The sequence below is a fragment of the Lepidochelys kempii genome, chromosome 8, assembly GCF_965140265.1.
Source record: "Lepidochelys kempii isolate rLepKem1 chromosome 8, rLepKem1.hap2, whole genome shotgun sequence".
NCBI lineage: Eukaryota > Metazoa > Chordata > Testudines > Cheloniidae > Lepidochelys > Lepidochelys kempii.
In genome coordinates this window covers 74193516-74437308 of record NC_133263.1, presented here as the reverse complement: position 1 = coordinate 74437308, position 243793 = coordinate 74193516, and the positions used below count along the sequence as shown (strand labels likewise).

The following is a 243793-nucleotide window of genomic DNA, read 5'->3' as shown; positions in this document are numbered from 1 at the left end:
ATTATACTCACTAGAGATGACTGCAAACCACAAAATTCCACTATGGATCCGGAGTTCCAGCATCCCAAAGCTAGAGAATGTTCACATTTGAGGTTTTGGTTTTGTTGTAACGTGGTTCATTGGATAAGGCACAGTGGACTTGGGAGTCATGAGACTTAAGTTCTACTTCATGTTCTGCACTGAGTCTTTATTTGACATTTGGTAAGTCACTTGGGGCCTGATTCTGTCACAGTTTCTCTTGTAAAGAAGTACCTTTCTATAGAAATAGTTTTATGGTACTATGCAACATGGGAAAAACTAAGCAGCAGAATCAGACCCTTAACCTCTGTTTCAGAGTAGCAGCTGTGTTAGTCTGTATCTGCAAAAAGAAAAGGAGTACTTGTGGCACCTTAGAGACTAACCAATTTATTTGAACATAAGCTTTTGTGAGCCTCATTTTCCAAAATCCTTAGGTTTTGGGGGTCTGGGCCAAGGCAAATGAGCAATCCCAAGGTAACCGTGAGTCAGTGAGAAAATGAAATTCTTTCAGAGCAACTACAAAATGTGGGGAACAGTCTTCCTGAGGAAATGTGTGAAAGAGAAAGTACCCTACTGAGAAGCAAAGAGCCAAGAGGAAGAATAATTACAAGGGAAGAAGGGAGGGGACAGTATTTGTTTGAGAGATCAAAAAGTTGGGTTTATCTGGCCCTCATTTAATTTTAATCTGCCACTCTAGATAATGAGTTTGTCAGGAGTTACTTTGTATTAATTAAAAGCCCTAAAAAAAACCCATTGTAATCCTTTCTTCAAATTTTGTGTGTTTTTATGCTATTATATATATGGAATTATTTAAAAATTTCTAATAACAAAGTAGCTTACTTATCAAGATTTAACAAAGAGACAGGGCTACATGCATATCCCTTTAGATGAGATCATTGTTTTGATCACTGAGATACACAAGTTCCGTGTACACAGTATGTCTTTACTATACACTATTTCAGTTTCTATTATTGGTTTATTTACTGAGTCCTATTATCCTGTTGATGGGATAACAGCAAAAGACAGAGAAATTAGTTGTGTCTCAGCTGTAATGCAGAGTACGTGGATTTCCTACAAAATACCTCAAAGAAAGTTTCCATCAAGGACACTTTTCCAACTGTCAGTTTCTGCTTTCTTTGATGCTAGAATGGGGTCTGGAGAGGAAAACTTCTGGCTATGTATTGAGTTCCTTTGGGTATTGTGGGAAAGAAGAGAAGTCACAGGATCTGCAACGGTGTAGGGGTTTGGAGGCTCAATCCCAGTGACCAAAAGGGATTGGGCCTTTCTCAGGTCCCACCATTTTTACACATTACACCTGATTTACTCTAGAGTAATGAGATCACAGTCAGGCCCATTGTTCTTAAATAATACCAAGAAATTATTTTTCTCTTGTCATTGTTTGTTTTGGTGTTAATACAATAGGCCTTTATGTTCCATTATTTGCCAGTAGGTGGCTGTCAAGTCCAATACAATAATTAATTGCCTCCTGACTTCAGAAATGCATTATGCAAAAATCACTGCTTGAACCGCCTGTTACTCTTTGAAGTTTAGTTAGCATGTTAATTAAATACAAATTTATTTTAAAAGTTCCACGGTATAGATTAACCACTGAGCTAGGATACTTGTCACTTGAGTAATTAAAACATTGATCAGAGGGTTTTTAAACATCAATTGTGTGCAATTATATAGTAGTATAATCGCCATCAGGAGTTCTGTAGAGCTCATTGTTAAAACAATTACAAAGCTCTGTACATTTCTTACAGCATTAACAGTTTCAATCTATTAGTTAACTGAATTTGTTAATTTAAATGTATAGATAATCTACAGCATAGTTTATTTTCATAACATTTAAATAAATCTGCTTCTGGACTTGTAATTCTGCTAGAGAACAATAACTGGAAGGGTTTTACTTTTTAGAAGGGAAGTATTACTGGATACCTTTCCATTGTACTGTCTTGTATTTTATCATATTTCAGTTGGACCTCTAGTGAATGGGCCAAAATACTTTCATATAAATATATGTCCTTTGATAGTGTAGATGTTTGTGTTGTGTTACTAAATTTATTGTAGTAAATGTCAGATTAAACTGAAAGGGAATTTTTTTAGCCTGTCAGAACACAGGGATGCTGTACACTTACTGATTCATTGCTGCACATGCTTCAGTTATACATTCCCCTATGCTTTGACTCAGCAGTTGGAATTTGCATCATTACAGTATAGACATTTCTCTATATCCAAACAGTATGCAAATCCCTATATTCTGATTGAAAGCTATTAGCCAGTGAAAGCAGAGGGATTTGGATAATCACTGCACTGCTCTGATTGGCTGATTGGCATTGGTGCTCTTCATCCATATGCTCACAGCAAACAGTATCATTAAAACTTCTGGCCGCCTGCTGTCACCCAACTCCAAATATTAAATACATTTTTTATTTTTAAAGGAATTACTCTTCAGGGCATATTTCTCAAGAGGTGTACGTCTGCTCTCTGGAGTTAAGGGGAGTAGCACGGAGAGGAGGATTTCAGAGTGGAGGTGGCCAGGCCATGGTGGTTGTGGGAAAGGCTATGCCAGTCAAAGCAGAGGGATTTATAGTATTCATGCAGAGAATGCAGGTGTGAAGAGTTGAAAAGCACATTTCAGGAAAATAACAGCTTGAGGGAATTCCCTGCTAACTCAGTAATAACTACACCCAGGGTTTATAAACACCCAGCCACCAGCCGTCATGTTAATTTAGCTCAGGAGACTGTTATACTTTGTCAACAGGAAGCACCCACAAATTATCATTTAAAAGGGTAATTTAAAAATAAAGCAAGGAAAAAACCCTTTTATGCTGTCTCTATACACCATAAAGAAGAAAAACCCAATGTTTTAAATATCCATGAATGGGATGAAATTTCCTAGTTGTCTGCAAGGAGTGAAAATCCCAATTTCACACAGTAGAGAAACTAAAGGTTGCCACAAATGGGGGTAAATGACATCTCATACAGAGAAGGCAGTACCTGGAGAGTATATGTTTGATCCACTGGATCCATAACGGAATCCAGCAAGAGAGACGGGATATAATGGAAGAAGAAAATGATCTCTGATTATAGAAAGATACAAATTCCAGTTCTAGAAGGGCATAAACAGCAATCTTGCTTTTCTGTTGTAATTAATTGGGCAAATCAAGCCAGGATTTAATCATCCATTTTTGGCAGCCCCAAATGCAAAATTTGAGACTATGAAAAGGCAAGCGTCTTCTGTCTTTAGAAAGTGTCTCTTTAGAGAGTGCCAAAGGGGTTTCTCTGCTAGTCCAAATTAATCACACAAGTCGCTGTTCTGTCAATTTAATTTCCTTAGGTACTGCTGTAAACTGAGCAGCAACTGCTGAAGTGGACAGAATCAGTGAGACATGATAATTATTTTAATAAGTGGAATTCAGTCTAAAAAATGAAATCAGAAGTTTCTTTAAAACCTATATTAATTTGTCAACCATGGGAGAAAAATTATCTATTTCCATATAGTAACAAATAACCAAAGGTAAATGCAAACTGTCACCAGCTTCTATTAAAGGCAAATGATATGATTTGAGGCGTGTCTCCTGGAGCCTTTGCCAGGTATACAAATTACTTATATACATTTATAATTTACTTCCCCTATGTCAGCCAGACTAAGCAGAGAATTTTTTAAAAAATCTGGTTGGTTTTAAAAAAAAGACTCTTGTCTTAAAATATATTTAGAGAGATATATTGCTGCAATACGTTACAATGTGATTTAATAACTCCTTGGGAAAGAGCCAATTAGTATAGAAAACTGGAGATCAATTGCCTCCGTCAGCAGGAATTCCAGAAATTAAATGATTTATTAATGGCAGACATATTTCTAACAATATTCAGCACAGATGTACTGGATTGTTTCCCTCCTTTTACAGCTATGTCCTCAGGTGCTGATTTTTTTTAAGCTAAGCAGATTTGAGCCTGGCTCAGTATATGGATAGGAGTCCTCCAAGGAAAATATAGGATCATGCTGGAAGAGGGGCTGATTCATGATCTCATACTTCCCTCTAAGTCAGTATTGAGTTATTGCCTCTGCCTGATATTGGGTGGTAGTGCTGGATTTGTTTTTTGTTTTTTAATTAGAGTTAAAATTAGAGTCTTGATCACTTGTGGTCTTGGGTGGTTTGTCCTTTTCAAATTTCAGTTTGGGTAATTACTTTCTGCCTATCTAAAACTTCCTTGTAATTTCAGTTGGATACAGTCAAACTGTTTTTGTAGTGATGCTGTGTGCTGCTGAAACAGCTGCTGTTTTCTACTGAAGAGGTGGCTGAATGTCAGTGGTTCAGGGAAGAGTGAAATGTACTTGGGCATCTAAACATCTTAGAGATGGATATAAATCTAATCTCTATATCTGGAATATATACTACAAGATTTGGAATGTTCAAAAACTAATAGACATTTGGGACCCAATCCTGAAAACAAATAAGCACATGCTTAGATTTAAGCATGACTTAAGTGTTTGAAGGATGCAGGTTTTGGATTTGAATTTTGCAGCATGAACCTCTCTTGGTCATTCATTCATGTGTGTACAAACACACAAAGATGTAAAAGTGTTGCAGAATCCCACAATATGGAAAGAGCTGTATAAATGTAGGCCCTTTATATTATTTGGGGTATTTATATAAAGCTTTTAATCCTATAATGCGTGCATTGTTAAAATTGTTAAAAGATTTGTTTTGCTTTGTTGTAATGCTGTAATAATGTAATACAAGAATTCCAAAACTGAGAGACAAAAGCTACTTGTGTGTGTAAGAGCTCCACCTTTCCTCCAATTCTTCATAGACTATTTAATGATTATCCAATCTCCCCATAATTGTTTATACAATTTAGTTGCAGAACTGATTGCACCTCCAAGAGGCACAGAACAGAACTTGCAGTCCAAGGGAGAGGGGCTCGGATGGCTATAAGACACCTTTGTACCCTCCTGATCCTGGGCTGCTTTGGGGTGTGGAACAGTCTCTGTCATTAAGTTATACAGGCCAGAGGGGCTGTTTAAATTATACACTATGGGTTGCAGCATTGCCTGGAATCTCTGTAACACTGAATGCTGTGGCTCCTTCCCCATCAATCCTTAGTATATCCCCTATACCAAGGCTTGTGAGGGGGTCCTTGAAAAACAGCCTTATGGCTGTCTTATGTACCTGGATTGCAGGAGTGATGCCTGCCTGCACTAGGGGAATCCTCCAACAGCCAGCATTGGGGCTTTATGCCACTCTGGCCCATCTACCTGATATGAAGGGAACCAGAGCAAGGATGAGGATCTCACCTATGTATACAATTTTACCCCCTATTTCATAATTTTAAAGTCCTACATGCCAAAAACAACTGTATGCGATCTGTACTAACTAATAAATGCATGATGGTAGTACTGTGAGATCCAAATGGTTCTACAGAATGGAAAATATCAACTTGAAAGCAATGTTTCCTACTGAGGAGCTCAGTGTCTGATGACTGCAGCTATGATACATTCTGTCATTGAAAGCTCCAAGCACTACTAGATCACCAGTATAACAGTAAGTCTGGTTATATTAATATGAATAGAAAAGCCCCTGACATTTTGGGGAATTTTTGTAAAATATATCAGGTTGAAATGGGAATATTTAATTAGTTCTTATGCAGGAGTTCCATTAAAAAAAAAAAAGTTCAGCACTTTAAAATATGTGCAACTCTTAACCAACCAACCAACATTATTGCAAGTATTCAGATGAAACCTCCCCTGGATGTAACTTTCATATATATAAAATCACAGAGCTCATATTTTTCAAAATTGTGGGCCTCAAGTTGTCTCAAGCTGAGCACACAAAATTAAGGCACCCAGAGTCACTAATCAGTTTTGATAATCTTGCTCCTGAAGTAATAGCTTATCCATTCCTTTTTACCTTTGACTGTAAGATTTCTTACAATGGGGACAAGTTACAATATTGACCTTAATTTGAAAGAGGAGTTATGTGGTAAAAAATGTATACAAGTGAACACGTTATTCTAATTTTGACCTACTCAGGATCTGAACCAAAATTTCCAGCGTTTACATAGAAATAGATTAACTTATCTGTCTTCTGAAGGATTTTTTTTAATAAGTGCAAAACTATAACAATTTTAAGGTTGATATTTCTCATGTCCTTGTATCTAAACAAAAAGGTAAATCAATACAGTTTAATAAAGATAATTTATGTTCCTAGATGTGAAAGCAAATTTATCTTGAATTATTTAATTTTTTAAGAATGAGTTATTAGTGTTTGAGGACATCAAACGTGTATGCAGTTTTGGTGAGCATTTTCTACTCTATTCACAGCAGTATTGTCATGCACTTATTAGTACATATTGCATAAAATTGTTTTTGGCATTTAGGACTTTAAAATGATGAAATATTAACTGTCCAAGCACAGGCAGCAGTCTGAGTTCTACACAAGTTTGTGTGTGTGTGAAATTTAGTCTATAGACTAAAATATAGGGATCTGTTTGCATTTACCCTAATTGTGAGCTCAACTGTAAAAAGTCTGTGAATGTTCATAAGATGTCATAATAACCTCTAATAATAAATGTTGATGGGAAAATTGGACTGAAATAGTCCAAACAAAAAGACCTACTGATATAACTCAAGGACTGCATTAAGATCATGCCTGGTAAACAAGAAAATGTGGGTCTGGAAACTAACTAACCAAAACTGGAGTGTTGGATATTAGGCCTAATTGGTGGACAAAATAATGAGGGGATGGGTTATTCCATCCATTGCTTCCTTTTTAGGTCCTTAAAGAAAGAGACATTGGAGGGGGAAATACAGAAAAATGGATGGAGGTTACTAGAGTGAGTTTCAACATCATGACTGACACCCCATGGTCTCCTGCGATCCTCAGCCTTCGTCATCCTGATCCTGAAAGATGTCCTGACCTGACCAGGCAACAGAGAGGTACCACTGGGATTCATCTGGAGTAGGTAGAGGTGACAAACACCACATGGGATGAAATGGGATACAACTTTAACAGCGTCAACAACAGCTCCAGATCATATCTACGAACTTATTTTTTACCCAGAAGGTCAGTTATCATCTTTGATACCATCTGAGAAACTGTCAAACAAGGGTTTTTGTCCTTATAAAAAGCTCTCTTCAACTAACGGGAAGGGGAGCAAGGGATATTGCTAAAATGAAAGCCTTACTTTAATACTTTACATTTCAAATGCTGTTTTTCCTTCTTTTCTGTATCTAATAGAAGATTAAAAGGATTTTTAATGGGGTGTTTGCCATGGTACTAAGCAGACTGAGGTCTCTGTATACTAAACTCTGAACCTTGTTTAAAACTGTTTTAATGTTGGACTGTGAGAGAGTCATGTTAACATCTTTGACCCTTTGGACCCATATATTCCATCTAAACTAATATATTTTATTGCCCCAGTCCTGCTTTCAGGGAACATAACATCTGGCACAACACTCGCATAAATCTGCACACATACAGGGGGCTGAATCCATTTCCTGCTGTAAAGTCACTGATTTAAACAGTTACTCTAGGAATGAATTTGGCCCATGATCTTTATCATAGCAGCTGTGCAGAGACATATGTTTCATACAAGATCACCTGTTTATTATTTTGATAATTCCTTGCTTTACTGAAAAAAGAAAGTTGATGGAATTCAGAGGCTTATTAAAGCTTAACTTTGTCCGTTTATAAGATGAAACCTATTTAAACAAGACAACTAGGCACATTACCTAAAAGGTGACTTGCAAATGGAAAAAAAGTTTTTCCCTCTTTGCTTCATAACATATAACAAAGGCCTGAAAAGTGTTTCTGCGCACCCCTCCTTAACTGCTTTTTTAACCTTAAAAATTCAGATTTTGTCTATCCTGAAACACTACGGATGACTAGAAAGCTAGCAGGTTAGCCAGAGTAGAAATATATACCAAGGAAGTGAAACCTCATTGAAGGGGAATTTATTTTTGATTGTTTAAAACTTTGTTTTTTGTTAACGCCTTTTTAACTTAAAACATTTCCTCTCAAATGTTTAAGTTAAATAGATGTTAACAGAAAACAAAGTTTTAAACCATCATAATAAAAATTTCAGAGGGGTAGCCGTGTTAGTCTGTTTCAGCAAAAACAATGAGGAGTCTTGTGGCATCTAATAAATTTGTTAGTCTTTAAGGTGCCACAAGACTCATAGATATTAAGACCATTATGATCATCTAGTCTGACCTGCACAATGCAGGCCACTGCATCTCACCCACCCACCCACTCCTGCAATAAACCTCTCACCTATGTCTGAGCTATTGAAGTCCTCAAATCATGGTTGAAAGACTTCGAGGTGCAGAGAATCCTCCAGCAAGTGACCCGTACCCTGTGCTGCAGAGGAAGGCGAAAAACCCCCAGGGCCTCTTCCAATCTGCCCTGGAGGAAAATTCCTTCCCGACCCCAAATATGGTGATCAACTCGTTGTTTATAATAAAAAAAAGTTCCCTTTCAACATATCCCTTTAATTAAGAGCTAAGGAAGCATCTGAGTCATTCTTGTCAACCAACAAAAATTGGTAAAACAAGACCTCACATTTCTAAGGTGAAAAACAAGCAGAAAAAAACTTTAAAAGAAGGACTTTTCAGGATCTATTAATGCATAATTATAAAAATAAGGGAGTCAAAAACCAGATTCCTCCTCCTTTCAGATCTCTCTTAGCATCACAATAGTGTATCTAATCAAAGCTTTAGTATTGTTCCCTGTAGTTCTGGTTGGATGAATAATGCTTTCAGATACAACTGCACTGGCAATATTGATTTAGAAGCTGAGTGTTTTCCTGCCTGAGTCATTCTCTGTGGAATTGTGTGGCCTATACCGAGGTACAAAGCTTTAAGGGGAACATCTTGGTCAGGTGCTATATAGCACGATTTTAATGAGTTCCTGTAATGACATCCTTCCTTGTTCATAAGAAGAAATATTACATAAGGCATGTGCTCAGGTATTATTTTTACTTACTGAGTCAGAAATAATTTCTCAGTCTCAGATCAATGCTCAGCAGCAGTGAGTTTCCGTATGGATCCCACTTAATTTCCTTTATTTGCATGTTGCCTTGGCTATTCCACATTTAGTTTGCTCTCTTCCCCATGTTTAAGAAATAGAAACCAATGGTTGTAATCGATTCCCCCTGCCTGGATTCTCTGGGAACAGGCTGGGTCGGGATCAGCACAGGAGAAAAAGGGAGGGGCTCTTTCTTCCGGGCTTCTACAGCAGGAGGTTTCCTGAGCCGGCAAGGGCAGGCAGCTGTCCGCTGCCAGAGAAAGCCTTGGAACAGTGGCGCGCAGCCCCGGGAGAGCGAGTCGTCTGCCCCCTCCCCCGCACCCCCATGCTGGGAAATAGCCCTTCTACCCCGACCTGCTCCCCCTGCCATAAAAGACGCCCCTAAAGCGAGACCCCCAAGAGTGACCCCCCATTCGTAAAAAGCCCCGCCCGCGAGACTCTCCCGAGGGGGGCGTTCCCTCCCCAGCGCGGGCCCCCGAGGAAGCCCCCTTTCCACCGCCAGACCCCCACCCCGCAAAGGGAGACCCCGCGTCCCCAGGAAGGAGCCCTCGATCCCCGTCTGAGACCCCCCTCCCCACAGTGAGACCCAGAGAGCTGCGCTAGGGCTCCTCTAGGGGCCCTATTACGGGAGGAGGTAGCGCAGCCCCGACCTTGTCCCTGGGCCTCCCTGGGGAGCGGCGGCCTCTCCCCTCCCCCGTAGCCGAGCCCGCCCCTCTCCCAGCCTCCTCCGCGGCTCCCCCTCCCCTTGTCCCCAGCCCGTGGAGCCGCCGCAGCCTGACTCGCCGCAGCTACCTCTCGTCCTGCCCCGGTCGCCCAGGAGACCCCGGCCCTGTGCAGCCACCCCGGACCCGCTTCTCGTCAGCCTGCGCTGCCCGCGGAGCCGCCATGAGCTGGGGCGCGGAGCTGTGGGTGAGTCGCTGCTGGCGCCTCATTGTGTCTGGGATTCACCCGCTCCTAGTCTGCCGAGGGACTCCCGGGGGAGCGGGGCCGGGGGCTGGCGGGCTTTTGTTAGGCTGCCGAGAGGAGGGACAGGCCCGTGGCCCTCCCGCCCCCTGGCAACCGGGCCGAGGCGCTTGGGGATGGGCAGCGGGGAGCACTGGGGAGGGGGCGGGTGGGCCGAGAGGGCAGTGGGGAGCCATGGGGATGGGCCATGGGGAGGGGAATGGAGGAAGAGGGCTTGGCTGGGCACTGAGGAAGTCTGGGGAGGAGGATTGGGATGGGAAGGGGAGGTTGGGGATGGGCAGTGAGGGGGACTGGGATGGGAAGGGGAGGTTGGGGGTGGGCAGTGAGGGGGACTGGGATGGGAAGGGGAGGTTGGGGGTGGGCAGTGAGGGGGACTGGGATGGGAAGGGGAGGTTGGGGGTGGGCAGTGAGGGGGACTGGGATGGGAAGGGGAGGTTGGGGATGGGCAGTGAGGGGGATTGGAGATAGCATGACAGTTGGGGGCTGGATATTGGGCTGGGAATAGGATAGTGCTGGGCAGTGGGTAGGTGCTTGGTGGCGATTTATGGGGCTCTAGGAGAGTGCTGCATCCGAATTTCTAGTGCCCATCACTACAGTGGCTAAGCAATGGTAATGAGTGGCAGCTGGGGGAAAGTGGCATTGGGGATGGCTGTAAGTGCCTTTAGAGTAGTCTTTTGTGAACCACAACAGTATATCAACAAACAAATTTTTTTGGTGAGCAAGGACAGGGATGAAAAGGACTTTACAGTTTGTTCAGTCCCTTTTAGTGTGAGTCAGTTGTGCCTGGTATCCTGTGTCAGGGGATTCAGAGAATGCTGAGCTGCTGGGGATGGGCTAGCAGTAGATAGCAGGAGGTGCTGTGGTGAAGAAGAGAGATTAGTGAGTAATGTAAGTAAAGTCTGATCCTGCGTGTATTTAGGCACCTGAGCAGTCCCATAGAATTTGGAGACAACTCACATCCGTAAAGCTACTCTCCTGTATTTGCAGGATCAGAACCTTAGTTACTTAAATGGGGGATTGAAGAGAGAGGGACTATTTCTATACAGGCCTATTGATGGCACATAATTGTCAGAACAGTTCACTGTTTTTGAAAAAAGAAGAGTCCCACAAGCAAATAATTTTGAGGTGTGTCATCTCACTATGTACAATTCTGTAATGCATCTGACGAAGTGGGTATTCACCCACGAAACCTTATGCTCCAATACATCTGTTCGTCTATTAGGTGCCACAGGACTCTTTGCAAATTCTATAATAATGGCCTAAAGTATTACAGCATAATACAGAGTATAGGGCTGTTACTTTCCTATAGTACTTTTTGTACAAAGAATGCATGGCTGCAAACCAGGCAGTAGCATCTCTTATGTGTCCACACTACATCTTTGTCTTAAAAATTTCCACCATTACTACAAGCAGTTTGATTCTGCTAATGGTAGTTGTAGAGGAAGTGCTAGTGTGGACAGGGCTCCAGGTAACCACCAGTGTTTTTAAGTACCATGATGTCTAAACCAGTTCAGGGTGAATCAACATGATATGGTACATTTTCTACACTACTGTGCCCACCATTGGTACCACAAATGGCACAGTGGTGGTTGCAATGGTGGGAAATTTTAGGGAAAAAATCCTACTGCCCAGAAGGGCTCAGTTCTCCAATTTTAAATGCCTTCTGCCATATGTAGAGCTAGGTATTATGATGATGATTACTATATACTAGGGCTGTCAAGCGATTAAAAAAATTAATTGTGCAATTAATCGCATTGTTAATAATAGAATACCATTTATTTAAATATTTTTGGATGTTTTCAAATATATTGATTTCAATTACAACACAGAATACAAAGTGTACAGTACTCACTTTATGTTTATTTTTTATTACAAATATTTGTTCTGTAAAAAACAGAAGAAATACTATTTTTCAATTCACCTCGTACAAGTACTGCAATGCAATCTCTTTATCATGAAAGTTGAACTTACAAATGTATATGTAAAAAAAACCAAAAAACACCACCTGCATTCAAAAATAAAACAATGTAAAACTTCAGAGCCTGCAAGTCCACTCAGTCCTACTTTTTATTCAGTCAGTCACTCAAACAAACAAGTTTTACATTTATGGGAGATAATGCTGCCTGTTTCTTGTTTACAATGTCACCTGAAAGTGAGAACAGGCATTTGCATGGCACTGTTATAGCTGGCGTCGCAAGATAATTACATGCTAGATGTGCTAAAGAGTCATCTGTCCCTTCGTCTTCAACAACCATTCCAGAGGACATGCGTCCATGCTGATAACTGGTTCTGCTTGATAACAATTCAAAGCAGTGCAGACTGATCTATTTGTTTAAGAAGAGAGTGTGGCATGAAGAGACAATTTTTCTGATAAAAACACTTTACTGGAAAAATAAATGTTAGAGCTTTATAGTTTGAAGAAGTTTAGTCAGTATTGCTTCATTTTATCCCCCAGTGTGATAGTTGGTCTGTTATGCTAAATGGAATACAAGGGATTTGTTGGGATGTTTATGTGATAGTGTAACGTGTGAATTGTATTCCAGGTAAGACACCGGTTTGAGAGGTATCAGTACTTAGATTGAAAACTGTTTGGCGCATGGATTATCTTTCTGTTCTGTACTTGTGCAGCACCTAACTCAATGGGACACGCTGGTCTAAGACTAGGGCTCTTAAGCGCAATGATAATAAAATAATAAATAATAATAATATTGGTTCATTGCCTGCTAACAGTGCTGCTACACTGCCTTCACAAACTAAAGCAAAAAATATAAGTGAAAGTTCTTGTAATTTTATTAACAATAGCAGTTTATATATAGAATTTGTATTAACAGCACAAATAACTAAATTGAATTCACACCTGTGCAAAAAATAAAATGAAAAGTTTGTGTGTCGGATAATATATGCACGTCTTGGGTGGGCTGAAATACGCTGCTGGACTTTGTACCTCAGCACACCCAAAATGTGTGTATTGGCTGAACAGAATGCTCCCTGTTGTGTGTTAGTGCTTACATATATGTGTATATTTTTTAAAATGTGAACTAAAAATAGTTAAAAGGTTTGTTAGTTTAAGCTGACATATCTGTAGAACTACTTTCGTCTACAGTTTTTCTTCACACTGCATAAAAAATTGCTCCATCCCCTTTATTTCCCAACTCACATATCTTGTTACAACTTTCTGATCCATTTTTAAGAGTGTTGTTCCCTTAATAGCCTTATTCTCACTCGTGTATTTGTTTCTACGGTCACCCCTGCAGCATATTCTAAATTCACCTGTCTTAACAGAGTTTAAAATATTATTTATCATTCTATCTTGGTGAGCATGCACTGTCTGATGGTTAGACCAGACTACAGGGAGTAGGGAGGTCTTGGGTTCTGTTCCCAACTTATCCAGCTGTCACTATTTATGTCTTTGTGTGAATTACTCTGTCCTTCAGTTTCCCTATCTGTAAAATGTGACTAATATCTACTTCATATAGGATAATTAATGTTTGTAAATCTTAGATCCTCTGATGAAAGATAACATGTAGTGACAAAGTATTGCTTCTATATTTTATTATAGGATGAAAAATGCTGCTATTTTATTTAAGCAGATATATTTTTCAGGGATTTAACTAAATTTTAAATTTGTGTACTGTGTATCTAGTGACCTCATGCTCAGTTCAGTAGCTGTGAGACAGTTACACATTTAGGCTTCATGTCTGGAAAGACTTAAGCACATGCTTAACTTTACACACTGATTTCATAGTTAAGCATGTAAAGTTAATGTATATATGTGTATATATCTAGTCCCTCATAATTGTCAGAATTGCCCGCCCTGATGATTATTTTAAAACAATAATTTAGAAATCTTTGAAAGGTGTTCTGTAAACTAAAACAAATCCTCTGGCCTGAGGAAATGTTCCTTTAGTTTTAAATCTTGATTGTGCTGTGAATTGATTTGTAGTAAGTTCACACATATAGTGTGAAAAACACTATTTTATCTAATTTCAGATTTCCTGTAGATATTTTTCAGTATGTTCTCCGATGCCTCCATTTGCATCCTCTCTCTGTCCAAGGAGCGCTAAATAGTAGCCCCTTAGTGATGCTTTGAGTTGGACATACAGGTTGCTTTGAGCTGTGCAGTGGAATGTGATGAGGATGGTCTTGTGGCTAAAGTATAGTCTGGAAGAATTGTTAGTCCAGATATCTGAGTTCTTTTTCTGCATCTGCCATAGACTCCCTTTGTGATCTTGGGTAAGATGTTTAATATCTCAGTGCTTTAATGAGTATGATCTTGGGTATAATGTTAATCTTTCAGTGTGGATTGATCTGTCCACACTGGCACTTTTCGTCGTTAAAACATTTGTCGTTTAGGGGTGTGTTTTTCACATTCCTGAGTGACAAAAGTTTTAACGACGAAAGTGCCAGTGTAGACATAGCCATACCCTCTGCTGGCCCAGTGATGAAAACATCAGAAGAAAATTTCATTCTGAAGATCCCACAGGTCCAATTATTACTCCAACAGCATTTTATTTTAGTTAGAAATAATATTTGTTTGTATCTTTCCAGCAGTTGTCTCGTTCACAAGCATCTGACCCTTTCTGCTACTGTTTCCAGAAAGAATGAGTCATTGGCCCCAAGATTTTTTCATCAGTTTATGTTCTGAGTTGGCAAAAATACTGCCAGAGATGTTTAACTAAGGGATTTTCTGCTATCAATTGACTAAATGTGTGCATATTTTTCTGTATCCCTTTCAGAATCTTGTTAGATTCCTTTCCCCACCCCAATTTGAAACACTGGTAGTCACTTGATGTCTGTTAGAATTACATCTGTTCCTGATTTTATTTATGAAGCCTCGTGAATTCATTTGTATATGGATTTGGAAATCTGGCTGATTTTCAAGGAAGTCCATGCAGCCATACATAGGATGTTACAAATCCTGGAGTGCCATGGAATGCTTAACATGGGGAAAAATGTCTCTACCTTCCTTGCCAGAGTCCTTATTCACAATTCTGAGAGCTGGCTATCTCAAGGGAGTCTAAATGCTACTACTTCCAGTTTGATTTTCTGAGTGAGAATAGCAGGAGGTTGTCTGAGATTACAAGGCCTCCTATCTCAGTGATGCAGAGGATTTCTTCAAAGAGCAGTCCTGTCAAAATGATGCCTGGGACATGATTCTTTGAAAGTGAAAATTACGCCATCATGAATGTGGGAGGGAAAAAGTGAGGATATGGGCAAATCTGTTACCAAGCTTTTAATTGCTATGTTTGGAGATTGTTAGCAGCCCACAATACAGTTATTCTCTGGGGAGGGATAAACAATCTAACAAATGTTTGAAAAACAAAAAATGGTATTAACTGTGGAGTCTAAAGATACAGATACACTCAATTAAGGTAGCAACTTAGAAAAAAGGGCCTGCCCTAAAGAGTCATTTGTGTGTTTAATCCTGATACTAGGTTAGGACATATTGTGTAGTAGTTGAATGCCTTCTCTGTGATGTTAGCAGAACAGCTTCTTAGCCTATTCAGTGAAGCCATTCATTGATTATCCCAGTAATTCTATACTGAAGGGAAGTTCATATATGAACACTTCTAACTTTTTCAGAATATTTTGTTCATAATGCATGCACACAGATTGTTTATGATGATGTACAATTTTTGTTCGTAGGAAAAATTGTGAGAGGGCCAAACATGTTCAGTTTTTTCCATGTGTTAGGAAACAAATTGTTCAGTGAAGGCTGAAATTCCAATCAGTTTGCCTCAGTTGCCTCTAGTGAGATTACATATCCCAGTCCCAGTGCTGTCTTGGCAGAAAGTTTATGGATTAATCTTCTGATATACGTTAGTGCTTCCAGCTGTATGCGGAGAGGAAAGAGAGAGAAAATAACATCTTACAATAATGAAAACAGAAGGTTTTTATTAAAATGCTGACCCTCAACACTGACTCTTATTGCAGTTAATTCCCATAAATGTAAACTGTTGGCTGTTCTTTGTACTTACAGTTTTATTCCAAGATGAGAGTAACAACAAGATCATAATTCCTTTTAGGTGACGCACCAGACTGCGAATACATTAATGGCTTATATTCAGGTGTTCTTGTTTGCCTGTATATGTCCTAGATAGAGCAGTAGAATGTTGAAACAATTAAATGAGAGATTTTGGATAGCTTTCTTTTTCTTCTCTGCTGTTGCTCCTGTTGTCGTGCTCACTTTGCTTCTGCCCTATGACTTGGGTCACGTGAGTGTATCCAAACTGATCATAGCTGCTCCTTGTCATTATGTACTGGAAACCTATCTTCTGTAGGCAGTTACTTGTTCTGTCTGTGGTTTACAATCCACAATTGAGATTTTTTTTTTCTTTACTTCCTCTGGGGGAGAAGTATTGTCTTGTTGTTAGGGTACTGGGCTGGGAGTAAGGAAACTTGAATCTTGTTTCTGGCTTGCTGTGGACTTCCTGTTTGCCTTATGCAAGTAAATTAACTTCTTTGCCTCCATAACTCCATCTGTAAAATGGGAGAAATATTTCCCTTCCTCAGATAATTGTTTGAGGCTTAATTCGTTAATGTTTGTAAAGTGCTTTTGAGACCCTCTAATGGAGGGTACTATACAAGTACAAAGTGTTATTTTTTAGTTATTACTACAGGTCAGAGCTTTTGTTTCATATGGAATTGAACATTTTTTAAAAGAGTGGAAACTAAATTTAAGGGCAACAAATTCTATTTTTTTCCTAAATCTCAATGATCAGAGTTATTGCTTAATTGAAATAAAATGAAAGCTATTTTAAATGGTGTCTTTCATTATTGTAAAATGTTATCTTCTCCCAGCTTTTGCGTACTTGGATCCTTTTTTTATCATTTATACAAATAAGTCAAGCAGTATGCTGTAAATGTTAACTAACTAGTTACTCCATAGACTGCCGTTTTAAAAGACGTTTATTTACAGTATTCATCAAGCAATAGTGTATAGCAAATTTAATTCATTAAAGTGAAAAGTTGATTTATCATTTGGTATGTATTGTTTGTTCATTTAACACTTGTACTTACCAAGTATTTGTTTAAGAGGGAGGAATAGTGCAAATTCACTTGACAGGCTGGCACTCAACTGATTTTTTTGTAATTCCATATTTACTATAAATGACTATGCCTTTCAAGCATTTTATGACAAATTACTATGTGTTTTTTGCGATAGTGTGGAGTGTTAGCTATATGTACTGAGAAACCTTTAAGTGTGGCAACATGGATTCACCATAGGAAAGGAATAGGGCAATTCATGAGGCAATTTTAAGAGCCCCATGAAATTTTTTATTTTTAATAGTTTTTTTTATTTTATTTTTCAGGAATTTTGTGTTTTCATTTAATCTGCATGGGAGGGGTCGGGTCAGGAACCTCCTGGGGGTGGGAGGTTGCAGAACAAGCCTGCCCTGCACTCACTCTACAGTGGCACCTCCTTTTCCTTGGGGCTCGGCTTGACTCCCTGCTCTGGGTGTTGCAACTGGGTGAAAAGGGTTGGAGCGCTGCTTAGGTTTGTCTTGGTCACCCCTCTGTCATGGTGGCAAACCTGAGAGAATGAAGCTGCGAGCTGATGGAAAAACAAGTGTGTGAAAAGATCTCGAACTACTCTGTAAGTCCTTAGGAAAGGAGCATTTGAGTTTTAGGTGGTACAGCTTCTTCCTGATGATGGGGGAGTTCAAATCTACTGCATGGACATGAAAGCATCACTTCCCAACTGTGGTTTATTGAGCAATAGCTGGTAGCTTGTGTAGAGTTGATTTTTCAGATGATGCCTCCTTTCTTTGTTTCTAGCTACTAGACTGTTAGAGCCCTGTGTGGATACAAAAATTTGGATCCGCATCCCCCGATCTGCTAGCTGTCTTTTACCTGCATCTGCACCTGCAGCAGCAAGCCCTCTCACAAGGGCTAGTGATGGGGTGGGGGAAGAGATTGGGGAGCGGGGTCTTGTGGGGAAGAGGCAGCGCGAGGGTGGAGACTGGGGGTAAGAGGCAGCGCAGGGGCAGGGTCTCAAGGAGAAGGGGTATCGCAGAGGGGAGGGGCTGGGGGGCTGGGGTGTCACAGCCTGTGCTGCTCCCGGGGGCTCGTGAGCAATGGCACGCAGCAGCAGTGCGTGTTGCATCACAGTGGGGTGGAGGAGTGGGGTGCCGGGGCTCTGCCCACTCCAATCCCCATGGCCAGGGGCAGGCCCTGCTGCCCAGGAGCTAGTGGGCCAAGCCTGGGACTGAGATCGCTGCCAGAGCTGCTGGGCCAGGCCATGGTGGGGACGCTGGCACTGCCCAAGGGGCCTGAGCTGCTGGACTGGAAGCGGCGTAGCTAGTGGGTGCCGGACAGCCCCAGCCACTGGGTGCTGGCTGCCGGCCCCAAGCACGCTGCGCCCCCTGGGCTGCCTGAGCTGGACTCCATGGGCCAGGCTCCACCAGTGAGTAGAGCCCTGCGCAGTTGTATCTGCACCTGATCCACTATTCGCAAATATGGTTTGTGGATATGAAGCGGATATCTGCGGATTTGCAGGGCTCTACAGATTGTATTGAAAGAAGCTAAAAAAAATTACTTTCCTAATAACTCTTCCATGTAAGCGGTTGTAACAGGCACAGTGATGGTATGTAATTTTGAATAGGAGGAGAGGTCTGTGTGTTTGTGTATGAACAGGAGGTGATCCCTGAGACCATCTCTGTGCTATGATGTAGTCTTCACTTTGAAATGGTTTGAATATCTGTGCAGCAGACATAAGACTAGGAGCTGAGAGATTCTGTTCATGATAATATTAAATTATAGCTTATTTTTTATGTAAGAATCAGTAAGTGCTTATTTATTAACATGGTTTTCCTGTGTATAAAAAGTATTCCTTCTGTAATATGTAGATGTAATTTCATCCATTTGCAACTGTTGTTTTTTTTTTTAAATTAGTCCATAGGTTTCTTTCTGTTTGTAATCACATAAAACTATCTTTAATATTCCTAATGTGATTATTTATTGGACAGCTACAAGGAATCAATAATAGGGGAAGGTTTGACTTTGACATTGATCCATGTTCAGTAACCTGCTGCTGTTACTACATGTGAGTAATTTTTGAACACAAAGCATTAGTCTATTGTGCCTGTTACACTTCTAGCACTATATAAATAATGATAAAGTAGGTGTTTGGAAAGTGCAAACACATTTGGCCACAAGAAGAGCACAAATAAAATTGTTCCATGACTGAGGGCAGTGGTTCTCAAACTTTTGTACTGGTGACCCCTTTCACATAGCAAGCCTCGGAGTGCGACCCTCCTACCTTATAAATTAAAAACATTTTAAATATATATTGAACACAATTATAAATGCTGGATGCAACGTGGGGTTTCAGGTGGAGGCTGACAGCTCGCGACCCCACCACATAATAACCTCGCGACCCCTAATTTGAGAACTCTTGACCTTGGAGATGTGGATGCGTTTTTAGTTCCATCATTTCCTCCTGGTCATCTCTACTAGGCTGATATCATAGTGTAGCAAAAGCTCGGTCCACTGGAGAAAGGACCATTCTTACGTTGCTTTCTAGTGAGCTCACTGTTTCAAAAATACTACTGAGAGGCTCCAAAAAGATTGTTAACTTGGTGCAGCATCTTGAGGGAGAGGTCAAGAGGAATAAAGCATGGCTTTCTAGAGCCATCACATCACATTTGGAAAAATCATATATTCCTAACAATCTCCGCTCTACAATATTGTATTTCAGTAATTTGGGTCCTGAAACACCTCTTAATTTTCTTAAACTAGGATTCAGTGAAAGCAGGTTTTTGTTTTTTTTTTACAAAATGTCTGTGTCCAACCAAAATACCCAGACGACAGATAGAGCTTGATCCTGTGAGGTTCAGAGTTTAACTCCTACTAAAGTTAAGAGGACTTGTGGATGCTCAGCAGCTTACATGTTTGTAATACATTTCTAGATTGTAACAAGAGACATCAGTGGGATGTAGCTACTACTGTACATAGGAAAGAGACTGCACCAGTAAAGAAAAGCAACCCCACGAATAGATGCAGCCTGCTTGAAAAAGAAACGGCAAAACACAGAAAGGGAAAGATATTAGAAAATTTTGGGACTTTAACTCCTTACTCATGTTATGTCATGATAACAGTATCATCTCTAAGACAATACCTATTCTAAGAATCCTTGTGCAAACACTTTGTTATATAATGCATAGGTATACATATCTATATCTATGACTCACGTATCATGATTGGCTCCTACCTGAAACCACTTATCAGAAACAATTTTTGTCTTGTACAGCACTTTAATAAGTAATTGCTGCCAATCCAAGCATAGGACAGAGTCCTTCACAAATTTTCCTCTGTCCCCTAGTCATATAACGATATTAGACTGTCAGTGGTTGGTAGCTTAGGAATGCCTAGATAGCTAAACAAGAAGCTTGAATTTGGTATACTAAAAGACTAGAAATTAGCAAAGGTAGTGGATGATAATATAGTAGGAAACTATCATCAGGAGTGGATGATAATATAGTAGGAATGTTGAGAAAGGAAGATTAAAGCTAAACACTACTATTTTAAAAAAGAATGACAGAAATATTGTGGCTGTAAGGGGGTGTGATGCATAGTAGCTGAATTTTAGTAAAATATTATGACTCTCAAAATCTTACCCTCAGCATGAATTCAGGTTAGCACCAAACATGGCCTGAGAACTGGCTGAAAGACCATAAACAAAGAGTGATAAAACACCAAGGCTGAGTTATGAGGGGCATGTTTAGTGGGGTACTTCAGGGGTCTCGCTTAGGTCTGGTCTTTATTATGGCTTTGATCTTGCAAATGCTTATGCTTTTTCTTTACTAACATGAGTAGCTCCACTGAAGTCAAAAGAACTATTTACTTGCTTAATGTTAAGTATTTGCACAAGACCTTTTAAGATCAGATCCTTTAGAAGAGTGAATAAAACAGCATGTTAATGAAATGTGCAGATGCTATGTGGGTATAATAACAATGATGCACACTTGTAGATAATCTTGGCTACTTTAATATTATAAAACACATTTTCATGGGATGTGTTTCTGTGGTAAGATGCACAACTGTATCCTGAGCTTTAAATTGGCATATTGGCTGCCACTCCCTGTAGATCAGTGGTTGGCAACCTGCGACCTGTCAGGGTAATCTGCTGACGGGCTGCCAGACCGTTTGTTTACATTTGCACGGCCGTCTGCAGCTCCCAGTGTCCGTGGTTCGCCATTCCTGGCCAATGGGAGCTGTGGGAAGCAGTGCAGGCCTGGCTGCCGCTTCCCGCAGCTCTCATTGGCTGGGAACAGCGAACTGCGGCCACTGGGAGCTGTGGGCGGCCATGGAAATGTAAACAAACGGTCTGGCAGCCCACCAGTGGATCACCACTGCTGTAGGTCATAGTTACTGTACTGATTCACACTAATCTGCAGGAATTACTGGTAATTTGTGATTTTAAGTAATTGTTTTGTATTAAAGTCTGAGGGAGATTTCTGAGCTTGGATGCTGGATACTGTGCTAGTCCAGAACATTAATACAAGTCACTGCTTGTGTTTATGAATGTTGAAAAACTGATAAGTTCAAATGATTTGTATATGAATGTTATACTTCCTTGCCTCCATAAGGGTGTTGTGAGGATAAATACATTAAAGATTGCAAGGTGCTCTGACATTTCTGTGATGTGGACCTTAGATTGTCAGATTTCACCATTAATGATCAAATCCAGATTATAATTGCTTTAAAGCGAAATATCATTTTATTTAAAAGTACAAAGAAGAAACACTAAAATAAGGAAAAATACTGTTGCTCTCCTTTGGAGTCTCTCTCTAGTTTGTCCTCATTTTTCTTAAAATGCAGTTCCCATAACTGGTCACAGCACTCCAGTTGAGGCCTCACCAGTGCCGAGTAGAGTGGGGCAATTACCTCCTGTGTTTTACATACCACTCTCCTGTTAATACAGCCCAGAATGATATTAGCCTTATTCACAACTGCATCATATTGTTGACTCTCATTCAATTTGTGATCCACTATAACCTCCAAATCCTTTTCAGCAGTATTACTGTGTAGCCTGTTATTCCCCATTTTGTAATTGTGGATTTGATTTTTCTTTCATAAGTGAATGTAGTTTGCATTTGTCTTTATGTAATTTTCTTTTGGTGATTTTTAGGCCAATTCATTAAAGTGGTTTTGAATTCTTATCCATTCCTCCAAAGTGCTAGCATCTCCTCCCAGCTTGGTGTCATCTACACATTTTTTAGTATACTGTCCAATCCATTATCCATACAATTAATAAAGCTATTGATTAGTATGGAACCTGGGACAGGCCTCTGTGGGACCCCACTAGATACTTCCCCCTGGTTTGAAAGTGAACCGCTGATAAATATTCTTTGAGTACAGTCTTTCAACTTGTTTTCCACCCATTTTATAGTAATTTTATTTAGATCACATTTCCCTAGTTTGCTTATGAGAATGTATGTGAGACTGTGTCAGAAGCCTTACTAAAATCAAGATATATCACGTGTACTGCTTCCCCCGATAAATTAGGCCCGTAACCCCAACAAAGAAGTAAATTCAGTTGATCTGGCATGATTTGTTTTCAACAAATCCATGTTAGTTGTTCCTTATAAGCCTATTATCTTCTAGGTGCTTACAAATGTACTGTTTACTAATTATATGTCCATCACATACCCAATGTAAAACTGTTTTTCCTTGTTCTCAGTTTTTGATTATTTTGTTCATTAGTGTATCCAGTTTTTCAGCTATAGAGCAGCAATAATATATATTTTAAAATTCTAGTCCCATCTCTTACGTGGTTGATTGGCATTGATCTTGACTGGAAAATCCTAAGAGTACGTGCTCTGTGTATCATCTTCAAAGGTTAGGCCCTACAGGAAGGGGAAGGAGTCAATAAACATTAACAGCAAATGTCACTAACTTTATTGTTTTTATTTTTTTTTAAGAGTGAGAGGCTCTTCACCCATCTACCCACTTCCCACATCTACCATTTCCCACTTAGTGACTCAGAATTTTGTCTGTCTCATGACACCAAGAAACATGAACATAAGAACGGCCATACTGGGTCAGACCAAAGGTCCATCTAGCCCAGTATCCTGTCTTTTGACAGTGACCACTGCCAAGTGCCCCAGAGAGAATGAATGAAACAGATAATCAAGTGATCCATCCCCTGTTGCCCATTCCCAGCTTCTGGCAAATAGAGGCTAGGGACACCATCCCTGCCCATCCTGGCTAATAGCCATTAATAGACCTATCCTCCATAAATTTATCTAGTTCTTTTTTGAACCCTATTATAGTCTTGGCCTTCACAACATCCCCTGGTGAAGAGTTCCACAGGTTGACTGCGTTGTGTGAAGAAATACTTTCTTTTGTTTGTTTTAAATCTGCTGCCTAAATAGAAGCTCTTGTCTCTCCAAATCAGGATCCCAGGATATTGGATTGCCCCAAGTCTGACTGTAGGGCCATTTTACCTAACCCTTTTATCTGGAGTGCTATTTCCCCATCTTTATTAGTCTATACTGCAGTTAGAAACCTGCGGCTGACCCATGCTAGCTGACTCAGGCTCATGGGGTTTAGGCTGAGGGGTACAGAGATTCAGGCTCAGGCTGGAAGCCAGGCTCTAGGACCCTGCAAGGTGGGAGGGTATTAAGCTTGCTTTTAACCATATTGTTTCCCACTTAGTGACTCAGAATTTTGTCTGTCTCATGACACCAAGAAATACCACATTGAATTTATTCATCTGAGTTCCTTCTCATTTTTGCCACTAGATTTTATTTTAGCTTCTTCATACATATAAAATATTCATTTGAACTCTCCTTGTCACATTCATTTGCACTTTGCTGGAAATTGTCAGCATTTCTCTGTTCTTGTGCTACCCTTTAGTTTTTAGAATTGTCCTCCCTCCCTCCCCCTATTTCCTCCCCCACCTTTTTTTGTTACCTCTTTTCTTACTCTTTGATCTCTCTTGAATTTTGTATGGTTAATGATCTTTTATATCCCAATACTTGACACTTATTTCATTCTCTTCACTTTGGCTTACTTATGCAGTCTCTAAATACACATAGCTAAACCGTGAAGGCCCTGTGTAGTTTCTAGCCATGTTTAGTTAATTGAGTTTGGTGTTTCTTTTTCCATGTACCAAGAGTCAGTGGTCAAAAAAACTGGCATACTGCTTGTTTATACTGATGACTTGTTTGCTTTTTTGATTATGTAGCCAGGGAGGGTGGCCAAAGAAGTTCCTTGCTGTGTATAGATGGGTTTCTTTGAGTTGCCATGTGCTAGGGACTTGTAGTGGATTTTTTTAGGAATCTTTACGAATAAACAGAACTATGCATATGCTTGAGTACAATCAAGAGAACAAACAAAATACACTTGAATAACTGGCTTAATACAAATGATTTGCAAATATTCATAGTTGACTTTTTATATTTAATTCTGAGATTATAGTTTTTACCTGATTGATATGATTTTAACTAGCTGAATTTGAATTTGTTAAATAGCAATAAGAAAAGGAGTACTAGTGACACCTTAGAGACTAACCAATTTATTTGAGCATAAGCTTTCGTGAGCTACAGCTTTTTGCGAATACAGACTAACACGGCTGCTACTCTGAAACCTATCATTAAATAGCAATATTTATAATGATGTGTTGCTATTATTGACCCCCTTTTGACACTGCCAGTCCTAAAGTTGAATTTAGGAGTAATGTAGAGGGCACTAGAGAGTTAGTTTGATAAATTTGAATTACAGAGGTGCCAGCTGCTGTATAAAATAATCTTTGTTTAGTATGTATTTAACCCCCTTTTGTTCTTTAGGGGACAGACAGCTTAACTCTGTGACACATATGGCCTTCTCTTGGGATTATAAGAACAATGGTTTATCTACTATGGCATATGATGCAAACAATACATAACATTTTAAAAGGATACTGTCAAGTGGTCTTAGGCCTGATGTTTCAGTAGTCTTATATAATTATTCCAGTCTGATGGGGAATGTCTTCTGGATATTCTCTTTTGCTTTATAATACACCATTTTGTCACTGAAAAAATTGAAAACCTTCTCCCTAGAGACTCCTTATACAGGATTTAAATCAGTGGATTGGGGTTTATTTTCAGGCTTTTAAGTTTTTTATTAACAGAGTAGGGGGAGAAATAAGTTCCCAATAATGTCCTCCTAATGTTGGCTACTACAGATACAGGTAGGGCTCATACCACTGTATTCATTTGCACAGTGCATAAGTACCAGCAGCTTATCATATCCTTTAATGTCATATCGAATATCCTTTTGTCTTGGAGTCATACTGAAAAAAAAATTGCAGAAAATTTCAAGTAAAAAGAATGCTTCCTTTTAAAAATGCTTTATCTATTCAGTGTTTCCGCCAAGATTTCAGACACTTGATTTCACCTCAGTGCTAGTTTTTATAGTATATTTGTTGTTCTCACAGCACTGTTTCATTAGTATTCAGTATTCTGTTTGCTACTGTACTTGAGCATCTGCTTGGTATTGTTTAAACACTCTACCAACTGCCTTGTTATTGTACTGTAAAAACAGTTCTTCTAGTGTCTTTATTATGTAAAAATGAGTCTGGTTGTTATTTCGGACTCTAATGTGCTTCTAATCAAAGGTGTCTGTTGGGACCTGTTGACAGGCCCACTGAGTTGTGATCTGTGCAGCCTGGTTTCTATTGAAGTTAGTAAAGCTATAATCTCATCATGGGAATGGATGTGTTTGTCAGTTTACTCAGCCTGTCTCTTGGTTTGAGATTTATTTACATTCATTTTGTGGATACTGATAGAGACATAGCTAATCAAAACATTTAATACAAGTTTAATTTTTGTTAAAGGTACCATTATGTTTAACATAACCAAGTAATAAGATGTGATAGCTTAAAAATACAACTAGAGGTACTGATAGTAACTAGAACTGGGCAAATAATGGATTTTTTGGGTTTACTAGCTCTTCCAAAAATCGAGGGGTTGTGGGGGGGGGGGGAATCATTTTGGGTTGAACTGAAAAATAAATTTTTTTGAAATTTTCAGTGAATTGAAAGTTGAAAAATGTTATTCTGGGTGGACCAAAATGTGTTGTTTGACCTAAGACAAAATGTTTCTTTTAGATTTGGAGCAAATTTAAACATTTTTAAATGATATTTTAAAATACAATTAAAGGGAATTTTAAAATGAAATGTCATTTCAAATTGAAACTTTTCAATTTTTTTTCAGAATATTGTTCTTGTGACCGGAACAATTTGGCTAAACTGACACAAATTTGCGAAATTTTTTGGTGACATCACATCTGCAATTTTCAGTGGGGAAAAAACTTTCATTGGAAAAAATTTGCCCATTTCTAATAGTAACAGCTAAAAATCACAACAGCTTAGAGAGTATGTTCACTAAATTATTTTAAATATTGCTCTCCTGTTACTAGCCATTGTGTCTGTGAGTGGTTTGATTTAAGTGATCCTTCATTCATTGTAAGAGATATTAGCCTATTCTGTGAAATATTTAATAAACACATTTTAGATTCATTCTGATACATATTGTACAGATCTTACCCACAACCAATGTAAAGATTTCCACAAAAAGAGACATTTTAATTCTCTTGATTCCGGACACAGCAATGGACTTTTAACTCTAATGCATTGGTACCAAGTGAGGATTTCCAGCATAATTTCCTAATGCAAAATGCATGAGCATTAACTGCAGGCACTCCTGACATGAATGGGTTTTGCATACACAGAATCTCATTTGGTAAATGATTGGGATTTTAAATTGGTGAATACAACAGACAAAGAACAAAACTTTCCAAGTTGGAATATAATGTTTGTTTCTAGTCTAAGCCATTTCTCTCAGTATTTCCAAATAAGAATTTGTTAACTCTTATCTGTGACTGCTACCAGGATCATCACTTTTTGGTTTTATTTCAGTAATAAAAATGGGGCTGAGGGCATGCTGAAATTTACATGCACTCTCTGGATTCCTGCTTCTACAAGAAACATGTTAATAAGAAATATGTTACTGCAATACCTCTAGATATGTGTTATTCCTGTACACCACCTGGCGTTCACCTGGTTCTTTCTGCAAGCCAGACTGTAACAAATTTGCAGAACAGTGAAGTTGCTTCATGGTAAAGAAAATTGGAAAATGAGTCCTAATGTGAAAATTCCAGAGGTCCCCACATCATTCTGAAATATAAAATTTGCATAAAATAATTTTTAGAGAGAAGATTTAGTTCTTAAAAGAAAGGGAGCTCTGGAAATATTGTTAATAGAATAAGCTAAGAGATGTTCAAACTAGGGGACAAATAGTGTTTCACTCCTACCTCGGATTCTGCCAGATGCTTGATTTTAGACCTGGATAGTGGAGATACTTCATCTTTGTACAAAAACATTGTTTACCAAATCTCAGTGTGTCAATTAAATAATTACTTATTTTTCTCTCCTCCACACCTTCTGCTGATGTGAAAGCAAATACTGACAAACCTGATTTTGTGGCAGTGGAAGATCAAACATGTAATGTTAAACCACTTGGACGGCTTTTTTAAGTGGGTTGTCTGTTCCTCCATATAGAAGAATAATCTTTTAAAACACTTAGCAAGAACAATCTTTAAATAGGAAAAAGACATGAAATTTTGGTGAACAAAAATGGCTGGTTCCTGAAAAGTATGTAATATGTGACCATCTCCTGTCCATTCTGAAGCACTTCATATTAACCTCTCTCCCCCAAACCCAAGCAAAAAATCCCCTTGCATAAATAGAAAATGTGATTATTTGGAAACTCAAAAACCAAGTTAAGAATTTTTTAATTAATTTGTATTAATTGACAAAGGAGACCTCTTTCAAAAAGAATGTGAGGATCTCTTTTATACTTACTAACCTTTTCGAAATATATTTTAGAAACACCTCGTGTTTACAGTCTTTAGTGGTTTACAGCTTCAAAGCACGGTACAAATATTGGTTTCAGAGTAACAGCCGTGTTAGTCTGTATTCGCAAAAAGAAAAGGAGTACTTGTGGCACCTTAGAGACTAACCAATTTATTTGAGCATAAGCTTTCGTGAGCTACAGCTCACTTCATCGGATGCATTCCGTGGAAACTGCAGCAGACTTCATATATACACAGAGAATATGAAACAATACCTCTTCCCACCCCACTGTCCTGCTGTGGGGTGGGAGGAGGTATTGTTTCATATTCTCTGTGTATATATGAAGTCTGCTGCAGTTTCCACGGTATGCATCCGATGAAGTGAGCTGTAGCTCACGAAAGCTTATGCTCAAATAAATTGGTTAGTCTCTAAGGTGCCACAAGTACTCCTTTTCTTTTTACAAATATTGGTTAATCCTCACTATGATGTAGGCGAGTGTTATTCTCATTTACGGATGGACGGTTCATTTCACTCAGTTTCCCCTGGGATTAATACTCCAGGTTCAATTGTTTGCTAAGGTGACCACAGTGCATATTGTCTGCTTGCCTCCTGTTCTTAAAACATATTTAGTATGGGATCCAATAACAGTGGTTCAGGATTGTATTTTGACTAAATTCAAGGAGGGGATGTTATGATGAATTGGGGAATCTGTCTGTACAGTTTATGAATTCTAGTTGATAATATGAAGTTGTTACTGTGAAAATCGCTGCATCGTTGAATGTCTCTATGTAAATGTAGAATCCACCATTGCTGACGGGGTAATAAGCACACCTCTGCCACATCAGGGACAGTGATCAGTCACCTATTCAGGTGGAAGCAGCTGAATGACAAATGGGTTGGCTGAATGTGGGAGAAGTTACTTCATTCAGCTTGTTTGCAGGGAGAGGGAAATGGAGATAGTGGAAAATCTCAAACAGAACAAAAAAATGTATGTGATAAAGCAGGGGTTTAAAAAGGAGTCAGAGGCAGAAGGCTTTGGAGAAAGAGAGAGAGAGAGGAAGTTTTGGGCAGGAAAGGGGAAGAGATGGGTTTGCTTTCATAGCAGGGAGTGGGGCCAGTTGAGCTGCGGGGCCAGCTAAGAGTTAGAGAAATCAAACTGACCTACGGGGAAAGAGGCTCCCTGGTTCAGAAGTCAAGACATGAGCTGCAGCAGGATACCAGACACCTCCCAGAGGACCCTGCCACCAGCCCAAAGAATGTTTGGGAGTGGTGAGGAAACTAAGGCAGGGAACTGCATGTAGGATTTATTTCTGTATAGATCTGTTTCTTGTCCTATTAAGTAAAAAGCAATGGTACTTTAGGATCTAGTGCAAAGTCTATTTAGAACAACGCTTCCTCAGCTCTCGTCCCCTAAAGCCCCTACTCTACTTGCGCTATATTGATGACATCTTCATCATCTGGACCCATGGAAAAGAAGCCCTTGAGGAATTCCACCATGATTTCAACAATTTCCATCCCACCACCAACCTCAGCCTGGTCCAGTCCACACAAGAGATCCACTTCCTGGACACTACAGTGCTAATAAACAATGGCCACATAAACACCACCCTATACCGTAAACCTACTGACCGCTATTCCTACCTGCATGCCTCCAGCTTTCACCCTGACCACACCACACGATCCATCGTCTACAGCCAAGCTCTGCGATACAACCGCATTTGCTCCAACCCCTCAGACAGAGACAAACACCTACAAGATCTCTGTCAAGCTTTCTTACAACTACAATACCCACCTGCAGAAGTAAAGAAACAGATTGATAGAGCCAGAAGAGTTCCCAGAAGTTACCTGCTACAGGACAGGCCTAACAAAGAAAATAACAGAACGCCACTAGCCGTCACCTTCAGCCCCCAACTAAAACCCCTCCAACGCATTATTAAGGATCTACAACCTATCCTAAAGGATGACCCAACACTCTCACAAGTCTTGGGAGACAGGCCAGTCCTTGCCTACAGACAGCCCCGCAACCTGAAGCAAATACTCACCAACAACCACATACCACACAACAGAACCACTAACCCAGGAACTTATCCTTGCAACAAAGCCCGTTGCCAATTGTGCCCACATATCTATTCAGGGGACACCATCACAGGGCCTAATAACATCAGCCACACTATCAGAGGCTCGTTCACCTGCACATCCACCAATGTGATCTATGCCATCATGTGCCAGCAATGCCCCTCTGCCATGTACATTGGTCAAACTGGACAGTCTCTACGTAAAAGAATAAATGGACACAAATCAGATGTCAAGAATTATAACATTCATAAACCAGTCGGAGAACACTTCAATCTCTCTGGTCACGCAATCACAGACATGAAGGTCGCTATCTTAAAACAAAAAAACTTCAAATCCAGACTCCAGCGAGAAACTGCTGAATTGGAATTCATTTGCAAATTGGATACTATTAATTTAGGCTTAAATAGAGACTGGGAGTGGCTAAGTCATTATGCAAGGTAGCCTGTTTCCTCTTGTTTTTTCCTACCCTCCCCCCCCCCAGATGTTCTGGTTTAACTTGGATTTAAACCTGGAGAATGGTCAGTTTAGATGAGCTATTACCAGCAGGAGAGTGAGTTTGTGTGTGTATGGGGGTGGGGGGGATGTGAGAAAACCTTGATCTATGCAGGAAATAGCCCGACTTGATTATGTAAAGAGTTGTCACTTTGGATGGGCTAGCACCAGCAGGAGAGTGAATTTGTGTGGGGGGGTGGAGGGTGAGAAAACCTGGATTTGTGCTGGAAATGGCCCACCTGTTGATCACTTTAGATAAGCTATTACCAGCAGGACAGTGGGGTGGGAGGAGGTATTGTTTCATGATTTCTGTGTGTATATAAAGTCTGCTGCAGTTTCCACGGTAAACATCTGATGAAGTGAGCTGTAGCTCACGAAAGCTCATGCTCAAATAAATTGGTTAGTCTCTAAGGTGCCACAAGTACTCCTTTTCTTTTTGTGTATCTTGTGTTTTTCCTGTCACATGCCCTTGAAGAGTTAATTTGTGAACCCAGAGTGTCCACAGGGCCAGAGTTCTGGGATGGGCTATATATACACTACAGGGGAATCCAAGGGGTCAGTACTGATCTCTGGGGCTAGGCAGTTGCATTGTGAGATCTCACCTCTTAGGAAGTGGTCTGCTAGATAGAAGGTCTGCACCCTTAGAGAGCCTAGAGACCCCAACCTAGGGGCAGTGCCCTCTGTTCAGACACTAGAGTCTTAAAGCACATGGGGATTCAGTGTCTTGTGAGTCCCCAAGAGGGGGTGTTCGATTAGATTTGTGACAGTGGTGAAGTAGATATTTACAACATTGTGCCAAATATCTTTCCATGCCCTTAGTATGATATGGTCTTCCATGTTCCACTTCACTCTGGAATCTGCTTAGTCATTGATGGCAGTGGCTGGCAAAGTGAGGGCTTTCTTCAGTTAGTGTCAGTTTCAAGATAACTGCACCTATATTTTCCTCTCTGTGGTCGCTTAAGGGCACCCATTTAAAGGTTTTTGCTCCTGGGTGTTACCTCTCTTGGACAGAGACCTGTGTCTCATTCCCTTCTGACTGGGGGTTTTAAGGCTGCACATCTCCCTGCCTTACAGTGCAATATCCTCAGCAAGCCAGTCTGCCTAAAAGGCCTGTGCTTTGCTCTATCTCTCTCTCTCTGAGGGCTATGAACATTGCTGGCAATACAGTTACAAGTTACCACACAGCTCCTTCTAAACAGGCACGTTTAATGTTAAGGTAAAAACATGACAGAGAACGCATATAAAAGCAATAAAAGAACCTAAAAGGGATTACCGGGGGTCACCACCAACTTCAACATAGGGCTCTGGTAAGTCTCTGTCCTTCAGACTCCACAACTGAGTTTTCCCTGTGGTTATCTGTCTTTAGCTCAGGAACCAGAACCAAGGCTGAGCAAATCAGCTGTTCCTTTATACAGTCGGGCCTTTGATCTCCAGTCTCTGGGAACAGGTAGTCACTAGTTGACAGCCCTCCCCTCAGGGCTTCAAAAGGCACTTTCTCCCCCCTACAAAACCAGAGTCATAGCATTCACCACTCCCCAGGAAATCTACTTAACACATATTGTCCTGAAAATCCATGCTTGTCTTGTGCATTTCAGTATAGTCATACGAACGCTTTACACTTCTGAGGTCTCACCTCTGTTATAGTTAGAAAGTATTAGGGCTGTCGATTAATTTCAGTTAACTCACGCGATTAACTCAAAAAAGTTAATCACAATTAATTGCCATTTTAATCACACTGTTAAAGAATAGAATACCCATTGAAATTTATTTTCATATATATATTTGGATGTTTCTACATTTTCAAATATATTGATTTCAATTACAACACAGAATACAAAGTGTACACTGCTCACTTTATATTATATTTTATTACAAATATTTGCACTGTAAAATGATAAAAGAAACAGTATTTTTCAATTCACCTCATACAATTACTGTAGTGAAATCTCTTTATCATGAAACTGCAACTTACAAATGTAGATTTATTTATTTTTTTGTTACATAACTGCTCTCAAAAACAAAACAGTGGAAAACTTTAGAGCCTACAAGTCCACTCAGTCTACTTCTCTTTCAGCCAATCGTTAAGACAAACAAGTTTATTTACCTTTACGGGACATAATGCTGCTCGTTTCTTATTTACAGTGTCACCAGAGAGTGAGAACAGGCATTCACATGGGACTTTTGTAGCTGGCATTGCAAGGTATTTACGTGCCAGATATGCTAAACATTTGTATGCCCCTTCTTGCTTCAGCTACCATTCCAGAGGACATGCTTCCATGCTGATGGCAATCGTATTTAAAAAAAAAAAAAAGCGTTAATTAAATTTTAACTGAATTCCTTGGGGAAGAATTATGTCTCCGGCTGTATTTTATCTACATTCTGCCATATATTTCATGTTATAGTAGCCTCAGATGATGACTCAGCATATCTTGTTTATTTTAAGAACACTTTCCCTGCAGATTTGACAAAACTCAAAGAAAGTACCAATCTGAGATTTCTAAAGATAGCTACAGCACTTGATCCAAGGTTTAAGAATCTGAATTGCCTTCCAAAATCTGAGAGGGATGAGGTGTGGAGCATGCTTTCAGCAGTCTTAAAAGAGCAACACTCCGATGCGGAAACTACAGAACCCAAACCACTAAAAAAGAAAATTAACCTTCTGCTGGAGGCATCTGACTCAGATGATAAAATAAACATGTCTCGGTCTGCACTGTTTTGGATTGTTATTGAGTAGAACCCGTCATCAGCATGGATACGTCGCCTGGAATGGTAGTTGAAGCATGAAGGAACATATGAATCTTTAGCGAATCTGGCATGTAAATATCTTGCGACACTGGCTACAACAGTGCCATGCAAACACCTGTTCTCATTTTCAGATGACATTGTGAACAAGAAGTGGGCAGCGTTATCTCCTGCAAATGTAAACAACTTGTTTGTCTGAGTGATTGCCTGAACAAGAAGTAGGACTGAGTGGAATTGTAGGCTCTAAAATTGTACATTGTTTTATTTTTGAATGCAGTTATTTTTTTGTACATAACTCTACATTTGTAAGTTCAACTTTCATGATACAGATTGCACTACAGTACTTGTATTAGGTGAATAGAAAAATACTATTTCTTTTGTTTTTACAGCACAAATATTTGTAATAAAAAAGAAATATAAAGTGAGCACTGTACACTTTGTATTCTGTTATAATTTAAATCAATATATTTGAAAATGAAGAAAATGCCCCAAAATATTAAATAAATGGTATTTTATTATTAACAGTGCGTTTAATTTTTTTTAAAAAATTAATCATGATTAATCGCACGATTAATCATTTGACAGCCCTAGAAAATATAAAATATGGTACTTACGTATTATGATTGTAAATCTACGTGCCATATAAATAGAAAACACCTGTTGATAATAGTCATGTCCCTCTGCCAGGGAAGGATAGAAATCTCTTATAAACCCCTTTCATCTATCTATTTTGTTTTTGTTTTTACTGCTTGCTTCCCAGATCATCAGTCTCTATTACAAACTTCTTGTAGGAGACTTATTTCCTCTTATGTTCAGGATGTGATGAATTGATAGTACTAACACAAACAAGACAAATGTCTCTCTGTAGTGTCAGTTGTATTTTTCTTCTTAGAGATGTGTTGGGAAGCAGAATGTTTGACGTGGATTTGCTTAAACATTGTTGTAGAGTGAATTATCTTTATAAATAAATCTTGTTGTGTGTTGAGGAAAAAATGTAATTTGGTTAGTCTTCATTTTGAATTTCTTTAGCTGGCAAAATATGAAACTCTCTGCTGATTAAAAACCTACAAGAAATGGAAGCTCTAAAGCTAGAGAACTCAGTTTAAACACATTCTCTCCTAGATAGGAAATTCCTTAGCAAGTGATTAAAGTGTGCCAGTTTTAAAGTAGCATACGATATAAGAACAGGCCTGTAGCAAGCATACACAATAGATGGATTCCTTTTTCTGTGAAACTTGTTCCTAATTTGTTTGGTTTTGTGTGAAGCCAAAGAAAATGGAGATGTTAAATGTCAATATAGTTCCTTTTTAATCAGTGTAATGGAAAAGTCCAACTGCAATCTTACATCATACAGGGAAAAATAATTTTCTGAGGCTTTATCTTTGTTCTGGTTTATCAAATATTTGGAGCGATAGCGTCTTACGGTCCATTTGTGACTTCAGGAGGGGAGAAAAAACACTAATCCTGTGTTGTATTTTGTTTTTGTTGTTGCCCCTTCATTTTTTAGGCTTTAGAGAATTGAGCCCAGAGTACAAATAGGAGAAGCACATTCCACTGAAGAAATCCATAAGTCTTGTCACAACCCTCCTCCTGCCCATAGCCCACCAGATTGCTGGGAGGCGAATCAGCTGTAGAATCCCTGGGTGTTTAAAGCGTCTGGAATCTAAACTGAGCCCAGCCACTGTTCCCAGTTTGAGGTCCCTGGGCATGTTCTTGAGGTGAAGATGATCAGTCAAGCATCCCAGCCTGAGAGCTGAGAGTGCACAGTCCCCTACCTAGCCCCTGGAACCATTTCTGATTCCTCAGACTCCCTGTAGCTTAGACATACCCTCTCCTAGAATCCCACTGAAAGTATGAACCTTAGGGGTTTACCTCTTCCAGGGATCATGTGGTTAACGTAGCATATAATACCAGACATTTTGTACAGAAGTCTTCCACATTATTGTTCTTTATTTAATTACACCAGAAATACACGGATCTTTACAAACCCTCAGTTTCCTCACAACTCTAGGGCTTTGGACCAGGGTCAAAGTCCTTTGGGCCCATCCAGAATTGTTCTGTTTCAGGGCATGGCTTATGGTCTGAGACATCGAACCTTCTCCCTAGAATAGCTTGCTTCCTCTAGTCTTGGACAGTCCATGCCCTTCCTTCCTCCTGCCCAAAGTTTGTGTGTCTTGTCCCCCTAAAACTTGCTGTACTCACCTGTATCTTTGTTCTTTTTTGATGACTTTCCACTGCTCTACACTCGCCCCCTGCGGATTGTGGAGAAAGTATTTTTTCACAGATTGAGCAAACTTCCTTTAGTGTATCTATTGCCTAATCAGTACTCAGTGGTTAAAGTTAATTACTCCCCATTGTTGTCAGTCTGCTGTGTACTTGTTGCAGGTCCTGTCAGTGATGATGGATACACATTAACACAGGGGCTTTCCATGATACAGAAATTTCATAATACCAACCGGAATTCATAAGTTGCACAGACAGATCCCCAAATCAATCACAGTTATGTATTATTTCCCATTAAAATGTATTAAACTGTTCACAAAGATTATATATGACTGACTTGGTGTTGGAGAGAATACAAAACATAGCAGATACAGACATACAAATGTAGGTATTAAAAAGTAGAAACTTTACAATCAGTACAAGTAAGAGTGGTGCTATGTCTCTATAGCATAGCCTGTTTGAAATTTTACAAGATCCTTTGATTAGTACTGAACCAACTAAAATATTACCAGAAATGAGTGTTTCCTGACATAATTTTTTTGTTTTTTGGGGTGGAGGGGAAGAGACCAACCCTGTTGTCTGGGTTGGTCTCTCTAGCGCAGTGTTATTGGCAGAAATCCATACTGTAGTATCCAGTGTATTTTTATGCTGAAAAATGACAATAATGAAGTGTCAGTTTTGCCATAGCACAAGATATACCATGTTTAGTGACAAATCTGTAAACAGGAAGATTACTTGTACAACTTACTATAGTTACATGACATTTCTATTGCTGTCACTAGGGCAAACTATTGAAAGATTTTGCATTGGGTATAAAATTAAACCATGGTTCAAAATGTGGCTGTTAATTTGGTGTCCCTGGGTAAGTACTCTTTGATTAGGGAACTTTTTTTTAATTACCTGCTCAGTGGGGTATCTAATTAGGTCCTTCCATCAGGGAGGCAGGAAAGTAAGCAGGAAGAGAGACTCAAGAAGAGCAAAATGGGTAAGGGAGGGATGACAAAATGGTGGTGGTTGGACAGGGAGAGACAACAAAAGTGGAAATTGAGGATAAGAAGAGTAGAAAGGAACTCTGGTGAAAATAACTGGGAGAAGGAAACAAAGAAATGGCAGCTATCTCTTTTTCATACGCAGCAACAACCACAATATTTAGGTTAATGACCGTTATTATTATTGTGCTTATACATTTTCCTGTGTTCCACTGTGTTCAAGAAACTGTCTTGTAGCTCTATTAGTTTATGGCAGAAGGCAGTTGCTGATGAGGTACCTTGATTGTAGCATGTATAGATTGAGAGAGAAACAGACACACACAGCAAAAAATAAAAATAGGATGTAAAAGTCTGCTGCTACTGATGTCATTCCTTGTTTACTTTTGCCTGCTTAACCAAATGCTGTTTACCTGGTGTTTTCTTCAGAAATTTTGGTACTGATTGGCTGCAATAAGAATTTGTATGGATTCAACATCAGACACACACTGTTTGTGGAAGATGCTTGCTGGACACAGTGCCTTCCTAAAACTACTACAATAGCTACAATGTGTTCTAGAAAAATCAGAACTGAGCTTTTTTGAACCTGTACTTTGTGTAGGTAGCAGGGAAAAGGTGATCATCAAGGTTTAGAAATGTGTATTTTCCACACAATGAAGTTGTATACAGTTCTAGTTTGCACAATGTATAAGTCTAAATTGAGTATGACTTATGACATTCTTTTGAAAACATATTATGCTTTTTAAAAAGCTCCATGGGCGATAGCCACTCCCACTGGAGTACATTACTGATCTGTAGCTTTAATTGATCATATTTTTAAGAGGATAATATGAGGGGGGGAATGTTTTACTCTCCATATTGCTGTCCTTCCTTTAGTTTTCCTTATGTGTTCAGCCTTACAAACAACGTACCTTTATATTAGACTGAGATGCTTTATGAAGAGTTTTTGGGAATGGAGGTTGTTCATAACTATGAAATGTTTGTAACTCTGAACAAAATGTTATGGTTGTTCTTTCAAAAGTTTACAACTGAATCTTGACTTAATACAACTTTGAAACTTTACTATGCAGAAGAAAATGCTGCTTTCCCTTTATTTTTTTTAGTGGTTTATGTTTAATACAGTACTATACTGTATTTGTCTTTTTTTTTTTTTTTGCCTTTTTTTTCTTTTTGTCTCTGCTGTCCTGATTGTTCCAAATGAGGTGTGTGGTTGACTGCCAACTTAGACATGTTTTTTTAATATAAATATTTCATTCAGTTACTTTACATGTTAAAATAAATTTTGCTTTAAAATTAGTGAGTGCAAATAGATTTAATCAGGTATCTTTTTTTTGTGAGATAATGCTTTTTATTAGAGACATTGTTCAAGCAGAGACAGGAAGTTCCTAGTTTACTATCTTGTTAACTCTGATCAAACATGTTTTAGGTTTTAAAGTCAAATGAAAGGAGAAAATGTAGAACACTTAAATACAGCTACCCGTAGGAAAAGAAAATGGTGGATTTTATGTATTTAAAAAATTGCTTTCTTCAGTATGTTAAACCATCACAGATGGCACTGGAAGGGAAATCTTTTCAGCTCAGAATAGGAATGGACCATTTGGAAGACACAACCTCTGGAACATCAGTTTTTGTCCACCCCATTGTAGAAGAGTTTCAAAGAACTTGTTAACTCCAGTTAAGAGTGTTTAAGAGCCCAGTAAGCTTATGTAATTGTCACTCTGTTCATTAGATTCCTAGCTCAAGTCAACATGGGCCTTGAATCCCGCAAGGTGCTGAGCACTCTCAATTCCCATTAGCTTCAATGGGAGGTGACAAAGCTCAGGACTGAGCCTATAGAGACTAATTTGATTAACAACACTTTTAGTCTCCTAACTTCCACCAATAAAATAAATTAAACAAAACAAAATGCACGAAAGAGTTTAACCCAGTAAAATTAAAAACAATCAATTGGAACGGTTTTGTGCACAAATGATAATTGTAATTTTCACATGTTCCCTAGAAGTGCAAATATTAAAATATTAGAAAATGAAACTACAAACAGTAATCCAATATTTCTGACTCTATGATCAGTTCAAAAGATGGCTCTTTAAATGTACTTATTCTGTTTTTTGGGCTATATATAAATGGCATGATTGCCCTGTGTATAGTTACAGAACATAACATATATGGTACATTTAACATTGTATTCCAGCACTATGAATTGTATTCCGTGAGTTCATTATTTAACATGGATCCAAAGTTCTCTAAAAGTTTAGAAGAAATGTATTATTTTGGAAAGAGGTTTCATGTTTGTTAAAACCAGTAGTATAGTCCCACATTTAACATGTACCATTACTATTACTTGGTGAAGGTGATTCTAAGGGACACACCTTGTCCTGGTTCCATTGATGTAATTGGAAATTCTACTGCTAATAAAGAACAGTATATGGCCCTAAGTAGTTAATATTTTTATAATAGGTCTCTCTTACTATTGCCACAAAAGTAAACAAAATTAAATTACTAAAACAGAATTATCTAATACTTTATTTTTTTTGAGTGCTTGCTCATATCCATTCCATGCTAGGTGTGTGCGTGCCGCATGCACAGTTGCTAGAGATTTTTTCCTTTACTGGTAAAGGACCTCATGTCAGTTGGCCACTTCGACTCTGGATGTTTTCCAGCAAGGGTCTCCTTTGGATTGAAGAGGTCGAGGAGTGGTGAGCTCCATCACAGCACTGACCATCATGGCACCGTCCAGAGTAAAACCCTCCATGGTCCTGTTTCAGCAGTCTCCTGCCCGTCATTGGTCACCTGTTCCCCGGCACTGCCTGGAGGAGGAAGCAGGTACGATGCCTCCTGGGTCTCCCAAGTGAAGAATCCTCTTCGTAGTCCAAATGGGAATCCTTCACTCCACTGAAGAAGCAATGGTATATGACCTAAGCACCGGACTTTAGTACCAGCCCTCCAGCTGGTGATTGGCCAGTGGGCCACTGGCCAATGCATTGGCAGTATTGGAACCCATGGGAGTTTCCACGAGTAGCAGGACCTCTTACCCGTTGTTCCTGTTCATAAGAGACAAGCCACTGTTTCATTCTGCCCAGGACTGGACCCTGACTCTGGTACCGATGTCCCAGAAGTGGCCCCAATTGGAAATGGTACAGGTGGAGGAAGAAGCATTCCCTCCTCCAGTGCTAGCCTCTTACTCATCATCCCCGGATGAGGCAGTCACAGGCCCTAGCAATCGTTCCCGCTGAACAACTACAGGGGCCATCAAAAGCTCCTGAAATGGGTCGCCAGAAACTTGGGGCTGATAGCTAAGGAGTTGAAGGAGTCTGTGCACAGCTTAGTTGATATCCTGGCTGCAGTGGCTCCCTCCAGAGCAGGCCTGCCAGTTAATGAGGCAGTGTTGGAACCCATCAGGGCATTATGGCAGACCCCCTCACCTCTGCCCCCTACCACAAAAAGGGCAGAGAAAAAGTACTATGTACTGGCCAGTGGGTTTGAGTACCTCTACTTGTGTCCCCCCCGCCAGGGTCCCTGGTGGTGTCGACTGCAAACAAGAGGACAGACAAGTGCAGTCGAGCGCCCTCTCCAAAAAATAGAGGCTAAGAGACTGGAGGTTGTACGGACGCAAGGTTTATTCGATGAGTTGCCTCCAGCTATGTATCTCTAACCAGCAGGCTCTGCTGGGGAGGTACGGTTTTAATCTGTGGGACTCGATGGCCAAGTTTAAGGACTCCATGTGGCAGAAGTTCATGGCCATCCTGGAGGAAGGCAAGATGGCGGCCAGGACCTCCCTCCAGGCAGCTCTGGATATGGCCAACTCAGCAACCAGAACGGTGGCATCAGCAGTCACCATGAGGTGCTGTTCATGTCTCCAGTCATCGGTTCTCTCTCATGAGGTGCAGAAGTCTATCCAGGACCACCCCTTTGAGGGTACCTCCCTGATCTCTGAAAAGACAGGCTCCAAACTTTACACCATTAAAGACTCGAGGGTCATGCTTCGCTCCCTGGGCTTTTAGGTGCCCCCAGCCTCCAAGAAGCCCCAGCAGCCTCCCAGATTTCTGGCACCTCCCAGGCAGGAGCCCTACTAAAGAAAGGGAAAGGGCTATAAATGTTGTCAACCCCTACCTTCTGCCTCAGCCTCCCAATCAGGCTCATGTAGATATGCTGGCAGGGCCAGGCAGGCTTTAGAAAGGTACTCCCGAGGACAGCATACTGGTCTTGACTATGGATCCTCTCCCGCTCCACACCCCCCCCTTTTTTTTTTTTGGACTACCTGTCACCCTTCCACCCACCATAGTCTTGCATAACATTGGACTGGTGGGTGCTCAGTAATATGGCAGCTGGGTACACCCTCCGGTTTTTGTCCACCCCTTCCTGCCATCCCCAGCCCCTGTCCCTCTTCAGGGACCCTTCTCACGAGCAGCTGCTTATTCAGGAGGTGCAAGCCCTCCTATGTGTGGGCGCTGTAGAGGAGGTTCCTCGAGACTTGAGAGGGAAAGGGTTTTACTTCCAATATTCCTAATCCTGAAGGCCAAAGGGGGTCTGCAGCCCATCCTGGACCTGCCTTGCTTCAACAAATACCTCAAGAAACTGAGGTTCTGCATGGTCTCCCTCACCTCCATCATTCCCTCCTTCGATCCAGGAGACTGGTACGCCACCCTCAATTTGAAGGATGCTTATTTCCACATCTCCACCTTGCGTGGGCACAGAAGATTCCTCAGGGTAGTGGTGGGTCAACGCCACTACTAATTCACCGTGCTTCCCTTCTGCCTCTCAGCAGCCCCACAGGTTTCACAAAGTGTATGGAGATGGTTGCAGCATTCTTCAGACATTGAGGCATTCAAGTCTACCTGTATCTCAACGATCAAAGGCTCAAGTTCAGCGCTGTATCGGTACAGTACGGGCCACCTTTCAGGCACTGGGTCTATTAATAAACAAGCAAAAGTCAACTTTGGTCCTGGCTCAGAGAACAGAGTTCATTGGGGCGGTGTTCAACTCCACCCAGGCCAAGCCCTATCTACAGGATTATATCGTACCTGATCGCCCAGGTCACAACCCACTCTCTTACAACCACATGGGTTTGCCTCAAACTGTTGCGCCACGTGGCAGCATGTATGTATGTGATGCAGTACAAGTGGCTACACCTCAGACTCTTACCGATGTGGCTGGTGTCAGTCTACTTCCTGAGCACACACCACTTGGACTCAATATTCACGGTTACGCCAGTTGTCCCGGCTTCGTTGTCTTCGTGGAGCCTGTCCTGTAATGAAAGGAGTACCCTTTGCCACCCTGTATCTATTGGTAACCATGGTTTCAGATGTGTCAGATCTGGGATGAGAAGCCCAACTTGACAGTCTCAGGACTCAGGGCCTCTGGTCCCAGGAAGAACTCTCCCTGCACATAAATGTCAGGTGTTCCTTCCCCAAATCTCAGGCAAGGTGGTATGGGTCTTGATGGACAATACGGCCTCGATATTTTACATCAACAAGCAAGGGGGAGCTCAATCTTCAGTCCTGTCCCAAGAGACCCTCTGGCTGTGGGACTTCTGCATGAAGCACACCATTCACCCGGAGGCTTCGCACCTCTCAGAGGCCTGGAACACATTGGTGGATCACCTCAGCAGGTCCTTTTCCTCTCACCACAAGTGGACTCTTCGCTTGGAGGTCACCTGGGTCATCTTCCAGAAGTGGGGCCCTCCCCAGGTGGACCTGTTCGCCATCAGTTCTGTTCACTGCATGGGCTCAGCAGGGGCTCCCTCTCTGATGCCTTCCTGCTCTCATGGGCAGATAGACTACTATATGTATTCCCACCAATCCCATTGGTTCACATGATCCTCCTAAAAATCAAGCGGGACAAGGCAAAGATTATCCTGATAGCTCTGGCATGGCCATGCCAGCACTGATTCAGAGGCATTGGATCTCTCAGTAGCAGCTCCACTTGTGCTTCCATCCCATCTGAACTTGATTTCACAAGACCACATCCGATTGCTTCACCCAGACCTCGCCTCCCTGTGCCTGATGGCATGATGGCAGCGTGGCTGAACACTGAAGAGCAGGCCTGTTCGGAATAGGTTCAACAGATCTTGCTAGGTAGCAGAAAGACTTCCACCATGGCTACCTAAGTGAAAACATTTCACTTGGACCTCCGAATGGAATCTTTCTCCATCCCGTTCTTCTCTACAGTCTATCTTGGACTATCTGCTACACCAAAAACATCACAGTCTGGCTCTCTCATCTGTTAAGGTTCACTTGGCAGCCGTTTCGGCCTTCCACCTTCCAGTGCAGGGCAGATCAGTGTTCTCCCACAAGATGACAGTTAGGTTTCTCAAAGGCTTGAAAAGACTGTGACAGGATTCCCGGGGTGCAGCCTGGGACTGTGGGACCGCTGTGCCCCCTTAACTCTCTCCAGCCTGGGCTGTCTCTCTCAATGCCTTGCTAGTGACCAGCAGCAAACCGTTCCAGGAGCTGTTATCACTCAGCACAACAGCATGTGGAGCCTCACACCCAGCTATATTGCATGAGTGCTTCCAGAGTCACTCATCAATCACAAGGGAAAGGCACCAGCCAAATCCATCCCAGCACTGTACCAGGAATATACCAGCAAGATAAGCAGTGCAAATTTATTAATTGGTTCACCATTTCATCAAAGGAAAGTGAATATACACTAGTCTTTGCAAAACCTGAACAGATTTTCCACACACTTCATATGAATTCACTGGTAAAGATAAAGAGTAAACAAAGTTTATTGATTACAATAAGATTTTAAGTGCTTGGGGAGCACAAAGTCCAGGCATGTCTGGGGGCATTGCTGAGTCTCCAGGCAAGGCTGAGCAGTTCTCCTGGTGTGGCCTCATGCAGGTGAGTCATTGCTGGACAATGGTTGTTCATGGGTTGATTGATACCCTGCCCTGGTGTTGGTTAATTTCCTTGTTGTTGCCTCTGGGGAGCGAATATCTGGCTGATTCCCCAACTTACTGCATGTTTTAGTGATAACCATACAACACAATTCTCATAACTTCATATGCATTAATGATATATGTATATGGATAGAGAAATTACTTTCAGCAGATCATAACCTTTTCCCTGATACCTTACAAGGCATGCTTTATATTCTATGTAAGATCACGGTTATATAAACATGAGGAATATGGGGGTTACAGGACGCTCCCCCAAGATACAGAATGTGTCAAAGACTATACCCTCTGATTCACGACCTGATTCCCCCGTGGGTCCTAAACTTGGTCCTGTCAAAACTCATGGGGCCTGCCTTCAAGCCGTTAGCATCTTGTTCCTTACTGCTTATCTCTTGGAAGGTCGCTTTCCTGGTGGCGATCACCTTGGCCAGAGGGTCTCTGTGATCAAAGCTCTGATGTCAGAATCCCCTTATAAGGTGTTTTTCAAGGACAAGGTCCAGCTGCGCCCCCATCTGGCCTTCCGAACATGGTGTCGCAATTCCACAACCATCAGGACATCTTTCTGCCTGTCTTCTTCCCAAAACCTCATAAGACCTCTGAGGAATGTCAGCTCCATACGTTAGATGTTAGGCGGGCCCTGGCCTTCTATATTGAGAGGACTAAGCCCTTCCGCAAGTCTACGCAACTCTTTGTAGCAGTACAGAAAGGATGAGAGGACTGCCAGTGTCATCCCAAAGAATCTCATCCTGGATAACTGCCAGTATCTGGGCTTGCTATGAGCAGGCGAAGGTTCCGCCTCCAGCCATCGTAACCACTCATTCTACGAGAGCTCAGGTTTTGTTAGCAGCATTCCTTGCGCAAATACCAGTCCAGGACATCTGCAGAGCTGCGACATGGTCATCAGTTCAAGCCTTTGTGTCTTAACAGTGCCATCATCTAGCAGGCCTGTGACTGTACCAGTTTTGGAAGAGTTGTGTTGCAGTCAGAGGGCTTGTCTACACTGACAATTTACAGCACTGCAACTTTCTCGCTCAGGGGTGTGAAAAAACACCCCCCTGAACTCAGCAAGTTGCAGCGCTGTAAGGCGCCAATGTAGACAGCGCTGGGAGCCAAGCCTCTCATGGAGGTGGTATTAGAGCACTGGGAGAGCGCTCTCCCAGCGTTGCACAGTGACCACACAAGGCACATTAAAGCGCTGCCGTGGCAGCAGTGCTTTAGCGTTGCCAGTGTAGACTAGCCCAGCATGTCCAGAAACTCTGAGCCCACCTTCAAGGGTACTGCTTGTGAGTCACCAAGAATGGAATGGACATGAGCAAGCACTCGAAGAAGAAAAATCGGTTAATATTTCGTAGCTGTTGTTCTTCAAGATGTCGCTCATGTCCATTCCATGACCCACCCTCCTACCACTCTGTTGGAGTTATTGCCAAGAAGGAACTGAGAGGGTGTGGATCCGGCGGCACCCCTTATATCAGCACGTACACTCCCGGGGGCATTAAAGCCAGTCCTACAGATACCACAAAGGGAAATATCTCTGGCAGTTGCCACATGCACACCTAGCATGGAATGAACATGAGCAACGCATCTCAAAGAACAACAGTTATGAAAGGTTAGTAACCATTTTTTTTCACTTTGGTGTTGTAAGGATTAACGTGCATGAAGACCTTTTAACATGAAAAACATTAACTTGCATTATCTATATATCTAACTATAGATCTAATTTATCATCATCACCTATATGGGATTTATGCACACAATTTGTGCAGTCTTGTATGCTTTGTAGTATCACTTAAATACAATTCCCAGAGCTATTCTGGCACGTAAGCAGATGGACAAGTAAATGCAAGAAACCATGTTGAGTTGATGAGCCAGAATGAAAAAATTAATGTCATGTTAGAACTTTTTGATCTGTTATAACACCCCGAATGTGCTTTCATTTCTAATAAAGTGTTTGATATTCTTATTGCTTTCATTGAGTGAGGTAGGAATTAGGATACATTTTGAGACAATGTAAAATTACCATCTGAGTAAAAAGAAATTTTCTTGTTCTATTATCAAGATATTTGGGGTGGTATTTTCAAAAGTGCTCAATAGTGAAGTGAACGGGAGTTTCTTCAGTGGGAAGAGAATGAGGGTAACAGTGAGCACTTTTTGGAATATCACCTCAATTTTTGTCTACTTGTTATTTTTTCTGAGCAGTCTGTAGGCATGATCTCCATATATATGTATTTTTGTGGAATGAAAATTACTTATTTTGGTTCACTGTGCTAATTTGAGATTCAGGTTTCATCTTAATGTGGTGTTTCCTCATTAGAATAAATCAGATTGCCATGTACCTCTTAGTAAAATGAATATATTTTTTTTGTTGGATATTGGATTCACTTCCTTGTTGAAACATAACTCATGTTTCTTGTAGAAGTGTCATAACACTTTTTATGTGTGTCTGCATGCGTGCGTATGGTTTTTTAGCATTAGTTTTAACTCATATTTGAAAAAAGGGAATCTGGTAAGCAATTAATCCTTGGTGTAGCCCATCATTTTTGGAGATGTTCAGAGTTAAAATTTCCAAGTTAACACTGCGCAAGTGGCTACGTTATTTCTCAAAGAACTTTCAGAAGCAGCCTGACTGCATCTATAGGGTCATATGAAGGTTTAGGCATTCCCACAAAACTGTATAATGGCTCCAAAGAAGTAATGAATGGTTTTGTCATGTCACCTCTCAAACATTTCAGGAGCTTCCATTCCTTTTCAAAATTAACGTTATACAAGACCTCTTTAGTTATTTTCTCTGTTACTTTAACTTTAATTGGCAAGCATAAGGAAATCCAGTATAAATACTGAATTTCTGTATCCTCTGCATTTTTTTCCCCATGAAAGCAAATGCCTGCTTAGGAAAATTCTGTCCGCTTAAAATGAGAGTTGGGATAAGATGGATAAATCAGGCTTTATCTGATTAGTCTATTTTAAGAGGCTTATATTGTAATATGTAAGAGTACTAAGGTAGTCCAAATAGTTGCAAAGCAGTGCTAATTACTAACTTCTCCCAGTAATCTGAGTCAGGATTTCTCTTGGAGTCCAATTACAGTGTTTATTACTATGATAAATTTAGCTCACTGAACTAAAGGACAGTCAGCAGTTGTAAACACTCATATACTATAGGGATGAGTATAGGACAGGGATTCTCACGACAAATTCTTTGGTGGCCTCAGGTGTAGACCAGCTCTCACTGATGGCCGCACTGACGCTTTTCCCTAAAATACTTAATTAACTTTAGGAAAAACAATTAAATATGCACACACACACATCCAATTCATTGTAATTTATAGTTATAGACATTTTTGGCAGACTCAGTAATAACAATAATGCTACTGGGGGAAAGCCGACAGGTGCGGAGGAGCATGTGGTTTGGACAGCCCTTAGGGGAGGATCTACAAATAGAGATTTCCTATGTCCTAATGAGGAGAGGATGGAAAATGATAAAATACAGGGAGGATCTGATGAGAAACAATCAAATGAAAAAAAGTCCCACTCAATTACGTCATACAATAGGGGACAGCCAAAAAATGACAAGTTTTTAAAATGCTTATATACCAATGCTAGAAGTCTAAATAATAAGATGAGTGAACTAGAGTGCCTAGTATTAAATGAAGATATTAATATAATAGGCATCACAGAAACCTGGTGGAATGAGGATAATCAATGGGACACGGTAATACCAGGGTACAAAATATATCGGAAGGATAGAACAGGTCATGCTGGTGGGGGAGTGGCACTATATGTGAAAGAAAGCGTAGAATCAAATGAAGTAAAAATTTTAAATGAACTAAATTGTACCATAGAATCTCTATGGATAGTAATTTCATGCTTGAAAAATAAGAAAAAAGCAGTAGGGCTATATTACAGACCACCTGACCAGGATGGTGTTAGTGACTCTGAAATGCTTAGGGAGATTAGAGAGGCTATTAAAATAAAAAATTCAATAATAATAATGGGGGATTTCAACTATTCCCCATATTGACTGGGTACATACCACCTCAGGAAGGGATGCTGAGATAAAGTTTCTTGACACCTAAATGACTGCTTCTTGGAGCAGCTGATCATAGAACCCATAAGAGGAGAGGCAATTCTTGATTTAGTCCTAAGTGGAGCACAGGATCAGGTCCAAGAGGTGAATATAGCTGGACCACTTGGTAATAGTGATCATAATATAATTAAACCTAACATTCCTGTGGCAAGGAAAACTCCACAGCGGTCCAACATTGTAGCATTTAATGTCAGAAAGGGGAACCGTACAAAAATGAGGAGGTTAGTGAAACAGAAATTAAAAGATACAGTACCAAAAGTAAAATCCCTGCAAGCTGCGTGGAAACTTTTTAAAGACACCGTAATAGAGGCTCAACTTAAATGTATACCCCAATTTAAAAAACATAGTAAGAGAACCAAAAAAGAGCCACCGTGGTTAAACAACAACGTAAAAGAAGAAGTGAGAGGCAAAAAGGCATCCTTTAAAAAGTGGAAGATAAATCTTAATGAGGAAAATACAAAAGAGCATAAACTCTGGCAAACGAAGAGTTAAAATATAATTAAAAAGACAAAAAAAGAATTTGAAGAACAGCTAGACAAAGACTCCAAAAGTAAGAGCAAACGTTTTTTTAAATACATCAGAAGTAGAAAGCCTGCTAAACAACCAATTGGGCCACTGGACAATTGAGATGCTAAAAGAGCACTCAAAGACGATAAGACCATTGTGGAGAAACTAAATGAATTCTTTGCATCGGTCTTCACTGTTGTGGATGTGAGGGAGATTCTCAAACCTGAGCCATTCTTTTTGGGTGACAGATCTGAGGAACTGTCCCAAATTGAGGTGTCATTAGAGGAGGTTTTGGAACAAATTGATAAACTAAACAGTAATAAGTCTCCAGGACCTGGTGGTATTCACCCAAGAGTTCTGAAGGAACTCAAATGTGAAATTGCAGGACTACTAACGGTTATCTGTAACCTATCATTTAAATCAACGTCTGTACCAAATGATTGGAGGATAGCTAACGTGACGCCAATTTTTAAAAATGGCTCCAGAGGTGACCGTGGCAACTACAGGCTAGTAAGCCTCACTTCAGTACCGGGCAAATTGGTTGAAACTATCATAAAGAACAAAATTGTCAGACACATAGATGAACATAATTTGTTGGGAAATAGCCAACATGGTTTTTGTAAAGGGAAATCATGCCTCACCAATCTACTAGAATTCTTTGAGGGGGTCAACAGGCATGCAGATAAAGGAGATCTAGTGGATATAGTGTATTTAGATTTTCAGAAAGCCTTTGACAAGGTCCCTCATCAAAGGCTCTTCAGCAAAATAAGCAATCATGGGATAAGAGGGAAAGTTCTCTCATGGATTGGTAACTGGTTAAAAGACAGTAAACAAAGGGTAGGAATAAATGGTCAGTTTTCAGAATGGAGAGAGGTAAATAGTGGTGTCCCCCAGGGATCTGTACTGGGCCCAATCCTATTTAGCATATTCATAAAAGATCTGGAGAAAGGGGTAAACAGTGAGGTGGCAAAATTTACAGATGATACAAAACTACTCAAGATAGTTAAGTCCCAGGCAGACTGCAAAGAGCTACAAAAGGATCTCACAAAACTGGTTGACTGGGCAACAAAATGGCAGATGAAATTTAAAGTTGATAAATGCAAAGTAATGCACATTGGAAAACATAATCCTAACTATGCATATACAATGATGGGGTCTAAATTGGCTGTTACCACTCAAGAAAGAGATCTTGGAGTCACTGTGGATAGTTCTCTGAAAACATCCACTCAATGTGCAGCAGCAGTCAAAAAAGTGAACAGAATGTTGGGAATCATCAAGAAAGGGATAGATAAGACAGAAAATATCTTATTGCCTCTGTATAAATCCATGGTACGCCCACACCTTGAATACTGCGTGCAGATGTGGTTGCCTCATCTCAAAAAAGATATATTGGACTTGGAACAAGTTCAGAAAAGGGCAGCAAAAATGATTAGGGGTATGGAATGGCTTCCGTATGAGGAGAGATTAATAAGACTGGGACTTTTCAGCTTGGAAAAGAGGCGACTAAGGGGGGATATAATAGAGGTCTATAAAATCATGACTGGTATAGAGAAAGTAAATAAGGAAGTATTATTTACTCCTTCTCATAATACAAGAAAAAGGGGCCACCAAATAAAATTACGGGCAAATTAGTTGAAACAATAGTAAAGAATAAAATTGTCAGACACATAGAAGAACATAAATTGTTGTGGAAAAGTCAGCATGGTTTTTGTAAAGAGAAATCATGCCTCACCAATCTACTAGAATTCTTTGAGGGGGTCAACAGGCATGCAGATAAAGGAGATCCAGTGTACATAGTGTACTTAGATTTCCAGAAAGCCTTTGACAAGGTCCCTCACCAAAGGCTCTTACGTAAATTAAGTTGTTGTGGGATAAGAGGAATCCTTTCATGGATTGAGAACTGGTTAAAAGACAGGGAACAAAGGGTAGAAATAAATCATAAATTTTCAGAATGGAGAGGGGGTAACTAGTGGTGTTCCCCAAGGGTCAGTCCTAGGATCAATCCTATTCAACTTATTCATAAACGATCTGGAGAAAGGGGTAAGCAGTGAGGTGGCAAAGTTTGTAGATGATACTAAACTGCTCAAGATAGTTAAGACCAAAGCAGACTGTGAAGAACTTTAAAAAGATCTCACAAAACTAAGTGATTGGGCAACAAAATGGCAAATGAAATTAAAAGTGGATAAATGTAAAGTAATGCACACTGGAAAAAATAACCCCAACTATACATACCATATGATGGGGGCTAATTTAGCTACGACTAATCAGGAGAAAGATCTTGGAGTCATCGTGGATAGTTCTCTGAAGACATCCATGCAGTGTGTAGTGGCAGTCAAAAAAGCAAATGGGATGTTAGGAATCATTAGAAACGGGACAGAGAATAAGACAGAGAATATCTTATTACCCTTATATAACTCCATGGTACACCCATATCTTGAATACTGCATACAGATGTGGTACTTATACTGGCATTAGAAAAGGTTCAGAAAGGGGCAACTAAAATTATTGGGGTTTGGAATGGGTCCCATATGAGGAGAGATTAAAGAGGCTAGGACTTTTCAGCTTGGAAAAGAGGAGACTAAGGGGGGATGTGCTAGACGTATATAAAATCATGAGTGGTGTGGAGAAAGTGAATAAGGAAAAGTTATTTACTTGTTCCCATAATATAAGAACTGGGGCCACCAAATGAAATTAATGAGTAGCAGGTTTAAAACAAGTAAAAGGAAGTTCTTCACGCAGTGCACAGTCAACCTGTGGAACTCCTTGCCTGAGGAGGTTGTGAAGGCTAGGACTATAACAGGGTTTCAAAGAGAACTGGATAAATTCATGGAGGTTAAGTCCATTAATGGCTATTAGCCAGGATGGGCAAGGAATGGTGTTCCTAGCCTCTGTTTGTGAGAGGGTGGAGATGGATGGCAGGAGAGAGATCACTTGATCATTAACTGTTAGGTTCACTCCCTCTGGGGCACCTGGCATTGGCCACTGTTGGTAGACAGGATACTGGGCTGGATGGACCTTTGGTCTGACCCAGTATGGCTATTCTTACGTTCATGAGGCTTAACTATTTATCAATAGTCAGGACCTTGTCTATTAGTGATTCCACAGCTGCAGAATGCATTCCCTTACTGCAGAATTGTTCTCCAGAATACAACCTTTTATTTGTGTGTGTACGTACACAGAAGTTTAGACAAGATTGACAGCCTGGAGAACAAAGAACTGGAAGAAAGCTAACGTTGTGCCACTGTTTCAAAACAGTAAATGGAATGACGTTGGTAACTATAACTATAGAGTAGTGAGCCTGCCATTGATCCTGGGCCAAATCATGGAGAAGCTGAAATGGGATGAAATCAGTGAAAAATTAAAAGATTGTAGCATAATTAATGCCAATCAGCATAGTTTTATGGAAAATAAGTCTTATTAAAGAAACTTTATTTTTTAATGAGATTACGAGATTGATAAAGTAACTGTTCATGTAATATATTTAGACTTCTATAAGGCATCACTTAGAGTACTGTGTCCAGTTCTGGGTGCTACACTTCAAGAAAGATGTGGACAAATTGGAGGGAGTCCAGAGGAGAACAAAAAAATAATAAAAGGTTTAGAAGAATAATCTATGAGGAAAAGTTTAAAAAAAACTGGGCATGTTTAGTCTTGAGAAAAGAAGAATGAGGGAGGATCTGGTAAGTCTTCAAATATGTTCAGGGCTGTTACAAAGAGGATGGTGATCAACTGTTTTCCATGTTCAATAAGAGTTATTGTGGGAATGTTCTGACCTCCTGTATGACAGGCCATATACTGTCGTTAGATGATCACAGTGGTCCCTTTTGGGCTTGTATCTATGAATCACTGAAGGTAGGACGAGAAGCAATGGGCTTAATTTGCAGCAAGGGAGATTTAGGTTAGATCATAGGAAAAACTCTCTAACTGTTAGCACTGAAATAGGCTTCCAAGGGAGGTTTTTGAATCCCCGTCATTGAAGATTTTTAAGAACAGATTAGACAAACACCTGTCAGGATGGCCTACTTGTACTTGGTCTTACCTCAGCTCAGGGACTGGACTAGATGACCTCTTGAAGTCCTTTCCAGCCCTACATTTCTGTCATTTGACTTTGTCCAGTATGACAACTGGATTAAAATAAGAAAATTAGCACTATACAATATGAATATAGCCCTTATTAAATGGATTTTAAAACTGGTTAACTGATAGATTGCAGAAATTGTACATGGAGAATTGTCAGTCAGTGAGGGTATTTCAAGTGGGGTCCCACGGGGATCTGTTCTTTGTCCAATTTTTTTCTTTTGAAAGAAAGTATAAAATAATTACTGGAAATTTTGCAGGTGATTCCAAATGTTGGTGGACTGGTAAATAATGATGGGGACAAGTCAGCTCTACAGACTGACCTGGTTCAGTTGAACAATATGTGTTTTTAAAACAGCCAAATACCAGGTTATACATCTGGGAATAAAAAACATAGAAGAGTGGCGGCTGTATCCTGAAATGCAATGATACTGAAAAAGAATAGCAGTCATGGCAGGTAACTAACTGAACATGAACTCCCAGTGTGATGGTATAATAAAGAAGACAAATGTAATTCTTGGGTATATAAATAGGGGAATGTCAAGTAGGACTAGGGATGTGGTATTATAGAATCATAGGACTGGAAGGGACCTCGAGAGGTCATCTAGTCCAGTCCCCTGCACTCATGGCAGGACTAAGTATTATCTAGACCATTCCTGACAAGTATTTGTCTAACCTGCTCTTAAAAAATCTTCAATGAGGGAGATTCCACAACCTCCCTAGGCAATTTATTCCAGTGCTTCACCACCCTGACAGTTAAGAACTTTTTCCTTATATCCAACCTAAACCTCCCTTGCTGCAATTTAAGCCCACTGCTTCTTTTCCTATCCTCAGACGTTAAGAAAAACAAATTTTCTCCCTCCTCCTTGTAACAACCTTTTACATACTTGAAAACTGTTATCATGTTCCCTCTGAGTCTTTCTCTTTTCCAGACTAAACAAATCCAATTTTTTTCAACCTTCCTTCAAAGGTCATGTTTTCTAGACCTTTAATCATTTTTGTCGCTCTTCTCTGGACTCTCTCCAATTTGTCCACATCCTTCCTGAAATGTGGTGCCTAGAACTGGACACAATAATCCAGTTGAGGCCTAATCAGTGTGGAGTAGAGCACAAGAATTACTTCTCGTGTCTTGTTTACAATACTCCTGCTAATGCATCCCAGAATTACGTTTGCTTTTTTTGCAACAGTGTTACGCTGTTGACTCATATTTAGCTTGTGGTCCGCTATGTGACCCCCCAGATCTCTTTCTGCAGTACTCCTTCCTAGGCAGTCATTTTCCATTTTGTATACATGTAACTCTATTATTTCTTCCTAAATAGAGTACTTCACATTTGTCCTTATTGAATTTCATCCTATTTATCTCAGACCATTTCTCCCGTTTGTCCAGATCATTTTGAATTTGTATTGAAATTGTATACATTAGTAAGACCTTTGCTGGAGTACTATGCCCATTTCTGATGTCCCTGTTCCAAAAAAACTGTCAAAAACTTGGAAAGAGTTCAGAAAATAGCTCCAAGAATGATTTGTGGTCTGGAAAACATGCCTTTATAGTGAGAGACTTAAGAAACTCAATCTATATAAAAAGAAAAGGAGTACTTGTGGCACCTTAGAGACTAACCAATTTATTTGAGCATAAGCTTTCGTGAGCTACAGCTCACTTCATTGGATGCATACTGTGGAAAATACAGAAGATGTTTGTTTTTATACACACAAATCATGAAAAAATGGGTGTTTATCACTACAAAAGGTTTTTTCTCCCCCAACCCCACTCTCCTGCTAGTAATAGCTTATGTAAAGTGATCACTCTATTTACAATGTGTATGATAATCAAGGTGGGCCATTTCCAGCATAAATCCAGGTTTTGTCTCCACCCCCCCGCCCCAAACAAACCCACTCTCCTGTTGGTAATAGCTTATGTAAAGTGATCACTCTCCTTACAATATGTACAAGCGGTGCTTGAGCGGTGCTTTGATATTTCTGCCCTAGACATCTTCAGTGATGCACCCCATGGCCACTCCTCCAAATAAGTAAGTGAGGCATTCCAAATTAGATCTTTTAAAACCAATCTTGGAAAAAAGTCATTTGAGATTTGGAAGTCTGGAATGTGAGATCTGTTGTGTAGTCTGCATCACCTTTGGTGCAGCCTATCTCTGGTGCAGTCTACAATTGTTTGTTCTAAACTGATTTTTTTTGCTTTTTACTTTAAAGAAAAATATTTACCAAGTAAGTGTCAATAGTTTAGTTTCAATAAACCGCTACTCTGAAGTTAAAGGTTTGGTTTGTTAATGTGGATAATATTCTACCCATCTTGACTTGGAATTCTTTGTTTTCATTTGGTTACTTTGTTTGGTAACTAATTTGCATTTGAGAAGGCAGGTACATATAAATGAATAAAATCCCCAATATTCTGAGAATTTTGGAATGAGATGTCTAAACTACTTGAATTTTTACACGTCTCGTTCCCAGTAACAATTATGTTATTCCCGAACTACAGTTAAAATACATCCTGTTGAATAATCTACACTGACTCATTATGGACCTTTGTGGAATGGCAGACTTATTTCATATATGACTCTCAAGCTTTGAACTGGATTCCAGTTGGTGAGTGGGCAGTGTAATATCCACCAGGCCCATCGATCAACTGATATCTGCAACCCATTAATAGAATGTCAGATACAGTGCTAATTAAAAATTCTTCAACAGACTTACACGTTTGGCTGTTAAGAACAGTGTTTCATTAAATTGGGAGCTATTGTTTTGTCATTTATTTAATAGCATATAGACAAACAGCCCTAATTATACAGTGTACCTCATGTATATTTGTCTTGGGAGGTCAGTGGGAAAATAGTTTCTGCTAAGGTAGTGGACAGACATTTTGTTCATTATCTTGTGTCAATCTTTATTAGCTAATATAACTTCTACACTTTCCAGAAAAGAAATACTTGTATATCTAAATATTTAATGTTTTTTGCTAAAAGTTCCAGACTTAAAATTAACTGTAATTTTAGACACCAGACCACATTTACTCAGTTAACTTTGTCCCCTGTGTTATACAGCCTGCTTATGTTCAGAATAGACTAGGCTTAGTTTCACACAGATAAACCAATTCAAAACTGATATTAACATCAGTAAACAGTATGTTAAATTTCCAAATTAGGTGGTTAGGAGAGCTTTTAGTACTGGCAAGAAGGTTGGTATCTAAGCATTCCCTATCAGGTGATGATACGGATTTTTGCCTTTGTTGTCTTCCTGGCACAACTCAAAGCTGTCTTGTGTCTCATCCCATAATGTGGCTACCTTTGCAGCAGTGAGGAACAGTTCCTCTGGTTATGTGTCTTGTGGGAGCAATGGAGGGACTGGGGTGAAACCTGCAACCAATCTTGCTAAAAATATGAATATCAGGCTGATTTCCACGTCCAAACTGAATCCCTCTCTACCTTAGAAGTTTTGTGTCGTTGTCATCCTCCTTCTGCCTGCTGACTGAATGAAACTTCCTTGGCTGTTGCTTGTTCGTCTCTGTACGACTGCTAAGAAACGTAAGGCCCCTTGTCCCTCCTAGGGGATGAGCATACTATCTGCAGCACTCCTGTTCCCTTCAGGGTAGATTCCTTGTTGTGTATAGAATTTTAAAACAACAAACTGCATGTTGGAATTAATAATAATATTTAAAATTATTAATATTGATATGGGAAAACACCAAACACTAATTTAACCATAAATTTCTCTTTTAAATCCAAAGGCCAAATGGTATTTTATGCAGTTGCTCTAAACAAGTCCAATGGCTGAACAATAAGCAGTTTCTACATCCAATATATTAACAATATTTATAAGCATGCGATCAGTTACTTACTAATAGGCTAAATCTGGGGGTGCTGAGACCCATATTAGTCATCTCCAACTTGGTCAGGCAGGTATTAGCAATGAACCTCTTTAGGAGTTTACTTTTTATACCCTTTAACAAACAAGTGATGTCATTGCCAATAACTGACTTCAGCTAATTTGCTAGCTTTAGCAAAAACCTGGTTTGCAGCAGTTTCTCCTTGCTTCTTTCCTTCCTACAAGGCCTTCTCTTATTCTCCCCACCCCCTTGCTTGTACAGCAGAACAGTAGGAAGGTTTGCGGCTGTTTTCTTTTGAGACAATTTCCCTTTGTCTTGTTACCGCAGCTCTTTTTTACTTTATTAGTTACTTTGGGAGCCATACATCCTTCCCATGCTAAAAGTAACACTACTTACTATTCTCATGGCCTTCGTTTACTTGCTGATTGGGGTCTTTTCCCTACTGGCCATGAGCTATAAGGAGAAAATGTTATTTTCTTAACCAAACTTAGGCTAATTTTAATTTTTATTATTATTCTTATCCTATGCTGCAGAACAGATGTATTCATTTAACATATTTTCTTTTATCTGGTAGTCACTGAGAGCAGAATGTTCTACAGTATGTACAGTGTTTGGAGAGAATGAAATGCATACATTGAATGTGTCCAGTTTTTATCCTTGATTACATACTTATATTGTAAGTAGGAGTTTATTGTATTTTTTTAATCTAAACATGAGATGTCTTTTGTGGATTTAAAAAAAAAAGCAGTTCTGTTTTGAGGCATCTATTTTTGCTGAGTCTCAATCTGTCCTTCAAAGGATACTTAATTTTTCAGAAACCTTTATTTTAATCTTCAGTCTTTCCAACATCCAAATATTCCACTCCGTAGTTAACATGAATTCTTCCAACATATTAAGACACGAAACAAACAATCTTTGTGAAGTCATCTCCCTATGAAAGGAGCAGCGCATACCACTTCTATTGATTATATCTATAAGGGCAGGCTACTGACTTGCTAAACTAGGGTTTCAGGCCCTGGTCCAGCAAAGTGCATAAGCACATGCTTAACTTGAAGCATGTGAATAGCCCTGTGGACTTCAGTGAGACTGCTGATATTCTTAAACTTAAGCTTGTGCTTAAGCGCTTTGCTAGATCAGTGCCTTTGTATTATAGGTAGTGCATGTAAACACCTATAGTTAATGTTGCTTAGACATTTCCATTATTGAAGGATCACTTTCATTTGTTTCCCATTCAGTCCTTAGGTCATAAATATGCTTTTCACTGATTCAGGAGATCAAGTTTAAACTCTTAATGATGGAGCAAGCTTTATGTCCTGCTTCAGATCCAGGGCTGGAGGACACCTCTATACATAGACCTCCCTGGACCGCTAGTGCCCCATCCACAACAAGATCTCAGACACCAGAGCCACTAGAGGTAGGCAGTACTCTGCACCGAGTACATATACCGTACTGTAGACCTTATCTTCATCTGCCTCTAAACAGAAGGAGGTAAGGAATAAATCTCCAAAAAAGATCTTGGTCACCAGCACACTAGAAGGCTATGGAGACCTCCAGTCCCACAGAGAGCTCCATGCAGGGTTTGAGTGATGCTGGTATTGCAAAGACAAAGAAAAAGGGTCAGTCTAAGACAGACTCACAGAGTTCAGGTACTTGGACCCAGACTGGCAGAGACATGGTTGAAAAGAGCTATAAGTCCATCCCTGAACAACACTTGGTACCGTATCACAAAAGTCAATGGTATCAAAGACTGCGAGGCCTCCTGCGGTACTGAGAAAATCTGAGCTGACTCGCACGCAGGCTAAGTGTTCAGGGCCAACTACATCAGTTGTGAAGCCATCCTCCACAGATCCTCTCCCAGGCCAGTCTTTGTTACCATCGATACTGCAAGAGTTCGGGTATCCTAAACTCTTTGGAGCTAGTCTCCCCTATTAATGAGTGCCAGGCATTTCTCAGCATCAAGATCCTCTCAATCACCAGCCCCTTTATCACCTTGATAAATATATTTGCCCTTGTCTACTTTGCAGCTCTCCCCCATCTTGGATTTCAGTATAGGGTTGCCGTGTCTATTTTAGGACACATTGCTCTCCTTCCTACACTGATTTGCAGGAGGGTAGACCTCAAATGATACCCACATCGCAGGAACACAGATGAATGCCTCCACTTTTGCCATTTGGCCCCCCTCAGTGGCCTCACTGGGATCTGTGGGCATTCAGTTGCCAACAATTTGCTATGAGGTCTTTCCTCGACTCTTGAGGGAACAGAGAAGGGCCCATTCTCTTCATTCCCCCTCTGTCGCCACCTTTGAGGAGTAAGAAGCAAGGTAGATAAGGAGGTGACACCTCTTACAAATATTTTCTCCTTATCAACTGATGAAGCTGGCATGCCTCCACCCCCTTTTATGTTAGATGGCTTCAGACATTTTCAGGAACTGATGGAGTGAATTGCTGACATACTTGAGAATCCCTTAAAGGAGGTTCCGGAGTCCTGCTTCAAACTCCTAGATATTTGACACACATCGTCATCTCTGAGAATTGCCTTTCCAGTGAATGAAGCTGTTATGAAGCCTGCTTAGACTGTCTGGCAAACCCCAGCTACCTACCTTCAAGGGCCTGGATTAAAAAATACTAGGTTCTGGACAGAGAATTGGAGTTTCTATTTCTCACCCAGCTCTGAACATCCTAGTAGTGGAAGCCATTAATGAACAAGACAAGCAACATAGCTCAAAGTCTGCCCCATACAGTAAAGACCATAAGAGACTCAGTGTTTTTGGCCACAGATCCTACGCATCAGCCACACCTCAGATTAGCAAACCATCAGGTGCTCATGGCTAAGTACAGCTACTTAATTATAACAAATGTAATTCCTTTATTAAGCATCGGCCAGAGGAACATTGTGACCAATTTAATATTCAAGAGGGCCAGTTTCTAGCAAGGACATCACTTCAGGACTCCTTAAACATGGCAGATTCTGCAGCATGGTCTATATACACTGCAGTGGTAATGAGAAGAGCACCCTGGCTGCAGATGTTAGGCTTTCAGGGAGAGGTTCAGAGTACCATTGAAGATCTCCCCTTTAATGATCTCGAGGTCTTTGCGGACTCAACAGATACCTCCTTTCCTCCAGATTTCTTGCACTAGCATATCTCATCTCAAGGATTCAGAAAAGTCCTTAAGTGATGATAAAGATTGCCTTCGATCTGGGACATATCAGCTTGTGTCTTTGTAGTGTACCATGCCAGGTTAAATCTTCAAAGTCTACAGGGATGGCTTTGAACAGTTTAAAAACCAAGCAGACACAATCTAGGCAGGTTACTCTGTTCCCCAGCAGGTTCTGCACTCAGTAGGTAGAAGAACCTCACAAAGACATCCAAAGGTGTTTCCTTCATTCAGATTTTCCCCTACCACGGTGAAAATATCAGATGCTTTGCTTTGAGTTGGGGGACACATCTGGGACCTCTTACGGTGCAAGGCAAATGGTTGCTACAAGAGCAGCTTCTACACATAAATCTTTTGAATTGAGAGCTGTCAGAATTGCTTTCTACACTTTCCACCTCTAATCAGATCAAAGTCAGTAAAGATCATGACAGACAGTGTGGCATGTGTGTATTATATCAACCATCAGAGAGGAGGATGTTCCTCATCTCTCTAGGCTGAAGTGATAAAACTCTGGAATTGGTGCATAGCCAACAAATAGTCATCTCAGATTCTTACCTACCAGGTATTCAGTACACCATGGCAGATGACCTCAACAGACATTTATTTCTAAATTATGAATGGGAGCTAAACTCCAGAGTCCTCCACACGATGTTCTTAGCTTGGGAATTCCTGGAGATCAGTACGTTTGCCACAGCAACCAACTCAAAATGCATCAGGTATTGTTTTAGGGGAGGGAGGGGGTCTTGATCCCCTATCTCTAGGAGATACATTTCTCATCTCTGTGATGATGGAAAGACTTCTCTGTGCATCTCCACTGACATGGTTACTGTTGAAGATTCTCAACAAGATCAAACAAGATTGAGCCAGAGTTGTACTGATTGCACCACTGTGGCTAGACAAGTCTGGTATCCCTATCTAATGAGACTCACCTCTCATCTTTCCTGGAAGCTTCCAATCAGTCCTCACCTACTGACTCAAGGTGTCGTTCAAACGCTTTACTCCAACTTGCGGATTCTGAGGTTCCAAGCATTTATTCCTCAATGGTTGTTGGGAATAGAGATATCTTGTTCCTCAGAGATACAAGTTTTATAAACCATCTACAAGAAATACTTACCTCCAGAAACTGCTTTGGTATAACAGTCATCAGATTTCTCCAACTCACTCTCCTCTTCCTAGGATATTAGATTATCTGTTAGAATTGAAAACACTGGATGTTTCTGTGAATTCCATTAGGGTTCATTTAACACCAGTAACAGCCTTTCATACACTCATAGGGGGTTTTTCACTCTTCATTCACCCAACTACATCATGATTCCTAAGAGATTTGTTGAATGTCTCCTCAGAAATCAGAGACCTACTCGTAGCTGAGACCTGAACCTAGTCCTTAATTCCCTTTCTGAAGCATCTGTTTGAACCACTAGCTATGTGTTTGTTAGATTTCTTTATGAAGAAAGCCTTTCTGATAGTGATCTCTTGTGCACAAAGGGAATGAGAATTGTGGGCTTTAATGGTGGATCGCCCATTTACAGTATTCAACAAAGCTAAAGTGTTGGTACGGGGTCATCCAAGATTGTTACCTACAGTGTCCTCAGAATTCCACATTAATCAAACCATTTTTCTCCAGACTGCATTGGACTAGTCAAGAAGCCATATTCCGTACTCTAGATGTCAGGATGGCATTGGTCTTCTAGCAAAATAGGACCAAACCATTTAGAAAATGTCCTAGATTATTTGTATCCATTGCGGGCAGAAACAAGGGTTTGGTAACCTCAAAACAGAGGCTGTTAAAGTGGATCTGTGGTTATATTAAGACATGTTATAACAGAGCTGAAGTCCAACCCCCTTTGAGAGTAATAGCACATTCTTCAATAGCACTATGTACTTACTTAAGGATGTACCAATTGCAGACATCTGTAGAGCGGCAACTTGGTCTTCTCTTTGTACCTTTTCTAATCATTACGTCCTAGTGTCTGTGGCAAGATCAGATGCTGCTGTAGGCAACTCAGTTCTCTCTTTTCTCTTGGACTCTGCTCTCAACCTCCTACCTCCTGAGGAGGGTACTGCTCAGGAGTCACCTGAAGTGGCATACCCACAGGAACTTTACTTGAAGAAGGAGAGTTTACTAACCTTCTGCAATAACTTGAATTCTTTGAGATGTGTCCCCCTGTGGGTGCTTCGCTACCCATCCTCCTCCTTCTCTGCTTTGAAGTTGTCCTTGTGGGACTTTGCAGTGGAGAAGGAAGTGAGGGTGGTTTTCCTGAGCAGCCCCATATAGCCTTTGTCTTGCATATGTAGGCTGAATGGGTACCTCTGCCAAAAATCATTGATCAATTCCAGTTACTGCACATGGTGAGTAACCTCTCTTTCCAGCAGCCAAATTATTCTTTTCATGGAACCAAAAGCAAAATCTCCTATCCCTAGCTGTCCTCGCTCAGAACCTGCAGCTTCTAGAGTGAGATGGAGGAAGATGAAGTAAAGAAAGGAAAGCTTTTCAGGGAGGAGGAGTGATCCTTTTGTTAATGGTAGAAGGAGAGATGTATATTACTTATACAGGTTCACCTTTGTATATGTCAGTAGTAAATAAGTAACTTTCATTAACAGATCTTTCAAATTATTTGTTTTTTATTTGAACCTGTAATATTGGAAATATATTCTCTGTGGTTATGTGTTCTAAAATATTAACAGTTTGGTGTTCCAGAATATTAAGTTAAACCTTGGCAGCAAATCAAAGCAGTGGAGTAAGCAGCTGAAACTAGGACAGCAAGGAATTGTTTTGCTGTTCACTGAAGGAAGTCTTTTTTTTAATGGCTCTGACCATTGGCTCCCTATCAAAAACACCTTATTGGGACTTCATTTGGATGCAAGGCTAGTATTGTCAAAGTAATTACAAAAACAAGAGCAGAATATAAAAGAGCAAAGTTTCTGAGAAAGTTATAATTTATGCTTACATATGATATTTTAATGCTTCCCAAAAAACCCTGTTTAAATAATGTTCAGGATCTGACTTCAAAGAAATTTAGAGTGAAGGCCAACACTGTCTTTAAATCACCATTATGGCACAAATTAGATGTGTGATATATTTAATCTATGCTTCACTGCCCTAAACCCAACAGGTTGAGATGAGATTTGAGAGCAATCTTATTTCTGAATTTCTTCCTTACGTTTGTCAATGCTGATAAAATGTTGTTTGATCTTATATATTCTAAATGATTGTATATTTTTACTAACAGCATTCCTTGATGGAACTTCAAATCACTGTAGTGTGCATTGGAATAAGAAGACTAAAGTTGTTAGTAGGAAAGGGTGGTATGACTTATTAAGTTAAGGTGCAATACTGAGTCAGGGTTGCCAGGCATGTGGTGGTGCATAACTTAAGATAATGAAGAAAGTAATGTTCTATCATGCAAACTTTAAATATCTAAAGGCAACACAATTAGCCTTGCCTGTACCTCATCACTTTCTTTCTCTGGTATTAATTTTTAATTTTACTTTATAGCTGTATTATTTAACTATCAAGTGTATCTGGACACAGTTTCTATGGCCCACACTGTATGATAACTTATATTTGTTTTTACATTTGCACATGTTTTTTTAGATTATTGAGCAATTGTTCATGAGGAGGTGTGCTAAATATAGTCAGAATTTACAATAAATATTGTCATCTTAAAACACAAATCCTGGACTTCTCTTCAGCATGGCATAGTTTAAATTTTTAATATAAAAATATGACTCTGTGCGGTGTGGTGTGGTTTACTGAACTGCATCTTCATTTTTTTTTATTTTTTTTTTTAGATATTTCATTCAAGTTTCCCCTTTTTGTTTTTGGATTCCTTCTTCACCCTGAATGAATGTTTGCTCAGCCTGTTGATCTGTCACCTCTAATAGTGAAAACTCAAGTTTGAAGGTAGCAATATGACAGGGTTTTTGATCATTTCTATAGAAATCTGCTTTTTTAAAACCCAGTTTCTGTTGCCAGTTTGTCATAGCCCTCTTCATTTTGAGGACTAGTTTTGTTCTGTCTGGAGACTGTCACCAGCACCTATCATGGAGTGAGCATTTGCTGATGACTTGGACTATCTGTGTATCAACCTTTGTTGTATAGTATCACTTAAGTGTGTTTCCTGTCATTGGGTGATCTTAAGGATGTAAATACTTTTTTGTATGCCTAGAAACCATACCTAGGGTCTGTGTTGAGGAATTTTAAAATTACTAAAAAATCTTTTGGAAATAAATTGTACTTGAATAGTCCGTTAACCAGTTACAGAACGCTTGTCTCCACTTATATGTTCAGTGTTGTATTGGAAACCTTCCTTGATTGAAAAGGATTATTTTTAAAGTAATACAAATATTAATGGTCATTACCTTTTATGAAAAAAATCAACCGTGAGTAATTTTAAAATATGAGTACAGGTGCTTTTACATGAAGAGCCAAAGGTATGTTTGCACATGTGATTTTAGCTTACTAATATTCTGGCATATGAGGGTTGTGATATGCATAGGACTGGCTTTATTATCCCCATTGTAGTGAGTTATATCTAAATATCAAAGACCACAACTTCATAACTAAATTAAATTGATTGATTTTTCTGATTTTTTTTTTAACTTTGTGTAGCTAATTGAATTTCTTTGTTTTGTTTTAAAGGATCAATTTGATAACTTAGACAAGCATACACAGTGGGGCATTGACTTCTTGGAGAGATATGCAAAGTTTGTAAAAGAAAGGATAGAGATTGAACAAAACTATTCAAAACAATTAAGGTAAGTTGTTGTATTTTTTTAAACAAATCCTACTCCGCAATCTTGCATCTGATGAAGTGAGCTGTAGCTCACGAAAGCTTATGCTCTAATAAATTGGTTAGTCTCTAAGGTGCCACAAGTACTCCTTTTCTTACTCCGCAACAGTTACTCTGAATTACATTATCAGATGGGTAGATAAATATTTGATTCTGTTGTTCAAGGTCTGTTTTTCATCTGTCGTCTGAATTAGATCGTTAGTTACTTTTCATGAGAGACTGATTTTTCTGATCTTCAGATTTACCAGTCCAAAGTGCTCTCCCCCCTTGAGTCTTTTGAACCTGAAAGATGCACTCAATGGAATCTTGAGACTTTTTAAAAACTACTGATACTTCTGCACTGGTTTTGGGGTTTGCGTTTAGCAATCTTTTCGCATTAGCCAGCTCTTTGGTTTCTTCTCTGTTCAACAAAGTTTAGAAGCAGACGCTTTAACATCCATTTCTTATGTTGGATTGGCAGAATTCACTTCTTTATGTTAGAAATCTGATAGAAGTCATTCGTGAGCAGAATTTTAGAAGATTGGAATATGAGAATTTAAGGAGCTCAAGAAGTGATTTAAGTATGCAGAATGCAGCACCATTTCACAGCGCTGTGTTGGTTTGTTTTGCTCATTCTATCTGTTTAAATGAGGAAACCATTTTATTTGGACACGTTAATCAAAAACTTTTTCACAGACAACACAAACAAGTCACCTCTTTGCTTAAGTAACTGAAGCTTATTTTTTGACCACCTTACAGAGGGTTATTGACTTCAGATTTGTCTGTGCCTTGATTTTTAAAATGTTGATGCTTAACTGTAGAGGCCTGCATTGTCTATATGTGAACTTTTATCTACTTTGTTCTAAAAGTTATATTATCTGTATTATTATGTCAATATTATATAAAAACAAACCTTTCATTCTTTCATTTTTAATATTGTTTTGGATAAGATTTGTAATTCCTCCTGAAGAGTATACTGCCTTGGAATTCTTGCATAGTGCACTTTATAAATGAAAAATGTATACCCTTATAATTTACTCTAACCTAGTGGCCACCAACCTGTAGACCATGATCGACTGGTTAAATCTAGAACATCTGCCAGCTGATCATGATCTCTGGCCACTAAAAGTCCAGCAGCACAACGGGACTAAGGCAGGCTCCTTGCCTGCCCCAATCCCACACCACTCCCAGAAGCAGCCAGAACACCCCTGCCGCCCCTTGGGGAGGCAGGGGTCTCTGCGCACTGCTCCTGCCTGCAAGCATTGCCTCCGCAGCTCCCATTGGCCACAGTTCCCTATTCCCAGCCAATGGGAGCTGTGAGGGCACTGCTTGCAGGCAGGAGCAGTGTGCGGAGCCATATGGGCCCCCCCCCGAGGCATGTTACCCACTTCCAGGAACAGCATGGGACCGGGATAGGCAGAGAGCCTGCCTTAGCCCCGCTGCGCCACCAACTGGGAGCCGCCCAGGGTAAGTGCCATCCAGCGTGAACCCGCACCCCAACCCCGAGCCCTGAGCCTCCTCCTGGAGCCAGCACTCCAACTCCCCTCCTGCACCCCAACCCCCTGAACCCCCTCCCAGAGCCCCCTCCTGCACGCAAACTCGCTTCCAGAGCTTGCACCCCTCACCACCTCCTGCACCACAACCTCCTGAGCCTGGAGCCCACTCCGACACTCCAAACCCCTCGGCCCCAGCCCAGAGCCTGCATCCCCTCCCGAACCCCAATCCCCTGCCCCAGCCCAGTGAAAGTGAGTGAGGGTGGGGGAGAGGGAGTGAGCAGGAAGGGGTGGGGCCTCAGGGAAGGAGCAGGATAGATCCTGTGTTGCACTTAAATTAAAAACATAATCTTGTGAGTAAAAAGGTTGGAGACCACTGCTCTAACCAGTCATTTTCTTGAGCACAATTAAAGAGGAGCAAACGAAAAGGTGTGTTGTGTAAAACTTGTGATGTCATAATACGTTACTAGGGAACCAAAGAATAAGCAGGTTATTGATTGTTGCAAAGTTTCAGCAGCATGAGTCAGGACAGGTAGACCTGGATATGCAGTAGGTTAACAAAGTCATTCAGTGATATACATATTTAATTTGTCCTTAATTTATGATTAAAAAGAAGTTGGTTTTATTATGTGTCAAATTATTATACCGTCAGTGGATACTTGTAACTGAACTATCAGATGTTGTTTTTGATACAGTAACTGTTGTTGATGAAAGGGAAGAGGTTTGTTTGGTTTACTTCCTCTTTGTCAAATCAAAACAATTCCAGAGATTCTCCTTTTTGTTTTTATTCTGTTCAGCACATTTCTTTCATGCTAACATTGTTGTAGTGGGAGATACAACTTTCTGTTATGTGATGCAGAAGTATAACTAGCGTAACTTCAACAAAAAATAAAATTCTGAATTTGTTCAGCTGCTTTAAACTGGAGTGAGGCGGAAAAAGCCACTCACTCCTTGGAGTGAGTGTTGTTCTCTAATTATGTAATATTCCATGATCTCTAGAATCATCTAGTTGATTTGAGTCAGTTACAGAAAATGTTTTGCTTAAATTATAATGGTGATTATCCTCTGACTAAAGTATACTACTGGGTTGTTGTTTTTTCTTCATAGCAGATTAATGTACATTTCAAGTCACCTTGAGACATTTACCTAAATTGCTATATATAAAAAACAGAAAAACGTTATTTAAACATAAGCTTAAAAGTTAAGTTGGGAATGCAAATTACCACCATATGTGTTTGTTTCTCAAATCTGGTTTTCTTTGATTGGAGCTGAAAACTTAAGCTGTTGTTTATTATCCAAATGTGGATCTGGCAAATTTTCTTTTAGTGACTACCTTAAGAGCCAAAGCATATGAACTTTTATATTCCAAATAGATTATTTTATTTTGTACTCATCTACCACGTAGTTCCTTTCTATGGTGTTTTGTCTTCAGTTGAATGCTTTTTCTGATAACTTATTGAGATATTAAATTAAAACACTTTTGTGATCAGTGCTCACCATAACTGTTAGTTGATGCTATTCCAATCTTTCAAGCTACTAGAGTGCCATTAAAAGTGGAGCTTTTCCTTTAACTATCAAAAGGCCTGGAAGTTCTAATTGCATGGCTTCATAGTCTGTGAAAGTAGACTTTAAATATAATTCACTTCCAAAATCTCCCTTAATGGAATATAAAGATGGTGGGACAAATTCAGAGTTGGTTTCTCCAGCTGTGTTAAAATCATTTAATCAAAACAACTTTTAGAATGTCAGTGAAACTGCACTCACTTGTAACGCTGCTTACAGCACTGTATGGACCTAAAGAAAATATGCAAAATTCAAGATAACCACACCGCTATACAAATATTTACAGTAAATTGCTGTAAGGTAGTGACTGAGGCACTTGATGAGATTTACATAACTCCATCCTACGTTACAGAAAATACACACATTTCCTTGAAAGCTAGTACTACTTTCAAAGAGAGTTGAATTGGGAGATCCGTGATGTGGAAGCAGGGAAAGAAAGAGAGGGTTTAAGGGCAGCCATTTAAGTGTCAGAGACAGAACAACTGTTGAGCTAAGTCTTAGCCTAATATCGTGAGACCTGTAGAAGCAGTAGGAAACAGCAGAATAGTCCGTGTGACCTATCCTTGAGATAACGATGTTTTGAGAGGAGAAAGTGAGAAAATACTGGAATAGATAGTAAATAGCCTAAATAAAATGTAGATGTTTTTAATTTCTGTACATCACAAAGAGGTATAAACGTTTTTGTGATTTTGCTTGTACTTTGGAGAAACTGAGGCAGAGATGCTCTCTGCCAGCTGTATTCTTCCCTTGTAATTGCTCGAATAAAACTGTCTCTGATTTTGTTGCTTCCAACCTGAGAGTGGAGTTCGTTTTCTTCCAGAGTGCTATATTTTTAAAAGTACTAAGCATCTTAACCCCTAGATTTCATTAAGCAATAATTATTGCTTGCCACCACATAACTTGAGTCTTTTCACCAAACCAGAGAGCAGTGTGGTCTAATCCTGCCACTAAAAAAATTGACCATCCAACTTTCATCTGCAATCAAATGTTTTTAATCTAGAGCCCTCATTTTGTCCCTATTTTATTTTTAGTTATATTAATTTAGTGCTTGTGCATGGTGCTGAATTGACCCTGTTAGACTGTGAAATCATTTGTTCGTGTACAGACTTGGGGCACAGCACAGGTAGTGGCAGTCCAAGATTCTCCGCTCCATCCTGCTGGTGTGTGGAAATCCTTTTCTAGAAAGGCCACAGTTAGGGATGAGTTCAGTGTCTGTGACCTTAGTAACCCTGAGAATCTCTGCTGAAGCCATTAATTAATGTGAAAAGTGGTGCCCGTATGTACAGTGTGGATATGTGTCCATTGGGTAAGGGGTCATAACTAGACTGGAAGGATTAGATTTTTATTGGTAAATATGGATTTCACCCTTCGCACAAACTGATGAAAACACATTTCCACTGATACTTGGCCTATTTGTAAATTTCAGTAAAGAAAAATGCTGCTTGAAAACTTACTAGAGTTTGAATTAAGGATATTTACTTGGTATATTTTGACATGTGAAATTGACAATTTGTGTTTTAACCGTTATAAAGCTTTAACTTTTTCAATCTAAATTTATACTGTTGTTAAATAATTATATATGACCCTCCCATAATTTCCTACAAATGCAAAAATTTAAGTGGATAAAAGTTGTGGGAAAAGATGCTTAAAAATAAACATTGATATTATCCATCAAAATTATTCTTTTTAAATATCAAATTCTGCGAACCTTAGCCATAATTCATTTAACATGGGCTAGCAATGCAATGACTTTCAATCATTACTAACCGGGGTGGGATTTAAATTGATGACCTAGTGGTAAAAAGAGTCGTATTCCATTTTCAGCTTTCTAAGCCATCAACTCTCATTTTCTATCCTCACAATGACAGAATGAGTTTTCTTTATACTGTAAGTAAAAAGATCATAATAATATGCTCTGTTAAAATAGACTCTCATTATTTTCCAATGTGTTTGTTTTGTATTGCAGAAGATAATTACAATGCTAAACAAACTGTTCATCATAAACTCTTTTAATAAATCTTGTGACCTTAAAGATTCAAAACGTTGTGGGTGGAAGAAAAGATTAATCTGAGTTGTCATTAAGAACCTGACAGAATAAAACACTTTATAGTCTAGATTCTTACTGTTCAGCTTCACTTTAAGTCCCCCATGCCTGTACATCTGGCAGATCCCTATGTCAATGGCTTGCTGATGGGGGTATAAGTCTGCATAGAGCTGGGTGATTTTTTCTTTTTTTTTTCTTTTTGCAAATCGTATCTTTGCCGAAAAATGCATTTTTTGGATCTCTGAATCCATTCACAATTCTGATAGAATTCAATAAATAATTTTTACTTCTTCTTTTTTATTTCAAAAATGTCAACAAATTTCATTTTGACCATTTTGAAATGCTTTATTTCAACTTTTTATTTTGAAATGGTATTCCACTTTGAAATTTGGCCAATTAAAAAAAAAAAGGGGTGTGAGTGTGAAAACACCTGAAAATGATCACATTGGAAAAAAAAAAAAGTTTGTGGTTGACCCAAAATGTTTTGGTTTATTTGAAAGTTTTTTTCCCTCCAAATTCTTGATTCATTAAAATGTTTGAAAAAATAAAATTTGGGCTAGATCTAACAGATTTTTTTATTTATTAGATTTTTTTTGGTTTGGCCTCATCATCTGGACAGACCAATTATCTTTAGATTCCAAGAGCTAAGCTCAAGTTTAGATACAAATGTCAAACATTTCTCTTTTTTCCAAGAGATACCTGTCAGCAAATACTTTCTAGAAGTGTTGCCTGAGCTTCTATTCCTGATGTCCTCACAAACCCCCTGGCACCTAAGAGTTATTTTCCAGGACATCAGTTCATTTGCTCTCTGCTTTTCAAGCCATAGTTTTCTCATTTTAGAATATCCTTTTGTGCTCCTTTGATCTCTCCATGCCTTCCGTTTTTCCTCTGACTCTTGCACTCATGATCTGTCTTTTCATGTTTATTATCTTGTGCACTTATTGAAGCCTGAGCTATTTACTGTTTGCTGAGTCCTTAGAAAATCTGACAAAATTTGATGCATCAAATTACAAATTCATGTGAGCCCAAATGCAGTCAGGATCCAACTGCTAGTTAATTTGGTTTAAATGCTACAGCTTATGTTGTTTTTGTTTAAGGGGGAAGATTGTCGTAAGGTATTTCTGTCTTCCTAGAAATGATGAATAAAAACAGCATCACACTGGAAAAATAAAACTAGAACAGAAATCAGCATGCTACTAAGTCATCAGTAATCATGACCCTCCCCCACTGCCATTCTAAACTGTACGCTTTATATTAAGTGGTTTTCCTTTCTTATCTGTAACATGCCAGAAAATCTTCTCTTGCACAGGCTCTTGCACAGTTGCCTAGTTACAGCATTGTTATGCTTGTTATGGATTTCACCTTCTGAATAATAATGAGGTGTATTTTAGGAGTTCCCTGTTTATAATGTAAGCCTCTATATAAAGAGTGTAAGGCAGGAATATAAAATAATACCAGAAAAAGCAACATAGGAAAATTATTGTGGGTGCCACGGAAGAGGTTTTGTCTTTTTTGACATGAGAAAAAACACACACTATCCAGATATATGGAGACTTGTCTGCTTTTAATCTCTAACAGCACAGCAAATAGAATTTGCACACACACAATGGACTCCATGATATTGGAGAAAAATTCTTGTCTACACCTGGAGAGTCACAGTATTGCCCTCTGAAGTAATTTTTATTCATAAAATGATTTAGAACAGCAAAAGTTGAATTTGTGAAATAGTTCTGGGCATCATAGGCAGACTACTATGTAGCTCTGTACCTTATTGGTGTTGATTATATAATCTCTTATGTTACACCTTTTCAGAAGTTTTGGATGGAAAAATGAGCTCCCCTTTCAGCTAATATTAGGAGCTATATTTTAATATAAAGCAGGAAAGAGATGCGATTATGAGCTCAGTCTTTCGAAGAGAATAGCATGATGAGTATACTAAATTGAGGAGGTAGTCAGAAAAGTGACTATAAAAATGGCATTGTAGGTTGCTTTATTACTTTATTGTAGAGGGCGCTGGTAGTGATGCCTGTAGTTATAGTTAAAGTTGCCTAACACTTTGATTATAAGACACTGTTTTCAAGTTGCTTATAACTTTGACAAACTTTAATCATTGAGGCTGAACTTTCCATGCCTGATGTCTGCTTCAGGCTGAATATTTTTTGAAAATTTCAGCAAGAACAGTTATGCCATTTCTAAGAATAAAATTATGAAAAATACTTTGCTTTGCGTTATGATATGGTGTAAGAATTTTCTTAAGTAGCTCTAGCACCTCCAAGCTTTGCAGCACTGACTTGGAATTGGGCAGAGGGCTGATCCTAGTGTCAGGCATGTGCCTTTTGCCATTCTTGTGAAAATCTGCCAACGTTTGGCCAAACTATAAGCCTCTGAAAAAAATCATAGTTTGCACATGCTCAGTTTGGCAGCAAAATTCTCAGAAGATTCTGTCTGCTCTGCATGTGCTCTATCCCTGCACAGCTCCATTGTGTCAGCCAGACCGTTTGTATGCCATCCCACAGAGCGACTGAACGTGATCCATCCCCTCACAATGGGGTGGGCATAGGATTGAGACTGGAGCTGAGGGAACAAGAGTGGAAAGATCTGTAGCTACTAAACACACTCCCTCTGGAACGTCACTGGACCCAGGATTCCCGAGACTCAACACTCTGCTGTCAGTAAATAGGTGGGAAACCCACTGGAAAAACATCTTCTTGAGTGGTTAGGTGACATAGCAGATGACATCCTACTATGCATATCCGTTACTATGGGCTATATGGGGGTCAATATGGTTATGCTGGATTTTTTTTTTTTTTTTTACTTTTTAAAAAGTAGGAAATTGCATGTAAAAATAAAACAATATAGTAAAATCATGTTAATGTTGCAAAGTCAAGCACTCAAAAATTCGGAAAGTTGGAACTGCTCTGGTTATGAATCAGGGTTGTGTAGTGAATGAGGTGGTTGTCTGCGTGACCCCTGCCTCATTTGTTGTGGAAGTTGGAAGATGTGCATTGAACGAGGCAGGGAACTGCAGGAAGAGAAAGGAGCATCTCATGATTCAAGTAGCTGAGTACCACTTTGGAGAACTGAGTTCTGTGTCTGCCTCTGCCAGAGTTCCTGTGGGATGCTGGCCATTGCCAAGCCATGCAGCATTCCATGTACATGAGGAGAGGGAAGTAAACCCATAGTTCCTTGGCTCACAGATCAGATTAAGATCTCTTCTTCTACACTGGCTGCTGCTTATATTTTTGTGCACTTCACCATTGAGCATTGCTTCATACCCTTTCCATACAGAGGCAAGTATCATTCCCCCCAGTTTACGTATAAGTTAAGAGAGGTTGCACAAGGTCTCTTCTGGTGAAACTGGGACTAGAACCCAAGTCCCTACTATCTACTACTCTGTCATACTGCCTCTTCTACAGAATGTTGCAAATCTATGTACTTAAAACTACTTTTCTAACTACTAGGTATACTTCCTTCACAGAGGTAGGAATAGAATGCAAAAATCCTCATCTCCAGCATTCTGTTGCTGCTTGTCAGTGGGTTACACAACAATTTGCTGAAGTATCACAACCTCCCCAAAGGGCCTGGTCCAAATAGAAAAATAACACTTCTTTAGCTCAAGTTTAGATGTCTGTGCTGGGAATCGCATGGTTCAGAAATTCAACCTTAATGCTAACCTGGGGAGGGTGAGGGTTGGGAAGGGTTTCTTCTATTTGCACATGATGGAATTTCTTCCCCCTCCCAATTTTTCTCTTTGAATAACTAGCTTATTTAATACAGTGAGAAAACATCCTTAGACACTTTTATGGTTTAAAAACCATCCTATGTGATAATTGTGTTGCAACAAAACACAGGTGGTCCACATTTTGGTGCTCTGTCACACTGAAAAGTGTGAAGGGTGAGCGTATTAGTAAAATAAGTAGACACAGTATGGCTTTTGAGTTACACAGCAGAGCAAGAGAGTGCTGTTCTTGCAGTCATCCTTTCAGTGTAACTGCACTTTTAAATCCTAAAACTGAACAAAGGGAAGCCTGGGCAAACGCTATTCTACAGCAATATGTAAATAATATGCTAATTTGTACTGTTTTTTATTGTTTGGATTGTAAATATATAGGATGGATAAAAATCTGGCATATGAAATATGCAGTATTGGGCATGGTATTAGCAGCCTAAAAAGGAGAATATACAGCAGTTAGCTCTGCTATTTGTCCTTCTCATTGCAGCTACTAAATGGATTTCATGGTGAAGAAAGTGCAATATAAACAGTATTTTACAGAAATATCTGGAGAAGAAATTGATATGCTTTCAAAATGCCTATAAAGAAACCTGATACCTCTTCAGACTGTACTCACTGCCATCGTCTGTTGGCTGCAGAAGACTCTTAACAATAAAATTGGGTGATACAGATTCTATTGTGAAAGGTTTTAATAAGTACTGACAAGAACTAATGCTCTGCAAAAGTCCATGACTATTACGGAAGGAAAGCTAAAGAGTTTTCTGCTAACATGACCACATTGGACACTAGAGCTACTGAAGTAGACTCTTAAATTAACTATCAGAAAATCTTCAGTAAATTCAAGCAAAAACTGAAGAGAATAACAGCTTGCATAAAACGTAAAATCTGATCATATGATAGAGACTATTGGAATTACTGGAAAATCAAATCAAATGTAGAAATGTTAGATTTAAAGATGTGCCAGTGGCCAAAGAAGTGCCAGATCCTCTTGTATTTTGTTAAAATTATGGTTTGTTTATTTCACTTTGACACAGAAAATTATTCTGTATTTGCTGAAAAAGATACAAAATTCCTTCTAGACAGAGGCAGGGAGATCAGTAATGGAGCTATAATTGCAACTTTTGTGGTTTATAAAAAGTGAGAGAATTTTGAAGACTGTTATAATAAAAAAGATACTGCAGTATGAAGATGGGCTCTTTGTCCGTATACTGAAAATAGGAGGGTGGGGAGAATTAATTGTGGGCTTGTTTGTTTTTTTTTTTTAAAGGAAGGGTTTCATGGTGTCCTACAGGTACCTTTCTGGCTTTCAGAAAAGTTTGTTACCTGTGGCAATAAATCTTTTTTTTAGGACAGTAAATCTGGTGCAGCCGGGTGGGAGTGGAGGAATATATGTTTTGGAGAAGGATTGTATTTGAAAATTGACACTCAAGTATTGTTTCTCTCTCTCTCTCTCTCTCTCTCTCTCTCTCTCTCTCTCTCTCTCTCTCTTTTTTTTTCCTTTTTGTAAGATTGTGGGCACGTTATGTTGCTTTGGCATGTCACAGGATTCTTTATAATGTTGTTCTACTGCATTTCCAAATTTAGGCACTAATCCTGCAGTTATTTCTGTAGCAGTGCATCCCTATGTTATCAGTGTCTGACTAGAGGATTTAGTACAGCAAATGTGTTGATCAAGATTGCATTCCTGCAGTGTGTAGCATGCAGATGCATGGCTATGTCCACTCATTAAAGTAAATGATGCTTCTCACAGGCACAGCAGTCTGTCCACATGCTACATAGAGCGTATTAGGGGTCTCAGTCTCTTTTTTTAGATTTTTTTTTCTTAGCTTTTGAACTGTTGATGTTTCCAGGGACACTGATGATGTTTTCAGGTCTAAGGTATTGCCTCCATTTTTTAAAAAAAAGATTCTGCATCTTGCACCCTAAAATCTGCTCATGTTCAAAACAATGACAAAATAATTTGTCTGAATGTCTGCTGAAAGCTAAACCCTGGTCACCGGATTTCTCTGCAAACAGTCATGAATGTGGTACCCAGAATGACTATATGATTTGCACGTTGCTTAGCTGTGCCTGTCTATATCATTTGGGTGTCCAGATAGGATAGTAAATGTAATATAAAACCTGCTGTTTGTGAGCCTTTTAAGTTGGATGTGAATAAATGAGGTGATTTAGTTACTATGGCAACAGGTGCCTTCAAATATATATTACTCTGTTGGCTTCACTGAGTTTACACCAAAATAAGTTTGCCCTGTGAAGTTGTATCAAATTCTTCGTTCAAATAGTTTACAGTATGTGACCCTAGTGCTGCAGAGACCTTCACTGGTATAAGGCTCTCCCCATGAAGATCCTTTGCAGCACTGGGGCCTATTTTTTATCACTATATCCCTCTCCAATTTTTTTTTTTTTTGACACTGCAACTAGAAAAATGCTTTTATAATATAGTATATGTACTTTTCACCTTTTAACAGAAATCTGGTTAAGAAGTACTGTCCCAAACGTTCATCAAAAGATGAAGAGCCCAGGTAAAATATATGCATTTAAAGTTTTACATATATAAATAGCAAATACCACTGTATATTGTTTAATCTTTTTTATCCTTAATGGAACTTTTTCTGTGTAAATATTTTTGATGGATAAATTAGCAAATGAATTAAATCAGGACTTCCTTTGTTTGGGTTCTTGTTCTATAACAATTAAATATCACACTTTACTGTTCCCACTATTGGTGTCTTAAAGTTTTAGGTGTTGTCAATTTGTATTAGCAGCTTTCCAAATTAAACTTCATTTAGCAGAAGAGTTTGAAAGTGAAGTTTTAGTGCAATATATATATTATATAAAATTATATATATATTATATATATATATACACACACACACACATATTCTGGCATTACTTTTATAGGATTGGGAATAATTTGGCCTTAATGTGTGTGTTTCTTTTTCTTACAATTTTTATTAACCCTTTGAGAATCCTGGTAACGTTCTACCAATGCAGCTCTGCAGACTTGGGTTTTGACTGCATGCTGAATTGTCATTTATTTTTGGCTAGTGAAACTCAAGTGTGTTACCCTGGCAACTTACTTTGGCTCCAAGAGGCAAAGTAGATTTGGATGACCATTTGTGAGGGTAACACTGCATGTTAAGCAATTCCATTGTCAATGGTGTAAGGATACATCTACACTGCAGTGGGGAGGTGTGATTCCCAGTTCCGGTAAACGTACATGCTTGAGTTAGCATGCGGGGTGGCTGCGGGGACACAGCTCGCATCATGTGTATGTAAGATCTCCCATGGAGTTGTTCTTTGGAGGCTAGCCTGAGCTACCACCAGTGCTGCCAGGTTTAGCACACTTGCTCCAGAAGTGCTAGCACGTGTATGCCCACAGTCACTCCCAACTACAGGGTAGACATAGCCTAAGAGAAGTGCTTATTTTGCTGTCCTTGTCATTGATGATATTTGATGTCTGATTAAAACACAGTGCTAGTTTTTAAAGTATAAATAATTGGACTATGAATGAAAGAATGGTGAAAACTTAAGGGTAGCATGTGGGATGGATTTCACGTTGCAGCCAGGGAAGTGCTATGCAGAAATGCCTTGGGGAACCCCACCAGAAACACCTCCAGTTCTATTTAAACCCACCTCCAAAGAAATCTGGACGGCAGGAGTCAGGATTTCCAAGTCCACAATGGAATTCAGGATGCCAGCTTTAAGAAGATGGCAATATTCCATTATTAAAGAAAGATGCATATTTTAATATGGTGACTGTTTTTGTTTCTTTCCTCCCTTCCACACACACTTTCTACCCTTATTTTTGCCCCTCCTCCTCCCCCTTTTTAGTGCCAGCCATAGTGGCACCTTACCTCCAGCCAAGAGGTGGGCAGGCAAACAGGCAGCTGTCTCCAGAGCTGATAGCAAACTTGTTCTGTAGATCATCCATCGGGATGCATATGAGTGGTATGATTGGCATGTTCCACCCTCAAGACCAAGCACATCATCTCTGCAACAAGTTCAGCCTCCGAGCCTAGGGACCTAAGTCCGTTCCCAAGCTCAGGCCTCTCAGTTGGCAGCTTAGGATACCACTAAACTGCAGGGCCTTTCAGGTAGTATTCTTATTCTTTCTTTTCCACTCCCCAGAATCCATGTTCTTATAAACTATGTATGAAGAGACATTAGAATGTGGTACATCTTAGGCCCAACGTCGGCTTTCCCCACTGTGCATTTTCACTGTAGTTCAACATTAGTCTAAGGCTTATTTTACAGTGTATCTAATTTTAACACACACTATGTTCTCTTAATGGCTAAGTAAAGAAATCCTTAGTGAAAGTAAAAGTCAATTTCACCTTGTGTTTTCAATGTGTATTTTGTCAGGTTTACATCCTGTCTAGCCTTTTTTAACATCCTTAATGAGTTAAATGACTATGCAGGACAACGAGAAGTAGTAGCAGAAGAAATGGGACACAGAGTCTATGGAGAACTAATGAGATATTCTCATGATCTAAAAACAGAAAGAAAAATGGTAATTCCTATATTCTTATCCAACAATCGTGTATAAAATGACTGTTTTCATTCAAAGAATCTGTATACTTATTTGTCCAGTCAGTAGTATAAATGTGACAGTAGTGTCAATTATAAGTTTTATGTGCAACTTAACATAACATCAGAGTAGCTCTCTTCAATACATATTTACTTGCTATGATGTTCAAAATACAAATATAGAATAGTGCCCATTAATAACTTTTGAGTAAATAACCCTGGTCTATCGTGCTGTTCTTTCATGGATAGTAATATCTCCAATAAAGTACCTTGATAAATTAGTAAGCAATTGACATAGCATACTGAATGTAAACTAGAACAGAAACCAGTAAGGTTAACAGTATCTGAGATTTGTGAAAATGTCTTATTTATGGCCTTACAGCATCTTCAAGAAGGGCGAAAAGCTCAGCAGTATCTTGACATGTGCTGGAAACAGATGGATAATGTGAGTTTTTCTGTTAATAGTGTACAGTTCTGCACAACTGTTGCCATTACGTTTGCGTTGGTGTTTAGTTTAGCTGTATCACTGAATGATCGCATTAGATTTATTGTTCAGTAGCCAAGACAGAATACAATGTACTTGTAGTTCATTACCTAATTAATTTCTCTGTAAATTGTTGTTCTTTGTAGGAGTTACCTTTTTGGGGTTTATGTGATGTAGAGAAGTAGCTTTCAAATATATTAGAATTTTCTTGAAAATAACACTCAATCCTATGTCCTGGAGGCATCTACTAGCAATCCTTCAGCCTAGCAATCCTTCAGCTATCAGTCCCTTTTCTCCTCGCCTGCTCTCATTGTAATCACCTACAGTTTAAGAAATAGCTTATTTTGTGGGACAGTTTCACTAGTTATGTTCCATCTTTTCACATTTTTATAGATTTACTGCTGCCTCCTTAGTAGTTGTAGTAGATTTTCCAAGTTTCTGTTCTTACTAATTAACCTCAAATTAACTCAACTGTGTTTAAAGACTTGAAGGTATGTAGCATTTACTTATGCATCATTTAGGAAATCAAAGCTTTAAGTCCGTCATCAGCATTGGACTTGATCAAGATGGCTTGTAACAAAAGGTTTATTCAAGAATGCTGCTATGTCTATTGTATAGTCCTTTTTTGTTTATTTCACTTTCAGTCAATATAAACTCTGTTTAATAGAGGAATACAGGCAGAGTACTCCAGGGTTCCATTCTTTGAAAGCCCCAGTTTAAAAGGAGGCAGAACAGAAATTCTACTTTCCATGTCTCAGTGATACTTTTGAAGTGATATTGACAAAGATTCCTCCTGTGCCAATACGCCATCCTTAGAATGTGTTGCTTCTTGGTCAGATATCCTAAAACAATGGTGAAGAGGTGGAAGATTCATATTTAGGAAGGCAGAGTCAGAAGAATGAAAGACATTTTTAATTTCACATGCTTTACATCAGGGGTCGGCAGCCTTTCAGAAGTGGTGTGCCGAGTCTTCATTTATTCACTTTAATTTAAGGTTTCACGTGCCAGTAATACATTTTAACGTTTTTTTAGAAGGTCTCTCACTATACGTCTATATATATTATATAACTAAACTATTGTTGTATGTAAAGTAAACAAGGTTTTCAAAATGTTTAAGAAGCTTCATTTAAAATTAAATTAAAATGCTGATCTTACGCCGCTGGCCCACTCAGCCCGCTGCCAGCCTGGGGTTCCGTTCACCTAGGCTGGCAGCAGGCTGACCGGGGCCTGCGGCCAGGACCCTGGCTAGCAAGGGGCCGGCAGCCAGAACCCTGGGCAGGCAGCCAGAACCCCAGACCAGCAGCGGGCTGAGCGGGGCCGGCGGCCGGGACCCCAGACTGGCAGTGGGCTGAGTGGCTCAGCCCGCTGCCACTCAACCCGCTGCCGGTCTGGGGTTCAGTCCGCCGGCTCCTGCCAGCCAGGGTTACGGCTGCCGTTCCTGCTCAGCCCGCTGCCGGTCTGGGATCCCAGCCCTGCCCACATAGAGGAGTACCTACCTTCTCCCTGGTTCTACCCCATTCTCTTCCTCTCTCTCTGCACTGAGCTGAGGGTGGGAGTGCACTGAGCACAGGGTTGGGGGTGAAGGAGCAGGCTGGGGGTTGGGGTGCAGGGTCTGGCCAGGAGCTAGAATGAGGGAGGGGGCTCAGGGTTGGGACAAGAGGTTTGGGTGTGGAGTGCTTACCTGGGCAGCTCCCATTTGGTGCGAGGGGTGGGGGTGGGAATGTGGGGGGTGCAAGAGTTAGGACATGGGGTTTGAGGGGGCTAGGTATGTGTGGAGGGTACTGGAGTCAGGGCTGGGGTCGTGGGGGGTGCAGGGGTCAGGGCAGGAGGCTGGGGTGTATGGTGGGTGCAGGGGTCAGGGCATGGGGTGTGGGGGGCTAGGTATGTGGGGGGTACTGGAGTCAGGGCTGGGGTCATGTGGGGTGCAGGGGTCAGGGAAGGAGGCTGGGGTGTGTGGGGGGTGCAGGGGTCAGGGGAGAGGGCTGGCTGTGTGTGAGGGGGGTGCAGGGGTCAGGGCAGAGGGCTGGCTTGTGTGAGCGGGGTGCAGGGCTCAGGGCAGGGGGCTGGGGTGTGGGGGCGGAATGTAAGGTGCAGGGATCAGGGTAGAGGGCTGGGGTGTTTTGGGGGTGCAGGGATCAGGGCAGAGGGCTGGGTGTGTGTGAGGGGGGTGCAGGGCTCAGGGCAGGGGACTGGGGTGTGGGGGGGATGTAAGGGTCAGGGCAGGGGGCTGGGGTGTGGGCTGGGGGTGTGGGGTTGCTCCCAGCCCCCTGCCCAGAGCGGCTCATGGCAGGGGGCTGGAGGGGATATGCCCTGATTCCACCCCCCTTCTCCAAGGCCCTGTCCCCCACCTCTTCTCCGCCTCCTCTCCGGAGCAGCGAGCGCACTGTGGCTCTTCTTCTCCCACTCCCGTGCTGATCCGTGGCAGGGAGAGGAGAAGGGGCAGGAATGCAGCACGCTGGGGGAAGAGGCAGGGGAGGGAGGAGCTTGCCTGCCCTGCAGCAGCAGCTGGCAGGACCAAGCTTCTTCATCTCTGGGGGCGGAGAAGAGCAGGCCGGGGCGGGCAGGATTTTTAATGGCACACTGCTGCCTGCCAGGGTACCGGTCTGGGTTTGGCAGCAGGCTGAGCAGGGCCGGCAGCTGGGACCCGGCAGGCAGCAGTGTGCCATTAAAAATCGGCTCACGTGCTGTCTTTGGCACGTGTGCCATAGGTTGCCGACCCCTGCTTTACATAAAGAAGAGAGGATAAGCAATAGGATTTCAAAATACTTCATTTGTAAAGTGTCAAGAGAGGGTAGCAGTTGGTTGCTGAAGATTGTTCATAAAGGTTCAACATTCTTTCTTGGAAATCTTGCCTATTGTCACCAAATTTTTGGAAAGGAAAGTGCTAATCAGGAAGAAGATTACAAAAACATTTGCATTTCTGAAACATTTCCATTGAACCAGTGCCAAACAGAAGGAAGGAAGAGCGAAGGAAAATCATTAAATCATTTTAAGGTGAACTGACTTCAGAACAAAAGTGAAAACTGAGTTAATCCCAGTTTTCTATGCTGAGTGGTCCCCATTTACCAGACTGAGGGACATGCAGTGCAGAAATAAATTTTTAATTAACCCTTTTTTTCCATTCTCCTACATGAAATCCACTGGGCACTGCTCAGGTAACTGAAGATGGTTATTTAAAACTTATTTCTGTGCTGAATGCTCCTCCCATGCTGGGTAAATTGGAGAGGCAGTTCTGGGTTTGTCACAGTTTTAATTTTTAGCTTTCCAGTTCATCTTTGAAACTTCAGTATTACAAAGGCTAACTTCCCTCTTAATGTCAGAATAAATTAGAATTACATATCACTGCACAGGAAAAATCTTAGTGATTTTTCTGGAGTCAGTCATCTGTCTTGGAAATCGATGTGATTGAACCTGAAGAATTCTCGATATCTGCATAGGAATATATTTCAGTCACTATGGATTTGTGATGGAAAACAGCATTACCGGTCCTGAAAAACACCATTCCGGCAGATGCTAGCACTTCATGTGCTCACATACTTTGATCATTTATTGGTGTGTATGTATCTTCCTTAATGTATTGTTTCAAGTCCCATCTAATTCTGGCTTAAAAATAAGGAATTAACAGGGCCTTGGTGAACATGATGGGTAACAGCCTTTTCTCACTCTGGATGTTTAATAGTGGGGCATAAAATAGAGCCATCATGTGTCAACAGTCAGAGACCACCTTACAGTAAATGTGTTGAGAATTGCAGTCTCAGTAGGTTGGCAATACTGACAGTGCACTTCTCTGTGAGATATTCTCAAATATATGAAGATTAGTTGTCTTTGGCTACAGAGTCTCTCAACAAATCTCTGAAGGCTTGATCTATGCTGTGAAATCTGACAATATATGACAGATTTGTTATCAGTAAGGTTAGCTAATATGATGCCAAGTATGGGTTAGTGTGGTCAGTGTAGACCAGGACAAACATTGTTCAGCATTGTATCAGAGGGTCTAATTTTGGTTAGCTGAGACATTGCTGAACACTATTTGTTCTGGTCTATGCTCACTGCTAAACCATGCTCAGTATCTTGTCTATTAACATCATTGTAACAAATTGGTTAAAGAAATGAATTTTAAAATTATATAGATGTCTGGGTCCAGATTTGGATTTTCTTTCCCAGCCTCTTTCTGCCCCCCCGGGTAATCTGAGCTAAAATCTGGACCCAGCTGTTCTTTATAATTAAATTTGTCTCTGTAATTGGGTGTTCATAATTTGGTTGCTTGTATAATAATTTTAAAACCTATTTTGAACATTTCTGTGCTGGAACCCCATTAAGGTAAATGGAGCAAGTTGAAACCTCTGGAGAAAAGGTGGTTTGACTGCAGATCGAACAAGACAGCAGTGCTTTGATTTTCAGGGTGAAGGCTCTTCTCAGCCAAGATTAATGGAAATTTTAAATGGAAGCTTAGATATCTAGGTTTTGAAGTTGCTGTAAAAATAAAACCGTACTATCTGTTGGTTTGTTAGAGCAATATAGTTTTCATGATTTTTATAGAGCAAAAAGAAATTTGAAAGAGAGTGCAGAGAGGCAGAAAAGGCACAGCAAAGCTATGAAAGACTGGACAACGACACAAATGCAACTAAGGCCGATGTTGAGAAGGTAAGACCCATGACACTTCTTCCTCTCCGCATTCTTGTTGTTACTATTATTAGAAAATGTTAATTTTTGTTGGCTTTATTTTTTGTAGCAATATTTGAACAACATAATATATTTATTTACATATTTTAGGCAATATCAAAGTTACAGTATAATTCATCTTTTAAAACTCAATGTACAGTGTAGTGAGGCATATTGACATATTTTAGTCTTTTAATTATTCAAAGGATGATCACAGAGCAAATTACAGATAATGTCTAAGACAGAAGCTGTAGATGGGGATATTCGTCTGATGTAATTTTTGGTGTAATGTGCTTAGAATCTAGTTTAATGGTTTCTATTTTATTCTCCTTCTGAACCACCTTTAGTCCAATGGCTGCAGAGGAAGTTTTTATGGCAGTTCCTGAATATGACCTGTAGATTGACATTACAAATTTAATGGCACTCACATTCCTTCCCTTTTTGTTAATTATAGGGAGAAATGTTTGTGCCTCCACATCCACTGTGACTAATGTTTTTATGTAATTGGTGGGAAAGCTAGTTAAAGTAATGTTACATTTCTTTTGAGAGAACACAAATGAGGCATGTTTGTACTGATGTGACTTCCCATTAGGCTAAGCAACAATTAAACCTGCGTACACACATGGCAGATGAAAACAAAAATGAATATGCTGCACAACTACAGAACTTTAATGGAGAGCAACACAAACATTACTACATTGTCATTCCTCAGATTTACAAGGTAAAACAATATTTAATAAAATTAATTTCTTTATTTTTTGAGGGGGAAGAGGATTTCAAAATCTAAAACTTAAAGAAAAAGATAATCTTGGTAGATCACTTCCATCACCTAAGCTGGTAAAGATGTCTAAAGCATATCTGCCTAGGTTTTTATTAGGTTACATTTATTGTTCATAGCAATTAGATTTAGAAATGTAAATAAAATACTGTTGTAGTTTCTGTGAATATTGTTATAAATAGTAAGCTTCCTTTTGTTTGCTTAAAGAATACTAGAATCATATTGCAAAAGAAGAAAAAGTTTCTTTCAAGGACATACATTCTGTGCAGCATTCATTTAATATAAAGTGATCCATGGACGGCAACAAATGGGAAATCCCTCAAAGGTCTTGAAGTCTGTTGAAGCATTTGGGATAACACTGGGAACCTCACAGGCTACTCATCATCACTCCCATAAACACACTGGTCATTGGGGCACCATCATTGATGAGCAATCCATTAATTTTCTCCACCCCTGGTGATTGTTTGTCAGTGCTTGAGTCTCCGCAAAGCCCATTCCTGTCCACTCTTTTATATTGTCAATCCATCTCTTCTTTTGTCTAATTCTTCTTCTCTTCCCCTGTACTGTCCCTTGGAGGATGATCTTGGATAGGCCAGATGATCTTGTTACATGGCTGTACCACTTCAGCTTGCGCTTCTTCATGGTCATCAGGAGGTCTTCATATGAGCCAGCGCATTGGGTGATGTTGCGGACCTCTTCATTAGTGACGTGGTCAAAGTAGGAGATACTTCTGTAAAATCCTGGGCATCTCATTTCTACTACCTGTATTTTCCGTGCAAGTTCTGCCGTAAGGGTCCATGTCTCGCGCGCATACAGAAAAATGGAGATGACCAATGCGTGCAGCAGTTTCAGTCTGGATTCCGGGGAGATGTTCTTATTCATCCGAATTGGCTTTAGCTTTGCCACTGCTGCTGTTATTTCCGCAGTTCTTGCCTGAATTTCTGCCTTGGATCCTTCATCAGTGATGACTGCCCACAAATACTTGAACTGTTTCACTGTCTCCAGCTCTTGTCCACTGACAGTGATACGTGAGCTGATCCCATCACGTTTGTTTGTCGTCAGCTTGGTTTTCTCTGCACCGATTTCCATGCCATATTTTGCGAAGGTTTCATCCAGTTGTTTCACAAGATTGGCAAATTCATCTTTATTGCCTGCCAGGACATCAATGTCATCAGCGAACCGAAGATTTGAGATTGTTCACCCCCAATGCTGACTGTGCATATGTGATCTTCTAGGGCATCAGTCATTATGCGCTCCAAGTAGATATTGAACAGTGTGGGCAAAAGAAGGCAGCCTTGCCGGACTCCAACAGTAGTGCGAAACCACTCTCCCATTGTGCCATTGATGAGAACTGTACTGCTGGCCTTGGCATACAGTTGTTTAATGGTAAGAATAAGCTTATGACCAACATTGTACTTATTCATGGTTTCCCAGAGAGCTTGGTGCCATACTCTGTCAAATATCTTCTTGAAGTCAACAAAGACGTGGTAGATGTCCTGCTGGTGGTGTAAGTATTTCTCACATAGAACACGAAGGTTGAAAATCTGTTCTGTAGTACTTCTTCCAGCATGAAAGCCGGCCTGTTCTTCAGCAATGATATTGTCTGCTTGTGTCTTCAATCTGTTCAATATGACTTTCAACATCACTTTGTTGGGATGGCTAAATAAGCTAATGGTCCGATAATTTTGACACAATTGCAGGTTGTCTTTCTTTGGCAGAGTGACAATTAGTGACTGTGTCCATGTGGAGGGCCAGTCACCGGTCTGCCAGATCTTGTTGCAGATTTTGGTGAGTTCACCTATTACTATTTCTCCTCTGAATTTCATCAGTTCAGCTGGGATGTTGTGAATACCTGTAGCCTTTCCATTCTTGAGTGATTTCACAGCTGTCTCCACTTCTTCACATAGTATTGGAAAGTCATCCTCCTCTGTTCAATCTGGGCTGTCTAAGACACTAGGATCTCCATTTGTCTGATGGTTGTATAGATCAGAGCAGTAGTTTGGGGTCCACCTATTGATGATGTCCCTTTCTTCTGTAAGACTGTTCCCTTCTTTGTCTTGAATTGCATTAGCTTTGGTCCATCTTTCCTTCGTCAGATTTTTTACAACCTGGAAGTTTGCTATTTTTATAATTGATACGCTCTTCAGTTTTAGAGCATTGTTTTTCAATCCATATCTCCCTGGCCACCTTCATTCCTTTCTTGATCTTTCTGCCAATCGCTCTGTATTTATCAGCTCCTTCAGTGTGTTCTTGTCTCTCTTATGTTCTCTTCTAATATCACACATTTGTAGTATTTCATTTGTGACTCATGGTTTTGTCTTCTTACAGTGTTTCCCAAGGATGTCCATTGCTGCCGCATTCATTACAGCGTTGAAATTGTTGGTCATTGTTTCTATGTCTTGCTCTAGATCAAGCAGCGGGGCAAATTTTCTGCCAGTCATTGCTTGGAATGACTCTGCAACATTTTGGTCTCTGAGTGTGGTGAACTTTGGCCTGACAATTTTCCTTAGCCGCAGCTAAAAATTTAGCATCACAAGGTCATGATCACTTCCAGTATCAGCATCAGGGAAACTCCTTGTTTTAGCTCTGTTAATCCCAGAACAAAATCCATGTGTGCCATGTTGATCGTCTGGATGTTTTATGTGCTCCTAATATGTTTGCAAGAACCAGATTGTTACAGCTGGCAAACTCCAAAAGTCTCAATCCTATCTCATTGGTTACCGCAATACAGAAAGGGCCACAATAATCTTGCCAATCTGCCTGTGCGTCAGTACCCACTTTAGTATTCCAATCTCCTTGTACAATCAGGATATCTTTCTTGTGTACCTTATCGATAATGTCTTGGAGCTGGTTGTAAAGATCTTCAATTTGATCATCGTCCTAGTCTGTTGTAGGGGCATAGACTTGTCCAACTGTGATATTAAACGGTATTGCCTTTAGACGGATGTGGGTCCGGGGACCGAATAGGCCCACTGCTCCTCCTACATCTTGTAAGAGGTGATTAAAATGGGGCTGCCTGGAGAGGATGGGCTCCGCCAGGTTAGAAATTTGTCCAAGACACACCATATGATGAGCAAGTCAACGATGTCCATACCGGATTGATTGCAGCCCGGATTAATAATGACTGGGTGCCATCCCACCAGGGCAGACGCGACAAGTATACTACTGGTGTAACCCCAACAAAGAGGATCCGTGGAAGAGGTAACATCACCATAGCCACATGGAATGTAAGGACATTGAGACAAATAGGGAGGTTGAAAGGACATGTACGGAGTGGTACAATACACCTGGCACCTGCTAGGAATCTCTGAGGTCAGATGGAAGAACTTTGGAGAGGTACTAACGGAAGAAGGCCATGTACTCTATTACAGTGGAGAGGACAAACATGTCAATGGCTTAGGATTTCTTGTGCATAAAGATATCAAGAATTCAGTTTTAGGATGCCGCCCACCGTCCAGCAAGCTCATTTCCATCCGTCACAGGCTATTACTGAGAATCAAAGTGAGAGGAAACAGAGGAAGAATGAAAACCTTGAATTCATTTACAAGTTTAATAACCTGAGAACACATGAGATTTTCCAGGAGCATGGGAGAGGATCGCAAAAGAATTATTTATTTGAAACTAGGAATCTCAGGAGGAAATTTTTCTTCCTTATTTTTTTACCAGGTGAAGAATGCTACCTCCAGTGAATCTGTCAGTGGAAGACTAAGGAAGGAATTATAGTGCATACCTGAGACTGCAGAAATCCGTGTATTAAGCAAAGACCCAAGAGGAACATTTTTGATCAGAGACTTGGTTTATTACATTTCTCCAGGGTTAAAATAAATTTTTTGTTATGAGAAATTACTCTTGTTTCCTGAAGTCCTTAGCAAATATGATCCCAAAGACCTAGTTTTACTTTATAACAGAGTCTTTCAACCTTTTTCCATATGCGGACCCCTAAAAATTTTCAGATGGAAGGTGCAGATGTCTTTGGAAATCTTAAACATAGTCTGCGGATCCCCAGGGGTCAACAGACCACCGGTTGAAAACCTCTGTGCTATGGTACCAAAATTGTTTCGCAGACCCCTTAGATATAGTCTGCAGACCCCCAGAGGTCCACGGAGCATAGATTGAAAACCACTACTTTCTAAGGCTCTTTCTTGGTATTTCTTTTTATTGTTTATTTGCAAGTGTTGAGTAATATTTACAAGCGAGTAATTACATGACTCAGCTGGTATAGTTTTATCTTAGGGAGATCACGTGAGATGCTGCTTGAGATATCTGCTTCTGTTAGGGTAGATTTAGCAAAGACTTAAGCCTACCTCAGATGCCAATTATTGTAACTAATAGGCTGAGTTTTCAATAGATTTTTATAGTGTCTTTTTATAGTAAGAGTGAGGTGAGCTCTGGATATGCATCATTATATAAATAATGGATTATTGTTGTTGTTTTTTTAATTTGCTCAAGGGTCTCTGCGATTTTGAACTTAATGTTACCTTTTTCTGTTTTAAATGTGGGACTGGCCAACATCCACTGAGATACTTGGATAAGAAATAGTTCTAATTGGCTTTCATTACAAAGCTTATATAACATTGATATTTTTTCTTATTTTCCAGAACACATCTCTTGCAGGATAGGGTTTGTTTCTTAAATGGGATTTTAGAATTGTGTCCCATGATATTCATATCTTTTCCCAATGTTTTTAATCATTTCTGTTCTTCTGTCCCAGTGTTTTTAATCATTTCTGTTGGCAACGTGTGTCAAATGGAAGGAAAGTTCAAAACAAAAACAAGATTTTTTTTAAGAAGCCTCAAATTTTTGTTAGCTAAGACTAGAAAGAATTACATAGGTGGGGGAGGTTAGAAGATGGGAAATTCAGCCAATTGTCCTACAGTATTTTCCAAATTTTATCTGAAATGTTTCTTAATTAAAGGAAGTGTCTATGTGATTACGGGGGTAGAGGACAGAGAGGAGACTATGATAATAGGAAGCCTTGTGTTTCCAAATATTGTTTTTAATAAAGAGTATCCAGTCTTCCTGATTACACTGTATTCTGTACTTCTTTTGCTAAAAAAGTGTCAATGACAAAAGTATTTAAAGAATATTAATTTTTATCTAATTGTATTCAGTTTTGTACTAATACTGGATAAAGAAATTCCATACTTTGTTATAAAATGGCTCCTGAATCTGCATACTTAACAGGAATATCAGTAAACAAAATCATCATATTATCTTTTTCTTCTTTGTAGCATCTTCAAGAAATGGATGAACGAAGGACCATCAAACTGAGTGAATGTTATAAAGGTTTTGCTGATTCTGAGCGCAAAGTTATTCCCATAATCTCTAAATGTTTAGAAGGAATGATTCTTGCAGCAAAATCGGTTGATGAACGCAGAGTAAGTGAATTCAGCTCATTTTGTTTTTTAATATGCATGAGTAAATTAACTAATATGGGAGCCATGTGGCATATTATTGAAAGAGGGGAAAATACACTAAATATTTCAGATTTATATTGTCCACTTATCTTTTAATCTAAAAGATCCAAATCCTGAAGTTAACGTTGTCTTTGGGCATTTTACCTGAGTAAGAAATGAGTTATGACTTCAGGATTTGGTCAAAATGCTCATTTCCTGTTTTGATGTCAGTTGTCTACATCAAAACTTTTTCGTACTTTTTCATCCTTTTGGCTCATCACTGTTAATGCAACCCCACTGGTACTTAGTACTCAGGTTGGCTTTGCACAAATGATCACTCCATCTTAATAGTCTATTTTGAAAACTATGGTTGGGTAGCGAGGCCTGGATTAAACCAATGTGAGTTTGTGATCTGGAGGCTTCTTGACTGGGAAGTGGGTTGACAGCAATTTATTTTACATGAGCTGCTGAAGAGCTGTCTGAAATAGACAGACAGCAGTTTGATCACACAAAGAACTAAGTGTAACGACTGGTATGGTTGTAAAGTCCAGTACTCACAAATTAGGAAATTCCAGAATTGTCTGCTTGTGCAACCTTAATTTGACCCCCTGGTACATAGCATTATGACCTGGTCTTTAAATTACATGATCACACAATATAAATGTAAAATACTGTATTATGGGATTGATCCTACTCACTGAAATGAGAGTTTTGTCATTGGCTTCACTGGTAGCCACACTGGACCTTATGTTTGTAATATATAAAATATTTTATATAAGGAATTATATTGGGAAAGTTTTTTTCATGTGTAATTAAAACAATTTACAGAAAATAGTGTATATGAAAGCTCACTAATTTGTCTGAAAGAGGAGGTATAAAAATTAATTATTACTGTGGAATGAAGGCAGATGCAATATTTGGTTTAATCTATAATATTAATATTTAAAAATTCTGTGTGTTACAGTAGCTAAGTATTATTTTATAGCTGGAAGATTTGAGTCAGGGATTTATTGACATACCCAAGGCTATAGAGAGAGTCAGTGTCAGAACTGATCCTATAAACTTTGGATTTCCTGGTTCCCTGTCCCACGGGCTTAGCCTCTAGACTATACCTTTGAATAGATTAGATCAGTGGTTTTCAATCTTTTTTCATTTGCGGACCCCTACAAAATTTTGAATGGAGGTATGGATCCCTTTGGAAATCTTTGACATAGTCTGTGCACTCCCGGGGGGTCTGCGAACCACGGTTGAAAACCTCTGGATTACATGATAGTACAAGTGCTAACAGGAAGATGGTATCTGTAAGCGTAATTATTCAGTTAGAAAGAATATTCATGTCTGGAATTATATTTTATGCAGTCCATATTGCTTCTGTTGTCTTGGGTGAGTATGTTTATGGCGTAGCCAGTGGAGTAAGAGTCATATGTGGAGATTTTTTTTTTAAGCTCACTGATGTTGCTTATGTACAGGATTCTCAAATAGTGATAGACTCCTTCAAGTCTGGGTTTGAACCTCCTGGAGACTTCCCATTTGAAGATTACAGTCAGCATATTTACAGGACTGTCTCTGATGGAACCATCAGTACACCAAAGCAGGAAGGAATGAAGATAGATTCAAAAACCACTGTGGGCAAGGCTAAGGGCAAGCTGTGGCTTTTTGGAAAGAAGCCAAAGGTAAGAATTGTGAAGTTACTATTCCCAAATAACAGTGTGCTCAGGATTTGTAGTTTGTGGTACGAGGAATTACTTCTTTTAAAGGTGACTCACAAAAGAAAATTAAATTACATGCTTTCCCCTTTACTTTGCAGGTAGAGGTACCAAATGGATTCTACTATTTATTGCTGGTTTTGCAAGTTTGTGATAATATTTTCATAAAAATGCGTTCTGTTTGAAAACACTAAATATTTGGTCATATAGTAAAACTTCTAATTTTTTGGAGTTTCATATGGGCAGGTGCCAAAGGGAAATCTTAAGACTAAACAGATAAAATAATTAATAGCTATAAAACTACTTTTGATAAAAATGTTAGAACAGAGATGTTATTCCTCTCTTACTTCTGTGCATGTAGGTTTAATTGACACTTTCTGTGAAAGATGCCTTCATGGACCAACAAAAAGGGCCACTTATACTGGTGTTGGCTATTTAAATAAGTAATCGAACATACAAAGATTAAATTAAACCTATTTTAGATCTTTTTTACTTGTTCCATATTAGAGCATAACAAATCATTTAATTATTCCCACAAATTTTAATGAGGACTTTCAGTGCTGCTAGTCACTAGCAACTTAGTGAAATAGAAAAGCTTTATTATGATGAAAGAACTACTCTCCAGACTTCTTTTCAGCTGGGATTTATGTTTTTGCAGATAATATTCCAGATACACAAGTCTTCTCTAAGGGGAGAGATAGAATATCTAATTCCTGTATCCTCCTCATAGTTCATTTCTAATTGCTTCTGTGTGATAGCAATTAGAAATGTAGAGATTAGGACTGAATTTAAATTAAAGGACACCATCAATTTGAAAATCATACTTCTGCCTGAAAATTTTAGCCATGGCCTCATCTGGTGTAAATTGGCTATTTCCATGGAAGTAATGAAGCAGATTTACACCTGCTGAGGACCTGGCCTTTTGTTCTTACTTTAGTTACAATTAACACCTAAGATGACTGTAGTTGAAAGAAGGTATCAGGAAAAAAATATCTCTCTCTTCTCCAGTTTTACTTTGTACATTTGATAGCACTTTGTATATAGTCACTGTTTACTTTATAGAATCATGCTACAATTCTGCAAATACTTACACATTGAGTAGTGCTGCTGAACAGAGTGGACCAAATCATGTATAAAGTTACTCATATATAATGGTTACGTGCATTGCAGAATGGAAGCTTATGTCAGTGTTTCTCATTTTCTGAAGGAAAAAACCAGTGACAAGAAAACATACTTTTTTTTAAAGTATTTTTTAAAAAATCAGAGCATTATTTAAACAATTTATAACAGAAACTGGATTTTTTTGATTGATTTAAAGAAATTCTGGTTGACAAACTAGCTGGATGTTCAGGTAGCCTTTGTGACTTGATGTATCTGTGAATCTGGTGGGTTTTAATTTGCATTTCAAGATACTTGACCTCTTCGTAGATGGTAAGTTCCACTGAGATGGTAGTTTTTTGAAAGGGGAAAGAACTATAGAAGATGGAGGAGAGGTGTATAGCAGGTGAGGGAAAAGCAGATTAGAAAAGGAGCTAGGGAGGAGGAGGAGATAAGATTAGAGGCAGGTGCTTTAAAACAAAAGTGGAGGAAGGATGAGGACATTAAAGAGGATGTAATGGTGAGGAAAGCCATACACCTAATGTCAAAGTCCAAAGGCAGTGAATCTACCTTACCTACTTCAGTAATTCCCCACAACTGGGATTACAAATTCATCTTTCTGTGACTGACCTATTTAGGGATATCATGATGGTAATTCTGGGTTTAGCCTACCACATATAATGGAAAAAACCTTACAGAGAAGGAGGAGCAGTGCAGGGTGGGGAAGAGCAGGAGTCTAGAAGGATAATAGCAGGGGTAGGGCAGAGGTTCTCAGACTTTTGTACTGGTGACCCCTTTCACATAGCAAGCCTCTGAGTGCAACTCCCCTTTATAAATTAAAAACACTTTTTAATATATTTAACACCATTATAAATGCTGGATGCAAAGCGGAGTTTGGGGTGGAGGCTGACAGCTCGCGACGCCCCATGTAATAACTTCATGATCCCCTGAGGGGTCCCGACCCCCAGTTTGAGACCCCTGGGTTAGGGAATACTGAAGATGCTATTGGGAAGTATTAAGGAAGGAGACTATCTCAGGTACTTGGATATTGCTAGGATCTTGGAAATTGCGTGGAAAGTTTTCTTAAACCTGTATCTGTTATCTGCACCAACTTTAACTCACATGACTAATTCTGAATAAAACAGTTTAGAAAAATGACTATATTTGCTCTGCAAACTGTTCTAAAGTTGATGGTGGTAAGTCTTCTAGTAAAACATGCTACGAACCGTTTTTGTATTGGATGGAAATTTTGTTACTGAAAGACAGAATTTTCATTTTAAAATTACTTTGAACATTTGGCTTATTTATTTCCTTTCTTTATTTCCATATTAGCCACAGTCCCCACCCCTTACCCCTACTAGTTTATACACATCCACTACTCCTAATGGGTCCCAGTATCCCATATTCTCCATTGAACCAGTGCATTATTGCATGAGTGACATAAAAACAGGGAAGGCCAGAATTCCTTCTTTCAGAAGCCTCAAAAGAGGGGTAAGTTTGATAAACAGTTGAAAATGCATGATGGGCTATGAAGTGTGTTTGTGGTGTGGCTTTTCTGATACCCTCCACCCTCATTATAAGGCTCACTCTGGTGTAACACGGATAAAAGGTCACTTTTAAGGTAGTTTACTCTCTATTACACAATAGTTACCTTCATTTTAAAAACTTTTTATGACATTAAAAATGTTTGACTCCAAAAGGAAAGTGTTATAAAGAGGGTGCTGAGTATGTGTTTGAAATCTTTTGTTGTTGTTGTGCACATTCACAAATGTCTTACCTCCATCATGTAATGCATTTTTGCAGTAATTTATTATTGGGTATATAGTCATCACTGAACAAATTGACATGTCTTATTTTCTGATGTCTTACTAAAATAGTAGAAGCTGACTTCTGAGAAACTGAATTAAAATGGAAAAACCCATCTCCCGTTGTAGTTGAAATGCGATAGCGTGCAGCTTTTAACATGTTAAACCATCATTCATTTCTTATAATGGATTATAATTTTTTTACTGTAATGTACATTGATAGTTAAATTGCTTTTGTTTCCTAAAGGATTTTTTTTGTAAAAACCTTCCATCAATTATAAATTACTACTAAATGTCACTTTCTGAGATTTATTAGGGGAGTGCATTTACTAATTTATAATAGCATATTCAGCAAATGGAATTTGTTCCGTTGACAATAAAATTGAAAAGTTGAAATGGTTTCCTAGAAACATATATTGTACTAGTGAAAAATGAACTGGCATTATTCCATTATGTCAGTGAAACATAGTCTTTCTTGTTTATGTAAAATTTATAGCATTTGTTGATCCCCATAATCAGAAATTTAGATATATTTGGTTGGATTTATTTCATTATTTTTCTGATATTAAAAACGAAATAAACCCTCTGTTTCATTCTGTATACAATCATGGCGGATTCTGTTGCTCTAGAGTGGAGATCAAAGTCCAACGTCATATGGCAATCCAGTTAATGATTAGAGGAGCCCTGGCTGTCAGTTGATTACATTTCAGATTATTTTAAATTTACATTCTTTAATTTACCTTACCTAGTGCCCAGTTACTCCAAGACCCTCCAGTTACTCTGTATACCACCCCTTATATACAGGAGCCTAAGTTGCAGAAGACCCTTGTGGACATCTAAGATCTTGATGAAGGACAGATTTCCCCTTTCTCTCCTGTGTCAATTGATCAAAACTTGCTTTGGCCAGGAGAGTATAAGGAAACTCCTTCAATGCTGTTCATTAATGAGATATGGGAGGCTGTTGAAATAACACTAACCTTTTCCGCTTTCTCCTGATTACTGAACATGCCTGCTTCTGATTCAGGAAGCAAGGTCTGATGGGTTTTAACCAAGTAGGCTATTTTATTACATGTAAAAATCATCTAGTGGCAGTTTTACTGTATGAACAGAAAATGAAGTGCATTTTAAATGAAGTTTTTTATTTTAAAATGCACTGATCACAATCCAAAACAGAAAGGTTAGCGAATCTGATCAAATATGGCATTAATTAAAATTTACAAGGATCATTCAAGCTTTGACAGATCTGAGCTCAGCTCAGTGTAAGTCCCAAAGTACCAAACATTATTCTCTCTTGTAAACCTTCAGGACAGCAAATATAATTTTTAGTTTCATTTTTAAAAATTTTGCAATATTGTGCAAGCACTTTAAAATACTACTTTAACAAATATCGAGGGAACTGATGCGTCCTTTTGCAAGCTGAACAATTTACCATAGTTGTAAAAAAATTTCCTGTCATATGGCAATTTAATATTTTTATATATTTTGATGGAAAACATATACAGTATTTCAGATATTGTACATTGTCACTATTTAACACACACACACACACAAACACACACACACACACCCCTGTTATTTCCACTCTTTTATTGCTGTAAAACATTTTCTCAATGGTATTGACATTCTCTGCTATCAAGTGGCATTTTAATTTGCTTTGTTTTTTAATTTAAATTCACCAGTAAATTGGCAAATAGTATGCACAGAAGCTGAGTGTGTTGGATATTTTGTTTACCTGCCCTGTCCAGGATTTCACTCAACGGATATTTGAACAAGGCCATAAACAGGAAACGGCTCTCATTACTCTGTGCTTTGTGCATCATCAAGACTCCCCATCAGCAACTGTGTGTAACAGAAAACAAATTAAAACTGTAGGGGTTTTCTTTGTTCACTGTTACCGTGTCCATCTGAAATGAGCATAAATGCAGCTATGTTGTTTATTTAATGTGAAGGAGAAACCCAAATATCATTCCATGCTATAAATCAAGGGAAAGTGATTCTGCAAACCAGACACATCAGATAATGGGTAGTTTTTGTCACTTATTTGTTAAAATGCATTATTATTTATTCTACTTCAAATTTGTAATTGTCAAAGAGTTTAATGCTGTGAAAGGTGCCAGCTTGATATCAGTTTGAATGGAAATCCCAGCCTTAAAACAGGCCTATCATAAGAAATGGAAGTGCAAACCTCACTCATGCTTCTCTGCCAGTTCTTCTCACTGCGTGTCTGGGGAGATTACCTCTAGAAAGCAGAGTAGTTCAGTCTATGTCCCCATTACATTATTAGAATTTACTGAGCTTGCTAGACAGGGGGTTATTAATAAAGGTGGATTTTTAGGTAGAAACTTGTTAGAAAGTTGCTTAAATGAGACCTCTAACCTTTCACGTATGCCACTCGTCAGCAGTCAGACAGTAATACCATTTGGTCACAACTGATGTGGTGAATATGGATCATTGATACATTGATGAAAGGGTCCTTTCTAACCCCTTCATGGTGCTCTGCTTGAGAAGCTTAACAAGTTTGGTAGGATCACTCTGAGTGTATGGCACGTCCCTGGGATATGGCACCTTGTTGGAGCCGTACCAGTCTTGTCTATCATAAGGTATTGCTTTGTCCCAGGAGAAAATCCTGTTTGTTCTCACAGTTTGTCTGTAGATTTTAATATTTTTGAGTATAGCGCAATGATCAATTGAACAGTTTAAAATGTAAAATTAAATTTTTAAGCTTGAAATGGCAGAGAAGGTATTTTGCAGCTTCCACGGGAAACCTCTCTATTTTTGTTCTATTGGGATATTAACAATCTTGAAGTGATGCAGTGTATTCCTAGTCATGATTAACCAAATTTTTGTATATGGTAGACCAGCCCATCATCATCATCAAATTCTTCTGCTTTGTGCAGTGTTTGCTGTATATTTTGTTTTTCTCTAAATATATATTATAAATACTAAAATTAATAAGTCATTAAATGACGCCATGCATTGTAATTCCATATGGTAAACTACCCATTATCATTTCAATGTAAGCTTTAATTGCCAGTAATTCTCTCAGCATAAGTGCACTTCAAACTTGTATTTTGCTGTTTTTGTGCTGATAGTGAAGTGCATTATTTAATTTTGAGTTTGTAAAATTTTATTTTGAAATAATATTTTAAAGATATATTTTTAGGAATAAACCTTCACTTCCTAAATGATGATTGCATGTGAATAACTTCCCGTTTCTTTCTGTTTTCAAATGAACTGTTCAGTGGTCGGTGAAGATGGTAAGCCTGTGTGCTGATCTGTCTGCTGTACTTCTGATAAAATAGCATGAAAGTAATCTTTTGAAATTGTTTCCATATCATAATTGCTTTGAATCAGGTGCTGAAATACATTTTCAGATTTTTCACCTTGTATACATGGTCTTTCTTTTTAATCATCCATGTGCAGTGTGAGCTAATTAGACCTGTGATCTGGATGCAGTTTATCTATGACTTAGAGTGAAGGTGGACAGATTTCATGTGTTGGTCATAATGAAAATATATTTTATGATGTATCAGGGATTGATAGAAAAGCTGTCATATAGTTATATGAAAAGATTGTGCAAGTTTTATAAAGCGGGAAACATGAATAAGAATAATAAAGGGTCTTTTGGACTTAATTTGTAGTGGTTGAAGGAAAAATACACCTCTTTCCACTTGTATTGCCAAGCTCTCAATTTGGATGAAAAATTCCAACACACGCCTATTGGCATTTAGTTTCCTGGAGTGAATCAATGATATTCACAATAAGAGTCCTGTTCTTCTAATTTTACTATAAGGTACCACTGATGTAAAAAGGCGGCAGGGTGGATGAGAGGGGCAGGAGGAAAGTTTGTCCTTTCTTGTTTCTTTATGATGCGTAAAGAAAGCAACATGGTGGTGGCTGTGTTTTTTACATTAGAAATATCAGATCTTGATTTCCCTGGTTGTACTGAATGACTGAAGTAGTAGTGGAATGATGATATCACAAGTGACAAGGGACTGAAAACCATGCAGTTGAGAAGGGAAGAAATTTTTAGACACATTGTTTAAAACTTGGTGTGGGCTGGTGTTGGGTCAATGAATGCCCATTTAACTCAAAATCCTGACAGTTGGGAGAACTGCACTGCTTGTTAAATTCTCCCCTTTTCAGGTTGCCTTTAATGCCAGATTCTTTTTCAGTGTTTAAAACAAACAGTCTTCTAAGTAACTAGCACATGAAGAATGCAGCATTTTTATCAATCGGTATTACTGTATTAACCCTAAGGCTTGAACCTTTTTTTTTTTCTCCGCTACCCGAATGCATATTCTCTCTCTCTCTCTCTCTCTCTCTCTCTCTCTCTGACATGCATGTCTGTCGTTGAGGTGTGGGCTTTTGGCAACAACCTCTTAAAATTCATATGTATAAATACCCATGCACACTTAATTGAGAGGACATATGGGGTCTTATTCCTGCAATATACTAAGGTGAGGGAACTCATACTGCCCATAATCCATATTTTCTGTAACTTATTTGGTAAAAGGATTTGAGCATTTGAAGTTAGTTTTTTATGCAGAATTTCAATAACCATCAATGTTTGAGCAACAAACTGTTCTTCGAGTAGTGTCCCAATGGATGCTCCACTTATTTTTGGATGAATACCACGATTGTATTCTTTTCCTTTGGCAGTACCCAAGTAAAGTGGAAAACAGACTCTCTAGGCAGATTGCAAACCATATAAACCTATTGATTTCTGGATTTCAGTTGTAATTACTATTTGGTACAGTATTGCATGCTGTCTGTTAACTTACTAAATTGGCTTTGATTGCAAGGACTGGACTAGGAGGACCTATGATTCAGTTTTTCTGTGTAATTGTTTACAGATCCATAAATTATTTATTGTGGACCTAACCCAGCTATTGAAGAAACTGTCAGCATTTCTGTTGACTTCAGTGGGACCAGTATTAGGCTGTAGGCATAGTTGTATCTACAAAGTAACTTACAGCAACTAAACGTTATTTTACAGAAGTATATATTAAGATAATTGTGGAAATACTGATGATGGGGTGTAGTTCACCAATGTTGATAGAATTTAGACAGTATGAAAAAATGTTTTTTGGTTAGATACTGATATTGCTCCTGTTCATTAAGTGATTGTTGTAATATTATGAAGAATACTTTGAACTGGCATTACTGTACATGAAAAGTACTTAGGGTTACAAATTTTGCTGACTTGCACATTTACCAGATCTGCCGTGGGCAAATTAATTTGCATATGAAACAAAGAAACTAAGTCTAAATTTCCTCACAGCTTAGCTGAGATGGTTATTCATTTTGATTTATTTTCTGCTAGTGTGTATTCTAAGTCAATTTATTCCCCATCATGTATCACTCTTGTGATATGTATCCTATAAAGATTTTATTAAGACTTCTTGTTTGATTATTTTTTGACGATGCCTAAAAGTGCACTAGGCACTTCAGGATATATATTGAGGGAGAGATGGTGAGTCTTTCGAAATGCCTATAATCTAACTTGTCACATGATGTGACTGAACAAAACAGTAGGGAGGTGACAGAGTGAAGAACAAGGGCTGTGACACTATGATCATACATACTCAGTTTAGATGTATGCTTGATATAGCCGTGTATATAGTATAGTTGCTAAGAAGGTTCATTCTGATACCTCATGTCAGAGAAAACTGTTTGTGTGTGGATTGTCAGTAGAAATAACTATAGACAGAATTTTCCAGTGTTTAATGGTATTTAACTTTGTTGCAGGGTCCTGCATTAGAAGATTTCAGTCATCTGCCACCAGAACAAAGACGTAAGAAACTGCAGCAGAGAATCGATGAACTCAACAGAGAACTACAGAAAGAAACCGACCAAAAGTAAGTGTGTCCTTCACAGCTTACTCCATTTTTTGGACACCCTTATCTTTATGACCATTTCTTTCTGTGTTTCTTTTTATAAGCCAGAGCTTTCAAAAGTTAAACTACTCTAAGTAGTATGTCAATTGTTGGTCTGTCCACCTTTATAGTATATGTGCTCCATCGTTATCAACTTTGTTGTTCTAGCAACTGAGTATCCGTTTTATATTATAAATTATAAATACTGTATCTAGACTTGTGAATGCTCAACAACTCTGAACATCGACCTTAGGTCTGTCAAGCTGGGCATCTAAAACTAGTGGATACATTAGAAAACGTGGGCATTAATTCTTAAGAAACGGACCATATGCCAGGAACCAGGCAGCAGAGGTGAATTATAATGAGATTGAAGATGGGTGGAAAGACTCTGTATTTGAACTCTGTATGTCTTTCAAGAGGGAGGGCAGTGGTGGGGAGGGAGGCGCATAAGCACAGTGGGATGGAAGACAGGATACTGGGCTTTGCCCTTGGGGAGAGGCTAAGGAAATGAGGGCCTTATTTTACTCCGAGAGTAGAGGATGAGGGGACAGGACTGGGGCGGGAGACAGTAGCTTCTCTTGGGGCAGGAAAGAGAGAATTTTTATATTTGTCCTCTGTGTGTCTACGATGGTGTGGTTATTTGTGTTACTGTAGAACCTAGGAGCTCTAGTGATGGACCAGGAACCCATTGTGCTAGTTGCTGTACAAACATTGTTTTAGTATTTATTGGACTGTTAAAGACAAAACATGTTGTAATGTAATTGTCACTTGTAATAATTCCTGGGCATTCCTATACCTCACTACAGGGATGCACTCATCAAAATGAAAGATGTTTATGAGAAGAATCCACAGATGGGGGATCCAGGCAGTTTGCAGCCAAAATTAGCTGAGACTATGAGCAACATGGATCGTCTTCGAATGGAAATACACAAGAATGAGGTTAAAAGCTATTAAATTATTCCTTGGAAAGTGTATTGAAATAGGAATATGTTGGTGTTCCCTGTAAGTCACAAACATAGGAACCAGAAAATTTCTCTGTTTGAAGAAGACAGTTTTCCATGGAGCATCTTTCCCCCTCGTATGTTAATGTAGCTAGACTGAGATGATATGCACTGAGTAATTTAATGTAAATTATTTTCTACAGATTTATTTTTAAGTTATTCATGTTAAATGGTTCAAGATGTCAGTTTTTACCATTTTCTCAACACCACTCCTGAGTATTAAACTAAGATGATAGCTTTGTGCTTCAAGCCAAGTAAATAGGAAACTTTGCATGATGATTTGGTATTTAGCAGATATCTATATATTTATTGGCACCTAAATTCTACACTGTTAAGTGTATTTGAAATCGTACATTTAGTGATATATAACATTTGCTGGTTGAGAATTCTCTGGTAATATTGACCCCAGATATTTTCTGACTTTTTTCCCATAAGGCCTGGCTCTCTGAAGTTGAAGGTAAAGTAGCAGCAAGAGGAGACAGAAGGCACAGCAGTGACATCAACCACCTTGTAACACAAGGAAGAGAGAGGTAACTATTTTAACTATCGTTACGTTGAAGCTTTACTGGAATTCTCAGCAGATTTTTTTTATTTTTCACAGCTATTCCCACCATGTCCATCTGGCATTTAAGTGCGTGATACCCACCTCTTCTTCTCCCACATTCCCAGATACACTATGTATGTCCTTCAAATGGCATCTTTTGGCCATAAGGTTCTAGGTTTTACTTCTTTTCATACTTGCCACTTCAGTGAAATAATGAATTTTCCATTAGAACACATGAGACAGAGTAGTCAGGTTTTAGGTAATTCAAGGTGAAAACGGTATATGACATCACCGAAGGGTCACTCTTTCAATTAATGTCCCCTGTTGACTTCTATAACTTCCCAAACATCTCAGATTTTTTTTCCCCATTTTGCTCCTCTGTCAGATCATCCCCATTGCTGTATCTTCCTTGTTAAACGTTAAATTTGGGCTGTTCTAATAGCAGAGTTCAGTTCAAGCCTTTAAAAAACAGCTCTGCTCCTTCAGAAAATAACATTCATTAATACTTAATCCATAATTAAATATTGCCAACCTGTTTTCCTGATGTGTTCACACTGATAGCCTAGAACAACTTTGAACAACCTTTTCTGAGTTGCACTAGGGATATGGAAATGTAACTTTTAAAGTTGTGTGTGTGGTTTTTGAGAAATATACAGAGTCCTTACTCTCCTCGTTGCATTATAGCCCTGAGGGGAGCTACACGGATGATGCAAACCAGGAAGTCCGAGGCCCACCACAACAGCATGCACACCATAATGAATTTGATGATGAATTTGAAGACGATGATCCCTTACCAGCTATAGGACACTGCAAAGCAATTTATCCTTTCGATGGTAGGGTTAACTCTGTATATTGTGCTAATTTGATTTTAAAAAACAGAACAAAAGACTGATGGATTATTTCTTATGAGAATCTTGCATTTCTGTTCTCTTTGTTTTAAAAAAAAATGATATTAGCAGCAGTGTTTTAAGGTCATGAGAAGTAGTCCATAGATCAATTGAATTCTTTGGCAGAATAGTACTTTTATATTGTTGTAACACAAATATTAGAAAAACAGCTACTGGCATATATTCAGCTTTATAACATGAGACCAGATTTTTGTGTGCAAGCCTATGTTTGTCCATATGTTCCCTTCCATAGATTATCAGTACTTCCTGTTTATATAAAGCTTACTTTTAAATCGTGTCTGAGCTGTGAGACTTTTTTTTGTCTGTTTTCCCAGGTCACAATGAAGGCACTCTGGCAATGAAAGAAGGGGAGGTTTTGTACGTTATCGAGGAAGACAAAGGAGATGGATGGACAAGAGCTCGAAGACAGAATGGAGAGGAAGGCTATGTGCCAACATCATATATAGATGTAACTCTAGAGAAAAACAGTAAAGGTGCAGTAACCTATATATAACAACTAAGGTGGCAGCTTACTACTCTACATTCCACAGGGAAAATACTGAATCACACAATTTCATAGAAAGTGTTAGGATATCTGAAGGCATTTGTGTGGTCTGTTGTTCACTGTGTGAGCTTGGCTAGAGACATTTTTTTTTCAGAGATGTTAGTACTAAAAGTAAAAAAAAAAAAAAAAAAGTCTTAAATTAAATTGCTCTGCAACATTTGCCTTATTTCTGCATTTACCTGTCTGAGGTCCTTTAGTGTTTTCATTTTACAAATCACTGGATCCGCTCCATTGATCAGGTCGTCTTGTTTTTATACTACTATTTTTAAATCCATTTTTAATATTCATTTGCTTCAGAAAGTAATTTTGACAAAATTCTGTCTGTATAATAATAAACTTGAAAATAACCTCTGTTCCAAATTGCAATTTCTGAAAACCTCTTTAGGATCTATTGTTCGTGCATCAGCAACTTTAACTACCACATACTTAAAACTCCAAAACAAAAAATAAGTAAACCACTCTACAACTGACTGAGCTCAGTTACTGAAAGTGTTCATAATTGTCTTTGCTTTGTAAATATACTAGCAGCTTTCATGTCATAAAAGGGAAAACATTTTCCTGTTCTCAAAGGTAAAAAAGCACAATCTACTCAGGATGGTCCATTAAAGATAGAGAAAGTACAGTATGATGACCTACCCTTTTATTCTCCTTCCAGCAGCTATGAACCTAGAATGTTGTCTATTTGATACTACTTTGGCTTGGAAATATTTTTGATGTTACTATATGGTTAAAACATAAAATGTGTCTTTCTGAATTCCCATTCTCCTTTCCACTCTTGAAAAGCTCTTAGTCTCTTTTTCTGAGTTCTAGTAAATGTTTTACATTCCCAGTGTAAAGGATCTTGAACCATAGCTAGAGGCTTTACATTTAATCACTTGTGGGTTAAAATTCAAACATTAGATCTACAGCCATTTTCCTTACCTAATTTTAAATAATGAAGGATAGGAAGGTACATTGCACTAGTTTATTACTAGACAAATAGCTGTTCTGGAATGTATGTTGAGAATAAGCTTGAAAGGGCTTTTGCTTGCCATCAGATATGGTTAATTGTTCAGGGATTAAATAGAATAGCTATTCTATAGCCATTTAGGATGGTTGATTAGAATTGAGAAGGCTTCTCTGTTTTCCAGATGCTTTCAATAACTGTTCTTTTCTTTTTCCTCTTGGACTGCAGGTTCCTGAAGCGGGTTTCTGAGAAAATGGGCGAGATGTTGAAGGAGGTTACATGCAGCTGCTTTTGGGGGAGGGCATTAGGCTGGGAGGGCCAGCAAAAAGAGGGAAAAGCAAGTTGCATGAATGCATGCAGACATACATTTATTCACTAACATTCTTGGCATTTCCATACATAATTAAGAACATGTTACAAATTCTTAAATTTCTGAAAACTCCATTATGGCAGAATAGAAAGGCAACCAGATTTTAAATAGTTCAGACTCATGGTCCTAAGTTCTGAAAGATGTACAAACTGTTCATCAGTTTGTATTACATTTTGGCTGTCTCAGCTGTCTTCTTTTCCTACCCCATTTTAATTGGCAATCGGAACCCTGTCATTTGTCCACATCTGCCAGTGCCACCTCCATGCTCGCCCTAACCTCCTCCTGCATGTCTAGAATTGTCAGGCACCCCTGCATAACACTTTTTATTATTTCCATTGCTTCTCATTTTATTTTGCATTTGTAGCAAAACCACTTTGTTTAAATATTTCCAGCACTAAAGTTTTCATCCCAGTGTCCATGCGTGCTGCTATAACTATTCCAATGCAACCATCGTTACATTCCAGTTTTCTTGGCATTATAACTGATGTAAACCTTTATGTATTTATGTTGATTTGGGGAAAAGACTATATCTCAGCTCTAGCCCCTGATGCAGTCACAGGATCTCCAAGAACTGTGGTTCATCTTCAGCACTTCAGTAGCCTGTTGTGAGCACTGAAAACCCGGCATAACAACAAAGAGAATCGCCACTACAAGACAAACGACTGTTTTCAGAAGTCAACTGCTTGCCACTCAAATGCTGCCTTAAAACTAGAGAGTGCCTAAATCTGTTGATTGCCAATCCTACCACTACAGTATCCCACGAAGGGCTTTGTGTCTCAGCTCAGTATGACCGCCTGTTACTCTTTCCAAAGTGCAGCAGCTGCTGAGGTAGCCAGGGTAGGTGTTTGTTTTCTAGAGCTCTACCTTAACATAATACATGGTGCATCATAAATTTTATGCATTGAAACTAAAGACATGTAAAAAAAAAATTATGAAAACTCTTTGATTGTTTTTTAATTTTGGGTTAGGAGGCTCCAGTGGTAGTCTGTTTTTAGCTGATGCTTCATTGTATGAACCAGTTGAAATTTGAGTGATACTTTGTAATGATCTATGTGCACTTTTACTTGTAAACAATTGACATTTGGATATGTTTATACGTGTAAATATAGCTGTCTGCAGTGCCCCTATTGCTTATGGTGTCTTTTCTCCCATTTGTGATTCTATTAATAAAATAAATCTTATCTGATTCAGTGGGGAACACTAGAATAGGGGACGTAGTGGGAGGGAGACTTGTATCATTTAAAGCTTCATAAGCCCAGCCACTTGCTGTTTGTGGAATGAGCTAATATTGTCTCTTTCACAGGGTTTGAAGCAATACTTGGACACAGCAGTGCTGGATTCTTTTTTTTTTAAATGAAAAATTCAGTGTTGTTAGAAATTGTACTACCAGTAATACTAAATCTGAGTGATTTCTTGTGTGGAAGTGTATTCCTTTGTTATGTATACCACTATTACACAGCTGACCTAGTGTATTACATTTGGGGGCTATTAAACTCAAGTTTAGATTTTTGGATATTGTATACAGGGTTATTTATATAAGGTGACATTACTCAATACTGACAAACTACATAATGTAGTTTTTTTTTAAACAGTGCTTTTTTATTTTAAAGTTAGAGAAGAGGTGGAAATGTGAGCTGATATTTTGGCTAAGAAGCCTTTGGTTGACTTGGCTAGATGCTTCAGAGGTCACTGGTAACACTTCCTGGTAAAGAACTAACTGTTCTTTTCATGCTACTGTTTGTTTTTCTAAAAGTGGAATTTGCTTCCTTTGGAGGCAAATTGCTTTCATGAGGGATAGTGCAACCTGTATGAGGGTTATTAAATATAGGGGGAAAATTTGTACTTGCACAGCTAGTTCTAACTCATTCTGAAATTTTGAACATGAATTGTCTTAATCTTACATTTTCCAGTAATTTTTAATCTTTTTGTGCACATGTTGATTTCTTAAATGTTAAATGCTTTGTTTAAAAATAGTGTTCTCTGTTGAGAATATTTTAATGGAATAAAAACTTTTCATGGTCAAGATAGCTTCCTTTTTGTCTTCTGTTACAAAACCATCCCTGTACATCAAATGTTTTATACTGATCCATTAATAGAGGGCCACATTATGTCACCCTTAGAGTGGTACGTTGCAGTGACTTCATTAGGCCTACTTGTGGCATGAGGAACAAAAGTGGCCAAAGCTGGCTCCGAGTTGCTGAAATATATACAGGGCAGTGACTCTATATGCCACAAAATGACTCTTGTGGTTACAGTTTTATTTATATAACAATTTGTATTTGAAAGCTACATATCACAAGAAACACCCTCTATGTATATATTATGAGGTTATGGTGTCAATAGTAAACCTGTCTTGAACATAAGCTTGTTTCACCTTTTTTTAAATGTGGCCGTATCAGGCCTTCCCAAAGGATTAAAGCATGAGTTTGCCATTTGATGGGCCAGATTAAAATCTGTGCAGGGTGAGGTGTGTTTCTTTACTAAAATAGATTGCTCAATCTAAGGATTTTATAGCATATGCCTCAAGGGTATCTCAATTACTTTCAAAGTCAATGCACAGGAATATTTCTTCTCCCCCTCCGCAGGAGGGATTTTTAAGTTTTTACACGCATTGAGACATTAGTGCAATTCTTCTAGCTAGCCATCCACAATCTACCATAATCATATTAATGCCTCCCTCACACTACAGTAATTCATTATCATTTTGTTTCTAATGGTTTACTTAGAGATCTGGCTTTTGGGCCTATCATTTAAAGTGCCAAAAAGGTCATTAACTTGCTTTCTTTCGCAAGTGGAGACAGTTAGTGTGCCAGGTAGTGGTCTCTGGTCTCAGTGGAGGAGAGGGCCTGTTTGTGACTCGTATAGCGTGTGAGGTCCAAAACTGCATTGAGCTTTGTTTATATTTAAGTGTGGCCCTGGAGCGCACAGCGGTGATTTCCATGTAATAACCTCAGTTATTAGTTTGCTTTTCCTCCTTAGTCCCCATGTGGACTCCTCTCCTCCCCCCCTCCTCCCCCCCTCCTCCAATAATTAGGGGATTTGCGTAATTAACTACAGGCAACAGTAATAAAATCACCTAGCTAACTTGAGTGCAGGGATTTGTATAACTGAGAAATAATCACACACTTCAGTGGGCAGAGAAATTTCTAGTTCAGTGTAAGATTTTAATCAGCATCATAACTTTTGTCACTGAGGCTGTGGTTATTTATTTTTCTTGATCGCTTATGGGGGTCCTTATGAAAATCCAAGTAAATTAAATTTGACTGACTATCTACTATTTGAACTTCCTGAAATAATCCTAAAGCACTAGAGATGGTTTCTCTTGTAGAAGGCTGATTTCATTTGACCATTATAGATATTGCTATAAAATATGGCACAGGTATATTACTCTTACAGTGGAGATGAGGATTCTGAGTAAGCCCTTTTGAGAGTTTATCAATTTAAAAAAAAGTTAAGGAAAAACCCATTAGCAGCCATGATCTACATTGCAGTCACAGCTGCACCGACACTAATTTGCTGTCTCCCCTATTTCATAAAATACCATCCAATGTTGATGGTTTATTACAGGTGAGCTTTTCTAATATCTCCATGACTAGTTCCTCAAAGACTTGAACTCCACCACACTTTGCCATCAGATTATACAGTTCCTCTTAATTGTATACAGCAAAGATTGATAGATTAATCTAGCTACTACTTACTAACCTCTGTTTCCTCCTGTTTGCTGGAGAAGACCTGAGATACAGGTGCAAACCTCTAGCTAATGGTGAAGTTGAAGACATTTTAATGATCTTGATTGCTTAGCTATTTGTTCTTCTCATCCCCTTGTTTGGGCTTTTTCCCCCCACTCATTTCCAGCACACATGACATAGTTTGTACTGGAGCCTGAACAACAAACCAGAACACTCTTGAATAGTAACTTGTGCATTACGAAGTCCAGAGTAACTTCTAAATACTATTTTCCTGGGAGACAAATGGTATCAGCTCATGGGTGCTATGTACCTTGGTGAAAGAATATATCAAACTCTACCCTAATCAACTAGTTAATTTTCTGTTCCATTACAGTCTCAGCCGTTTCTTCCCCCGTCGCCAGGACAGTATAAAAAGGACACTTTCTTAACAGATCACATTATTTCCTGTGATTATAGTGTACAATGACCCACTGTACAGTATTTATATTTTAATTCACAACTATGTACAGGTTCATATTAAGGAATATCATACAACTGATACTTTCTAAAATACCTATCGTTTTTTATTTACAGTACACTGTTTCATTATTGATAACATTAAGTAAAACACCAATAGTAATGACTAGTAGACATCAATAGACACTTTTGTAAATCACAAGAATACATTATGCAGACTATCTTAAATTTGACTGTTCAAGAAATTATTAAAACATGGTTACATATTAATAAATAAATTATTCATTTAGAAATCAGTAGCTTTTAAACAATTCATAAATGTGCATTGTGCAATTTACAAATCCTAAAGATCCTGTGAATGCTAGAAGCTTGTACAGTGACAAATGGGCAATTTCTTTTAAATGGCAAACTTGAAGTAATCATATCTTAAGGGTCCATTTGATATTTCATTGCTCTACCTGTTTCACTGGAGAAGGTTCTAATTTTCGGGAGAGAGCAGTTAAAATCTGGTTGAATTTCTCGTATCTCTCTCTCTGATTAACTTGTGCTCCTTTGCTGCCCCATAACAATCGCATTTGAAATTCTGTCTTGAAGATCTCACTCATCTCATCATCTGGCTGAAAACCTAATGAGGAAAACAGAAAATGCATAACAGTGTATGACCTGAAGAAGAACTCAGTGATTCAAAAGCTTGTCTCTCTCAAAATTGGTCCAATAAAAGATAATACCTCACCCACCTTGTCTAACCATCAAATTGGCTTTTACTTGGTGATGGGGGGCGGGTTCTAAGGTTATTGAACTTTTCCAAAAGTACATCTATGCTCAAATGTTGGGTTCTTTTTATACTATCGGCTTTATTTCCAAAATAAATATTTGGAGATATTAAAAAGCTGGGTAAATACTAAAAAACACTTCCACTGGCCATGCTGTGGGGACATGTAGATGACTTTGGTTTAGTTAAAGATCATTGGCACAGGATATACTCAGAACCAAGGAAAACTTTGGCTCTTGATAGTGCGTAAAAAAGGTCAGACTAGGAGATCATAATGGTCCCTTCTGGCCTTAAAAATCTATAAAGACTGTTAGGTGAAGAGGAGATGGTGTAATGGCAGCTCCTGAAAAATGTAGAGCTCTCTGAGAGTATATATTTGCCTGCAATAACTTTATTTTTCATTTCCCTGCACCAGCAGAAAATCTGTTCAGTGTGATTAATATTGGTCATAGTTCTTGCAAACACACAAGTGGAGTCAGAATTTTTTTTTGCAGGCAAAATAATCACTTGAGCTGGAATTTAGTCCGATTGGTGGGGTTAATAGATACCGGATTTGAAGAGCTCTATGGGCTCTTCAATGAGAAGGGTCTCAGTTTTACGGCACTTCCAGGAGCACAGAATCCCTGAAAACCATGCTGGGTCTTTGCTTCCTGAGTCAGAAGATAGAATACCGTCTACTGAACCACCTGCTTCCCTTGCCGGTCGTCTAGCCACATACTAAGCCACTTTGACCAATCTTAAATTATATGAATGGCTGCAAATTGTCATCAACTCCTTATCAACATATGTTGAGAGTCCTCTTAGCTTCTTACGTGCATATTTACTTAAAAGGTCACAATGGCTCTGACTTAACAGATAAATGTGTATAGTGCAATTGCATTACCATGCTGCTAACTGGATAAATACAAAATGACTGTTTAACTCGAGCCAGCCTGATGATTCACTTGAGAGTGTATTCGGCTACTGTGGCCTGGAAGAGACTTTGATTTAGGAGAATCGCAGCCTTGGGAGAGGAGAGAAGAATGTATTTCTTGCAGCAATTCCTAGTCCACTTAAGTGAAAGACCTTCTCAAAGATATTCACAGTTCTGTACAACAAGAGTTCCTACAGAAGATAGGTTAGGAGGGTATGAGCTAGTGACAAAACTTCAGCTAAGGGAGAGTCAGACACAAAAGGAATGTAGAGGATTTTCTTTCGAGAGAATCTAACAGCTAATGGAGAGACTGATTCACTAACAAAAAGCAATAAGAAGCCATGTAGGTTTAACGTGGAAATACTCCTTTTCATACAGTACGTTTCCTTCTGTAGGGCATGCTGCTGAGAGTTGCACACAGTAGCTGTAGCATCATGCCCTCAGACTAATCCAGTCGAGAGGGGGAGATAGGACAAAGGCAAATTCCTGGTCAATTTACATGTTAACTTTTCTCAGATTTGTCAATTGCTGAAGAAAAAGCCTGTACCAGATTTTCTAAGCTGTTATTTCAGTTACTAATAAGAGCCTGGACTCTTGGGAGAATATGCAGTATCTCTTCATTACTTTAACAAAACACCTCTCACGTTCTGCTCACTCTGAGAAATATTGAACTGGTGAAATGTGCAGCAAGATTTTACTGCTGCCAGTGTCCCTACCTTCCAGTATCCTTTCCGCAGTCATTCGGTACATGTCAGCATTTTGTGCTATAAAACGGGCTGTGGCTAAATGCTTGAGCATTATTTCACAGCTTTGGTCGGTGTTTTCCCACAGGTCCATCCCATCAAAAATGACAATCTGTCGCTCCATCAAGGTAACCGAGGGCATCAGCAGGGGCACGGTTATGTTGTTTTGGGGAGCGCACACGGACTCTGGAAGAGATGCAACACAGCCACTCAACAATCGTAAATCCTGCTAATTTACAAGCTAATTATAGTACATTTTTCCCTAAACCAGTTACAAATAGCATTTGTTTTGAGTATTTTTCCCTTCCATAATATGCCTCTGTAATCCTTCAAATTAGCATCCTCACTATTCATCCCTGCCCCCCAGCTTCCAGTTAATATCCTGATAAATCTAGAATCTACTGTAATGCTGAAAAATTGCAGCTGGTGCAGGGCAATAGCTCGCATCCCATCTATGTTCTCTGCTGAAGTATTAGGAATCGAAGGCTAGAGCAACACAGGAATTGAAGTGCATCAGTGCCACTTTAGACACTTATGTTCAAAATTCAGATCTTCAAATCCCCTCTCAGCTGCCACCTTACCCTGAAGGTGCATAAAGTCCTTTGGTGCCTAAGTTTCTGCCATTAAAGTACGCTGCCTGTGAGCAAGTGCACAGCCACTTAAGTCCTGACGCAGACAGGATTTACAAACCAGGCATGCAGCTCCTGCTCCTCCTGGAATGTGGATGCAGCGGGCATGAGTCTGAAATGGGAGCAACAGCAGCAGCAGCTACACGTGGGGCTCAGAGTTTATGGGGCTCTGAGCCTTCCCACAAGTAGAAGCAGCAGCACCCCTGTGACTTGACAGGGCCGGAAGAACTAGCTCAGGTGGAAGACCCTGATCCGCTTCCTTCCTTCTGCATGAAGATTGGTTTCCCCTGCTGCTTCCCTCTCACCTCCAGGATGCAGCGTAAGTAAGGGTATGGCTACATTGCAATCAAAAGTGCAATTACGGCTCAAGTAGACATACCTGAGCTAGCTCTGATCTAGCTACCTTGACGGGCAATAACAGTGAAACTGCAGCAGCAGAGGTGACAACAGGGGCTGGCTGCTCTAATATATATTCTGGGTCCCTAGTGGGCTTGTAGAGCTAGCTTGGGTGTGTCTACACAGGCTGCAGTCTTGCTTCTGAATGCAGTGTAGACATATAGGAATCTGCCACACCACCGTTCTTCCTCCTTTGCAGGGGGAAAGGGAGGCTCTGCACAGATTTGCTTTCTACTAGTCAGAATCCCAGTGAAGCAGAAGGGCCTTGTCAGTTCCCCTGCCCTCCTCGCACTCCATAGTGGGTGTGGGGAGGGGAAATGCTGGGAGCACAAGGGGTGTTACACTCTGGTTTGGCTAGCTATGGACTTACTTGCAGATATGGACTCCTCTGATTTATTCATCCCTGTGCCGTGTTCCATCACACACAACGATGCAGTGTCACTTCAGCGCATGATCACATATAGCCACCAGAATGAGTGAAACGCCACTTCTGTACTAATCTACTATATTGACCGGGCTGAGGCAGTCGTACAGCCTGCCTGGTCTGTGCTATGGGAGTTGAAGGCATTCACAAGCTAGTGAGTAGGACTATGCTGAACTGACTCCATTTCTGTGTATGTCCGTTATTACATTAATGGAGAGGGGAAGCAAGGTAAAGGCTATTCAGACTGAAAATCTGTCATTTGCAGTAAACGACTTAGTCTGGTTCCCTTAATGAAAACAAATATGGTGAAGGCCAGTGTCACACACGTCTGGCTGCAATCCCACGTGCTACACACTCACCTCTCCCTTCATGCAGAGCTTTGCTGAACGGCTTCAACTGCTTTTCATAAGTAACGGCAGTTTGGGTGTAGTGGTGCCGTAAAGTCACCCATGTTTGTTCCAACCTTGCGATCTGTTCAGATGCAAAGAAGAGAGTCCAATTTTCATTTTGCAACAATTCTTAAGTAAAGCCACTATGCTGCTTCTGGCAGACACCAGAGGGTTAATTCGGATTGGTCTGAATCATAATAATATGATACCATCTCTTGTTTAAGCTTATGCAACAGTTTGCCTCTTCCACTGGATCCTGACATTAATAAATAACAATACCTTGATAAAACTTAATACCACTGAATAAAACATCCTAGTATTTAGGCAAAATAATTGTGTGCTCCTTGGGGAAAAAGCCACAACCCAATGTTCTGTTCCCATGAAGTGGCCCTTTCCGGTCATCTAGGACAAGTTTCAAATCACCACAGGCCAAGATACAGCTAACAAATTCCTCTCACTCAAAAATTAAAGCAGCATTCCTGGTGCCACATCTGGCAATCTCTCCTTGCAACTACTGTCTCACTTTCCTTGTGTAGTAGTAAACTTTCAGCCAAGCATTTAGCTGATGCAATAACAGCATGTTTCTCTGCTGAGTGATTTTAAAAGGGCCCTAAACTTAGATTTAATGTCGGGGGGGAAAACATCAGGGTTTTTTTTTTTACTGGATTGACAAATAAATAATTGCTATACCATGTCCATTTGCACGTAACAAATGTACATTTCTTTGTTTACAGACCAGCTATTCTAAATACTCTGTGTTTCTAACGCTGTTATTCAAGGATTAGATATGAGAACTGTCTCCCAACTGGCATGTGTGATTGGAAAATTTTGTTTAGATAAATGTTACTAGCTGAATTCAGATAACATCCATTCTTTTGGTATTTAGGGTTTTTACTGCTGGTTGCTCAACTTTCTCTCATCAAAGTGTTAATCTCAAAAGGTCATCTATACCCTGCAGGATCACAAAAAAAGCTTTCACCAAAGAGCATAATAGAGATATATTCAAAAGAGGCAAATTTCTGTAATTGCAAAAAATAATTATTTGTTTCATAACAAATTTGTTGGTTTTTTTAAATAGTACAGAAGAAATGTCTTGACGCTATCAGACCTGCCTTGCTTTAAAATAAACAGACCGTTGTTCTATAAAGCAAAGTTTTCTTCTTGTCCTGGCATTGAATGGAATGAGATTGTTATGATCAAAAGTATTGTAAGTTCATAATGGCTAAACTTATCTTAGCTCTTATGACCATCTGTCTGTCTACATGGGGATGGGCCTTCTATAATGCCCATTCCTGTCACATCTAAGCACTTGTCTAAGGGCTTTAAAATGTTGAAAAAAATCAACTAACGAAAATTAAGCTCTTTGAATACCATAAAGGGAACCTTGTTTTACCTGTGGCATTTCAAGTGCTTTCATGACAGCAGAGAATGCGTACAAATCCCCCAGGGAGTCCTTCAGTTCCATGGCTACCTGGATGATCCTGTTTAATGTTGCAGCCCTCTCTTCTAAGTTTCCTGTGCAGCCCAAAATATCCACAGCTATTCCGATTGCCATGGTGTTGTGTCTAGAGAGAAGCAAGTCAGTGATATCTAGAGTAAACTATTGAAATGATAAGAAGTGATCAAATAACAAAGGCAACGCTTAAAAGACCTTAATGTCCCTAGACAGGATTAAATGGATGCTACTGACAATGCTGCTGTTACATGGAGCTCAGGGACAATGGTACGCTTATGTGATATAGACTGACCATATATTGGAGGCTTCAGGGAACAGATCTGCCCTTATGTTATTGCACACCTGTGATGGGGTGTCCACCTCACACAGTTCCTGAAGGGGTAAGGTGACTAGGTAAGCCACTTAGACTGCACCTAGAGGAAGAGCCAGGGAGCAAGGATTAATGAGAAGAGGCTCAGCTGGACAGGAACAGGTGGGGCCTGTATTAAGCCCAGGAACAAAGAGCAGCAAGGGGAAGTAGTTTGCAGTCACTGCCTGGGAGAAGGGAGGTGTGTTTGAGGCAAAGAGATAGGTAACCTGCAATTACTCCCTGGGAGGAGGGAGTTTGGGCTGGTAAACCCAGGGAAGGAGGAGAGCCAGAGAGCTAGGAAAGGCTCAGGGGAAAAGCAGCAGGAAATAGGATAGGGCAGACCTTGGATGCTGAAGAGAGGGCCCCAGAGCTGGAACCTGGAGCAGAGGGCGGGCTCAGGTTCCCCTACCAGAATCAGACTCTTAATACCTGGTTTTTTCCTCCAAGCACTCCCTCCATGGAGTTGCCTGATGATCTCCAGGAGTCCTCCTAAGCACAAAGCTGTACAATATCTCTGTGTCCCAATAAACTGCCTCTCAGTGGATTTCAACATAGTATACAATACTGTAAAGTGTTTATTGGGGAAGGAGGGTGTTTCTACCTGGAGATATAAGACACACCAATACCAACAACAGACTGATATTCTAGCCAAGTGTCTCAGAACTGAAGCGAAATGTAACAAGAACGTATACCTTTCAATTATGTCCAAGCGCAATTGGTGTCCATAGGGCAATGTAATGAGCTCCAGACCTGAGCTCACTCCCATCCTCCTCCTCATCTCTTCAGAGACCTCTAGTATCCTAGCAACCTGTCAAGTGCAAAAGTTCACACACACTGATCCAGGAAGTTGACTTATTTAAGGAAAGGAGGAGTTTGATTCCTTCCTACTGTTACTCTAACTCGCTGTGTAGCTAGAACACTAATATAAAGCCATTTAAAAATATCCCCGTTAAACAGAAACATGCTGAGTACATTAAACACAATGAGGTTTTGTGCAGAACTTAGAAATGCTTTCCTTTAGTGAGACAAGTGTATGAAAACAAATAAGAATTATGGCCAAGAAATAAGGACTAATTCTTTGATCTGGTTTTTAAAAAACAACAGAAAACAAGCAGCATCATAAGGAGATTTTCTTCTAGAGAAGAGAGCCGTAGGGCTTGTGTCAAACCTACAACAGATCTGATCAAGCACTCTACCAAAAGCAAATCCCCACACATCCAACAAAAGCATGGAGTGGCCTCGTGGCTTCTTTGCTCTGACACGAACGCTCTGTGGCCAAGATACTTAACCTCTTTGCCTCACTTTCCTCATCTGTAAAATAGGTATAATACTGTAACACTGCTGCTTCTCCACGCCACAGGACTCTTGTGAGAATGAATTAATGTACACAAAGCATTCTGAATTTGGAAAGGACTATGTGAGTACTCCGTGTCTGACAGTAATTCATACAAAAAAGCCTCTATTTTCCCTCCCTACTGCATTAGTCCTTGCCTTTCAAATACATAATGATTATTTGTAGTTTGCTACATCTATAAGAACTATTAATCTGTATTAATCTTAATAATGTTCATATTATCTAATGAAATACTTATGGGTATTGTTTTAATGTTCATATGCTGACAAATTTCTAATCTAATCTGCCTCTCTATCATAGCATCTAAGTGCCAACCTCTATCTTCAGGACTGTATTAAGGCAATATGGGGCCTTAGGCACACCATGACACTGGCTACCCAATGGCTTTACCCCCCAGACGATCCCCATTTCCTCCCAGAGAGACAAGAGTGGTGGCAGAGGGCCTCATGGAGAGGCCAGGGTTAATCTGCTTGGGTGAATAGATCAGAATCACTGCTCATCTCCTCCTGCCATACATAGATCCCGACTTGAGTGGAGTTAGTGTGTGCCACCAGAGCACTAGGTCTGGGAGTTAACAGCCCATTGAGATGAATGGGACAGTTTCTCCTCTCACAGCTATTGTTCCAGGCGTTCTACAGACAAGCAGACATCAATACCTCAGTTACACCTGGTAAATGTTTGAGTGTTCCTCCACAATTCTGAGGGCTACAAACTTTATTTTTTAAATGAAAGCTGAGATTCTGATGTAATCAGACTTCAGGATCTGGGGTCCTATACACAGATTTATAGTGTGCAGGCTTTAATCTGGCCCTGTTTGTATGCAAATCTGTTGTAATACTTTAGAATTCGATGGTACCAATAGAATATATCCAATTCCAAACAAATGGCAATCCTTCAATCCCAGCAGCACAGGCAGAGAACAAGCTGTCATTTCAGGTTGCATCTAAATGAGTTCGATATTCACAGGATCAGGGGGGAAAAGCAAGATCGAAAGAGAATGCATAGGCACTTTGATAGGGTCAAACTGAGTGAAGCACAACGTAGCCATTAGAAAGAAGCATCTCCAGCCACATTTGTTCCAGGTCTTTTAATATTCCATCATGGAAGCAGAGTTCTTAATTAAGTTTGCTAGGCTAATTACAGAAGCTAAGATTTCCTATTAAACTAGGGTATACCTAAGGGAATTACTTCAGTCAACACACACTTTTGCTATTTGATTGTAAGCCATTCTTCTTGTTATAATGGTTTTAAAATTCCATTTTTTAAAACTTTATCTGCGGTAGAAGGAGAAAAGGTACTATATTAGTTAGATTGTGCCGGGCTTTGAAAAAAAAGGGTTAGAGAAGTGCTATTATTAGAACTATTGGTTTTCTGAAGAGGCTTAGAAAACAAGACCTATGAGGAACGTTTGAAAAACTGGGCATGTTTAGTCTTGAGAAACTAAGATTGAGGGAGACCTGATAAGTCTTCAAATATGTTAAGGGCTATTATAAAGAGGACTGTGAACAATCTCATGTCCACTGAAGGTATGAGAAGAAGTAATGGGCTTAATCTGCATTAACTGAGATTTAGGTTAGATATTAGGAGAAACTTTCTAACTATAAGGGTAGTTAAGCTCTGGAATAGGTTTCCAAGGGAGGTTGTGGAATCCCCATCACTGTAAATTTTTAAGTTGGACAAACACTGTCAGGGATGGTCTAGGTTTAGTACATCCTGCCTGATGTCTTCTCGGGGTCCCTTTTAGTCCTATGCTTCTATAATTCTATGACTGTAAGGAAGCCACATTCTGGCATTTCTTCCGGAAGGGTGGTGCAGAGGTGTAGCTGCTGAGTGAGGTTCCCTGAGCCATTCTGTGTATGAGGAACAGATGGGCATCGGAATGGCTCAGGGGGGCCTAGGGAAGCACATTCAGAAGCAGTCAGTGCAACTGCCTCAGAAAGAAACAGTGTATGCGACTTCAGCATCTACTGGTGGATGCCAGCAGGTGGTTAGGGCGGGTGTGCTAGCCACACCCATACCTGGCTAATCATGCTCCCTTGGGGCTGTGGAGCCACTAGTAAGCACACTAGCATTGGGGGAGTACTAGCAGTAACATTTTGTTGGGGAAACTGGCACAGCCTGGTTCTTTCTACCTTACAGTGTAATATTCATGTTAGGCAGGTTCACCTGTCATTCCTCAATACACCTGAAATCAGTGCTGCACTGTTTGTTCATTTTTATGGCTGACAGTAGTCACGTGTCCCATTCGCCAACCTGTCTCCCAAATGAGTCTTGGAGACACTGTGCAGTTCTCCATGTAAGCTATTAGAAACCACGGGGGGCGGGGAAGAGCCCTTGCTAGGTCACTGAGCACGCAAAACTCTCTTCTAAATCTTATGCTCAGTGAGTGGCAGATGAGACAAATGCTGTACCTTCATGAGGCAAGTTTTACAGCAAACATTGTAGAGAAGAGTTTGTTTTGAGTTATAACTAAATGATAGTCACAGCATTATCCATTTCTGCCTCAGGAGGAGCCATTGCCCCTCTCTGGATATTGGGGAGGTGGTGTACATTTCTTTAGCGTAATTAGAAACAATATCACTTCTCACAAATATAGTTCCCAAATGACTGACTGAATTAACTGATGCACTGATTTTACCTCATGTGAGTGTGCAAATATGCCGTTTGAAAATCACTACAATGCACCATCTCTTTGGCCTCCAGCGCCCTTTGGAAACTAACAAACCTTGATTATGCTTTCACAGTAAAGCACTCCTAACAAGAAGCAGCAGGGCTGGAAAGGCCTTTCCATTCTTTCTGCAGTGGGCTGGCTGGTGCTTCCATTATTTAGACTCAATCAAGAACCATTCAATTCCAATTCCAATAGATTGTATAGAGAGTTTAAAGGGGTGTAATGGAGCTGATGGCGGTAAGAAGGAAATGCTATTTGAAACTGTGCACATGTAACGCGGACAGACCCCGGTCGTTGGGGGGTGGGATTGAACCTGGGACCTCTGGAGCTCAATGCATGAGCCTCTATCACATGAGCTAAATGCCACCTGGCTCTTAGCTAAGGCTGTAGAGCAGACTCATTAATTGCTCTCTCAGTGCCACTAGATGGGACAGAACACCACACCCAGGTGGTGTGTGGGTTACACACAGATCATGTCATTCGAATCACAGGCATTGCAATTATGACATATCCTAACTCCCCTGGATTTCATTAGACCCAGTGCTACTGATTTCAATGGGAATTGGGTGCCTAAATAACTTTGAGGATCTGGAACCAGGTTCACACTGAAGAAGTGCGAGGCATACCACGCTTTCTCTCAAATACTGTGTCTGTAATGGATACAGCATTCAACCATCCACTTCAAATGACTTAGAATTCAAATGGGTTTCATGTTCCCTTTAAATAAAATCATTATCCTATAAAAAGGGCTGTTTGTACTTGAATTTCTCTCTTCTTTTTTCCATGTTGCTGATTCCAGAATCGCTGCTCAAAGATTTGCCAGTATAACCAAGCCTGCCTCCTTGTAAAAATATCTGTGTGCTTCTGATGCTTACCAAGGTGTGCAATAGAGGATACAAATGGCATGTGAGGAGAGAACTGCATCTAAACGCTCTGCAGGCCCCTTCCACTACCTCTCATCCTGTCAAGGCCCAAAGGCCCAAACAAGGGTTAGAAGAGCAGTATTCATACTGGAAGCTAAAACAGATTGTATTCTATTCAGGTTCTTAGCTCATGCCCACCATTTTGGTATCTGAGTGCCTTCCAGTAACATGAGCAATGTGTGGTGTCCTCATTCTCTGATATGGGATTCATTCCTTCAGAATAAATACCATTTTTCCTAATCTCAGTTTCACGATTCAGCATTTCTGCTGTAAATAAATCTACAACAAACAAAGAGAACATCAAATTTGTGTGGAATGGAGGGAAATATAGCTCTAAAATTAGGGACAACTAAGAGGGATTTTTGGTCCAGAGACAAATTTGTAATCATTCTTCCTAGGCTAAAAGCTCTTTTCCAACCCTACCCCTTGACAAATCCCTGCAAGTCCCCCAAGTAAATATATACATTACCTTAGTCCCAGATCTCTCCTTTAATTCTTTCAAATCTCTGTTTTAAAAAAGCTTAATCTGGCAGGGTATCTAGTGACATGCAGAAAAGTTAATGCCCTTTACAATTATTAAAAACCAAATAATCAATTACCTTGCAGTCCATTCTAAGCATATGCCGGGCAATAATCTTTGGATTACTGTTGGTGAATAGCTCCTTAACTCTTTTTAACATTGGTGTTTCAAGTGGCTTGTTTTCAGGAGGAAGAAGTTTGGATTCAAAATCATTTGGTTTAAAACTGGATACTGTCTCAAGAACAGGTACTACAAACATGCTGCCTTCTTCAGCCATCTCAGCCCAAGCTGCTAATGGATCCATTGAGCTCTGTAAGGCATCATCTTCATGGATCAGATAACTTGTTTCAGAGTTCCTGAATGAGAGCAATCCATTCTCTTTAGCTATCAGATGCTCCACATAGCTGCTGTTCTGAGACAGAGGTTGCTGTGTTGCTCCACAGTCTATGGAAGTGGCAGGGTTTAATTCACAGTAGTGTGCCTCTGAACTGTGCCAAGCTAAAGGAGACTGAGGTTGCCTCAGCAAGGGCACTTTGTTGGGTTTAGGCGGAGGCTTGGGACAGAGCTGACTGTCTGATCCTCTAAGAGCTTCTCCTACTGGCGACTCAGAAGCGATCCTCTGAACTACTGTGGGGCTTAGAGTAGGTTCACTGCCTGTTCTAAATGCAGGGGAATTTGAACATGGGCTTGTATCTACTTCAGGTAACTGAGATGGATGCCTTGAACCTGTAGGTGAAGAACAGAATCATTTTTTATGATGTAATAATAGCATTAAGGCAAAACTACATATAATCCTGAGATACATTTTACAGTTCTTTTTTGTTGCTGTTGTTGTTTACTGGGGGAAGTGTTTCAGATTATGTAAATTCTTCATTCTGTCAAACACTGTTTAAAATGTATACTTTAAGAGATGAGCTACCAAACAGATCCTCACAAAATCCCAGATACAGAGAGCAGCTGGGCTGTAATGTCACCCTGTGGTAACACTGACAATAACCCACAACCCCACAGCACACAAAGGCTGTACAGTCAGAGCTGGAAAGTCCTGGCTTGGAATGGGAGTGAGTTTGTAACTTGATCTGCCAGATAAAAATGGAATCTAGCTGCACCACACGAGGCCTATGAGTCATTTTTAAGAATGACATGTTTTGAAAAGAAAGAAAAACTTCCTTAAAGTGGAGTCTGGGCATGTAGTGAGGTATGAAAAGAATGAACTTCAGGGAATCTACTTCTGTAACCCTAAAAGACAGTTGACTCAAATATGAGGGAATGTGTGTACACTGTAATATTTACACACATAGGCCCCATCCTGCAGTTACCACACAGGCAAACATCCCATTGACATCAAATGAGGGCTGGCTGCAGGATTCTTAAGACCAGAAGCGGGCAAACTACAGTCCGCGGGCCACTTCCGGCCCGCAGGACCATCCTGCCCAGCCCCTGAGCTCCTGGCCGGGGAGGCTAGCCCCTGGCCCCTCCCCCACTAGTCCCCCTCCCCTGCAGCCTCAGCACGACATGACGCCAACGCTCTGGCCCACCGCTCCTGCTGGGCAGCGCGGTGGCAGCGTGGCTGGCTCTGGCTGGGTAGTGGGGCGTTCCTGCTCTGAGCAGCATGGTAAGGGGCGGGGGTTGGATAAGGGGCAAAGGGTTCCGGGGGGGCAGTCAGGGGACAGAGGGCAGTTGGATGGGGCAGAGGTTCTGGGAGGGGGCAGTCAGGGGACAGGGGGGTTTGGATAGGCATGGAAGTCCGGGGGGGGCCTGTCTGGGGGTGCAGGTGTGAATAGGGATTGGGGCAGTCAGGGGACACAGAGCAGGGAGGTCGGATAGGGGGTGGGGTCCCAGGGGTGCCTGTCTGGGGGCGGGGGTTTGGATAGGGGTCGGGGCAGCCAGGGTACAGGGAGAAGGGGGGTGGGGTTTGGATGGGGATGGGATCCTGGGGGGTGGTTAGGGGCCGGGGTCCCGGGAGGGGGTGGTCAGGGGACATGGAGCATTGGATGGGTTGCGGTTTCTGAGGAGGGTAGGAAGTGGGAGGGGGCGGATTGGGGGTTAGGGCCAGGCTCTTTGGGGAAGCACAGCCTTCCCTGCCCAACCCTCCATACAGTTGCACACTCCGATGGAGCCCTCGAGCCAAAAAGTTTGCCCACCCCTGCTTAAGACAGAAGTTCCCATACTGTGGCCCATGGAGAACTTGCTGGTTGTCTACAGAGAGCTGACTGATTACTTCACACTTCTCATTACCCCAATTGCTACATTGCATTAAAGACCCCCCAGACTGTAAGGTCTCCAGAGTAGCGACTGTCTCCTACTATGTGTCTGCAAGGTGTCTAGGGGCCTGCTCCTGATTGGAGCCTCTAGCCACCATCATAATATAAATAAATACATGAATCACACATGAAATACTTTCCTAATTTTACTTTCAGGGTAATTGCTATAGTTACTACATCAATGTTATTGCAATCGTGAATGGGTGGAAGGCAGTTCATCCGATCACAAATGGGAGGGAAAGCAGTTTGTTCAATTATGTCTGGGAGTACGGTGGAGGAAGAGATGCGCATGACTAGACAATCTCCCTCTATTAAGGTGCGGGCCACTCCACAGAAATGTTTGAGAACTCCTGCCTTTAGAAATCAGTTTAAAACCCACAACACCCATTTCCTTTTATTTTATTTTTTAAACAGATTTAGTGCTCTACAAAAGTTCAAGATTGACCGCCTTGGAAACCAAAGGCCAGAATTTATCCACAGGGCTACTAACAACCTCAGCTCAAGCTTCCTCATACAGTGCTCCTGTTTGGCATATAAGGGGGTGCCCTTACAATTTTCCCCCCTAGGTATAGCTTGGAGGGTAGGTCGGGGGTGGGGGTGGGAAGGTAAGCAAACTTTCTCTGGCAATTGGGCAAGTGCTAGTAAGTCTTCTATCAGTGGGGTAATGCAAATGAAACTGATCACATTCTGGTAAATTTCATATTGCTGCCCCCCAGGAAAGTTACATGGGGCAGCAGCAGGGGAAGAATTGTGATATAAGCAGAGATAGGAAGAGCAAAGGGGGATCAGAGGAACAGAGTGTACAGCTGCCCCACTTCCTCTTCCCTAACCACCAGCAGTAGCCAGGGGTGGAAAATAGCAGAGTACTGATTCTGCATTAGCTGCATTACCCGCCTAACAGCAGTGAAACATACCAGATTGCATCAGGTTTACCACAGCTGCTCAAGCCGCTATGGGCACGATGGTATCAGTGAAACTGTTGAGGGTCTTGTAAAACTCTAGGGTTGAGATGGTGACACTGCCAAGAAGTGGACCTATTCGTGCCAATCATGATCATCATTTTTGTGATGTGTAAACCTAGGCACTAGGGTGCCATACCAAGCTGATGGGTGCCTTCTAAATAGCATGCTTGACTCTAGTTATTATAATGAGCCTATCAACTCCATTTCCATGGACCACTGAACAGTCATCAGATGCTAACTGTATTCAGTACCCTCACACTTGAGACCATGAATTTCACGCAGGCTCCAGTCTCTGAAAATCTCCAGCATTTTAAAATGTAACCTGAAGACAGGGTAGAAGGCTGACTGCTTGCTGGCATGCAACTTCTAAGGAGTTATTAGAAATCTGCCTACAGACATACCTATTGGCAGGTAGCTTTCTGACTGGTGAGCCTTTAGGGAGAATCTTTTCTCCTGGACGTGATCCAAACTAGCTGGCTGGCTACCACTTTTTTCTTTGTTTCTGAGGGGGAAAAAAGCCAACACAACAATATATCATTAAAGTGCAGTAGGACAATCTTAACATACAGGACCAACCTTCAGTTGTGCCAGAACTAAGGAGAGTCCTCAGCTTCCCACTTACAGCCGCTTAAAGGGCCTTTAGTATGGGTGAAGATCTGGCTCTGAGCATTCAGTACTGAGAGTTATTGCTTTGTGCAACATGGCAACAGGTCTGTAATTGTACAACATGGCAGGGCAGAAATTAATGCTTTACAGGTTCTCAACCTTTTGCATGCTGTGACCCCCTCTTACAGCAGAGGAAAGATTTGTGACTCCTTTTCTCTCCTAGCCATACAGGAAGGGAGGAGGGGTGTGTCCCCTGGTTGGAGTGTGTGTCACAACCCTCAGGTTAAGAACCCATTCTCTAACACAGTGATACTCAGACCTCAGTGGTTCAGGAGCCAAACTAACAATCAATATTACCCAAAAGAGCCACAGTAGTTTGAATTCATTGTTTCATTTACTATAGAACTATACATTCAGATTTAAACAATATGACTGGAGAAATATTTAGTTTATTCTCACAGCAAAATGGCTGACCAAGTATTATTATTATTTTATCAACTACAATTGGTTAATAACATAGTAAAAGCATCCTGATTGGTTAATAATTAAATCACACCACTGTTTTAATATCATGTGCTGCAAATAGCTGCAGGAGACATATTAAAGAGCTGCTTGCGGTTCACGAGCCTCAGTCTGGGTATCACTGAGCTAACAGAAAAGAAAGCTGCCCTTCCATTTCTGCCCTGGTTCAGCCACAGGAGAGTAAATAAGGACATGCTTTGGTTGACATTCCCAGGAAAAGCAGATGCAGAATATTATTTACAGGCTTTGGATGAACGACTGCTCAGCCAACATGCAGTTTTCATAAAAGGCATTAACAATGTCTACCAACTGCATTTCTCAGTTCAAGAGCAGACATCATTAGCGGTCCAGACCCCACTGCTGCACAAGCAATCCTCTGCATCTGTCTGAAGTTCCATGGACTTCACTGCGACTCCTTGTGGGCTAGCCCCTCCTCCCCCAGAGTCCCGTTCAAGTCAGGGTGGCTCCATACAGGCATAGGTGTCCAGCTGTGCAGATCAGATTCCAGGATCCAGGCCAGACTCCCAGACAATGATTTGGAATTTTTGTCGTCAAAAAGTTGCTTTAGCAGTTTGGTTCCCTTTTTTGTTGGCATGCTAAGACTTTTTTCAGTACAACACCTGAACTGAGCAGTAATGAAGAACTACGCTCCATCAGCTGTCTCCTTCCAGACAGTCAGCTTTATTAGTGCACTTTATTTTAGTCATCTCACGTTATCTCTTTTTAACTATCTTAACCCATTTGTGGCATTTTTTTTCACAGCAACAGAAGAAAGAGGGCTCACCTTGAGAAAAACAACAAACTTTTTACTTTTTTTATCCTTCAATTTACGTTTAGTATTTTTATTATTTCTAAGCTACAGCACAAGCTGCACCATTACTGTACTTGCAGAGCCTGAGTCTGATTTCACTCACTCTGGTTTGACACCATTAACTTCAGTGGAGAGGCTCCTGATTCACACCAGTGTGAGTGAAAGGAGAACCAGCACTGCAGAGCCCAAACACCATCTCGCTGAGGAAACAGATCTCACTGCAAAACCCCTGAATCATGTTTTTTCAAAGATATTTTAGAGCTGATTATTTTCAAAATCTGATTACACCATTCATCTAGTTTGTTAGAATATCTGTACTTAAATTAGGCTGCTGCCATAGTCAAATGGCATCAGTAATCTCTGTGTTTTACATTAATATAATTGAAGACAGAGTTACCTTAAAGCTCCTTATTACAGCTGTTAGTCCTCTAAGGCCTGAGCCAAAGCTCACTGGAGTCAGTGAGAGTCTTTTCACTGACTTCACTGGGCTTTGGATCAGGTCCTTAAAATGAGTTATTAGATGAGACTGTGAGGCCTGATTCTTTCCCCATGAAAGTAGAGGATAAAACTCCCATTGACTTCAATGGGAGCAGGATTGGATTCTTGACTCCCTTTTAAGGATGATGGTGGAACAAGAGAAAAGTACCTTAAAAGATTTCCTCTGGTTAAGCTGTGCTCCTGGGACTGCACGCCGCATATACTGAGCCTTACTGCTGTCTCTGTTTTGCCTTCAGTGATATTGCATTCTCTTTGTCGAACTGGAGATACTCCGTACTTTTCCTCTAGACACCTCAGTGGCACGGTCCGGTTGATAGGCTGAAAAATAATTGCTCCACTCTGCTTTGATATTGGCCTGCGATTCCCCACATAACATCTCACTAACCCAGGGATGCTGTCGAAACTTTCAAGTTCGAACTGATACTGAACACGGCAGTAGGCTTCATTGAGTCTGAGGACTGTCCTGTTGATTTTGAAATGTTGAGAGATGTTTTTCCACTGACAGGTAAGAACAAAGTTTCCAGGACTGGAGAGAGAATCCCTAATCAGGAAATCTCCGTCTCTCTGAACTAGGCTTTCTGCCACCTTAGAGAGAAAACATACAAAAACAAAAAACCCACATTTAGAATCAGAAGAGGAATACTCAGCCTGGGCTAGTATCACATCAGTAGAGTCTTGTTATTTAATCCTAAATGTCGGGCCCAATTCTGGCGGCTCTGTGAGCACAGGTTTAAAACCAGAAAAGACAGGATAGAGGAAAAGCGTGGGGCAGAATGTTGCCCTCTCTAATTCTGGCTCCTTCTAAAATCCACAAGCCATTCCACAGACTTTCTACAACAGGAATCTGGAAGGACCTTCTAGGACAGGGCCAGAGAACGCAGTTTGTGTGCATATTTCCCCAATTTGTCAAAAGAAACTAATCTGTATATACCTCAAGAGAGACAAAAGAGCTATTTTTAAAATGGGTTTCACACCATTCTTCTCTTTGTTTTGCAATATGCACATAAAAGCTGAAAAAACCCATTTCTTTTAGAACCAAGCTGGCCCTTCCCATTGGACAAACATTAATTCATTAATTTTCAAACCACAGAGCTGCCTGTTTCTGGCTGCTCTGCCCAATGTTCAGCATCTGCTGATGGCAGCAGGAAAGCTCATAACTATGAGAAACAGCATTTGCCAGGTGCATGTTGATGACGAGCCAGCAGGGGGAGCTCATGATGTTTTTCCATTCATAGAATAGACTATCAGGGTTGGAAAGGACCTCAGGAGATCATCTAGTCCAACCCCCTGCTCAAAGCAGGACCAATCCCCAATTTTTACCCCAGATCCCTAAATGACCCCCTCAAGGATTGAATTCACAACCCTTTTTGGTGTAGACGACCAAAATAAAAAGATAGCTACTCCAAATAACTATTAATCATTATTACTACTAGTATGCTGTTTTATCATTTCAAACTAAAGAAAGGGAGAAGATTGGAACATTTTAAAATTCTGGATAATCATATTAATCTAAATTCAGGCCAGCAGCTGAACAACAATATTAGAGGACAGAGTGTAGCTCATCTACAGCACAGAGGAGCATTCTTACCTCTCCTCATTGGATGATTTTTTATTTGTTAAAAGTATAAGAAACAGTGGATTTCTTCCCTCAGTCTCATTTCTCACCAGGGCATATTAAGTAAACTATACCAGACACTGTTTTTTTCTCACACTGGAAGGCATTCCTTTCTACTGAATTGCTGATCTCATGCAGCCTCTGTAACACGCCAGTATTAACCTGTCTGTATCTGTATATGAAAGCCCACAGCTTTGCCTGTGAAAGGAAGACCCTGGAGGGACGTACCTGCCGAGGAATGCGTCCATGGTACCAAGCATGGCTACGTAAGTCTTCGCTGCTCAACTGCAGCTCTTCCTCTAACTCTTTCTTCAGCTTTTCTGGGGTGTTGTCCATAATCTGCCTCTCTTTAGAAAACTGCAATAAAGATTAAAAGGTTTGACTGTGCCAGGTTTAGTCATTAACATTTTATATCACTCAAAACTTTCATCCCATATGTCACACAATCTGCAAAAGCTACTGGAATATGGGTGCTACGTTTAACAAGCTGACCTGCCTTTGATCCCTAAGTTGTATTTGCAAAAACTAGTGTCAGGTGAGAAGGTGCGTAATGACGACACACTGTACTGAGTGCATAATAAATGGCCCATCTGCCTATCGAGAGAGAACATGCACCTACTGAGCCACTTCAGTAATTGCATCTTCCCAAGATAAGAAGCAGAGATGGGTCCAAAGCTTCTGCCCCCGCCCCAAGACTTTGTAGTTTAATTCAGATCTGAACTTTGCTTTTTTGCCCCATTCTAAGAAAGCATATCCTAAACTATCAGGACAGATACAGAGTGTACAATTCAGTACTTATGCTGCATGAGAAATATCTGCCTTATTAAAGGCAAGTTTCCCTTAAAACACTTACTTCTAAGTAGAAGTACAGCCTTATTGAAGCCTGCATCTTCTGGCATTTCTCCTTATTCCTTCCTGAAGAGAGCAAAAATCTTGGTTCCCGTTAGGGCACCTCCCTACAATGTGTAAGGTCTTCTGGGGGATTCCTCTATCTCCATAATATAACAACCGTAAGATCTTCTATGGGATTTCTCCCCCTTTCAACAAGCGCAGGATATTCAGGGGGTTGCCGTGTCCCTCTATTCCCAAATGACGTACCACTTCCATCTGGGGTCCTTATTCTTTCTCTGGAGTGTGACTAGAGTGACTAGACGTCCTGATAAAAATCGGGAATGTCCCGATATTTAACCCTTTGTCCCGCATCCCGATCAATGTACAATTGGGACCGCATCTGTCCCGATATTCAAGAAAGGAGGCAAGCGGGAGGGGTGAGTAGGCGAGCAGCAGGCGGAGGCAGGTGTGAAGAGGCGAGTGTGTGGGGGGGGGGGGCGAAAAGGCAAGCAGCAGGCGGGGAGGGTGAAGAGGTGATTGGTGAGCCAGCGGTGGGCGGGTAGGAGGCGATCAGCGAGCCAGCAGCAAGTGGGGGTTCTCGGAGCAGGTATGGGGGTTTCTGGCAGCGGAGTGAGGAGGTGAGTGGTGGGTGGGGGGACTGAGGAGGGACGCAGTAAGCCAGCAGCAGGCCGGTGGGTGAGGAAGGGCACGGTGGCGGGACGGAGGGGCCGAGCAGGAACGGAGCCTGGGAGAAGCAGGGGTGGACTGTGGGCAGGGTCGATGGCACCCCAATGTGTCCCGATATTTTACTGTTGTGATCTGGTCACCCTAAGTGTGACTTTGGTGATCCATGAAGGGTGTGGCTCCTTCTCCAGAGAACCACTAAGGATACTGTTGTCCAATTTTCCAGAAATTCTCAAAGGGGAGACGTTCTTTGGACATTCTAACTTCCTCTGCAAGGCCTGGGATTTAAACTTAGGGTTTGATGTTGCTGAAATGCCTTCAGAAAGCACCATATGTTCAACTATCAAATATTTTAATGGGATTCGGCTATTTGTGGAAACCGACATGATGCTACACTGATCCTGGAAAGAGACAGATGATACCTCCAAAAAATAAAATAAACAAGCCAGAGCTAAAGTGACACGGAACGTTGGACCCCTGATAGGAGGTGGGTTACAATGAAACAATAACCACAGAACATTTTTCCCCCTATGGACAGACACTTCTTTTTTTTTAAGTTATTTGGATGGGATCCAAGGCGCCCAGATTCCTTTCACAGGACACTTTGATTGAATGGTACAATTTATGGATTGTTTATAAAAAGACTGGAGAACACTGCTGTTCACCCACTGATCACAGTCTTTCTGTGATCGCTGTGCTCTCTAGAGTTTCCATCATTGCGTCCTTTCAGCATATAACAGAGAGCAGATGCTGTGTGTTTTGAGCTCCCATCAACAAGCCTCGGTGCAGTCTGGGATAGACCAAGTTACAACTGTTTGTTAGAGAGCATATTCTTGATGGAAAAATTTCAGGAGAGGTGGGCATTCTGCTGCCCACATCATTTAAACAGATTCATTCTAAGATGAATTTTCTTCCTATCTCTTCCAAGGAAAAACTATGTGCCTTTTTAGACAATAAATAGTTGAAGGTTTAGTTTATACAGTTGAGGTCAATGAAGCACTATAGTAGCACTTTAAACCCCCCTGCAATTTTGTTTGTCAGCCATGTTACCATGCTGTTTACACAGGTGAACATGGTTAACAGGGATACTCATGTTGTGCAACAAGGGACAAGTCCTGCTCCTTCTCCTGCAGCCAGGATGCCTCTCTGCTTCAGGGATCGGGCAGGATTTGGGGGTTGGGTGTATATCCTATACATGGAGCTCCCTGCACAGCAGCATGCAGTGATGGGAGGGCACAGAAGGCCACAGCTTGGGTGCAGAAAGAATCATGTAAGGGACTACGGCAAGGACTCTGGCCACTGATGTAGAGGAGTCTCGACAAATAAGCTCCCTGGTTGCATTGCAGCCTGTAGGGGAGAGGATTTGTAGTCTCCCCATCCCTCACAATACCTGTGTTTGGTGCCTGGCTCAGCTAGTTGGGCCAAGCACTCAGTGTAAGATTCCTCCCACATGCACTGCATAATTTAGAAAAACGGGGGCATAGATATAAACAATAGGCCAAGTCATCCCTCCCTGCAGTAAAGCAAAGTAAATGAGCATTGCACAGGGGACCTTCAGAGGGGTGGGGTGGACGGAGCCATCCTTCCTGCAGCTGTGGCCTGTGGAGCACTAATGAGTCACTTTTGCAGCTGCTACTTCAGCTCTGCACAGCTGTTTCACTCTCCCCTGTGGTGCATGTGAGTGTCTGTGCATGAATGAGTATCCAGTAGATCAGCAAATTGGCAGATCCACTGAACTCAGCTCCAGCATCGTCATCACTTAGCTGCCCAGCGCAAGATTTGCACCAGTGATCTTTAAATACAAGGAAAGGTGTGAAAGATTAAAAATATTATCCTACACTAAATGGGTTAAAGCTAAATGAGATACAATTATAGCATTTGTATGGACTAAAGAGGCATACTGTTGCATCTGCATGACAACATCATGCCGATTATATATTTGCAGTTACTTAGGGAAGTTAGTGTCAGGGCGGGCTCCAGGCATCAGCTTTCCAAGCGGGTGCTTGGGGCGGCATTTAGAATGGGGCGGCAGCCCGTGTCCCGCGGCGGCAATTCGGCGGCTGCTCTGCCGCTCTTCCTGCCTCAGTGGCAATTCGGCGGCGACTGCCTGGGTCTGCAAAATTGGTAGAGCCGCCCCTGGTTAGTGTACAAATCTAGGATGGGATTTTCAAAAGTAATTAAGGGAGTTAGCTGCCCAGTTCCCATTTTAAGTGGCTAGATGTTGGGCACTTAAATTGCCATAGGGAGTTTTAAAAATACTAGCCCAAATCAAAATAACTCGGTGCACAAATGTAATTCTAAATATCTTGTATATACATCTACTGTATTAGATGGAACACATTTATCAGACAGTATTTCTGTAGTGTAGTTGTTCATGGATTGTAGCTCCTAAATAAAGAGTTTTGATGTAATCTATTGCTTATTGCAAATTTTCTGGATATAAAAAAAGCAGTATTTATATCATTAATCAAGGGTCGCTCTAGAAATGAGACCATTTCAGTGGTGGGTGACGCTATTACTGTATAATGGAATATGACTTTGTGACATGCTACAGGACCAATCAGGATGAAAGATGCTACAGGTCTATAAAATATAATCATGCCAGACCTTCAGCTCAAGAGTGAATTTCAATCATAGTGAACAATGCTGACAACTAACTTTTATCTTACAGATGGAGGTTGGGTTATCTATCACAGCTGTTCTCATCAGGATACAGGAACATATTTAATATAATACAGGAAATAAATCATGGGTAACTGGATTATTCACTAGCTTTAAAATGAAAGTAATGAAACAGTGTGCTCATCATAAGAAAAACATTTTTAAGGAATCCAATTTAGCCAAATAGTTAACATTCATGATCAGCCTTTTAAACTCACAACAGACTGGAACCTAGAATAAAAATGGTTAGATTTGAAACTCTTCAGGGGAGGGACTGAGTCTTCCTATGCATCTGTGCAGCACCTACCACAACAGGGGCATCCTACAGACAGTACTACCATTAGCCCAAATCTATTTATAAAACTGTGGTATTTGTACTTAGAGAGCAACAGCAAATAAATCATATATTAGATTCATTTGTCTTGACTTTTTTTTTTTTTTTAATTGAGCAGCATTTGTCTTAATTTTGTGTCTTGGACAGAGACAAACGCTTTGTCAGCAGTTATCTAATAATAATAAACAATAAAGAGGTTTGAATGGAGCGTTGCTTCTACCATGCATTTGCAGAGAGATGGTGGAGTGGGTGATAAAAGTCTTTTCAACCTCTAAATATGATCCTATTATTCCAATCCGTGTTGTGACATAACTCACTCGGACAGAGAAACAAGGAAGCATGCAGCTCAGATTCCTCAGGATCTCCAATCGGTAATAACAACTCCTTCATATGCAGCCCTGATACTGCAAGGAGAACCATGTAGGCAAATCCCTGTGCCTGCACAGAGCCACTTTGACTTCATTAATCCACAAGGGCCTGCCCAAGGGATTCCCTCAGTGTTGAATTCTGCTAAGATCCCAGTGGGAACACATGGTCCCAAGCTTTTAATTTTCAGCAAAACGTTTAAAATGACCACTGCAATTATTTTACCATTTTTCCAATTAAACTTGTGGCGTTTATCACATTGTACGAAGGATTTCCCCTCAAGTCTCATTAAATCTAGGATCACAACCTGTCATTAATTCCATAGGCTTGTTTTGATACTATATGTGATTTTGCATTTCAAAGGCAAACATAAGCTGTTAGGTGCAATGAAGATTGGAAAATACCAGTGAAGTTCAAGAAAATCAAATTCCAAAAGATTCACTCCATTTTGCCTGTTTAGGATAAACTATCAAAAGTGACTTGGATTATCATCATATATTATATGTATGAAATTTGACAAACCTATTGTTCTGGGAAGTTCCTATTAAAATATACTATTCTCACATCCAAATGAAAATGATTATTTTTATTTGTGCAGATGGGATTCTTCCAAAGAGACCTCTCTACTACAGCAGGCCCTAGTTCTTAATCCTCCATTCAGAATGAATTGCATTAGGATAATTTTGAACGGTGCCCATTGCTCTGTAGCAACTTTGGGCAGGTCTACACTACAGCCTAAAATCAATACAACTTACGTCACACAGGGGTGTGAAAAAGCCTTCCCTCCCACCCCAAGCAAGGCAAGTTTTGTTCTGTTCCACTGACACAGCTTCCACTTCTCACTGAGGTGGAATAATTATGCCGACGGGAGAGCGCTCTCCCTCGGCATAGCGCGTCTTCACCAGATGCACTGCAGCTGTGCCGATATAGTGCTGTAATGTAGACTCGCCCTTTGTCTGCAAGCTAAACTCATAATTGTTGTTTATCCTGTAGACTAACGGGGCAGATTCCACTCTCCCCTACACAAGTGTAAATCTGGAGTAACTCCATTAAAGTCAATGGAGACACATCAGTTTAATACGAGAATAAGGAGGAAGAGAGTCAGGCCCACTGTTTTACATACATCCCCAAAGCTTATGTTGCTTCTGCTTTGGAGGCTTATCTCAATTCTAATGGGAAGCAATAAACCAAATCTGGTTTCTATCTGAGTTTGAGAGTCAGGTATTATATAGTCAGAGAATGGGTAGAACAAATTAAATAATCTTAATTTACACTAAAAATGGATAGGAAGCAACGATAATAATAATAAAACCTAACCTAATCCAAATTGGCTGGAATTATGAAGACACAAATGGTTTTCTTTATAAAATATATGTTGGAAACTGTTCAAGATGTTTACTGCACAAAATCTCCAGATGAATTTTTGGTTACCCAGGGGATTCACTGTCATATCTCTGTGTAGCCTGTTGGTAAAGTATTATTTACTCAAAGCACATCTAAGGACTGTTACAGTTGTTTCAGTAGGTCTCAACTTTCCTGATAAAAGGTAACCCGAAACCCTGATGAGGTTTTCATCAGACCATTCGCTAGTATCTTCTGCTCATGCAGCTTCCCTTATGTCCTTCATCCTCATGATAGTATTTCAATTATTTCCTGCTGCTATGGGCACAGTTTAGCTAGCAGACATTTAAATTAGCCCCAAGAGGCAGCCTTGTTATTTTCTGATTCTTCTTGCTTTGAAAGGAAAAGCTCAACTTTTGAGAAGGCTTCAAAGCAGAGAGCAGTATTAGAGATCAGTGAATCAATTAGGAAAAAAAAGGGGGCATCACCTGAACCAGGAATTGAACCAACCCTACACCTTGCCCAAGGTTCTAATAAATTCAGCTACATATCCCACAAACCCATCTTTTCCCCAACCCACCACAGGCCTCCTGCTCTTGGTTAAGTCCATCCTGAAGTCTTTGCTAGCCTAGTTGCAATCTTCAGATCTCACAAGTTCTGGCACTTTCTTAGAATAGATGAGGGGAGGAGGGAGGTATGCCCTGGCTTCAGATACTGAGAAAATCCCAGAATTCACATGATTTGAACAGAGCAGCTGTCCAGAGTGCTAGACTGAAAACTCCCAAAGGAATAGAAGCACAGGTGAAAGGGATGTTGGGGATTTGGGAGGTGAGGGAGAGCAAGACAGGAGAGGAGAGGAGATGAAACAGAGGAGAAGTATTGAGGAAAAGAAAGGGAAAACTCACAAGGTCTGGAAAAGCTTCCAAACTGTAGGGAGTGAGTGGGGCTCATCTGAATCCAACCCCAATTTTCTCAGGTTGCTCCTCTCTCATAATAATAAGAGAAGATTTGGCCTAGATAAGGTAAGAGAAACTCAATATTTACTGTAAAACTCATGGCTTCCGTTTAAAATGTACACTTACTGCAGTAAGTTTAACCTTGCCTTCTTTTGACATTTGCTGTAAGTACCTGGCACTGCATGTATAAAGATATTTAAAGGTATTGGATACCACAAAACATCCTTTACAATTCCCTACCCCCTAAACTACTAAACAAGACAGACTTGCATCAAGTATTTCACATGTATAGGTGTAATCACCTGCAAAAAATATCCCTAATGGGATGCTATTTGAAAGCATTGTGTTTGGTCCTTATTCTCTCCTGCCTGGTGGTTTTATTGCACTTAGCCTGTAAAACTGCAAGCATGCAAAACCCAGACTAATTTCAAACACTACTTTGGGGGAAGTGGAGGGATGGAAGACTCTCTTGCTAAATGGTACATCTTGAACCATAGCACTGACTTCTCTGCTTAGATTTCCCTTAATTTCTCACAAAAAATGGAAAATGTTTGTGGAACTAAGATGGTGTGTGACAGATATCGCAACCACATGCAACATCTTTGGGGATCATAGTACATTAAGTGTGTGAATGGTTTATGTATCACTATGGGCCAGGAATTGTATGCAACTCCAGGAAGAGGGATGCCACAACTCCTCCATGAACTAAGAACTGTGGGGGGTGATTAAGGTAAATCACTCTAGGACAGGTGTAAACACCTCTAGAGAGGTACCAACCCCTGGGGAGGCTTGCATATACTAGTTCAAACTGGATTTTCCAGAGACCAACAGATAAAGAAAGAACTTTTGGCATAAAAAGGCTGTATTTAAACAGACCCAATGCCTTCTTTCTGATCCAGCAAATGAATAGGACTTTCTGTGTAAGCGCCCCCACCCTTGCAGAAGGATTTTGCCTACTAGAGCCTCATATATTGATGCATGCAGCTTCTTCTATTGTTTTTAATGTTTTCCCTGTAATGCTTTTACCTGAGGAATAAATGTGCTTGTTTAGAAGAAGCTGTGTGTTAACTGGTAGCTACTGTTCAGAGCCCTTGAAGGGAAAGCAAAGCACAGGTGCTGGCCTTTAGCTAGACTGGCTTGCTGGGGATATTGCAGTGTAGGGCAGGGGAGCTGTGCAGCCTTAAAATCCCCAGTCAGAAGGGACTGGGACAAGGGTCCTCAGCCAGAGATAAGTGATGGCCGGACACGTGAGAGCTGACTGGGCATTCCTGGACAATGTGAAACTTTAAGTAAATTAATACAATGGCAGCAGCTACAAGAGGGGCACATCTTGACTATAGCACACAGCCCATATTTTTAGGTCAGGTACTGGGAAAATCCAGAGGAGGAAAGAAGTTTTCCCCAAGGTAGCGTTCCATGGCTAATACTGCAGATTCAGGGCTTCAACACACCCTGCAGCTGCTGCCCTCCCCAGTCATGGAGGAGAATGGCAGGTGGCTACCCATTTCCACACTTCACAGAAGGTGTGGACCCCTGCATAATCTCCCTGAAACCCATCCCCCAGCACAGTGGAATCACACCAGTTCAAATGAGGTCAGAGCCTTCTACATGTAGGGGTGCAGGAGACAGAATTTGGCCCAAAAGAGGGAGACATAAAACTGATCTAAACTGAATGATGTAACAAGGAAAGGTCAGGCCCAACTGCCAGCTTGTTCAGGAGAAAGTTTTGAAGTTCAGACTGATTTAACTCTCCCTTTGAGATGTCTCTATTTGATTCACTCTACATTTGAGATGGCCAATATATAGATCTTAAACTGAGCCAAGGGAACCCTAGAATTAACCAGAGATCTGAACTAAGACAGAGTGGAATGACATTTTATGGAAAACCCAAATGGGCACTGGCTGAAGAATCGTGAGTCTCTAGTGTCAGCTGGGAACTTTTGGAGGAACAACTGGTGAAAAGTATCAGTAACAGGCAAACTTCAATCATCATCTCACTGACTTTCTTGAAATTCAAGTCAGTCACACAAGCTGAGTGTCCTTTGCCCACCACAAGGCAAGGAGCGTGGGGCCCTTCTGACATTTATGGAGATGTTCCTGAATGGAAGAGCCACATGAACATTGATCTGGTTTATGCCCAACAGGCATACAATACAATATCACAGGGTTCAGTCAAGTGCTCACTGAAACCAACAGAAAGAATCTCATTGGCTGCAGTGGGCTTTGGGTCAGGCCTATGTTGTACAATCCTTCACTCCAGTAAGAAAATAATACCCTCCCTACAACCCAACTGTAAATATAACTCAATCCTTAATTCCTGAAACGACAGCATTCACAGACTAGGGAATATGGTTCACCTTTAGCTAATGGAGCCTAAAGCTTTGAATTCTTATGTGTCACAATCCTAAAGTTCCTATTCCACTGTTGAATGGTACTTGCTCAGGAAAAATTCCCCTTAATTGCAATGGGGATTTTTGCCCGAGTAAATCTTAAGGACTGCCAGATTTGGCCCCATGTGCTTATGCAAATGTATTTGAGAAATGCTTATGTCCAATCTATTACTAAGAAGCCAAATGCTGATGTATGTACTCACGTAAAGCTCCCACTTCAGCAAATGGGAATAGGCTGAAGCAAGTACAGAGTAAAAAGTAAGCATGGAGTTTAGGAGTTTGAACAAAGAAGGAAAATTGTGGTAACAAAGGCACAAAGTAGCCTTGGGTAGTTCTCAAACATAAAGACAATCGTTTATCTCTTTTAGCAACACATTCCATGCACCATCTTCACTACACCCACTATAGCCATGCTCAGAAAAAGAACTGGGGTAGCACAGATATCAGTTACGTGTGTGTTAGAGGGCATGTGGGAGTGGAAATCTTATGAATTATGTAAAAGTAGCATGAGAACTCAGAGAGAGGAGCTTTCCCCTTGGAAGATCTTAGGACATGCAGACAGGTCAAGAAGGAAAGAAGATCTTTTCAAACATGATTTTTTAAAAAAAATCAGCCTTGCTACCAAGGATGCAAAACAAACCTCATTGCAGATCCTGAAGTCAATGGGGAGCCAAGCTTCAGAGAGTTATGTGAAATTTCATAGTATCTTGGTAAGTTATTCCTTCCCAGCCCAGACTCTCCAACAACAACAAATTTTATGCCAAAAACAAAGATCCAAAAGCTGGGCTGTGGTGACTTGCTAGCTCATGGTATCAGACTGAATATCCTTCATGTGAATGCTGAAACTGGATACGTAAAGCCCAAAGATACCAGTGAATCAGATTTAGATTGTCATGTAGTGAAGAAATATTAGTTAAAAATCACCATCTATAAAAAGCCATTGCAAAGGCCATCTTTCTCTTGGACGAACTTGCAAGGGTGGCCTCTTATAAAAGGCTGCCTGCCTGGGTTACATTCATAACATTAGGACATTACTGGGTGATGTGGTAGTTCTATATACTGGAAGTTTCAAAACCTGGCAGCAATGAGAACTTGAACGGCTTTCCCCTTTTGAACAGCTTCAGAAGAGGGTGAATCATCAGCTGTATAATTAGGCTGTTATGAACAAATATAATATTTGAACAGGTTCTCCCCTTCCAATCGTAAAGAACATATTAACTGAATAGAAGTTGCAACACATTCAGGGCTAAGATGGGGGCTGTTTACCATTTTTACCATGGTTGCATCAGAATTTTCAGATTCTGAATCCCAAAAATGACAGATAGAACTTTTAAAAGGAACCATTTTCAGTGGCTTGAAGCTCACATAATAAATGAGCACAGTTTAGGGGAAGTAGAAGTGCCTCTGCCCATTTCTACAGACAGCTGCCAATCACACTGCAGTTTTCTGTAAATTGCAGTAAACATCTGAACTAGGTGGTGATCCTCATTCTTACTTACTGTTAGTAATTGAACAGGGGTGCACTTACTAAAACACACACACCCCCCCCCATTATCATGATATAGCGTCATTAGGCTATAGAGTTTCTGAACCATTACAACGTAACTAACCATTACGTTGGACTTTACACTCCAATAACTAAAATACCACTTTAGCTGCTGTATTTCTGATTTTCAAGAGTCACAAAGGTAGGTATAATGCATTATCAGTGCTCAGACCCTGTACATGTCACTACAGTGCATGGTGGGACATATATCAGCGTCCATGTGCTAGGCCAGATTCTGCTCTCAGTTACAACTCAAGTCAGTGCAGTTACTGTGGATTTACCTCAGTGTAACAGAACAGAATTTGGTCCTGTGTCTCAAATGCATCCCTGGTATAACTCTACTGATGTCAGAGGATTTATTCAGAATGAACTTGTCCTCGGTAACTGCACAAAGCTGATCCCTAACAAAGTAAAGGATAAATCTCATCTAAATATAATTTTTTTCCATTGAAGTCAATAGGTTTACAGTGGTGTGAGAGAACAACTAGCCCTGAGTTCTTTATCAATGCTGGCACCGAAGTGCATTGGCGTGCTAGAGAAAGGAGGCATTCAGCTCCCTCTCTTGGATCTCATGTTCTCTTGCCCCCTACCCATTTCCATGTCTGACTGTTTTCCCCTCAGCAAGGGTGACCCACTTCCAAAATGTAGGCATGTCTAAAAATAGCAGTTCATTGGATTTAATTAAAGATAAGTCAGCAGTGCCTTCTGGAACACATGTATTGAAATCTATTTTAAATGCTGGAAATCTCTTTAAATAGAACCTTATTTTTGAAAGAGACCAGCTGTAATTTGTTTCTTCATAAAAGGCTTTATTCTTTTCCCATACAGCAAACACTATTAATGTTTCGATTTCTCCAGAGACTATATGGATTAGACCAAATGGAAAATTACCATGACAACACCAGTGTTATTTTAGATATTAGAAATTCATGCCAAGTTAAACAAAAGGCATGGACAAGAATGATCGTTTTAATTCAGTTCTGATAGCAAACAATAAACCCCAACTTCATTTTGAAAGTTGTAGAGCAACAGAACTACAGTGAGAACCTTTAAAATCCCAATTAAAATTAAAAGCAATAAAGTTAACAGGACAGACTCTCCTTTCTTTGATACTGGTGACTACTTCAATGCGGTTGCATCAGTGAAAAGGAGAAGAGAATCTACAGTAGGGTCAAATTTTCAAAAGTGCCAAAGTGATTCAGGAGCCCAAATCCCACTGACTGTCAGGGAGACTGTCTTTAGGCCCTTACGAGCATAAATCTCAGTGAAAGTCACTTTTGAAAATAGGACTAGGCTCCTTAATCACTTTGGCACTTCTGAAAATGAGACCCCTAATATTTTGAAAATGAAGATTAAATATTTCAGGAGGGTATAGGATTTTGTCCCACCAACCATACACAGTGAATGGAAGGTGAAGAAAAATTTAATTACCGGCGCACAGAACAAGCCTGCACTCTACTGAACGCAGTTAGCTTGGGCTGGTGGGGCACTGTGCACATTCCACTCGCTCGCACTGTCAGCAGCATTAACAGGCTTGGGAGAGACACAACCTGCCTTCCTCAGCAAGGTAGCCATTTGATGCAATCATGTTTGATGCAATCATGCAGCTACATACCCGGCTTGTGTAACAATCTGTAGCATGCGTTTTTGTTTTCAAACATAAATCAGGGATCAAGTCTGGGTTCTAGGATTCATTTCAACACAAGCTAGTCTGTAATAATTACAGAAAGCCAGTCTTTAAAATAATCTTAATGTTTGCATTAATTAAACTGTACAGTGGCTGCATTGTGTCTAGATAGTGAAGGCATCTCCATCAGTGAGGACGCTGTCCAATTCTAATCACAATGACAATACCTTTTAATGCTGATAGATGCTCATCTCTGAAAGCCTCAATGCATCTTCTTCACACAAACAAGCTGCCATGTAGGCTCACATATCTACAAACTAAACCCATGAGAGCAGCTCAAACGGAGAACCTGTTTATATGGTTTGGCTATTGTGGTTTTTATTAGGGATGGGGCTGAACTGTAAAACTGATCCAAAGCTCTTTGGAGAGACTTCGATCACAATTGATTGTGGCTCATATGGAATGCGTCCCACTCGGTGTCTGTAAAGTGCTTAGCGCATTTAGGATATTACATAATCTCACATTTTAAATCTACAATAAAATCGGAATTGCCTGTAGGGTTTTAAAATGATACTATAATAAAAGAAAAACTAATGACCTTGACCCAATACAAGTGTATGAGATGCTGTCACTGAAAAGTCCCACCTATTCTTTATAGCATTTTGGCTCCTTTGGACCAATACCAAGGCTTAACTTCTGAACACTATTACCTGAATAGAAAGCAAAGACTGAACACAGTGGCCTAAATTTTCAAATTTAGGTGCTTAAATTTAGGCACCTAAATCTATATTTTGGCATCTAAATCAAAGCAGCCTGATTTACAAGGTACTGAGAACTTGAAGCCATAGGTGCTGGAACTAGGGGTGCGACCGCAACCCCTGGCTTGAAGTGGTTTCCATCATATACAGGGTTTACAGTTTGGTACAATGGCTCTCAGCACCCCGCACTATACAAATTGTTCCAGCACCCCTACTTGAAGTTACTATTTATTTCCATGGGATCTGCTGGGGCTCACTATCTCAAACTCAGGGCACTTTGATTTAGGTGCCTAAATATGGATTTGTGCATTCAACTTCAGGCAAGTAAGTTTGAACATTTTTAAGCCTCTCCTTCAGCCGACAGTACACTATCAAAAGGTACTTCCATTATATGACCATCACACACTGTATCTAAATGTCATTTTAAAACAAACACTGTTGAATATCAACGAGTATGCAGTATAGTTACTGTTATTGCAGAAGGGCACCTACCTTAACTCCAATAATGGATTTACGGTGATAAAAACAGCAAAGAGCTGTTATGAGAGTTTGAAAAACATTACAATCCTTAGGCATTTTCAAATCCTCTGTTCTGTGGACCCTTTGGATTAAAAGCAAATGGTCATCACCAGCAACTTTCAGGAGTTACTTTTGAGCTCTTTTGCATTGCCCTCAGCCTGCCAGGGCTCATACACTCCCCCTTACTCACACATCAATCTGGGACTATTTCCTCAGCTAGTGCAGATACTATCAGTTCAGTGGCTTCAGGCATGCTAGCTTCCAGCCTGCCATGTAGAGAGTGCCAGAATCCGCATGTGATCTATCACACTCACCAATGAAATTCTAACCCTCTGGGAAAGTGCCTCTATTTGGGTATCCCCTTGGATCAGAGTTGCAGTGTACAAATTTTTGAGCCACAGGCTCATGGCAGACTCTTTTTCTCAACAATGTACAACACCTGAGTCACTCACTGCACTCCTAAAGATTTGATTGCTCACTCCTGCTGTCTCTGTTCAGTCACAAAGTATCTACATGTTACATAAATAATTCTGTTTAGCACACAAGTGATAAGGAGAGAGACGGAGAGTGGTTGCCTAGGGCTTGCATGACTCTGTTACTCTTCATAATCAAACAAAATGGTATATACTTAGAGTGTAGATAACCAAGGAAAATGTCAAATCTGTTTATTTTTAATTCGGAAGCTTCTGGCAGCCAGTCACAGGAAAAAAATTGGGAGAAGCCAATTATATCAGCACAGTCATTATTAGCGACATAGCTAATACAACCTTTTGGAGTTTAATTAAGACCATCAACTAACAGCCAGAGCCTGGTGCAGGTCCCACGTAATTGGGCAAGCTGTTAGAAAGGAGAATATACTGTGTAAGTTTGAAAACTTCAGCGTGGATATAAAGTTAAACCTTATCCTCACAGAAGAAGCAGCAGTCATATTTATATATATATGCTGCTCTTCTCTTAGAGAGCACAGTTCCATCCGGAGACCTCTGCAAGGCTGTGGCTGTTAAAGTATTCCCTTTCATCTGTTTCTTTTAATCTCTTCTTGTATTGTGGAAAAAAGTAAATAAAGCATTGCTGATTGGCTCTCTCAACACGGTCATATTTCCTCTTCTCCTACTCTTTTCCTTTCCAATGCATTAGTTCTTGATTATGCTCATAATAAAGAAAAAAAGCAGCACTTAAAATTTTCCTCAAAAAGGTACGGTCACAAATGGATTAGTCACTGCCCTCTACTGGATGGAAGCAAAACTGGTCAACGATCTATCTTAGTCCCTGTATAACTAGGAACTAACAGAGAGTCTTCTCTAACTCAAGTGTTAGGGACCTGTGCTTTTGGAGGAAAGACTGGATTTTTATACAACTTCATTACTGTGACAGTCTGAGTGGCTATGACATGCAGCACAGCAATAGCTGTGAGATTCCTACATGACAATGGAATTGTTACAATATTTTACGAAGTTAAAATCTATAGTACCAGTGGAGAGGAAAATATTAGGAAATGAAGGATGAACAAAGGTAATGGCTATAGGCAAGAAGCTGGATTTAATTTAAAAAATAATTAACGTCCACAACATAAATAGCTTCTGGAACTCACTACCACAGGATACTAGGGAGGCAAATAGTTTAGCAAGATTCAAAACAGAATCGGACATTTTTATTTATGATAACATCTGCAGATGTTTAATTTTAGTTATTTAATTTTAGACGGATTTTTTTTCCAGCCAGAAGTATTTGCTGAAACAGATTCACTGATACTTGTTCCAGAAGCAGTTCAGTAGGAGGTGGTTTTCATGCAAAGCTCCTTTCCACACCATTTGCCTGCTAAGATCACTACAAACACACATACTAAAAAAAAAGAAAAAGCCCTGTTGCCCAGTGGGTGCCCGCCTGCTCCTGACCAGGGTGTGAGCAAGAGAGCTCTGAGGCTCATGTGCAGAAACACTGGCTACTGGCCTGTAAACTCACAAATTGTTAAAAAAAGCCCTGGTTCCAAAATGTGGCCACTTCTTATGGATACAGAGCACAGCAGGGTTCACTTCTCTTAGTATTTTAAATGGAAATGAATTATACGACATTGCAATTTATAGGCCTGATCCTGAAACCCGTACTTATGTGAGTATCTCCTTGGAATCAATAGACCAAATTCTGATTCTGTCTCATCTGAGTTTTTCCAGATTTACACAACTGCAACAGAGAAAAACTGTCCCAAGGTATGTGCATGTATGTGGATCAATCACAGAAAACCAAAGTTTACTTGTGCAGGGGCCTGATCCACTGCCCACTGAAGTCAATGGAAAGAACCCCAAAGTCTTCAGTGGGTGTTGGATCAGGTCACTGCCCTCCAAGAAGTCCCTCACTTCAGAGCTCTATGAGCTGTCAAAGTTTTCAGTCATTACTCTCTTAGTGAATGGAAACCTGCTGCCCCCCACAACAGTACATCCGCTCCAAACATCTGTGCAATGTTGGAAGTAGCCGACCATGGAGATAGATAAAGTTTGAGGGCCTGATCCTTTACTTGAGGTGTGTGTGTGGTATGTGTGTCTCCAATGAACTTAAAGGTGCTCATCTGCATGTCTCAGTGTGGGACTGGGCCCTAAAGCTGCAATTACCCAGCTAGGGAATTCAGAGTCTGCGATTTCTTTGAAGACTGGCACTCTCTGTTCCAGTATTTATTTTAATGTGCAATGATTTAACTCTAGAAACCACAAATTTGAAATGCAGGCAAATAAACCTGTACATTATACTGACTGGGTCTCCTTGGGGCTGGTATGCATGCTGCAGCTCTTCACTGGGGAATAAACAGAGAAAGTCAAGTCAGTATTGACTCTCAGCTTTGCTTTCACCATCCTCTTCCTCCCTTTCGTAAAGACACGGTTTCCACCACATGGTTTCAGTCTGGTTGGGAACGAGGGTACTATCACTACAGAACTGTCCAGCTAACTTCCATTTTAACCATGGACCATCTAGTCATCGTGGCGCACACAAAGTTCTGCTAGTTCAGGAGCACTGAGTCCAGTGGCTGACAGGAAGGTGATGGGTGGGAGGCCAAAGGGCTTCTAATAATAAATAATAATAGTAGAGCACACTATTTTGCCCTTCTATGGTATATTTCATCCAAGAAAGCCAAAGCATCTTTCAGATATTAAACTTGGCCCTGCAGTACCACTGTGAGACAGGTATTATGGGTACAGATGGACAAAGTCAGTCACCTGGGGCTAGAAATTCAGAAGAATTCAAGTCCCATCTAGATACCTAAATAAAGGCTGTACAATCAAAAGATTTGCACCTAGAACCTCTCATTGTGACACTTATGGCCAGACTTTCCAAAAACACTCAGGAACCTACACTGTCAACTTTGCTGAAAACCTGGCTCATTGTTTTGGTGCCTAAATGAGAACTCAGCCTTTTAAATAAGCTGGCCCAAATTACAGATGCTGAGCTCCTCTGAATATCTGTGTGGCCCACAAGAGCTGCAATGATTTGTCCAAATCCGAGATGATTTGTCCATGCTGGGGCAGAGCCAGAAGTGCAATGGACGGGTTCCCGATTCCCACTACTCTGCTTTCACCAGTAAACAACACTGTCTCCTTTTTTTAGCTGACCACAGTCGCTATTCCACATCAGTGGGTATGATCAAGTTTTTAATTCAGATACAAATTCTGACTAATTCCTTCATGCAAGCAACTACAAGTACAAGTACAAGCAAGTACAGTCTATCACCAAGAAAACATGACCGGTTGTGAAGAGGTTGAAATCATGTCATCTTTAGGACTGGTTCTAAATTCACCCTCTCAGATACCTAGATATATTAGATACAAAAAGCACATAGTTACCAGTCTGTGTAAACATGGGGCTTTTAAATATATGGGAATGGGGGAGTGTGTGAATTCTGATCCCACCCTCCCAGGGTGAGGGGGGCTGGCTGAGAGAGGGACTCTAAGAAACTCCTTCTCAAAACTGCACCTTCAGCTGAGCCCTGCAGCTCCTCTCACACCAGTTACAGACATTCAAAATATCTATCAAGGATTCAGAGAGAAACGGGCATTGGGAAAGATCCAACCACTATCTTGGAGTTTGGCTTTTTTCATGGTCAGGTCTAATTTAGCACACATTAGTCCATGACCATGGAAACAAGGGCATTTCAGGCTACCTATGGTGAATAGCTGTTCAGTTAGGCCTGGTCTACACTATGGGGTTAGGTCGAATTTAGCCGCATTAGGTCGATTTTAAAATGAATGTGTCCACACAAGCAAACCCATTCCGTCGACTTAAAGGGCTCTTAAAATCTACTTCTATACTCCCCGGTGAGGGGAGTGGCGCTAAAATCAACCTTGCTTGGTTGAATTTGAGGTAGTGTGGATGCAAATTGACGGTATTGGCCTCCGGGAGCTATCCCAGAGTGTTCCATTGTGACCGCTCTGGACAGCACTTTGAACTCCAATGCACTAGCCAGGTACACAGGAAAAGCCCCAGGAACTTTTGAATTTAATTTCCTGTTTGGTCGGCGAACTCAGCAGCACAGGTGACCATGCAGTCCCCCCAGAATCGCAAACGAGCTCCAGCATGGACTGAAAGGGAGACACTGGATCTGATTGCTGTATAGGGAGAAGTATCTGTGCAGGCCGAACTTCGATCATAAAGAAGAAATGCAAATATATTTGCCAAAATCTCACAGGGCATGTTGGAGAAAGGCTACAACAGGGACACACAGCAGTGCCGCGTGAAAGTTAAGGAGCTCAGGCAAGCCTACGAAAAGACAAAGGAGGCAAATGGTCACTCTGGGTCAGAGCCCATACATGCCACTTCTATGATCAGCTGCATGGCATTCTAGGAGGGGATCCTACCACTACCCCACCATTGTCTGTGTACACCTGCAAGGGGGGAGTTTCATGCAACAGGGAGGAGGATTTTGTGGATGAGGAAGGGGAGGAGGAGGAGAATGCGCAGCAGGCCAGCGGTGAATCCGTTCTCCCCGTCAGCCAGGACCTTTTCATCACCCTGGAGCCAAATACCCTCCGAAGGCGGGATCCCCGACCCTGAAGCTGGAGAAGGCACCTCTGGTGAGTGAACATTTGTAACTACAGTACAGGGTTTAAAAGCCATAGTGTTTAATGTTTGATTTGCCCTGAAGAATTGGGATGCATTCGCGGCCAGTACAGCTACTGGAAAAGTCTGTTAACGTGTCTGGTGATGGAGCGGGACTCCTCCAGGGACATCTCCATGAAGCTCTCCTGGAGGTACTCTGAAAGTAGTCTGGAATCATTGCAGCACAAAGCATGGCAGCAAATGGTCCTGGGTTTTGGTCGCATTCAAGCAACATTCGGTCTATATCGTTCTGTGTTAGCCTCAGGAGAGTGATATCATTCATGGTCACCTAGTTGAAATAGGGGAATTTTTGTACGGGAACAGTAAAAGTACTCCCGTTCATGCTGGGCTGTTTGCGCTTGGCTAAAAGGGATCATCCCGGAGAATAGCCACGCGGTGGGGTGGGGGGAGATGTGTGCTGCTCATCCACCTGAAAACCTCAGGCCCTCCTTTCAAATGTGAAACCCAACTGGCATTGCTTGCTATGGGAAAGGATGGTGCTGCAGTTTGAAACCATTCCCACATGTTATGTGTAAAAAGCCAACCCCGCATACCCTTTGCCTTACCACGGCTGCCTGGAAATTCTGCTGCCCAGCCATGTGTGATGTGTCACCATACCAGCAGGCGCTCAATATAAAAGGCAAAATGCGACCTAAAGCTCATGTGCTGTCTGCTGTGAATTGCTTGATTTACTGTGAAAGAGTCTCCCTTTTGTTCTCAGAAATGTATCATCTTAAATTTTACTCTCCCTTTTTATCTCCCCCCAGGTGCAAATGTTTCTATGCTCCCCCTATCATCTCCATCCCTGAAGTTATCGCAGATTAGAAGGCGGAAAAAACGCACTCGCGATGACATGTTTTCCAAGCTCATGCAGTCCTCCCACACTGATGGAGGCATTCAGTGGCAGAGGCCAGGAAAGCATTAAGTGAGCACAAAGAGCAGAGGCAGGAGGCGATGCTGAGGTTAATGGGGGAGCAAACGGACACGATGAAGTGTCTGGTGCAGCTGCAGGAAAGCCAACAAAAGCACAGACCCCTGCTGCCATTGTATAACTGGCTGCCCTCCTCCCTAAGTTCCATATCCTCCTCACCCAGAGGCCCAAGAACGCTGCGGGAGTGGGGGAAGGCTCCGGGCACCCAGCCACTCCACTCCAGAGGATGGCCCAAGCAACAGAAGGCTGTCATTCAAACAGTTTTGATTTGTTGTGTGGCTACAATAAGCCATGTGGCCTTGTCCTTCCCTCCTCCCCCACCCCACCCGGCTACCTTGTCAGTTATCTCCTTTTTTTTTTTTAAATTAATAAAGAAAGAATGCATGGTTTCAAAACAATAGTTACTTTATTTTGAAGGAGGGAGGGTGGTTGGCTTACAAGGAATTAAAATGAACAAAGGGGGCGGGTTTGCATCAAGGAGAAACACACACCAGCTGTCACACCGTACCCTGGCCAGTCATGAAACTGGTTTTCAAAGCCTCTCTGATGTGCAGCACATCTTGCTGTGCTCTTCTAATCGCCCTGGTGTCTGGCTTCTCAAAATCGGATGCCAGGCGATTTGCCTCAACCTCCCACCCCGCCATAAACGTCTCCCCCTGACTCTCTCAGATATTATGGAGCACACAGCAAGCAGCAATAACAATGGGAATATTGGTTGTGCTGAGGTCTAACCTGGTCAGCAAACAGCACCAGCAAGTTTTTAAACGTCCAAAGGCACGTTCTGTCACCATTCTGCACTTGCTCAGCCTATAGTTGAACTGCTCCTTACTACTGTCAAGGCTGCCTGTGTATGGCTTCATGAGCCATGGGAGCAAGAAGTAGGCTGGGTCCCCTAGGATAACTATTGGCATTTCAACATCCCCAACAGTAATTTTCTGGTCTGGGAAGTAAGTCCCTTCTTGCAACTGCTTGAACAGCCCTGAGTTGCTAAAGATGTGAGCGTCATGCACCTTTCCCGGCCATCTCATGTTGATGTCGGTGAAACGTCCCTTGTGATCCACCAGTGCTTGCAGTACCATTGAGAAGTACCCCTTGTGGTTTACGAACTGGTTGGCTAGGTGGTCCAGTGCCAAGATAGGGATATGGGTTCCATCCATTGCCCCACCACAGTTAGGGAACCCCATTGCAGCAAAGCCATCCAGTATGATCTGCACATTTCCCAGAGTCACTACCCTTGATAACAGAACATCAATGATTGCATTGGCTACTTGAATCACAGCAGCCCCCACAGTAGATTTGCTCACTCCAAACTGATTCCCGACTGACCAGTAGCAGTCAGGTGTAGCAAGCTTCCACAGGGCTATCGCCACTCGCTTCTCAACTGCCAGGGCAGCTCTCATCTTGGTATTCTGCACTTCGGGGCAGGGGAAAGCAACTCATAAAGTTCAGGGAAAGTGGCCTTACGCATGCAAAAGTTTTGCAGCCACTGTGAATCATCCCATACCCACCACACTATGTGGTCGCACCAGTCTGTGCTTGTTTGCCCGGCCCAGAATTGGCGTTCCACTGTATCAACCAGCCCCACTGTCACCATGATGTCCCAATTGCCACAGCCCGTGCTTTCAGGAATGTCTGTGCACATGTCCTCATCACTGGTGCTGGTGTCTCTTAGCCCAGTTCTGCATATACTCCAGGATAATGCAAGAGGTGTTTACAATGCTCACAATAGTAGTGGTGAGCTGAGTGGGCTCCATGCTTGCCATGGTATGGTGTCTGCAGGAGAGCAGAGTTGCAGCGGAAGCGGTGGACGATGATGGATGCCATGAGAATAGATATTTATACAGAACAATGAGAGGACCTGCGAGGTGGATTCATGGCACCAGAAGAGCAGGAGAGCAGAGTTGCAGCGGAAGAGGTGGATGATGATGGTTAGCAGTCGTACTGCACTGTCTGCTAACAGCAGCACCTAGGACACAACAGTAGCGGTGACAGTGAGCTGAGTGGGCTCCATGCTTGCCGTGGTATGGTGTCTGCACAGAAAAAAGGCGCGAAACGATTGTCTGCCGTTGCTTTCATGGAGGGAGGGGCAACTGACGACATGTACCCAAAACCACCCGCGACAACGTTTTTGCCCCATCGGGCATTGGGAGCTTAACCCAGAATTCCAATGGGTGGTGGAGACTGCAGGAACTGTGGGATAGCTACCCATAGTGCACTGCTCCGTAAGTCGATGCTAGCCACGGTAGTGAGGATGCACTCCTCCGACTTAATGCGCTTAGTGTGGACATACGCAATCGACTGTATAAAATCGAGTTCTAAAAATTGACTTCTATAAAATCGACCTAATTTTGTAGTGTAGACATACCCTTAGTTGCTAAAAGCAAGAGAAGTTTAATAATGCTGATTCCTTACGAAGAGGGAGTAAAGGCTTAGGACAGCAGAGAGGGGAAGAGAGCGTCTGATGTTGGTATTTTGTAAGTTGTTACTACAGTATCTAGGCCCAGTGACTAGAGTGTAGTCCAGACATCCAGCTATAAACAAGGATGATTACTGACCCTGCACTATGTATATGTAGTCCCCATGTAAAATGCCCACAGTCATTTTACAGGTACATTCATGTCTTAAATGACAAACTAATAGTTTTGTAAACTTCACTTAGGGCTTGTCTACATGGGGAAATTTACTGGGATAATTATTGCGATATAATCATACAGCTGTAGTTTTACTGGTATAACTCACCGTGTGGATACTTATTCTGGAATACAAGTGTCTTTTTCCGGTTTAGCTTATGCAACTTTGAAAAATTTCCTCATGTAGACAAGGCCTTAAGGCTTAGAGAACGATTGTGCCAGCTCTGCTCACCATCAGTGATATTTTGCCATTCACTGATTTCCATGGAGCTCTCTGGAGTGAGGCACTGCTCAACATGAGAGGAGGTGGCAGAATCGGGCCCTTAATGAAGAGCAGAAATGGCCAAGTTCTGCCCTGATATACATCATGGGGTTTAACAAGCTCTAAGTCAGGGTAGAATTTGGCTGTAGATTCCAAATTTGACCCAGATCAACTTCAATCTCTTTCGGGTTTTCAAAGACAAACCAAAAATCACAACCAGAGATGGGAACAAGGACAGGAAAAGTCTGTGAGATTTCCCTTATGTGGTTTCCTTCCAAATCTTCTGAACAAGACCTGGTTGCCTCTCTTTCCTTCTCCTCTATAAAAATAGAGGGGTTGGCCCTGTGCCTCCAATAGATCCCCAAATGGGCCCAACCTCCTGACTTGAATGGGTATTCACAGATATAACTGGATGTGATTTGGCCCAGTATGTTTTGATGTGGAGGTGCATGTTTCTCTTTGGAAAGGCTTGTTATCAAGCAGCAAATATAACAAAGCTAAAGTATTGCATCCACAATCTGAGCTGAACAGCATGGCACAAATAACAAATAACTGGCAACTCATTCTGTGACAGTAAAGTAAAGAATCTGTTCAGAAGTGACTACTCACAGTGCATGAGTGCCAGTAATAATGATCCTGGCCCTCAAGAAAAATAATACTGTCCAATTTAATATGACAACTGCTGGCATCCTTTACAAAAACAGCAGTGTAACTGTTAGGAAATAAAGACATCTTTCTTTCGGTAATGAATACTGCATCGTTATACTGAATTAATCCTAGCCAACAAGCATGTAAAAATGGGATATTTGTATTTATCAAGGCTTAATGCCAGTCTTGCATTGCTCTGTTTGTGTCTGTGAGAGAGAGAGCATGCATATGGGCACCCCCTCCACAAAGAGTTAAAAGAGTCCCCCTTCGAGATGGGGGACTCTATCCTGGGAAGCAGAGCCTCTAAAAAGATTTGGTGGTCATGGTGCATAATCAGCTGAACATGAGCTCCCAGTGTGATGCTGGAACCAAAAGAGTTAATGTGATCCTGGGATGCACAAACAGGGGAATCTCGAGTAGGAGCAGAGAGGTTATTTCACTTCTTTATTTGGCACTGGTGCGACCACCGCTAGAACACGGTCTCTAGTTCTGGTGCCCACAGTTCAAGAAGGATGGTTGATGAATTGGAGAGGTTCAGAGAAGAGCCACAAGGAGGATTAAAGGATTAGAAAACATGCTTTATAGTGATAGACTAATGGCTGCCCCCCTGGAACCCGTGCCACATCCAACACCCCTTCTCCCTGACTGCCCCTAGAACCCCTGCCCCTGACTGCCCCCCTCTCCTTCCTGACTGCCCCCCCGGGACCCCTACCCCCATTCAACCCCCTTGATCCCTGCTCTCTGACCGCCCCGACCCCTATCCACATCCCCGACCACCACCCTGAACTCTCTTGCTCTCTATCCACACACACACAACCCAGCTCCCCGCCCCCTTACCGCGCTGCCTGGAGCACCGGTGGCTGGCAGCACTACAGCTGCATCACCCAGAGCACCAGGACACGCAGCCGTGCCGCCTGGCTGAAGCCAGCCACGCCACCATGCAGCACAGAGCACTGGGGGAGGGGAACAGCAGGAGAGGGGCCAGGGGCTAGCCTCCAGGGCCAGGCGCTCAGGGGCCGGGCAGGAGGGTCCAGTGGGCTGGATGTGGCCCACGGGCCGTAGTTTGCCCACCTCTGGTTTAGATGCTTCAGATTGGATTTTTTTTAAATCACGTGGTTAATTTTGCTTTCAGATTCCATTCATAACACATTTCCTCACAGTCCTTACTTCAAATAGTTGTCGGTTTTCATAAGGTTGTTATAAATTATTTCAATGAGCCATTTATTATGTTGAAATGCAGGATCGTCTCTTCTTGCAGTACTTCAGTTCCTGGATGGTGAAAAGACCCTTGTCCCTTATGCCCAGGCCCTTTATGCCACATAAAAAGGCCAGAACCACAGTTGCCAATTTTCAAGTGGTAAATAAGCACCCTGACTAAATAAGCACCCCGCTGTGCATCCCTGACTCTCTCTCCCCCCACCCACTTTTTCCCTGCTTGCCAGGAGCCGATCAAAAAAAAAGAAGCAACAAGCTACAAGCCAAACAAGCTACAAGCCAAAAACTAGCCAACAAGCAATTCAGAAGCCAATTAAGCCAAAAACAAGCCCAATTTCTGCATTTTTTCCGCAGATTTGGCATGTCTGGCCAGAACAGTGTAAAGGGGCTGAAAAAGTCCCAGATCTGAGTGGGGGGACAATTTAAGTCTGCAGTTGATGTTTTGAAGGTATATGACACAGGAAATTTATTTTCTTGCACTCAGCGACCCAGAGCGTGGGTTGCTGTCAAGATGTATGCAGGATGGGATGGTGAAAAAATGGCTTTAGACCACTTTTTTGGATCCTTTATTTTCCTAGGTCATCTATGCACCAAGCTGGTTTCCCTATGTAAATTAGAGCAGCCCAAAGGCTGACTACGAACAGCTTACTGGTATTTGGCAGTTCATAGGAGCTGCTATACTTTTTCTTCGCTAACAGGATTCCCTCGCACTCTGGTGATTCTCCCATAACCAGCTACACCAGCTTTATGGCTGCTTTGTGCCAGCAGTGCAATACAAAGAGGCCACAAATCAGGCCAGGTTCCAGTCCTGTGTCTCAGTAACATGTCACACCAGGCCATAGATTCTAAGGCCAGAAGGGACCACTGTGATCATCTATTCTGCTCTCCTGTATAATACAGGCCATAGAACTTCCCCCACATAATTCCTAGAGCAGATCTTTTAGAAAAACTTCCAATCTTGATTATAAAATGGTCAGTGATGGAGAATCCATCACAACCCTTGGTAAATTGCTCCAATGGTTAATTACTATAACAGTTAGAAATTTACACCTTATTTCCAGTTTGAAAACTTCAGTTTCTATATTCAGCTTCTTGCTGCTGGATTGTGTTGTACCTTTTTCTGCTAGGTCGAAGGACCAATTAAATACTTGTTCCTCATGTAGATACCTATCAACTGTAAACAAGTTGCCCCATAACCTTTTCTTTGTTAAATTAAATGGATTGAGCTCCGTTAGTCTATCACTATAAAGCATGTTTTCTAATCCTTTAATCCTCCTTGTGGCTCTTCTCTGAACCTCTCCAAGGAAAGAGAGAATGGGTTGGATGGGGCGGTGGGGGTTAATAGGGGCAGGGGCCCCAGGGGTGGTCAGGGGACAGGGAGGGGTAGATGGGGCAGGGGTCCCGGGGCGGCTGTCAGGGGACAGGGAACAGGGGGGATTGGATGGGGCAGGAGTCCCGGGGGGGCTGTCAGGGGGTGAGAAGCGGGGGGGGGTTCGGGCCACAACTGGCTGTTTGGGGAGGCACAGCCTCCCCTAACCAGCCCTCCATACAATTTCAGAAACCCGATGTGGCCCTCACACCAAAAAGTTTGCCCGCACCTGATCTAAACCCTAGGATGGCAACGCTCTTAACTTAATTATAAGAATTTCCCTTTCCCTTAACAGGGCCCTCTTTATTAACATGTGAGAAATACACAATGCAGCCCATTTGTAGTGGCCATCATTGCCATCAGCAGAGTGCCCACTCCCCATTCTTCCTTGTACTTAGTCCGGTCCCATCCCCTCTGTTAATCTGCTGAGGGAGATGCCTCCACACAGTGGCACCACCTCCCTAGTTATTCACAACAGAATAATGCACATAGTTTACAAAGCGCAGGTCATTGGAAGGGAAGGGTGGGATGATGTCCAAAATGGAAGGGGGTGAAGGCACTCCTGAAACCGCTACCTAAAACTATCCCCTTCCTAATTCAACTGCATGTGGACCTAAATTAAATATACAAAATCCTGGTGCCAAAATCCCATCACTCAGCCGTCTGTGTATAGGGCAATCCTTACTGGGATTGACCTTTTCTTTCCCATATACTCTCCACCCTGTTATCTTTGCTTTTGCAGGCTGTTGTAGCTGTGGCTTCTAATCATAATTCAGTAGACACAGCAACAGGTGTAATCTCACTTGTTTGCACTGCAGGGGAGTGGTGTGGGAGAGGTCAGTGTAATTTCCTTTTTCTCGGTTTGATGGTTCTATGAGGCAATGTAAGAAACTTTCTATAGCTGTCACAACAGTGGCAGAGATGGCAGCCTGCCATCTATCTGGTTTTCAATACACTTTGGGCCAGATTTTTGATTTTTGAATGTATTTAAGTGCCTAACGATGCAGATAGGTGCTTAGTGGGATTTTCAAAAGTGCCTAACCAGGTTAGGCACCTGACTCCCACTAACACCTATCTGTATCTTTAGGAACCTATATACCTTTGAAAATCTGGCCCAAATTTATAACTACAACAGGCCATTTTCACGCCAAAACACACTCCCACACACACCCTGCAAGAGGCTAAGCTGCAGCAACCTCTTTCTTACCCCCTTCAGCCACCTCCTCTTCTTCCCTTCCTCCTGTTAAGAGCTGATGTAAAAAGCTGCACAGAGGAAACCATTTGCAGTGCACAACACCAGCAAGTTTTATTGGTCCTACAACACCCAAGAATGATGCTGCATGTTTCTCAGCACCATCGGCTGTCTTCCTAACTATTCGCATATATACAGATGTAGATGACTTGTAAAACCTCCCTCATCTCTTGATTCACTCTTCTTTAACTTAATTTTTAACTTACCCTTCAGACAGTTTTTCTTTCATTGCCATCACAGTTGGTTCACGTTCTCTGTCAGCCTTTGTACCTGGCCTTTTCTCCTCCCCTCTGTTGCTGACACTGTGTAGGCTGTCACCAATCTAACACCTGTCTTGCCTGACACTATGCTGAAGGGGCCCTGCCTCTAAAACGGATTGATTTCCCACAGCATGGCAACACCACAAAAATGTTTCATGTTTTAACGATCGTAGTGGGATTGTGATCAGCTCAGCAAACCAGAATCAGTTCTACTCTGGCAGGGTGGGCAGTATTTTCAACAGTGGAAGCCTAAAGTTAACAGTTTAATTCATATGAGACATCTAAATAAATGATCAGATTTTCTAAAACGCTGAGTACCCATCAGCTCCCTCTGATCACAAAGGGTTGTTGGATGCTCAGCACTTTTGAAAATTAAATCTATATTTAGGGGGCATAAGAAAAATAGCCTGGGAGTTAGTTTTAGACTCCATTTTAAAAAATCTTGACCCATGAGTGCATGTGTTTGGGGATGATTGGTTCTCTTCTATTTACCCACACACAAAACTTGGTGTAGTTGAACAGAGGCTACAGGATCATATTAGCGCTCTGAGTAGATACTATCTTTCAACAATTTTTATTCAAGATATTGGGATTTTCAGAAAAAAACCTGGCAACAGTTGGTCCTGGATGACCAGGGTAAGGCATTTGCTGAAGTGACATTGTAACATCATGGGTATCCAAGTAAATGAATCCAAAAGAATTCAGCAAACAAAGCAGCTGGAGCCCTCACACTGCAGCATGTGCCTACCCTAGAGCAGATGGGAGGTGACATCACCCCACCCAAAAGAGCACTTTGTTCCACCTAACATTTCCCCAGCTACTCTTCCAACCCAGACCCACTTGCAACTCAAAGAAGGAGGGAAGAGAAGGGAACTACAACATATCAGGAGGGTTTGAAGCAGCTTCCCCCTCAATGAAGTGAGTGAGACACATCATTTAAAAGGAACAGTTTTATTCAAATCAGATGCACATATAGAGAAAACTATAGCATCATGCTACAAAAGACAGGGGAAAGGAACTTCAGCCTCAGAGGACCACTCCTTGAATAGTTATACAGCCTGAAATTATTACCATAATCTGCCTGGCAACAAATTACACTCTAACTCCCCCTTGTGGCTCACAGTATATTAAAACGTTCTGCAAAGTCTGTTGCAGAAAAGTACAGCTGTAATCTGGTTTCCTTCCAGCTATGAAAGAGTCAAACACAGGCTCTTGCCTTTTCTACACTAGACAACTGAACCATTGTTGAACTGCTCTCCTTGAATGAGTGTTGACGACAGTATCAGAGACAAAATCATTTCCAACACCACGTCAGGATCCCTTGGATGGTGTGATCCACGCACATGGATTCAGCTACCACCTTTTACCATCCTGGGTAAGATCAAAGCAACGCTCACTGAATGGGGAAAATGTTTTGAAGAACAAACCAGGATACTCTCCTTCCTTTCTTCAAAGCTGTCTGCCCCTATTGGTCACAGTCGTGCCAAGCCTCAGTATTCTGTTCAATTCAGCGCTTAGCCTATAAGACTAGGTACCATCAGTGATTAAAGATGTCATCTTCCAACTCCAGCTTGCTAGGGAACTTGCTCCCAAAGAAGGTTCTGGCCACACTGATCCATGTGCCTGCCACCTCCACACTGGATTACTGTACCTGTATCTGGGGCTGAAGGAGACAGCAATGCCAAGCCTCCAACTCCTCAATGGGACTGGCTGCCGCAGGTGCATAATACTGTTGCTTTGATCCCTTCTTCAGCTCCCAGTCTGCTTTTCTTGCTAGTGCAATTCCTTTGTCCTGATCTTCAAAATAATCAATAGATCAGGACCTAGCTACCTCAGTGACCACAGTTCCATCCATTACTCACCATGACCACCTGCACTCCTCTGGGACAATACTGCCCATAAAATGCAGGATGAAACGGGAGAATTAGAGACATTTTGCTCTCGCTCAAAGGAAACAATCCCAGCAGCCAAGAAAGGTGCAATACAGAAGGGATAAGACTTCTGTGCCTGTATGGATAGCTATCGAAATCCAGCTCTACTACAGGTGGTTTCACTATTTCATGTCACAGAGAAAGAAATAAAATCAAATCAGAACACATTTTAGCAACAATTCCACTTCCAGGAGACTCCACCAATGAATACGTAATCAATCAATTTCCCATTGTGTTGATTAATAAATCAATTAGTTAATGTTTGTATGAGCCTTTGAAATTCAAAAATGTTGTATAGGTGCTAAGTATTACACACTGCATTGCCTATTCATCCCCACTTTATACAACATGTAGTGACAGGACTCATGGAAACAGGAGACCCATGAATGACAAAAGAGAACAAAGACCACAATGTGCATATTGTTACCATTACCCCCTTCTCGCTCCCCCTCCCCCTCCCCTTTATTATTTTATTTTATTATTTTTAAAGAAATGCTCCTGGCCTGGAGCCTGATGCAAATCCCATTAAAGTCAGTAGGAGTCCTTCCATTAAATGTAATGGGCATTGGATCAGGCCCTGGTGCCCAATGTCTCATGGCTTGTATCATGTCAATAAGAAACATGTTTTGTCTTGCATTTCAAAAATAATCATGCAAAAGACAACGATCTTCAGTACAAATTTATGATTTTATAAGGTGCATGATTCTGAACCACAAATAAAATCTTGTGTGGTGTCATTCCTTAAAAGTAAGCGTTGTCCTGTATTTTTAATGTCTTTGAAAAGCAGATGGCCACTCTACTGTTACCCACACTTTTGCCTCACTGGCAATGCCATTTTGATTCAATGACATTATTAACAGCAGCATATGACTCTCCGCATTTGGAAGCCATAAATATGGATATTTTGAAGAAAAATAAAGGACACTCCAATTTCTTCCAATGAAATACACGGGAGGATTAAGAGTATTGTCATGAAAATCTGGACAGTCCCTGAGACATAGAAACAGGTGGTATGTTTCATAGAAATACAGACTTTAACTGATGGCATTTACAGCAGAGATTTATGTTTTATCTCTCAGCTCCTGGAATACTTCTTCTCCCCAAAAAGTAGCACTTTTAGCCAATTCCAGGGATACACAGCAATGGAAATTGGTTTGCAAAACTGTTGTTTACCACAGAAGAATGACCAACAAGAGATGTGTGGCTTTTACTATACAACAGGGAGAGATGTTTGATGCCTTTACTACAGATAAAGCTGCGGAGGAAGAGGGATTTGGTGAATTGAGCATGTGTTTAAGATTCAGAAGTTCCTGGTTTCTACTACTAGATCTGACTCACTTTCTCCATCTGTAAAAATGGGTTGATAATAGTTATCCACCGCAGAGGGGTACGGTGAGGATTAATTAGTTAGCAGATGAAAGCACCACCTGAGCTCTAAGTATGCCTACTGGCGCCAAGGTACCATAGAAATTGGCACAATATACTTTTATAGATTTTGAGCTCAAAGCTCAGCTATCGCAACTGTAGTGAATGTATAAGCTTTGATGTTTCAGGATCAACCAGAACTTAGAGTTAATGATTAAAAATAAATTAAATCAGAATGTGGTTATTAATAGAGTCAGTGATGTATAATGAAACTACAGAGATAAGATTATTCTTTAACATGCAATCCTGGAAAGTAAGTGATAGTCACAGAAACATCATTTTATGCATACCCAAGTCAGCAAAACTACAGCAGTATGTAAGAATAGGCATTGCTCCATACCCCAGAGTCACCAATCCTACCTGCATCAGTAACAAAAGTGGAGAGAAAGAGAGCAAGAGTCAGCACTACAGACGGATCACCCAATGAAAGGTGTGGGGTAACTTTCTATTAATAACGACCGCCATTCACTTTTGGGTGAACTAGAACCGATGAGATAGTTATCACTCAAAAGAGAGAGAATTCTAATACCTACCATGTATTCAAAATCAGATCTTAGTGAGAAAAACAATCAGGAACATCTAGGCATGGAAAAATCAAAAAGACTAGTGTAGGAAATTGTATACTGGCCAAGCATGAATTAGACATGCAATAGGAAATTGTATTATATAGTTTTACATAGTGGTAGGCATACTTTTTGCATATTCACTGGGGAAAAAACAGCTTGGATTTATGTCACTGTAACAAAAAGGACTGTATGTGAATTACTATTTTCCAACTTTTCATCGTAGACTGACCTGATGTCGACCACGTTGTCAAAAGCTGTGAGGATACCCCATAAACCTATATCTGCATGGGAAAAATTCCAGCAACAATCATGGACAATATTATTCCATTGAGAAATTAAAAAGATTTCCATGAATTTAAACATATAGGGTACAATTTTCAAAGGTGCCTGGGGGAGTTAGCTACCTAGTTCTCATTACATTTTAATGGGATTTGGGCATCTAACTCCCTTAGGCTCCTTTGAAAATCCTAGTTGTAACTATTAGACCAAATACACTGGGCTGATAGAGCTTTTGGGGGGAACAGTAGAAACAAATATTTAAAAATTTTAAAATAGGGAATGTTCATCCTAAGAAACACAAGGCATATATGGATCCAAAAATGTTTAACAACGTAGTTGTCATTTTCCACTTTGCCTCAGAAAAGCACTCTCATTCCACAGTAGAGATAAAAGCTTTAAGTCTTCTGACAGCCATGCTGGGAATGAATGACTCTTGCTATAAGCCATCTAAGTGACCATTCTTTCTCAATTATCTTTATGTTTTTAAAGTGAAAAACTCTATTCAGTATCATTCTACTGACCTACACTAGAGGGCAATGCATACCATCAGGCACTCCCCAAGTATCACATTTTCAAAATACTTTTTTTTTTTTTTTTGATCTGGAGACAAATAGATAATGAACTGACTCAACAATAGTCTAAATTACTGATAATCTCTTCTGTCTGAATTGTTTTGGTGATCAACAAAAGGGTTGTGTTAAAGCCACATTTGCAGGTGAAGTTCTGTTGAAAAGTTAAATGTAAAAAAACTCTTTCTAAAAAGCTTCCCGAAGTGACGTTATGAAATAGCCTCCATGCCAGTGGGTTTCTTCCAGTTTGACAGTTTGTTCATAGTTATCATAGAAGCTTTGTAATGTATGTTTAATCAGATATGTAGGAAGATTTCAGATTTCTACTAATCGAGGCATATCCTCATGCTGCTACCCTTATTTGCCCTCCTATCTCCTGCTGGTGCCACTATTGTAACAGGGGCAAAGAAACAAAACTGAAAAATTTTGGATCTGAAAGGAATCCTGTTGCTGCTTGGTGTTGACAAATTCTATCGGAGTCTCCATCCCAGCTCTGATTCTTAATGGATAACGCTCATGGACAGGGTTAGAAATCTGGCAAACTCACTGCTCACAAGTCATAACATGCATCTCATTGTGCAAGTCTCCAGAGGACAACATTAAACAGAAGCTCATTTTATCAGCATGAGCAGATCTAGATGATTCAGTTGGGAGTTTTTCTGGAATGGGCTGATTTCAGGACAGGGTGAGGCTTCCGTAAAAGATTATCACAGTGTCTTGGGGGACAATACTGCCCATAAAATGCAGGATGAAACGGGAGAATTAGAGACATTTTGCTCTCGCTCAAAGGAAACAATCCCAGCAGCCAAGAAAGGTGCAATACAGAAGGGATAAGACTTCTGTGCCTGTATGGATAGCTATCGAAATCCAGCTCTACTGCAGGTGGTTTCACTATTTCATGTCACAGAGAGAGAAATAAAATCAAATCAGAACACATTTTAGCAACAATTCCACTTCCAGGAGACTCCACCAATGAATACGTAATCAATCAATTTCCCATTGTGTTGATTAATAAATCAATTAGTTAATGTTTGTATGAGCCTTTGAAATTCAAAAATGTTGTACAGGTGCTAAGTATTACACACTGCATTGCCTATTCATCCCCACTTTATACAACATGTAGTGACAGGACTCATGGAAACAGGAGACCCATGAATGACAAAAGAGAACAAAGACCACAATGTGCATATTGTTATCATTACCCCCTTCTCCCTCCCCCTCCCCTTTATTATTTTATTTTATTATTTTTAAAGAAATGCTCCTGGCCTGGAGCCTGATGCAAATCCCATTAAAGTCAGTAGGAGTCCTTCCATTAAATGTAATGGGCATTGGATCAGGCCCTGGTGCCCAATGTCTCATGGCTTGTATCATGTCAATAAGAAACACGTTTTGTCTTGCATTTCAAAAATAATCATGCAAAAGACAACGATCGTCAGTACAAATTTATGATTTTATAAGGTGCATGATTCTGAACCACAAATAAAATCTTGTGTGGTGTCATTCCTTAAAAGTAAGCGTTGTCCTGTATTTTTAATGTCTTTGAAAAGCAGATGGCCACTCTACTGTTACCCACACTTTTGCCTCACTGGCAATGCCATTTTGATTCAATGACATTATTAACAGCAGCATATGACTCTCCGCATTTGGAAGCCATAAATATGGATATTTTGAAGAAAAATAGAGGACACTCCAATTTCTTCCAATGAAATACACGGGAGGATTAAGAGTATTGTCATGAAAATCTGGACAGTCCCTGAGACATAGAAACAGGTGGTATGTTTCATAGAAATACAGACTTTAACTGATGGCATTTACAGCAGAGATTTATGTTTTATCTCTCAGCTCCTGGAATACTACTTCTCCCCAAAAAGTAGCACTTTTAGCCAATTCCAGGGATACACAGCAATGGAAATTGGTTTGCAAAACTGTTGTTTACCACAAAAGAATGACCAACAAGTCATTCTTCAGTGCCTCAGTCAAAGGATTCTTTCCCAATCCATTAACATTTGTGATGCCAATGGGTTGAAAAAAATATTTTCTTCTTGCTATTCTCATGGAAACTCTTTCTAAATGGTCTTTTGGCATGTGAGTGACAAACAATGGCAAGAAAATCAGTAAGAAATCATGATTACTGCCAATGTTCATATAAGAGCCAGACAGCTGCAAAAGTTAGTTCCGTTTAATTTGGGAATAGTAATAAAAGGTATGGTCTCTACAATATTTTGATTTACCACCAGTAAATGTCCCCACATGAGCTGCAATGCTTCCTGTAGGGGAGATCACTCTATAAAATACTGGACAGCACTGCAAAGCTACAGAAAAAGTAGGTTGACAGAGAGGCTCTGATGCCAGGCAAAGTTTTGTTTTTAGACACATTAGGGTTAAGCCCTCATAATGCTGCTATTCTCGCTATAACACTGTTACTCCCTGGGCAAATCTCACAAGTAAGATGGAATAAAACCTATAGAAGAAAAGATAGTTAGGTGATATGGGGCTGGGGTAAACAGGTACAACTCATTCTCAATGGAGTGTCACAAATGAAGGATGACAGTACTGCAGTTAGAACAGGAGGACTTGTGGCACCTTAGAGACTAACAAATTTACTGGAGCATAAGCGTTCGTGAGCTACAGCTCACTTCATCGGATGCATAGAATGGAACATATAGTAAGATACACATATATACACACAGATAAGTTGGAAGTTACCATACAAACTGTGAGAGGCTAATTTTGTAACTTCCTTATGGCAGCGGTGAAATGGTTTCTCCACATTGATCGCTAAATATAAACTTTCTTCTTAATCATACTCAGCAGACAGTCACAGATTTTGTTTTTCTTTCCATTGAAGTTTTAACACACATTTCCAGAGTAAGCCCACAACTCATCAGTGATGCATTAAATTCTTATTTCTGTCACTATCAGCACACTGCATGGAAACACTACGCAAGATTTCCATGTAAGGAATGCAATTAATCCATTCTTCCATCTTCCCACCCTCTCCTAGCAATAATAAGAGAAAATCAACACTTTATTACAAAACCTCAAAGATCTTAGTAGTGGATAGGGGAGTGGTGGGTGGCTATACTTAGTTCATACAAATTTGATTGCAAAAGCTCAAATACAGTCCTGTTACACATTCGCAGCTGGCACCTTTTGATCCTTCCCCCCACTCCCCACAGGGCGATGGAGTTTGTTCTGTGGATGTGCAGACTCAGGCACACACACACACAAAACCCAACAAAAAACAACCACAATCCCTGCATAGGCAGTCAATGCCTCCGTTATTTGGTTCATCAAACTTGTAAAAATCTCACAGAATGTACAACGTTCTATTGTTTTTATAAAACTCTTTCATGACTTTGTTATCAGCCTAACTCAAAGTAGACTGGCCTGTTTTCACTTCTGGAATGAAAGGGTATTCTCAAAGAGCCATTTAACTGTGGCCATGGTTTCAGCAGTACTGTGAGCACAAAGGAAGGGTTGAAGTCATGTTGCAACTTTTCAGTACTCAGGCTCCAACACATCAGTACATTTTTTTCCCTTAGAACTGGTTTATGCATAATTAGCTCTCTTTTTATCAACTGGATGACATAATGCATCATTATTCAAGATGCAATAAACTGCCATTTGTGAACTTTAATTTAGATTCAAGTATGAGAAACTCTATAACATGCCTATAGAGTCTTCTGTGACAAAGAACATGTTCAAAGGATTAATGTTACAAATAAGCAGTCTAAAATATCTGGTGTCATTGAGCAGCATTAATAGGAAGGAAAACGAATCCTTTTGCTGTCACTCTTGGTAGAGCATTTTCTAAACAGGTCCCTCAATTTATCTCCAAATGCAACTAATTATTTACTTCAGCTCCAGGCAACAGTTTTTGGCAAGGAGAGACAAAGTACAGATGAAAAAGTAAAATGATACAGCAAACCTACAAGGGTGTGTTAAATAACAGATTATAAACATCTCCATCTTTTATGGTGACATCTGGCTGCAGCTCTTGGTGTGCGTCTAACACCGCTATACTTTGTTTATTGTGCAGACACTTGGCGTATTGTAATTTTCTTGAATCCAGCCAGTAACTGTGTTATTTTTTTCCTTACTCCACAATGAATCCCCTCCGTTCTATTTAAAACTGAATTGCAGCTCATCTGGGAATGTTTGTCATTTCCAAGCAGGAGCACTTTTTGAACCAAGTACTCCATGGCAACAAGCATAAGTGACCTTCAAACAAGCATATGTGCATACTACAGGCCGACAGAGCCCAGCTCCCCAGTTCACAAATAGAGGACACTGCCAGGAAGGAGGGGGAGCTGGAGGGTTCCCAGCACACCCTGAAAGAAGGAGGCGGCATGCAGGAAACTCCATACAAGTCCAGTCTGCCCATCATCATCGAATCATAGAATCATAGACCGGGAAGGGACCTCGAGAGGTCATCTAGTCCAGGCCCCTGCACTCAAGGCAGGACTAAGTATTATCTAGACTATCCATGACAGGTGTTTGTCCAACCTGCTCTTAAAAATTCCCAATTATGGAGATTCCAGAACCTCCCTAGGCAATTTATTTCCAGTGTTTAACCACTCTGACAGTTAGGAAGTTTTTTGTAATGTCCAACCTAAACCTCCCTTGCTGCACTTTAAGCCCATTGCTTCTTGTCCTCTCCTCAGAGGTTAAGAAGAACAATTTTTCTCTCTCCTCCTTGTAACAACCTTTTATGTACTTGAAAACTGCTAGCATGTCCCCTCTCAGTCTTCTCTTCTCCAGACTAAACAAACCCAATTTTTTCAATCTTCCCTCAGAGGTCATGTTTTCTAGACCTTTAATCATTTTTGTTGCTCTTCTCTGGACTTTCTCCAGTTTGTCCACATCTTTCCTGAAATGTGGCGCCCAGAACTGGACACAATACTCCAGCTGAGGCCTAATCAGCTTGGAGCAGAGCAGTAGAATTACTTCTCGTGTCTTGCTTACAACACTCCTGCTAATACATCCCAGAATAATGTTTGCTTTTTTATACACTGGTTTTATGCCAGGGTAGATGAGATTAGAATCACATGAAAGCTCTTTCCCCCAAAGAGTTTACAGTCCAAACAACCTGATAAACAATGGAGTGTAAGAAAGTGTAGCATCAATGTATGGTCATAGTAAGTACCATACTTTATGTTTGGGTACTTATATTTAAATTTATTTTCAGCCATCTAATTTAACACTTTGCAGTAGGAAGGTGTAAGGGCTTGTGAACAGGCTCCCCTATCCTCTCCTGGAAAACCCTGGCTGGTAAGCCCTCTTGGTGAATTGAGCAGCACACATGTCCACCAAGGTATCTTCACCATGTGCATTTATTGTTTGTCTCTTTCGTAAGCTCCAGGCACAATACAACCATATAGCAGCAGTTATGAGGAGCCCCCTCCCTTTCAGCACCCTGGTTTTGCTTTTTATACTGCCTGTCTTCCCTCCTGGGTTCACCAGCTGGTGAGCTAATTACCTCATTAATTCATCAGGCTACCACCAGGTGTAAGTGCTCCCTCCTACCTTCAACCCACTCAGTGCCCTGATTGTTCTAGGTGACCAGGTGCTGGCTTTAATAGAGCCCAGTTTGAAGCAGCTCATGACACCCTGCCACAGGGCTACAGAGCTATGTTTTCTTGCATGCATCAGACAGTTTGGTCTTAGGAAAGTTCTCTTGCTCACAGCTAGAACCACCAGAATCCTATCTATTCTGATATCACATATCAACAAAGTAAAATGCTCTTGGTGTTTTTTTTATTGAGTTTTTCCCTTCCTCATTTTATTTACTTCTAAGGGTTAATTTTGTTGCTTATCTCTTATCAGTGCCACTTCCTTCTATAACAGGCTTGTGTCAAAGATTATCAAATAAGAAGAGGTGAGGTAACTAATGGAAAATCTTGAGTGTGCTTCAACTCCCTGAGCTCAAGCAAAGCAAACTAAGACTTTGTGCCTCTTGTCAAATACACTTGTTAAGTGCAAACTGCAGTTATGGGTAGGAGCACAGCTGGATGCTACAGGAACCTCTGCACTGAACTTTGGGACTTTACAGGGACTTTACTGTTCTTCAGTTTACAAATACTACTTTCCACCTATAGCATCTTTTATCCAAGGAGCTGGGAGAGCTTTACAAACATTAATATATTAATCCTCACAAGGTGAGGTTCAGCAGGTTATAAATAAGCACAACGAAAGAAATTGAGAAGACACACAAAATTAAAGAAGCAAAAACCAAAAAGATCTTTTAATATAGTTTTTAAACTGTTAAAAAACATTTTTAAAGAAAATTGATGACTAGTAGCTATTGAGATGTTCCCTTCTTTGTGCAGCAAGATCAAGAGTGAGGTCAACACAATTCTGGAAATAATTTTTATCATCTACAATTGCACAAATTACAAGATATTGTTTTGTGTAGGTCCTACACAAATTGCAATTATTTCTTATTCCTATATGTATGTTTTAAGTAGCTATTTAGAATCCACAGGATTTTTCCCATCAGGGAATTTTTATTCTAAGGCAGGTCAAATTCTAGGCCTAAACTACTTGACAATTAATTAAAATGAGGGAGCAGGAGAGGGAAGTGGAAGAGATGGGGTTACAATGCCCTCCTCCTGTCTTACAAACTTGTTCTGCCATGCTACCCTCCCCAGCTCCAAAATCTTAATGATTAACAAACATCTCAACTACTGACAAAAGTATGGGACCTACTCCTGTTGGAAAGGTTACAAGCATCAGAATTAGCACTTAGTCTATTATCTTTTCACAGCATCACTTCCTGCTACCAAGCACACTCGTGAATGACCAACACAGAACCTTGTCTTCCTCCCTGCCATATTCATAGACTCTAAGGCCAGAGGAAACCACTGTGATTGCATAGTTTCACCCACATATAACACAGGCCATAGAACTCCCGCAAAATAATTCCTGAACTATACCACCTGTTTTTAAAAAATCCAATCTTGATTTTAAAATTTCCAGTGATGGAGAATCCATCACAATCTTTGGTAAATTGTTCCAAAGATTAACTACTATCTGAAAACTTAAGCCTCTTTTCCGGTCTGAATTTGTCTAATTTCAAAGTCTAGTCATTGGATCTTCTCTGCTAGACTGGAGCCCATTATCAAATATTTGTTCCTTATATAGGTACTTACAGACTGTAATCAAGTCCCTTAACCTTCTCTTAGGTAAGCTAAATAGAGTCAGCTCCTTGAGTCTATCACTGTTAGGCATTAGGAACCTTACCCAATTTAGCCACATCCTTCTTGAATTGTAGATACCAGGACCGGACATAGTATTCCAGCAGTGGTTATACCAGTGCCAAACACAGAGCCAATATAACCTTTCTGCTCCTACTTGAGATTCCCATTTATGCATCCCAGGATCACATTAGCCTTTTTGGCCACAGAGTTGCACTGTGAACTCATGTTCAGCTAATTATCCACCATGATCCCCAAGTCTTTTTCAGAGGCACTGTTGCCTAGGATAGAGTCCCCATTGTGTAAGAATGGCCTACATTCTTTATTCCTAGATGTGTAACTTTAATACATACGTATTAAAATGCAAATTACTTGTACCCGGCTTACCACGTGATTCAAATCACTCCATTATTTACCCCTCCCCCAATTTTTGGTGTCATTTGAAAATGTATCAGTGATGATTTAGTCTTCTTCCATGCCATTAATAAGAATGTTAAATAGTGCAGGTCCAAGAACCAATCCATTCATGACCCACTAGAAACAACGCCTGCTATATGATGATTCCCCATGATGCTGCCAGGTATGACCCTGAGCAAATCAGCAGTGACTACAGGGCTCTGGGAGCCAGGTGTCTAAATACCTTTGAGGAGCTGAGCCTAAGGGATCAGTGGTGTAAGATGCCAATTCAGTGGAAATTGAGGATGCCAGCACTTTCAGGAAGCATTCACATCAAGAAGAATCCCCCCTCGTGTTTCCTTGGATGTTCCTATATTGCTTGCCCAGGATTGAGTTTAGAATGAGCATTAATGTATGCTCCAGAATGTAAATGATCAAAAGATTTAAAGTGACTCCAGAACTTCATTGTTGCCTGAGGGTCAGATAAAACATACTATGCTGTCTTGTCTCAAATCACTTTAGACATACTGCAAACACCAGGAGTCAGACTCTCAGACTGTAGGGACAATACTTGTAAAGGTATACACAAAAATATTGGCCGATTAGTTCAAATCATAGAATCATACGACTGGAAGGAACCTTAACATGTCTTCTAGTCCAGTATCCTGCACTCAGGGCCGGCTCTAGGTTTTTTGCCGCCCCAAGCAAAAAAAATTTTGGCCACCCCCCCCTTTTTTCCCGTGCCCCCCCAGCCCAGTCCCAACTCTACCTCTTCCCCCGCCCCATTCCAACCCCGCCTCCTCCCCTGGGCACGCCACATTTCCCCTCCTATCCCACCCTCCCAGGCTTGCAGCGCGAAACAGCTGGCGAGCCTGGGAGGGAGGGGGGAGAAGCGGAGCAGCGTCGCACTCAGGGGAGCAGGCAGAGGCAGAGCGGAGGCAGAGGCGAGCTGGGGCACGGGGGTGCGGGGAGGTGCTGGTGGGTGCAAAGTACCCACCAATTTTTCCCCGTGGGTGCTCCAGTCCCAGAGCACCCATGGATGCTGCCCCTGGAAATGTGCAGCCCAAAGCACGTGCTTGGTTTGCTGATGCCTAGAGCCAGCCCTGCCTGCACTCAAGGCAGGACTAAGTATTATCTCGACCATTCCTGACAGGTGTTTGCCTAACCTGCTCTTAAAAATCTCCAATGACAGAGATTCCACAACCTCCCTAGGCAATTTATTCCAGTGTTTAACAGGAAGTTTTTCCTAATGTCCAACCTAAAATTGCCCTTGTTTCAATTTAAGCCCATTGCTTCTTGTTCTATCCTCAGAGATTAACGAGAACGTTTTTCTCCCTCCTCCTTGTTAACAACCTTTTATGTACTTGAAAACTGTTATCATGTCTCCTCTCATCTTCTCTTCTCCAAATTAAACAAACCCATTTTTTTCAATCTTCCCTCACAGGTCATGTTTTCTAGACCTTTAATCATTTTTGTTGCTCTTCTCTGGACTTTCTCCAATTTGTCCACATCTTTCCTGAAATGTGTCACCCAGAAGTGGACACAATACTTCAGTAGAGTCCTAATCAGCACCGAGTATAATTAGTGTTAGTGTTTAACCTAGCAGCCTTGCCTTAACTAGTGTGGACCAAATCCAGACCTGGCTCTGGCTTTTTAGACCAGAGATGAATTTGTAGCTGTATTTGTAAAGAGGAAAGTGCCAAATCTATAAGGCCTCAATTTCAGATTGGCCAGGGGCGGAGGGTAATCTTTTTGAGATATGACCTATTTCTTTCTTCTACTTCCCCAAAGGCCCTACCTCACAGTGAGAAATGTGGGATCATTTAACCAATTTAAATCAAACATTAAAAAAAAAAAAAAAAATTAAAGCCGTTACTAAATAGAGAATATTCATGATGTAACAGAGGTCTCTGAATATCAGAATATATTCTCCCAAAAAAGAAACAGTCCTTGGTGGCCAAGTACTCTATTTTCTAAGTGTTTGCTTCACACAATATAATTAATTCTTTTTTCCCCTAATCTGAAAAATTTGATTGCAGTACTATTCGATTGCATTCGATCAGAAACGGAAAATAGATTAATAATTGGCTATCGCTGATTACGTACACTATAAAATATTTGGGAAAGGATTTTGATGTTATGAAGTGATACAGTACCTTCACATATTCCATAGCTGGATCCAGGATATTCTGACCTCTACAAAGGAAAAACACAGTAGTGAATCAAATGTTTTCTTATGCCAAAGAGATGCTTTCAAGAGCAAAAAGTTAAAATAGTTATTGTTAAACTCTAACCTAGACAAATCAACATTTTGTTGCTCTAATGCCTCATGCTCTCTATACTTTAACAAATATATGCAGCCTTGTTTCCCTCCTGAATGTCATTACTGAACTCTATTAATTCATTTGAAAACTCATTACACAGTTTTGAACAAAGAAAATCTAGAGAACAGCATCTCAACAGATGGCTAAAAATAGCTATACGGCTAGCCTTTGTAATCCAAATGCTCTCTAAAATTCTTGAATATTATGCAAGTAAAGGGCGTTTATCTGCTTTAGAATGAGGAAGACCGCTTTCTTCACTGAAAGAACTGAAAGCAAATCTTTTATCTGAATGCTTAAATGCCTTGGAAGACATTTTTCCCCCAAACTTGAGCTAACCCACTGAAGGATTTCCATTTGTTAAATTTACTTGTGACCATATTAAAGTAATGAATATAAATCATTCTAATTGATGTTAGCCCTAAAAGTTGTCTAGAAAAGACAGGGATAATGTAAGAAAATGAAAGTACAGCATCTTTCAGTTTCACTAGAGATAAAGCTCTGGTGCGCAGGAGGGTGTGGGAGTTAAACTTATATTTATAATTGAAGAAACTTACGTGGTTCTTGCAAGCTCTGTTACAACCATAACTAAGCCACAATATAGTCACTGTTGTATTACTTGCCGTAGAAATAGAATGTTAAATCAATAGAGCTCTATTTCTTTTTTAAAAAAGAGTCTCCTTGCTATTTTCCCATCTGCACAAATGGCAAATATTCCCAAAGGTGTAGAAACCTAGGAGGACAGTCCACTCATCACAATTACAACTTTTTCTACAAAATGCAATTAATAAAAAACCCAAGTATTTACAAGATTTTTATAAGAGGACAGGCTTACAAAACCTACAAGCTGTGCTTGGATTGTTTCTATAGAACTTAAAGGCACATATAATACCACAGTGTTCCCTTTAAAAAAACCCTTACAACACACACACAAAACCAGACACACCTGTAAGGGAATATGAGTTTGGTGTGAAAACCATGAAAAGGTCAATTTGTATAAGGCTATTGACAGGACTTAAATTCTCATGTATTTCCTGGAACCCCCTATGTTCCCCCCGTCCCCCATTCGGGGCTCAGGGCTTCAGCCCCATAGGTTTAAAAATATTTACTGAAGCTCTGCTCTGGACAGCTCTGGCTGAATTTAAGCCCTGGCTATTGATCATATTACATCTGGAAACAGCATCTTGCACAGCAGGGGGTTGTTATGATATAATGCTTTTAATGTAATATGCAACTTCAAAATGTGTAGGAGTTGAGTTTCTCTGGAATCAGTCTGACCTGGAATTCTCTGTCTCCAATTTCTCAGTGTTGTCTGAATGTAGCTTTAAATAAACTCAATAAACTAAGCTATTATATATCTAATTTTGGGTCTGGGCTCTTAACTTTTAATCCAAAACATAACAATTAGGGAAATAAAACACCACCACCACTCCCCAAAGACATTTCTACAATGAGGAAAATTTAGCTGCCAGGCTGGTATCAGCAGCTGCTATTGTTTGCTATCCAGTCATTCACAAAGGCCCAAATCCTATTCCCAGAGAAATTAATGTGTTTTGCTGGCGAGTTCAGTGGGAATAGGATTTGGCCCAGTGTAAAAAGCTGCTTTTTAAAAGTGACTTGCAAAGAAAATCATATAGGTTTGTGTGCTTATTTCTCTTTTATGATGCATAAATAAGGAAAGATTAATTATTTATTTGCCTGGCCTTCTATTTGATTTTTATATTAGAAATTAGGAATGGAATTTTCAAAACACACTAACTGGTGGCCCAACTCTACTTCTATTAAATGCTGAATGCTTCTGAAAATCCTTGTCCACCCTGTTTTTCCTGGACAACTGAAGAACTACCAATGTCATGATACCCAAAATACCAAGAGAGTGAAACATGAGCATTAAAATTAACAACTAATTTATTTGATAGCTTCTGAAATAGTAATGAATACACTTCATCCTCTACTATGCTTAGTTATACTGTGTTCAATACTGCCTCGGCTATACCCATTGTGAGGAATGGATGATTTTCCTAGTGTAAAAAGAAAAGGAGGACTTGTGGCACCTTAGAGACTAACCAATTTATTTGAGCATGAGCTTTCGTGAGCTACAGCTCACTTCATCGGATGCATCCGATGAAGTGAGCTGTAGCTCACGAAAGCTCATGCTCAAATAAATTGGTTAGTCTCTAAGGTGCCACAAGTCCTCCTTTTCTTTTTGCGAAGACAGACTAACACGGCTGTTACTTTGAAATCTGTTTCCTAATGTAGATAAGACTATAGAGTTTTCTAGGCTAGACAGTGCCTAGACATTTAATGACACCCCCGCCCCCCCAAAAAAAAACCCTAAGAAAAAGCAAACCCATCCAGATCTTTATCCATCATAAAGAAACAAGAATTCACCCACATTTTTCCCCTGTACAGCCTTATGAGATAGAGTGGGAGGGATTATTTCCTCTGCTTAAAAGATGGAGGAGATGACACACGGACAGGTTTAGCATTTTTCCCAAAGTAACATACCAAACTGGTGGCAGACCCATGAGTAGAACCCAGGATCTGCTGAATCCCAGAGCTGTGTTAGCCACATGTTCTCTCTGGGCTGTATGCACAAAACCATCGATAACACCCAAGACCACCATATGTAAGTATGAAAAAACGCACACACATTCTGATTTTATATTAAGCAGTTCGGGTTACCAGCAGGAAAGGGGTATTTTGATATTTTCAAATGACTTCAGGTTGGATGACAGGTGCTGCAATCCCAGCCATCTCCAAATGAACTGCAGCTGACAATTTGTTTCAATACAATATAATATTAAGTTCTGTCTTTCATGAGATGTTATTAAATTTCAAATAAAGCTAATGTTTATCTTTTTATTTAGCTTGAGTTTAGAGAGCTCTTGATTGGTCTCTGTTTACTCACAGTATGTTTGCAGTAGAGAGCACTGCTTGACTTGTGTAGTATGTAAATTGTGGGTCCACAAGTAAGTTTACATTTTACATTTGGCTTCCTAATGATCAGATAAAAGCCTTATTTCCATGTAAACAAAGGTACATTTGATGTAGGTGTTGCTTATAGCACTTTAAGGGGAAAGCTATTAAGTACTTTAAAAGAAAAAATTGTAACAAAGCAGTTTGCAATTTAGAGATTTGGATTTAAACTATGAACTACCCAAGTTATACGTCTCCCCCTGCACCACAACCCCAGGGCAGACAAGCTTGTCTCTGTCACCAACAGAAGTTGGTCCAATAAAAGATATTACCTTACCCAGATACTAGTCTGAAGCAGATAGTAACACATTTTGGATCATCTGAACACCCTGCAGTGGAGTCAACACCCTTCCCGTCTTAACAGCGGATTCCTTACCAGTCAGTGGGAAATCATTTTGGAGCTGAAAAATCCTTTGTGGGGGGGGACGGGGGGGGAAGGAGCATTGTCATGCTAGTGTGCAGGGCCACTAATTGTGTCCTGCTTTGCAGGACTGCGATGATGCAATGTACAGGACATAGTGGATAGATTTATAGCAATAGGAGTCCCAAACTGTGGTGGAGCAATAGACAGCATGCATCTCTCTACTGATCACCAGGGATGCTTCACTGACATCAGTGTTGGCTGGCCAGAGAAAGTGCATGACTAAGGCTACAATTTTGTCATGGACATCTTTAGTAAAAGTCATGGACAGGTCACGGGCAATTAACAAAAATTCTCGGACACCATGACATGTCCCTGAGTTTTAGTAAAAATGTCCATGACAAAACAGGGAGGGAGGGTTCAGCACCTTGCCCTGCTGTGGGTGGGAGCTGCGGCCCCTGCCCTCTGGCTGGGAGGGACCCCCTCCTGTGGTGGCTGGAGAGCTGCTGGGGGATTCCCCCTCCGCTGTCCGCTGTCCGCAGCATCGGGGGAGCTGCCGGTGGTGGAGGTACCCTGCAGCTCCCAGCAGCTGCAGGCTGAAGTCACAGAGGTCCGCGGAAGTCGTGGATTCCATGACCTCCATGGCCAAATCGTAGCCTGATGCATGCATGACACTCGCATCTTTAAGAATACAGAGCTGTTCAGAAAACTACAAGCAGGGACATTATTTCCTGAATGGCAGATTACCATTAGTGATGTTGAAATGCCAGTAGTGATCCTGAGGGACCCAGCCTACCCCTTGATCCCCTGGTTCATGAATATGTACTCCAGCCACATCAACAGCAGCACCACAAAAAGATTCAACTACCGGCTCAGCAAGTGCAGAAGGACAGCTGAAGGTGTTTTTGTTAGACTGAGGGAATGATGGCATTGTTTATTCACAAGACTGGATCTCTGTGAGAAAAATATCTCAATGGTTATAGCTGCCTGCTGTGCCCTGCGTAACGTCTGTGATGCAAAGGGAGAAAAGTTGCTGCTGGATGTAGTGGATTGTCGGTCTGCTGAGTTTGAACAGCCAGACAAAGGTCTATTAGAAGATCTCAATATGGAGCTATACAGCTGAGGGAGGCCTTCAGAGAGCACTTTCATAGTGAGGCACAGTAACGCGTTGTGGTGTACTTTGCTTTACCTGGCCCTCCTGTTTTGGGGCCTGCCAGGAACTGCATGCTGTGTGGCGTACATTTGTGAATATAACACTGTCAATGGCCCTATTAATTTTGTGGTGCTTGCTGTACACTTATGATTATTACACTGTGTTTGTCACCAGTCCTATGAGTGGTGTCATGCTGTACAGTAACATGTAACTAGATGCTTTCTGTATCACTAAGCATTCTGCAACTGAATTATTTTCCAAATAATAAAATTTTATTCAGTAACAAAAGCAGTGGGGAAAAAAATCTGTGCAGTGTAAAAGCAAATACATGCAAAACTTAATAAATTAATAGTACAGAACTTAACAACGGGAAAGAACATTCGTGTCCATTTTATCTACACATGTATCAATTGTGGTTCTCACAGATCAGCATATGCAAAGCTGTGGCTGTCCTTAATGTCCCCCAGCATGGAGGATAGGGACGTGGCCCCTGACACCACATAGAACGTTGAGTGGGGGGAAGGTGTAGGAAGATGCTGTAATGGGAGTTCTCCATGGACTGCAAAGGGAGGCGAGCCTGCGATTGTTGAATCTGTAGGTCCACAAGAGTCTGCCACATCTTTGTTTGCTGCTGTAGGACTCTCATTATGTCCTGGTACATCTTCCTCTCCTTTTCCTGCTGGGACTCCTGGGCCTTTCCCAGTCTGCTCTTCCCTTCTCAATGTAGCCTGAAATATTCATCCTCCAGGCATAGACGCTGACTTCTGCTGGCATCGGTGGGTGCTTGACCCACCTCTGCCCCAGACTCCGCCCCTGCCCCGCCCCATTGCAACGCCTTCCCCAAATCCCAGCCCCACCCCCTCCCTGCCCCTCTTCCAACACCTTCCCCAAATCCCCGCCCCAGCCCCGCCTCCTCCCCTGAGCGTGCCGCATTCCTGCTCCTTTCCCCTCCCTCCTGGAGCTTCTTATGCCATGAAACAGCTGTTTTGCATTGGCAAGCGCTGGGAGGTAGGCGGAGAAGCGGGGACGTGGTGCGCTCAGGGGACAAGGCTGGGGTGGAGGGGAGGGGGGCGGGTATGGGAGGTTGGCTGTCGGTGGGTGCAGGGCACCCACCAATTTTTCTCTGGAGCACCCACGGAGATACACCTATGCCTCCAGGCCCTCTGCTCACGGTCTGGCACAGCACTGGGTTTGCAGGATCTCACTGAACATGTCATCCCGAGTCCTTTTCTTTCTCCTCCTCATCTGGCTCAGGTGTCATAAGTGTGGAGGGGGAATGCTGCATTTGCAGCAGCTGCAGATAGAACACACTGAGGTACCATTGTCAGTATAGTCACAATGGAAAGTGAAAGTTGAGGTTCAGGACTCCCTTCCTTTGCTCTCCAAAGTTTTAAACAAGACATGCTTTTTGACATGTCTGCTTCAAAGTGTTTGTTTGTACACAGCACCACTCACAGCACTGCACTCGCCATTGTGAGTATGGTGCTCCAGGCATGAAGGAAGTGAGGAGGAATTGCTTGGTTGGAGGAAACCATGAGTATAGGGCAATGGAACCGAACATAGTCACTGTTAGTGGGGATTTTAGCTGATATCTCAGAGTAAAATAGCACAGTCGCTGTTAGCACCCCAAAGCCGCCAAAGCCTATATGCTGCTAGCCTGTTAACTTTGGCAGGCTCCATTGCAGTAATCACAGAGTAGTGTGGGAAAGTGTCCTACTGCGGAGGAAGAAATAAGGCTGCCATCCCTAGAAGCCTTTGGAAGAGGACTGCAGAGTACCTCCATAACGTTATATCGAGATCTCTCAGGAGGATTCAAGGGACATCCCTGTGTACATAAACAAGCTGCTCCGCACGTCCCCTTGAATCTATCTCTACAGAGGAATGAAAAGCAGAGGATAACTCTACCTCTCTTTGTAGTACCGCTACCTCGTCTAGTCTGAGTAAATTAATGAAAAATCACTAGCTAACTCCTACTAAGTTGGGGATGCTAGCAGAACATCATTGTAATGGGAAATTCATTTATACACTTACCTGAGGTTTTTTTCCCCTGCATCGGGCTCACCAGTGCTCAACTGGTGGGACTGACTGGACTGTGGTTGAGTCTCAAACAAGTCTTGGCTCATGGCATAGCTGGACGACCCCCCCCCCCAGTTGCATTTCCCACATCCTTTTCCTCTTCCTGTTCCTCACTGTTCATAGCAGACGTCTGGGTCTCAGCCTCCTCTGAGGTACCTATGGTGGCACACGGGGTGGCGGTGGGGTCTCCACCAAGTATGATATCATACGCCACCAAGTATGATATGCAGTTCTTTGTAAAAAGTATCAGGTCTGTGGCTCAGCACTGGATTAACTGTTGGCCTCCCTGGTCTTCTGTTATGCCTGCCACACATTCTTCTCTTTCATGTGGCACTGCTGTTCATCCCTTTTCCTGCATCCCCATGCAATCTGCTCATTGATGTCCATTTCTACAGCTGCTCCACAGCTGTGAATGCACAGCCTCTTCTCTCCCCAGCCCCAGGAGATCCAGTATCTCCTGTCTACTCCAGCTAGGCAATCAGGAAAAGGCATTTCAAAAATGTGCAGGGTTTTAAAGAGGGGGTAGTGTGGCACTTCGTCTCTGTAAGCATAGGTGTCGACTCCATGGCTAGAGCACCCATGGAAAAAAAATTAGTGGGTGCTTAGCCAGCTCCCCCATCTCTCCCAGCACCTCTTGCCTGCTGGCAGCCCCGCCAATCAACTCTTCCCCCCTCCCACCCAGTGCCTACTGCCCATTGCAAGCAGCTGTTTTGCAGCATGCAGGAGGCTCTGGGAGGGAGGAGGAGGAGTGGGGATTGGGCACGCCCAGGGGAGGGGTCAGAACTGGGCAGGAAGAAGCAGGGCCGGAGTGGGAAGAGGTGGGGCCTGGGGCAGAGCGGGGGGAAGCTGGCACTTATGTCTGCGACCCCTGAGCAGTGGAGTTCTCAACTGTGACCAGAGTGGTCAGTATTGGGCATTGTGGGACAGCAGCTGGAGGACAGTTAGCGTTGACATAGGACATGCAGTGTCTACATTCACACTATGTTGAGCTCAGTATGTCAACCATTTGAGGAGGTAACGTTACTTCATGGCACTAACAGTGCGCTTTTATTGTTGGAGACAAATTTAAGTGTAGACACATGTACAACTAGGTCAACGCAAGCTGGCTTACATCAACCTAACTTTGTAGTGTAGACCAGGCCTTAGTATGGGGCTTTAGTAAAGGCAGGAATAAGTGTTGCCCTAATGCCCCTCTTTTAAATGCCACTGCAGAAAGCAATTCATGCCAGGGGAGAGAAGACGCTCCCTCATTCTACCCCATTGTATTTATGCCAATTTTCAGACTGAGGTATTTGGAACAGATATTGTTTTATATCATCTCAAAACTGTTTGTGCGTTATTAGTGAAGAATCAAGAAAGGAACTAAAAAAATGGCAATAAGCAGGAAATTTGGGGGCTGCTCTAACTTGTGCTTTGCTGCCATGTCCCTTTATGGGCTGTATTGCTGCAGCCCAGAATCTCAAGTATTTGAAAACACGGAACCTAATAGCTGAACTACTCCACCAAAGAAATTCAGGATCTTTGTCTCCTGAGCCAATATATTTAATTCTGGCATATTTATCCTTAACAAGAGAGGATTTTCTGTTCCCACTATCTTGTGGGATTGTAGAGTTAACTTGTTACAGCCTGAATATATCTAAGGCCCTGTCTTCACTAGCAGGGGTTGCCGGATAGCTACACTGGGCATCTTTAACTCCACTCATGGATTCATTTTTTCATATGGTTCTGTTTGTACACTGTTCATATATAAATAGCTCTTGACAAAAGTATAAAGTTATTAAAAATATGTATATTTCATTTAGTAGACACTCTTATTTTAATGCCAGAGATAAAACACCTGCTCCAGCAGTTAGTGTTAACATTAAAGGCACTTGCACGTATAAATCCCCTTTGTGCTGAGATGAGAGAATATCCCTTAGGGGTTATTGGTAAATTAATTAACCAAAAAGGTTAACAGTTCAGGCCATGGTAAAATCTCCTCTCAAAGCACAGGAATTCACCCTTACAACCTCCATTTTCACTGCTAATATTTGCATGGACAGATTGAGAAAACAGCCCTAAAGGACAATTCACTGGCGGCTGCTTCTGTTTAGACTCATCTTATTAATGTATTAACCTCTGTGGAGGGGGATGAGGATAGACATGTCCCTCAGTGTAATTTCCAAAGTGTTATTAAACTCTACCTCCACAATATACAAAAACTTGGTTTTAAACCTCATACATGAGAAACCTACCAGAAGCTAGAGAAAGTTACCCCCCACCCTTTAATTTATGACAATATAGTATCAGGACAAAAATATTTGTAAAGAACAAATAATCTAATCCAGCATTTCTCAAATGTGGCCACCATGGCCACATGAGGCCACCAGGGGCTTTTCTTACAGCCACAACCTCCTGGGTCTAATGGGGGAAAGGGGAGGACAAAGTAGAGGTCCCTCCCGCTCCCTGTTGCTCCTGATGTACTTCCTTGGTGTTGGTTGCTGGGGTCGCCAACAAGGGTTAGGCCAACGTCTGGGGCACCACACTGGGGGAGCTGGCAGCCGGTGAATTCCCCACCTTCCTGGTGTAGTGGGGCTCAGGCTCCGGGCTCCAGGCCTGGGCTCTGGCTGCATGGCGGCAGGCCCCAGCCTCTAGCTGCTGGGCTTCAGGCTCTACTCCCCAGCTGCCTCCCCTGTCCTTCCATCCAGGGCTTAATTTGTCCCCAGGCTTGGCAGGGCTGAGTAAGACTGCTGTGAAAAAGTGATACTTGTATGTTGGTTAATATCACTTTTCACAGCAGACTAACTAGCTAGCAATAAATAAATTACAATGATTTGGATGTGTCTATGTGCATATTTATTTGTTTTTCCTAAAGCTAATTAAGTACTTCAGGAAAAAGTGTGAGAGCAGCCACCAGCAAAAGTTGGTGGCCGCTCTCTGAGGCCACCAAAAAATTTGTCCTGAAAACCTTAATCTATGTTAACAATAAAGATTTAAAATAGTTTGGCAGAAAAAAATATTTAAAAATCTAGTTTACTTTTCTCTGTGCATTTTACATTTATCTCAGCTTGGACACAGACAATAAACTAGACACTTCTATGTTAGTTTATAGTCCGATCTGCTCTCAGTGACCAGGCACACAGCTGTAATGTCTGAGCTGCAGGCCCTGCAAGTTAAAGTATATTTATTGGGAGAGCAAAGTTTGGATCTACACTCAACTTGATGACATTTGTCTGTAATGCAATAACTTTTGAATACATCTGATTAATTCTAAAATTTCAGGGTATGATCAACATATCCCTGGGCAGAAGAACCCTATTTATTTTGGTGGAAATCAGAAAAAACAGATGGGGGGGGGAAATGTGGGGCATGCAGAGCCCCTTGCATCTGGTTAGCAGAGCCAAGCGCTTCAACCACCTCTATCACCAGCAGGAGAGTGAATTTGTGTGGGGGGGTGGAGGGTGAGAAAACCTGGATTTGTGCTGGAAATGGCCCACCTGATGATCACTTTAGATAAGCTATTACCAGCAGGACAGTGGGGTGGGAGGAGGTATTGGTTCATATTCTCTGTGTATATATAAAGTCTGCTGCAGTTTCCACGATATGCATCTGATGAAGTGAGCTGTAGCTCACGAAAGCTTATGCTCTAATAAATTGGTTAGTCTCTAAGGTGCCACAAGTACTCCTTTTCTTTTTGCGAATACAGACTAACACGGCTGTTACTCTGAAATCAACCACCTCTGTGATTTTCTATAGATCAAAGAACTGGTTGATGGCAGCCATTAACACATTCCAGCACAACAATGCCTTCCAATACAGTTGAGAAATGTTAACACAGTAAGTAACTTATCTCCCACACAGCAAGAGAAGAAATAAGAATGGGGGAATCAATGATATAGGGGGAAGGAGGACATGGAGTACACACAAAGCCCCTGGGCAAGTTGGGAGGGGTGTTGGGGTGACTGCAGGAAGTCTGTGAAATAGAGGGGGTGATACACAGAGAGTGCAAGCGTGTATGTGAGAGAGAGAGAGAGAGAGAGAGAGAGAGAGAGAGAGGGGTGTGTGTGGGGGGGGGGGAGGAAGAATAGAAAAATGCAATGTTTGTAATAAATCAGCCTACAGAAGCAACAGTGTCTCTCTCATACACACAAGTGATATACTAACTTTTGTGGCTGTATGCCAACATAACTTGCAGCAACCAAAGTTTGTTGCATAGACATGCCCCGACCCCTAGAATTTAAAACAAAAAACACCCTATTTCCAATCAGTGGTGTTTGTTTTTTGTTTTTAAAAGGAAAATATTTCTACTTGTCTGATGTTTTGTAACATTTGGGCCTATACTGACCTGACAATTAACATTAAGGCCCCAGTCTTAATCTTAATGGGCTCCACAGGAAGGTCCTTGTGTCCATGCAGAGACCCACTAAAGTCAGTCTATGCACAAAAAGTTGCAGTATCAGGGCATAAGGTTAAACTGCTGATTATTATGTGTGTAAAATGTAACCTATAGTTCCATACCTAGAAAGTGCAGTGTGTGTTGTGGTATAGGAGGCTCTGACTGACTTTCTAGTTCCACTTTATAGAATTAAATAAGCATGGACATTTCAAGGGGAAAGAAACTGCTCCACTTGCTATGTGGGCGGCGCTAAGGCACAGAAAAAGACTAGGGTCCCACTGTAAAATAATACACTGGCATCAATGGGGTATTATTTGAAAACAGATTCACAGGAATGTTTAGGGTTTGAAATAATTCTGTCATGTTTTTCCTTTTTTAATAAATGCTTCTAAAAAAAGGGAGAGGAAAAAAAAACCATTGAAAGTGTTGCGAGAAAAGAGAGTACTTCTCTTCTGTACAATCTCCTTTCAGTTTATTTCTCCAGGGGTGACTGAAATTTGCTATCTGATCCCAGATATGTCTCATCACAAAATAAATGGATGAGTGTTTAGAGAAACAGGAAAACACTTCCTAGCTTTTATTAAAGAGCATATAGGTTCACATCTGCTATATCCAATAAACAGATACAGTCTAGGGCAATAAAGTATGCCCTACCAGCCTATTCCTATTTAAAGGAAATTGTCAACTCATCATCTCATAAATTGGGGGGAGGGGGGAGAGATTAACTAAAAAGTAGATGTCGTTTCAGGTATTACACTGGTTTATAGTTTTGCAAATACATTTTCCTGTTTTGAAAAAGGAATCAAATGGGAAACAGACGAAGACCTTGATCCTGCAAACATGCAAGTACTCCCACTGAGTTCAATGGGCACGGCAAACATCACTATAAATTAATGTTTTATTCACTGCTCTCCATAAAATAGGAGAAACAAGACATATGTGAAAGTGTAAGTTTTAATGGAGATAGACAATACTCCACAATTTTAGCTTAATTTTAAATTGTACTTTGATTTTCAAAATACACCTATCCATATACTTGAGGTGCTCATACAGTAAAGGCAATTAAAACATTACAAAATAAAGCATTACGCAACCAGCCCATCAGGACTATTTATAATCAGGATTATCAATGGGTATCCCTCCCAAACACCTAACCCTGCTCCTTCTAAAAGCCTGTAAGAACAGCTGGTCATGAAGGTCAGCAGGCCTGTGCTCTGTTGAACTAAGGGAGAAGCGAATCCCAGAGTGTCCCCTAAAACCACCCTGTGCCTCCAGTTCCCTTGCATTTAAACCAGGGGGCTGTTAGCTCAAGTGGATCTCAGCTGCTCTGATATCACGACAAGGACAGAGGAGATTTTCAGATACTCAGGACCCAAACTATATACGGTTTTATTAATCAAAATCAACACCTTGATTGATTGCTCCCAGAAATGTTCTTCCTTCATATGTTCTAAGGCCTCGCTCTTACAAAGTATTACCCGAGTGCTTCATCTTAGGCACTTCATTGTAACTGAGTCTCCTGGGGTAGTCAGTGGAGCCACTCAACATTATTGTATCTTTATTATGCTTAACCTGACACATTGTAAAAGTTTCATTATTTTAAGAGACTTTTATAAAGTGCATAAACCCCACCTAAAACATAGCGGATGAGAGGGCCAATAATGACAAAATGCACAGTAGTTTATTTGATCATTAAGAACATATCTGCTCTAGAACAGCAGCCTGTGATAGCAATGGACAGTTCAATGCTAGATTATAGCACTTAATCTGAAACCACAGGAAAAAAGCTTGCTGAAAAAGATGGCTTGAGTGGTTATCAGAAGGCCAAAAGATTGAAATTTGGCTAAATATAAACAAGTTGGATACACTAAGAAATTCAAATCTGTGTGACAGGAAAAGTCTCAACACCAAATTCAGCATCAGAAAGAGGTGTCTATATTTATAGTTTCTAATGGCTAGTTTTCAAATAAAATAAATAAAATAAAAGTGGTTATATTTAATATCACCATGAATGTAAGGCCCCGTCTACATTACAGCTGCACCCACGACCACTACTGTTAAAAACACAAATCAGTCTTATAGCACAGACAGTTAAAAATGCATATTCAAATGGTGTCCCTGGAACCATGCCAAAGCCTTGGATACAAATCAACTCCCAATCAAGGCTTTGGCATTGTTCGGGAAAACAAAGTGGAAGTACGTGGTAACTCAGTCAACAGACAAAAGCGGAATAGTCCGGTCTCTTGACATAGTGGTAGTTTCAACACAGACAGGGCCTTTAAGAATCGAACCATGGCCAGAAGGAAAGAAGTGAATATTACAGGTTCTACTGTTACAATTCCATGTTCTCAAAAACAATGAACAGAGTCTAGTGAAAACCTGACCTTTACATGTGAACATTCTAGTTGTGTACAGCCAGCACAGGCTAAACTAGTCACCCCATAAAAATTAAAGGAAAAGATAAGGTCAGAAACAGAATCCTTCAGCAACTGCAGTACAACAAAACATTAAGGACATCTTATGTAGTTTACAGAAGCATGCAAGTGTTTGGAATCCAAACCATTTCCAGTACTACAGTCCAACTTATTTACCAGACTGACCCAGATTTTAAAAATGTCATTGTGGCCAAGGAAGGGAATTTGAATTGAAAACTGACTTTGCAACTCTAAATGCAGAAGAAATGGCTATTGAAATGAGCCCAGCCAGTAAAAGCATATAATTGGAAATATTCCCTGTAAATTAATTTTCACTTTGTAGATTTTTTTAATTCACAGATTAATGCACAGTTTTTCTTACTAGCAGCTGCTAAGTGTCAGCACTTCCTAGGAGAGGCCAGTCTGGAGCATGAAAACAATGTAATGCAAATATGTGACCAACCTCTTATGTGCTAAAATACTACAAGGCATTCAGACAAAATGGTTCCATTATACTTATGTATGTTCTTAGGATTGGGGGAAAGCAGCTCTTCTGTCATGCCACCAAATGCTAAGCACCACAAGACACACTTGTCATTCATCCTTGGTAAAGGAAGTCTGGTAGGAATTCTGCCCACGTAAAACAACTCACAGAGACATTAATGTGCATATGTATTAACAGGCCATGGTCAGAAAAGTTACTTCTTCATGCTAAATCTTGCCTGGTTTAGAGTTTGTTACAATCTTAACATTTGGCCTAGGTTCCTTGAAAGGATCATGAAGCTTCTATAAAATCTGGGTCCAATTTCAGGCCCCTAGACCAGTTATATAGTTTTGATTTGAAATTATATGAAATTCTGTATGATAGTTTTGCTATGAAACCCATCAGTTTCCAATTAAGTTCATGCTGAATTTCTCTCTTGATCTCAGAAATACCTAAGTGCCCTATCACTTTATCTGAGTGCCAAACATTTTGGGGTTTGTTCAATCTGAAACAAACCAAACCTCAGGGAATCGGCTCCCAGCACAGACTGAAGCAAAAGAAATGGTTGGCATAAACCCCTGTACAGGAACACTGCAGCAATTCACATAGCTCTAACAGGAAACTTTGATGGTGCATGAAGAAATCCATCAATTCTGGAAAAAATAATCCACGTACTTGTTTAGAACAGGATAGATGGAGCTGAAATGACATTTTCAGCACTCTATTTGGCTATTAAAAATGTAACTCATTACTAGTAATTGAAATTGAGCATCCATTTTTCTCATTATGCGATCAACTGAATAGAGAGACACTAGTTTTAAGTGCTTTTTTTAAGTGCTCTTATTTTCAAGGTACTGTAGTTATAAGAACATACAGAAAAAGTGAGTAGTACAGGTGTCACCATATACCTAGCAAGATGAAGGCGGCGGCGGCGGATTCCATTTGTTGTGCCTTCTGAAATACCAGTGAGAGGGTGGCTTCAGAACTGGAAAGTTGTTGTTCCTTTCTGACACTTTGCAAAATCAAGTTCTTATCTGTTATGCCTTCTTGGATGATCTTCAGAAATTCCTGTGCCTCTCCTGTGAAAGAACAGCTGAGAATGCACACATCATCTTAGCTCTTACATTGAAATCATATTTGTCTATAAGGGTCTGGCAGTTGTTATGGGGGTGATACTGACAGGCTCATAAGGAAAGAAGATTTCAGTTGGCTATCTCCTCAGCTTAGGATCCAGGGCAATGAACTATGCAAATGTCTTCCACAGTTGCCTTCACCACCAGCTTTGCACAGCGTGGGTGGTACCACTAACAGGCAACATTCTTATGCGCAATGATAATACTAATTTGCATTATTTTTAGATGTAACATATTTATGAAGGACATCTTGCTGTGATAAAGAGCAAGGGTGAAATTGCATGACCTCCAGCATTGGAAGACTAGCTTCCAACTTCACTGACCCAGTCAATGGGAATCATAATAATCAAAAACCAGGTGACCTCGGTTATTTTCCTTCCTTTGCTGGCCCAACAGTGCTGTTGGGGCATGGTATATGACTCATCTCTTTTCTCAGACTTTTGCTTGACTGGGGGTTTGGTTGGTTGCATTTGCGGTAAGCCTATTCTTTCAAAAGATTTTGTAGATTTTTTTTTTTATTAAAGTGTGACCATGTGGTTTGAGGTATTTAATAATTAGGCATATTTGATACATTAAAAAGTAAACATAAAAGCTCTGAAGGAATATGCTTTTTAGCATATGTATAAAGTCTACATTTGTGTAGATATTTGGTTTGGCAGAAAACCAGAAAAAAACAAACAAAAAAGTTTTCAACAGAAAACTTCTGACTTGACTAGAAAAATGTTCGTGACCCTTCACACCCACTTCTCATAGTACCAGAGCAGCCAAATTAAGTACTTCATATTACTATTCTATCCAGTGGTGTTCTGGAAATACACAGTTCACCAAAAGATGTGGGAAAGAATCTGGGCTGATCTTCAGTCAAGCAGAAGAATAGACATTCACAAAAATCCAACCCTAAACTAAATAAAAGGATGTAGAAAGTGGTGGGTTTTCTGATGTCAGCCAAAGAAAGCAACCCAGAATGACTAAGTCTCATTGCAAGGAAACACTTTTGAGTAATTCTGGTGTTTAAATAGAAACATTCTGCAAGGTCAAGTTAATCAATGAACAAGATCCATGGACCTGGCCTCAAAGGGAAATCCTTTATTTATATTTACTTGACAACATTCAAGAAACAATGCACACAACACACAAAACAACACTTTCAAGACGGACATGGCTCCAGCTCTGAGCCCTTGAATGGACAGTACATGCAGGGAGTAAATAGTATTTTTCTTTGCAAACTGAGAAAACACCAGAATAGAATAAGCAAAAACATTTACTCATATAATATACTGTGCACTAGTGTAACAGCTTCAAATAGAAGATCTCAAAAAACTTTGCAGACAGTAATTAGGCCTTGCAACACCCCTGCTTACTCAGTAAATATTGTCTCCATTTTACAGATGGGGAACTGAGGCAAAGTGAGGTTAAGGACCTGATTTTCAGAGGTACTGAAGAGTCATAGTTCCCATTGGCTTCACTGGGAGCCGCAAGCATCAGCTCCTCTGAAAAATAGGCCACTTTTATTTAGGTACCAAATATGGTGTCTAACTTTTGGTGCCCAGCTTTCAAAAATTTTGCCTGAATATCTTCCCAAAGATCATTCAGTAAGTCTATGGGAGAGTCAGCAGGCCCGCGTTTTAACCGTAAAGCGGTCCTTCAGAGCTTGATTAGCCAAATGTAATGGGGCGGAAGAGAGGAGGAAGAGAGAGAAGACACTAAACAGGTTTGAAGAATTGGGGATCAGATAAACAAGAACATTTTCAATTAAAAGTATTTTGGGGACTGTGATGCTTTGGGTGTTCACCCAGACCAGTAAGAGATTGTGTCACTACTTGCCCTGTAACCCCGTGTGTGTCTGTGCTGTACAGATCTGTCTCAGAGCCCTGCTCACAGCAAAATGCCCTCACCCTGCGTTCCACCAACCTGGCTAGTTGCAGGGTGACTCCAACAGCCTCTCCAATCTCAAGTCCTCCCAAAACCACCCCCTCACTGCAGCCCTCACAAAACCTTATCGAGTTGGATGCTCCTTTAGAGAGGCAGTACAAGCACCAGTCTGTTAGTGTGGCTGAGGATTTTACTCTTCAGTTTGAAACACTGCACTGAGATGATGGTGTAATAAAACAAGTTTATTAACAAAGAAGAGATATCTAAGGGATACCAAGTAAAAGGAATTGAGATAGAAAGTAAAAATACACTAAGACTAAAACCGAACTTAACTAACAATCTTTTGTTCAAAGTAGATTTCACCACAGTTCTTCCAGCGTGGGCAGCCAGTTCTTAGCCAGGGCCCAACACAGAGCTCAAAGCGCTTGGTTCTTTGTTTCTTCTAGTGAAGGATATGAAAATGGCTTGCTCTTTCTCCACTTCTAGCCTCCGTTTTACCTTTATCTTCAAAGTCAGGACACTCTCATGGGGGCTCAGCTTGTTGTGTCCACCACAAACCTCACGCCATGTTAATTTTTGCAGTGTCTCCCTGCCTCCCATTGTGATACTTAAGTGCCCATCTCCCCCACTCACTAGTTTGATGGCTTTGTTTACCTTTTCTGTAAATGTACTTTTATTGCCTCTTTGCTCAATGTAGAGTCTGTATCACCCATACATACACGACACAGTAATATTAATGATGAGCATGTTACCAGTTCGCATATTATACCTTACAGGACACCCTTTAGATATAGATTATGACACTATCAAGTTGGGTTACATTGAGCTTGTCAGGACAGTTGAGGCTCACTGCTAGATACCACAGAGCAGTTTGCCTTATGGCACTTGTGTGCTCTGAGGGTCACAGGGAAACGTCCCTATTTGGAAAACAAGCCATTTCATATAATCAAGGTACATTACACAATAGATATTTAAAATATATAATCTACCTTGTGTAAAGTAAAATGTAATTTTAATAAGTAGCTCACATATGATACCATTCATACATGTTTTAAACCAATGCCTGGGAGAAATAGCTTCCTCTGCCCCACAACCAACTGATATCGAAAGATGACTTGAAAAAGTATCAGGAGATATGAGAGGAATGTTTGGAAATAAAAACCAAGGGAGAAATATAAATTAATGCTCAGAGTTGCACGAGAGTATTGTACACTCTGGATACCTACTATATTTTTTCTTTTCTGCTCTTTACTGTATCCGGTTTCTTTCCCCAGCAATTTCAACTGATCCCTGTGTATGGTCTCCACTGTGTTTTCACGGTTTTATTCTTAACTTTAAAAACTCTTGGAAGAGTGTATTGATATATAAAGTCTCAATAAATGTTATTTTAAAAAAAAAAACTATCCCAAAAGCACAATACTTGAGCTTGCAACCTTGACATTCTGTATCACAATTCAATATTTAGGATCCTCTAACCTCAGTTCATAGCAACTACAATGCTAAGCATTAGAACCCTGCTTTATTGTTATGTCAACACAGTGATGGAAGTGGACAGGGATTCTCCCAATTTCAATAAGGCCTCCAGAGTAAGTTTAAGTGAAAGTAAAACACTATATAAAAAAAGAACCAACTGGCCACAAAAGAAAGAATTTATTCAGTGCTGTGTTCTCTTAACTACCCAAACTGAGCTACCCTAGTGATTGCCTCAGATATACTTGTTTGCAATGCAGCTCCTACTCTGAGGAACTGATCTCTGACTCTCATTCACCAGGAGATTTTACACAGAAATCAGTAGTACAAGAGGGATATCTATCTGTCTTATCAAACTGTAGGAATGCTCAGTGTCAAGTGAGCTTAGACGTATACCCTCACTCACATTGAGTGGAGCCTCCTCACTACCCCAACAGTCCCATTGATTTCAACATGCTCAACATCAGTGAGAGCATCAGAATGTGACCCCTGCTGATTATGACAAAAGCTCACTACAGGCAAATCATAAATGTGCTCTGCATTTGTGTCTAAATGTACCATCTTAATTTTTAGTTATTGAACAAAGGTGCAGATTTACAACATGAGACACCAAGGAGGATGGCAGAATACGGCAATTTCTAGCTTTCCGAAAAAAAAACCCAAAAACAAAACAAAAACAAAAACCACAAACCAAACCTACTGGCAGAGTATTCAACGTAAGCAAGGGGTAAAGAATCTGGCTCCATATGTCTGCCATCATATATATATTTACCTATGGATGTCACAGCTCTTTTACACACTTACTCATGGCGCGAGTGGACAGTGACTTCAGGTCTAACATCAGTTGCCAGCACTGTAAACATTAGTCAGAGATGTATGGTAGTAGCTCTTGACTAATCTAGCAAGGTGACTGGAAGACCAACCAGATCTCCTACATGGCAGTAGAAAGCACTATTACCTGGCTGTTCTAACAACATCCCTTATTATTTGAGTAGCATCATGTTCTCATTCTGGGTGAGACTTGTCCTTCCCCTCTTGACACTTTTGTTCTTGCTGAGACTGCAGCAATATTCCTAATAGCACAAGTATAAATATATGTAATTTGGAGGCCCTATTCTCTAAAAGAGAGAAGGTACATCTCTTGTAAACTGTACTTGTACAGTAATTGTTATGTGAAGGAAGATTGTGAGAAAGCAACAGTGTATGAGGTCACATTCTTCTTTTGATAACATCTCTGGGTGCACGCACTTTCTCATCACATAAAAATTAAAAGGAGTTCAACAGGTCACAAGCCAGGCCAAACAAGCAGGAAGCAATTACACCTCACGACCATTGCCCTATAAACCATATGGAGAGGAATATTATGTGCTCTGAAGCCATTTACCCAGACTGATTTGTTGGAGGGTAGAAAGAAACAAACAACTGTTCCTGAACAACCTTTCAGCTTGTCCTCAAGCACTACTAACAGTATAGATTCAGTTAACTTCACCCTTAAAAGGAGAAGGCTGATCTGATCTGCCAGAAGAACAGAGCATATACAATTTCGCTCCTTCAATCAAAGGTTGTGTGATGAAATCTGATTGGTAAATACATTTTTACAGTGTAACTATAAATCCCAATGTAGAAGTTCCATTTGGCTACTTTTCTTAACCATGCCAATTCTGAAATCCAAGCAGCAAAATGGGATCTCATATTCTTTGTACCTTATTAATCCACTGTGTTATACTCAAGTTTGTTCTGTTTTTCCTGACTCTGGCACCCACCCAAGACAATCTTGCCATTCTTATGGGATTGTCAACAATACTTTGCCTATGCTCCGTGACTGTGTTTTTACAACTTTGCACCCTAATTCTTCTTCTCTATCACTTACTAAATAACAGTAATAAATAATGACAGGTTTCAGAGTAACAGCCGTGTTAGTCTGTATTCGCAAAAAGAAAAGGAGGACTTGTGGCACCTTAGAGACTAACCAATTTATTTGAGCATGAGCTTTCGTGAGCTACAGCTCACTTCATCGGAATTGACTTCAATGGAGCTAAGATTTCACCCTTTGAGTGTAACATGTGGGCAAACCTAAGTAGATATCCCACAAAATGGTATGAGGAGGATGTCCAGAGCCATTGAAGGATCAGCATCTCTGAAAATCAGGACATTTAGGAACTGATACAGTGTTCACTGAAGTTAATAGAATGACTATCTGATGCAGGTTCTTAGTCTTCACTCATTATTGTAAGTAACTGAGGCTTTCAGTAGTGGTCCCAAATACTTCAAGTGGAATTGGATCGAGCTTTTGTTTAAGTGTCTAAGTTTAGGTACCGACATTTAAAATTTTTGGCCAGAATATTTTTATCTTTACTAGGACAACTAATTAGACCTGCCTCTCACCACACACACACACACACACACACCCCAGAGATTTCTGAATCTACAGGAACAAAGCAACAAAAATTATTAAAATTTACAATATTTAAAACTTAATCAAACTACCACCTAAGACTTTTTTTCATTTTAATCTATGAAATAAAATGCAAAAATTTCCCTTATAATTAGCAAAATGCATCAGATTTCATTTTTTGTGTAATAATTACATAGAAGCAGACCTAAAACCTGGCTTGTGACTTTGGGCCATCTCACTAAGGGCTGACTCAAGCTGAGCACCGGCTCACCATCATGCCCATGTTGGCTCAGCCATGCCAGTGTAGCCTTATAAGTAGAGGACAGGAGTTCTAGAAGAATACAGTACAGCTCTTATAAAACAAACATCTGGGTTAAATTTAAGAAGGTACCTGAAGTGGAGTTTCTCACTCTTCCTGTCTTGCAGGGGATACTCCTCTAGGACATCTTGAATCAAAGGTGACTGCTGCCTATGTGTTCTGGAGAACGGCAGGGTTCCCATATGGCTAAATATATCACAAGATCTAATGGGAATGGTCCCCTTTTTCTTCCTAGGGAGAGTGCCATGGATAGAAACATCTTGATAGGAGTCTAAGCGATGCTCGGTCAGAGGAGGTTTGCTGCTCAAAAGATCCATAGAAGAAGCCAGTGAGAACTGATGGTTCATCTGTATATTTCTGTGGAGACTTGAAAGTTTTCCAGCAGCTATCATTCTCAGCTCTGAAAAATAAAAATTACCCACAGCGTTCATCAATCACTAGTGCTGCCATTTTAAATGAAATTAAACAATATTGTTAGCTGTTGTCTCTATTAACATTACACTTCTTGTATTAGAAGGCAGACAATTTATATGCTTTTCAAATATACACTAAATTATGACCTAATCTCATAAATTCCAATCCTGCAGATTATTATACAAATGTACTTAACCTTTATGCATGTGAATAGCCCCATTAAAATAATTGACTTAAACACATATGCAAGTGTTTGCAGGATCTGGGCCATAATCTGCTATTACCTACAAGGTTTATCTTCTTATCTGTTGTTTTACCTGGAGTTCTGAGAAACCATTCCATTTGAAAGGTCAAACATCAGTCTGGAATCATTAACTGAAACTGAATTGTCAGGAAAAAAAACCAACAACGTACAGACCAAGGCTTAGTTTAAAAGATTGCTAGTCTAAACTCAGTAGTGGGCACTACAGACCTGGGGCAAATATTTTTAACAGTTTGTAAAACAAAGGATTTTATCCAAAAGAGAAGGGCAATAGATTACTGGAATTCTTTTCTGTAGGATACACAGGCCAACTGAGTCAAATTCACTACTGGTATAAGTGGGATGCAACTTTACATTAGAGGTGAATTTGGTCAATTATACCCTGGCCTACAACAGAGAGGTGTCTCCAACATGAACAAAATTACAACACTTGGTGTAAATTCATAGGGTCAGATTCTGGCCCCATGATAAGGCTGCTTTCTGCCACTCCACAAATATAAAGTAGCATTAAGTGACTACCAATGGATGCCTCTGGTTTAGGGGAATCCAGAGGTCCTGTAGTGATGGCTACACCGGCTCTATGCCCCACTCCATCCACTTCCAGCTCCAACATCAGGACATTGTTAGAGTGCTGGGGGTCTTTGCGGGTTATTGTAGCCAGGCATAATTTAGAGCAACACTGAGGCTGATCTCACTTATGTCAGGGTTCAGCTCATAAAACTACCTTTACACTCTCCCCCCTCCACTTTAGCTGCACCACAAAGGCCTCGGATGCTGCTGAGAATCTAGCCATGGACTCCGCAAATGTGTTGGTGACTTGATAAAAACTCCCTCCCACCTTTTTTTTTTTTTTTTAAATAAAAACACTATCTGTAATTAGAGCAAGGTATTTATGGTAGGACCTTGATGACATCACTTATAATGTGAAAGTGAAAAGTTCCAAGTGCAGAGGCTCTGTAGAATTGCTCTTGCATGTTGTGTAATGTTTATGGGAAGTTGTGCTCTTGTAGATGGAGTCAACTAACAGGGATTAAATTAAAATAAAAACCTTTCAAGAGGTCTTTCTGACAGATTATGATGTGTCCCTTGATGTGACCACTAAATCTCAGACCCTCCTATTGTTTACATCTTCATTCAGAATGTGGTTTGGGGAAGTCATTTCTACCTGGTGGCAACAAAAAATATTGCCAGTTCATTCAAAATTTTACTGTGTTGTATAGGCTGCTTTGCATTTTTGATTACCCATGCCAATATAATTGATTCAGAGGTAGGTCCAAAACAGAAAATGCAGGATATAGATCCAGGGCCAGATTCCCAGCTAGTGTAAATTGGTATAACTCCATTGGTCCATATACTAAACAGAGTATTAAGGCTAAAAAGTTAACTATTCCCAATCAAAGTCAAGAAATGAAAAAAATGAAGGTTCTCAAAACTCACACTAACATTGAGGCTGGAACCTTAATTGAGTAGGCACCCAAACCCATATTTACAGGAGTTTGGAAGTCCCAGCCTAACTTGCCCGCACTGAGCCAACTTTTAGAATTGCCTCTGATTTTGCACCTAATGAGGGTACTTACCATCTTCATAAAAAACCTTGAGACTGATAAGTGCAAAAGTATTATAATATAATAAATGTACTTTCCTCAGCCTCCTTAACTCAAACATATGAGGGATTTTCCTCAAACTTGCTAGTAAATTCATCTCTAGGCTGAGACAAAGCATATGAAGTTTTAGTCTCAAAAGTTATAGGCATGCAAAAACAAGTGGATAGAATAATAGAAGTTGCAATGTAACTTCAGCTATAGTTTTGGCGACCACCAAAATCTGTGATAAACACACATTAACCATAGACTTCAGACTACTTCCTATGTAGCGATATCTAGAGAAAGAGGACCACCCACCTGCACCAATAACTTCCATTATCAAAGATATTAATTTCTAAAACAACAGCCTGACAAACTATTTCAGTGAAACAAGAAAGGCTCATGAGGTTTACTTTTCCAAGTATTAAACCATGAATTTGCTACTGCACATTTTAAAGCACCTTCACCCCCCACATGAGCTAGACCATAAGCCCAGTTTTCAAATGCATACACATTGATGGGATATGTAAGTCTAGTATTTGTATACTTAAATTCACACTTAGATATACAAAATGAACATTTAGGTGCTGTTTTGAGAATTCACATGAGAGACAAACATCCTGCTTTCACATTTGATAAATGATCTCTCCACTTGCAAAGTATATGTAGCTATACTTTAATTTTAATACATAAAAATGTTGATTACATTACAGCATTTCCCCCCTCAAAATAGGTCTACTCAATTTTTCTATAATCATGCCTGCTAACATCCTCACAAAGAGTCAGAAGTAGGACTTGCTACTCCTTGATGGACTCCTAAAAGCAAGTCAAGATTCAGCAACATAACCAAAACAGTCAGCTCAGTAATGCAAATTGCCAGATTATCTGACAAGTTTTGCTTTTGCTGAATGTCAAAGCTCCAAGGAATGAGCCCCTTTTCAGCTGGAGATCCTGGAATGTTTCAATTGTTTCAGTGTATGAGCCAAGCAGGAATGCTTGAATTTACTGTAGATGCAGTCCTAGAAAACTACACTCATTATTAGAGAGCACTCTTTGCCTGCCAAAAGTTTCAATCAACAGCTGACACAATGGGTCAACATACTAGAGGGTTTCTGAACAAAAGGGACTGGAATCCCAGTTCTGAACACTACTGCTTGCTAACATGCAGTCACACTAGAGTAAGAGCCTGGGAAATGGTATAGCTCGCTTCTATTTAGGGCAGAACAAAAACTGTTTCAGTCTCCTATAATGCTAAATCTATGGTAGGAATTTTGTATTTTCATCATAGTACAATATCTCTGTCCCCGTTACTTCCCCCTAGCCCCATAAGAAGAGCAAAGACAGCTTTTGACCATCTGTGAAGCAAATTGGTCTTAGTCAGCTACAGAAGAAACAAAAGACTCCAGATCCAGATCCCAGCTAATAGACAAGATGTTTTCCAGATTCCATGCACAGATTTTGAAAGAACCCACCCACCCTTTTATTATATTGCAAACAGAGGAAGCATGGACCAAGAGGTCTTTAAATGACCATGTACATTAATGAATGTGGATGCATTGGGAAATTTTGCAGAGGGATTGGAAACAGGGTGAAGGCATCTGTCTGCTGGGAAAAACCAAACAATATTACATTCCAAAACAAAGATTCTATTCACATCATTGCTCAGACACCAACCTGATATATGCCTTATAAATACCTAAGATGGAGTATTCAAAAAGCTATTTTGACTCTGATTTGGGAATAAAAATGCCAACATTATGGTTCAATCTGCCTTCCTGAAGCAAACCCCTTTTCCCTACGCCCGCCTTCCCCGGAGATGCTCTGAAGTTTTTCTACCTTACTTCACAGAGTAAGTGGTCCTTTTGGAGAAGGAACAATAAAATAAGTCTAATGGTGAAAACTGTAACTCCAGTCTGTCCAGGAGAAAACTTCTCATTTGGCCACAGAAATTAGATTCATCCTGTCTGCCCCCTTTGTATTTGTGAAATCCCTATTTACAACCTGATTCAAGAATCCCATGAAGTCAATGGGAGTCTTTCTACTTATTTCAAAGGACTCTGGATCAGGGTCTTAAACCATCTCTTTTCAAAATGCTAAGCGATCAGTGCATTGTTAGATATTTATGAAAACTGATTCATATCACACTCGAGTTCTGCTCCAAAGCTCATCATACAGAAAGATGCCCATTGACTTCAGTGGGGGGTTTGTATCAGGCTCTTTGGATGTATGTCTTACTTGGTTTGGTTGTACTGTACTATAGATACTAACCTCCTTCCTACCCCCATCTCACCCCTGTCTCTCACTGCTCTCTCTAGTAATGGAGTTAAGAGGGATGGAGCAGAGTAATATGTGCATATCCAATTCAAGTAAACAAACTCTTTTGGGACATTTAAAGGGGCATAGTCAATTTAAAACACACACCTGTTTGAAAACGTTTTACTTACAGTACTATTATTACAAGTAATCCTTAAGAATATTGTAATTGAAAGATTACAGAAAAATATATTTTTCAGTTTGTTTACTTTGCACATTTGCAAGCACTTTGTGTATTGTCCCTTTCACCATTTTCAATGTATGGTCAGCAAAGCCCTGATCCTGAAACTGAATTGGCACTGGCAGCCTTCTGCACGCAAGTGAAGGACCCATGCAGAGTCAATGGCAGGATCAAGGCCTTCAGTTTTCCCCATTGCTGGCGTGCGTGGTTTTTCATATCAAGAGAGAAGAACCGCACATTTTAAAATAAATAAAATAAATAAATAAAATAAAAAAGGAAAATGTGATTGAAAAACCACAGAAGTTGGCAGGTGGCTTGGATAGATGTAGTAGCTGAAAACTATTTTGAACTTAAAAAAAAAAAAAAAAAACCCACTTTTTTTGCATTTGTCTAAAGTAACCAAGAAAATAGTTAAAAATCAAACAAGTCTTCCTGCACCAAGAGGTGCTTCCATAAAATTATCTGGGATTAAAAAATTCCTGCATACTACCAAGCCTTTGATACAGGTATTATAAAATTAATTGGTACTCTAGCCTCCATGGCAAACTGGCCTGAAGACTTTGAAATGAATACAAAGGTTCAGGGAATCCATAACCTGATATGATAAAGGGGGTGAGTGGGTGAGAGCACATGCAACAGTTCAAAGGATCTAAACCTCTATCAGGAACAAGCTAGAGTCTGCCAAGCATCAAACACATGAGATTACAGACAGACCAGAGCTTTGAAAAGGCTTCTGAAAAGATGTCAAATGTACTTACAATTAAAAAAAAAAAAAGCTGATTAATCCTTATCCTATATTATGATAAGCTCACAACCTATTTGAACAGTTTTTTATAACCATTATTCTGAGTCAGTGGAAAGCATATAAACAAGGATGACTTGGGCTTACTCAATATCAATTTCAAATTAAAATAAAGCTGTGGCCAGCCAATGTTTCATACTAGATTTTTAACTCGCTTTTGAGAAAAGTTTAACTGAACAAATCCCCCATTGTTTGTCAGAAACATTTCAGATCAGTCTTTTTATCACATCATTTCATTAGATTTATAATAACTGGCCACAAACTAAATTTTTACTTTTATTTAAAAATGTATGCATAAATACTTCTAATACTTCAATTTTAACTGTTTTTTGGGATTGTAAGTCATTTAAATTGTAACATGATCAAGACAGTTTTGTGGATTTTGATTTAAAAGCTAAAAATGCATTTTGTCAAGCAGAAAACCTCTACTATATCATCATGAACGTTTCTATGATGAACATTTAAAAAAAAAAAAATTCTCAGCCAAATTCTGATATCCATACTTAGAGAAGCTCATTCTGAAAGATTCTGAAAATCTGAACACCTCCCAGAAGGTGCTGAGTGCCCTCAAATCCCAGTGAGGTCAAGTCTTTAATTTTTACAAAGTCCTTAACCAGGAAAAATTCCCATTGATTTTCATTTGCCTAAATCAGGAGACCTGGGTTTTATTCCCAACTCTTCCATGACATGCTCTTATTTGTCTTGACATGTCATTTCACCTGTTCCCCACCTATACAATACCTTGAAATCTATGAATTATGAGACAAAGCTATATAAAAGCTAAGGATTAAGTATTCATATTACTTACTTAATTTTTTACTGAGTCCTAGTATCTCGTCATTTGGCCCTTTCACCGTACTATACAATTCCCTGAAAATGTTACATACCCCTGTTAAGGTAATATGAAATTAGACCCACACAGTGCAACTGCTCATTGATCTTGAATGGCAGATCAGCCAAACACCCTTGACTAGGGATAAAAAAAAATTCTGGATCCTCCTTCTCTCCATTCCTGAAGATAAAATGGTTGTCAAATCGGAGTATTTTTCAGCTAGCTCTTTAAATGAAAATCCCTGTTTCCTAGGGGTGCTGAGTCACTGAATCAAATAGTTACTCCTGGGGGGATTCTGTACCACTGCGCGTGCGCAGAATTCATGTCCCCTACAGATTTCTTTGCTTTCCCACATAAAAATGACTTTCTGACAGGGAAGCAAAGAGAATCTGCAAGTGCAGTCATGCACCACTCCCTAGCAGAGCAGGTACATTGTTTCAGGCACCCAGAGCAGCCAGCGGAGAGGTAAATCACCATGGGGCTGGGGACACCTAGGAGCCAGTGGCTCCTATCCTGAGCCAGGATCAGCTGCTAGTCAGGTCTGGGCTGGAGGCAGGAGAGGACAGGACTTCCTCTTCCCTTGCAAGGAGTGTCTAGGGCAGCGTCAAATCCACCCCCAGAAACCTCCCCCCGCTGCAGGAAGCTCAGCATCCTCCCCTGCTTCCTGTCCCCATTGCTCCTCAGGTGTGGATGGGAAGGGTCACTGTAGGGGGAGCTGCTCCCACATCCACCCAACCCCCATGCATACGGACCTCCCATACCCAGACACCCCTGACAAGCTTCACCAGGTACATCCACAACCCTCCTAGCCCTCCATACCCAAACCCCACCTCACTGAATCTCAACCCCCTACATCTGAAGTCTCCTATACCCAGATGCCCTGCCTTTGGACCCCTGCCCCCAGATTACCCCCACTGAGCTCCCTGCACTCAAACCCCCACCCTGATGAGCTCCACCCCCCCACACCACCCTGAGCCCCCACATCCAGACCCCCACACCACTAACCCCCAACGAGCTGCACCCAGACCCCCACCCCAAGCCCCACTCCCCCCACTGAGACCCCCACACCCAGACCCCTCCACTTAGCCCCAACCACCTTCACTTGAAAGCCCATGCAGAGTCCCATTACCCCTGCACCTTGAACCCCCCCAACGAGCCTCTGTGCATCCAGATCCCCCCACACACAGACACCCCCCCCCCAGAGCTGCCTGCACCCAGATTGTCCCACACAGAATCCTCTCACCGCACACCTGGATCCCACCATGCTGAGCCCCGCCACACCTGGATCCTGCCTGGTTGAGCCCACCTGCCTTGCACCGAGCCCCAGGATTTTTCTGGGGCAGGTCCAGGCCTTGTGGTGTGTTAGGTTCGGGCCCAACCTCACCACATCACTGAGTCTGCATCCTGCGGCTGGGAGAGGACTGCAGGGTGATCTCCCACCTTCAGCAAGCCAGTGGCCTGTGCGCCCCACTGCCATGCTGGAGCCTCTGCATTTATTTCTTGACAAATAAAACTTGCAGAATTTTAAAATATTGTGCGTATAATTTTTAGGCACAGAATGCCCTCAGCAGTAAACTGTAAACCCTGTATATGATGGAAACCACTTTAAGCCGGGGGTGTAGCAGCACCCCTAGTTCCAGCGTCTATGCGGTTTCCTCTCTGTGCAGACAGAGACAGCCCAACCAACAAGACCTCCTCTCTTTTTGGCACGGGGAAGCCATTTATTGTTATCACGTCGTTCTAGTCCCAGGATTTCTCTGCGTTACCAGGCACATCCCCATGAGCTATTTCGGAGTTCTTTCCAGTAGTAAACATACAGCTCTTCTATCTTGTACTAATAATGGATTTATGTAAAAAACCAGTAACAGAGCGGGACAGGAAGCAGCATCTTGCTATGGGCTCCTCCTTAAACAAAGCAAAATTATGTAATCACGAATGAGGAGATCGGTTATTGACTTGACACTCAATATTGTATCTTTCCTTTGGCTGCTGTGGGGAACACGAGCCTGAACGCACCAGCTGCTTTTGGCTTTTAAAATAATAGCCATCGTTTGCTTCAATACATAATCAAAGATCGGTAGTTTCCACAGAGCCCATCCCCGTGGTAGCTAAACTCCGAAATCTCTTCCTCTCAAAAGCCTCAACGCTCTAAACGCCTAAAATCGAGACCAGATTTAGTTGAGAGCTACCAAAATAGTTTAGGGTGAGTCAGCTCTGAGCTCTTCTCCTTTCTCCCCTCCCCCTGGGAGACAAATACAACCAGCTATTCATTCGTCATCCAGCAAAGAAAAAGAACAATGTTGTCAACACAGTTACATGGCAGGCTACTTCTCTTTCTTTGCTAGCTTTCGAAGAGATTAGTTGAAAAGTTTGTCTCCTCGAAATGATCTACCTCCAGCTGTGCCCCATTCAATTAATTTCCAAAGCAGCTGAGCCTCCTTTGATACAGTAAACAGGGCAACACATTGTAAACAAGGACCACCACACCAAACCATTAGAACAAATACATATGTTTTTACACGCACGTACAAACCCAGCATATTTTTAACAAAGCTCACTGATCATCTGGAATATGCAAGTGCAAACGCCAGCTCCGTCTGTTCAAACTACATTAGCTGGGATATTTATGGGCAAATTCCAGTGCATCACGATTACCATAGTAACACTTTTCATTTAGTTAATAATGACTGTTCATTATATAGACCAAAGATCTCCACATTAAAGTCTCGTAAAAGCACCCCGGTGGAATCATTGTATCATTACTGGGATAGCAAAATACAGAGAAAACTAGCGATGTAAAAATCTTTAAAGACTTCTGGTTCAGTGACTTGTCCCTTCGCATAATCTGAAGTTAGACAAATAATAGGGAGCCACTTACCTCTCTGAAGAGTACTCGCACACTTTCAAATCAGTGCAGCATACCCTTCATCTCGGAGCCAGATCGGTTCGGGAAGGCAGACAGACACTGGCAGCTCTCAATCAGATCTCACAGCTAAAGCAGAACCACTTTGATTGAACAGAATTCTTCTAGTCTTTTGAAGTTCTAATTGAGCAGCCTAGAGCTCTGTATACTGCGTGCAACAGCTCAGCAGCTGCAGACGCAGTTCTGAGAGACACACAAGCCAGCACTCAAGCGGTGATTTACTGCTTTCCAGCCACTCCCCTTGGTAGACTATTCAGGCTGAATCTCCCTGAACCCCCTACATAAATACTATTTACATGCGATGACCTCCCGTTGCCCTTTTCCATGGATTTGAGAACTTTAACTTCTCCCTGTAAGATACCACTGAAGTGATGATTTATCACTTCCTAATACAACCTTTAGTGGGCAATCCAGACGACTACTGTCACTTCACTCCCAGATAATTTAATTATATTAGCACCTATTTTTGCTCACATCCAGACATGGGTGCAACTAGTTTGCAGTGTAAAGTGTATTCACGGAGACAAAAGCCCACCTACCTGTCAATGGTTGTGACCAATTAAAACAGCAGGTGTTGGGTGCAAAAAACAAACAGCTCTTTCCCTCAATGAATTGACAAGGGCTCATTTACACAGAGAAAAGCAACATATGTAAAGATCAGGGTGCCCCAAGTAGACAGAAATGTTGTGTCCCTCCTCCCCATCATTTATCTTCCCCATTGTGCCAATGCAATGCACTGCACGTGGACTGGTACATATACCCAGCTCATCCATCTCCTCTCTCAAGCTAGCATCCCTTTTACTTCTTGTTTATACACAGATGTGTCCTCCTCACACCAAGGGAATTCCTTTGCACCTTGCACCACCCTGTGAGTTCACCTACCACCACATCTGCAACATCACCTGAAGCCACCACAACTCTCACTCTGTTGAATCACTGATTTCACGCCTTGATCACTGCAGCCCCCTCCTGTTGTTCACTTCCAGTGCTAGTCTGTTCATAACAGCAACACGCCTTCCAGAGGCAACAGGTAACTGTTCACAGTGCGGGAGGGCAGTGTAAAGGTTCTGGGAGGCAAGTGACCACCCCACAGAGGTTTTCAAACTGTGGGGCATGCCACCCTAGGGGTCAGTGGTGATGCTAGGGGGCTCAAGCTAACCCCACCTGGTGGGGTTCAGGGAGGGAGTGCCACCTCCACCCCCCACTCACTTCAGCAAGCCACCCAGCCTGTCTGAGTTTGGAGGGGTGCAACCAAAAATCGGGGGGGGGGGGGGGAATACATGAGCCCACATGCCTCCCTCCCCACGCATCACCTCTGAATTGCCTTCTCACCTCTGGAAGTAACATTCAGGCCCTGTGTGCCTGTGTCACCTTCCTGACTTGTCAGCAATCCCCTGGAGCTTGAGGATGATTGTCTTCCATAAAATGATAGCCAGTTAGCCCTGGTGGATCCGCAGGTGGCTAATGAGGCTGATCCAGGATCCACAGATTTTGTCACAGTTGGGGCAGACATTTCCCAGGGGAAGGGGCTGATCCACAGAGAATAGCCATGTGCTAACAACTCTCTGCTACCAGCATTAGCTCAAGTGACTATAGCCTTTGCTTAGGACCTAGAGGTCTTGGGTTCAAACTTGGCTGCTGCTGATGTCACACTTACAGGGCTAGCTGCCCTTCTGGTCTCTGAGTGCACCCCTTTACCTTTCCTCTGACAGAATCATGCAATTCTCCCACTGTCAGATCAGGACCTAAACTACAGAACCCTGTGTATCAACCATGCTAACCAGCAGGTCTGACTGGATTCAGTACCTGTGGTTCTTCCCTTCAGGAGCTTGTGACCAATGGACTACAGAGACCCAAAACAGCTTTTATAAACCAAAGTACTATTTATTTAACCACAGAACAAAGCAAACAAGACAAAGTGGATTTTTAAAACAACAGGTCTGCATGCTTACTTATCTTACCTAAGGCCCTAGGCAAGTCTGTCTTCCTCCTGACTCCTAATCTCTGGGTCTCAGTCAGTTCCCTGTTCTCTCTCTCCCCCTGGCCTTAAGGACCTCTCTCTAAATCCAGCCAAAAGCTTCTGTTCTCAGTTTCCTGCAGCGTCTTTGTCCTGCTGTCCAAAACCCACCTGCTGAGCTCAGCAGTGTGTCTGGAGGTGGAACTTGAAAGCCAATGGCTCTTTCACTGTCCCTCAAGTGTTGGTGGATAGACAACTCAGTGAAGCCGTTATACTCTTTTCCTGCCTATGTGCAAACAGCCTCTTCTTGAATTAACCTCATGTATTACAATAAACCCCTTATAACAACCAGGAAAGCATACAGAACATATAGTATTCATAAATTATTTCAGTCATCTTCAAATCTATCACTGACCCAACCAGAGGATTATTGCTTACATGCAAAGGTAGGCACATCACCCCCTCATCCTGAAAGATCTTTCTGGGACTGCTACTTTTTTCAAAGATATGCTCACATTCCATACTGGATCCCTTCACTTTTCCAATTCAATATCCCTCTTTTTCTCCTTTGTTAGATGCTGATCCTTTGTTGCTGTCTCCAGTTATCCAGAAAAATGTTGCTAATATTGTTATTTTTCTTTCTTTTGTCTTAGGGCTAGTCTACACTGGCAACGTTAAAAGTGCTGCCGCGGCTCTAAAAAAAAGCACCTCCACGAGGGGCGTAGCTACCAGCACTGGGAGTGCGGCTCCCAGTGCTGGTGCACTGTCTACCCTGGTGCTTTACAGAGCTGAAACTTGCTGCATTCGGGGGGGGGGGGTGTTTTTTCACACCCCTGAGCAAGAAAGTTGCAGTGCTGTAAATTGCCAGTGCAGACAAGCCCTTATTAATGTATAAGTCACAAATCTAAGGACTTTATTATCATTTTCCTCATAATGTTGCAGCAGCCTGTGAAGAGCTGTCTCTGCCTTACCAGACAGAATGATATTGAATTGATCTCGAGTGGTTGTTTCTTTTTTAAAATATTTTTATGCGCTATTTCAAAATTTTTCATTTCAATCTGAAGTCTACCCCTTTCATTGTCTTCTTTCTTCCCAGAAGCAATTCTAAAGAGCTTTCTTCTTGTCACTTCATTATAAGCTTCCCATATAATGTTGTTGGAGTTTCCTCCATACTCACTGATTTCAAACTATGTTGTGGCCTCGTCTTACACTATCTAAATGACAAACAATTAGCAGTAGATTATTCATTTTTCAGGGCCTCTGTGCCACACCAGAAAGTAGCAGAAAGTGGAACATGCTCACTCCAAACCAATTAGCCAATATCAGGTTATAAAAGGGACAAGATTAGAATATAATCAGCCTTCATTAAGGCTGTGAGTTGTATTTTTTCAAACTGCAGTTTCACTTCCTCATTTTATGGCAAAATTTTCAAATAAATCCTAAAGAACAAAAATTAAAGAAGCTATCTGACAGACAAGCTATGGGGAACAAAGATCCTTCAGCAGAGGTTGCATTAAAGGGATCTAGTCTATTTCCCAAAATGAGTTAAATGTAGTGTCAGGTACAACTCTTACCCTTCAGTCCCCTGGCCAATTGTGATAGCTTTACAATCACATTTTCCTGTTTAAAACAACACTTCCCTCCCCTTCCACTGTGAAAAAAACCACACAAACAACAGGTAAAACTGTGAAACTGATTATACAGTGTTCTTAAATGCACAAAGTAAACAGACTGGGGAAAAATGCAATTTCTCTCTAATATTTTAAAGTTATAGTCCCTTGAGGTGTACTTTGTAATAGGTAATAAAAAGGTATGGACAGTATCATTAAAAAAAAATTGGTTTCCCTTTAAATTTTAGCAACATACAGTGTAGTACTCCTAACCTGATCTAACACTCATCAAATCTAATCTTCAAAATGTAAACTGAGTGGCTCCAAAAGGCACTGGAAGGATCCCCTCCCCTTACTGCACAATGGCCGGATGCATTATGAAGAAATTCTCCTTTTGACAAAGCATCAGGTAGTGGTTGCTGCCAGGGGCAAGACACTACAGTGGATGGAGCAGTGGTCTGATCTAGTACTGGAAAAAAATGTACATGGCCTCTACCCTATATTCTATTAATACAATGCGTAATGAGCAATAGCAGCAGCCAGAAGGTTTTGCTGCTAGGGGCCATATCTTTTCTGTCAGGCTTCTTCTGGTAGTGTTGGATGAATAGCTTAAAAATCAAAATAAAGCAACTGCTATTTGCTGGCCATACACCTTCCTTTATAAAAGAAGAAATTAGAGATGGACCTGAGTTGAGACACATGATTCATCCGTGCCCACCTTCCTCCTGAACTTTTGGAAAGTTCAGATCTTGGTCCAACTTTTGATCTGAACATCACAACCCAGGACCATATTTCTAAAACAAGTGAGCTAGACTAGGTCCTGGTGCAGTGATACTCAGACCTCAGTGGTTCAGGATCCAAATTAGCAATCAGCATTGCCCAAAAGAGCCACGGTAGTGTGAATTCATTGTTCCATTTACTATAGTACTATATATTTGTATTTAAATAGTATGATAGGGGAAATATTTAGTTTTATATCTATATATTATATATAGATATATTATTCTCTCAGCAAAATGACTGACCAAGTATTATTATTTTATCAACTACAATTGATTAATAACATAGTAAAAGCATCCTAATTGGTTTATAATTAAATCAGTGTTTTAATATCATGTGCTGCCAACAGCTGCAGGAGACACATTAAAGAGCCACTTGCAGCTTGCGAGCCTCAGTCTGAGTATCACTGCCTGGTGTAAAAGTGTGTAACTCTATTGACTTCAATTGGATGAATTTGGCCCATGGAGCTTATTTTTCTTTTTTACTTTGAGGTAAGAACACCTGATCTTAAAAATCAAAGATTCTAAAGGTACTGGAATCCATCTCACTAACACCATCAGTGGACAAAATAATCCACTCCTAGGCAGATCCTGCCTCCAACATCAGACATTTACAGGTAGAAATAACACATTACAGACCTTTAATGATGGCTGGGGCACATGGCTGCATTGATGGAGCAGTGGGAGAATGGGAAAGAAATATGCGGGAGGCAAGAAAGATATGGGAGCCTCAGGTAGGGCAAGAGAGAGAGAATATGGAAGTGTGGGGAGAGTGACTAGAATATGGGGTAGAAGTGGGAGAAGAAAGGTTGGGCAAGGGGCTAAAGAAGGGCATGGAGAGAACAGAACAGGAAAGAGTAGACAGGGAATAGAAAGCAGAAGTAAGGGAGCCAGGGGAAATAGTATAACGCAGAAAAGGGGAAGCAAGAGAGCTGTGATTGAGAGCTGATGGGAGATTATGGAAAAAATGAGTGAAGTGGAAGGAAAAAGGCGGAGGAACAAAAAAACATAGAGAGAGAGAGAGAGGTTAAGAGCCATATTCAAAGTCCATTAAGTCAATTGAAAGACTTGCATTGACTTCCATGGGCTGTGGATCAGGCTCCAGAGTGGGAAAGAAAGCTACTTTTTAGAGAACAGGCCACAGGGGAAAAAGCCATGGAAGGAAAGACTGTCAAATGGGGAAAGAGGGAGCACAAAAATAAATCAGTAGGTTTCAAATTGGTTCTCTTTAAACAGAAAGTTTGGTAACAAAATATTATACCAACTCAAATGCTAGAGAGGGCTGAGGACTCCTCACTGTTGTTGCGGGGTGTACAGTGGAGTCTAGTGTCCCTGCCACATGTACGGAGGAGAGGATAACAAAACAAATAGAACCACATAAATGCAATATGGGCCCTTTTTTGAGTATATATGAGTATTTCTGAACCAAGGTTTTTGATACGTGTTGGTGTTTTAACTGCATATAATTTGTCATCAACAAGGTTTCCTACAATTCCAAATAAATAGTAGATAGGCTTCCTTCTTTGTGTTTTGGTTTTAATTGTCTAAAATCCTTCTAAAATACAGATGATTGCACGTGACATTTCACAGTTTTCTGTGGGGAGGACTCTTACCACATTTATATTGTTATTGCCTTCCCAAAGCATCCTCACTTTTGTTTGCCTAGCTACAAGCCTGAGCAGTTCTAAGACATGCTCACTGCTAATATTGCCACATAGCTCAAGAAACAAACAATATAAATGCCAGAAAGAGAACAGCAGGGAGACTTTAGGCTTGTCTACGCTACAGGAACTATACTGTCACTGCTATGGTGGAGTAGCTATGCTGACATAACCACACAGTATAGAACAGTGGTTTTCAACTCGTGGCTCACAGGCCACATACAGCCCAATTAGGACACAGCTGCGGCCCAGCTGTGTGCTAAAAAAATGCAAAAAAAGCTGGCTGAGGAGGAGACAGTGTCTGGCAGCCTGCTGGAGCACTACTGCCAGCAGGGGGCTGGTGAGTGTAGTAGGGGGGCAGGGTGCGGGAGAGTGGGACTCTGGGCAGGTTTGTGGGGAGGGGGAGCACTCTGGGCAGTGACTGGGTGGGGGTGCTAGGAACGAGGGGCTTGTGGGGGTGCTGCAGCACCCCAGGTTTTAGGCTGCCCATTCCCCTGTGGAGGGGTCTCTGGGCAGGGGGTGTTGGGCATAGGGGACTGTGGAGGGTTTGGGGATGGGGACTGTGGTTCTCAGCCTGCAGCCCACATAACACAGCCCATGTCGCCCTGAGAACCACTGGTATAGACACAGCCTACACCAATAGAAGGGCTTTTTCCATCGGTGTAGGACCACCACCTCCCGAAGCAACGGTAGCTAGTTTGACTGAAGCATTCTTCTCTTGACCTAGTTGCATCAGTGGGTGTTATGACAGCATCACTACGTTGCCCAGGGGTGTGGATTTTTTACACCCCTGAGCATTGTAGCTATATCAGCCTAACACTAAGTATAGCCCAGACCTTTAAAAATATATAAACAAACAAAGTTGCTCAAATGACACTGGAATCTCTTCTCTTATCAATGTCTACAGTTTTACGAGGGGCAAGACCTACAACCACCACTTGGGCTTACACACAGCCATCCTTGCCATATTGATGGATGAGTAGAACCCATCAATTTCATGTGGCTATCTTTCTGGAAAATACTGATACTACCTTCCCTTTAAAACTAGGCTAACAGAAGAAGGAAACCTTTTGAAATCATAACCAAAACCAGACTACTCTGGCTGGAAATGGAAGCTGATCTCTGGCCTGGTGATACAGACCACAACCACTAGGTCAACTAGGCAAAATAAAAAGAACCAACATCAGAAAAAATACCTTTTAAAGGTGACGTACAGAGGAGGGGAAAAAAGGTGGGGGCTTGTATACTTCTGTATGATATGTATAAAGAGAGCCTACATTTTGTAAAGGTGCTTTTTCTGCTTGTTTCTTACATTAGAAATTCAGGTCTTGTCCACTCTGGAAGATTCTACAGCCACTGAGAATTAGCGAAAGTATAATGTCACATGATTCAAGACAGTGAAAGAGACGTTTTTGAGAGAGGAAGGGATTTTTTAGTAAAACTGTTACTTTTTTTTGGTTACATCAATTTAACTTCACTGACTATTAACACTTTGGAAAAGGAAGCCTTTGTTAAAATATTTGATACACTCATCACATCAACTAAGGCTCACAATAAACATGCTTTGAGATATACAGTGTTAAAATGAAAGTGGAAAATGAAGTAATGAAAGTCTCTGAAGAGAAATCTGTTTTATTTGCATATCTATCAACTCCCCCTCCCCCAAAGAGAAGTAGTGAACCAATGAAGGGCAGCAAAGATGACATCGTGGGATGGTTTTCAAACCTCCCCCTGCTCGAGAAGGGAAGAGTAGGTGGAAGAGTCTTCACAGTGCTCTTCTTTACAGCAACAGTCCACTAGCAGGTCTATGTTCCCTTTTTTCTCCAGCAGTAGAAGAACACAATTAACATGGGTTAGCACAGTTTTGTGACAGTGGCCCCTTGTACATGGAAACCAATGGTTTTTCCAATTTCTGCATGATGTCTCAAATGAAAGTAATGAATTAACAGCCTCAGTGAAGATGTTTTTTATTCACCTTCTGACTGACATGGAGATCTAGGATAAATAGGGAGCCAGACAGAAACAGTAAGAATAAACAAAGTTTGAACTTTCAAAGGACTGGGTTGTAGTTTTTAGCTCAGCTGCTTTTGGGATCTGGGACTGCCCGAGGGCCCATGAGGTACATAAAAGCCAGACCTGTATGTTTATAATTTTGTAATTGTGTCTATGCTTTTGAGCTCCTCATTTAAAGCTGGGAAAAGGTGGGAGAAAAATTTCCAATCCTTGAACTTGTGAAGGAAAGCAGAAAGACCACACAGGTGTTGATGTCATCCCCAACTGTTATGCTAAAGGAAGCGTTCAAAGCAGCCTCCTCTGACTCTCGGCAAATGTACCAGAATACTTTGGCTCCAGTCTGGAATCTGCAAAGTAGGTAGTGAATACTACTGAACTGAAAAATCTGGCTGTGATTCCAAGGTTTTTAAGGAAAGCAGAAGAGACACAGTGGGAAAAAGCTGATCTGTTTGAGCATGACTTGTGTTCAACAGCGGGACCAAGTAGGCTCTTTTGTTCATCGCTTTGGCTCTCTGATAACTCTTTGCTAAAGACTGAGGTATTTCTTTATATATGGCTATTTACTAGCCTCATTGAGGATGGATTTTTTTAAAAATAGCTGCACTGTCTATCTACATTGCTCCTATCACTACAGTATAGTCTGTATACAGTATGGAAGATTATAGTGCTGGAACATGTGGCTGCTGGAGACTGTTTTCTGGGGGATGAAGCCCATTTGTGCTTGCAGGTACCTAGAGTTAAAACGTGAGTGGCAAGTTTATTGCTCTCCCATCTCCCTTCTTAATAGCACAAATCTTAGGCTGCTCTGCCTTGCACCACGAAAGAAAGATCAGAAGATCAGAAAGAAAAAGCAGTGTACTGCAAAAGGAAAAGAAATTCGACAGTAGCATATAGTTACTTATAAAGAAATTTAAATGTAAAAACAGCTTTCCAAACCAGAAGCAGGAAGATAGGGCATGTTAATTACACGTCAGCTTTTTGATCTCCTTTTATATTCACTGGCAATAAACTATGATGATGCTTATATTTGTTTAAATATATCAACTTTGGCCTTTGTTTTTTTAAACCACATAGACTAGGCTAATGGACCCATAAAAGATCTAAACATAGATCCCATTAAAATGGCAATCTCTTTCTCTCCATCTCTCATTCTCTCTAGGAAAATTTATATAAACAAACTAAAAATACCAAGACATATTACATAGCCAGTCTCTCAAAGATAAAGATTTAAATATTCCCTTTTTGGGCAAGAAAATATTTTGATAAAATTGTATTTTATTTCTACAAAATTCCCCAAAGATATAAATGAAGTAAGTTTAAGCCACAAACTGTTGTTAATCAGAATTCAGCTAAATTGGAATTGCATTGAAAAACAAAGTGCTAGCTTTTTGGAATTCTGCAAAAGAAATTATCTCTCTACTTTTTGATGCTGCTCACTTTATTTTCCATTCTTATGGCTACTGTACAATTTCATCTGTATACAAACAGCACAGTCTTTAGGTTCATGACAATCAAGGTACCAATGAATTCTTAAATTAATAGCTTCTAATGCTGGTAAAACCTAAAAGATGTTTCTTTGTTATGTCAAACCAGAAATGTACCTTTAATATTTACATTGCCCTTTCTACAATGACATTTCCATCACACTGCAGGACCCGGTTACAACACAGCAGCCCTCCCCAACACAGCTGAAGCATGGTTTGGTCTTGTAGTGTAATTCAGATCAAACCATATTTTAATCATTCTCTTGAAGGCGGTAGCACAATATTGTAACACGGTTAAAACACTACATCCCATCTACACATAAGATCAAATCCTGCTGTATCTGTGTCAGCAGAGTCCTTTGCTGAACAGAGTTCCCCACCCCCCCCTTGAGACTGCCCAAATCTTCTCCAACTGGCTACAGCTCCCAGTGGGCAATCTACATGTTAGGGATATCTGGACTACAATACGCTCTGGCCACGCTCCCTCCCTGTGCTTCGCACGGGGAGCTATAGGGAGGAACAAATGTGCCTGGGTGTAGGAGCTGACTATCAGGGCTGTCTACACTAGGCAGCTTATGTTGACCTAATTATGTCAGTGTCTATACTACAGCCTTCCTCCCGCTGATGTAAGGGCATGTCTACACTTACCTCTGGAGCGATCGATCCAGCGGGGGTCGATTTATCATGTCTAGTGAAGACGCGATAAATTGACCGCCGAGCACTTTCCTGTCCACTCTGGTACTCCACCAGAGCGAGAAGCGTAGGTGGAGTCAATGGGGGAGTGTCAGCAGTTGACCTACCCCAGTGAAGACACTGCGGTAAGTAGCTCTAAGTACGTCGATTTCAGCTACGCTATTTTCGTAGCTGAAGTTGCGTAACTTAGACCGACTTAGCTCGCCTAAGTGCCCTACTACACCAACATAACAACTTCACCTCCATGAGAGGTGTAAGGCTTATGTTGGTATAGTTAGGCGACACAGTAACTATGTAGACACTGCCTCCTTTACATTGGCTGTTGGCTGTCTTGTCAATTTTACTGGACCCCACTCCCCTAGAGAGCTGGGCGGCTGGACCCCGCTCTGGCTGGGAGCTGTGGGCGAGAAGCCCCGGCAGCTTCCCCACACTGGGAACTGGGGCGAGAAGCCCTGGTGCCTTTCTACACACACACACACACACACTCCCAGCTGGGAGCCACCGGCGAGAAGCCCTGGCAGCACCCCCCTACCCCGCCACTCCCAGCTGGGAACTGGGGTGAGAAGCCCCAGCACCTCCCCACCCCACTCACTGCAGGGAACCGGGCAACCATGTCAGTTTCACAACTTGGTGAGCCATGACATTGACAAGGCTGCCTGGTTCCCGGCAGGGAGTGGGCGAGGGTTGGCGTGGTGGGCTGACAAGCCTGAAACAGGATGGGGAGAAGCACTGGGTGGCTTCCCCTGCTCTTGGTGGGGAATGGGGAGGGGAAGGTGGGGGCAGCCCACCAAAACCCCGAGAGCCTGAGGGGCAGCCAGGCTCCTGGCAGGGAGCTGCTAGTGAAGCTGAGAGACTGGGCTCTCAGCTCCCCACACTTCCCTTAGGTCGGTGGAAGTGCTCCTGGTGAAGATGCGCACCACCGACTCAAGGAAGGTAGTGTGGACATGCACCACTGCAGTGATTACTGCAGTGGCTGCAAGTCAATCTAAAATAGGTCGACCTACATTTCTATGTTGGCTCCAGGCCCACTATGGACTCTCCAAGGTAAGGGTTGCCCTGGCATGGGGGAGATTGTGTTGCTTTTTGGCTTCTTTGCATTACCTTAGCAGCAAACAAAGAGCCAGAATGCAGCAGAGAACATGGCCATACGTAGAAAGAACCAAAGAGCATATTGAAAGGATCTTAGTTACTGATTCAAAATATATGATGCCTCATTCTAATTTCATCTAGGTTGGATTAAATACTCATAGGAAACAGGTTTCAGAGTGGTAGCTGTGTTAGTTTGTATCAGCAAAAACAACGAGGAGTCCTTGTTGCACCTCAGAGACTAACAAATTTGTTACAGTACAAAATTATTTCAAAATTATTGTATTCGAATTTTCAGAAGCGATTTTATACCTTCGGTCTTGTGTGTCCCCACTAAAGCGCGTGAATTTGGTGGAGTACATCCACAGTACCGAGGCTAGCATCGAATGTTGGAGCGGTGCACTGTGGGTAGCTATCCCACAGTTCCCGCAGTCCCCGCTGCCCATTGGAATTCTGGGTTAAGATCCCAGTGCACGATGGGGCAAAAACATTCTCGCGGGTGTTTCTGGGTGTGTGTCGTCAGTCGCTCCTCCCTCCGTGAAAGCTACGGCAGACAATCATTTCGTGCCTTTTTGGCAAGCAGATGCCATACTGCTTTCAGCAGACGGTGCAGTACGGTGCACTGCTTCTCTCCTGGTACTCTGAATCCACCTCGCATTTCCTCTCGTCTTTCTATGTAATCTCTGTAAGTATCTACTCTTTCTCTTCCTCATCGACCGCTTCCACTACCAACTCGGCTCGGCCATCGTAAACCGAGCAGCACAGCTTCTGCCGCCAACTCGGCTCTCCGCTCTTGCCGCGCACCGAGCTTCTCCATGGTGTCTGTCCTGGGCTGCCGCCTCCGTGAAAGCTACAGAAGACAGCCATTTCCTGCCTTTTTTCAGCTATCATGAACCAAACAGCACCTCTTCCGCTGCCACTCTGCTCTCCTACGTTTCACGCCCTTTTTCCAGGATTATCCATGCAGGCATCATAGTGAGGCAATCATGGAACCCGCTCAGCTCTCCGCTGCAGTTTTGACCACTGTAAATACCTCGTGAATTATCCAGCAGTATGTGCAGTACCTGCAAAACCGGGCGAGGAAGCGACAACAGTGTGATTACTATACTGATGAGGGCATGGACACAGACGTTCCTAGAAGCACGACATGTGGCGATTGGGAGATCATGGTGGCATTGGGCCAGGTTCATGCTGTGTAACGCTGATTCTGGGCCCAGGAAACAAGCACAGTGTTGCAGGTATGGGATGATTCCCAGTGGCTACAAAACTTTTGTGCGTAGGGCCACTTTCATGGAACTTTGTGACTTGCTGTCCCCTGCCCTGAAGCGCAAAGACACCAAAACGAGAGCAGCCCTCACAGTTGAGAAGTGAGTGGCCATAGTCCTGTTGAAGCTTGCAATGCCTGACAGCTGCTGGTCAGTCGGGAATCAGTTTGGAGTGGGCAAATCTACTGTGGGGGCTGCTGTGCTGCAAGTAGCCAACGCAATCACTGAGCTACTGCTATCAAAGGTAGTGACTCTAGGAAATGTACAGACCATTGGGGATGGCTTTAATTCGCTGGGGTTCCCTAACTGCGGTGGGGAGATAGACGGAACCCATATCCCTATCTTGGCCAGTACGTAAAAAGCTGCAAGGGGTACTTTTCCATGGTGCTGCAAGCACTGGTGGATCACAAGGGACGTTTCACCGACATCAACGTGGGATGGCCAGAAAAGGTGCATGACGCTCGCATCTTCAGGAACTCTGGTCTGTTTGAACAGCTGCAGGAAGGGACTTACTTCCCAGACCAGAAAATTACTGTTGGGGATGTTGAAATGCCTAGAGTTATCCTCGGGGACCCAGCCAATATTCCAATTGTAATTGCTGCTTGTTGTGTGCTCCACAATATCTGTGAGAGTAAGGGGGAGACGTTTATGGCAGGGTGGGAGGTTGAGGCAACTCACCTGGCAGCCAATTTCGCACAGCCAGACAACAGGGCGATTAGAAGAGTGTAGCAGGGCGTGCTGCGCATCAGAGAAGCTTTGAAAGCCAGTTTCATGACTGGCCAGAGTACGGTGTGACAGTTGTGTTTGTTTCTCTTGAAGTTACCTGCCCCTTATATATATGAAAGAAAATAAAGTCACAATTGTTTAAAAAACATTCTTTATTATTTGTTGCACAACACATTGAGATAAATCAGAAGGCAGACCGGGGGTAAGGGGAGATATTGGGTTAGGGGGGTGGAGGAGGAGGGAAGGACAGGTCCAGAAACCAAATTAAAATTTCGGATATGCCAGCTTTCTGCTGCTTGTGAAATCCTCTGGGGTTGAGTATGTGGGTCCCCATAGCCTCCCCTCCCCCCCGTGTTCTTGGGCATCTGGGTGAGGAGGCTATGGAACTTGGGGAGGAAGGAGGGCGGTTATACAGGGGCTGCAGCAACAATCTGTCGTCTTGCTGCCTTTCCCACATTAGATCCACCATACAGTGGAGCACGTCAGTTTGCTCCCCCATGAGCTTGACCATAGCATCCTGCCTGCTCTCATTGCACACATGCCTCCTCTCTTTGTGTTCATTTAACGCTTTTTGGGACTCCGCAATTGTTTGCCTCCACGCATTCAGCTGGGCCCTATCAGTGCAGGAGGACTGCATGAGCTCGGCGAACATGTCGTCCCGAGTTCGTTTCTTCCGCCTTCTAATCTGGACCAGCCTCTGGGAAGGAGTAGATAGGGGCCATGTTGAAACATTTGCACCTGTGGGAGGAGAAAAAGGGAGGGTAGTATTTTAAAAGATACATTTTAGAGAACAAAGGAGACACTCTTTCTCAGTGAAACAGGCAATTCATAGTACACAGTACATGTTCTTTCTGTACAAGGTCGCATTTTGCCTCTTATACTGAAGTGCCTGCCACTTTGGTGTGAGCAAGCCATCACATGTGGCCGGGCAACAGAATTCAGCTTGCAGGCAGCCACGGTAAGCCCTAGGGGCACGTGGGGTTCTGCTTCTTCCGCATTCATTGCAATGCTTTCAAACTGCCGGGCCCCCTTTCCCATAGCAAGCAATGCCTAGTGTGTTTGCCATATAAAAAGAGGGCCTGCAGGTTCTCTGGGACGATTGCTTCACACAACACCTCATCCCCACCTCCCTGCACCCACCACGTGGCTCCGATGAGACTCTGAACAGGGATGAGCCCTTTAAACTAAACGCAAACAGCCCAGCGCAGCTGGGTTTCCCCCCACCGCATGGCTCCGATCAAACTCTCACTCACCGGAAGTGCCTTCTCCAGGGTCATGGTCTGGGAGCCTGCCTTGGGAGTGGGGGGAGGCTATTGGCTCCAGCGTTAAGACTAGTTCCTGGCTAGGGGAGAAAACGGATTCCCCACTTGCCGCCTGTGCACTGTCCTCCTCCTACTCCTCTTCCTCTTCGTCCTCCAATAACTCATCCTCCTCGCTCCATGCAACTCCCCCCTTGCAGGTGTCCACGGACAGTGGTGGGGTAGTGGTGGCGTCACCCCCCATAATTGCATGCAGCTCATGGTAGAAGCGGCATGTAAGGGGCTGTGACCCAGAGCATCCGTTCGCCGCTCTGGCTTTTTGGTATGCTTGCCTGAGCTCCTTGATTTTTGAATGACACTGCTCTGTGTCCCTGGAATAGCCTCTTTCCGTCATGGCCCAGGAGACTTTAGCGTACATATTTGCGTTTCTTTTTTTGGAACGTAGTTCTGCCATAACAGATTCATCTCCCCAACATGCGATGAGATCCAGTACCTCCCATTCGGACCATGCCGGAGCTTGTCTGCGAATCCGGAACTGCATGGTCTCTTGTGATGGTGGACTCTGCGTGGTCTCCTGTGATGGCGGACTGTGCTGATGGTCACCTGTGATGGAGGACTGTGCTGATGGTGACCAAACAGGAAATGAAATTCAAAAGTTCCCGGGGCTTTTACTGCCTACCTGGCTAGTACATTGGAGTTGAGAGTGTTGTCCAGAGCGGTCACAAGGGAGCATTCTGGGATAGCTCCCGGAGGGCAATAACGTTGAATTGCGTCCACAGTACCTGTAACCCAGAACTGTGACCTCAATTTTAGCGCTACTCCACTTGCCGAGGTGGAGTACAGAAATCGGATTAAAGAGCCCTTTAAATCAAAAAAACTGGTTTGGTTGTGTGGACGGAATCAGTTTTATTTCGAATTAACTCAGCTAATTCCGGAGTAACCGCATACTGTAGACCAGGCCTAAGGTGCCACAAGGACTCCTCATTGTTTTTTCATAGGAAACAGTACGTCAAATACTTCTGGGAGGCAAAATCAGGAAGCACACAAATGGCAGACATGTTTTTGTATTTAACAACAGAGTTTGCAGAAGTGTGGAAGAATCCTCCATCTGTGCACTTAACCAGACCTTTTTAGAGATGAAAAATCACCATTAAGACATGCCTGTGTATCTTCAATAATACCGAACAACTTCTGAGAGTGTCTGCAAGTTAAAATAACTTCTGTCTTGTACTCCATAGAAAACGCCTGAACAACAAGTTTAGTGCTAATCTGGGTTCTTTTAAAATTCAAATTAAGACAGAGTGGAAAAGTACCTTTTACTTTGCAGTGGTGTAATTTTTGCTGAGAAATGCACATTTATTTAAGAGTGGAAAGTAAAGAAAACACTGATGCCTCAGTGTCTGACTTCAGTACAGTTCAGTGCTGAAAAACAAGAGTTTTCAGTGCAAATGATTAGGCAGTCTTGCTCCTAGACACAGCACTTCGTCAAAGACAGACACAAAACAAAAACACTTCATAAAAGGCTGGAGACTAGATAACAGCCATTCGTCCCTATTGTGAAAACAAAATAGTCTGCAGTCATGCTTACCTGACAGAACTGATCTGGTTTACAGTATTCCCAGAGGTTTTTTTTAACATAATGGACCATCTCTGGGGTAAGTCTTTGGGAGACAACACAGTAACTCAAGCGATGAAATTTGGCCCCACTCTGAAATGAATATTTTAGTTACCAACAATTGTCCATTAGCTGAAAAGAGAAATTGAGGGGGAAAATAGCACTCCAAATTGTTTATTTTCCAGAACAATGAACTACTGACATTTTCATTAGAACTTAGCTCAGAAAACTCCAGCACTTCATTACCAAACCAGCCAAGTGATACAGCTTGCAGGGTAATAGAATGATATGTCTAGGTGACATAATATATATGCTGTAATTCAGGAATAAAATTCTTGATTCAAATTCATCCCTGCTATGATTCTATTGAAGCCATTGGAGTTACACTGGGATGAATTTAGCCCTACACATGTGAAGCTATACAGTCCAAAGAGAAATATTGTGTATAAAAAGAACACAGTATATAAAGACTATTTGCAAACTGTTATGTCATTAAGGGCTTCATTGCCTGAGCCTTTATTTTTCATATTTTCCTTATCTCCAAGGCCTCTGCTAACGTTAAATGTTTTATTTTTTAAAATTCTCCTCCACATTCTTCAGAAAGGTTTTTGTATTTGTTGATCCTTCATTGGCATTGGAGTTACAGATACAAATATTTTCATTTGTTTGGTACAATTCTTGTGAGTTAAGCCTCCTTTCCTTGTTTTATCTGCTCACTTAAGAGTTTGCCATTTAGGTAGAGTGATGGTTATTTTATTGGATTTTTGGCAGATCTATTGAGTTGGTTGAACTGACATAAAATGTCTATAAACCAGTTCAGTGGGTGGCTGAAAAGCTTAGCAGCACCTTTGGTTATACATTTATTTTCTACTGTGAATAATAACCCATTCACCACTACAGTATCTAAGGAAGGCCACAAGATTCCAGTCTTCACAAGTAAATGCAAGAGGGTTCCACTCAAAACATCTCCTAGTCTCATTGCAATAATCAAGTTTTGTAGTTTCCCGTTATATTCACAATTTAGATTACAAAAATTAGATACTGAGTCTATATTTTAATGTCTTGTATACTCTGACTTATGAAAGTTAAACTACTCTACTTGACCTCTTCAGAATTATGTAAGTTTTTCTATAATTGATTTAAAAAAAATCCGAAAAAATTATATGGTTGCATGAGCATACAGTTGTTTTTCAACCCTGACACACAGACTATCAGTTCCCAAACACAGAAGACTAGCATAGGTCAACACAGAATATTTATTAATAGTATCCCTACACATGGATCTATTCCCAACCATGTCTTTTCATCTCATCTGAAATGAGTGAAAGGCAGGAACATTATCAAAGTAAAACGTTGGCTTCTGTGAAGTCTGTGACAGCCTTTGCCCATGATATTTTATAGTTATTGGGCATACCACATCATAACTAGACCTTGTTATCTACAGTAATATTTCTCGAAAGATCCTCTTCAATGAACCAGGACTAAATAGTACCATCTTACTGAGTTCTCACTCAGAGGAGAACATTTTGAAGAGTTGCCATACTCGAACAGCCGTGAGCAGAACTTTGGTGCTTAATTGGGAAAGGGACTTGTATCATAATAAAACAAAAAGTATTTTAATTCAATCCTAACAGTTCAGAACAGGGTCCCATATAGAAAAGGAGGGAGGAAAGCACCTTTGTTATCCATTCTTCCTTTAGACCAAACACTCCCTGCTCACTTCTTCTTTTCTCATAAGAGTGAAATAATTTATGCAGAACACCGCTTCGTCTTGGACGAGAGGCTGGATATGAGTCAGCAGTGTGCCCTTGTTGCCAAGAAGGCCAATGGCATTTTGGGATGTATAAGTAGGGGCATAGCGAGCAGATCGAGGGACGTGATCGTTCCCCTCTATTCGACATTGGTGAGGCCTCATCTGGAGTACTGTGTCCAGTTTTGGGCCCCACACTACAAGAAGGATGTGGATAAATTGGAGAGAGTCCAGCGAAGGGCAACAAAAATGATTAGGGGTCTGGAACACATGACTTATGAGGAGAGGCTGAGGGAGCTGCGATTGTTTAGCCTGCAGAAGAGAAGAATGAGGGGGGATTTGATAGCTGCTTTCAACCACCTGAAGGGGGGTTCCAAAGAGGATGGCTCTAGACTGTTCTCAATGGTAGCAGATGACAGAACGAGGAGTAATGGTCTCAAGTTGCAGTGGGGGAGGTTTAGATTGGATATTAGGAAAAACTTTTTCACTAAGAGGGTGGTGAAACACTGGAATGCGTTACCTAGGGAGGTGGTAGAATCTCCTTCCTTAGAGGTTTTTAAGGTCAGGCTTGACAAAGCCCTGGCTGGGATGATTTAACTGGGAATTGGTCCTGCTTCAAGCAGGGGGTTGGACTGGATGACCTTCTGGAGTCCCTTCCAACCCTGATATTCTATGATTCTATGATTCTATGACTTTTTGGTTAAAGTCTTTCCAAATGAGGAAAAGGGATACATCAGCCTTTTGATAATCATACTGTCTGCTAACATTATGATTTGTTCTTAGGATGAAGACTGAGTGCTAGAAAGTAACACTAATATGGAGACCTGTACTGAAAAAAACCAAAATGAGAATGGATTAATGATCCCTATCTTCTCCCCCAAGTATCCCACAAGTAGCTAAACCATCAGCCATTCTTGTTACTGTAATCTTGTGGGCCTCATCACAAAGTTGTATGCTAGGCTGGATCAATATATTCATTTCTCTAAGCCCTGTGATTGGAAAGTAACATTAATCCATTTTCCAAACCTCTAGGAAACATGGCAGATTTCTTACCTCTTTTTCTCTCTGCCTCCTGAAGCAGCAGGATATTGGAAAGGATGTGTGTTCGGTGGATTTGGTTCTCAATTCCCATTTTCCTAAGATCAACTTCTGTCAAGTGTAGTAAGTCCTGTAGCAAACCCCAGGGAAAGAGAACATGGTAGAGAGATATTACTCCAATAGTAAATTAAATTCTCCTTGAGCCACATTGGTGGCCTTCTGTTACTGTGGGCTAAATAACAGCAGGTTTAGGAAAATATTTATACATTATGTGAAGTCCCTTTTCAATGATAATTCCTGTCACTGAAGCAGGAAGGATTTCAAATTGTCATTAAAACTAGTTAACCATTTAAAAGACATCTGGCTAATTATATGATTATAACAACATATGATGTAGCAGCACTTGGGCCAATGTAACTTTACGTAGGTTAAAGAATGTTTTTCTTAAAAAAAGCCAGTGTTGCGATGAACAAAAATGTGCACTTTTCTCAACACACACTGAATGGTGAAGATTCTTCATATTTAGTTTGGGATCCATGCTGATGGAATTTTTAACAATAAGAAAGGGTTTCTCTTCATTTATTACATTTTGAGAAATGGAAAATACCCACAAGCTAAGACTCTTAGAAGAAAAACTACTACTTTCATACTTCTTTCATTTACATTAATGAAGGGAGATACAGTTCAAATTTGATTGGGGGGGGGACATGAAAAATTATGGACTGTAAAGATTTTGGATAATGAAGAGACTACTTAATGTAATTAACAGCCATCAGGGGACATGACCCTGTTTTGAATGACATGGGTTCTGAATAACTGAGGTTGAACAGTTATCTTCTTCCATCTCCCCAGTCTCTGCAAAATCAGAATTAATTTATCAAAATAAGCTGCTGAATAACTCAGGGAATTATTTATGAAGGTCTAGAATGCTTCGATTTTACATCAACATCTTTAAAAGAGAGAGGGGGAAAATCAGTATTTTAGTTTGGAGAAAATCCTTTAGGTCACATATGTTTCCTTTCCCCTTTGCTATTTTGTCTTTTGTCTGTGGAGCGTAACAAGGCAATTCTTTGGAATTTGCTCCACTTTAGTGCTGGCAGGTGGGACTCATAACATTTCAATCTTTTGTGGTATCTTTTATGAAGTTGGGTATCTCAACTCTCGGATCATAAAATAAGATTGCATTGTTACAGTTACTTTAATTGCACCATTAAGACCAACAGCAAAGAATTTATTTTTTCAGTAGAGCCACAAACTAGCAAATCTTCATTCTTTTAAATAAAACCATAGTGCCTGAGAGACACTACTGGATTTAGGGCACCCACTTTTACTCTCTGAACCCTCATTTCAGATGCCAGTAATGAGACAGTTCAATAAAGCTGTAGAAAGAAGACCTCACTATTTTTCATTTGGAAGTGTGAAATCAACTGTGAGTATTTCCCAGATGTTGATGCATTAAATGCATGTCAATAGAAGGGGCAGGACTTTCTGATCATGAAACTGTTATGCTTAGTTTCCCCCTCTCACGTTTACCAAAAGGGGAAAATACCAAAGGTGAAGCCACAGAGAAGTGGGAAAGGTTTTAAAACTAGTGCTAATGCTGGCACAGGATCCCTCACCTCCTTCCACCCTCCCCCGCCCCCAAAAAATCGAAACCAAAAAACTCAGCCTGGCCTTCTGCCTGTCCAGCCTTTGCCAAACATAAAAGAATGGCAAAACAGCTCTAGTTCTAGACAACAGACACTGGTGGTAATACAGTGTGGGCTTTTACTGGCAGATTTCTGAAGTAGTGTTAGAGAAATTGTTATGACAGCAAAAAATAATGATACACAGACACCATGATTGTAGAAGGGAGAATAATCTCCTACCTGAAAGTTTTCCTGCTTTATTCGAGACTCCCACACAACACTTTATGTTCCTCTCTAAGAACCAGTTAAAGTACAGGATTGGGAATCAAGAAACCTATGATCTACCCCCAGCTTTGCCACTTGACCCATACTGTAGCTATGGGCACGTTACCTCTCTCTGCCTCAGTTTCCTCATTTGTAAAATGAAAATGATGATACCCTCTGCTGTAAAGATAAAAAGCCCCATGTAAATACTATTATTATTAAAAATACTAACTCTAGATAGTGGATAACATAGGTAATAACTAAGCCATCTGACAACTTAAACCCCAGTTCAGCAAGGTAATTAAGCACATGTCTAGGTAAGCACATGAGTATTCACTTCAGTGGAACATAAATCAGGCACTTTGAATCAGTCTATAGTATTTAGCTCAGAAACTGGGGAAAGAGCATAAAGATGGCAATGAAGTGGAACCTCCAGAAACAGTAAAACAGTAAATGGAAAAGTGACTGGTGGTTCTAACTCTCAGAAAAATCCATTGTATTCAGAGTGGTGCACTAAGCCTATTATTAAGTTTTGAGCAGCAGCTGATTTCTCCCCCAGACAGGCTTTCAGGCCTATTAAACTAAAAGAGTAATTTTGCTGTATGTTTCTTTCAATTTGTTGTCTGCCAACTCAGCCCTCCCAGGGTTCTATATTGGGATCTTTTGTGTTACAAAGCTAGCATGAATCACATAGCAACATGTTTCAACTTACTACTGCATTTTACTGACTGCCTGCTTGGGGACCTAGGTTATCATAGAAAATGAGTATTTTTATTAGCCTTCACAGACTCTAAATTATCTTTGAAATCCGATTATCTTTATTCTGCTTGGATTATCAGATTACCCCTAACACTCTAAATACATCGGGAGATAGGCAGCACAGCTGTGACATGAAAACCACTTTTAATTAAAACCCTATTGTCTGACTCTGTGTAAAATTTGATTGCGGGGAATGACTGGTGAATAACTGTAATTCATTTACAAATGAATCCACGAATGTTTTCAGTTGATGAAAATACTTTTAACAATAATATTTATTCTATTTATTTTTTGACTTTGTGAGATATAATTGAAATATTTAGTGATAAAAATAACAGTTCAAAGCAATGTACAACTGTTGATAAACTTGTACGCTGAGTGCAGTGCAGAATATTAGCGGTAAAGAATTTTTTTTTTTCTGGGATGTGCGGACAAGAGGTTACTCATACATGCCAACAATGCAGACAGAAAACACAGCATGGTAGACAGAAGGGTGATTCTGGTTCTGACTTCCATACATAGGTTTATAGGGGTAGGACTTTCTCAGAATTCCTGCAGAGCTTCTAGAGATGTTGCTGAGATCCCCAAAATTATTGATATGAGGGGCCAGAATTCCTTCTGGTATTGCTGATTCAGTACAGTGGGGAAGAGACACAGCAGAGGTTATCTGTAATTTCAAAAGGCTACCTCCCTCCACTCACTACATGAGTGGAAAGATGTCATAGAAAACTTTTTCTGCACATGCAGCAGGGCAGGATCCCTTTCTAGGACTCAAGAGTACTGGGAGAGAGGGCCTGTAAATTTGCCATCCTGCATACCATGATCCCAAGTGGACGTGGTCTGCCAGCTAGATGAGACGGACGTCCAGTCCTCCAGCCAGCTAACATGTATGCTGTAGTCAACAACACCTGCTAACCTGGTACGCACCTGGCTCCTGTTTAGAGCAGCAGCAATGTGTTCCCAACAGAATCTTATGTTGGCTAGCATGATTCCTGTAAAGAATGATGCATCTGTTGGTGTTTCTTTTTCTGGCTCAAATTCCTACAGTGAAGGATTTGGACTGAAGTGTTTAAAATGGGGTTAATAGGTGTATAATAATTATAGTACTTTGCACCGCTACACAGCCCTCTGTATTACATACAATTAATTAATCCTCACAACATTGCTATGTTGTAGGTTTTATACACATTTTACAGATGAATAAGCTAAGAGAAACTATGGTTACAATTACACTACTAGCGAGGGGTGTGATTCCCCTGTTTGCACACACACTAGTTCTTCCACTCGCTCTCAATCCCCCTGAAACTAGTGGGTACATACTCAGCAAGGCTAAGCCATACCTCTGTTGCTGCTTCCCACGCTACACTGCTATTTCTACTTGCAGTAGCTCACTAAGAGCTAGTGCGCGTATGTGTACGCAAGCAGGGGAGTCACAGCCCAGGCCTGTAGCGAAGATGTAGCCTAAACGACTTGTCCGAGGTGACAGAGCGAGTCAGTGATAGAGTGAGGAATGGAATATAGGAGTCCTGGTTCCCAGTCACCTGCTCGAGTCACTCTATACTCTCCTGCTGTTGTTAAACAGAATCAGACATAAGACTGGAATCAAGTGGGCTACTGCATGATGTCTTTCAAATGTTACTGCTCCTATTTGATATTTATCTACTTTCAAATGGTAACAAATAGCTCTAGTGACCCTTACCAAACGAATATTGATAAATGTGGTTATGGGCGAAAGTGGGCAGATACAGTGTATCGGTAAGAAGCCGGTACTGGCCCATACGCAACCTATCTTAAAGCCCTGCTACCTTCCCCCTCCTCCGGGCCACTGACAGGAGGGGGCAAAAGGGGCACCTGCCCCGGGGCTGATGATTTAAAGGGGCCCGGAGCTCTTGGCCGCTGCCGCCGCTACCGCAGCAGTGGCCGGAGCCCCAGACTCTTCTAAATCGCCGCCGGAGCCCCGGGCAGCGGGGGCCAGGCAGTGCGGATGGGCTGGCTGGAGGAGGTTGACCCCCAGCCCCACCCCTTCCACCCGAGACCTCGCTCCTTCCAGGGGCTGGAGCCGGCCCCTTTGCTGGTAAGAATTTAATATTACTTTCACCCCTGAATGTGGTTCTTCATCAGTATTGAACTATATTACTAGTCATGTGTGCCATTGTTCTGTATAAAAAAATACATTCATTATCACTAAACTATTCATTAAATTCAAAATTAGATATAAGATAATGCAACTTATTGGTTACAATTTGGAAAGCAAAAGTTATCTACTTGTTCTCATTTTAGTAAATGTGTCCATTAAAGCTAAAGTCTCAGATTGTCTTGGCTAATACTGGATAAGTGGCACTAGAAATAATAAACTACTCATCTTATCTTGCACTCTGGCAAAGTGTCTGTATTTCATGATGAGTTTTATTATACAGAATTACAAAAGGTGTGGGGTTTTGCTTTTCTTTTCATGTTTGCAAGAGATAAAGGGAGAGCATCATCCTTCAGTTTCCTGTGCTTGAGGCTCAGTTGGACAAGTAATTACTACTAGGCATATTGCTTACTACTTATTCCATGAGCAATAGTTAATAGAGCTACTCTTGGTAGTAAGTGTTACTCTTGATAGTTAGTGCTTGCAGAATCAGGCCCTAATGTTCACCTCTCCACAGTAATGTTACTTAAATTTAAAATATAGTTTTATCTTTACTTAATTCATTATGAAAAATGAAATCCCTGCTCATTTTGCCTTCCTGTCAACCATACACATTATCAAAAGTTCTTCTTTCACAGTTATATACAATATATTTTAGCAATAATGGGTAGGCACGAAGGATTACACACCAAACATGTTCAGATCTTAGATTTGATCCTGCAGTGAGATCTGTGTGGACCTTAGTGTATTTACATAAAGTTATACATTCTCCTGAATGGTCCTGTCTAGCCCCTAGCAGAAGTACTGAGAAATAGCTTAAGTCTGGAAACATTCAAATGAACAAAGTAATATTTATCAGGAATATTAAAACAGAAAAGTTCTACATTCTTGGACAATAGACAACTGGACTTTTGGCTAAAATAAAATCAGTCAGGGAACTATACTCTGCATTTGGGATCAGACTCAGTAAGTAAAAAAGCTTTTTCCATCACTAACTTCTGGGCTCTTAAAGCTTCTATAAATCCAGTGAATAAGGGTAAAGAAAGTATTACTTGGGCAACACTTACCTACTCCAATTCCCACCAGAGTTCTGCTATTTTAATGAGATTTCTATGTTAGCATAAAGCTTCAAAGTTCTCATTTTCTAACTGATAACCTATCTAGTCTGAGACTAATTGTACCACTTGAGACTTTCATAGGAATTTTCCTGAAAAAAAGAGAGTTTCTTACCTCTACACCATTGTATTGTTTATCAAAGAGCATGCAATATTCTGGGAGACCCAGCTGGGTTAGCCAGTTAGAAATGGCTAGATGCTTCATAATCTGTTACTCTCCTCTCCTCACAATGCCTTTGACTCTGCAGAACAAAACAAACAAAAATGTTTAGCTAATGCTAATAATGCTGAGCATCAGTGGAATTCCAACAGAGCACTTAAAATAGCCCCTTTAACAGCAAATGAGCTCCTCTGATTAATGTTATCACCATTAATTCCAAAGATATGAAGAATGATCTGGTCATTGTTTTAGAGCTCCTGTTAATGATGTATTAAGGTTGGTTACGTAAAATTAAGATTGAAGGACAGATCCTCAGCTGGTGTAAATTAAAGTGAATGGAACTATGATAATGTATGCCATCTGAAGATCTGCCCACACGTCTACATGTAATTTGTTGTTTCATTTGTAACCTTGATGTTACTGGGTATGTCAAAGGCTCTGTGTTTCTTTTAGCCTTCTCAGAAGGTGAATGACACACAGGCTTACAATATAATCATATAATCAGCAATAAATGCTCAGTCCTTCTATTTATAGAAGATATTCCTCAGTACATTTGTCCAGCAACCATGCCTTAGTTCCTCCTTCATGTTGAATAAATTGAGTGATAAAATGTATGAGAGGAAGACAAGAGTGAATGAGACTGTAATGTGTGTGTGAACATGGAGGAAGTGAATGGGACTGTGTGGTTTGTAGGGGACAAAGAATGAATATGATCCTGTGGTGTGTGTTTGTCAAAGATTTACAGACAACCTGGTCACTGAGTTACAGAGTATCCCGTAACTAGGAGATAGAAGCTTCTCCTTTGGCTCCATCAGGATGCTGGCAGCTTTGAATTTGAGCCCTCCTTCAATAAGACCTCCCTGAGCACTTTTTTCACCAATTTCTGTCTTTCTGTTGTTGGGACTCTGTTTTGGTCTCCATCTGCAAGATCTCAGAGCCCACTATTGGGCCCACCTACAATTAATTGATGGATTGGTGTATTAATTAATCTCTTAGACTGCAGTGGCCGATAAGGCGAGGGATGGGGGGGAAAACTTGCCCCGGGGCCACATCCGGCCTTTCAGACATTTTAATCCAGCCCTCAAGCTTCCGCTGGGGAGCAGGGTCCAGGGCTTGCCCTGCTTCGCACGTGCTGTGGCTCCACTTGGCTCCCAGAAGCAGGGGCATGTCCCCCCTCTGGTTACTATGCATAGGAGCTGCCAGGGGGCTCCGCACGCTGCCCCCATCCCAAGCACTGCCCCCGCAGCTCCCATTGGCCAAGAACCTCATTTCTAGCCCCACCCTAGAGCCCACACCCCCTCTTGCACCCCAACCCCCAATTTTGTGAGCATTAATGGCCTGCCATACAATTTCCATACCCAGATTCATAGATTCATAGATACTAAGGTCAGAAGGGACCATTATGATCATCTAGTCTGACCTCCTGCACAACGTAGGCCACAGAATTTCACCCACCCACTTCTGCGAAAAACCTCTCACCTATGTCTGAGCTATTGAAGTCCTCAAATCATGGTTTAAAGACTTCAAGGAGCAGAGAATCCTCCAGCAAGTGACCCGTGCCCCATGCTACAGAGGAAGGCGAAAAACCTCCAGGGCCTCTTCCAATCTGCCCTGGAGGAAAATTCCTTCCCGACCCCAAATATGGTGATCAGCTAAACCCTGAGCATATGGGCAAGATTCACCAGCCAGATACTACAGAAAAATTCTTTCCTGGGTAACTCAGATCCCACCCCATCTAATATCCCACCACAGGCCATTGGGCCTATTTACCATGAATATTTAATTACCAAAACCATGTTATCCCATCATACCATATGGCCCTTGGGCCAAAAAGTTTGCCCACCCCTGCGATAAGTGTTGGTCTCCTGAGCAGCAACAGCATCAGGAAGATTACCACCAATATTATTAGAATGAGAGACCTGAGGAGCACACAAGAAACAATTGTAATTTATCACAAGTTCCTTCATTAACGAATCCACTCAGCAGATAAACAATCCCACAACAGCAGATAGAGCGTACAAAATGTTTACCCTATGACAGGCATTACTCACATTTCCTGCTTGGAAACCATGGACTGTCAGTCACTATCTTGCTCATCATCATCACCAGCTGTCATCCTAGCATCTCCCATGGCACACAGGCCAAGTTATTCCTCTGATGAGTCACACTGATGCCTATTTGGGGCAGAGTGGGAGGGGGTGAGGGTTCCGGCTGGGGGTGTGGGCTCTGGGGTGGGGCCAGGGATGAGGCTTTGGGGTGCAGGAGGGGGCTCCAAGCTGGGGGGTGGAGCTGAAGGGTTCAGAGTGTGGGAAGGGGCTCCAGCCTGGGGAGGGGTATGGGAGGCCATGAGGGCTGTGGTTGGGGGTGAGGGCTCTGGGGTGAGGCTGGGGATAAAGGGTTTGGGTGCAGGAGGAGGCTCTGGGCTGGGGCCAAGGGGTTTGGAGTGTGGGAAGGGGCTAAGGGCAGGGGCAAGGATTTGGGCTGCGGGAGGGGTGTGGGGTGCAGGCTCTGGGCGGTGCTTACTTCAGGTGGCTCCCGGAAACAGCCGGCATGTGCCTCTAGCTCCTAGGTGCAGGGACGGCCAGGGGGTTCTGCATGCTGCCCCCGTCTGCAGGTGCTGCCCCCGTAGCTCCCATTGGCTGCAGTTCCTGGCCAATGAAAGCTGCAGAGCTTGTGCTTGGGGCGGCGCTTGTGGGCAGGGGCAGTGCACGGAGCCCTACTGGCTGCCCCTACACCTAGGAGCTGGAGAGACATGCTGGCCGCTTCCGGGAGCCGCATGGAGCCAGTCACTGCGGCCAACTGGACTTTTAGCCGCCAGCTGACCAGAGCCAACAGGGTCCCCTTTTGACCGGATATTCCAGTCAAAACTGGATGCCTGGCAACCCTAATTACTGTAACTGTTTGATCTTATAACATAGGGTCACTGATCAGTTAGCTACTCATTTCAGCCTCTGTTTAGGCTTGATGCCTTGTTTTGTTAAGTTAAATATCTTACAGGCCTCAGGTCAGTAGGCCCTGTGTTATAACATTAATTAATATTTATATTTCACTTCTATATCACAAATACACCCAATATCTTTTATCCTTGGCTACACTGGCTCACAAATTATGCCACTCCACTTTACCCATTCTGGATGATTGTGGATGGCAGTAGGGAAAGACCATACTTCACCTTCAAAGAAGGAAGTGTAAGAGCATACCTTCTGTGACGTTATTGACTTGAATGGGGACCGTATAAAACATTGTTGCAACCAAGGTCTGGTAGTGGCACCAAATCTTGTATAAAGGGGGTCAAATAAGGTCTCTAAGACAAGGTTATGGTTTGCTGGTTATGATTATGCTATCTGCATGCATGTATCACTTTTGAATTTAAAGTTGTAAGTATTGGCTCTACACTGCCTGTATTCCAAATTTATGCTATGCTTCTGGATGACACCCCAGACAAGTTGGTGTCAGCTCTGCCTAGCCTGCTTGATGGCCCATTAAGGACCATCAGCTATACAACTGACCCACTGAGAGAAGGTAGATATGCCTTGTGACTCAGCAAAGTATGCAGGGACTTGCCCATGTGACTCCAAACTCCATTTTGCTGTAATTTTCCACAGTAAGAACAAAGAGGTGTTCTTACACCTGGAAAAGACTATAAAAGCTGATGCCTCATCTCCATCTTGTCTTCAATCCTGCTTCATACCTCTGGAGGAACTTTGCTACACTGAAGCTTTGAATCAAGGACTGAAAGACCCATCCCAGCTGTGGATGTACTCCAGAGACTTGATTTGAACCTGCAATCTATTCCATCACTGCTACAAGTCTGAACCAAGAACTTTGCCATTACTGTATGTAATTGATTCCATTTAACCAATTCTAGCTCTCATCTATATCTTTTTCCTTTTATGAATAAACCTTTAGATTTTAGATTCTAAAGGATTGGTAACAGCGTGATTTGTGGGTAAGATCTAACATGTATATTGACCTGGGTCTTGGGCTTGGTCCTTTGGGATCAAGAGAACCCTTTTTCTTTTCCTGGGGTATTGATTTTCATAACCATCTGTCCCCATAACGAGTGCACTGGTGGTGATACAGGGAAACTGGAATTGCTAAGAGAATTGCTTGTGTGACTTGTGGTTAGCCAGTGGAGTAAAACCAAAGTCTTCTCTGTTTGGCTGGTTTGGTTTGCCTTGGTGTGCATAGAAACCCGAGCCTTGGGCTGTAACTGCCCTGCTTTAAGCAATTTGTCCTGAATTGGCACTCTCAGTTGGGTCCCACCAGAACCAGCATCATTATACCTTCCCCCACCTGGCAAACATGGAGGCATTCTGTCTGTCTCAACTCTCAGCAGGTAGTCTCCACCTATTATCACTGGTGCAGTGCAACTTGCTGTACCATGGCCTCAGACTGTACAAAGACTGTGGTTTTGAATCTTGTCAGAGGAGACCTAGCTGGTAGTTTGCGGGTAGATGGCCAGTCACATAGTGCTGGCTCTCCTTGTTTCCAGCTGCTCCATTGCATTAAAAAACAAATAGAAATTAAATACTCTCCTAATACCACTGCTCCATGTAACAAACTGCTGTATTTGCCACAGAGTTATGGACTTGTGAACAGGAGGACAGACATCCACAAGGCAATTTCTATTAGAAGGCGGAGCACACAATGAATAAATTTGAAAGCCTCTAATCTAAACCTATGACTTGAAGCCTGAAAGTTTCAGGACTTCTCCAAAATATTTGAGCACCAAGACCAGAAGAAGGACATGTTCATGTTCAAACATGCCACTGTCTTTAAGTCTTAAATATATGTGTTATCTTTTCAAATATTTTTCCTTTTTTGTCCACTGTGCAAGAAAAAGAATTTTTACCAGCTCTGCATAAAACCCAGTGGAATTATGATTTTTTAGCAAGACAACACTTATTCTAACCTGCCTGCCTACTCTAAATGCGTCACTTCAAATTGCCCACAGGCTGATGTATTATGGTCAGCAAAGAGCCCTAATTGCTTACTGTCAAACAATGTGATCTGTTCAGTGTTGTTATAATTCTTGGAACATTGTAACAGTGCTGAGGTTATACATTTAACTGCAAAGCCAAAACCACTACCTTCTGAAGAAATGCATGACACAATGCAGGCATTGGGTGCCTTAAAATACAAATATGTCTTATTCCCGGAAATGTTTAATAGGAATTTAGGCTAGAAAGACTGCCTTTATTAGCCTGCGGAGGGTCTCAAAACAGACAGTATTTTGGAAGTCACTAAAGGCTTGTCTACACTTACTGGAGGATCGACGCTGCAGCTATTGATGCATCGGAAGTCGATTTAGCAGGCCTTGACCCACTAAATCGACCACTGATCCCTCTCCAGTCGACTCCTGTACTCCACCTGATCAAGAAGAGTAAGGGGAATTGATGGGAGAGCGTCTCCCATCAAAGTCGCGTAGTGTGGACCCCACGGTAAGTAGATCTAAGCTTTGTCAATTTGAGTTACGCTATTCACGTAACTCAAATTGCATAGCTTAGATTGACTTTTCCCTTTAATGTAGACAAGGCCTAAGAATTTACTCTTGATAGTCACTTTGGAATGGAGCCAAAAGGGCTACATTTCAAGGACATGAATATACCGTTATATTGTGAAAGGTCCCCAACTCAGGGGGAGCCTTTGGACTGCAAGATGATCAGTAGGAAAGATACACTGGTTTCTGGGGAAGAAGGGGAATGGTAAAGAGCAGACAGGTGAGCTTATGAGACTGGTAAGTAGAGCTGGCCAGAAAATGGAAATTGCCTTCCCACAAAATTTTGTACATGGAACGATGCTAATCAATGGCACATGGTATTATCAGGGTATAAAATATATAGGAATAACAGAGTAGGTTGTGCTGGTGGGTGAGTGGCACTATATGTGAAAGAAAGCATAGTAAAAATATAGTAAAAATCTTAAATGAATCAAACTGTACCACAGAATCTCTATGGATAGAAAATTCATGCTTGAATAATAAGAATATAGAAGTAGGAATATACTACTGACCCACTGACCAGGATGGTGATGGTATTGTGAAATGCTCAGGGAAATTAGAGAGGCTATAAAAATAGAAAACTCAATAGTGGCAGGTTTCAGCTATACCCATATTAACTGGGTACAGGTCACCTCAGGATAGGATGCAGAGAAAAGTTTCTATACACCATAAATGACTGCTTTGTGGAGCAGCTAGTCCTGGAACCCACAAGGAGAAAGGCAATTCTCGATTTAGTCCTAAGGGGAGCACAGGATCTGATCCAAGAGGTTAGTATAGCTGAATCACTTGGTAATAGTGACCCTAATATAATTAAACTTAATATCCTTGTGAGAGGGAAAGCACCAAAGAAGCCTACCACAGTAGCATTTAACTTCAAAAAGGGGAACGACACAAAAATGAGGAAGATAGTTAAATGGAAATTAAAAGGTACAGTTATAAAATGGAAATGCTTGCAAGGTGCACAGACACTTTTTAAAAACACCACAATAGAGGCTCAAATTAAATGTATACCCCAAATTAAAAAACATAATAAGGGGACCAAAAAATTCCACCATATCTAAACAAGAAAGAAGTGGTGAGAAACAATAGGGCATCCTTTAAAAACTGGAAGATAAATCTCTTCTGAGGAAAATAGAAAGGATCATAAACTCTAGCAAGTCAAGTTAACAGTATAATAAGGCAGGCCAAAAAAGAAAGAATCTGAAGAACAACTAGCCAAAGACTCAAAAAGTAACAACACATTTTTTTTGTAAGTACATCAGAAGCAGGAAACCTGCCAAACAATCAGTAGGACCACTGAATGATCAAGGTGCTAACATAGCATTCAAGGAAGGTAAGGCCACTGCAGAGAAGCTAAATGGAGTCTTTGCATCAGTCTTCATGGAAGAGGATGCAAAGGAGGTTCTCACGCTTGAGCCATTGTTTTAGGTGACAAATCTGAGGAACTGTTCCAGATTGAGGTATCAATAGAGGAGGTTTTGGAACAAACTGATTAAAAATTAAACAGTAATAAGTCACAAGGACCAGATGGTATTCACCCAAGTGTTCTGAAGGAACTCAAATATTAAATTGAAGATCTAAGTGTGGTACGTAACCCATCATTTAAATCAGCTTCTGTACCAGATGACTGGAGGCTAGCTAATGTGACACCAATTTTAAAAAAAGGTTCCAGAGGCAATCCCAGCAGTTACAGGCCAGAAAGCCTAGCTTCAGTACCAGGCAAATGCGTATAGTAAAGAACAGAATTATCAGTCACACAGATGAACACAATATGTTGGGGAAGAGTCAACATGGCTTTTGTAAAGGGAAATCATGCGTGACTAATCTATTAGAATTATTTGAGGGGGTCAACAAACATGTGGACAAGGGTGATCCAGTGGATATAGTGTACTTTGACTTTCACAAAGCCTTTGACAAGGTCTCTCACCGAAGGTTCTTAAGCAAAGCAAGCAGTCATGGGATAAGAGGGAAGGTCCTCTGATGGATCAGTAAGTGGTTAAATGGCAGGATACAAAGGGTAGGAATAAATGGTCAGTTTTCAGAATGGAGAAAGGTAAACAGTGGTGTCCCCCAAGGATCTGCACTGTTCAACATATTCCTAACACAAGTCCTGTTCAACATATTCATAAATGATCTGGAAAAAGGGGTAAGCAGTGAGGTGGCAAAATTTGCAGATGATTAAATCATTAGTCAAGATAGTTAAGTCAAGTCCAAATAATTACAAAGCATCCGCTCAATGTTCAGCAGCAGTCAAAAAAGCTAGCAATGTTAGGAACCATTAGGAAAGGGATAGATAATAAGACAGTAAATATCAAAATGCCACTATATAAATCCACGGTACGCCCACATCTTGAATACTGTGTGCAGATGTGGTCGCCCCATCTCAAAAAAGATATGTTAGTATTGGAAAAGGTACAGAGAAAAGCAACAAAAATGATTAAGGGTATAGAAAAGCTTCCAGGTGAGGAGAGATTAAAAAGACTGGGACTGTTCATTTTAGAAACGAGATGACTAAGGGTATGTCTACACTACGAAATTAGGTTGATTTTATAGAAGTCGATTTTTAGAAATCAATTTTATACAGTCCATTGTGTATGTCCCCACTAAGCGCATTAAGCCAGCAGAGTGTGTCCTCAATACCATGACTAGCATCGACGGAGCGGTGCACTGTGGGTAGGTATCCCACAGTTCCTGCAGTCTCTGCTACCCATTGGAATTCTGGGTTAAGCTCCCAATGCCTGCTGGGGCAAAAACATTGTCGAGGGTGGTTTTGGGTACATGTTGTCAGTCGCCCCTCCCTTCCTCCCTCTGTCCCTCCGTGAAAGCAACAGCAGACAATCATTTCACGCCTTTTTTCCTGGGTTACCCATGCAGACACCATACCACGGCAAGCATGGAGCCCGCTCAGCTCACCACTGATGTTGTGAGCACTGTAAACACTTCACACATTATCCTGGAGTATGTGCAGAACCGGGCTAAGAGACGCCAGCACGAGGACGATTGTGATGAGGACATGGACACAGACATTCCTGAAAGCACGAGCTGTGGCAATTGGGACATCATGGTGGCAGTGGGGCTGGTTGATACAGTGGAACGCCGATTCTGGACTGGGCAAACAAGCACAGACTGGTGGGGCCGCATAGTGTTGCAGGTATGGGATGATTCACAGTGGCTGCGAAACTTTTGCATGCGTAAAGCCACTTTCCTTGAACTTTGTGAGGTGCTTTCCCCCGCCCTGAAGCACAGGAATACCAAGATGAGAGCTGCCCTGGCAGTTGAGAAGCGAGTGGTGATAGCCCTGTGGAAGCTTGCAACGCCTGACTGCTACTGGTCAGTCGGGAATCAATTTGGAGTGGGCAAGTTTACTGTGGGGGCTGCTGTGATTCGAGTAGCCAGTGCAATCACTGATGTTCTGCTATCAAGGGTAGTGACTCTGGGAAATGCGCAGGTCATACTGGATGGCTTTGCTGCAGTGGGGTTCCCTAACTGTGGTGGGGGAATAGATAGAACACTTATCCCTATCTTGGCACTGGACCACCTCGCCAACCAGTACGTAAACCACAAGGGGTACTTCTCAATGGTGCTGCAAGCACTGGTGGATCACAAGGGACGTTTCACCGACATCAACATGAGATGGCCGGGAAAGGTGCATGACGCTCGCATCTTTAGGAACTCAGGGCTGTTTGAGCAGTTGCAAGAAGGGACTTACTTCCCAGACCAGAAAATTACCATTGGGGATGTTGAAATACCAATAGTTATCCTTGGGGACCCAGCCTACCCTTTAATGCCATGGCTCATGAAGCCATACACAGACAGCCTGGACAGTAGTTAGGAGCAGTTCAACTATAGGTTGAGCAAGTGCAGAATGGTGGTAGAATGTGCCTTTGGGTGTTTAAAAACTTGCTGGTGCTGTTTGCTGACTAGGTTAGACCTCAGCGCAACCAACATTCCCATTGTTATTGCTGCTTGCGGTGTGCTCCATAATATCTGTGAGAGTGAGGGGGAGACGTTTATGGCGGGGTGGGAGGTTGAGGCAAATTGCTTGGTGGCCGATTTTGAGCAGTCAGACACCAGGGCACAGCTAGGCATGCTGTGCATCAGAGAGCGTTTGAAAACCAGTTTCATGACTGGCCAGGCTATGGTGCGACAGCTGTGTGTGTTTCTTCTTGCAGCAAACCCACCCCCTTTGTTGATTTTAATTCCCTGTAAGCCAACCACCTTCCCCCCTTTGATCACAGCTGGCAAAGGAAATAAAGTAACTATTGTTTTGAAACCATGCATTCTTTCTTTATTAATTAAAAAAAAAGGGAGATAACTGACAAGGTAGCCCGGGTGGGGTGGGGGAGGAGGGAAGGACAAGGCCACATGGCTTATTGGTAGCCACACAGAAATCAAAACTGTTTGAATGACAGCCTTCTGTTGCTTGGACCATCCTCTGGAGTGGAGTGGCTGAGTGCCCGGAGCCTCCCCACCCTGAGTTCTTGGCCTTCTGGGTGAGGAGGATATGGAACTTGGGGAGGAGGGCAGCCAGTTATACAATGGAAGCAGGGGTCTGTGCTCTTGTTGGCTTTCCTGCAGCTCCAACAGATGCTTCATCATGTCTGTTTGCTCCCACATTAGCCTCAGCATCGCCTCCTGCCTCTGCTCTTCGCGCTCACTTAATGCTTTCCTGGCCTCTGCCACTGAATGCCTCCATGCATTCAGCTGTGCCCTATCAGTGCAGGAGGACTGCATGAGCTTGGAAAACATGTCATCGCGAGTGCGTTTTTTTCACCTTCTAATCTGCGATAACCTCAGGGATGGAGATGATAGGGGGAGCATAGAAACATTTGCACCTGGGGGGAGATAAAAAGGGAGAGTAAAATTTAAGATGATACATTTCTGAGAACAAAAGGGAGACTCTTTCACAGTAAATCAAGCAATTCACAGCAGACAGCACATGAGCTTTAGGTCGCATTTTGCCTTTTATATTGAGCGCCTGCCGGTATGGTGACACATCACACACAGCTGGGCAACAGACCTCAGTTTCCAGGCAGCCATGGTAAGCCTTTTGGTACGCGGGGTTGGCTTCTTCTGCCTTCATAACATGTGGGAATGGTTTCAAACTGCAGCGCCATCCTTTCCCATAGCAAGCAATACCAGCTGGATTTCACATTTAAAAGGAGGGGCTGCGGTTTTCAGGTGGATGTGCAGCACCACCTCCCCGCACCCCACCACATGGCTATTCTCTGGGATGATCCCTTCACCGCTCCCCCCCGCCACATAGCTATTCTCTGGGATGATCCCTTTTAGCCAAGCACAAACAACCCAGCATGAACAGGGTCCTTTTACTGTTCCCTTAAAAAATTCCCCTATTTCAACCAGGTGACCCCGAATGATATCACTCTCCTGAGGCTAACAGAGAAAGATATAGTCCGAATGTTCTTGAATGCGACCAAACCCCAGGACCATTCACTGCCATGCTTTGTGCTGCAATGATTCCAGACTATTTGCTACTGGCTTGGCGTGGTAAAGTGTCCTACCATGGAGGATGAAATAAGGCACTCCTCCCCAGAAACCTTCTGGAAAGGCTTTCAGAGTACCTCCAGGAGAACTTCATGGAGATGTCCCTGGAAGATTCCTGCTCCATCCCCAGACACGTTAACAGACTTTTCCAGTAGCTGTACTGGCCGCAAATGCATCTCAATTCTTCAGAGCAAATCAAACATTAAACACTATGGCTTTTAAACCCTGTACTGTAGTTACAAATGTGCACTCACCAGAGGTGCCTTCTCTGGCTTCAGGATCGGGGATCCCGCCTTCAGAGGGTATTGGCTCCAGGGTGCTGAAAAGTTCCTGGCTGACAGGGAGAACGGATTCACTACTTGCCTGCTGCACATTCTCCTCCTCCTCCACAAAATCCTCCTCCCTGTTGCATGAGACTCCCCCCTTGCAGGTGTCCATGGACAGTGATGGGGTAGTGGTAGGGTCCCCTCCTAGAATGCCATGCAGCTGATCATAGAAGTGGCATGTATGGGGCTCTGACCCGAAGCAACCGTTTGCCTCCTTTGTCTTTTGGTAAGCTTGCCTAAGCTCCTTAACTTTCACACGGCACTGCTGTGTGTACCTGTTGTAGCCTCTCTCTACCATGCCTTGTGCGATTTTGGCATATATAGTAGCATTTCTTCTTTTTGATCGGAGTTCAGCCTGCACAGATTCTTCTCCCCATACAGCAATCAGATCCAGTGTCTCCCTTTCAGTCCATGCTGGAGCTCGTCTGTGATTCTGGGGGGACTGCATGGTCACCTGTTCTGCTGAGTTCACCACGCTGACCAAACAGGAAATGAAATTCAAAATTTCCCGGGGCTTTTCCTGTGTACCTGGCTAGTGCATTGGAGTTCGAAGTGCTGTCCAGAGTGGTCACATTGGAGCATTCTGGGATAGCTCCCAGAGGCCAATACTGTCGAATTGCGTCTGTACTACCCCAAATTCAACCCGGCAAGGTCGATTTTAGCGCTACTCCCCTCGCTAGGGAGGAGTATAGAAGTTGATTTTAAGAGCCCTTTAGGTCGATGGAATGGGGTTGGTTGTGTAGATGCATTCATTTTTAAATTGACCTAACACGGCTGTAGTGTAGACCAGGGCTATGGGGGATATGATAGAGGTCTATAAGATCATGACTGGTCTTATAGGTGAATAAGGAAGTGTCGTTTGTTCCTTTACATAACGCAGAAACCAGGTGTCACCAAATTAAATGAATAGGCAGCAAGTTTAAAACAAACAAAAGGAAGTGCTTCTTCACACAATGCACAGTCAACCTGTGCAACTCATTGCCAAGGGATGTTTTGAAGGCCAAAAGTATAATGCGGTTAAAAAAAAAGAATTAGATAAGTTAATGGAGGATAGGTCCATCAATGGCTATTACCCAAAATGGTCAGGGATGTAACCCCATGCTCCGCCTGTCCCTAGACTCTGACTGCCAGAAGCTGGGAGTGGACAACAGGGGATGGATCACTTGATGATTCCCTTGATGATTCCCTCTGAAGCACCTGGCATTGGCCACTGTTGGAAGACAGAATAATGGGCTAGATAGACCACTGGTCTGACCCAGTATGGTCGTTCTTATGTTTTCATCCCAAATCAGGACGAAAAGTCAAAAACATGAAAGTTGCCAAGAGCCTTCAAAATTGACAAGGGCATCTGCTGCGCTGCCAGCCAGGCAGAGAGGCTGCAGGTGGAGAGCTGACACTCTGTGTCTCTCCTCCTCCCCCTTGCCTCCAAATCTGGCTACTCCAGTCAGGCTGTAGTGCCCCACCTTGAAGGCTCTTGTGATTTTTGCTTTCACCCTGCAGACAGAAAGTGAAATGGACAAGAGCCATTTTATGAAAAGGGCATTTTCCACTGGACAATTATTATGAAGGAAAATTCCCGACCAGTCCAGCTAGGAAGCTTAAGAGCAGGCACGTTGGATAAGAGGCATTTTTCTGGTTCATACGCTTTTGTATGTTCAGCCACCTGTTGCTTAATCAGGAAATCTGGTTAACTTAATTTACTAGCTTCTCCCTGGAAAATATAGTTTTAAGACTTTGAATGTACATAGTTAAATGTATTTTACATTTCTTTTTGAATATCTCTAATACTATTCTAATATTTGGTAATAAAACATCTACAAAAATTGGTGCAGATTCATTGTACTTTTCATTCTAGAACAAAGAAAAAAAATCAAATACCAAGAGTGAAAGGAATTCCATGATTTACACAGAGCAAAGAACACTTTAAACAATAAAGTGATAAACAAGGGCTATCTAATCTCACGTGGCCAGCTGCATTTGCTCTGCTATTCGCTTACACCAAAGAAAAACTAAGGGCATTCTAATATAGGCTAAATAGGACCTGGTGGCTTTATGACAAGACACCAAAATGCATTGTTTTCAATGTTCTGTATTCATGTCTCTGTGGTTATTTATATAAATTACTTCTGCCTATTGTTAAGTCTTCATTGCATTCTGTGCAGGCTTTTCCCCACTGCTTTGATGAGCCCTTGTTTTTCAGCTAACTGTCTTTCTTCCTATCCTCTTTTTGTCTACTATTTTTGTTGAAGGCAACAACATAAATGTCACACAAAACTGTTTTTGTTTTACCAGTTTTGAGTAACCACAGGGGTGCTACCTGGTTCCCAAAGAATGAGAGGTTCCCCTTTCTTTGTACAGGTTCTGGGGCAGGAGGAGCAGGATTACAAAGTGGCTATAAAGGTGAATGCCTGGTGGGAGGCTGGGCTCTGCAACCACCATAATAGGGATGGGGTTGAACCCCAGGCTGGGGGAGATTTCTGGGTTTTTTTCAGTTAAAGATGACGTGTTTTGATTTCTGATTATTATGATGATCCCTTTGGAAACCTTAGTGAGTACACTTGTGTTCCAGCATCTTACAACATCAAAAATACAGAATACAGATAAACATAATGGGTGAGATTCTGGGAGATGCTGGGCATAGGTGCCCACCAGAAAACCTGCCAGAACTGGGAGCATGGGAAGGAAGTTGGAAGCTCCTATTTGAGCTCCACTGTACTTTGCAGATCTTCCATGCCAAGCACTGCAAAATGACTTGTAGACCAAGGCCTACTATGGTTTGAAGGCCTCCATTCTATGTTTGTGTGTGTTCCTTTGGGACAGGGACTGCCCCTTCTTGTGTGTCGGGAAAGCATCTGGCACATTATGGGTGCTACAACAAACTAGGGTTTTGACCAGAACGCCTGGTCGAAAAGGGACCGTGGTGACTCTGGTCAGCACTGCTGGCTGGGCCGTTAAAAGTCTGGTTGGCAGCACAGCAGGGCTAAGGGCAGGCTCTTGTCCAGGGAGGCTCTGAGCACCAGCTCCACAACTCCAATTGGCCGGGAACTGCGACCAATGGGAGCTGTGGCAGGGGGGAGGCTGCGTGCGGGCAAGGGCAGCACGCAAAGCCTCCCTGGCCGCCCCTGCACCTAGGAGCCAGAGGACATGTCGCTGCTTCCGGGAGCTGCCTGACATCAGCAGCACCGTCTGGAGCCCACACCCCGAACTCCCTACCTCAGCCCTGAGCCCTCTCCTGCACCCAAACTCCCTTCCAGAGCCTGCACCCTGTACCCCCTCCTGCATCCCAACCTCCTGCCCCAGCCAGCAGCCCCCTCCTGCACCTCAAACCCCTCATCCCTGGCCCCATCCCAGAGCCCACACCCCAAGCTGGAGCCCTCATGCCCCCCCACACACCTCAACCCCCTGCCTCAGCCCGAAGCCCCCTCCCGCACCCTGGACTCCTCATTTCTGGCCCCACCCCGGAGCCCATGCTCCCAGCCGCAGTCCTCACCCCCCCGGGATACCAACCCCATGCCCCAGCCCTGAGCCCCTTTCCCACACCCCACACCCCTCATTCCCCAGCCCCGCTGCAGAGCCCACACCCCCAGTCAGAGCCCTCAGCCCTTCCCACACCCCTGCCCCACCCCAGTGAAAATGAGTGATTGAGCTAGGGTGCAGGAGAGCAAGCGATAGAGGGACGGGGGAATGGAATGAGTGGGGGCGGAGCCTCAGAGAAGGAGCAGGGCAGAGGAGAGGTTTTGGGGCAGGGCAGAGCCTCGGGGCAGGGCAGGAGGGGGGGCAAGGGTGTTTGGTTTTCTGCAATGAGAAAGTTGAAATACCACAAATACAATATAAGTAATACCAAATACATCCTTTCATGCAGTCAGCAGCCAACTCCATGACAAACACTACACCCTCAACTATTCCTGCTTCTGGATCAATTACCTGCATGTGGGGCAGTGTGTTTGGATGCTGCTAACCAGAATACTGGAGCCTCCATTACTCTGGCTTTGGTGTTCATTTTTGGAGGCAATTTTGTTTAATTCCCAAATCTGCCATATTGGGGTCAGGCTATGCCTGTTAGTCACACACCTGTATTGCAGGTAGGTGCAAATTCATGCTATCTCAGGAGAGCATAGGGAATGCAAGTGCACCTGAGCTCTGAATGGCAGGCAGGTCCAAGGGAGGAAAGGCTTCTTGAACCCGCACCCTGCCATGCATACCCACGCACAATCACGACCTGATTTGTTAGTTATATTCAGGAGATGGTAATGAAGAGCCAGCATGGCTTGTGGCATGGAAACTCTGTCTAGAGGTGAGAGCACATGACAGGGACTCGTAACACCTATGTGCTGTTGGCTACCCTAAAACTGACTCAGAACATGATTTTGGGCAAGTGACTTAACTCCTGTATGCCTTGGTTTCCCCATTTGCAAAAAGGGGTTGATATTACGCAGTCACAGGCTACGTTTAGTAAAGTATGTATAATGCTTTGAGATCCTTACATGGAAGGCATCGTAATATTTATCACCATCATTTATGTGATTATAGAGCTTTTCACATTGCTGGATTAATAGTGATTTTAGCTGTTAGGCCACTGAATAGCTATCCCATGCTATGTGAAATGAGATTATTGTCAAAAAGTAGTCCTGCTAATTAATGACTCTCTCTGTGGCAGTAATGAGGGAGAGGGTGTTTCCAGAAGGGCGCACTAATCAGATAGCTCAGTGGTTTGAGCATTGGCCTGCTAAACCCAGGGGTGTGAGCTCAATCCTTGAGGGAGCCATTTAGGGATCTGGGCCAAAAATTGGGGATGGGTCCTGCTTTGAGCAGGGGGTTGGACTAGATGACCTCCTGAGGTCCCTTCCAACCCTGATATTCTATGACAGAGTTGAAGCCAGTTTATCTTTCGCTCTGTGTGCGTATTACATCACTGTCAGGATAATCTCAGAATAAGGAAGCCCTAGAAAAGTAAAGTAGATGCAGGCACACAGTCAAATAGTTGGAGTGGGTCTGGAGCTAACCACGGAGCGTGGTGTTTTATAGCGTGCAGCTATCATATCCAGTTTGTTTTATTCTGATGTTTTTATAGGGCCCAGATAATCTGTATCCTTTCTTCCATCCTCCGGCCCCCCGCTCCCAAACAGCAGCAAGACATGATGATATACTGCTGTTTATCTACACTCCAATGACAGGGCAATTGATATTTAATATCAGAGTCCTAGTTCAACCATTTTATGAGCAAGTTTAGAGCGAGTTTAACCCAATGCAGCTCTTAGGAAATGGACAGTTGTGTGTTGCAAAGAAAACTAGGCATCGACATTCAAAATTAGCAGCTGATGTATTAACGACTATAATTTTATGGACTGCCATGCCTCATCTATTACTCTATGCATGAGAACGGGATCAGGTAGGGGGAGGGCATAATATAACAGGACATAAGCACTACATCATAGGTTAAATCCCGGCCCCAGTGAAGTTATTGCTACACTCCCATTGACCTCCACCGAGGCAGTGTTTTATTCCATGTTTCATAACTAGGGGCCCGTATGCCAAGTCATGTTTCCACATTTTCTTGTCCAGATTTAAAGAGTGTTTTCTTTCATTTCATTCAGTGCCCTTTCCACCTCATCAGGACCAATTTCCAGCGGTTACACTCCACTTCCAACTCACCATTTACCACCATCCAGATAAAAGTTTTATGAAAAATATTTTTGATGGACAACCTTATGTCTAAATTCTATTATGATAATTTATACCAGTTGAACTTTGCTTATCTTCCTGGCTTGCCACCTTCAGTGAGACACAGCTCCTCATCTTAATACTGACTGATACCAAAATTATAGGGGGCTTTTGAGAAGGATCAGTCACTTGATTTCTACTGACTTCAATGAAAGCTGCAGGTGCTCAAAATCTCTGGAAAAAAAAATGCCATGTCTTTATTCGTCCCATAAAGTACTATGCACACCTCTGCTACTGCACACAAGTGTTAAATGAACAAACACTGACTAAGGGGTACTTTTTTTTTTTTAAGCTGATCACAGTGTATCTGTTTATGCTGAGCTAAATGGTTTAGACAGCATTTTCTTGAGTGAGCCATTGTACTTCTTCAGACTCAGAAAGCATTACAGAAGTGCAGAAAAATTCTGCAAACTGAGTAAACCTAAAGACATAAACCCTTTTCTTCCTACATGCCTCAGTGGAGTAGTTCATTATAAAGTGCTTTGAACACAGATTCAAAAACCCTTGACAAAAGCTTAGACTATACAGCAGGGAGATTTTTAGATTCATTTCTAAATAAGGATCACTTCCATGCAACAGAGCATTAGGTTAAGCACAAACGATAATTGTCATGGAAAAATAGCTGCAATGAATCCAAATGCCTACATTAGCCCATTTAAAATTTCCACCAACAAAAAAATGGTTGTAATTTTAAAAAACTGGCTACGTTTAACCGAGACAATGAAACCCAAAATGGAAAGAAACCTGGAATATTTGTGGGCCAGGAACTACAGTCATTTAGGTAGAAATTTTTCAACAAATGTTTGTCACAATTCAGGGCAACTGCCCTGTATTTCCCCCTCTATGGTCCAGGAAGGGCACCCATTCTTAGTTTCCTGTCACCTCTTTGGGCAGAGACACGCGTCTCTCTCTCTCTCCCACCTGACCTGAGTTTTTCCAAACTGTACAGTTCCCTGTCTACACGGTGTTGTTCCCAGCAAGGAAGAATGGTTATTAGCAGTTTCTGAAATACTACATGGTCAAACCTGTGCATCCAACACAGTTACTTCCTTAATTTTAATATCATACATGGGTGGGGAGGGGTTCATCAAGCAATAGGAGAAGAGAAAATGAAATATAGGAACAAGTTATTATGGATGATGTTTCACTTCTGGATACTGCATCTGATGTTTCATTTCTGGATACACCAGTATTCGTAATCTTCTAACGGCTCCATAATTTTCGTTCACAGACCCTTGATTTTCATTGCCTTTCCATTTAAGCTGAATCCTTGGCATTTAACAAAATGTTTCCTAAGAGTAATGTTATCATGCTATTAGCTAGAAAAAGTGCACTCAATTTATTATAAAACACATGTTTTATATGACGTTTTTCAGTGACAACTTAGATTAAAAAAAGATTGCACTGACAAAGCTACTAACTATAGGACAATTCTTAAAAGTTAAAGACACACTGATTATGTAAGTACTATAAGTGATGTGAATAAAAGTCATAAGAGTGAAGAGAGAATAAGTACTTTTAGCTCATCTATTTTAACATGACTGTGGGCTGGTGTACCAAAAATAAGATCCTATGTTTTCTTCTCAAACTGATGCAAATATGTAAGATCATTAAGCAGCTGATCATTATATAGTCCATATAATAAAAGGTTTCTTCCTACAGGGATACTAGTTAATTACAATTATTTTTAACACCAAATTAACTTTGTTTCTAACATCTCAGAATTCTTAAACCTTCTAGAACCCTGCCCAATTTTATGGAGTTAATTGTCTTCAGGACTGGACAGTTTCCTGAGGTTGTATGTAGAGCATGAGGGAGCAGTAGCAGGAGGAGAAAGGGGATTTTTTACCCTGGGAGGTGTGTTCAGGACAGGATTTTTGCCTGGAGTGAGTCCAGACTTTCCTCACTTTAGTATTAAGACTAAGGGCATGTCCATACAAGGACACTCGGGAACGTTAAGATGAATTAACTGAATTAATTTGGTCTACACTTTAAAATTAGATCAACTTAGCTAGTTCATGCAGGGCTGTGAAAAAACTTTGCATCCGGTGTGATGTAGTTAGGACAACCTAACCCCCAGTGTAGATGTGGGTAGGTTGATGAAAGAATTCTTCCATTGACTTAACTACCCTGTCTCAGAGAGGTGGTTTAATACTACATCCATTGATGTAGGAAGCAACACACTACAGTCCTAAAGGTGTGAAGTTAAAGTGCATTAAACCCCTGTGTGGATGCTCTCATTTGGAAGTAAAGTGGCCATGTATATGATACAGGTGCTACACAGAAGGGGTTTTTCCATCACTGTAGGTAATCCACCTCCTCAAGCGGTGGTTGCTACATCAATGAAAGAATTCTTCTGTCAACCTAGCCACTTGTACACTGGGGGTTAGGTCAGCATAGCTAAAGCGCTCAGGGGTGAGAGTTTTTACACACCCCTGAGTTACATAGCTATGTTGACCTAACTTTTAAGTATAGGCCAGGCTCTAGTTTGATTTAGTTTAAAGATTAAGCTACAGCAAACTAAATCCACTATACTTCTGAATGAGAGCATCCACACAGGCGTTTAATATGCTTTAACTTCACACCATTAGTTAATTCATGTTAACTTTCCTGAGTGTTCCTGTGTTGGCAAACTCTAAGAGAGGTCTAGAAACACCAAAATTTTGGGCATCCTCCTCTAATCAGTCTCTTCCTCTCAGCACTGCACACTTGATCACTTTGGTGTCACCTTCCTGCATACTCCCAAATGTTCTCGATTTGCCTTTCTTTCAACTCCTTCAGACTTGTATCAACCTAGCTATGCTTGTGTGTACACTTCAGTGTGTCTCCCACTGATATAAGTGCCATATTTTAGCACAACATCTTGGACACCTTTGAAGAGCCTGAGCCACAGGCCCTCAGTCTG

General features: G+C 41.3%; 2 protein-coding genes across 6 annotated transcripts; one reads left to right on the top strand and one right to left on the bottom strand.

The window, feature by feature from the left end:
• Window positions 1-9513: 9513 nt before the first annotated feature.
• Window positions 9514-105202, top strand: FNBP1L (formin binding protein 1 like). 4 transcript variants are annotated; one of them, XM_073357022.1, is made up of 17 exons: window positions 9515-9959; window positions 63573-63688; window positions 75004-75057; window positions 76901-77048; window positions 77448-77510; window positions 82089-82193; window positions 82804-82932; window positions 88221-88367; window positions 89855-90058; window positions 92522-92680; window positions 96237-96251; window positions 98746-98855; window positions 99680-99812; window positions 100310-100404; window positions 101103-101251; window positions 101641-101799; window positions 103045-105202. In XM_073357022.1, the coding sequence occupies exons 1-17, from the start codon at window positions 9936-9938 to the stop codon at window positions 103050-103052; spliced, it is 1818 nt and encodes a 605-aa protein (XP_073213123.1). In that variant the 5' UTR covers window positions 9515-9935; the 3' UTR covers window positions 103053-105202. The 4 variants fall into 4 exon arrangements, with proteins under 4 accessions (XP_073213122.1, XP_073213123.1, XP_073213124.1 ...); XM_073357021.1 differs by having other exon boundaries at window positions 9514-9959; window positions 101641-105202; XM_073357024.1 differs by lacking the exon at window positions 9515-9959 and having other exon boundaries at window positions 63598-63688; window positions 76957-77048; window positions 101641-105202.
• A 2303-nt stretch (window positions 105203-107505) lies between these two features.
• Window positions 107506-198832, bottom strand: BCAR3 (BCAR3 adaptor protein, NSP family member). Of its 2 annotated transcripts, XM_073358223.1 has the most exons (12): window positions 198793-198832; window positions 189600-189927; window positions 168332-168371; window positions 126377-126505; window positions 124682-125118; window positions 122498-122598; window positions 118950-119596; window positions 114095-114210; window positions 112991-113162; window positions 111568-111679; window positions 109733-109945; window positions 107506-107956 (listed from the first exon to the last, which is right to left on the bottom strand). In XM_073358223.1, exons 2-12 carry the CDS (start codon window positions 189917-189919, stop codon window positions 107778-107780), a joined length of 2466 nt encoding a protein of 821 aa, XP_073214324.1. In that variant the 5' UTR covers window positions 189920-189927; window positions 198793-198832; the 3' UTR covers window positions 107506-107777. The 2 variants fall into 2 exon arrangements, with proteins under 2 accessions (XP_073214324.1, XP_073214325.1); XM_073358224.1 differs by lacking the exons at window positions 168332-168371; window positions 189600-189927; window positions 198793-198832 and adding an exon at window positions 140135-140254.
• Window positions 198833-243793: the final 44961 nt, after the last annotated feature.

Bases quoted from the DNA above. Each gene is read 5' to 3' on its own strand.
- FNBP1L (XM_073357021.1), top strand. From the start codon at position 9,936: ATGAGCTGGGGCGCGGAGCTGTGG. The intron at 77,049-77,447 runs GTAATTCCTATA...ATGGCCTTACAG, and splicing joins TAAAAACAGAAAGAAAAATG to CATCTTCAAGAAGGGCGAAA. The intron at 82,933-88,220 runs GTAAAACAATAT...TCTTCTTTGTAG, and splicing joins TCATTCCTCAGATTTACAAG to CATCTTCAAGAAATGGATGA.
- BCAR3 (XM_073358223.1), bottom strand. From the start codon at position 189,919: ATGATAGCTGCTGGAAAACTTTCAAGTCTCCACAGAAATATACAGATG. The intron at 125,119-126,376 runs GTACGTCCCTCC...TTTCTCTCTAAG, and splicing joins ATGGACGCATTCCTCGGCAG to GTGGCAGAAAGCCTAGTTCA. The intron at 114,211-118,949 runs GTAATTGATTAT...TGCACTTGACAG, and splicing joins TGCTTAGAATGGACTGCAAG to GTTGCTAGGATACTAGAGGT.